This window comes from Diachasmimorpha longicaudata, chromosome 8 (genome assembly GCF_034640455.1).
Source record: "Diachasmimorpha longicaudata isolate KC_UGA_2023 chromosome 8, iyDiaLong2, whole genome shotgun sequence".
In the NCBI taxonomy this organism is placed as follows: Eukaryota; Metazoa; Arthropoda; class Insecta; order Hymenoptera; family Braconidae; genus Diachasmimorpha; species Diachasmimorpha longicaudata.
The window spans coordinates 2,024,555-2,268,347 of NC_087232.1; the positions used below are offsets into that span (position 1 = coordinate 2,024,555).

The 243,793-nt window shown below is 41.3% G+C and overlaps 18 protein-coding genes and 2 long non-coding RNA genes across 38 annotated transcripts; 7 read left to right on the forward strand and 13 right to left on the reverse strand.

The window, feature by feature from the left end:
- Positions 1-80,490: 80,490 nt before the first annotated feature.
- LOC135165098 (uncharacterized) lies at positions 80,491-81,780 on the reverse strand. The gene is made up of 2 exons (XM_064126048.1): positions 80,895-81,780; positions 80,491-80,718 (listed from the first exon to the last, which is right to left on the reverse strand). Exons 1-2 carry the CDS (start codon positions 81,060-81,062, stop codon positions 80,500-80,502), a joined length of 387 nt encoding a protein of 128 aa, XP_063982118.1. The 5' UTR covers positions 81,063-81,780; the 3' UTR covers positions 80,491-80,499.
- A 196-nt stretch (positions 81,781-81,976) lies between these two features.
- Positions 81,977-83,063, reverse strand: LOC135165097 (uncharacterized). The gene is made up of 2 exons (XM_064126047.1): positions 82,289-83,063; positions 81,977-82,209 (listed from the first exon to the last, which is right to left on the reverse strand). Exons 1-2 carry the CDS (start codon positions 83,061-83,063, stop codon positions 81,977-81,979), a joined length of 1,008 nt encoding a protein of 335 aa, XP_063982117.1.
- Positions 83,064-83,137: 74 nt separating this feature from the next.
- LOC135165399 (uncharacterized) lies at positions 83,138-90,011 on the reverse strand. Its single transcript, XM_064126662.1, has 7 exons — positions 88,443-90,011; positions 84,397-88,395; positions 84,180-84,323; positions 83,956-84,019; positions 83,751-83,883; positions 83,365-83,523; positions 83,138-83,255 (listed from the first exon to the last, which is right to left on the reverse strand). Exons 1-7 carry the CDS (start codon positions 90,009-90,011, stop codon positions 83,138-83,140), a joined length of 6,186 nt encoding a protein of 2,061 aa, XP_063982732.1.
- Positions 90,012-120,424: 30,413 nt separating this feature from the next.
- Positions 120,425-130,273, reverse strand: LOC135165093 (uncharacterized). Its single transcript, XM_064126043.1, has 2 exons — positions 128,733-130,273; positions 120,425-122,022 (listed from the first exon to the last, which is right to left on the reverse strand). The coding sequence occupies exon 2, from the start codon at positions 121,992-121,994 to the stop codon at positions 120,603-120,605; it is 1,392 nt and encodes a 463-aa protein (XP_063982113.1). The 5' UTR covers positions 121,995-122,022; positions 128,733-130,273; the 3' UTR covers positions 120,425-120,602.
- On the reverse strand, positions 125,623-128,710 carry LOC135165092 (uncharacterized). Its single transcript, XM_064126041.1, has one exon. It carries the CDS (start codon positions 127,760-127,762, stop codon positions 125,657-125,659), a length of 2,106 nt encoding a protein of 701 aa, XP_063982111.1. The 5' UTR covers positions 127,763-128,710; the 3' UTR covers positions 125,623-125,656.
- Positions 130,274-136,287: 6,014 nt separating the features above from the next.
- On the reverse strand, positions 136,288-139,363 carry LOC135165400 (uncharacterized). Its single transcript, XM_064126664.1, has 3 exons — positions 137,690-139,363; positions 136,704-137,561; positions 136,288-136,434 (listed from the first exon to the last, which is right to left on the reverse strand). Exons 1-3 carry the CDS (start codon positions 139,361-139,363, stop codon positions 136,288-136,290), a joined length of 2,679 nt encoding a protein of 892 aa, XP_063982734.1.
- Positions 139,364-139,547: 184 nt separating this feature from the next.
- Positions 139,548-141,834, reverse strand: LOC135164959 (uncharacterized). The gene is made up of 2 exons (XM_064125778.1): positions 141,762-141,834; positions 139,548-141,065 (listed from the first exon to the last, which is right to left on the reverse strand). Exon 2 carries the CDS (start codon positions 140,940-140,942, stop codon positions 139,548-139,550), a length of 1,395 nt encoding a protein of 464 aa, XP_063981848.1. The 5' UTR covers positions 140,943-141,065; positions 141,762-141,834.
- A 7,974-nt stretch (positions 141,835-149,808) lies between these two features.
- LOC135165647 (uncharacterized) lies at positions 149,809-152,429 on the forward strand. 2 transcript variants are annotated; one of them, XM_064127126.1, is made up of 3 exons: positions 149,809-150,307; positions 150,463-151,150; positions 151,400-152,429. In XM_064127126.1, the coding sequence occupies exons 2-3, from the start codon at positions 150,736-150,738 to the stop codon at positions 151,432-151,434; spliced, it is 450 nt and encodes a 149-aa protein (XP_063983196.1). In that variant the 5' UTR covers positions 149,809-150,307; positions 150,463-150,735; the 3' UTR covers positions 151,435-152,429. The 2 variants fall into 2 exon arrangements, with proteins under 2 accessions (XP_063983196.1, XP_063983195.1); XM_064127125.1 differs by having other exon boundaries at positions 150,463-152,429.
- A 144-nt stretch (positions 152,430-152,573) lies between these two features.
- LOC135165646 (very-long-chain enoyl-CoA reductase) lies at positions 152,574-155,145 on the forward strand. Its single transcript, XM_064127124.1, has 5 exons — positions 152,574-152,713; positions 152,794-152,841; positions 153,024-153,331; positions 153,932-154,341; positions 154,418-155,145. Exons 1-5 carry the CDS (start codon positions 152,708-152,710, stop codon positions 154,543-154,545), a joined length of 900 nt encoding a protein of 299 aa, XP_063983194.1. The 5' UTR covers positions 152,574-152,707; the 3' UTR covers positions 154,546-155,145.
- LOC135165645 (cilia- and flagella-associated protein 57) lies at positions 154,748-162,173 on the reverse strand. The gene is made up of 3 exons (XM_064127123.1): positions 161,862-162,173; positions 159,425-160,916; positions 154,748-157,525 (listed from the first exon to the last, which is right to left on the reverse strand). Exons 1-3 carry the CDS (start codon positions 162,062-162,064, stop codon positions 155,909-155,911), a joined length of 3,312 nt encoding a protein of 1,103 aa, XP_063983193.1. The 5' UTR covers positions 162,065-162,173; the 3' UTR covers positions 154,748-155,908.
- A 2,011-nt stretch (positions 162,174-164,184) lies between these two features.
- LOC135165587 (zinc finger protein 1) lies at positions 164,185-185,011 on the reverse strand. Its single transcript, XM_064127024.1, has 7 exons — positions 184,030-185,011; positions 174,924-175,147; positions 173,767-173,907; positions 172,440-173,164; positions 171,593-172,190; positions 170,966-171,131; positions 164,185-168,626 (listed from the first exon to the last, which is right to left on the reverse strand). The coding sequence occupies exons 1-7, from the start codon at positions 184,061-184,063 to the stop codon at positions 168,433-168,435; spliced, it is 2,082 nt and encodes a 693-aa protein (XP_063983094.1). The 5' UTR covers positions 184,064-185,011; the 3' UTR covers positions 164,185-168,432.
- LOC135165589 (uncharacterized) lies at positions 184,817-204,095 on the forward strand. 3 transcript variants are annotated; one of them, XR_010299530.1, is made up of 3 exons: positions 192,687-192,924; positions 197,686-197,889; positions 203,452-204,095. It is a non-coding gene; the product is annotated as an uncharacterized LOC135165589 (long non-coding RNA). The 3 variants fall into 3 exon arrangements; XR_010299531.1 differs by lacking the exons at positions 192,687-192,924; positions 197,686-197,889 and adding an exon at positions 184,817-184,958; XR_010299529.1 differs by lacking the exon at positions 197,686-197,889.
- A 1,190-nt stretch (positions 204,096-205,285) lies between these two features.
- Positions 205,286-209,056, reverse strand: LOC135165588 (protein regulator of cytokinesis 1-like). The gene is made up of 3 exons (XM_064127025.1): positions 208,843-209,056; positions 208,431-208,569; positions 205,286-207,664 (listed from the first exon to the last, which is right to left on the reverse strand). Exons 1-3 carry the CDS (start codon positions 208,860-208,862, stop codon positions 205,853-205,855), a joined length of 1,971 nt encoding a protein of 656 aa, XP_063983095.1. The 5' UTR covers positions 208,863-209,056; the 3' UTR covers positions 205,286-205,852.
- A 4,104-nt stretch (positions 209,057-213,160) lies between these two features.
- Positions 213,161-214,715, reverse strand: LOC135165295 (uncharacterized). The gene is made up of 2 exons (XM_064126445.1): positions 214,206-214,715; positions 213,161-213,995 (listed from the first exon to the last, which is right to left on the reverse strand). The coding sequence occupies exons 1-2, from the start codon at positions 214,437-214,439 to the stop codon at positions 213,177-213,179; spliced, it is 1,053 nt and encodes a 350-aa protein (XP_063982515.1). The 5' UTR covers positions 214,440-214,715; the 3' UTR covers positions 213,161-213,176.
- A 211-nt stretch (positions 214,716-214,926) lies between these two features.
- LOC135165292 (DET1 homolog) lies at positions 214,927-219,919 on the reverse strand. Its single transcript, XM_064126434.1, has 9 exons — positions 219,856-219,919; positions 217,558-218,015; positions 217,071-217,208; positions 216,866-217,010; positions 216,691-216,799; positions 216,327-216,519; positions 215,795-216,066; positions 215,422-215,628; positions 214,927-215,153 (listed from the first exon to the last, which is right to left on the reverse strand). Exons 2-9 carry the CDS (start codon positions 217,963-217,965, stop codon positions 214,970-214,972), a joined length of 1,656 nt encoding a protein of 551 aa, XP_063982504.1. The 5' UTR covers positions 217,966-218,015; positions 219,856-219,919; the 3' UTR covers positions 214,927-214,969.
- LOC135165299 (bolA-like protein 3) lies at positions 217,952-219,712 on the forward strand. 2 transcript variants are annotated; one of them, XM_064126457.1, is made up of 5 exons: positions 217,952-218,414; positions 218,742-218,868; positions 218,951-219,039; positions 219,123-219,212; positions 219,441-219,712. In XM_064126457.1, exons 1-4 carry the CDS (start codon positions 218,373-218,375, stop codon positions 219,183-219,185), a joined length of 321 nt encoding a protein of 106 aa, XP_063982527.1. In that variant the 5' UTR covers positions 217,952-218,372; the 3' UTR covers positions 219,186-219,212; positions 219,441-219,712. The 2 variants fall into 2 exon arrangements, with proteins under 2 accessions (XP_063982527.1, XP_063982526.1); XM_064126456.1 differs by lacking the exon at positions 219,441-219,712 and having other exon boundaries at positions 217,954-218,414; positions 219,123-219,304.
- LOC135165289 (uncharacterized) lies at positions 219,571-223,522 on the forward strand. The gene is made up of 8 exons (XM_064126422.1): positions 219,571-219,712; positions 219,994-220,399; positions 220,698-221,102; positions 221,192-221,323; positions 221,598-221,934; positions 222,297-222,529; positions 222,974-223,142; positions 223,283-223,522. The coding sequence occupies exons 2-8, from the start codon at positions 219,999-220,001 to the stop codon at positions 223,427-223,429; spliced, it is 1,824 nt and encodes a 607-aa protein (XP_063982492.1). The 5' UTR covers positions 219,571-219,712; positions 219,994-219,998; the 3' UTR covers positions 223,430-223,522.
- A 17-nt stretch (positions 223,523-223,539) lies between these two features.
- LOC135165300 (uncharacterized) lies at positions 223,540-225,658 on the reverse strand. 4 transcript variants are annotated; one of them, XR_010299484.1, is made up of 4 exons: positions 225,235-225,476; positions 224,499-225,139; positions 223,856-224,192; positions 223,540-223,642 (listed from the first exon to the last, which is right to left on the reverse strand). It is a non-coding gene; the product is annotated as an uncharacterized LOC135165300 (long non-coding RNA). The 4 variants fall into 4 exon arrangements; XR_010299483.1 differs by having other exon boundaries at positions 223,545-223,642; positions 223,848-224,192; XR_010299482.1 differs by adding an exon at positions 225,520-225,658 and having other exon boundaries at positions 223,624-224,192; positions 225,235-225,451.
- A 1-nt stretch (position 225,659) lies between these two features.
- LOC135165298 (uncharacterized) lies at positions 225,660-230,397 on the forward strand. 2 transcript variants are annotated; one of them, XM_064126454.1, is made up of 2 exons: positions 225,660-227,176; positions 227,448-230,397. In XM_064126454.1, exon 2 carries the CDS (start codon positions 227,467-227,469, stop codon positions 227,929-227,931), a length of 465 nt encoding a protein of 154 aa, XP_063982524.1. In that variant the 5' UTR covers positions 225,660-227,176; positions 227,448-227,466; the 3' UTR covers positions 227,932-230,397. The 2 variants fall into 2 exon arrangements, with proteins under 2 accessions (XP_063982524.1, XP_063982525.1); XM_064126455.1 differs by having other exon boundaries at positions 225,662-225,935; positions 226,043-230,397.
- Positions 230,398-230,794: 397 nt separating this feature from the next.
- LOC135165290 (xaa-Pro dipeptidase) lies at positions 230,795-243,359 on the forward strand. Of its 11 annotated transcripts, none has more exons than XM_064126433.1 (11): positions 232,801-232,826; positions 233,319-233,374; positions 236,150-236,295; positions 236,771-236,966; positions 237,857-238,096; positions 238,822-238,883; positions 239,143-239,187; positions 241,595-241,864; positions 242,024-242,468; positions 242,822-242,973; positions 243,118-243,359. In XM_064126433.1, the coding sequence occupies exons 3-11, from the start codon at positions 236,153-236,155 to the stop codon at positions 243,200-243,202; spliced, it is 1,638 nt and encodes a 545-aa protein (XP_063982503.1). In that variant the 5' UTR covers positions 232,801-232,826; positions 233,319-233,374; positions 236,150-236,152; the 3' UTR covers positions 243,203-243,359. The 11 variants fall into 11 exon arrangements, with proteins under 11 accessions (XP_063982498.1, XP_063982499.1, XP_063982496.1 ...); XM_064126432.1 differs by lacking the exon at positions 232,801-232,826 and adding an exon at positions 232,896-233,013; XM_064126425.1 differs by lacking the exon at positions 232,801-232,826 and adding an exon at positions 233,169-233,187.
- The last annotated feature ends 434 nt before the right edge of the window (positions 243,360-243,793 follow it).

The following is a 243,793-nucleotide window of genomic DNA, read 5'->3' on the forward strand; positions in this document are numbered from 1 at the left end:
AGCTAGGACAATTTGGCTGGCGCCATTGGATTCGTGAGACGATTTCCGACTTACTAGGGGGTCCGGGAATGGTCCACAGTCGATTTTTTCGTTTTTTTGCGTTTTGCTCGGCTCCTGGGCCTCCCAGAGCAAAATGGGCCCGGATTCGGACTCATACCGTTATTCGCCCATATCTTTGGAAATATCATAGCTAGGACAATTTGGCTGGCGCCATTGAATTCGTGAGACGATTTCCGATTTTTCCAGGGGTCCGGGAATTTTCTAAATTCGATTTTTTCGTTTTTCGCGTTTTTCTCGGCTCCTGGGCCTCCTAGAGCAAAACGGGCCCGGATTTGGGATCACACTGTTTTTCGCCCATATCTTTGGAAATATCAGAGCTAGGACAATTTGGCTGGCGCCATTGGATTCGTGAGACGATTTCCGATTTTTCTAGGGGGCTGCGAATTTTCTAACGACGATTTTTTCGTTTTTCGCGTTTTTCTCGGCTCCTGGGCCTCCTAGAGTAAAACGGGCCCGGATTTGGGATCACACAGCCTTTTGCCGATATCTTTGGAAATATCATAGCTAGGACAATTTGGCTGGCGCTATTGGATTCGTGAGACGATTTCCGATTTTTCTAGTGGGCCGGGAGTTTTCTAAAGTCGATTTTATCGTTTTTCGCGTTTTTCTCGGCTCCTGGGCCGCCTAGAGCAAAACGGGCCCGGATTTGGGATCACACAGTCTTTTGCCCATATCTTTGGAAATATCATAGCTGAGACAATTTGGCTGGTGCCATTGGATTCGTGAGACGATTTCCGATTTTTCTAGGGGGCTGGGAATTTTCTAAAGTCGATTTTTTCGTTTTTCGCGTTTTTCTCGGCTCCTGGGCCTCCTAGAGCAAAACGGGCCCGGATTTGGGATCACACCGTTATTCGCCCATATCTTTTGAAATATCATAGCTAGGACAATTTGGCTGGCGCCATTGGATTCGTGAGACGATTTCCGACTTACTAAGGGGTCCGGGAATGGTCCACAGTCGATTTTTTCGTTTTTTTGCGTTTTGCTCGGCTCCTGGGCCTCCCAGAGCAAAATGGGCCCGGATTCGGACTCAGACCGTTATTCGCCCATATCTTTGGAAATATCATAGCTAGGACAATTTGGCTGGCGCCATTGAATTCGTGAGACGATTTCCGATTTTTCCAGGGGTCCGGGAATTTTCTAAATTCGATTTTTTCGTTTTTCGCGTTTTTCTATGCTCCTGGGCCTCCTAGAGCAAAACGGGCCCGGATTTGGGATCACACTGTTTTTCGCCCATATCTTTGGAAATATCATAGCTAGGACAATTTGGCTGGCGCCATTGGATTGGTGAGACGATTTCCGATTTTTCTAGGGGGCCGGGAATTTTCTAAAGTCGATTTTTTCGTTTTTCGCGTTTTTCTCCGCTCCTGGGCCTCCTCGAGCAAAACGGGTCCGGATTTGGGATCACACAGTCTTTTGCCCATATCTTTGGAAATATCATAGCTAGGACAATTTGGCTGGCGCCATTGGATTCGTGAGACGATTTCCGATTTTTCTAGGGGGCTGCGAATTTTCAAACGACGATTTTTTCGTTTTTCGCGTTTTTCTCGGCTCCTGGGCCTCCTAGAGTAAAACGGGCCCGGATTTGGGATCACACCGTTTTTCGCCCATATCTTTGGAAATATCATAGCTAGGACAATTTGGCTGGCGCCATTGGATTCGTGAGACGATTTCCGATTTTTCTAGTGGGCCGGGAATTTTCTAAAGTCGATTTTATCGTTTTTCGCGTTTTTCTCGGCTCCTGAGCCGCCTAGAGCAAAACGGGCCCGGATTTGGGATCACACAGTCTTTTGCCCATATCTTTGGAAATATCATAGCTAGGACAATTTGGCTGGCGCCATTGAATTCGTGAGACGATTTCCGATTTTTCTAGGGGGCTGCGAATTTTCTAACGACGATTTTTTCGTTTTTCGCGTTTTTCTCGGCTCCTGGGCCTCTTAGAGTAAAACGGGCCCGGATTTGGGATCACACAGCCTTTTGCCGATATCTTTGGAAATATCATAGCTAGGACAATTTGGCTGGCCCCATTGGATTCGTGAGACGATTTCCGATTTTTCTAGTGGGCGGGGAGTTTTCTAAAGTCGATTTTATCGTTTTTCGCGTTTTTCTCGGCTCCTGGGCCGCCTAGAGCAAAACGGGCCCGGATTTGGGATCACACAGTCTTTTGCCCATATCTTTGGAAATATCATAGCTGAGACAATTTGGCTGGTGCCATTGGATTCGTGAGACGATTTCCGATTTTTCTAGGGGGCTGGGAATTTTCTAAAGTCGATTTTTTCGTTTTTCGCGTTTTTCTCGGCTCCTGGGCCTCCTAGAGCAAAACGGGCCCGGATTTGGGATCACACCGTTATTCGCCCATATCTTTGGAAATGTCATAGCTAGGACAATTTGGCTGGCGCCATTGGATTCGTGAGACGATTTCCGATTTTTCTAGGGGTCCGGGAATTTTCTAAAGTCGATTTTATCGTTTTTCGCGTTTTTCTCGGCTCCTGGGCCTCCTAGAGTAAAACGGGCTCGGATTTGGGATCACACCGTTTTTCGCCCATATCTTTGGAAATATCATAGCTAGGACAATTTGGCTGGCGCCATTGGATTCGTGAGACGATTTTCGATTTTTCTAGTGGGCCGGGAATTTTCTAAAGTCGATTTTATCGTTTTTCGCGTTTTTCTCGGCTCCTGGGCCGCCTAGAGCAAAACGGGCCCGGATTTGGGATCACGCAGTCTTTTGCCCATATCTTTGGAAATATCATAGCTAGGACAATTTGGCTGGCGCCATTGGATTCGTCAGACGATTTCCGACTTACTAAGGGGTCCGGGAATGGTCCACAGTCGATTTTTTCGTTTTTTTGCGTTTTGCTCGGCTCCTGGGCCTCCCAGAGCAAAATGGGCCCGGATTCGGACTCAGACCGTTATTCGCCCATATCTTTGGAAATATCATAGCTAGGACAATTTGGCTGGCGCCATTGAATTCGTGAGACGATTTCCGATTTTTCCAGGGGTCCGGGAATTTTCTAAATTCGATTTTTTCGTTTTTCGCGTTTTTCTCGGCTCCTGGGCCTCCTAGAGCAAAACGGGCCCGGATTTGGGATCACACTGTTTTTCGCCCATATCTTTGGAAATATCATAGCTAGGACAATTTGGCTGGCGCCATTGGATTGGTGAGACGATTTCCGATTTTTCTAGGGGGCCGGGAATTTTCTAAAGTCGATTTTTTCGTTTTTCGCGTTTTTCTCCGCTCCTGGGCCTCCTCGAGCAAAACGAGTCCGGATTTGGGATCACACAGTCTTTTGATCATATCTTTGGAAATATCATAGCTAGGACAATTTGGCTGGCGCCATTGGATTCGTGAGACGATTTCCGATTTTTCTAGGGGGCTGCGAATTTTCTAACGACGATTTTTTCGTTTTTCGCGTTTTTCTCGGCTCCTGGGCCTCCTAGAGTAAAACGGGCCCGGATTTGGGATCACACAGCCTTTTGCCGATATCTTTGGAAATATCATAGCTAGGACAATTTGGCTGGCGCTATTGGATTCGTGAGACGATTTCCGATTTTTCTAGTGGGCCGGGAGTTTTCTAAAGTCGATTTTATCGTTTTCCGCGTTTTTCTCGGCTCCTGGGCCGCCTAGAGCAAAACGGGCCCGGATTTGGGATCACACAATCTTTTGCCCATATCTTTGGAAATATCATAGCTGAGACAATTTGGCTGGTGCCATTGGATTCGTGAGACGATTTCCGATTTTTCTAGGGGGCTGGGAATTTTCTAAAGTCGATTTTTTCGTTTTTCGCGTTTTTCTCGGCTCCTGGGCCTCCTAGAGCAAAACGGGCCCGGATTTGGGATCACACCGTTATTCGCCCATATCTTTGGAAATATCATAGCTAGGACAATTTGGCTGGCGCCATTGGATTCGTGAGACGATTTCCGATTTTTCTAGTGGGCCGGGAATTTTCTAAAGTCGATTTTATCGTTTTTCGCGTTTTTCTCGGCTCCTGGGCCGCCTAGAGCAAAACGGGCCCGGATTTGGGATCACGCAGTCTTTTGCCCATATCTTTGGAAATATCATAGCTAGGACAATTTGGCTGGCGCCATTGGATTCGTGAGACGATTTCCGATTTTTCTAGGGGTCCGGGAATTTTCTAAAGTCGATTTTATCGTTTTTCGCGTTTTTCTCGGCTCCTGGGCCTCCTAGAGCAAAACGGGCCCGGATTTGGGATCACACAGTCTTTTGCCCATATCTTTGGAAATATCATAGCTAGGACAATTTGGCTGGCGCCATTGGATTCGTGAGACGATTTCCGATTTTTCTAGGGGGCTGGGAATTTTCTAAAGTCGATTTTTTCGTTTTTCGCGTTTTTCTCGGCTCCTGGGCCTCCTAGAGTAAAATGGGCCCGGATTTGGGATCACGCCGTTTTTCGCCCATATCTTTGGAAATATCATAGCTAGGACAATTTGGCTGGCGCCATTGGATTCGTGAGACGATTTCCGATTTTTCTAGTGGGCCGGGAATTTTCTAAAGTCGATTTTATCGTTTTTCGCGTTTTTCTCGGCTCCTGAGCCGCCTAGAGCAAAACGGGCCCGGATTTGGGATCACACAGTCTTTTGCCCATATCTTTGGAAATATCATAGCTAGGACAATTTGGCTGGCGCCATTGGATTCGTGAGACGATTTCCGATTTTTCTAGGGGTCCGGGAATTTTCTAAAGTCGATTTTATCGTTTTTCGCGTTTTTCTCGGCTCCTGGGCCTCCTAGAGTAAAACGGGCCCGGATTTGGGATCACACCGTTTTTCGCCCATATCTTTGGAAATATCATAGCTAGGACAATTTGGCTGGCGCCATTGGATTCGTGAGACGATTTTCGATTTTTCTAGTGGGCCGGGAGTTTTCTAAAGTCGATTTTATCGTTTTTCGCGTTTTTCTCGGCTCCTGGGCCGCCTGGAGCAAAACGGGCCCGGATTTGGGATCACACAGTCTTTTGCCCATATCTTTGGAAATATCATAGCTGAGACAATTTGGCTGGTGCCATTGGATTCGTGAGACGATTTCCGATTTTTCTAGGGGGCTGGGAATTTTCTAAAGTCGATTTTTTCGTTTTTCGCGTTTTTCTCGGCTCCTGGGCCTCCTAGAGCAAAACGGGCCCGGATTTGGGATCACACCGTTATTCGCCCATATCTTTGGAAATATCATAGCTAGGACAATTTGGCTGGCGCCATTGGATTCGTGAGACGATTTCCGATTTTTCTAGGGGTCCGGGAATTTTCTAAAGTCGATTTTATCGTTTTTCGCGTTTTTCTCGGCTCCTGGGCCTCCTAGAGTAAAACGGGCCCGGATTTGGGATCACACCGTTTTTCGCCCATATCTTTGGAAATATCATAGCTAGGACAATTTGGCTGGCGCCATTGGATTCGTGAGACGATTTCCGACTTACTAAGGGGTCCGGGAATGGTCCACAGTCGATTTTTTCGTTTTTTTGCGTTTTGCTCGGCTCCTGGGCCTCCCAGAGCAAAATGGGCCCGGATTCGGACTCAGACCGTTATTCGCCCATATCTTTGGAAATATCATAGCTAGGACAATTTGGCTGGCGCCATTGAATTCGTGAGACGATTTCCGATTTTTCCAGGGGTCCGGGAATTTTCTAAATTCGATTTTTTCGTTTTTCGCGTTTTTCTCGGCTCCTGGGCCTCCTAGAGCAAAACGGGCCCGGATTTGGGATCACACAGTCTTTTGCCCATATCTTTGGAAATATCATAGCTAGGACAATTTGGCTGGCGCCATTGGATTCGTGAGACGATTTCCGATTTTTCTAGTGGGCCGGGAGTTTTCTAAAGTCGATTTTATCGTTTTTCGCGTTTTTCTCGGCTCCTGGGCCGCCTAGAGCAAAACGGGCCCGGATTTGGGATCACACAGTCTTTTGCCCATATCTTTGGAAATATCATAGCTGAGACAATTTGGCTGGTGCCATTGGATTCGTGAGACGATTTCCGATTTTTCTAGGGGGCTGGGAATTTTCTAAAGTCGATTTTTTCTTTTTTCGCGTTTTTCTCGGCTCCTGGGCCTCCTAGAGTAAAACGGGCCCGGGTTTGGGATCACACCGTTTTTCGCCCATATCTTTGGAAATATCATAGCTAGGACAATTTGGCTGGCGCCATTGGATTCGTGAGACGATTTCCGATTTTTCTAGGGGGCTGGGAATTTTCTAAAGTCGATTTTTTCGTTTTTCGCGTTTTTCTCGGCTCCTGGGCCTCCTAGAGCAAAACGGGCCCGGATTTGGGATCACACAGTCTTTTGCCCATATCTTTGGAAATATCATAGCTGAGACAATTTGGCTGGTGCCATTGGATTCGTGAGACGATTTCCGATTTTTCTAGGGGGCTGGGAATTTTCTAAAGTCGATTTTTTCGTTTTTCGCGTTTTTCTCGGCTCCTGGGCCTCCTAGAGTAAAACGGGCCCGGATTTGGGATCACACCGTTTTTCGCCAATATCTTTGGAAATATCATAGCTAGGACAATTTGGCTGGCGCCATTGGATTCGTGAGACGATTTCCGATTTTTCTAGTGGGCCGGGAATTTTCTAAAGTCGATTTTATCGTTTTTCGCGTTTTTCTCGGCTCCTGAGCCGCCTAGAGCAAAACGGGCCCGGATTTGGGATCACACAGTCTTTTGCCCATATCTTTGGAAATATCATAGCTAGGACAATTTGGCTGGCGCCATTGGATTCGTGAGACGATTTCCGATTTTTCTAGAGGTCCGTGAATTTTCTAAAGTCGATTTTTTCGTTTTTCGCGATTTCCTCGGCTCCTGGGTCGCCGAGAGCAAAACGGGCCCGGATTTGGGATCACACAGTCTTTTGCCCATATCTTTGGAAATATCATAGCTAGTACAATTTGGCTGGCGCCATTGGATTCGTGAGACGATTTCCGATTTTTCTGGAGGTCCGTGAATTTTCTAAAATCGATTTTTTCGTTTTTCGCGATTTCCTCGGCTCCTGGGTCTCCCAGAGCAAAACGGGCCCGGATTTTGCATCACACCGTTTTTCGCCCATATCTTTGGAAATATCATAGCTAGGACAATTTGGCTGGCGCCATGGGATTCGTGAGACGATTTCCGATTTTTCTAGTGGGCCGGGAATTTTCTAAAGTCGATTTTATCGTTTTTCGCGTTTTTCTCGGCTCCTGGGCCGCCTAGAGCAAAACGGGCCCGGATTTGGGATCACGCAGTCTTTTGCCCATATCTTTGGAAATATCATAGCTAGGACAATTTGGCTGGCGCCATTGGATTCGTGAGACGATTTCCGATTTTTCTAGGGGGCCGGGAATTTTATAAAGTCGATTTTTTCGTTTTTCGCGGTTTTCTCCGCTCCTGGGCCTCCTAGAGCAAAACGGTTCCGGATTTGGGATCACACAGTCTTTTGCCCATATCTTTGGAAATATCATAGCTAGGACAATTTGGCTGGCGCCATTGGATTCGTGAGACGATTTCCGATTTTTCTAGGGGGCTGCGAATTTTCTAAAGACGATTTTTTCGTTTTTCGCGTTTTTCTCGGCTCCTGGGCCTCCTAGAGTAAAACGGGCCCGGATTTGGGATCACACAGCCTTTTGCCGATATCTTTGGAAATATCATAGCTAGGACAATTTGGCTGGCGCCATTGGATTCGTGAGACGATTTCCGATTTTTCTAGTGGGCCGGGAGTTTTCTAAAGTCGATTTCATCGTTTTTCGCGTTTTTCTCGGCTCCTGGGCCGCCTAGAGCAAAACGGGCCCGGATTTGGGATCACACAGTCTTTTGCCCATATCTTTGGAAATATCATAGCTGAGACAATTTGGCTGGTGCCATTGGATTCGTGAGACGATTTCCGATTTTTCTAGGGGGCTGGGAATTTTCTAAAGTCGATTTTTTCGTTTTTCGCGTTTTTCTCGGCTCCTGGGCCTCCTAGAGCAAAACGGGCCCGGATTTGGGATCACACCGTTATTCGCCCATATCTTTGGAAATATCATAGCTAGGACAATTTGGCTGGCGCCATTGGATTCGTGAGACGATTTCCGATTTTTCTAGGGGTCCGGGAATTTTCTAAAGTCGATTTTATCGTTTTTCGCGTTTTTCTCGGCTCCTGGGCCTCCTAGAGTAAAACGGGCCCGGATTTGGGATCACACCGTTTTTCGCCCATATCTTTGGAAATATCATAGCTAGGACAATTTGGCTGGCGCCATTGGATTCGTGAGACGATTTTCGATTTTTCTAGTGGGCCGGGAATTTTCTAAAGTCGATTTTATCGTTTTTCGCGTTTTTCTCGGCTCCTGGGCCTCCTAGAGCAAAACGGGCCCGGATTTGGGATCACACCGATATTCGCCCATATCTTTGGAAATATCATAGCTAGGACAATTTGGCTGGCGCCATTGGATTCGTGAGACGATTTCCGACTTACTAAGGGGTCCGGGAATGGTCCACAGTCGATTTTTTCGTTTTTTTGCGTTTTGCTCGGCTCCTGGGTCTCCGAGAGCAAAACGGGCCCGGATTTGGCATCACACCGTTTTTCGCCCATATCTTTGGAAATATCATAGCTAGGACAATTTGGCTGGCGCCATTGGATTCGTGAGACGATTTCCGATTTTTCTAGGGGGCCGGGAGTTTTCTAAAGTCGATTTTATCGTTTTTCGCGTTTTTCTCGGCTCCTGGGCCGCCTAGAGCAAAACGGGCCCGGATTTGGGATCACACCATTTTTCGCCCATATCTTTGGAAATATCGTAGCTAGGACAATTTGGCTGGCGCCATTGGATTCGTGAGATAATTTCCGATTTTTCTAGGGGTCCGGGAATTTTCTAAAGTCGATTTTTTCGTTTTTCGCGTTTTTCTCGGCTCCTGGGCCTCCTAGAGCAAAATGGGCCCGGATTCGGACTCAGACCGTTATTCGCCCATATCTTTGGAAATATCATAGCTAGGACAATTTGGCTGGCGCCATTGGATTCGTGAGACGATTTCCGATTTTTCTAATGGGCCGGGAATTTTCTAAAGTCGCTTTTTTCGTTTTTCGCGTTTTTCTCGGCTCCTGGGCCTCCTAGAGTAAAACGGGCCCGGATTTGGGATCACACCGTTTTTCGCCCATATCTTTGGAAATATCATAGCTAGGACAATTTGGCTGGCGCCATTGGATTCGTGAGACGATTTTCGATTTTTCTAGTGGGCCGGGAGTTTTCTAAAGTCGATTTTATCTTTTTTCGCGTTTTTCTCGGCTCCTGGGCCGCCTAGAGCAAAATGGGCCCGGATTTGGGATCACACAGTCTTTTGCCCATATCTTTGGAAATATCATAGCTGAGACAATTTGGCTGGTGCCATTGGATTCGTGAGACGATTTCCGATTTTTCTAGGGGGCTGGGAATTTTCTAAAGTCGATTTTTTCGTTTTTCGCGTTTTTCTCGGCTCCTGGGCCTCCTAGAGCAAAACGGGCCCGGATTTGGGATCACACCGATATTCGCCCATATCTTTGGAAATATCATAGCTAGGACAATTTGGCTGGCGCCATTGGATTCGTGAGACGATTTCCGACTTACTAAGGGGTCCGGGAATGGTCCACAGTCGATTTTTTCGTTTTTTTGCGTTTTGCTCGGCTCCTGGGTCTCCGAGAGCAAAACGGGCCCGGATTTGGCATCACACCGTTTTTCGCCCATATCTTTGGAAATATCATAGCTAGGACAATTTGGCTGGCGCCATTGGATTCGTGAGACGATTTCCGATATTTCTAGGGGGCCGGGAATTTTCTAAAGTCGATTTTTTCGTTTTTCGCGTTTTTCTCCGCTCCTGGGCCTCCTAGAGCAAAACGGGCCCGGATTTGGGATCACACAGTCTTTTGCCCATATCTTTGGAAATATCATAGCTAGGACAATTTGGCTGGCGCCATTGGATTCGTGAGACGATTTCCGATTTTTCTAGTGGGCCGGGAGTTTTCTAAAATCGATTTTATCGTTTTTCGCGTTTTTCTCGGCTACTGGGCCGCCTAGAGCAAAACGGGCCCGGATTTGGGATCACACAGTCTTTTGCCCATATCTTTGGAAATATCATAGCTGAGACAATTTGGCTGGTGCCATTGGATTCGTGAGACGATTTCCGATTTTTCTAGGGGGCTGGGAATTTTCTAAAGTCGATTTTTTCGTTTTTCGCGTTTTTCTCGGCTCCTGGGCCTCCTAGAGCAAAACGGGCCCGGATTTGGGATCACACCGTTATTCGCCCATATCTTTGGAAATATCATAGCTAGGACAATTTGGCTGGCGCCATTGGATTCGTGAGACGATTTCCGATTTTTCTAGGGGTCCGGGAATTTTCTAAAGTCGATTTTATCGTTTTTCGCGTTTTTCTCGGCTCCTGGGCCTCCTAGAGTAAAACGGGCCCGGATTTGGGATCACACCGTTTTTCGCCCATATCTTTGGAAATATCATAGCTAGGACAATTTGGCTGGCGCCATTGGATTCGTGAGACGATTTCCGATTTTTCTAGTGGGCCGGGAATTTTCTAAAGTCGATTTTTTCGTTTTTCGCGTTTTTCTCCGCTCCTGGGCCTCCTAGAGCAAAACGGGCCCGGATTTGGGATCACACAGTCTTTTGCCCATATCTTTGGAAATATCATAGCTAGGACAATTTGGCTGGCGCCATTGGATTCGTGAGACGATTTCCGATTTTTCTAGGGGGCTGGGAATTTTCTAAAGTCGATTTTTTCGTTTTTCGCGTTTTTCTCGGCTCCTGGGCCTCCTAGAGTAAAACGGGCCCGGATTTGGGATCACACCGTTTTTCGCCAATATCTTTGGAAATATCATAGCTAGGACAATTTGGCTGGCGCCATTGGATTCGTGAGACGATTTCCGATTTTTCTAGTGGGCCGGGAATTTTCTAAAGTCGATTTTATCGTTTTTCGCGTTTTTCTCGGCTCCTGAGCCGCCTAGAGCAAAACGGGCCCGGATTTGGGATCACACAGTCTTTTGCCCATATCTTTGGAAATATCATAGCTAGGACAATTTGGCTGGCGCCATTGGATTCGTGAGACGATTTCCGATTTTTCTAGAGGTCCGTGAATTTTCTAAAGTCGATTTTTTCGTTTTTCGCGATTTCCTCGGCTCCTGGGTCGCCGAGAGCAAAACGGGCCCGGATTTGGGATCACACAGTCTTTTGCCCATATCTTTGGAAATATCATAGCTAGTACAATTTGGCTGGCGCCATTGGATTCGTGAGACGATTTCCGATTTTTCTGGAGGTCCGTGAATTTTCTAAAATCGATTTTTTCGTTTTTCGCGATTTCCTCGGCTCCTGGGTCTCCCAGAGCAAAACGGGCCCGGATTTTGCATCACACCGTTTTTCGCCCATATCTTTGGAAATATCATAGCTAGGACAATTTGGCTGGCGCCATGGGATTCGTGAGACGATTTCCGATTTTTCTAGTGGGCCGGGAATTTTCTAAAGTCGATTTTATCGTTTTTCGCGTTTTTCTCGGCTCCTGGGCCGCCTAGAGCAAAACGGGCCCGGATTTGGGATCACGCAGTCTTTTGCCCATATCTTTGGAAATATCATAGCTAGGACAATTTGGCTGGCGCCATTGGATTCGTGAGACGATTTCCGATTTTTCTAGGGGGCCGGGAATTTTCTAAAGTCGATTTTTTCGTTTTTCGCGGTTTTCTCCGCTCCTGGGCCTCCTAGAGCAAAACGGTTCCGGATTTGGGATCACACAGTCTTTTGCCCATATCTTTGGAAATATCATAGCTAGGACAATTTGGCTGGCGCCATTGGATTCGTGAGACGATTTCCGATTTTTCTAGGGGGCTGCGAATTTTCTAAAGACGATTTTTTCGTTTTTCGCGTTTTTCTCGGCTCCTGGGCCTCCTAGAGTAAAACGGGCCCGGATTTGGGATCACACAGCCTTTTGCCGATATCTTTGGAAATATCATAGCTAGGACAATTTGGCTGGCGCCATTGGATTCGTGAGACGATTTCCGATTTTTCTAGTGGGCCGGGAGTTTTCTAAAGTCGATTTTATCGTTTTTCGCGTTTTTCTCGGCTCCTGGGCCGCCTAGAGCAAAACGGGCCCGGATTTGGGATCACACAGTCTTTTGCCCATATCTTTGGAAATATCATAGCTGAGACAATTTGGCTGGTGCCATTGGATTCGTGAGACGATTTCCGATTTTTCTAGGGGGTGGGAATTTTCTAAAGTCGATTTTTTCGTTTTTCGCGTTTTTCTCGGCTCCTGGGCCTCCTAGAGCAAAACGGGCCCGGATTTGGGATCACACAGTCTTTTGCCCATATCTTTGGAAATATCATAGCTAGGACAATTTGGCTGGCGCCATTGGATTCGTGAGACGATTTCCGATATTTCTAGGGGGCCGGGAATTTTCTAAAGTCGATTTTTTCGTTTTTCGCGTTTTTCTCCGCTCCTGGGCCTCCTAGAGCAAAACGGGCCCGGATTTGGGATCACACAGTCTTTTGCCCATATCTTTGGAAATATCATAGCTAGGACAATTTGGCTGGCGCCATTGGATTCGTGAGACGATTTCCGATTTTTCTAGGGGGCTGGGAATTTTCTAAAGTCGATTTTTTCGTTTTTCGCGTTTTTCTCGGCTCCTGGGCCTCCTAGAGCAAAACGGGCCCGGATTTGGGATCACACCGTTATTCGCCCATATCTTTTGAAATATCATAGCTAGGACAATTTGGCTGGCGCCATTGGATTCGTGAGACGATTTCCGACTTACTAAGGGGTCCGGGAATGGTCCACAGTCGATTTTTTCGTTTTTTTGCGTTTTGCTCGGCTCCTGGGCCTCCCAGAGCAAAATGGGCCCGGATTCGGACTCAGACCGTTATTCGCCCATATCTTTGGAAATATCATAGCTAGGACAATTTGGCTGGCGCCATTGAATTCGTGAGACGATTTCCGATTTTTCCAGGGGTCCGGGAATTTTCTAAATTCGATTTTTTCGTTTTTCGCGTTTTTCTCGGCTCCTGGGCCTCCTAGAGTAAAACGGGCCCGGATTTGGGATCACACAGCCTTTTGCCGATATCTTTGGAAATATCATAGCTAGGACAATTTGGCTGGCGCCATTGGATTCGTGAGACGATTTCCGATTTTTCTAGTGGGCCGGGAGTTTTCTAAAGTCGATTTTATCGTTTTTCGCGTTTTTCTCGGCTCCTGGGCCGCCTAGAGCAAAACGGGCCCGGATTTGGGATCACACAGTCTTTTGCCCATATCTTTGGAAATATCATAGCTGAGACAATTTGGCTGGTGCCATTGGATTCGTGAGACGATTTCCGATTTTTCTAGGGGGCTGGGAATTTTCTAAAGTCGATTTTTTCGTTTTTCGCGTTTTTCTCGGCTCCTGGGCCTCCTAGAGCAAAACGGGCCCGGATTTGGGATCACACCGTTATTCGCCCATATCTTTGGAAATATCATAGCTAGGACAATTTGGCTGGCGCCATTGGATTCGTGAGACGATTTCCGATTTTTCTAGGGGTCCGGGAATTTTCTAAAGTCGATTTTATCGTTTTTCGCGTTTTTCTCGGCTCCTGGGCCTCCTAGAGTAAAACGGGCCCGGATTTGGGATCACACCGTTTTTCGCCCATATCTTTGGAAATATCATAGCTAGGACAATTTGGCTGGCGCCATTGGATTCGTGAGACGATTTTCGATTTTTCTAGTGGGCCGGGAATTTTCTAAAGTCGATTTTATCGTTTTTCGCGTTTTTCTCGGCTCCTGGGCCTCCTAGAGTAAAACGGGCCCGGATTTGGGATCACACCGTTTTTCGCCCATATCTTTGGAAATATCATAGCTAGGACAATTTGGCTGGCGCCATTGGATTCGTGAGACGATTTCCGATTTTTCTAGTGGGCCGGGAATTTTCTAAAGTCGATTTTATCGTTTTTCGCGTTTTTCTCGGCTCCTGAGCCGCCTAGAGCAAAACGGGCCCGGATTTGGGATCACACAGTCTTTTGCCCATATCTTTGGAAATATCATAGCTAGGACAATTTGGCTGGCGCCATTGGATTCGTGAGACGATTTCCGATATTTCTAGGGGGCCGGGAATTTTCTAAAGTCGATTTTTTCGTTTTTCGCGTTTTTCTCCGCTCCTGGGCCTCCTAGAGCAAAACGGGCCCGGATTTGGGATCACACAGTCTTTTGCCCATATCTTTGGAAATATCATAGCTAGGACAATTTGGCTGGCGCCATTGGATTCGTGAGACGATTTCCGATTTTTCTAGGGGGCTGGGAATTTTCTAAAGTCGATTTTTTCGTTTTTCGCGTTTTTCTCGGCTCCTGGGCCTCCTAGAGCAAAACGGGCCCGGATTTGGGATCACACCGTTATTCGCCCATATCTTTTGAAATATCATAGCTAGGACAATTTGGCTGGCGCCATTGGATTCGTGAGACGATTTCCGACTTACTAAGGGGTCCGGGAATGGTCCACAGTCGATTTTTTCGTTTTTTTGCGTTTTGCTCGGCTCCTGGGCCTCCCAGAGCAAAATGGGCCCGGATTCGGACTCAGACCGTTATTCGCCCATATCTTTGGAAATATCATAGCTAGGACAATTTGGCTGGCGCCATTGAATTCGTGAGACGATTTCCGATTTTTCCAGGGGTCCGGGAATTTTCTAAATTCGATTTTTTCGTTTTTCGCGTTTTTCTCGGCTCCTGGGCCTCCTAGAGCAAAACGGGCCCGGATTTGGGATCACACTGTTTTTCGCCCATATCTTTGGAAATATCATAGCTAGGACAATTTGGCTGGCGCCATTGGATTGGTGAGACGATTTCCGATTTTTCTAGGGGGCCGGGAATTTTCTAAAGTCGATTTTTTCGTTTTTCGCGTTTTTCTCCGCTCCTGGGCCTCCTCGAGCAAAACGGGTCCGGATTTGGGATCACACAGTCTTTTGCCCATATCTTTGGAAATATCATAGCTAGGACAATTTGGCTGGCGCCATTGGATTCGTGAGACGATTTCCGATTTTTCTAGGGGGCTGCGAATTTTCTAACGACGATTTTTTCGTTTTTCGCGTTTTTCTCGGCTCCTGGGCCTCCTAGAGTAAAACGGGCCCGGATTTGGGATCACACAGCCTTTTGCCGATATCTTTGGAAATATCATAGCTAGGACAATTTGGCTGGCGCCATTGAATTCGTGAGACGATTTCCGATTTTTCTAGTGGGCCGGGAGTTTTCTAAAGTCGATTTTATCGTTTTTCGCGTTTTTCTCGGCTCCTGGGCCGCCTAGAGCAAAACGGGCCCGGATTTGGGATCACACCATTTTTCGCCCATATCTTTGGAAATATCGTAGCTAGGACAATTTGGCTGGCGCCATTGGATTCGTGAGATAATTTCCGATTTTTCTAGGGGTCCGGGAATTTTCTAAAGTCGATTTTTTCGTTTTTCGCGTTTTTCTCGGCTCCTGGGCCTCCTAGAGCAAAATGGGCCCGGATTCGGACTCAGACCGTTATTCGCCCATATCTTTGGAAATATCATAGCTAGGACAATTTGGCTGGCGCCATTGGATTCGTGAGACGATTTCCGATTTTTCTAATGGGCCGGGAATTTTCTAAAGTCGCTTTTTTCGTTTTTCGCGTTTTTCTCGGCTCCTGGGCCTCCTAGAGTAAAACGGGCCCGGATTTGGGATCACACCGTTTTTCGCCCATATCTTTGGAAATATCATAGCTAGGACAATTTGGCTGGCGCCATTGGATTCGTGAGACGATTTTCGATTTTTCTAGTGGGCCGGGAGTTTTCTAAAGTCGATTTTATCGTTTTTCGCGTTTTTCTCGGCTCCTGGGCCGCCTAGAGCAAAACGGGCCCGGATTTGGGATCACACAGTCTTTTGCCCATATCTTTGGAAATATCATAGCTGAGACAATTTGGCTGGTGCCATTGGATTCGTGAGACGATTTCCGATTTTTCTAGGGGGCTGGGAATTTTCTAAAGTCGATTTTTTCGTTTTTCGCGTTTTTCTCGGCTCCTGGGCCTCCTAGAGCAAAACGGGCCCGGATTTGGGATCACACCGATATTCGCCCATATCTTTGGAAATATCATAGCTAGGACAATTTGGCTGGCGCCATTGGATTCGTGAGACGATTTCCGACTTACTAAGGGGTCCGGGAATGGTCCACAGTCGATTTTTTCGTTTTTTTGCGTTTTGCTCGGCTCCTGGGTCTCCGAGAGCAAAACGGGCCCGGATTTGGCATCACACCGTTTTTCGCCCATATCTTTGGAAATATCATAGCTAGGACAATTTGGCTGGCGCCATTGGATTCGTGAGACGATTTCCGATATTTCTAGGGGGCCGGGAATTTTCTAAAGTCGATTTTTTCGTTTTTCGCGTTTTTCTCCGCTCCTGGGCCTCCTAGAGCAAAACGGGCCCGGATTTGGGATCACACAGTCTTTTGCCCATATCTTTGGAAATATCATAGCTAGGACAATTTGGCTGGCGCCATTGGATTCGTGAGACGATTTCCGATTTTTCTAGGGGGCCGGGAATTTTCTAAAGTCGATTTTTTCGTTTTTCGCGTTTTTCTCCGCTCCTGGGCCTCCTCGAGCAAAACGGGTCCGGCTTTGGGATCACACAGTCTTTTGCCCATATCTTTGGAAATATCATAGCTAGGACAATTTGGCTGGCGCCATTGGATTCGTGAGACGATTTCCGATTTTTCTAGGGGGCTGCGAATTTTCTAACGACGATTTTTTCGTTTTTCGCGTTTTTCTCGGCTCCTGGGCCTCCTAGAGTAAAACGGGCCCGGATTTGGGATCACACAGCCTTTTGCCGATATCTTTGGAAATATCATAGCTAGGACAATTTGGCTGGCGCCATTGAATTCGTGAGACGATTTCCGATTTTTCTAGTGGGCCGGGAGATTTCTAAAGTCGATTTTATCGTTTTTCGCGTTTTTCTCGGCTCCTGGGCCGCCTAGAGCAAAACGGGCCCGGATTTGGGATCACACCATTTTTCGCCCATATCTTTGGAAATATCGTAGCTAGGACAATTTGGCTGGCGCCATTGGATTCGTGAGATAATTTCCGATTTTTCTAGGGGTCCGGGAATTTTCTAAAGTCGATTTTTTCGTTTTTCGCGTTTTTCTCGGCTCCTGGGCCTCCTAGAGCAAAATGGGCCCGGATTCGGACTCAGACCGTTATTCGCCCATATCTTTGGAAATATCATAGCTAGGACAATTTGGCTGGCGCCATTGGATTCGTGAGACGATTTCCGATTTTTCTAATGGGCCGGGAATTTTCTAAAGTCGCTTTTTTCGTTTTTCGCGTTTTTCTCGGCTCCTGGGCCTCCTAGAGTAAAACGGGCCCGGATTTGGGATCACGCAGTCTTTTGCCCATATCTTTGGAAATATCATAGCTAGGACAATTTGGCTGGCGCCATTGGATTCGTGAGACGATTTCCGATTTTTCTAGGGGGCCGGGAATTTTCTAAAGTCGATTTTTTCGTTTTTCGCGGTTTTCTCCGCTCCTGGGCCTCCTAGAGCAAAACGGTTCCGGATTTGGGATCACACAGTCTTTTGCCCATATCTTTGGAAATATCATAGCTAGGACAATTTGGCTGGCGCCATTGGATTCGTGAGACGATTTCCGATTTTTCTAGGGGGCTGCGAATTTTCTAAAGACGATTTTTTCGTTTTTCGCGTTTTTCTCGGCTCCTGGGCCTCCTAGAGTAAAACGGGCCCGGATTTGGGATCACACAGCCTTTTGCCGATATCTTTGGAAATATCATAGCTAGGACAATTTGGCTGGCGCCATTGGATTCGTGAGACGATTTCCGATTTTTCTAGTGGGCCGGGAGTTTTCTAAAGTCGATTTTATCGTTTTTCGCGTTTTTCTCGGCTCCTGGGCCGCCTAGAGCAAAACGGGCCCGGATTTGGGATCACACAGTCTTTTGCCCATATCTTTGGAAATATCATAGCTGAGACAATTTGGCTGGTGCCATTGGATTCGTGAGACGATTTCCGATTTTTCTAGGGGGTGGGAATTTTCTAAAGTCGATTTTTTCGTTTTTCGCGTTTTTCTCGGCTCCTGGGCCTCCTAGAGCAAAACGGGCCCGGATTTGGGATCACACAGTCTTTTGCCCATATCTTTGGAAATATCATAGCTAGGACAATTTGGCTGGCGCCATTGGATTCGTGAGACGATTTCCGATATTTCTAGGGGGCCGGGAATTTTCTAAAGTCGATTTTTTCGTTTTTCGCGTTTTTCTCCGCTCCTGGGCCTCCTAGAGCAAAACGGGCCCGGATTTGGGATCACACAGTCTTTTGCCCATATCTTTGGAAATATCATAGCTAGGACAATTTGGCTGGCGCCATTGGATTCGTGAGACGATTTCCGATTTTTCTAGGGGGCTGGGAATTTTCTAAAGTCGATTTTTTCGTTTTTCGCGTTTTTCTCGGCTCCTGGGCCTCCTAGAGCAAAACGGGCCCGGATTTGGGATCACACCGTTATTCGCCCATATCTTTTGAAATATCATAGCTAGGACAATTTGGCTGGCGCCATTGGATTCGTGAGACGATTTCCGACTTACTAAGGGGTCCGGGAATGGTCCACAGTCGATTTTTTCGTTTTTTTGCGTTTTGCTCGGCTCCTGGGCCTCCCAGAGCAAAATGGGCCCGGATTCGGACTCAGACCGTTATTCGCCCATATCTTTGGAAATATCATAGCTAGGACAATTTGGCTGGCGCCATTGAATTCGTGAGACGATTTCCGATTTTTCCAGGGGTCCGGGAATTTTCTAAATTCGATTTTTTCGTTTTTCGCGTTTTTCTCGGCTCCTGGGCCTCCTAGAGTAAAACGGGCCCGGATTTGGGATCACACAGCCTTTTGCCGATATCTTTGGAAATATCATAGCTAGGACAATTTGGCTGGCGCCATTGGATTCGTGAGACGATTTCCGATTTTTCTAGTGGGCCGGGAGTTTTCTAAAGTCGATTTTATCGTTTTTCGCGTTTTTCTCGGCTCCTGGGCCGCCTAGAGCAAAACGGGCCCGGATTTGGGATCACACAGTCTTTTGCCCATATCTTTGGAAATATCATAGCTGAGACAATTTGGCTGGTGCCATTGGATTCGTGAGACGATTTCCGATTTTTCTAGGGGGCTGGGAATTTTCTAAAGTCGATTTTTTCGTTTTTCGCGTTTTTCTCGGCTCCTGGGCCTCCTAGAGCAAAACGGGCCCGGATTTGGGATCACACCGTTATTCGCCCATATCTTTGGAAATATCATAGCTAGGACAATTTGGCTGGCGCCATTGGATTCGTGAGACGATTTCCGATTTTTCTAGGGGTCCGGGAATTTTCTAAAGTCGATTTTATCGTTTTTCGCGTTTTTCTCGGCTCCTGGGCCTCCTAGAGTAAAACGGGCCCGGATTTGGGATCACACCGTTTTTCGCCCATATCTTTGGAAATATCATAGCTAGGACAATTTGGCTGGCGCCATTGGATTCGTGAGACGATTTTCGATTTTTCTAGTGGGCCGGGAATTTTCTAAAGTCGATTTTATCGTTTTTCGCGTTTTTCTCGGCTCCTGGGCCTCCTAGAGTAAAACGGGCCCGGATTTGGGATCACACTGTTTTTCGCCCATATCTTTGGAAATATCATAGCTAGGACAATTTGGCTGGCGCCATTGGATTCGTGAGACGATTTCCGATTTTTCTAGTGGGCCGGGAATTTTCTAAAGTCGATTTTATCGTTTTTCGCGTTTTTCTCGGCTCCTGAGCCGCCTAGAGCAAAACGGGCCCGGATTTGGGATCACACAGTCTTTTGCCCATATCTTTGGAAATATCATAGCTAGGACAATTTGGCTGGCGCCATTGGATTCGTGAGACGATTTCCGATATTTCTAGGGGGCCGGGAATTTTCTAAAGTCGATTTTTTCGTTTTTCGCGTTTTTCTCCGCTCCTGGGCCTCCTAGAGCAAAACGGGCCCGGATTTGGGATCACACAGTCTTTTGCCCATATCTTTGGAAATATCATAGCTAGGACAATTTGGCTGGCGCCATTGGATTCGTGAGACGATTTCCGATTTTTCTAGGGGGCTGGGAATTTTCTAAAGTCGATTTTTTCGTTTTTCGCGTTTTTCTCGGCTCCTGGGCCTCCTAGAGCAAAACGGGCCCGGATTTGGGATCACACCGTTATTCGCCCATATCTTTTGAAATATCATAGCTAGGACAATTTGGCTGGCGCCATTGGATTCGTGAGACGATTTCCGACTTACTAAGGGGTCCGGGAATGGTCCACAGTCGATTTTTTCGTTTTTTTGCGTTTTGCTCGGCTCCTGGGCCTCCCAGAGCAAAATGGGCCCGGATTCGGACTCAGACCGTTATTCGCCCATATCTTTGGAAATATCATAGCTAGGACAATTTGGCTGGCGCCATTGAATTCGTGAGACGATTTCCGATTTTTCCAGGGGTCCGGGAATTTTCTAAATTCGATTTTTTCGTTTTTCGCGTTTTTCTCGGCTCCTGGGCCTCCTAGAGCAAAACGGGCCCGGATTTGGGATCACACTGTTTTTCGCCCATATCTTTGGAAATATCATAGCTAGGACAATTTGGCTGGCGCCATTGGATTGGTGAGACGATTTCCGATTTTTCTAGGGGGCCGGGAATTTTCTAAAGTCGATTTTTTCGTTTTTCGCGTTTTTCTCCGCTCCTGGGCCTCCTAGAGCAAAACGGGCCCGGATTTGGGATCACACCGATATTCGCCCATATCTTTGGAAAAATCATAGCTAGGACAATTTGGCTGGCGCCATTGGATTCGTGAGACGATTTTCGATTTTTCTAGTGGGCCGGGAGTTTTCTAAAGTCGATTTTATCGTTTTTCGCGTTTTTCTCGGCTCCTGGGCCGCCTAGAGCAAAACGGGCCCGGATTTGGGATCACACAGTCTTTTGCCCATATCTTTGGAAATATCATAGCTGAGACAATTTGGCTGGTGCCATTGGATTCGTGAGACGATTTCCGATTTTTCTAGGGGGCTGGGAATTTTCTAAAGTCGATTTTTTCGTTTTTCGCGTTTTTCTCGGCTCCTGGGCCTCCTAGAGCAAAACGGGCCCGGATTTGGGATCACACCGATATTCGCCCATATCTTTGGAAATATCATAGCTAGGACAATTTGGCTGGCGCCATTGGATTCGTGAGACGATTTCCGACTTACTAAGGGGTCCGGGAATGGTCCACAGTCGATTTTTTCGTTTTTTTGCGTTTTGCTCGGCTCCTGGGTCTCCGAGAGCAAAACGGGCCCGGATTTGGCATCACACCGTTTTTCGCCCATATCTTTGGAAATATCATAGCTAGGACAATTTGGCTGGCGCCATTGGATTCGTGAGACGATTTCCGATATTTCTAGGGGGCCGGGAATTTTCTAAAGTCGATTTTTTCGTTTTTCGCGTTTTTCTCCGCTCCTGGGCCTCCTAGAGCAAAACGGGCCCGGATTTGGGATCACACAGTCTTTTGCCCATATCTTTGGAAATATCATAGCTAGGACAATTTGGCTGGCGCCATTGGATTCGTGAGACGATTTCCGATTTTTCTAGGGGGCCGGGAATTTTCTAAAGTCGATTTTTTCGTTTTTCGCGTTTTTCTCCGCTCCTGGGCCTCCTCGAGCAAAACGGGTCCGGCTTTGGGATCACACAGTCTTTTGCCCATATCTTTGGAAATATCATAGCTAGGACAATTTGGCTGGCGCCATTGGATTCGTGAGACGATTTCCGATTTTTCTAGGGGGCTGCGAATTTTCTAACGACGATTTTTTCGTTTTTCGCGTTTTTCTCGGCTCCTGGGCCTCCTAGAGTAAAACGGGCCCGGATTTGGGATCACACAGCCTTTTGCCGATATCTTTGGAAATATCATAGCTAGGACAATTTGGCTGGCGCCATTGAATTCGTGAGACGATTTCCGATTTTTCTAGTGGGCCGGGAGATTTCTAAAGTCGATTTTATCGTTTTTCGCGTTTTTCTCGGCTCCTGGGCCGCCTAGAGCAAAACGGGCCCGGATTTGGGATCACACCATTTTTCGCCCATATCTTTGGAAATATCGTAGCTAGGACAATTTGGCTGGCGCCATTGGATTCGTGAGATAATTTCCGATTTTTCTAGGGGTCCGGGAATTTTCTAAAGTCGATTTTTTCGTTTTTCGCGTTTTTCTCGGCGCCTGGGCCTCCTAGAGCAAAATGGGCCCGGATTCGGACTCAGACCGTTATTCGCCCATATCTTTGGAAATATCATAGCCAGGACAATTTGGCTGGCGCCATTGGATTCGTGAGACGATTTCCGATTTTTCTAATGGGCCGGGAATTTTCTAAAGTCGCTTTTTTCGTTTTTCGCGTTTTTCTCGGCTCCTGGGCCTCCTAGAGTAAAACGGGCCCGGATTTGGGATCACACCGTTTTTCGCCCATATCTTTGGAAATATCATAGCTAGGACAATTTGGCTGGCGCCATTGGATTCGTGAGACGATTTTCGATTTTTCTAGTGGGCCGGGAGTTTTCTAAAGTCGATTTTATCGTTTTTCGCGTTTTTCTCGGCTCCTGGGCCGCCTAGAGCAAAACGGGCCCGGATTTGGGATCACACAGTCTTTTGCCCATATCTTTGGAAATATCATAGCTGAGACAATTTGGCTGGTGCCATTGGATTCGTGAGACGATTTCCGATTTTTCTAGGGGGCTGGGAATTTTCTAAAGTCGATTTTTTCGTTTTTCGCGTTTTTCTCGGCTCCTGGGCCTCCTAGAGCAAAACGGGCCCGGATTTGGGATCACACCGATATTCGCCCATATCTTTGGAAATATCATAGCTAGGACAATTTGGCTGGCGCCATTGGATTCGTGAGACGATTTCCGACTTACTAAGGGGTCCGGGAATGGTCCACAGTCGATTTTTTCGTTTTTTTGCGTTTTGCTCGGCTCCTGGGTCTCCGAGAGCAAAACGGGCCCGGATTTGGCATCACACCGTTTTTCGCCCATATCTTTGGAAATATCATAGCTAGGACAATTTGGCTGGCGCCATTGGATTCGTGAGACGATTTCCGATATTTCTAGGGGGCCGGGAATTTTCTAAAGTCGATTTTTTCGTTTTTCGCGTTTTTCTCCGCTCCTGGGCCTCCTAGAGCAAAACGGGCCCGGATTTGGGATCACACAGTCTTTTGCCCATATCTTTGGAAATATCATAGCTAGGACAATTTGGCTGGCGCCATTGGATTCGTGAGACGATTTCCGATTTTTCTAGTGGGCCGGGAGTTTTCTAAAATCGATTTTATCGTTTTTCGCGTTTTTCTCGGCTCCTGGGCCGCCTAGAGCAAAACGGGCCCGGATTTGGGATCACACAGTCTTTTGCCCATATCTTTGGAAATATCATAGCTGAGACAATTTGGCTGGTGCCATTGGATTCGTGAGACGATTTCCGATTTTTCTAGGGGGCTGGGAATTTTCTAAAGTCGATTTTTTCGTTTTTCGCGTTTTTCTCGGCTCCTGGGCCTCCTAGAGCAAAACGGGCCCGGATTTGGGATCACACCGTTATTCGCCCATATCTTTGGAAATATCATAGCTAGGACAATTTGGCTGGCGCCATTGGATTCGTGAGACGATTTCCGATTTTTCTAGGGGTCCGGGAATTTTCTAAAGTCGATTTTATCGTTTTTCGCGTTTTTCTCGGCTCCTGGGCCTCCTAGAGTAAAACGGGCCCGGATTTGGGATCACACCGTTTTTCGCCCATATCTTTGGAAATATCATAGCTAGGACAATTTGGCTGGCGCCATTGGATTCGTGAGACGATTTCCGATTTTTCTAGTGGGCCGGGAATTTTCTAAAGTCGATTTTTTCGTTTTTCGCGTTTTTCTCCGCTCCTGGGCCTCCTAGAGCAAAACGGGCCCGGATTTGGGATCACACAGTCTTTTGCCCATATCTTTGGAAATATCATAGCTAGGACAATTTGGCTGGCGCCATTGGATTCGTGAGACGATTTCCGATTTTTCTAGGGGGCTGGGAATTTTCTAAAGTCGATTTTTTCGTTTTTCGCGTTTTTCTCGGCTCCTGGGCCTCCTAGAGTAAAACGGGCCCGGATTTGGGATCACACCGTTTTTCGCCAATATCTTTGGAAATATCATAGCTAGGACAATTTGGCTGGCGCCATTGGATTCGTGAGACGATTTCCGATTTTTCTGGAGGTCCGTGAATTTTCTAAAATCGATTTTTTCGTTTTTCGCGATTTCCTCGGCTCCTGGGCCTCCTAGAGCAAAACGGGCCCGGATTTGGGATCACACAGTCTTTTGCCCATATCTTTGGAAATATCATAGCTAGGACAATTTGGCTGGCGCCATTGGATTCGTGAGACGATTTCCGATTTTTCTGGAGGTCCGTGAATTTTCTAAAATCGATTTTTTCGTTTTTCGCGTTTTTCTCGGCTCCTGGGCCTCCTAGAGCAAAACGGGCCCGGATTTGGGATCACACCGTTATTCGCCCATATCTTTGGAAATATCATAGCTAGGACAATTTGGCTGGCGCCATTGGATTCGTGAGACGATTTCCGATTTTTCTAGGGGTCCGGGAATTTTCTAAAGTCGATTTTATCGTTTTTCGCGTTTTTCTCGGCTCCTGGGCCTCCTAGAGTAAAACGGGCCCGGATTTGGGATCACACCGTTTTTCGCCCATATCTTTGGAAATATCATAGCTGAGACAATTTGGCTGGTGCCATTGGATTCGTGAGACGATTTCCGACTTACTAAGGGGTCCGGGAATGGTCCACAGTCGATTTTTTCGTTTTTTTGCGTTTTGCTCGGCTCCTGGGCCTCCCAGAGCAAAATGGGCCCGGATTCGGACTCAGACCGTTATTCGCCCATATCTTTGGAAATATCATAGCTAGGACAATTTGGCTGGTGCCATTGGATTCGTGAGACGATTTCCGACTTACTAAGGGGTCCGGGAATGGTCCACAGTCGATTTTTTCGTTTTTTTGCGTTTTGCTCGGCTCCTGGGCCTCCCAGAGCAAAATGGGCCCGGATTCGGACTCAGACCGTTATTCGCCCATATCTTTGGAAATATCATAGCTAGGACAATTTGGCTGGCGCCATTGGATTCGTGAGACGATTTCCGATTTTTCTAGGGGTCCGGGAATTTTCTAAAGTCGATTTTTTCGTTTTTCGCGATTTCCTCGGCTCCTGGGTCTCCTAGAGCAAAACAGGCCCGGATTTGGGTTCACACCGTTATTCGCCCATATCTTTGGAAATATCATAGCTAGGACAATTTGGCTGGCGCAATTTGATTCGTGAGACGATTTCCGATTTTACTAGGGGTCCGGGAATTTTCTAAAGTCGATTTTTTCGTTTTTCGCGATTTCCTCGGCTCCTGGGTCTCCGACAGCAAAACGGGCCCGGATTTGGCATCACACCGTTTTTCGACCATATCTTTGGAAATATCATAGCTAGGACAATTTGGCTGGCGCCATTGGATTCGTGAGACGATTTCCGATTTTTCTAGGGGGCCGGGAATTTTCTAAAGTCGATTTTTTCGTTTTTCGCGTTTTTCTCCGCTCCTGGGCCTCCTAGAGCAAAACGGGCCCGGATTTGGGATCACACAGTCTTTTGCCCATATCTTTGGAAATATCATAGCTAGGACAATTTGGCTGGCGCCATTGGATTCGTGAGACGATTTCCGATTTTTCTAGGGGGCTGGGAATTTTCTAAAGTCGATTTTATCGTTTTTCGCGTTTTTCTCGGCTCCTGGGCCGCCTAGAGCAAAACGGGCCCGGATTTGGCATCACACCGTTTTTCGCCCATATCTTTGGAAATATCATAGCTAGGACAATTTGGCTGGCGCCATTGGATTCGTGAGACGATTTCCGATTTTTCTAGGGGTCCGGGAATTTCCTAAAGTCGATTTTTTCGTTTTTCGCGATTTCCTCGGCTCCTGGGTCTCCTAGAGCAAAACGGGCCCGGATTTGGCATCACACCGTTTTTCGCCCATATCTTTGGAAATATCATAGCTAGGACAATTTGGCTGGCGCCATTGGATTCGTGAGACGATTTCCGATTTTTCTAGGGGGCTGGGAATTTTCCAAAGTCGATTTTATCGTTTTTCGCGTTTTTCTCGGCTCCTGGGCCGCCTAGAGCAAAACGGGCCCGGATTTGGGATCACACAGTCTTTTGCCCATATCTTTGGAAATACCATAGCTAGGACAATTTGGCTGGCGCCATTGGATTCGTGAGACGATTTCCGATTTTTCTAGGGGGCTGGGAATTTTCTAAAGTCGATTTTTTCGTTTTTCGCGTTTTTCTCGGCTCCTGGGCCTCCTAGAGCAAAACGGGCCCGGATTTGGGATCACACCGTTATTCGCCCATATCTTTGGAAATATCATAGCTAGGACAATTTGGCTGGCGCCATTGGATTCGTGAGACGATTTCCGATTTTTCTAGAGGTCCGTGAATTTTCTAAAGTCGATTTTTTCGTTTTTCGCGTTTTTCTCCGCTCCTGGGCCTCCTAGAGCAAAACGGGCCCGGATTTGGGATCACACAGTCTTCTGCCCATATCTTTGGAAATATCATAGCTAGGACAATTTGGCTGGCGCCATTGGATTCGTGAGACGATTTCCGATTTTTCTAGGGGGCCGGGAATTTTCTAAAGTCGATTTTTTCGTTTTTCGCGTTTTTCTCCGCTCCTGGGCCTCCTAGAGCAAAACGGGCCCGGATTTGGGATGACACAGTCTTTTGCCCATATCTTTGGAGATATCATAGCTAGGACAATTTGGCTGGCGCCATTGGATTCGTGAGACGATTTCCGATTTTTCTAGGGGTCCGGGAATTTTCTAAAGTCGATTTTTTCGTTTTTCGCGATTTCCTCGGCTCCTGGGTCTCCGAGAGCAAAACGGGCCCGGATTTGGCATCACACCGTTTTTCGCCCATATCTTTGGAAATATCATGGCTAGGACAATTTGGCTGGCGCCATTGCATTCGTGAGACGATTTCCGATTTTTCTAGTGGGCCGGGAATTTTCTAAAGTCGATTTTATCGTTTTTCGCGTTTTTCTCGGCTCCTGGGCCGCCTAGAGCAAAACGGGCCCGGATTTGGGATCAAACTGTTTTTCGCCCATATCTTTGGAAATATCATAGCTAGGACAATTTGGCTGGCGCCATTGGATTCGTGAGACGATTTCCGATTTTCCTAGAGGTCCGTGAATTATCTAAAGTCGATTTTTTCGTTTTTCGCGATTTCCTCGGCTCCTGGGTCTCCGAGAGCAAAACGGGCCCGGATTTGGCATCACACCGTTTTTCGCCCATATCTTTGGAAATATCATAGCTAGGACAATTTGGCTGGCGCCATTGGATTCGTGAGACGATTTCCGATTTTTCTAGGGGTCCGGGAATTTCCTAAAGTCGATTTTTTCGTTTTTCGCGATTTCCTCGGCTCCTGGGTCTCCTAGAGCAAAACGGGCCCGGATTTGGCATCACACCGTTTTTCGCCCATATCTTTGGAAATATCATAGCTAGGACAATTTGGCTGGCGCCATTGGATTCGTGAGACGATTTCCGATTTTTCTAGGGGGCCGGGAATTTTCTAAAGTCGATTTTTTCGTTTTTCGCGTTTTTCTCCGCTCCTGGGCCTCCTAGAGCAAAACGGGCCCGGATTTGGGATCACACAGTCTTTTGCCCATATCTTTGGAAATATCATAGCTAGGACAATTTGGCTGGCGCCATTGGATTCGTGAGACGATTTCCGATTCTTCTAGGGGGCTGGGAATTTTCTAAAGTCGATTTTTTCGTTTTTCGCGATTTCCTCGGCTCCTGGGTCTCCGAGAGCAAAACGGGCCCGGATTTGGCATCACACCGTTTTTCGCCCATATCTTTGGAAATATCATAGCTAGGACAATTTGGCTGGCGCCATTGGATTCGTGAGACGATTTCCGATTTTTCTAGGGGTCCGGGAATTTTCTAAAGTCGATTTTTTCGTTTTTCGCGATTTCCTCGGCTCCTGGGTCTCCTAGAGCAAAACAGGCCCGGATTTGGGTTCACACCGTTATTCGCCCATATCTTTGGAAATATCATAGCTAGGACAATTTGGCTGGCGCAATTTGATTCGTGAGACGATTTCCGATTTTACTAGGGGTCCGGGAATTTTCTAAAGTCGATTTTTTCGTTTTTCGCGATTTCCTCGGCTCCTGGGTCTCCGACAGCAAAACGGGCCCGGATTTGGCATCACACCGTTTTTCGACCATGTCTTTGGAAATATCATAGCTAGGACAATTTGGCTGGCGCCATTGGATTCGTGAGACGATTTCCGATTTTTCTAGGGGGCCGGGAATTTTCTAAAGTCGATTTTTTCGTTTTTCGCGTTTTTCTCCGCTCCTGGGCCTCCTAGAGCAAAACGGGCCCGGATTTGGGATCACACAGTCTTTTGCCCATATCTTTGGAAATATCATAGCTAGGACAATTTGGCTGGCGCCATTGGATTCGTGAGACGATTTCCGATTTTTCTAGGGGGCTGGGAATTTTCTAAAGTCGATTTTATCGTTTTTCGCGTTTTTCTCGGCTCCTGGGCCGCCTAGAGCAAAACGGGCCCGGATTTGGCATCACACCGTTTTTCGCCCATATCTTTGGAAATATCATAGCTAGGACAATTTGGCTGGCGCCATTGGATTCGTGAGACGATTTCCGATTTTTCTAGGGGTCCGGGAATTTCCTAAAGTCGATTTTTTCGTTTTTCGCGATTTCCTCGGCTCCTGGGTCTCCTAGAGCAAAACGGGCCCGGATTTGGCATCACACCGTTTTTCGCCCATATCTTTGGAAATATCATAGCTAGGACAATTTGGCTGGCGCCATTGGATTCGTGAGACGATTTCCGATTTTTCTAGGGGGCTGGGAATTTTCCAAAGTCGATTTTATCGTTTTTCGCGTTTTTCTCGGCTCCTGGGCCGCCTAGAGCAAAACGGGCCCGGATTTGGGATCACACAGTCTTTTGCCCATATCTTTGGAAATACCATAGCTAGGACAATTTGGCTGGCGCCATTGGATTCGTGAGACGATTTCCGATTTTTCTAGGGGGCTGGGAATTTTCTAAAGTCGATTTTTTCGTTTTTCGCGTTTTTCTCCGCTCCTGGGCCTCCTAGAGCAAAACGGGCCCGGATTTGGGATCACACAGTCTTTTGCCCATATCTTTGGAAATATCATAGCTAGGACAATTTGGCTGGCGCCATTGGATTCGTGAGACGATTTCCGATTTTTCTAGGGGGCTGGGAATTTTCTAAAGTCGATTTTATCGTTTTTCGCGTTTTTCTCGGCTCCTGGGCCGCCTAGAGCAAAACGGGCCCGGATTTGGGATCACGCAGTCTTTTGCCCATATCTTTGGAAATATCATAGCTAGGACAATTTGGCTGGCGCCATTGGATTCGTGAGACGATTTCCGATTTTTCTAGAGGTCCGTGAATTTTCTAAAGTCGATTTTTTCGTTTTTCGCGATTTCCTCGGCTCCTGGGTCTCCGAGAGCAAAACGGGCCCGGATTTGGCATCACATCGTTTTTCGCCCATATCTTTGGAAATATCGTAGCTAGGACAATTTGGCTGGCGCCATTGGATTCGTGAGACGATTTCCGATTTTTCTAGGGGTCCGGGAATTTCCTAAAGTCGATTTTTTCGTTTTTCGCGATTTCCTCGGCTCCTGGGTCTCCTAGAGCAAAACGGGCCCGGATTTGGCATCACACCGTTTTTCGCCCATATCTTTGGAAATATCATAGCTAGGACAATTTGGCTGGCGCCATTGGATTCGTGAGACGATTTCCGATTTTCCTAGAGGTCCGTGAATTATCTAAAGTCGATTTTTTCGTTTTTCGCGATTTCCTCGGCTCCTGGGTCTCCGAGAGCAAAACGGGCCCGGATTTGGCATCACACCGTTTTTCGCCCATATCTTTGGAAATATCATAGCTAGGACAATTTGGCTGGCGCCATTGGATTCGTGAGACGATTTCCGATTTTTCTAGGGGTCCGAGAATTTTCTAAAGTCGATTTTTTCGTTTTTCGCGTTTTTCTCCGCTCCTGGGCCTCCTTGAGCAAAACGGGCCCGGATTTGGGATCACACAGTCTTCTGCCCATATCTTTGGAAATATCATAGCTAGGACAATTTGGCTGGCGCCATTGGATTCGTGAGACCATTTCCGATTTTTCCAGGGGTCCGGGAATTTTCTAAAGTCGATTTTTTCGTTTTTCCCGTTTTTCTCGGCTCCTGGGCCTCCTAGAGCAAAACGGGCCCGGATTTGGGATCACACTGTTTTTCGCCCATATCTTTGGAAATATCATAGCTAGGACAATTTGGCTGGCGCCACTGGATTCGTGAGACGATTTCCGATTTTTCTAGGGGGCCGGGAATTTTCTAAAGTCGATTTTATCGTTTTTCGCGTTTTTCTCGGCTCCTGGGCCGCCTAGAGCAAAACGGGCCCGGATTTGGGATCACACAGTCTTTTGCCCATATCTTTGGAAATATCATAGCTGAGACAATTTGACTGGTGCCATTGGATTCGTGAGACGATTTCCGATTTTTCTAGGGGGCCGGGAATTTTCTAAAGTCGATTTTATCGTTTTTCGCGTTTTTCTCGGCTCCTGGGCCGCCTAGAGCAAAACGGGCCCGGATTTGGGATCACACAGTCTTTTGCCCATATCTTTGGAAATATCATAGCTGAGACAATTTGACTGGTGCCATTGGATTCGTGAGACGATTTCCGATTTTTCTAGGGGGCTGGGAATTTTCTAAAGTCGATTTTTTCGTTTTTCGCGTTTTTCTCGGCTCCTGGGCCTCCTAGAGCAAAACGGGCCCGGATTTGGGATCACACCGTTATTCGCCCATATCTTTGGAAATATCATAGCTAGGACAATTTGGCTGGCGCCATTGGATTCGTGAGACGATTTCCGATTTTTCTAGAGGTCCGTGAATTTTCTAAAGTCGATTTTTTCGTTTTTCGCGTTTTTCTCCGCTCCTGGGCCTCCTAGAGCAAAACGGGCCCGGATTTGGGATCACACAGTCTTCTGCCCATATCTTTGGAAATATCATAGCTAGGACAATTTGGCTGGCGCCATTGGATTCGTGAGACGATTTCCGATTTTTCTAGAGGTCCGTGAATTTTCTAAAGTCGATTTTTTCGTTTTTCGCGATTTCCTCGGCTCCTGGGTCTTCGAGAGCAAAACGGGCCCGGATTTGGCATCACATCGTTTTTCGCCCATATCTTTGGAAATATCGTAGCTAGGACAATTTGGCTGGCGCCATTGGATTCGTGAGACGATTTCCGATTTTTCTAGGGGTCCGGGAATTTCCTAAAGTCGATTTTTTCGTTTTTCGCGATTTCCTCGGCTCCTGGGTCTCCTAGAGCAAAACGGGCCCGGATTTGGCATCACACCGTTTTTCGCCCATATCTTTGGAAATATCATAGCTAGGACAATTTGGCTGGCGCCATTGGATTCGTGAGACGATTTCCGATTTTCCTAGAGGTCCGTGAATTATCTAAAGTCGATTTTTTCGTTTTTCGCGATTTCCTCGGCTCCTGGGTCTCCGAGAGCAAAACGGGCCCGGATTTGGCATCACACCGTTTTTCGCCCATATCTTTGGAAATATCATAGCTAGGACAATTTGGCTGGCGCCATTGGATTCGTGAGACGATTTCCGATTTTTCTAGGGGTCCGAGAATTTTCTAAAGTCGATTTTTTCGTTTTTCGCGTTTTTCTCCGCTCCTGGGCCTCCTTGAGCAAAACGGGCCCGGATTTGGGATCACACAGTCTTCTGCCCATATCTTTGGAAATATCATAGCTAGGACAATTTGGCTGGCGCCATTGGATTCGTGAGACCATTTCCGATTTTTCCAGGGGTCCGGGAATTTTCTAAAGTCGATTTTTTCGTTTTTCCCGTTTTTCTCGGCTCCTGGGCCTCCTAGAGCAAAACGGGCCCGGATTTGGGATCACACTGTTTTTCGCCCATATCTTTGGAAATATCATAGCTAGGACAATTTGGCTGGCGCCACTGGATTCGTGAGACGATTTCCGATTTTTCTAGGGGGCCGGGAATTTTCTAAAGTCGATTTTATCGTTTTTCGCGTTTTTCTCGGCTCCTGGGCCGCCTAGAGCAAAACGGGCCCGGATTTGGGATCACACAGTCTTTTGCCCATATCTTTGGAAATATCATAGCTGAGACAATTTGACTGGTGCCATTGGATTCGTGAGACGATTTCCGATTTTTCTAGGGGGCTGGGAATTTTCTAAAGTCGATTTTTTCGTTTTTCGCGTTTTTCTCGGCTCCTGGGCCTCCTAGAGCAAAACGGGCCCGGATTTGGGATCACACCGTTATTCGCCCATATCTTTGGAAATATCATAGCTAGGACAATTTGGCTGGCGCCATTGGATTCGTGAGACGATTTCCGATTTTTCTAGAGGTCCGTGAATTTTCTAAAGTCGATTTTTTCGTTTTTCGCGTTTTTCTCCGCTCCTGGGCCTCCTAGAGCAAAACGGGCCCGGATTTGGGATCACACAGTCTTCTGCCCATATCTTTGGAAATATCATAGCTAGGACAATTTGGCTGGCGCCATTGGATTCGTGAGACGATTTCCGATTTTTCTAGTGGGCCGGGAATTTTCTAAAGTCGATTTTATCGTTTTTCGCGTTTTTCTCGGCTCCTGGGCCGCCTAGAGCAAAACGGGCCCGGATTTGGGATCACACAGTCTTTTGCCCATATCTTTGGAAATATCATAGCTAGGACAATTTGGCTGCCGCCATTGGATTCGTGAGACGATTTCCGATTTTTCTAGAGGTCCGTGAATTTTCTAAAGTCGATTTTTTCGTTTTTCGCGATTTCCTCGGCTCCTGGGTCTCCGAGAGCAAAACGGGCCCGGATTTGGGATCACACCGTTATTCGCCCATATCTTTGGAAATATCATAGCTAGGACAATTTGGCTGGCGCCATTGGATTCGTGAGACGATTTCCGATTTTTCTAGAGGTCCGTGAATTTTCTAAAGTCGATTTTTTCGTTTTTCGCGATTTCCTCGGCTCCTGGGTCTCCGAGAGCAAAACGGGCCCGGATTTGGCATCACACCGTTTTTCGCCCATATCTTTGGAAATATCGTAGCTAGGACAATTTGGCTGGCGCCATTGGATTCGTGAGACGATTTCCGATTTTTCTAGGGGTCCGGGAATTTCCTAAAGTCGATTTTTTCGTTTTTCGCGATTTCCTCGGCTCCTGGGTCTCCTAGAGCAAGACGGGCCCGGATTTGGCATCACACCGTTTTTCGCCCATATCTTTGGAAATATCATAGCAAGGACAATTTGGCTGGCGCCATTGGATTCGTGAGACGATTTCCGATTTTTCTAGGGGGCCGGGAATTTTCTAAAGTCGATTTTTTCGTTTTTCGCGTTTTTCTCCGCTCCTGGGCCTCCTAGAGCAAAACGGGCCCGGATTTGGGATGACACAGTCTTTTGCCCATATCTTTGGAGATATCATAGCTAGGACAATTTGGCTGGCGCCATTGGATTCGTTAGACGATTTCCGATTTTTCTAGGGGGCTGGGAATTTTCTAAAGTCGATTTTTTCGTTTTTCGCGTTTTTCTCGGCTCCTGGGCCTCCTAGAGCAAAACGGGCCCGGATTTGGGATCACACCGTTATTCGCCCATATCTTTGGAAATATCATAGCTAGGACAATTTGGCTGGCGCCATTGGATTCGTGAGACGATTTCCGATTTTTCTAGAGGTCCGTGAATTTTCTAAAGTCGATTTTTTCGTTTTTCGCGTTTTTCTCCGCTCCTGGGCCTCCTAGAGCAAAACGGGCCCGGATTTGGGATCACACAGTCTTCTGCCCATATCTTTGGAAATATCATAGCTAGGACAATTTGGCTGGCGCCATTGGATTCGTGAGACGATTTCCGATTTTTCTAGGGGGCTGGGAATTTTCTAAAGTCGATTTTTTCGTTTTTCGCGTTTTTCTCGGCTCCTGAGCCTCCTAGAGTAAAACGGGCCCGGATTTGGGATCACACAGCCTTTTGCCCATATCTTTGGAAATATCATAGCTAGGACAATTTGGCTGGCGCCATTGAATTCGTGAGACCATTTCCGATTTTTCCAGGGGTCCGGGAATTTTCTAAAGTCGATTTTTTCGTTTTTCCCGTTTTTCTCGGCTCCTGGGCCTCCTAGAGCAAAACGGGCCCGGATTTGGGATCACACTGTTTTTCGCCCATATCTTTGGAAATATCATAGCTAGGACAATTTGGCTGGCGCCATTGGATTCGTGAGACGATTTCCGATTTTTCTATGGGTCCGGGAATTTTCTAGAGTCGATTTTATCGTTTTTCGCGTTTTTCTCGGCTCCTGGGCCTCCTAGAGTAAAACGGGCCCGGATTTGGGATCACACCGTTTTTCGCCCATATCTTTGGAAATATCATAGCTAGGACAATTTGGCTGGCGCCATTGGATTCGTGAGACGATTTCCGATTTTTCTAGGGGGCCGGGAATTTTCTAAAGTCGATTTTATCGTTTTTCGCGTTTTTCTCGGCTCCTGGGCCGCCTAGAGCAAAACGGGCCCGGATTTGGGATCACACAGTCTTTTGCCCATATCTTTGGAAATATCATAGCTGAGACAATTTGACTGGTGCCATTGGATTCGTGAGACGATTTCCGATTTTTCTAGGGGGCTGAGAATTTTCTAAAGTCGATTTTTTCGTTTTTCGCGTTTTTCTCGGCTCCTGGGCCTCCTAGAGCAAAACGGGCCCGGATTTGGGATCACACCGTTATTCGCCCATATCTTTGGAAATATCATAGCTAGGACAATTTGGCTGGCGCCATTGGATTCGTGAGACGATTTCCGATTTTTCTAGAGGTCCGTGAATTTTCTAAAGTCGATTTTTTCGTTTTTCGCGTTTTTCTCCGCTCCTGGGCCTCCTAGAGCAAAACGGGCCCGGATTTGGGATCACACAGTCTTCTGCCCATATCTTTGGAAATATCATAGCTAGGACACTTTGGCTGGCGCCATTGGATTCGTGAGACGATTTCCGATTTTTCTAGTGGGCCGGGAATTTTCTAAAGTCGATTTTATCGTTTTTCGCGTTTTTCTCGGCTCCTGGGCCGCCTAGAGCAAAACGGGCCCGGATTTGGGATCACACAGTCTTTTGCCCATATCTTTGGAAATATCATAGCTAGGACAATTTGGCTGCCGCCATTGGATTCGTGAGACGATTTCCGATTTTTCTAGAGGTCCGTGAATTTTCTAAAGTCGATTTTTTCGTTTTTCGCGATTTCCTCGGCTCCTGGGTCTCCGAGAGCAAAACGGGCCCGGATTTGGGATCACACCGTTATTCGCCCATATCTTTGGAAATATCATAGCTAGGACAATTTGGCTGGCGCCATTGGATTCGTGAGACGATTTCCGATTTTTCTAGAGGTCCGTGAATTTTCTAAAGTCGATTTTTTCGTTTTTCGCGATTTCCTCGGCTCCTGGGTCTCCTAGAGCAAGACGGGCCCGGATTTGGCATCACACCGTTTTTCGCCCATATCTTTGGAAATATCATAGCAAGGACAATTTGGCTGGCGCCATTGGATTCGTGAGACGATTTCCGATTTTTCTAGGGGGCCGGGAATTTTCTAAAGTCGATTTTTTCGTTTTTCGCGTTTTTCTCCGCTCCTGGGCCTCCTAGAGCAAAACGGGCCCGGATTTGGGATGACACAGTCTTTTGCCCATATCTTTGGAGATATCATAGCTAGGACAATTTGGCTGGCGCCATTGGATTCGTGAGACGATTTCCGATTTTTCTAGGGGTCCGGGAATTTTCTAAAGTCGATTTTTTCGTTTTTCGCGATTTCCTCGGCTCCTGGGTCTCCGAGAGCAAAACGGGCCCGGATTTGGCATCACACCGTTTTTCGCCCATATCTTTGGAAATATCATGGCTAGGACAATTTGGCTGGCGCCATTGCATTCGTGAGACGATTTCCGATTTTTCTAGTGGGCCGGGAATTTTCTAAAGTCGATTTTATCGTTTTTCGCGTTTTTCTCGGCTCCTGGGCCGCCTAGAGCAAAACGGGCCCGGATTTGGGATCAAACTGTTTTTCGCCCATATCTTTGGAAATATCATAGCTAGGACAATTTGGCTGGCGCCATTGGATTCGTGAGACGATTTCCGATTTTCCTAGAGGTCCGTGAATTATCTAAAGTCGATTTTTTCGTTTTTCGCGATTTCCTCGGCTCCTGGGTCTCCGAGAGCAAAACGGGCCCGGATTTGGCATCACACCGTTTTTCGCCCATATCTTTGGAAATATCATAGCTAGGACAATTTGGCTGGCGCCATTGGATTCGTGAGACGATTTCCGATTTTTCTAGGGGTCCGAGAATTTTCTAAAGTCGATTTTTTCGTTTTTCGCGTTTTTCTCCGCTCCTGGGCCTCCTTGAGCAAAACGGGCCCGGATTTGGGATCACACAGTCTTCTGCCCATATCTTTGGAAATATCATAGCTAGGACAATTTGGCTGGCGCCATTGGATTCGTGAGACGATTTCCGATTTTTCTAGTGGGCCGGGAATTTTCTAAAGTCGATTTTATCGTTTTTCGCGTTTTTCTCGGCTCCTGGGCCGCCTAGAGCAAAACGGGCCCGGATTTGGGATCACACCGTTATTCGCCCATATCTTTGGAAATATCATAGCTAGGACAATTTGGCTGGCGCCATTGGATTCGTGAGACGATTTCCGATTTTTCTAGGGGTCCGGGAATTTTCTAAAGTCGATTTTATCGTTTTTCGCGTTTTTCTCGGCTCCTGGGCCTCCTAGAGTAAAACGGGCCCGGATTTGGGATCACACCGTTTTTCGCCCATATCTTTGGAAATATCATAGCTAGGACAATTTGGCTGGCGCCATTGGATTCGTGAGACGATTTCCGATTTTTCTAGTGGGCCGGGAATTTTCTAAAGTCGATTTTATCGTTTTTCGCGTTTTTCTCGGCTCCTGGGCCGCCTAGAGCAAAACGGGCCCGGATTTGGGATCACACCGTTATTCGCCCATATCTTTGGAAATATCATAGCTAGGACAATTTGGCTGGCGCCATTGGATTCGTGAGACGATTTCCGATTTTTCTAGGGGTCCGGGAATTTTCTAAAGTCGATTTTATCGTTTTTCGCGTTTTTCTCGGCTCCTGGGCCTCCTAGAGTAAAACGGGCCCGGATTTGGGATCACACCGTTTTTCGCCCATATCTTTGGAAATATCATAGCTAGGACAATTTGGCTGGCGCCATTGGATTCGTGAGACGATTTCCCATTTACCAAGGGGTCCGGGAATGGTCCACAGTCGATTTTTTCGTTTTTTTGCGTTTTGCTCGGCTCCTGGGCCTCCTAGAGCAAAATGGTCCCGGATTCGGACTCAGACCGTTATTCGCCCATATTTTTGGAAATATCATAGCTAGAACAATTTGGCTGGCGCCATTGGATTCGTGAGACGATTTCCGATTTTTCTAGGGGTCCGGGAATTTTCTAAAGTCGATTTTTTCGTTTTTCGCGTTTTTCTCGGCTCCTGGGCCTCCTAGAGTAAAACGGGCCCGGATTTGGGATCACACCGTTTTTGCCCATATCTTTGGAAATATCATAGCTAGGACAATTTGGCTGGCGCCATTGGATTCGTGAGACGATTTCCGATTTTTCTAGTGGGCCGGGAATTTTCTAAAGTCGATTTTATCGTTTTTCGCGTTTTTCTCGGCTCCTGGGCCGCCTAGAGTAAAACGGGCCCGGATTTGGGATCACACAGTCTTTTGCCCATATCTTTGGAAATATCATAGCTGAGACAATTTGGCTGGTGCCATTGGATTCGTGAGACGATTTCCGATTTTTCTAGGGGGCTGGGAATTTTCTAAAGTCGATTTTTTCGTTTTTCGCGTTTTTCTCGGCTCCTGGGTCTCCTAGAGCAAGACGGGCCCGGATTTGGCATCACACCGTTTTTCGCCCATATCTTTGGAAATATCATAGCTAGGACAATTTGGCTGGCGCCATTGGATTCGTGAGACGATTTCCGACTTACTAAGGGGTCCGGGTATTTTCTAAAGTCGATTTTTTCGTTTTTCGCGTTTTTCTCGGCTCCTGGGCCGCCTAGAGTAAAACGGGCCCGGATTTGGGATCACACAGTCTTTTGCCCATATCTTTGGAAATACCATAGCTAGGACAATTTGGCTGGCGCCATTGGATTCGTGAGACGATTTCCGATTTTTCTAGGGGGCTGGGAATTTTCTAAAGTCGATTTTTTCGTTTTTCGCGTTTTTCTCCGCTCCTGGGCCTCCTAGAGCAAAACGGGCCCGGATTTGGGATCACACAGTCTTTTGCCCATATCTTTGGAAATATCATAGGTAGGACAATTTGGCTGGCGCCATTGGATTCGTGAGACGATTTCCGATTTTTCTAGGGGTCCGGGAATTTCCTAAAGTCGATTTTTTCGTTTTTCGCGATTTCCTCGGCTCCTGGGTCTCCTAGAGCAAAACGGGCCCGGATTTGGCATCACACCGTTTTTCGCCCATATCTTTGGAAATATCATAGCTAGGACAATTTGGCTGGCGCCATTGGATTCGTGAGACGATTTCCGATTTTTCTAGGGGGCTGGGAATTTTCTAAAGTCGATTTTTTCGTTTTTCGCGTTTTTCTCCGCTCCTGGGCCTCCTAGAGCAAAACGGGCCCGGATTTGGGATCACACAGTCTTTTGCCCATATCTTTGGAAATATCATAGCTAGGACAATTTGGCTGGCGCCATTGGATTCGTGAGACGATTTCCGACTTACTAAGGGGTCCGGGTATTTTCTAAAGTCGATTTTTTCGTTTTTCGCGTTTTTCTCGGCTCCTGGGCCGCCTAGAGTAAAACGGGCCCGGATTTGGGATCACACAGTCTTTTGCCCATATCTTTGGAAATACCATAGCTAGGACAATTTGGCTGGCGCCATTGGATTCGTGAGACGATTTCCGATTTTTCTAGGGGGCTGGGAATTTTCTAAAGTCGATTTTTTCGTTTTTCGCGTTTTTCTCCGCTCCTGGGCCTCCTAGAGCAAAACGGGCCCGGATTTGGGATCACACAGTCTTTTGCCCATATCTTTGGAAATATCATAGGTAGGACAATTTGGCTGGCGCCATTGGATTCGTGAGACGATTTCCGATTTTTCTAGGGGTCCGGGAATTTCCTAAAGTCGATTTTTTCGTTTTTCGCGATTTCCTCGGCTCCTGGGTCTCCTAGAGCAAAACGGGCCCGGATTTGGCATCACACCGTTTTTCGCCCATATCTTTGGAAATATCATAGCTAGGACAATTTGGCTGGCGCCATTGGATTCGTGAGACGATTTCCGATTTTCCTAGAGGTCCGTGAATTATCTAAAGTCGATTTTTTCGTTTTTCGCGATTTCCTCGGCTCCTGGGTCTCCGAGAGCAAAACGGGCCCGGATTTGGCATCACACCGTTTTTCGCCCATATCTTTGGAAATATCATAGCTAGGACAATTTGGCTGGCGCCATTGGATTCGTGAGACGATTTCCGATTTTTCTAGGGGTCCGAGAATTTTCTAAAGTCGATTTTTTCGTTTTTCGCGTTTTTCTCCGCTCCTGGGCCTCCTTGAGCAAAACGGGCCCGGATTTGGGATCACACAGTCTTCTGCCCATATCTTTGGAAATATCATAGCTAGGACAATTTGGCTGGCGCCATTGGATTCGTGAGACCATTTCCGATTTTTCCAGGGGTCCGGGAATTTTCTAAAGTCGATTTTTTCGTTTTTCCCGTTTTTCTCGGCTCCTGGGCCTCCTAGAGCAAAACGGGCCCGGATTTGGGATCACACTGTTTTTCGCCCATATCTTTGGAAATATCATAGCTAGGACAATTTGGCTGGCGCCACTGGATTCGTGAGACGATTTCCGATTTTTCTAGGGGGCCGGGAATTTTCTAAAGTCGATTTTATCGTTTTTCGCGTTTTTCTCGGCTCCTGGGCCGCCTAGAGCAAAACGGGCCCGGATTTGGGATCACACAGTCTTTTGCCCATATCTTTGGAAATATCATAGCTGAGACAATTTGACTGGTGCCATTGGATTCGTGAGACGATTTCCGATTTTTCTAGGGGGCTGGGAATTTTCTAAAGTCGATTTTTTCGTTTTTCGCGTTTTTCTCGGCTCCTGGGCCTCCTAGAGCAAAACGGGCCCGGATTTGGGATCACACCGTTATTCGCCCATATCTTTGGAAATATCATAGCTAGGACAATTTGGCTGGCGCCATTGGATTCGTGAGACGATTTCCGATTTTTCTAGAGGTCCGTGAATTTTCTAAAGTCGATTTTTTCGTTTTTCGCGTTTTTCTCCGCTCCTGGGCCTCCTAGAGCAAAACGGGCCCGGATTTGGGATCACACAGTCTTCTGCCCATATCTTTGGAAATATCATAGCTAGGACAATTGGGCTGGCGCCATTGGATTCGTGAGACGATTTCCGATTTTTCTAGTGGGCCGGGAATTTTCTAAAGTCGATTTTATCGTTTTTCGCGTTTTTCTCGGCTCCTGGGCCGCCTAGAGCAAAACGGGCCCGGATTTGGGATCACACAGTCTTTTGCCCATATCTTTGGAAATATCATAGCTAGGACAATTTGGCTGCCGCCATTGGATTCGTGAGACGATTTCCGATTTTTCTAGAGGTCCGTGAATTTTCTAAAGTCGATTTTTTCGTTTTTCGCGATTTCCTCGGCTCCTGGGTCTCCGAGAGCAAAACGGGCCCGGATTTGGGATCACACCGTTATTCGCCCATATCTTTGGAAATATCATAGCTAGGACAATTTGGCTGGCGCCATTGGATTCGTGAGACGATTTCCGATTTTTCTAGAGGTCCGTGAATTTTCTAAAGTCGATTTTTTCGTTTTTCGCGATTTCCTCGGCTCCTGGGTCTCCGAGAGCAAAACGGGCCCGGATTTGGCATCACACCGTTTTTCGCCCATATCTTTGGAAATATCGTAGCTAGGACAATTTGGCTGGCGCCATTGGATTCGTGAGACGATTTCCGATTTTTCTAGGGGTCCGGGAATTTCCTAAAGTCGATTTTTTCGTTTTTCGCGATTTCCTCGGCTCCTGGGTCTCCTAGAGCAAGACGGGCCCGGATTTGGCATCACACCGTTTTTCGCCCATATCTTTGGAAATATCATAGCAAGGACAATTTGGCTGGCGCCATTGGATTCGTGAGACGATTTCCGATTTTTCTAGGGGGCCGGGAATTTTCTAAAGTCGATTTTTTCGTTTTTCGCGTTTTTCTCCGCTCCTGGGCCTCCTAGAGCAAAACGGGCCCGGATTTGGGATGACACAGTCTTTTGCCCATATCTTTGGAGATATCATAGCTAGGACAATTTGGCTGGCGCCATTGGATTCGTGAGACGATTTCCGATTTTTCTAGGGGGCTGGGAATTTTCTAAAGTCGATTTTTTCGTTTTTCGCGTTTTTCTCGGCTCCTGGGCCTCCTAGAGCAAAACGGGCCCGGATTTGGGATCACACCGTTATTCGCCCATATCTTTGGAAATATCATAGCTAGGACAATTTGGCTGGCGCCATTGGATTCGTGAGACGATTTCCGATTTTTCTAGAGGTCCGTGAATTTTCTAAAGTCGATTTTTTCGTTTTTCGCGTTTTTCTCCGCTCCTGGGCCTCCTAGAGCAAAACGGGCCCGGATTTGGGATCACACAGTCTTCTGCCCATATCTTTGGAAATATCATAGCTAGGACAATTTGGCTGGCGCCATTGGATTCGTGAGACGATTTCCGATTTTTCTAGGGGGCTGGGAATTTTCTAAAGTCGATTTTTTCGTTTTTCGCGTTTTTCTCGGCTCCTGAGCCTCCTAGAGTAAAACGGGCCCGGATTTGGGATCACACAGCCTTTTGCCCATATCTTTGGAAATATCATAGCTAGGACAATTTGGCTGGCGCCATTGAATTCGTGAGACCATTTCCGATTTTTCCAGGGGTCCGGGAATTTTCTAAAGTCGATTTTTTCGTTTTTCCCGTTTTTCTCGGCTCCTGGGCCTCCTAGAGCAAAACGGGCCCGGATTTGGGATCACACTGTTTTTCGCCCATATCTTTGGAAATATCATAGCTAGGACAATTTGGCTGGCGCCATTGGATTCGTGAGACGATTTCCGATTTTTCTATGGGTCCGGGAATTTTCTAGAGTCGATTTTATCGTTTTTCGCGTTTTTCTCGGCTCCTGGGCCTCCTAGAGTAAAACGGGCCCGGATTTGGGATCACACCGTTTTTCGCCCATATCTTTGGAAATATCATAGCTAGGACAATTTGGCTGGCGCCATTGGATTCGTGAGACGATTTCCGATTTTTCTAGGGGGCCGGGAATTTTCTAAAGTCGATTTTATCGTTTTTCGCGTTTTTCTCGGCTCCTGGGCCGCCTAGAGCAAAACGGGCCCGGATTTGGGATCACACAGTCTTTTGCCCATATCTTTGGAAATATCATAGCTGAGACAATTTGACTGGTGCCATTGGATTCGTGAGACGATTTCCGATTTTTCTAGGGGGCTGAGAATTTTCTAAAGTCGATTTTTTCGTTTTTCGCGTTTTTCTCGGCTCCTGGGCCTCCTAGAGCAAAACGGGCCCGGATTTGGGATCACACCGTTATTCGCCCATATCTTTGGAAATATCATAGCTAGGACAATTTGGCTGGCGCCATTGGATTCGTGAGACGATTTCCGATTTTTCTAGAGGTCCGTGAATTTTCTAAAGTCGATTTTTTCGTTTTTCGCGTTTTTCTCCGCTCCTGGGCCTCCTAGAGCAAAACGGGCCCGGATTTGGGATCACACAGTCTTCTGCCCATATCTTTGGAAATATCATAGCTAGGACAATTTGGCTGGCGCCATTGGATTCGTGAGACGATTTCCGATTTTTCTAGTGGGCCGGGAATTTTCTAAAGTCGATTTTATCGTTTTTCGCGTTTTTCTCGGCTCCTGGGCCGCCTAGAGCAAAACGGGCCCGGATTTGGGATCACACAGTCTTTTGCCCATATCTTTGGAAATATCATAGCTAGGACAATTTGGCTGCCGCCATTGGATTCGTGAGACGATTTCCGATTTTTCTAGAGGTCCGTGAATTTTCTAAAGTCGATTTTTTCGTTTTTCGCGATTTCCTCGGCTCCTGGGTCTCCGAGAGCAAAACGGGCCCGGATTTGGGATCACACCGTTATTCGCCCATATCTTTGGAAATATCATAGCTAGGACAATTTGGCTGGCGCCATTGGATTCGTGAGACGATTTCCGATTTTTCTAGAGGTCCGTGAATTTTCTAAAGTCGATTTTTTCGTTTTTCGCGATTTCCTCGGCTCCTGGGTCTCCTAGAGCAAGACGGGCCCGGATTTGGCATCACACCGTTTTTCGCCCATATCTTTGGAAATATCATAGCAAGGACAATTTGGCTGGCGCCATTGGATTCGTGAGACGATTTCCGATTTTTCTAGGGGGCCGGGAATTTTCTAAAGTCGATTTTTTCGTTTTTCGCGTTTTTCTCCGCTCCTGGGCCTCCTAGAGCAAAACGGGCCCGGATTTGGGATGACACAGTCTTTTGCCCATATCTTTGGAGATATCATAGCTAGGACAATTTGGCTGGCGCCATTGGATTCGTGAGACGATTTCCGATTTTTCTAGGGGTCCGGGAATTTTCTAAAGTCGATTTTTTCGTTTTTCGCGATTTCCTCGGCTCCTGGGTCTCCGAGAGCAAAACGGGCCCGGATTTGGCATCACACCGTTTTTCGCCCATATCTTTGGAAATATCATGGCTAGGACAATTTGGCTGGCGCCATTGCATTCGTGAGACGATTTCCGATTTTTCTAGTGGGCCGGGAATTTTCTAAAGTCGATTTTATCGTTTTTCGCGTTTTTCTCGGCTCCTGGGCCGCCTAGAGCAAAACGGGCCCGGATTTGGGATCAAACTGTTTTTCGCCCATATCTTTGGAAATATCATAGCTAGGACAATTTGGCTGGCGCCATTGGATTCGTGAGACGATTTCCGATTTTCCTAGAGGTCCGTGAATTATCTCAAGTCGATTTTTTCGTTTTTCGCGATTTCCTCGGCTCCTGGGTCTCCGAGAGCAAAACGGGCCCGGATTTGGCATCACACCGTTTTTCGCCCATATCTTTGGAAATATCATAGCTAGGACAATTTGGCTGGCGCCATTGGATTCGTGAGACGATTTCCGATTTTTCTAGGGGTCCGAGAATTTTCTAAAGTCGATTTTTTCGTTTTTCGCGTTTTTCTCCGCTCCTGGGCCTCCTTCAGCAAAACGGGCCCGGATTTGGGATCACACAGTCTTCTGCCCATATCTTTGGAAATATCATAGCTAGGACAATTTGGCTGGCGCCATTGGATTCGTGAGACGATTTCCGATTTTTCTAGTGGGCCGGGAATTTTCTAAAGTCGATTTTATCGTTTTTCGCGTTTTTCTCGGCTCCTGGGCCGCCTAGAGCAAAACGGGCCCGGATTTGGGATCACACCGTTATTCGCCCATATCTTTGGAAATATCATAGCTAGGACAATTTGGCTGGCGCCATTGGATTCGTGAGACGATTTCCGATTTTTCTAGGGGTCCGGGAATTTTCTAAAGTCGATTTTATCGTTTTTCGCGTTTTTCTCGGCTCCTGGGCCTCCTAGAGTAAAACGGGCCCGGATTTGGGATCACACCGTTTTTCGCCCATATCTTTGGAAATATCATAGCTAGGACAATTTGGCTGGCGCCATTGGATTCGTGAGACGATTTCCGATTTTTCTAGTGGGCCGGGAATTTTCTAAAGTCGATTTTATCGTTTTTCGCGTTTTTCTCGGCTCCTGGGCCGCCTAGAGCAAAACGGGCCCGGATTTGGGATCACACCGTTATTCGCCCATATCTTTGGAAATATCATAGCTAGGACAATTTGGCTGGCGCCATTGGATTCGTGAGACGATTTCCGATTTTTCTAGGGGTCCGGGAATTTTCTAAAGTCGATTTTATCGTTTTTCGCGTTTTTCTCGGCTCCTGGGCCTCCTAGAGTAAAACGGGCCCGGATTTGGGATCACACCGTTTTTCGCCCATATCTTTGGAAATATCATAGGTAGGACAATTTGGCTGGCGCCATTGGATTCGTGAGACGATTTCCGATTTTTCTAGGGGTCCGGGAATTTCCTAAAGTCGATTTTTTCGTTTTTCGCGATTTCCTCGGCTCCTGGGTCTCCTAGAGCAAAACGGGCCCGGATTTGGCATCACACCGTTTTTCGCCCATATCTTTGGAAATATCATAGCTAGGACAATTTGGCTGGCGCCATTGGATTCGTGAGACGATTTCCGATTTTTCTAGGGGGCTGGGAATTTTCTAAAGTCGATTTTTTCGTTTTTCGCGTTTTTCTCCGCTCCTGGGCCTCCTAGAGCAAAACGGGCCCGGATTTGGGATCACACAGTCTTTTGCCCATATCTTTGGAAATATCATAGCTAGGACAATTTGGCTGGCGCCATTGGATTCGTGAGACGATTTCCGACTTACTAAGGGGTCCGGGTATTTTCTAAAGTCGATTTTTTCGTTTTTCGCGTTTTTCTCGGCTCCTGGGCCGCCTAGAGTAAAACGGGCCCGGATTTGGGATCACACAGTCTTTTGCCCATATCTTTGGAAATACCATAGCTAGGACAATTTGGCTGGCGCCATTGGATTCGTGAGACGATTTCCGATTTTTCTAGGGGGCTGGTCATTTTCTAAAGTCGATTTTTTCGTTTTTCGCGTTTTTCTCCGCTCCTGGGCCTCCTAGAGCAAAACGGGCCCGGATTTGGGATCACACAGTCTTTTGCCCATATCTTTGGAAATATCATAGGTAGGACAATTTGGCTGGCGCCATTGGATTCGTGAGACGATTTCCGATTTTTCTAGGGGTCCGGGAATTTCCTAAAGTCGATTTTTTCGTTTTTCGCGATTTCCTCGGCTCCTGGGTCTCCTAGAGCAAAACGGGCCCGGATTTGGCATCACACCGTTTTTCGCCCATATCTTTGGAAATATCATAGCTAGGACAATTTGGCTGGCGCCATTGGATTCGTGAGACGATTTCCGATTTTTCTAGGGGGCTGGGAATTTTCTAAAGTCGATTTTTTCGTTTTTCGCGTTTTTCTCCGCTCCTGGGCCTCCTAGAGCAAAACGGGCCCGGATTTGGGATCACACAGTCTTTTGCCCATATCTTTGGAAATATCATAGCTAGGACAATTTGGCTGGCGCCATTGGATTCGTGAGACGATTTCCGATTTTTCTAGGGGGCTGGGAATTTTCTAAAGTCGATTTTATCGTTTTTCGCGATTTCCTCGGCTCCTGGGTCTCCGAGAGCAAAACGGGCCCGGATTTGGCATCACACCGTTTTTCGCCCATATCTTTGGAAATATCGTAGCTAGGACAATTTGGCTGGCGCCATTGGATTCGTGAGACGATTTCCGATTCTTCTAGGGGGCTGGGAATTTTCTAAAGTCGATTTTTTCGTTTTTCGCGATTTCCTCGGCTCCTGGGTCTCCGAGAGCAAAACGGGCCCGGATTTGGCATCACACCGTTTTTCGCCCATATCTTTGGAAATATCATAGCTAGGACAATTTGGCTGGCGCCATTGGATTCGTGAGACGATTTCCGATTTTTCTAGGGGGCTGGGAATTTTCCAAAGTCGATTTTTTCGTTTTTCGCGTTTTTCTCGGCTCCTGGGCCTCCTAGAGCAAAACGGGCCCGGATTTGGGTTCACACCGTTATTCGCCCATATCTTTGGAAATATCATAGCTAGGACAATTTGGGTGGCGCAATTTGATTCGTGAGACGATTTCCGATTTTACTAGGGGTCCGGGAATTTTCTAAAGTCGATTTTTTCGTTTTTCGCGATTTCCTCGGCTCCTGGGTCTCCGACAGCAAAACGGGCCCGGATTTGGCATCACACCGTTTTTCGACCATATCTTTGGAAATATCATAGCTAGGACAATTTGGCTGGCGCCATTGGATTCGTGAGACGATTTCCGATTTTTCTAGGGGGCCGGGAATTTTCTAAAGTCGATTTTTTCGTTCTTCGCGATTTCCTCGGCTCCTGGGTCTCCGAGAGCAAAACGGGCCCGGATTTGGCATCACACCGTTTTTCGCCCATATCTTTGGAAATATCATAGCTAGGACAATTTGGCTGGCGCCATTGGATTCGTGAGACGATTTCCGATTTTTCTAGGGGTCCGGGAATTTTCTAAAGTCGATTTTTTCGTTTTTCGCGTTTTTCTCCGCTCCTGGGCCTCCTAGAGCAAAACGGGCCCGGATTTGGGATCACACAGTCTTTTGCCCATATCTTTGGAAATATCATAGCTAGGACAATTTGGCTGGCGCCATTGGATTCGTGAGACGATTTCCGATTTTTCTAGGGGGCTGGGAATTTTCTAAAGTCGATTTTATCGTTTTTCGCGTTTTTCTCGGCTCCTGGGCCGCCTAGAGCAAAACGGGCCCGGATTTGGGATCACGCAGTCTTTTGCCCATATCTTTGGAAATATCATAGCTAGGACAATTTGGCTGGCGCCATTGGATTCGTGAGACGATTTCCGATTTTTCTAGAGGTCCGTGAATTTTCTAAAGTCGATTTTTTCGTTTTTCGCGATTTCCTCGGCTCCTGGGTCTCCGAGAGCAAAACGGGCCCGGATTTGGCATCACACCGTTTTTCGCCCATATCTTTGGAAATATCGTAGCTAGGACAATTTGGCTGGCGCCATTGGATTCGTGAGACGATTTCCGATTTTTCTAGGGGTCCGGGAATTTCCTAAAGTCGATTTTTTCGTTTTTCGCGATTTCCTCGGCTCCTGGGTCTCCTAGAGCAAGACGGGCCCGGATTTGGCATCACACCGTTTTTCGCCCATATCTTTGGAAATATCATAGCAAGGACAATTTGGCTGGCGCCATGGGATTCGTGAGACGATTTCCGATTTTTCTAGGGGGCCGGGAATTTTCTAAAGTCGATTTTTTCGTTTTTCGCGTTTTTCTCCGCTCCTGGGCCTCCTAGAGCAAAACGGGCCCGGATTTGGGATGACACAGTCTTTTGCCCATATCTTTGGAGATATCATAGCTAGGACAATTTGGCTGGCGCCATTGGATTCGTGAGACGATTTCCGATTTTTCTAGGGGTCCGGGAATTTTCTAAAGTCGATTTTTTCGTTTTTCGCGATTTCCTCGGCTCCTGGGTCTCCGAGAGCAAAACGGGCCCGGATTTGGCATCACACCGTTTTTCGCCCATATCTTTGGAAATATCATGGCTAGGACAATTTGGCTGGCGCCATTGCATTCGTGAGACGATTTCCGATTTTTCTAGTGGGCCGGGAATTTTCTAAAGTCGATTTTATCGTTTTTCGCGTTTTTCTCCGCTCCTGGGCCGCCTAGAGCAAAACGGGCCCGGATTTGGGATCAAACTGTTTTTCGCCCATATCTTTGGAAATATCATAGCTAGGACAATTTGGCTGGCGCCATTGGATTCGTGAGACGATTTCCGATTTTCCTAGAGGTCCGTGAATTATCTAAAATCGATTTTTTCGTTTTTCGCGATTTCCTCGGCTCCTGGGTCTCCGAGAGCAAAACGGGCCCGGATTTGGCATCACACCGTTTTTCGCCCATATCTTTGGAAATATCATAGCTAGGACAATTTGGCTGGCGCCATTGGATTCGTGAGACGATTTCCGATTTTTCTAGGGGTCCGAGAATTTTCTAAAGTCGATTTTTTCGTTTTTCGCGTTTTTCTCCGCTCCTGGGCCTCCTTGAGCAAAACGGGCCCGGATTTGGGATCACACAGTCTTCTGCCCATATCTTTGGAAATATCATAGCTAGGACAATTTGGCTGGCGCCATTGGATTCGTGAGACGATTTCCGATTTTTCTAGTGGGCCGGGAATTTTCTAAAGTCGATTTTATCGTTTTTCGCGTTTTTCTCGGCTCCTGGGCCTCCTAGAGTAAAACGGGCCCGGATTTGGGATCACACCGTTTTTCGCCCATATCTTTGGAAATATCATAGCTAGGACAATTTGGCTGGCGCCATGGGATTCGTGAGACGATTTCCCATTTACCAAGGGGTCCGGGAATGGTCCACAGTCGATTTTTTCGTTTTTTTGCGTTTTGCTCGGCTCCTGGGCCTCCTAGAGCAAAATGGTCCCGGATTCGGACTCAGACCGTTATTCGCCCATATTTTTGGAAATATCATAGCTAGAACAATTTGGCTGGCGCCATTGGATTCGTGAGACGATTTCCGATTTTTCTAGGGGTCCGGGAATTTTCTAAAGTCGATTTTTTCGTTTTTCGCGTTTTTCTCGGCTCCTGGGCCTCCTAGAGTAAAACGGGCCCGGATTTGGGATCACACCGTTTTTGCCCATATCTTTGGAAATATCATAGCTAGGACAATTTGGCTGGCGCCATTGGATTCGTGAGACGATTTCCGATTTTTCTAGGGGGCTGGGAATTTTCTAAAGTCGATTTTTTCGTTTTTCGCGTTTTTCTCGGCTCCTGGGTCTCCTAGAGCAAGACGGGCCCGGATTTGGCATCACACCGTTTTTCGCCCATATCTTTGGAAATATCATAGCTAGGACAATTTGGCTGGCGCCATTGGATTCGTGAGACGATTTCCGACTTACTAAGGGGTCCGGGTATTTTCTAAAGTCGATTTTTTCGTTTTTCGCGTTTTTCTCGGCTCCTGGGCCGCCTAGAGTAAAACGGGCCCGGATTTGGGATCACACAGTCTTTTGCCCATATCTTTGGAAATACCATAGCTAGGACAATTTGGCTGGCGCCATTGGATTCGTGAGACGATTTCCGATTTTTCTAGGGGGCTGGGAATTTTCTAAAGTCGATTTTTTCGTTTTTCGCGTTTTTCTCCGCTCCTGGGCCTCCTAGAGCAAAACGGGCCCGGATTTGGGATCACACAGTCTTTTGCCCATATCTTTGGAAATATCATAGCTAGGACAATTTGGCTGGCGCCATTGGATTCGTGAGACGATTTCCGATTTTTCTAGGGGGCTGGGAATTTTCTAAAGTCGATTTTATCGTTTTTCGCGTTTTTCTCGGCTCCTGGGCCGCCTAGAGCAAAACGGGCCCGGATTTGGGATCACGCAGTCTTTTGCCCATATCTTTGGAAATATCGTAGCTAGGACAATTTGGCTGGCGCCATTGGATTCGTGAGACGATTTCCGATTTTTCTAGGGGTCCGGGAATTTCCTAAAGTCGATTTTTTCGTTTTTCGCGATTTCCTCGGCTCCTGGGTCTCCTAGAGCAAAACGGGCCCGGATTTGGCATCACACCGTTTTTCGCCCATATCTTTGGAAATATCATAGCTAGGACAATTTGGCTGGCGCCATTGAATTCGTGAGACGATTTCCGATTTTTCTAGGGGGCCGGGAATTTTCTAAAGTCGATTTTTTCGTTCTTCGCGATTTCCTCGGCTCCTGGGTCTCCGAGAGCAAAACGGGCCCGGATTTGGCATCACACCGTTTTTCGCCCATATCTTTGGAAATATCATAGCTAGGACAATTTGGCTGGCGCCATTGGATTCGTGAGACGATTTCCGATTTTTCTAGGGGGCTGGGAATTTTCTAAAGTCGATTTTTTCGTTTTTCGCGTTTTTCTCCGCTCCTGGGCCTCCTAGAGCAAAACGGGCCCGGATTTGGGATCACACAGTCTTTTGCCCATATCTTTGGAAATATCATAGCTAGGACAATTTGGCTGGCGCCATTGGATTCGTGAGACGATTTCCGATTTTTCTAGGGGGCTGGGAATTTTCTAAAGTCGATTTTATTGTTTTTCGCGTTTTTCTCGGCTCCTGGGCCGCCTAGAGCAAAACGGGCCCGGATTTGGGATCACGCAGTCTTTTGCCCATATCTTTGGAAATATCATAGCTAGGACAATTTGGCTGGCGCCATTGGATTCGTGAGACGATTTCCGATTTTTCTAGAGGTCCGTGAATTTTCTAAAGTCGATTTTTTCGTTTTTCGCGATTTCCTCGGCTCCTGGGTCTCCGAGAGCAAAACGGGCCCGGATTTGGCATCACACCGTTTTTCGCCCATATCTTTGGAAATATCGTAGCTAGGACAATTTGGCTGGCGCCATTGGATTCGTGAGACGATTTCCGATTTTTCTAGGGGTCCGGGAATTTCCTAAAGTCGATTTTTTCGTTTTTCGCGATTTCCTCGGCTCCTGGGTCTCCTAGAGCAAAACGGGCCCGGATTTGGCATCACACCGTTTTTCGCCCATATCTTTGGAAATATCATAGCTAGGACAATTTGGCTGGCGCCATTGGATTCGTGAGACGATTTCCGATTCTTCTAGGGGGCTGGGAATTTTCTAAAGTCGATTTTTTCGTTTTTCGCGATTTCCTCGGCTCCTGGGTCTCCGAGAGCAAAACGGGCCCGGATTTGGCATCACACCGTTTTTCGCCCATATCTTTGGAAATATCATAGCTAGGACAATTTGGCTGGCGCCATTGGATTCGTGAGACGATTTCCGATTTTTCTAGGGGTCCGGGAATTTCCTAAAGTCGATTTTTTCGTTTTTCGCGATTTCCTCGGCTCCTGGGTCTCCTAGAGCAAAACGGGCCCGGATTTGGGATCACACCGTTATTCGCCCATATCTTTGGAAATATCATAGCTAGGACAATTTGGCTGGCGCCATTGGATTCGTGAGACGATTTCCGATTTTTCTAGGGGTCCGGGAATTTCCTAAAGTCGATTTTTTCGTTTTTCGCGATTTCCTCGGCTCCTGGGTCTCCTAGAGCAAAACGGGCCCGGATTTGGCATCACACCGTTTTTCGCCCATATCTTTGGAAATATCATAGCTAGGACAATTTGGCTGGCGCCATTGGATTCGTGAGACGATTTCCGATTTTTCTAGTGGGCCGGGAATTTTCTAAAGTCGATTTTTTCGTTTTTCGCGTTTTGCTCGGCTCCTGGGTCTCCTAGAGCAAAACGGGCCCGGATTTGGGATCACACCGTTATTCGCCCATATCTTTGGAAATATCATAGCTAGGACAATTTGGCTGGCGCCATTGGATTCGTGAGACGATTTCCGATTTTTCTAGTGGGCCGGGAATTTTCTAAAGTCGATTTTATCGTTTTTCGCGTTTTTCTCGGCTCCTGGGCCGCCTAGAGCAAAACGGGCCCGGATTTGGGATCACACAGTCTTTTGCCCATATCTTTGGAAATATCATAGCTAGGACAATTTGGCTGGCGCCATTGGATTCGTGAGACGATTTCCGATTTTTCTAGGGGGCCGGGAATTTTCTAAAGTGGATTTTTTCGTTTTTCGCGATTTCCTCGGCTCCTGGGCCGCCTAGAGCAAAAGGGGCCCGGATTTGGGATCACACAGTCTTTTGCCCATATCTTTGGAAATATCATAGCTAGGACAATTTGGCTGGCGCCATTGGATTCGTGAGACGATTTCCGATTTTTCTAGGGGGCTGGGAATTTTCTAAAGTCGATTTTTTCGTTTTTCTCGGCTCCTGGGCCTCCTAGAGCAAAACGGGCCCGGATTTGGCATCACACCGTTTTTCGCCCATATCTTTGGAAATATCATAGCTAGGACAATTTGGCTGGCGCCATTGGATTCGTGAGACGATTTCCGATTTTTCTAGTGGGCCGGGAATTTTCTAAAGTCGATTTGATAGTTTTTCGCGTTTTTCTCGGCTCCTGGGCCGCCTAGAGCAAAACGGGCCCGGATTTGGGATCACGCAGTCTTTTGCCCATATCTTTGGAAATATCATAGCTAGGACAATTTGGCTGGCGCAATTGGATTCGTGAGACGATTTCCGAGTTTTCTAGGGGTCCGGGAATTTTCTAAAGTCGATTTTTTCGTTTTTCGCGTTTTTCTCGGCTCCTGGGCCGCCTAGAGCAAAAGGGGCCCGGATTTGGCATCACACCGTTTTTCGCCCATATCTTTGGAAATATCATAGCTAGGACAATTTGGCTGGCGCCATTGGATTCGTGAGACGATTTCCGATTTTTCTAGGGGTCCGGAAATTTTCTAAAGTCGATTTTTTCGTTTTTCGCGATTTCCTCGGCTCCTGGGTCTCCTAGAGCAAAACGGGCCCGGATTTGGGATCACACCGTTTTTCGCCCATATCTTTGGAAATATCATAGCTAGGACAATTTGGCTGGCGCCATTGGATTCGTGAGACGATTTCCGATTTTTCTAGTGGGCCGTGAATTTTCTAAAGTCGATTTTTTCGTTTTTCGCGATTTCCTCGGCTCCTGGGTCTCCGAGAGCAAAACGGGCCCGGATTTGGGATCACACCGTTTTTCGCCCATATCTTTGGAAATATCGCAGCTAAGACAATTTGGCCGGCGCCATTGCATGCGTGAGACGATTTCCGATTTTTCTAGGGGTCCGGGAATGGTCCACAGTCGATTTTTTCGTTTTTCGGGTTTTTCTCGGCTCCTGGGCCTCCTAGAGCAAAACGGGCCCGGATTTGGGATCACACTGTTTTTCGCCCATATCTTTGGAAATATCATAGCTAGGACAATTTGGCTGGCGCCATTGGATTCGTGAGACGATTTCCGATTTTTATAGTGGGCCGGGAATTTTCTAAAGTCGATTTTTTCGTTTTTCGCGTTTTTCTCGGCTCCTGGGCCTCCTAGAGCAAAACGGGCCCGGATTTGGGATCACACTGTTTTTCGCCCATATCTTTGGAAATATCATAGCTAGGACAATTTGGCTGGCGCCATTGGATTCGTGAGACGATTTCCGATTTTTCTAGGGGGCCGGGAATTTTCTAAAGTCGATTTTTTCGTTTTTCACGTTTTTCTCGGCTCTTTGGCCTCCTAGAGCAAAACGGGCCTGGATTTGGCATCACACCGTTTTTCGCCCATATCTTTGGAAATATGATAGCTAGGACAATTTGGCTGGCGCCATTGGATTCGTGAGACGATTTCCGCTTTTTCTAGGGGTCCGGGAATTTTCTAAAGTCGATTTTTTCGTTTTTTGCGTTTTGCTCGGCGCCTGGGCCTCCTAGGGCATAACGGGCCCGGATTTGGGATCACACCGTTTGTCGCCCATATCTTTGGAAATATCGCAGCTAAGACAATTTGGCTGGCGCCATTGCATTCGTGAGACGATTTCCGATTTTTCTAGGGGGCTGGGAATTTTCTAAAGTCGATTTTTTCGTTTTTCGCGTTTTTCTCGGCTCCTGGGCCTCCTAGAGCAAAACGAGCCCGGATTTGGACTCAGACCGTTTTTCGCCCATATCTTTGGAAATATCGCAGCTAAGACAATTTGGCTGGCGCCATTGCATTCGTGAGACGATTTCCGATTTTTCTAGTGGGCCGGGAGTTTTCTAAAGTCGATTTTTTCGTTTTTCGCGTTTTTCTCGGCTCCTGGGCCTCCTAGAGCAAAACGGGCCCGCATTTGGGATCACACCGTTTTTCGCCCATATCTTTGGAAATATCGCAGCTAAGACAATTTGGCTGGCGCCATTGGATTCGTGAGACGATTTCCGATTTTCCTAGTGGGTCAGGAATTTTCTAAAGTCGATTTTATCGTTTTTCGCGTTTTTCTCGGCTCCTGGGCCGCCTAGAGCAAAACGGGCCCGGACTTGGGATCACACAGTCTTTTGCCCATATCTTTGGAAATATCATAGCTAGGACAATTTGGCTGGCGCCATTCGATTCGTGAGACGTTTTCCGATTTTTCTAGGGTTCCGGGAATTCCCTAAATTCAATTTTTTCGTTTTGCGCGATTTCCTCGGCTCCTGGGTCTCCTAGAGCAAAACGGGCCCGGATGTGGCATCACACCGTTTTTCGCCCATATCTTTGGAAACATCATAGCTAGGACAATTTGGCTGGCGCCATTGGATTCGTGAGACGATTTCCGATTTTTCTAGTGGGCCGGGAATTTTCTAAAGTCGATTTTTTCGTTTTTCGCGATTTCCTCGGCTCCTGGGTCTCCGAGAGCAAAACGGGCCCGGATTTGGCATCACACCGTTTTTCGCCCATATCTTTGGAAATATCATAGCTAGGACAATTTGGCTGGCGCAATTGGATTCGTGAGACGATTTCCGAGTTTTCTAGGGGTCCGGGAATTTTCTAAAGTCGATTTTTTCGTTTTTCGCGTTTTTCTCGGCTCCTGGGCCGCCTAGAGCAAAAGGGGCCCGGATTTGGCATCACACCGTTTTTCGCCCATATCTTTGGAAATATCATAGCTAGGACAATTTGGCTGGCGCCATTGGATTCGTGAGACGATTTCCGATTTTTCTAGGGGTCCGGAAATTTTCTAAAGTCGATTTTTTCGTTTTTCGCGATTTCCTCGGCTCCTGGGTCTCCTAGAGCAAAACGGGCCCGGATTTGGGATCACACCGTTTTTCGCCCATATCTTTGGAAATATCATAGCTAGGACAATTTGGCTGGCGCCATTGGATTCGTGAGACGATTTCCGATTTTTCTAGTGGGCCGGGAATTTTCTAAAGTCGATTTTTTCGTTTTTCGCGATTTCCTCGGCTCCTGGGTCTCCGAGAGCAAAACGGGCCCGGATTTGGCATCACACCGTTTTTCGCCCATATCTTTGGAAATATCATAGCTAGGACAATTTGGCTGGCGCCATTGGATTCGTGAGACGATTTCCGATTTTTCTAGGGGTCCGGGAATTTTCTAAAGTCGATTTTTTCGTTTTTCTCGTTTTTCTCGGCTCCTGGGCCTCCTAGAGTAAAACGGGCCCGGATTTGGGATCACACCGTTTTTCGCCCATATCTTTGGAAATATCATAGCTAGGACAATTTGGCTGGCGCCATTGGATTCGTGAGACGATTTCCGATTTTTATAGTGGGCCGGGAATTTTCTCAAGTCGATTTTATGGTTTTTCGCGTTTTTCTCGGCTCCTGGGCCGCCTAGAGCAAAACGGGCCCGGATTTGGGATCACACAGTCTTTTGCCCATATCTTTGGAAATATCATAGCTAGGACAATTTGGCTGGCGCCATTGGATTCGTGAGACGATTTCCGATTTTTCTAGGGGTCCGGGAATTTTCTAAAGTCGATTTTTTCGTTTTTCGCGTTTTTCTCCGCTCCTGGGCCTCCTAGAGCAAAACGGGCCCGGATTTGGGATCACACAGTCTTTTGCCCATATCTTTGGAAATATCATAGCTAGGACAATTTGGCTGGCGCCATTGGATTCGTGAGACGATTTCCGATTTTTCTAGAGGTCCGTGAATTTTCTAAAGTCGATTTTTTCGTTTTTCGCGATTTCCTCGGCTCCTGGGTCTCCGAGAGCAAAACGGGCCCGGATTTGGGATCACACCGTTTTTCGCCCATATCTTTGGAAATATCATAGCTAGGACAATTTGGCTGGCGCCATTGGATTCGTGAGACGATTTCCGCTTTTTCTAGGGGTCCGGGAATGGTCCACAGTCGATTTTTTCGTTTTTTGCGTTTTGCTCGGCGCCTAGGCCTCCTAGGGCATAACGGGCCCGGATTTGGGATCACACCGTTTGTCGCCCATATCTTTGGAAATATCATAGCTAGGACAATTTGGCTGGCGCCATTGGATTCGTGAGACGATTTCCGATTTTTCTAGTGGGCCGGGAATTTTCTAAAGTCGATTTTTTCGTTTTTCGCGATTTCCTCGGCTCCTGGGTCTCCGAGAGCAAAACGGGCCCGGATTTGGCATCACACCGTTTTTCGCCCATATCTTTGGAAATATCATAGCTAGGACAATTTGGCTGGCGCCATTGGATTCGTGAGACGATTTCCGATTTTTCTAGGGGTCCGGGAATTTTCTAAAGTCGATTTTTTCGTTTTTCTCGTTTTTCTCGGCTCCTGGGCCTCCTAGAGTAAAACGGGCCCGGATTTGGGATCACACCGTTTTTCGCCCATATCTTTGGAAATATCATAGCTAGGACAATTTGGCTGGCGCCATTGGATTCGTGAGACGATTTCCGATTTTTCTAGGGGGCCGGGAATTTTCTAAAGTCGATTTTTTCGTTTTTCACGTTTTTCTCGGCTCTTTGGCCTCCTAGAGCAAAACGGGCCTGGATTTGGCATCACACCGTTTTTCGCCCATATCTTTGGAAATATGATAGCTAGGACAATTTGGCTGGCGCCATTGGATTCGTGAGACGATTTCCGCTTTTTCTAGGGGTCCGGGAATTTTCTAAAGTCGATTTTTTCGTTTTTTGCGTTTTGCTCGGCGCCTGGGCCTCCTAGGGCATAACGGGCCCGGATTTGGGATCACACCGTTTGTCGCCCATATCTTTGGAAATATCGCAGCTAAGACAATTTGGCTGGCGCCATTGCATTCGTGAGACGATTTCCGATTTTTCTAGGGGGCTGGGAATTTTCTAAAGTCGATTTTTTCGTTTTTCGCGTTTTTCTCGGCTCCTGGGCCTCCTAGAGCAAAACGAGCCCGGATTTGGACTCAGACCGTTTTTCGCCCATATCTTTGGAAATATCGCAGCTAAGACAATTTGGCTGGCGCCATTGCATTCGTGAGACGATTTCCGATTTTTCTAGTGGGCCGGGAGTTTTCTAAAGTCGATTTTTTCGTTTTTCGCGTTTTTCTCGGCTCCTGGGCCTCCTAGAGCAAAACGGGCCCGCATTTGGGATCACACCGTTTTTCGCCCATATCTTTGGAAATATCGCAGCTAAGACAATTTGGCTGGCGCCATTGGATTCGTGAGACAATTTCCGATTTTTCTAGGGGTCCGGGAATTTCCTAAAGTCGATTTTTTCGTTTTGCGCGATTTCCTCGGCTCCTGGGTCTCCTAGAGCAAAACGGGCCCGGATTTGGGATCACACCGTTTGTCGCCCATATCTTTGGAAATATCATAGCTAGGACAATTTGGCTGGCGCCATTGGATTCGTGAGACGTTTTCCGATTTTTCTAGGGGTCCGGGAATTTTCTAAAGTCGATTTTTTCGTTTTTCGCGTTTTTCTCGGCTCCTGGGCCTCCTAGAGCAAAACGGGCCCGGATTTGGGATCACACTGTTTTTCGCCCATATCTGTGGAAATATCATAGCTAGGACAATTTGGCTGGCGCCATCTGATTCGTGAGACGATTTCCGTTTTTTCTTGGGGGCTGGGAATGGTCCACAGTCGATTTTTTCGTTTTTTGCGTTTTGCTCGGCTCCTGGGCCTCCTAGAGCAAAACGGGCTCGGATTTGGGATCACACCGTTATTCGCCCATATCTTTGGAAATATCATAGCTAGGACAATTTGGCTGGCGCCATTGGATTCGTGAGACGATTTCCGATTTTTCTAGGGGGCTGGGAATTTTCTAAAGTCGATTTTTTCGTTTTTCGGGTTTTTCTCGGGTCCTGGGCCTCCTAGAGCAAAACGGGCCCGAATTTGGGATCACACAGTCTTTTGCCCATATCTTTGGAAATATCATAGCTAGGACAATTTGGCTGGCGCCATTGGATTCGTGAGACGTTTTCCGATTTTTCTAGGGGTCCGGGAATTTCCTAAAGTCGATTTTTTCGTTTTGCGCGATTTCCTCGGCTCCTGGGTCTCCTAGAGCAAAACGGGCCCGGATTTGGGATCACACCGTTTGTCGCCCATATCTTTGGAAATATCATAGCTAGGACAATTTGGCTGGCGCCACTGGATTCGTGAGACGATTTCCGATTTTTCTAGGGGGCCGGGAATTTTCTAAAGTCGATTTTTTCGTTTTTCGCGTTTTTCTCCGCTCCTGGGCCTCCTAGAGCAAAACGGGCCCGGATTTGGGATCACACCGTTTTTCGCCCATATCTTTGGAAATATCATAGCTAGGACAATTTGGCTGGCGCCATTGGATTCGTGAGACGATTTCCGCTTTTTCTAGGGGTCCGGGAATGGTCCACAGTCGATTTTTTCGTTTTTTGCGTTTTGCTCGGCGCCTAGGCCTCCTAGGGCATAACGGGCCCGGATTTGGGATCACACCGTTTGTCGCCCATATCTTTGGAAATATCATAGCTAGGACAATGTGGCTGGCGCCATTGGATTCGTGAGACGATTTCCGATTTTTCTAGGGGGCCGGGAATTTTCTAAAGTCGATTTTTTCGTTTTTCGCATTTTTCTGGGCTCCTGGGCCTCCTAGAGCAAAACGGGCCCGCATTTGGGATCACACCGTTTTTCACCCATATCTTTAGAAATATCATAGCTAGGACAATTTGGCTGGCGCCATCTGATTCGTGAGACGATTTCCGCTTTTTCTAGGGGTCCGGGAATGGTCCACAGTCGATTTTTTCGTTTTTTGCGTTTTGCTCGGCTCCTGGGCCTCCTAGAGCAAAACGGGCTCGGATTTGGGATCACACCGTTATTCGCCCATATCTTTGGAAATATCATAGCTAGGACAATTTGGCTGGCGCCATTGGATTCGTGAGACGATTTCCGATTTTTCTAGGGGGCTGGGAATTTTCTAAAGTCGATTTTTTCGTTTTTCGGGTTTTTCTCGGGTCCTGGGCCTCCTAGAGCAAAACGGGCCCGAATTTGGGATCACACAGTCTTTTGCCCATATCTTTGGAAATATCATAGCTAGGACAATTTGGCTGGCGCCATTGGATTCGTGAGACGTTTTCCGATTTTTCTAGGGGTCCGGGAATTTCCTAAAGTCGATTTTTTCGTTTTGCGCGATTTCCTCGGCTCCTGGGTCTCCTAGAGCAAAACGGGCCCGGATTTGGCATCACACCGTTTTTCGCCCATATCTTTGGAAATATCATAGCTAGGACAATTTGGCTGGCGCCACTGGATTCGTGAGACGATTTCCGATTTTTCTAGGGGGCCGGGAATTTTCTAAAGTCGATTTTTTCGTTTTTCGCGTTTTTCTCCGCTCCTGGGCCTCCTAGAGCAAAACGGGCCCGGATTTGGGATCACACCGTTTTTCGCCCATATCTTTGGAAATATCATAGCTAGGACAATTTGGCTGGCGCCATTGGATTCGTGAGACGATTTCCGCTTTTTCTAGGGGTCCGGGAATGGTCCACAGTCGATTTTTTCGTTTTTTGCGTTTTGCTCGGCGCCTAGGCCTCCTAGGGCATAACGGGCCCGGATTTGGGATCACACCGTTTGTCGCCCATATCTTTGGAAATATCATAGCTAGGACAATGTGGCTGGCGCCATTGGATTCGTGAGACGATTTCCGATTTTTCTAGGGGGCCGGGAATTTTCTAAAGTCGATTTTTTCGTTTTTCGCGTTTTTCTGGGCTCCTGGGCCTCCTAGAGCAAAACGGGCCCGCATTTGGGATCACACCGTTTTTCACCCATATCTTTAGAAATATCATAGCTAGGACAATTTGGCTGGCGCCATTGGATTCGTGAGACGATTTCCGCTTTTTCTAGGGGTCCGGGAATGGTCCACAGTCGATTTTTTTGTTTTTTGCGTTTTCCTCGGCTCCAGGGCCTCCTAGAGCAAAACGGGCCCGGATTTGGACTCAGACCGTTATTCGCCCATATCTGTGGAAATATCATAGCTAGGACAATTTGGCTGGCGCCATTGGATTCGTGAGACGATTTCCGATTTTTCTAGGGGTCCGGGAATTTTCTAAAGTCGATTTTTTCGTTTTTCGCGATTTCCTCGGCTCCTGGGTCTCCTAGAGCAAAACGGGCCCGGATTTGGCATCACACCGTTTTGCGCCCATATCTTTGGAAATATCATAGCTAGGACAATTTGGCTGGCGCCATTGGATTCGTGAGACGATTTCCGATTTTTCTAGGGGGCCGGGAATTTTCTAAAGTCGATTTTTTCGTTTTTCGCGTTTTTCTCCGCTCCTGGGCCTCCTAGAGCAAAACGGGCCCGGATTTGGGATCACACCGTTTTTCGCCCATATCTTTGGAAATATCATAGCTAGGACAATTTGGCTGGCGCCATTGGATTCGTGAGACGATTTCCGCTTTTTCTAGGGGTCCGGAAATGGTCCACAGTCGATTTTTTCGTTTTTTGCGTTTTGCTCGGCGCCTGGGCAGTAGTAAGTGGGCACGATTGGCGAATTTTCTTCCAGGAATCGCCCCCCTTCCCCCTTTTTCCAGACGTGCCCGAACACGTTTTCCCCATTGTCCTTTGAGGAGGACGTCGCCGCTCTAGGGCCCCCTGGGGTGAGGGTCCCCAAAGGAATGTTTTTGTTTGACAGGAAGTGGGTGTTGGGGGGGGGTGGTAACGGTCACGTGATCCAAACGGGAGGGTGGGTGGAAAATGGGTGGTAAGGGTCACGTGATCCGAACGGGAGAGTGGGTGCAAAATGGGTGGTAAGGGTCACGTGATTCAAAAGGGCGGGAGTGGGGGGGGGGGAAAGTGGATGGCGTGGGAAATGTGGGTATATATGGGGAAAATGAAATAAATATGTAATACATAATTTATTGAGTATATAAATCATTTATTCAGAAATTATAACTTGTATGAGGGGTGGTACATAATATTAGGGATTTAAAAAATAGTAGTAATCAAAATTATTGTTATTATTATTATTATTAAATTAATGCAAATGGAATATATTTTTTTTTAAAGACCGCTGGTTACAATGCAAACTACCTTTACCAGACAAGTTCTGAAAAGGCTTACTTAAATTTCTACGATTACAATTGCGTTTTTGAATAATTTTGTTGAACATTTTCATAACAATGCGATCGTTACGTTTTGTGTCTGAAGTAAATAGTTTATGAAAGGACTGTAAAGACCGATCATTGAACAACCAGTGAAGCACAACAATGCAGTACTGCCCACAAACATCAGACGATATATCTTGGAGTCTCTTCTGGCTCCATTCATAAACATTGCAATTTCGCTTAAGGCGCTGAGAGATTCTTGTATCGAAGGGTGGCATTCCGAAGCTGTCGAAATAGATTCCTCGCCTATTTGAACCGAGGTAAACGGCAACCCAGTGACTTCCTGCCTGATTGTGGTTGTCGGTGTTGATGATGATAGCACAGGGCCGGGGCCATGTCCAGGGGACACGGTCGGCAGGGTAGACACCTCCAATGCATGCATCTGTATGCGGTAATATCTCCAGGAGCTCAAGGGTATTCATAGAACGTCGGTAATCCGGGAAATGAGCGTTGGTCTCGTTCAGCAGGTTGAATGCAACTAATGCAATCTTATGCTGCGCTCCCATTAAGTAGCCCTCCATTTTCATCCACTGTAGTCGACAATAACCTGCCTTGTGGAATCAATTTCTAGCAAATTGTCATATTCGGCGTACAATAGACAATTTACATTCTGCTCTGTTGCTCTATTGAAGCGAACTTCAATGCGAATACTTCCACTTTTCACCAGATTCCAATGGCCAGCGGAACTTGCAGATAAATCAGGAGTCAGATCGAACGCGAACAAGCAAAATCCATCAGAATAGGCCGGACGAGAGATGCTATTTCCATGGTCGCTGAAATGTGTTCCAGTACCAGCAAATAGGGTGTTGAATGCCTCCACATCTAGGCAGGCACCAGAGGTGAAACTTGGCTGCAGAGGTTTTGTAGGTACTTGGCGTCCATCGACATTCAGGCATAAAAAGTTTATCCCAAAATTTTGAAAGTTGAAGGGGTTCTTCTTTCTCGATCCGTTGAAACTGACATTGTCAACAAATCCCAGTATGATTCTTTTAGGTAGTTGACCCAAAATGGCATTGTCTATTGTCTCTCCCATAATTCCATTATGGAGAACAGGAGATTTGACCTCAACCCGTGTCAAAGGATATTTCGCAGTTGTCTTTGCAAGCGTTTTAGCATGAGCTATTAAAATTCCAGGGCTGAGTTTGACACGACGAACAATCAAGGAGGCTTCTACTATACGCAGCTTATAATTCAGGGCACTATCGTCCATAAGGCAAAAGTCGTCCTTTGCACGGATAAGACGAACGCGTAGCTCTACGCCATTCATCAAAAACTTATCTTGATTGAACACGTCACAATGTAAATGTCCCAGTAGATCAAAGGCTTTTCCACCTTTAGTAAAGGCCTGACGTGCGGCTAACCCATTGTTGTTTCTCGCATCACCCGCCGCTACAGCAGTAGAATCCATTGCACCATAACTATCCGTAGCCCAAAGAGACATTCCAAGATGGGAGGACTTGGCATCTGTTCCATAGTTTAGCAATGTTTCAATGTATGCTCTATAGGCGTACAGATTATTCGGAGGCGTCACAACTTTTTGGTTGAAATATACATCCACTTGATTAAACATTGAATGTAAAAAATTATTCACAGGATCAACAGAGTCCTGGAGTACAGCAGAGCCATCGGGTTTCAGGATTCTGGCGCGAACTTTGATCATGGTATGTGCCAAATCAATATATTCTTCTCCATGGCCTGGTACGATGAATTCAATTGGGGCATCGTCCGACAGCGTAGATACAGGATTGTAATAAACAAAGTGAGAATTTTCAATACTTGTTTGGGTAGGTGGTATGGTAAATAGGTCCAGCTCCGACTTCACACACTCAGAAGAGTGCGAATGTAGAAACGACATGATAATTAGTTGAAAATATCGTACAAATCACGAGTCTTCCGCTTTGATTTATGTCTCGTTACTTTTTTCACTTTCTTGCTTTTTTTGTTTGCAACGGGTCTCTTCTTTTTATTCTTCCGAGTTTTGGATGTCTTGGCAGATCCGCGGCCAGTGAGCTTATGAGAGGCGAGGCGTTTACGCTTCCTCTTATATCCTGAACCACGCATCATGGTCTCAATTTTGTCCTGGGCCCTCCTTTTCAATTTCAATCCAGACTCGGCTAATCGGTCTTCCAGCGCCACATTTAAAGGCTTGCCATTTGTCACTACATCCCCAACAACGTTAATACCCGCATTGAGAGCTTCTTTACCGACAGCTCTGGCTGCGCTTCCCAGATAGTGCAGAATGCGCCGAAAAAGACCCCCAAGGAAAGCACCAATTCCATGTCCTCTTTGATAAGGACTTCCAACGAATACCTTTCCAAAATCACTATATCGATCCACTGCTCCTCCACCAGCTTGGTTTGCGTAATATGTAATGTAGGAACTCATTTTTTAGTCAATCAATCCTCTTGAAATGAAGTGTCACGTTCAAAGGACCATACTCGAATGGAATCATATCACCCTGATTGCATCTTATATCTATTTCAATTGTGCGAAATGAATACCTCATCAATGGAATATAATGAGGAGTGGAAAACGTAGTACAGTGTATGGACCCATAGGTATACGTAGAAACGCTGAATGGTACCACTCGTAACAGAGATGACTGCACGTCACCTGTTACGGAGGGTACACAAATATCGCTGTCGATGAACAAATTCGCAGGCAAGCCTCTGGCCAAACTTGCTGGTAAAGATCCTTCACAACAGGGCCTGGCGCTTGTGAGGTTGTGCACACGTCTCTCGAACCCCAACATATCGGCTACTTTATCGGAAAAGTCTATTGCATGAACTGTGCTAGTGCAGTTTCTGGTGTTGCAGTGTTTTACAATTTTCACAAAACCTTGTTGAGTCAAATATTCAAATCGGATATGAGCACTCAAAGGCGGAAAAGTATTCATGAACCCCACTAAATCTGTTATATCTTTGAAAACTGCAGTAGGTAGAAAAAATGTTTGTAGTGCGTTTACCTTACTCTTATTGGGGATTGGATTACTAACGAAATGATTGAAGCATCTTTTCGATCACGTATATGTAAAAAATTGCAAGGAAATTGTATTTCACTCAGACCCACTACCCATTCTCCTTCCAGTTCAACTTGTTTTGGAAGCAAGGTTGTGAATTTCGATGCTGTATTATCAGGATGATAGCTCATGCTGCTGTTGCTGGGAAGCACCATATAAAATTCGTTTCTCTTCATTTTTTCCCAATTGCATGCAGTTCTGCAGCAGGTATCCAAGAATCAAACTTATCAGGATATCCTTCCCAATGAACAAGAACCTGCTTATTTTTTCCTTTTCCCTTGGAGCGTATGACACGTTCCACTATGAACTCGTCCTCGTCCGTTGGTTTATTGACTAGCACCAATTCTGGTTCGTAGAAAAATCCCTCAATTGGTTCGTCAGCAAAATCCATCAACTCGTATATCGGCAATGATTGCTTAAAAACAGCTTTCGTTATTTTGAATATTTCTTTACTCCAATTAGTTTCATATCCTTTCTCAAAGGTGCCCTTCGTTCGACTGATGCGTACATAGTCGCCAACTTTATATTTAAAGGATTCTTTACGTGGTGTCTCCGTCTTGAATCGACTTTGTATATTACGCCATACGTATGGTGCATTATCCATCGTCACAGCCGCAGGCGCCATCTTTATTGAAGAATGTCGCGCGTTGTTGTAAGACTCGACAATTTGTTTCAAAACATCTGTATACTTATATGTTCGACTATGTGTAAAGTAGCGCCACATACGTTCCTTCAATGTCCGATTGAAGCGCTCCACAACTGCAGCTTTTATGTCGGGATTACGTGCAACACGAAATTTTATTTTCTTATCAGACAGAAATTTTTGGACACTGCTGGCCATAAATTCTTTTCCCTTGTCCGTTTGTATAGAAACAGGAACGCGACCTCCATTCGTATCCATTATACGCTTGAAAGCTTCAAGAACCTGTGATGCTGATTTGCCTTTCAATGGTTCTACCCAGGCAAACTTACTCAAGACATCAATAACTACAAGCAAATATGAAATCCCATCATTATATGTTTTTAATGATCTCAATTCAACTAGGTCTGCCTCCCACACATCATCAATGTTGGTTACTGTATAATGAAGACGTGGAAATTTACGCTTAATGGGTTTATGAAGAGTATAAGTGTTCTGAGCATTAAGCCAATTTTTTATTTCACTTTCAGGTATTTCTTTCTTATGTTTTGACAAAATATTTCGAGCCCCTGTGTATGCCTCAGGCTCTGGAAGGTTAAAATATGTCCTCGAGAGTTTTTCATTGTTCAAAACGGAAGCCATGATGTAACTTTGTCGGTTTTCGCAGTGTAGGGAGAACTAAGCCGGGGTTTGTTCGAGTTTTTACGGGGGCGATAAACAGGAGGAGTGCGTGATCTATAGCTTTTCCTTCTTCTACCTTCGTCTACGGAACTCTCGTCCTCTGAAATTTCAGGTTCTCTTCGATTCCTAATGTCTGGCAATGCTGGTGGAGGCTGATGAAACTTGGGATTACCCAGAAACTCCCGAGGGGTGTTCAGGCTTTGGAGATAAACGGCAAAATGCTCCCATCCTTTAGCTGAATATGTTTTCCGTGCTCTGACAACATCTTGTATGAGATCCACAATATTGACACCAGGAAATGTCTGTCCATCCAAAGTCACTTGTCCTTTTGAATTCCATTTGAGTCTGTTAGCAGTATCAATGGCGTCAATGTATTCTAGTATACCAGCGGCTTTTCGCTGATATACTTTAGGTACAGTAGCAACAATAGCTTTTGGGTCGTATCATTCAGTGGTTTCAGTTTCGACGTGGGCCTCCGTTTCTAACGGCGGCGTTTTATTTTGTTCGGTATAAAACAAATATCGCCTCAGAACGTCGTTATACAGCTTCCATTTTTCATGTTCGTCTCTCGGGCTTTTCGAATTTAAAATTTCCAATAGCTGGGTATCTAATCTACTTGTAACAGTGCCTGGATTTTGGGCTGATGGCTGAATTTCTTTAGCCAATTCAGCTAAAACATGGTGAGCATCCACATGTGAAGAATTTTTTTTTAGACGTTCCACACTGTCCTCTGGTACAAGAATCATTTTACGTGCATGTTCCATCCTTATACAATGGCTGAGATAAGTGCGCTTATCAGAGGCCCCAATAGCATCGGTAAAATTGAACCACCTTTCTGATTAATGATTTTTTTCTTGCTATTTAAACTTTGTTTTTTATCGGCGAGTTTTCTCAATAGTTTTTTATGTTTGCACAGTTTTGATTTCTCGCAATTTTTCAAAGGAATATTCCCGTGTAACAAATTTAAAGCACACTCGCAAATGCAGCGAATTAAATCTTTATTAGCGTGTTATATTATTACTCGGCGTAGCCTGGGTGGTGCGTAGATGAGTGCGTGTAATAAGGCTGTATTTTTTTCTCCCAGCGACTTGCGAACAGAGCCGCTTTCAGAACGACTTCTCGTTGCCATCACACATGAACGACTGGTACACTCCGTGATGCCTTTCCTTTTATATTGCGATCCTTCCGCGGAATATAAACATAATGATGGGGATCACTGGGGAATACATTGGTACGAAACCTACAGTTTTCAGGAGTCGATTGTTTCAAATCTAGCAACAAATAGCCATGAGCTGCCGAAGTTGCATCAAAATAGGCTTCTTGCAGAAATTTTGGATCTTCTGGATATATTTGACGAGCCAAATGGACAATTTGTGCACGATCTCTGGGATTTTTAAATACGACGATGTAATTTGTATTCAATGAAATGTCTCTCTGTCCTTTTCCTTGGTGGAATAAATTTTGAGATAGAAACATTACACTGAGATTTTTATGATGGCTTCCTTTTGTAAATAAATCAACTATTGCACCATTCGAAGATTCCCGCATCAAATCGTCCACGACAACCAATTTTGGCTTATTATCATCAAAATATCCAGATCTTGGTAGGCCTTCACGAAATTCGACAAAATTATTATCATAATCCGAATATCCATTCTGCCACTCAGCGTAATAAAAGATCACTTTTTCAATTTGTGTATCACACATTTGCTTAATTTCCTTCAAAAACCTTTTAACAAAAAATTTTTTTCCACAACCCGTGGGACCACAAATCATTGCAGTAAAGGGATGTTTCCACCTCGTGTCCATATTGCCTTCTGATTAATCATGCCTAAAATCTCATCATTTTATACAATTTTACGATATCCGAAAATAGGGATTTGAAAATGCTAGAGAGGGGCGTGACGTAATGCACCTGTATTGGGGTCAAGTGGGCTTGCCTATGGCTAGGGCAAGGACAATGCGCGTAGGCGGGGGGCAGGTAAAAAAGGTGAAGAAGCGCAGTAGCCCCCCTGTGGTGCCAACAGTAAAACCCCTGACTTTTCCCAATATAGTCCGAATTTTCTCGCACTAACTGCAGTCGTCCAAGGGACATTCACAATGTCGGGCCCAAACGATTTAGCGGGGCCCAGTGACCCGTCCGAAGAAAATACTACACCTCCACAGGGAGATTTTGATTGGATAAATAATTTTGATCTTGAGTTATTCGGTGATTTTGCCATTGAAAATAATTTTGATGGAGATTTATTCGAAAATTTTAATTCTGAGCTCTTTGATATTCAATGTGGTGGTGGTGAAAATGTTGTGAGTGGCCCTAGGGCTTTGGAAGCTGTTGAAGAGTTTAATCTAGATTTACTAGATCAACAGAATGGTAAGTATCTAGCTTCATACCTTTTTATAATACCGAGAAAAAATTTTAGGCATATTTTTTTATTGAAAAATACTAAACCCAATTTCAGATCAACAAAATGGCCGCGAAGAAGAGATTGAAAATCAATTGCCGGCCTTAAGGACAATACGACGATCACGCCAGAGACTTCCACGTTTCAAACTCGACACACATGTGATGGAGTTTGCAATCAACCCTTTACCTGAAAGTCGTGACCCTGCCGACTGGGTTGAAGAAGCTTTTCGTGATGTTTATAATAAAATTATTGAGGCTGGAGGACGTGGTATGAATCGAATGTGTCTTACATTCAATTTTGCAAATATGCAAAGAGACAACGCCTGGATAAGTCCACGTGCGATCAAAGGATATGAGTTTCAAAATCTATGGAATCTTGTCAGCTCTATCGCGCAGAGCGCAAACGGTTTCGGATGTGCCGATAAGTTTTGGATCAAACTTCACGTGGCTGAAGCCCCGGTAGGTCAAGGTTTCCTTGAAAACGCCATGAAAAGAGGGCTTAGTAGAAAATGTATCCTTCAGATTTCGAATGAAGATGGCTTGTGTCTAGCCCGATCACTTGTGGTGGCCAAAGCACATGCAGAAAAATTAAAAACCAGAGTGGATAAGGGCAAGGTCCACGAGGTATGGCAGGCAATCCGGCAATGCAAGGAAAAAATGCAACGTAAGGAGGCCGAAAGACTAACTCGAAGAGCAGGAGTCATTGCTCCTGACGAAGGCTGTGGTCTACAGGAAGTTGCTCAATATCAGCGATACTTGGCTGAAGAAGGATGCCTTATCAAGGTCTATTCCCTCATGAGAAACGGAAAAGATCACCCTGTGCTCTACGATGGTACACCTGAATTGATTAGCAGAAAGATGGCCGTCCGATATACCTTACCGATTGTGTATTATCCTGAAGAGAACCACTATGAGCCAATCCAAAATTTACCTTCATTCTTTGGCGTGAAGTATTATTGCGAGCATTGTAACAAACCTTACACTACGCAAGGACATGTTTGTGATAGGACTTGTGATAGGTGTTTGAAGAATCCTCCGTGTGACTCTACGATTGCTGATAAAATAGTGTGTGACGATTGTAATCGAGAGTTTCACGGGCAATTGTGCTTCGATCAACATAAGAAACCAGGATCTTTCAGCGGAAATAACCCCACCGTCTGTGACTATATAAAATTGTGTGGCCAATGTAATACGAAAATTGATCATCGCAAAACTCAGAATCATGTGTGCCATAAATATTATTGCAACGTATGTCAAAAGGACGAAGATATTTCTCATCTCTGCTATATGCCCACCTTAAAAAGCAAGAAAAAATTGACTTTGAAGCGTGTGGCGTTTGTTTTCTACGACTTTGAAACCAGACAGGATGAGCTTCCGCAAGGAACTACAGATGTCAACGTACACATTCCTAATCTTTGCGTTGCCCAAACTGTGTGTGATCGTTGTGCAGATATGACCGACGATGACATTGTGAACGCCAACGATAATCACGGAAATCCGTGTGGCGTGTGTAAACATCGGGAAAATGTTTTCGATGGTGAGGATCCTGTGCGAGGATTTGTTGATTACATCACGTCGATGGGTAAGACGTATAAAAAAGTAGTTTGTATTGCACATAACGCGAAAGGCTATGATTCACAATTCGTTTTGAGAGACGTCATGAAACGCATTAACAGTCAAATTAAAGCGATAATTAACGGAACAAACATTATCTTGATGGATTTTGGGGATAATAAATTTATAGACAGTTTAAATTATTTTCACATGGCTCTTGCAAGTTTACCGAAAGCTTTTGGATTGGGGAATATAGCGAAAGGCTATTTTCCACATTTTTTCAATACAAAAGACAATCAAAACTACGTAGGGCCTATACCTGATAGAAAATATTATGGTGCTGACACTATGGGAGTACAAGATCGTGAAAAATTCTTATCCTGGTATAATGATCGTGTCGAAGAAAATGATGAATTCGATTTTCGTAAAGAAATTCTTCATTATTGCAGGCTTGATGTTACAATTTTGAGACGAGCCTGTGTTGAATTTCGAAAACTGATTATGAATGCTGGAAATGTCTGTCCTTTTACAGAGTGTGTAACGATTGCTTCTACATGCATGCGTATTTTTCAAACAAATTTCTTAAAAGACAAGCAGATAGGCATTATACCTCAGGGAGGATATCGGTTAGGGAAAGTGCAGTCGAAAATCGCAATTGAATGGCTCTTGTGGCGCGAACATTGCGAGAATCATCGAATAATACATGCCGGACGAACTCGTGAGCACAGAACAACATCAGGCCTGCGTCTAGATGGTTTTTGGGAGGATACCGCGAATAATAATAAGAAATATGCATATCAGTTCCACGGATGTTATTGGCACGGATGCCCACGGTGTTTCAAATTCAATAGAGATAAAGAGTTAAGTCACAAGGATACACTAGAGAGTCGATATGAGAGAACAGGGGCTATTACACGGGAATTGCGACACTCGGGTTATGAAGTCGTTGAAATGTGGGAATGCGATTTTATTCGTCAAAAAAAGATAGACCATGCGCTGGCGAATTTTGTAGAAAACGTTGATCAGCAGATGGTTATAGCCCTGGATCCACGCGATGCATTTTTCGGGGGACGAACAGGAAATACCGTAACACATTATGATGTAAAAGATATGAAAAAATTCGCTATGTTGACGTTTGTTCGTTATACCCATACGTTTTAAAGACAGGGATTTTCCCGATTGGACATCCCACTGTCCACGTGGGGCGTGATTGTCAGCCTATATGCCCTAATAATAATATTTCGCGGATAGAAGGTCTTGTGAAATGTCGCGTTTTACCCCCTCGTCAATTATTTCACCCTGTTTTACCAGTAAAAGCTCATGGAAAGTTACTGTTCCCTCTCTGTCGATCATGCTGCGATGATCTTGTACAAGACAATTGCCCTCATGATGATCCCGCTGATCGCGAATTTTTGGGGACTTGGGTCGCTCCAGAACTTCGTAAAGCCGTAGAAATGGGGTATAAAATATTAGAAATCAGTGAGCTTTGGGAGTATAAGAGAACTACGCGTTATAATCCTGTGACGCGAACAGGCGGATTATTTGCCGAATACATTAACACTTTTTTGAAAATAAAACAAGAGGCTTCGGATTGGCCTGCTGAGTGTGTAGATGATGAATCAAAGAATAGATATATTGCTGAATATGAGGCGCGAGAAGGTATAAAACTTGACAAGGATAAAATTCAAAAGAATGCCGGATTAAGAGCGGTAGCAAAACTTTGTTTAAACTGTCTCTGGGGTAAATTTGGGGAGAGGGAAAACTTGACAAAAAAAGCTATTATTCGAACACACGAGGAATTTGCAAATATAATGTTTAATCCTGAAATTGAAGTAACAGGACTTGTTCCTGTCGATAACGATACTCTCTTCATGTCCTGGAAACATTTAAACGAAGCCGCGGAAATGTCCACTAAGGCTAATGTTGTTATTGCGGCTTATACAACCGCTCACGCGCGTCTAAAGTTATATTCTTATCTAGAAAAACAACAAGAACGTGTTTTATATTATGATACAAATTCGGTAATTTACGTCAGCGATGGATCAAATGAGTTACCGCTAGGGAATTTTCTAGGGGATTTCACCGACGAAGTAGAGGGCTACGGAGAAGGAAGTTTCATTACTTCTTTTGTCTCTGGGGGGCCTAAATTTTACACTTATCGCGTAAAAAAACCGGACGGCAGTATCGCGGAAGTTAGTAAAATAAAAGGGGTTAGACTGAATTATGAATCGCGTAAACAAATTCATTACGACTCGATTCGCGCGCTCGTTGTCGATAAAGCAGATCCCTACCAGATCGACTATCATGGTATCCGTCGGACAGTGTATCATGACGTCATCACGAAACCTGAGAGTAAGATCGTACGTGCGACAGGCCCAAAACGGCGGCTTGATGGTTTTGCGACTCTGCCCTATGGTTTCAAAAAACCGCGACTGAACCGCTGCTAGTTGGCGCGCACTGTTTTTTAAAAATTAAGTATTTTATGCATTTAGATTGATTGTTGTAGTTTTGTATAATATTGTTATGCACGAAAAACGTTTGTAGGCCTACATTATTTAATAATTAATTAAACAATTTAATGAGTAGGGGCTATTCCTCCACTCGCTTAATATTTTATTGTAGCCTCGAATAGTTATTATCATTGGATAGGGAATCGTTTGTTGATAATTAATATCCAACTTCCATATTTTTAAGTTAATTTGTTCACTAGATATTCATTATTTAAAAAATGGGGCCCTACAGTGTTTACATTTGCGCAGAGCCTCCTAGTGTCAGGAGGCGGCCCTACGTTTTTACCGACACTGCGGAATTCTGGGAATCTACGTTTCTGGGAGGGGTTACCGATTCTCAGGGGGGCGCCACCGTCAGCTTTGACAGGCGGGTTTTAGCCGTTCGTATTTCGAATTGAAATACGAAGTTTCAAAAACCCGCGGCCCGCGAAAATGAAAATTAACTATAAGACAAATGTATGTTATAGAAGGAAACATAAATAAATAAATAAATAAAAACTAGAAAAAAAAGTCTCCCGTTAAATTTTTCCCCATCCAATTCCTATTTAATTATAATTTAAAAATAAACGAAGTGAATGTTTAAAAAAAAAAAAAAAAAAAAAAAAGAAAAACACAAATATTTATTTAAAAAAAAACTTTTTATTAAAAAACTTAGAACTTCACTTATCACTTATCATATTTAGACGGTCCTGTCCGGAGGTGCAATCAGCCTCTCGGCCATTTTACACCCTGCCCTCAGGCAGCCGTCTAGTCGCTGGTATCGAGTATTTGTGCCCTACGAGCTAACTCATAGAGCCCCTTGATCCCGTCCCTGTCGACATGTATATCTATGCAAGTAGACCCGAAGACATTCCATCTGGCTTCATCGAGTCCGCTGCATCTTGTGCATAGGTGAAGAGGATCCTCCTCTGTCAGCCCGCATCTTTTGCATAGGGGGTCAGCCCCCTTGCCTATCCTTGATAAGTACAGAGCCAGGGGCCAGTGTCCAGTGATAAGCCCCACCATAGTACGGAGCTTAACCCTGTTTAGGCCCAACAGGGTCTCTGCCAGCTTCCTAGTGGGTTCTCCTAGGAGGGATTTCGTGTGCTTGGCACCCGTCTCCGAGTCCCATCTCTCCACGATCCTCCTATCCGCACGTTCCTTGACCAGGTCCTTCACAAAATCGGTGTGCACGCCTACGTGCTCCACCTCTCCCTGAAAGCCCCTGCAACTACCGTTCTTTGCTAGCTCATCGGCTTTTTCGTTGCCTTTGATGCCAGCGTGTCCCGGAATCCAGGCCACCTCGAGCCGATTATTTACGGCAATTTCCTCCATCAGCTCGACGCATTCACTCACCAGCTTAGAACAACACTCATACCTGAGTATTGCTCTCAGCGCGCGCTTGCTATCTGAGTAGATGAAGATCTTTTTGCCCTTGTCCCCCCTCTCCAGGATCATCCTGGCGCAGGCCCTTAGGGCAGCTAGCTCGGTCTGGAGCACGGTTGCGTGTGAGTCCAGCCCAATGGTCCTCGCTATTGCGGGCCCCTCTGACCAGACCCCCGCACCTGCCCGTCCGCTCACCCGTGATCCGTCCGTATACCAGACTAGTCCACGGGGCGGCACCCAGTCCGCATCCTTTCCTGACGGGGTTTCCCCCCATCCAAGATTGACCGAGAACTTTCTGCGAAAGTGCCATCGGGGTCTGCAGGCGTCAGCACCGCGCGACAGTAGCCCTTCCAGCTCTCTGTCCGCGCGGAGGACACTAGCATGCCCATTCCTAGCTCCCTTCCATGTTCCCTGTAGCCGCAGTCTTGCGGCCGCTCTTGTTGCCTCTTCCCTTATAATTAGGTGTGGAGGTTGCATAAAGAGCAGAGCCTCCAACGCTGAGCTGGGGGTCGTTCTGAGGGCCCCTGTTATGCCCAGCATCGCAAGCCTGCCTATTTTGTCCACCGCTTTCCTGTGGCAGGCCTTGTTCAAGGCTGTCCACCACACTGCGGCTGCGTATGTTAGCTGTGGGGTCATAATGGCCGTGTAGATCCATTTGACCATCTTCGGCCTTAGACCCCATGTGCTTCCAAACATTCGCCTACATGCCCAGTAAGTCATGGTGACCTTGCTAGTCTGCATGGCGATGTGCTTTTTCCAGCTGAGCTTCTCGTCGAGCCAAATACCTAAGTATTTGACCTCACTCGAGAATTTCAGCATTGTGTTGTAAATGGAGGGAGCCTTAACAGCACCCCTCCTTCTACGTGTGAAGTGCACCATCTCCGTTTTGCCTGGGTTTACCCTTAGGCCCTTCGATGTGCACCACTGCTGAACATAGTCCAGCGCCTTTTGCATCTTGCTGTGCAGCATGCTCGTGTTCCTGCTAGTTACCAGCAGTGCCACATCATCCGCATATGCGACTGTCCTTACCCCCAGTTCCTCGAGTCCAGTGAGGAGGCCGTCAACTACGAGGAGCCATAGCAGAGGAGAGATAACCCCCCCCTGCGGGCAGCCCCTCCCTACCGCAGCCCTTACCTCACTGTCCCCAAGGGTGGAGTGGACAACTCTTGTTCGGAGCATGGCGGCTATCCATTTGATGATCGAATTCTCGATCCCAAACGCTGCCGCAGCTTTCTCCATTGTATCAAAGGCGGTATTGTCGAAGGCCCCTTCGATGTCGATAAAGACGCCAAGGGTGTCCTCCCCCCTTTCCTTCGCATTTTCTATTGTGCCTACCAAGTGGTGTAGCGCAGTCTCAGTCGATCTGCCAGCTTGGTAAGCATGTTGTGAGGGGCATATCTGATTAATCCTCAGTGCCCCCTCCTTAATGTGCCTATCGACCAGCCTTTCCAGCGTCTTCAGTAAGAAGGAGCTCAGGCTGATCGGTCTGTAGGCTTTCGCGTTGTCGTAGCTGCATTTACCCGGTTTGGGGATAAAGACAACCCTGACTTCCCGCCACCTGCCTGGCACATAGCCCAATGCTAGGCAGGCCCTGAATGCCGGTATCAGTCTGCGCAGGAGCAATGGCCCCCCTCTTCGCAAGAGGGCCGGATGTATCCCATCCGGACCTGGACTCTTGTACATTTCGAAGGAGTCCACCGCCCATTGCAGCCTGTCCAGCGTTACTATTCGTGCGGCTAGCTCCCAGTCGGGATCGCCGCTTCCTGTTCGCTTCCAGTCCACTTCCAGGCACTCTCCTGGAAGCTCTATAATAGAGTCCGGGAAATGCGCGCGAACCAGATGCTCAAGGACCTCTCGCGGTTCTGTGATGGTCTCTCCGCTTTCCAGCGTGATTCCACCCAGCCGTTGTGAAGGGCCCCCCGAGAAGACCCTGCGAAGCCTGGAGATGCCTGAAAGCGCCTCCAGTTCCTCACAGTATGTCCTCCAGGTGAGCTCCTTTGATCGTTTTATGAGCCTCTTGTACTCTCTCTGCACATTTCTGTACAGAGTCCAGTCTTCGGCCCTCTTCGATTTGTGCGCTCGGTTTCCGAGCCTCCTGGACTGGCTTCTCAGCCTGTCCAACTCACGGCTCCACCAAGGCACTTTATTACCCTTCCTGCAACGTCTAGCCGGGCATGCCGTCTCAAAAGACTCAGTTAGGGCAACGTGGATTCTCTCCACCTCGTCCTCTAACCGGTCCTCCCTGCAGGGCCTAACGCGTCCAACCCCGAGCCTTTCCTCCAGGTTCCTCTCGAAGGAGTCCCAGTCGGTGGCCCTTGGGTTTCTGCGCAGGCGGTCCTGCTGCGGTTGGGCACAGCCCTCTATGCTAAATCTGATGCGTCGATGGTCAGAGAGTGTGTCCTCCCGGTCCACCCTCCAGTCCCTGCATCGCCTCGCCAGCCGGCGGGTGCACATGGTTACGTCAATGATACATTGACAGCGAGAAGTGACGAACGTGGGCCTCGAGCCCCTGTTTAGGATCTCCAGGTCAACGTCTGCCATAAATTCCAGGAGAGCAGTGCCCCTGTCATTACATCTTTCGCTGCCCCACACCACGTTCTGCGCGTTTGCGTCACAACCTATGATGAGTGGCAACTTTCTAGCTCTGCAGTGATTCACCAGATCACGCAGCTCATTGGTAGGTGGTGGTGTCGGCGAATCATGTGGGAAGTAAGCCGAGCAGAAAACTATGTCCTCCGCACCGGCCTCCCCCCGAAGTCTCACGACAACCGCCACCAAGTCTCTGTGGCAGAAGTTGGCCATTCCCCTGGCTCCGCACGCTCTTTTGACAGCAATGCAGGCCCTGGGGCCCAGGTCGCCCTGAGCATAGAATAGCTCCACCTCGCCTCCAGATAGGCCTTTTACCGAGCCTCCGTGTTGCCAGGGCTCTTGTATAAGGCATATGTCTGTATGCTCTACTGCTAGGCTGCGACTCAGCAGGGCAGTCGCAGCCTTGCAGTGCTGCAAGTTAATCTGGGAGCAGTGGACTAGCAGAGAGCCTATGCCGTCTCCCTGCCTATTGCCCTCTGCTCCTTCCCCCCTTATCCCCCTGGCCATTGTTTGGCCGTTAGGCAGGGTCGCCTGGTGGCGCCCTAACCTGCCCTGAGTGGGATGAGCCCGGCAGGGCCCAGTTGAGGGTCCCTTGAGACCCTCTCCCAGTTCCCGCCGCGCCCCCTCTCACCAGAGGCGGCCTACCTCTTCGGCCCTTGGTCCGTCCGCTCAGCGGAGGCCTTGCAGGGGCAAGGGGGTCCCTCTGTAAGAGAGAGCCTTCCTCGCACTCCTTTCCTCCTCCCTCGCGGGCGCCTTCCCTGGCAGCTACTGGGGCACTCTCCTGTCCACCCGGACCCTTTGGCGCACCCTCCTGCCCTCTCCCCTCCCCTGCGGTCACTGACCCCCCTTGGTCAGCGACCACTTTCCCTGGGCCTGGCTGCGTCTGGGGCGCCTTTCCCCCCGCCGCTCTCCGCTGGGTCTCGTAGAAACGAGCCCGGCCGAGGCAGTAGAATGGGGCCATCCCCAAACCCTTCAGGGCCTCTAGGGACTTGGGGTCTACTCCCAACACCATGTTGAGCCCCTCCTCCCCGCTCCGGCAGTCCCACACCCTCCACTTGCCTGTGGTGAGGGCCCGGTTCTGCATCCTCAGCCTCTCAAGAGCCATAGCCGCTCCCACGGGTTTTCCCGGGAGAAAGGCCGTAACCCTGATCAGCTTCTGGAGCGCTTCCTTATCCACCAGGATAAGGGAGGCCCCTTCCCAGGGTGCCAGGGTGGGCACCACGGTAGTCAACCACTCTCTTGATCGACTGTCCGCGCATGCCACCCACAGCACGCCATCGTCATACCAGTGGCCATCGAAGCTCGGGAGCTGACCATCTTGGTCAGTCCCGAACAACGCCGCCACTAGCGCCTCCTGGACTAGGTTGGCCTGTTCCCTTGTCAGGGACAGCTCCGGATGGCCAGTTGGCACTACGGCCACCCTGCCTCCACCCTTCGCCGCCTCTCTGAAAGAGGTTGCCCCCAGCCCTTCCATTGCCCGTGCCTTCTTCTTGGGCATGGCCACTTCGGGGGGAGTGGATCCTGAGGACCTGGGCCTCTTGGGCCCTGTCCCCTGTTCCTCCTTCTCCTCCGTCGCGGTCCCTTTCTGCGGAGATTGCTGATCCCGCGAGGCCTCGGCTTTCAGCCTAGCCTGGCGGGCCCGGCGCTTCTCCGCGCCCGTCCTACCCTTCCTCCTCTTCGCCAGGGTAGGGTCAGCGACAGCGGGCCCACCACTGGTAGGCCCCTCTGAGGCTGGCTCCCCTTCCACTTCCATTTGTATCTGCGCTTGTTCCCCTTCCGGAGCCCTAGCGCAGATCGTACTCTCCTCCGACCTGTAAGCCTCTGCCGTTCCCTCAGAGAGGGCACCGTCATCGGCGTTAAAATTTTTATTATTATTTAATGGGTCCATGTTAATCCCACGAGTAACCAGGAAAAGAAGGTCCACCCCCGCAGAGCCTGGATGCGGAGGTAAGGCATGCATACAATGGGGTGCTGCCTGGTTCCCCAAGGGTATCGTTTGAGACACTGTTCCCCAGTGTCATTCAGCCCTCGGCACGATAACTTCCACCTTAGCTTGGGAAGTCTGGTCCGCGGCGATGCTTTGGGTCTTCCTAACGGGTTTTTACTTCCGTAGGTCGACGTTATAGTCATCGCAGACCGGTATCCGAAGTGTACCCCGGAAATCCAGATTCAGGTGCTCTTTCCAGCCTCCTGTCTCCGGTCCCAAGGTGCCACTCATACTCCGGCCCCCTCCTATCCGCCACCTGGAGACGCGCTCAGTAGGTGACTCAAACCCTCCCCTTCGTCTCGTTTATAGAGAGGTCCGGGGCTGAGAACTTAGAACTAAAATACATTATTTTAAATAATAATCTTAAATCTAAAAAAAAAAATTTTTTGTATTTTGTTTTTGTATTTTTTATTTTTTTCCAATTTCTATCTTAAAGTTTAAAAGTAAGAGAATAAATTTAAACTTACAGGTATGTTAAAAAAAGAAAGAAAAACATTTATTAAAGTAAAATTTTTTTTTTTTATTAAAACAGCATAAAACTAAACTAAGATTTTAGAATATGGATGCATAATTTATGATACAGCAAACAGCAATATACTGAAGAATCTTGACACAGTCCACAACTCAGCCTTGAAGCTTTGCCTGGGGGCGTTCAGATCCAGTCCAATCACCAGCCTACTAGCAGAATCAGGCGAACTATACCTTCAAGACCGAAGAAAATTATTGAGCATCAAATATGCAAGTGCCTTATCATCTTCTCTAGACAACCCGACCTGGAAGTGTATCTCCGATCATCACTTCACAGAAAAATATGTGCAACACCCAATTATCCCCAAGTCTCTAGGAGCCAGACTGAATAGTTATCTCCAAGAATTGGATATCTCTCTACCAAAAACTGTCATGAGAGAAAGACTGAAAATCCCTCAATGGTCTCCTCCCCTCTTCGAAATCAATCTTGAACTAACTAAAGATGATAGAAGTTCCACCTCAGAAGATTGTTACTTGAGTCTTTTTAAAGATCAAAAAACTCGGTACAAGGAATTTCTAGAACTCTATACAGACGGTTCAGTGAAAGATGGAAAAACAGCATGTGCAGTGACAACAGAGACGGAGCTAATATACTCATCCAGACTCCCAAGCTCCTTCACAATTTTTTCAGCTGAAATATACGCAATCGAGAAATCAATTGAGCACATTGAATCATGAACGAATGGTTCAAAATCCATAGTCTACACAGACTCATGCTCTTCCCTGAGAGCTATAGGAAATAGATTCAGCAACGACCCTAGGACGAGAGATATCCAAAAAAAATTAATGGAACTAGCGGAAAAGGGTTACCATATTTGCCTTATGTGGATACCTTCGCATTGCGGCATCAAGGGAAACGAACTAGCTGATAAAAAAGCTAAAGAAGCCATTGAATTCCCAGCGATGGATGAAGAGGCACCCTCCATCTTACCAGAAATTAAGAAACTTCTTCTAAGAAAAATCAAACAAAAATGGAACAATCAATGGCAAATGCAAACCTCCAAACTGCACTCCTTCCGAACGAATATATTTGAAAAAATCTTATTCTCAACGAAAAACAGGAGAGAGCAAGTAGTGATAACTAGGCTCAGGATCGGCCATACGAACTACACACACGGTCACCTCATGACTAAGCAGCCTAAGGAAAAATGTCCTAGATGCGACACAACGTCATCGGTTACTCATCTGCTGGAATGCCAACAATTCCAACAAAAGAGGGAAAACGTCAATCTGTCAATTGAATCCCCCGAAATATTAAACAGTGATAGTAACTGCAAAAAAGTGATATCCTTCTTGAAATCTAATGTTTGAATCCAATATCGGTCGCTTATGACCTTGTAGTTACACAGCGACCCTAAATAAATTAAATAAATAAATAAACTAAGATTTTAAACTTAAAAGTAACAGACAAGGTTATGTATAAATAAAAAAAAAAAGAAACGAGAATATTCATTAAAAAAAAAATTCTTTTATTTAAGAAAAAAAGTTAAAACTAAAAAAATTTTTTTAAGCTATTAAAATTGAATTAAGTTTTGTTTTTCTATTTCTATTTTATAAATTAAAACTAAGGGAAATCAATAAAAAACAAAAAATATTTATTTAAAAAAGTTTATTCAAAAAAAATCTTACAACTAAAATACAATTTTTTTAAAATACAATTTAATTAAGGGGGGGCGGAGGGGGATCTCAGTCCCACTGCTCCAGGGACCAGTCCTCCTCCGTCAGGTCAGGCTGGGTGGACTCCTCCCCGAAGAGGATCCTGAGGGCCCAGGCATCCTCGACATCGTAGAGGGCGAGCACCTGCTCGCCCTCGGCCTCCAGGGCTCGCGCCTCGCGCCTCACAGCGCGGACCCACCGCGCTCTCGGGGTGTCCGGACCGACACCTCCTTCCCAACGGGCTCCGGCCTGAAACAAAAGGAAAATAAAAATACATTAATATGCAATAATTATAGGAAAATAAGGAGGGGAAGGGGTGTATTTTCGGAGAGGACTGATGGGAATGGCAGGAAGGGGTTAAAGGGAATAAAGGGGGTTGAAAAGAGAGAGGGAGAGAGAGAGCGAGACAGAGAGACGAAACTCACCATGAAGGCCTCGTCCTCGGCATCCGCCAACCATTTGGCGGCCCTGGCGTGCAAATCCTGGATGGCGAAAATATTTTCGCCTTCCAGGGTTTCACCCTCTGCGTCCTCCCAGCGCAGCCACGCATTGGCCTCCCTCAGGTAGGCCCGTTCCCTCCTGGTTGCCTGCATCTGTAAAATAAAAAAAAAGCACAATCAATTAAAAATTTACAAACAAAAAAAAAGACAAACAGAATGAATTTAAAAAAAAACTAAAACAAGCGAAAAACGGAAAATCTAAAAACTAAAACAAATGAAAAATTGAAAAACTAAAACGCCCAAAATCAATTTAAAAACTAAAACAAAAGAAAAACAAAAAAGATCAATAAACTATAACAACAACAAAAAACACGACACAAAAAAAATACGCGGATTTGAAAAAACGCGAAACGTATACCCCGCAACAAAAAGATATTAAAAATCACACGAAAAAACACCAAAATGAACCGCGAGAAAAACGTCACACACCACAAACCGCGAAACACAACGAAGAAACATGCAAAAAATATGTAAAAAACTTACCTCGCGGGCTAAGTGCTCCTGGCACGCTCCTGAACATGTCACTTTCACCATTTTTTAAAAATAAAAACAAAAAAACACAAAAAAAACACTAAAACTGGACAAGACACTAGTCCTGGGGGATGTCGGTGGTGAAAGAGGGCGAATAGTGGGACCTCACGGTTTATTTAACTTTTGCCCCACTATTTCGCCCTCAACCCTCTAAACCGTAAGTTAGAAGGAGATGAGGGTAAGGATATATGTAGGAAAGACGAGGAAAAAGTCAAAATTGTTCTCTAAACCTTCTAAACAACTAGAAGGAAAGAGACAATAAACGAATGGATTCAGGGGACCGACGAAGAAGAAGAAGAAGCGAGAAAAATTTCTCCTAGCTTCTACGAGCAAAAAAAAAAGGGCTGGGGACAGGAGAGGGAATATTGGGTTTAGCCTAGCAATAAAAAAAAGAGTCAAGGCTCACCGGTAATGCAATAAAATTTATGACGTTTATTTCAGGTATTCAAAAAAATACAAACATGTTTAATGAATTTTTAGCCCGAACGGTTACTGGGTGATAACGGGGTGAAATCAAGACTCTGGATGGCCAATCCTTCATCATCATCATTCCCGCTTTGATCCAATTGCATCGCAATTTGATCAAGCTCTTTTTGACGCTGCGTTGGAGTGCATCGCACTTCGTAATCATCCTCGCGATTCCTTTGTTCTAGATTCGCGCCCAACGCGACTAGAACGGCCTCGATTTCCTCGATAGTTTTTCGTGGTTCTGAAACAAAAAACAATACAAGATTAGCTGAAATCAATCTAATCTAAAAATTCCTATGATTGATTGATTAAATATTTACTTGTAGGGGTTGAGGCCGCGAAATTCAATGATCCATGCTGAGCATCTTCACCCTCGTGTTCCAGGATTAAATTGATAACTGATGGAGTGCTGGGAATGATCTCGATCGATGAATCCAATTCCATCATGGTCTCAGGGATGATATCCTTCGATGTGTTGTCCTTGGATCGATTTTTTTCTGATTCGCGAGCTCTAAATTGTCTTTGTTTTTCCTTAGCTAGTTCGCGACGTTTTTCGCGAGCGATAAAGTCGGCCTTCTTTTTTTCCGCGAGTTTTAAACGTTTTTCGCGAGCCTGTATTTTTTTCAGATCCTTTTTCTTATCAATGTAGTTCACTTGATTGAATAAATTAAGATCTTTTTCTAACATATTAAGCCATAACTTTTTTTCTTCTGTGCTCACTTGCACGATTTCACTTGTTTTTTTATTATTGACTTTCACGATTTTAGAGTCCCTTTGAGTGCTGCCGGGTGATTTATGACTCAATCGTTTGGTTGAGTGTTTCTTATTTTCAACCGTTTGATGGTCAAAGTCAATATTTATGACAGAACCTGTCTTGGAAATCTCATGTCGTTGGAGTTTCACTTTTTTCACTATTTTTTCAATTGATTTTTTCTCATCACTGTTATATTTCACTACACGATCACTTATTATCTTAATTCCATTTTTATTCGCGTTGATTCCACAATATTTAGATTTTTTAGGTTTAAAAGTTCCAGGCTGATAACCTGATTGATAACTGGATTTTGGAGATGAGTTCACTTGACTTGATGTCATTTTGACGTAAAAAACGCAAATGCAGTAAAATGATCTCACTGGGTCGTTGATGCATCCCTAGTTTAGAGGAGGGGCTAAGTTTTCCACACTTTTTGAAAATTTGGCCTTGGTGGGAGGTGCTTTGAATAGCTGATGAGGAAGGATGCTCGAGTTTTCCTTTTTTTCGCTCCCCACTTGTTTTGCATTTGTTGGCTATTGAAAGGAAAGGTCAATGATTGGTCCATTTCCTTTCTTGTAGACCAATGTCTCCTCCCCCGCAGGGAGATAATATTCTTCCTCACACACCCTAAAAAAGTGGTACCAATAGAGTTTTTCCCCCACGCCTGCTTTGCATAATCTCGTGTGTTCTATGCAGTCGAAAAAACCATTTGCCTTCGACATTTTATATAATAAAACATCACTATTATGCACAATTACTTTGGTAACCACGGCCAAAGTTTTTCCATTTTTCGCATATTTCCTTTCATTTAATAAATTCGCGATTGCAATGCTTCTCAAGGATGGAGGATTATATCTCATTTGAAAATTCGATTCGATTTCTTTATTAGATTCTGCAGGTTCTTCATTGTAACATACTTTAAAAGTCGTACACATGTCTATGCCCTCATCTTGAGAGTGTAATTTATCCCTGCGATATCTGATATGGATTTTATTCCATATTTCACCGAGAAATTTATATTTACATACGCAAGAAGGATCAACAAGGAAATCTTCCACTTCGCATTCTGTTCCGGCGAGAGCACACACAAAAACCGGTAGAGAGGGGGATGCGGGTTAACGGGGGAGAATAACTGTGACACGAGAAACACTGGGTTTGTCACTATAAAAACAGGTTTATTTTCACGTCAATTGGGTGTAGAAGTTATAACAAATGTAAATATGTGCGTTGCACATAAGCCGCGAGCGAACAGTTGAATATTGAGCGCGGTAGAGAAAACTTTGGCGACAGAGATGTACTGTAGCGATAGGTCACCATGAGAGCACGTTGAGAAGTGACCCCCGGAAGGGTCGAGAGAATTCCAACGGATATATGGAACGTTCGAGAACAAAATCGAACGTTCCAGATAAATCATCGGAAACGGTGATTAGGGCAGCGCCTCAGGTGCAATTAGGCACCTGGATGCCAGCGCGGCCGGTCAGGCAGACCTCGCCCAGGAGGTGCTGCCACCCTTCGCCACATGAGGCCGTCGCCTCAACATTCTCCCCCCCGTCAGGAACCCCGTTGCTGACACAGAAGGAGTAGAGATCGTTTGCAGAGGTCTGGAACACTTAAGCAAACATTAATTAAGCCGGTAGAGACCAGCTCTCAGCTGGTAGATATTGGTAACAGAACCAGCTTGGAGATCGGCCTGGTCAACGTCGTCGAGGCGGTTCTGATGGTCACAACTCTGGAGAGACCGTCCCTTCCAGGATGTAGAGCTGTGACCCGAGCAAGAGGCCACTTCGCTGGCGGGAACCGCTCGTCGTAGAGAAGAACCAGGCTGCCGACTTTGATCTCGTTGGACGGGTGATGCCACTTGGAGATGGACTGGAGCTGCTGCAGATACCCTGTAGACCATTGCTTCCAGAAGAACTGCAGCCTCTGCTGGATCAGTTGCCATCTAGAGAGTCGTCCAACGTTGAGGTGTTCCAGTGAGGGCTCCGGAAGAGCTATTGGAGCTTCTCCAATGAGGAAGTGCCCCGGGGTGAGGCAGGCCACATCGTCAGGATCTTCCGAGAGCGGTTGTAGAGGCCTGGAGTTGAGAACGGCTTCAATCTGGGACAGCAGCGTAGAGAGCTCCTCGAACGTGAGAGCCGTATCTCGAACCGTTCGAGCGAGAAGGTACTTTACCGACTTGACCGCTGCTTCCCATTTACCCCCGAAATGAGGCGCTCCAGGGGGGTTGAATGACCAACACGTTCCGTCCTTGAGACATACTGCAGAGAGATGCTGGAACTCCTTGGCTCCAGCGGAGAACAACTTCTTCAGCTCCTTATCCGCCCCGATGAAGTTGGTCCCACAGTCACTATACAGGTGTCTGCAGTATCCCCGACGACTCACGAACCTCCGATAGGCGGCGATGAACCCATCCGCGGTGTAGTCCGTGACAGCTTCCAGATGGAGAGCGCACGTGGCCATACACACGAAGATCACCAACCAACCCTTCTGGGTCTTGTGACCACGTCCCCTCCAAGTCTTGAGAGACACTGGTCCGGCATAGTCCACACCAGTGTTAGAGAAAGCACGATCCGACACCAGACGTGCCACTGGAAGCTGACCCATCAGCTGCTGAGCGCGAATCCCCCGATGACGTGCGCACTCCACGCACTTGAGGATGAAGGATCTTACTGGTAGACGACCTCCAATAATCCAGTAAGACCTCCGGAGATGTGCCAAGGTGAGTTGAGTTCCACCGTGCAGCGTCCGCTGATGAGAGTCCCTGATGATGAGCTCCGCGAGCACTGAGCCTTGAGGGCTGATGGCCTGATGCCTACTCTCTGGCCCTAGAGTAGAGAACTTCAACCGCCCGCCGACTCTGAGAACTCCTTGTTGATCAATGAAGGCCGTGAGCTTGGTCAACGGATGAGACTTCTTCAACTGCAATCCGTGAGAGATGATGTCACACTCGGCTTGGAGATGATGGACTTGAGTCGCCTTGACCCAATAAAGCCGAGCTGCCTCCATGCTTCCAGGGCTGAACACTGCTGGAACGATGATGCCCCTCTTCCTTTCCAGCTTCCGCAGCATATTCCCCACAACCGTTTGGCAAATTGCTGTGATCCTCAGCAACTTGTAGAGAGAGGAATACCGCGAACAGAGATCCCAGAGACTTGATCTTCCGAGGGAAGCGGCTAGAGTCACCCCCGGCTTCTCCTCTAAATCTGTAGACGGGTCCAACGTTGCTCTTCCACTTGGCCACTGAGACGCCTCCTTCCGTAGCCACTTTGGGCCCGTCCACCACAGATGATGCCCATTAAGTTGAGCCACCGAAATGCCCCTTGATGCGCAATCAGCAGGATTCTCCTTCCCACTGACGTACCTCCAACTGGCTTGTTGCACAAGCTCCTGAACGACGGTTACCCTGTTGTGGACATATTCCTTCCACCTGGAAGAATGAGCGCAAATCCACGCCAGAGCAACCGCGGAGTCCGTCCACAAATGGACCGGAGCACTATCAAGGTTGAGCTGCTCAATCACGTACCTTGTGAGCTTAGCTAGGATGACCGCGGCGTTGAGCTCCAGACGCGGGATGGTGAGCTTCTTGAGAGGAGCTACCTTCGTCTTAGCGACAGCTAAGGAGATGCTGACACCATCCTCACTTGTCACCTTCAAATAGACCACCGCCGACATCGCTAGTAGAGACGCATCCGAGAAGCCATGGATTTCCACCCGAGAATCCTTCCTATATCCCATCCACCGCGGGATCGAGAGTTGATCCACCTGGGCCAGTTCTTCTCGGAACCGAACCCACTTCTGGACCAGATGCACCGGCAACTCCTCGTCCCAGTCCAATTTCTCCAGCCACAGTTGCTGCAGAAGAGCCTTGGCACGTATCACCACCGGTGAGAGCAGCCCTAGAGGGTCGAAGAGCTGCGCAATCTCCGACAGCACAATCCTCTTCGATGGCTTCACGCCGACTGAGAGACGGATGGAGAACCTCAACCGGTCGTCGCTTGGATCCCACTTCAAGCCGAGAATTTTTGTGGTAGAGTCCTCTAGCGGCTTCGGACTCTGAGAGAAGCCTCCCGGTGTCAGAGCACGAAGTAGAGACGGACTGTTCGAGTGCCACTTCGCTAGAGGGAATCCGCCAGCCCAGCAGAGCTCCGCCACTTGCTGAGCTACGAAGTGGAGATCGTCCTCCTCGTCAGCTCCACCACAGATGTCGTCCACATATCTTCCGCTGCTCAAGGGGGAAACGGCTAGAGGGAACCGATGCCCTTCGTCCTTGACCAGCTGGTCGAGAACCCTACAGGCGAGGAATGGAGCAGACTTGGTCCCGTAGGGGACGGTGGTGAGCTGATAGGTGCAGATTTGGCCCCGAGAATCACGCCACAAAATCTGTTGGAGAGGCCAGTCCTCCCGATGCACCTTGATCTGACGGAACATCTTCGTGATGTCCGTCATAAAGATGTACCTGCTCTGTCGAGACCAGAGCAGTACATCAGAGATGTTTCGTTGCAGCTTGGCCCCAGTATGCTGGATGTCGTTGAGAGACACTCCGGAGCTACTCTTACTGGAACCATTGAAGACTACCCTCAGCTTCGTAGTTTCACTACTTTCCCGGAGAACACAATGATGAGGGAAGTAGAACGCAGGAGCAGAAGAGCGAGATCGCCTCGTAGACGAACTCTGACCGGAATCCTGATATGACCACCCGCCCTCGGAGACCCTCAACCCTCCTGAGGCCGAAGCCCCATGTGCCAAGGTCATCTCGCCAGGTTGACGGTCCAAGATCCGAGAGTCGCCTGAGACAGGTACAGCCGGAACACACACCATGTGCCCCAACTCTTCGTACTCCTTGAGAAATTCACTATAAAGCTGCAGAGATCCTTGATTTTTCTCCAACCTCCTAAGCAGGCTCGCGAGGCACGCCTTCGCGCGGCCTAGAGAATCCCCGAGCTCTGCGGGAGAGCGAACGAGAGGCAGACGAACAATATAGCGCCCCGAGCGATCCCGGGTATGGGTGCGTTGGAAAAACTCCTCGCACTCTGCCTCTTCCTTCGTGAGAGCGACGTCCTTGCCCTCCGCCGCAGATACCTCCTCCTGCTGCCAGAACGAGGTGAGAAGCTCGCTAAGTTCCTCGTTGCTGACAGAGACGTGATGCAAGCTCGCCGCCGACGTCACTGCAGAGGTGGGCCCGAGCACCACCCACCCGAAGAGAGTCAGCATCGCAATAGGAGAATCGGATGGCCCCTTGATGATCTGCGGCTCCACTATCGATCCAAAGAAATCTGCGCCAATGAGAAGATCGACAGGTCTTGACGTCAGATAGTGTGGATCCGCTAGCTGCAACCCTCGGAGATGCTCCCAATGCTGAGGTTGAGAGGCGGAGAACGACGGCAACGACGACGTGAGGCTATCGAGAACGTAGGCCTTGACAAGAATCTGCTTGCTGGAGTGCAGAGACTTGAGAGAAAATTGAGAGAACCCATTAGAGGCAGAGGTAGAACCACTGATACCAACGCCCGGTAGCACAGCTGGAGAAATCGGCAAGCTGAGCTTCTTGACCAGCTCCCTTGTAGCGAACGACAGCTCAGAACCAGTATCCAGCAGCATCCTAACCTCGTGAGAAGCGCCGTCCGTCAAGACTAGCGAGGCTAGGGCTGTGGCGAGAATCACACCTGGTCTGGGCTGTGGAGAGACTTCGCGATTAATCGCGGCCACAAACGGAGCATCACTCGCCAGAGCCGGCCGTAGAGAGAGGTCATGGCGCGGCGACGACTCTGGCGCAGGCGTCGGTATCGCATGTCACTGTGGAGACATGTCAGGCCTAGAGGCAGTGGACTGTATGGATGGGCCGGGCTGAGGCTCCTGCTTGTCTTAACAACCCGCTGGCTGTCACGAGGCTGGGAGGATCCTTGAGGTGTTGGCTGAGGACGATTGATGTGAATCATCGAGTGGTGATTCTGCCGACACACAACGCAGGTCTTGTTGAGGCTCCGGCAACTCTCCCTATTATGCTTCCCCAGGCAGTTGCAGCATCGATGTTTGAGAACGACGAATGATCTCCTCTCGGTAGGAGACAGAGCCTTGAATTTGGAGCACCTGTCCAACGAATGCTCCTCCTCGCACATCGGACAGGCCCGGAAGCACATGTCCGCCCAACTTTGAGACGGAGGCTGAGGTTGAGGCTTCACAGCCCGAGACGAGTGGCTCCCCGACTCTTTCCCGGACATAGGCTGCGAAGTAGGACCAGCCGAGGCACTGTAGACCCGAGCAGGCTGGCCTGGAGCGTAGACCGTCACAGTCTGACTTGAGGGGTGGCCCTTCGATGGCCGAGGCTTCGAGGCCTGGTGAGGGTTCGATGACGCAGTCGATGGCGGCTCCGAGGCGTGCATCTCCATCGTTTCCCTGGCCAAGGCCCTACCGAGCACGAACTCCCTGAGAGCGGCGTACGTGGGAAACTCCGTTGATGAGCCGAGTTCAATCTCCCAGGCCTCCAGCATCTTGGCGTCCAGCCGCGTCGAAACGAGGTGGACGAGCATATCGTCCCAATGCTCCACCGGACGACCGAGAGACTCCAGCGCGGTGACCGCCTCGGCCACGGAGTTGAGAAGCGCGTTGTACTCCCTGGCGGTGCGGTTAATGACCCTCGGCGCCGCGTGGAGCTTCCCCAGCTGGATAGAGACGAGCCGCCTCTTGTTCTCGTAACGAGCCAAGAGGGCGTTCCATGCTGGCAGGAACGCGTCCTCGGTCACGGGCAAGGTGGAGATCAGCTGCTTAGGCTCACCCGTGAGAGACGTCAGCAGATAGTGGAACTTCTCCACAGTGCTTAACGCCGAACTCCCGACCACCATGGAGAGGAACAGATCCTTGTACGGTATCCACTCCGAAAAGGCCCCTGAGAATGTTGGCAGCGAGATCTTAGGAAACTGCCGATGAGCCACAGACGCCGGTGGAGACGGAGCAGATGGCCGACGGAATGACTCGGAGAGGTCGATGGACTCATCCAGACCCTTGATCCATCCCATGAACTTGCTGCGCGCTGCGGAGTACATCACCAGGCACTTGTCGTACACCTCCTCCGTGACGTAAGCGTGTTCCAGCACCTCCTCATTATCTTTGGCAGTCAGCAGCTTCACATGTAGAGTGTCGAACATGCTCCAATGGTTCTCCAGCATGTCGAGCTTGGATTGGAGCTCAGCCACCGTGAGAGCCTGCACGCTTTCGGAGGCTGACTCCGCTCTCAGACTCTCGATAAACCTAGCCCTGCTAGCCTGGAGTAAAATTTTCCCCTTAAACGCCATGCTCAAGCAGGAATGAGGAACCCCTCACGCAAAACCCGCAGCCCGAGCAGAGAGAAAACCCGGTAATCCCCTTTGTTAGGGAAACAATAAAAAATAAAGAATAAAAAAATAAAAAACCAGGCGGAGAATTCAACAAAAAATTTAGCGCACGCAGTAATAAAGCACACCAAAACACCCCCCGGTAGCGACAGCAGTAGGGTCAGCAATATTAACTAATTAATATTAATTAATTATTAATATATTGACAGGCAAAGATCAATAGAAAAGCGTAGAATTATTAAATATTGACTTTCCTGAGATCTGAGGGGGTGTAGAGATGCTCCAGTCGGTTAGCGTGCCTCCCGTCGGTAAAAGCGTAGCCCTAAACCCTCGGGTGTCGGTTCGCGGGCGGCGGCCGGTAGCGTAGAGAGAGGCGGAGCGGCAGGCGTTGCTGTGGGCGGAGCCTCGATGACGTCGATGGGGGCGGGGCGCACCACGGCAGGTCCGGGTTCCCGCGTTTTCTCACCCGCGAAATGTACACCACTAAAAAACTCACAAACCACTTCCCGATAACCCGATCCGGCTCGAAGGACCAAATGTTCCGGCGAGAGCACACACAAAAACCGGTAGAGAGGGGGAGGCGGGTTAACGGGGGAGAATAACTGTGACACGAGAAACACTGGGTTTGTCACTATAAAAACAGGTTTATTTTCACGTCAATTGGGTGTAGAAGTTATAACAAATGTAAATATGTGCGTTGCACATAAGCCGCGAGCGAACAGTTGAATATTGAGCGCGGTAGAGAAAACTTTGGCGACAGAGATGTACCGTAGCGATAGGTCACCATGAGAGCACGTTGAGAAGTGACCCCCGGAAGGGTCGAGAGAATTCCAACGGATATATGGAACGTTCGAGAACAAAATCGAACGTTCCAGATAAATCATCGGAAACGGTGATTAGGGCAGCGCCTCAGGTGCAATTAGGCACCTGGATGCCAGCGCGGCCGGTCAGGCAGACCTCGCCCAGGAGGTGCTGCCACCCTTCGCCACATGAGGCCGCCGCCTCAACACATTCCAATCCTGACCCTATCGCGATTTTCCGCGCTTTTGTTGGACTGCACATGTCATCACTATCTTCACTGTCTAAGTAATCATCATCAGTATATTTATCAACACATACGCGTACTCTTTTCTGGCGAAATTGAGGCTTTTGTCGTCTCTCATGCGATTCGCGACCCGCGAGATATTTTTTAAGGGACTCTAAATCGTAACTTTCAAAGTTTTTAGACATTTTTACTATTGCAATGCCTTTTAACGAATGACAACAAACGCGTCACTCGATTTAACAAAAAAAATCGGTATAGGAAGGTTCCATGGTAAGAGTGGGGGTACCGCGCAACATACAAAAACCGCGAAAGTGGGGCGCATGTGTGACGCCGCCGCCGCAGAACTCCCTGCGGTGGGGGATAATGTGTGACGGTTATAGGTCTGTCATGCGTATAGTGGGGGATTCTGTCCCCTCCACTCTCATACGTAGCGCTATAAAACGCGGGTGCTCGCGGTGGATTTGATTCAGTCGTCCTGATTTCATCCATTCATTTTTTCAACATGGAAAGTACCCAACAAAAGGGATGCAGTGATGCTGAACAGCATGTGGTGTTGTCTCAAGTTATATCTTTGAATAGATCAGAGACAAAACAAATTCGTGTCGGCTTAAAAGTTACGTGTTTCGGTCAATTCGTCCCAGTTGTGCAATTTATGGGCGTACGCCCGAAACGCGCCATATTGTCAATGACACGAGAAGAATGGACCCTTTTTTTCAACGATTTGGATGCTGTAACCGATTACTTTGACCCTGAAAAGTTTCACCCAAAGATCAACCACAATGTACCTGCAAAGGAATTTGGGGCCATAAACGTGAAACTCCACCGCAGTTTTGAAAATCCCTGCGTGACCTTTGTTCGCAATGATGATGCAAATCCGACTCCCATAATGATGATGGGGCAGAGCATCATTACATTGAAAAACAAGGCTGCATGGATTAATCAGTGGCTGGATTTCTTGGAGACATTGCCTCTCAAGGAATATAAGGAATCGCTTGTACAATCAATTAAAGGAATTGCTATGAATTATATGGAATACAATAGAATGCCTGCCACGGAGGATCTTCATCATCGCATACGCGTAAATTTCGAGGAAATTTATCTCATGGCTCGCGATGATCTCCGACGTACAATACCCCACGAAAATCTCGGATATTTGTACCAATTATTTGGATTATTTTTCCCACCCAAATTTCAGCCAATAGAATTGCACCATTTGTTGATATTTTGTATAGCCTACCTCGAATATCAGCGATTATTTTTCCCATCCAAATCTTGGCCAATAGGATTGCACCATTCGACGTTATTTTGTATAGTCAACACGGTATTTCAGCGGATATTCTTGGAAATTTCACTGGAAATTTTGCATGTTGATATATATAAAAAAAAACAAATGTTGAAGTAACCCTCAATTGTATCTGACAGATTAAATGGCAATTCGTTGAAAATTATGTCTCATGGTGCAATTCTATCGGCCAAGATTTGGATGCAAAAAATAATCCCCCGAATACCACTCGAACTTCGAAATTATCTGATATTTCCCTCAAGGTTCCCTGCAAACAAATAAGCTCGTCAAGTTTTCCAGAAAAATCACTCGCGCTTCGCGCTCGTGATTTTTAAACTGGAAAACTTGACACGTTCATTTGTTTGCAACGAACCTATCGGGAAATATCCGATAATTTCGGAGCTCTTGTGGTATTACATGCGATAATTTTTTGAATATTTTGGTAAACAAACGACACTTAACCAAATATACCTCTTTTCATGTCATGGCACAATTCTCTTGGCCGAAATTTGGATAGGAAAAATAATCCCCTGAATACCACTCGAGCTTCAAAATTATAGAATATTTCCCTCTAGGTTCCCTGCATACAAATGAAGTCGTCAAGTTTTTCAGGAAAAATCACTCGTGCTTCGCACTCGTGATTTTTTAGCCTGAAAAACTTGACTCCTTCATTTGTTTGCAACGAATCTATCGGGAAATATTCGATAATTTTGAACCACTTGTGGTATTATATGTGAGAATTATTCCATAATTGTTTTAATTATTTAGATAAATTCGCGGGAGGGGCTTACAGAATGCCCTCATATTGAAAAAACCATACACATATGATTTGTAAAATGTATCCTACGATTTTTATGAAATATAAAAAAGATAAAATTTAAACCCTATGTTGAATTATTTATGAAAGAACCCTCAACATCTTTTCAGGTATAAAAAAAAAAGACGGAAGGCAAAAAACATTTTTGATCTTTAAATAAAAAACCTTTTGAAAGGAAACAACATGCAATAAAAGAAATAGAAAAACTTAGTCAAAAAAAAAAGGAGACATCGGTGAGAATTTTTCCAACGGTCTTCCATAGAAAGGGAAAATTTATTACCCTAAAAACCTGTAAAAAAAAAGCATCCATTTACTGCGCCATTCATGCCAGGGCATTGCGCAATCCTCCATCTAAAAAAAAATAATGGACAGTTTCCCTTAACACGTAAACGACATTCCATTGCATAACAATGGGATGGTTTTAAGTGCTTTGAGACCTGCTCGCATTCCGTCGTCACCCACCCACCACCCACTTCCTGTCGAACAATGACATTTTTTGGGGACCCTCACCCCAGGGGGCCCTAGAGCGGCGACGTCCTCCTCAAAGGACAATGGGGAAAACGTGTTCGGACACGTCTGGAAAAAGGGGGAAGGGGGGCGATTCCTGGAATAAAATTCGCCAATCGTGCCCACTTACTACTTACGACAATCTGGCTGGCGCCATTGCATTCGTGAGACGATTTCCGATTTATCTAGGGGTCCGGGAATTTTCTAAAGTCGATTTTTTCGTTTTTCGCGTTTTTCTCGGCTCCTGGGCCTCCTAGGGCATAACGGGCCCGGATTTGGGATCACACCGTTTTTCGCCCATATCTTTGGAAATATCATAGCTAGCACAATTTGGCTGGCGCCATTGGATTCGTGAGACGATTTCCGATTTTTCTAGGGGGCCGGGAATATTCTAAAGTCGATTTTTTCGTTTTTCGCGTTCTTCTCGGCTCCTGGGCCTCCTAGAGCAAAACGGGCCCGGATTTGGGATCACACCGTGTTGGAAAATTAGAACACAGCTCTTCTGTTCTGCTTCAAAAATCACTCGACTAGGTTTAGCATATGTTTAACTATAGTTTCCAGAAAAGGGACTGATTTATGATCTGTTGTGCTCTGGACTTGAGAGCATTGTGATCCTTACCACAAGTGGTATTCAAAGGAGACTCTGTCCTCAAGAAACATAAAGGTTCTATTGTTTTTCTCCTAGTATAGATCTTTCATATTATAAGAAATAAGTTAGTCTCTGGACACCAGTCCTCTAGATCGGTCGTGCCTTCCTCGTGCAAGTTAAATAAAGAGTTTTATGATTATAAAATCAATTAAATCACTACAATTATTTATACCTTTTATCCATATCCCAATAGGTTATGGGCCAAGTCTACGTATTTTAGTATAATATTTTTTAATAACGAAAAACTGTTTAGTGTTTGGTTTTTAGTGTAGTGAATAAACGTGAACTATTTCAAATTAAAATGGATATGACGAAACCCAAAAAGAACATTAAACCTTTTGATGGTGCAAAATACCGTGTGTGGAAGTTTAGGATTCGTTCTCACTTAACTGAACTCGACGTACTGAAAGTGATGGACGAACAGGAACCAGCTGAAGTGACAAGTGAGTGGAAAAAAGCTGAGAATTTGGCGAAAAGTCTCATCATTGAATTTTTATCGGATTCGCGAGTACGGAGAAGACAGCAAAAGAAATTTTTCAAAGTCTTGATGCCGTTTATGAGCGAAAGAGTTTAGCAACACAGTTAGCAATTCGAAAGAAATTGCTAACTCTAAAACTACGAGGAGATGTCCCACTCATGAAACACTTCAGAGTATTCGATGATTTAATCACAGAATTATCGGCTGCAGGAGCACGTCTAGAAGAAACGGACAAAGTGCCACATTTATTATTGACTCTTCCAGCGATATATGATGGTGTTATTACTGCCATAGAAACTCTATCAGAGGATAATCTGACGCTGGCTTTCGTAAAAACAAGACTACTGGATCATGAAGTGAAGATAAAGACTGAGAGTAGTGATACCAGTGTGAAAGTTCTCCAAGCCTTTCAAGAAGACGTGAAGAAAAATTTAAAAACGAATCATTTTAAAAATTCAAAATTCAAGGATCAATACAAGAAAAACAGTGTAAAGAAAGGATTCAAGCCGAACCATAAAAAACTCCGCAAGTGTTATCATTGTGGCAGAGACAACCATGTAATTAAAGATTGCTTCTTCTATAAGAAAAGTCAGCAATACTCGGCTGATAAAAATAGGACAGTGCATTCAATTGATGTCAGTCAATCTTCTAATCCGACAACTGCCTATTCAAACTCATCAGGATTTGCCTTTATGACCGGAGATTTTTATCAAAATACCGATGAAAATAAAGTTGATTTTCTCTTGGATTCGGGAGCTTCTGACCATTTAATCAACGACGATGGATTGTTCTCTAGTTTCCAAGTGTTACATCCTCCTATAAAAATCTCAGTGGCGAAAAATGGAACTTTCATCGAGGCTACGAAGAGAGGGATCATTAGCATGACTAGTAATAAAGGAGTTGAAGGAGTTCTGGAGGATGTCCTATACTGCCCGGAAGTGCCATACAATCTACTGTCTGTCAGGAAAATGCAGAGAGCTCAGATGAGTATAAATTTTAATCCACAAGGGGTTGAAATTAGCAAAAATGGGAAAATCATCATGACCGATAAGCCCACAAATAATTTGTACATAATAGAATTTAAAGTTAATGTGAATAAAATTAACAACAAAAGGGTTTGTGGGGCTATAAATAATGATTATGAATTATGGCATAATCGATTAGGTCATGTAGGAAAAACAAAATTTTTGCAAATGAGAAATGGACAGATGGTCGATGATGTACAATTAATAAATAACATCATGCCAAACGATGATCTTTGTGAAGCTTGTATTTTTGGGAAACAAGCACGATTACCTTTCCAAAAGAAGAAAAATAAGAATTATATCAAACGACCATTGTTCATTGTTCATTCAGATGTATGTGGACCGATTACTCCGTCAACAGTAGACAATAGAAATTAATTCGTGATGTTTATTGATGAGTACACGCATTATTGCGTTACATATCTCATAACGTATAAATCAGATGTATTTTCTACGTGGAAAGATTTTGTAGCAAAAAGTGAAGCACACTTTAATTTAAAGATTTCAAATTTATACTGCGATAATGGTAGGGAGTATCTATCAAATGAGATGAAAGATTATTGTGTTGAAAAAGGCATAAGCTATCACTTGACAGTTCCATACACTCCATCATTGAATGGTGTTGCAGAGCGAATGGTAAGGACAGTTACCGAGAAGGCTCGTGCATTAATTAACGGTGCAAAATTAAATAAAGTCTTTTGGGGAGAAGCAGTTTTGACTGCTACGTATCTAATTAATAGAATCCCAACTAAAGCTTTGAAAGAAAATAAAACACCGTATGAGTTATGGCATAATAAAAAGCCAATGTTAAAGTATTTGAGAATTTTTGGTAGTACAGTCTATGTACATAACAAAATAAGAAAAAGTAAATTTGATGATAAATCTTGGAAAGGGATATTAGTCGGTTATGAACCGAACGGTTATAAAGTATGGAATGTCGAAATGAATAAAATTGTTGTAGTGAGAGATGTGATAGTTGATGAAAGTAATTTCTTGGTATCAAGGCCAGAAATGAGACTCGAAGGAGTTCTACGTGAAAACTCTAATTCAACTGATAATCTTAGTGAATTAAATGAAGAACTTAGTGGTCTTCAAAAATCAGTAGAGTCTCAGAAATCTGATAAAGAGAAATCAGATAACTTTCATCATGTAAATGAATCTGAAGAAGAAAATTCAGAGCCTGAAACTGACAGAAGTCAAAATACAAAACTTGACAAGTCGGATTCATTTGTAAAGGAAACAGATGAACACAATCAGTCTGATTCTCAAGATAGAAATAATAGTAAAAAAGAAGCAGTAAGAAATCTGAGAAGAAGCGAAAGGAATAAGCACAAACCTCGAATTTCATATGAGGAAGTAGATTATTTATTATGTGCTCAATCTATAGTGTGCAAAATTCCTAAAACTTTTAATGAAATAAAATATAGAGACGATCGTGATAAATGGGAGGCAGCCATTAAAGATGAAATAAATTCACTTTTAACGAATGAAACGTGGACTTTAGTGACAAAGCCTTCAAATAAAAATATTGTAGATTGTAAATGGGTATTTGTTATAAAGAATGATGAATTCGGAAATGCAATAAGATATAAAGCACGTCTAGTAGCCCGTGGTTTTAGTCAAGAATATTTAGTTGATTATAATGAAACTTTTGCACCTGTTGCAAGAATCTCAAGCTTTCGTTTCATTTTAGCTTTTGCAAATCAATATAATTTGTTAATCCATCACATGGATGTTAAAACTGCTTTTCTGAATGGAGCATTAAAGGAAGAAATATTTATGAGAGTACCAGAAGGTGTCAAGCATAAAAACAATCAAGTTTGCAAACTAAACAAAGCACTCTATGGATTGAAACAAGCAGCAAGATGCTGGTTTGAAACCTTTGAAAAAGCATTGCTTGAAAAAGGTTTTGAAAATTCATCAGTTGATCGTTGTATTTATTTTTTAAACAAAGGAAACATTCAAGAAAATATTTATGTTGTTCTTTATGTTGATGATTTAGTAATTGCCACAGCCAATCATCAAACTATGGATAAATTCAAAACTTATTTAATGAAACAATTTCGTATGACCGATTTAAATGAAATTAAATTATTTCTTGGAATAAAAATTGAAAGAAACAACGATACCATTACTCTTGATCAAAGTGCCTATATTGCAACAGTTTTAAATAAATTCAATATGTCTGATTGTAATGCTGTGAGTACACCTCTTCCAAATAAAATTGATTATATAAATTTAAATTTAGACGAAGACAATAATGCACCATGTAGAAATCTCATTGGGTGTCTAATGTACATAATGGTTTGTACAAGACCTGATTTGAGTATAGCGGTTAATATTCTAAGTAGATATTCAAATAAAAATAATAAGGAATTATGGCAATATTTAAAAAGGGTTCTTAGATATTTAAAAGGCTCAATGAATTTAAAATTAACCTTTAAAAGAGGGAATTTCCAGCAAATTATAAATGGCTATGTTGATTCCGACTGGGGTGGTGATGTAGGAACTGATAGGAAGAGCACCACTGGTTATTTGTTTAAATTATTTGAACGATGCACAATTTGCTGGAATACGAAAAGACAAGCATCGGTAGCTGCTTCTTCCACAGAAGCAGAGTATATGGCTCTTTTTGAAGCAGTGAAAGAAGCATTATGGCTTAAATCACTAGCTGATAGTGTTGATTTGAAGATCTTGAAACCAATTATTATTTATGAAGATAATAATGGTTGTATTAGCATAGCAAGTAACCCAACTAGTCACAAAAGATCTAAGCATATAGATATTAAATATCATTTTTCCAGAGAGCAGGTAGAGAAAAAGATAATAATGCTTAAACATATTTCAACAGGTGATCAAGTTGCGGATGCATTGACCAAGCCACTGCCACCAATTAAGCTTCTGCAGTTAAGGCCAAGATTGGGCCTTGAGTAAAATAGAAATGTATATAGTAATTAATAGTGGAAATGGTCTGGGCAGGTTTTACTGGGTTTCCCTGACCCCTGAGCAGCAAATGTTGGGCCATATGTAAGTTCCCAGGATCCACGAGGAAGGTAGAAAATTAGTTACATTAATAGAAGTTAAGTTATGTAAGTCGATTAATTTTTGAGGGGGCGTGTTGGAAAATTAGAACACAGCTCTTCTGTTCTGCTTCAAAAATCACTCGACTAGGTTTAGCATATGTTTAACTATAGTTTCCAGAAAAGGGACTGATTTATGATCTGTTGTGCTCTGGACTTGAGAGCATTGTGATCCTTACCACAAGTGGTATTCAAAGGAGACTCTGTCCTCAAGAAACATAAAGGTTCTATTGTTTTTCTCCTAGTATAGATTTTTCATATTATAAGAAATAAGTTAGTCTCTGGACACCAGTCCTCTAGATCGGTCGTGCCTTCCTCGTGCAAGTTAAATAAAGAGTTTTATGATTATAAAATCAATTAAATCACTACATTTATTTATACCTTTTATCCATATCCCAATACACCGTTTTTCGCCCATATCTTTGGAAATATCATAGCTAGGACAATTTGGCTGGCGCCATTGGATTCGTGAGACGATTTCCGATTTTTCCAGGGGTCCGGGAATTTTCTAAAGTCGATTTTTTCGTATTTCGCGTTCTTCTCGGCTGCTGTGGTTCCTAGAGCAAAAAGGGCCTGGATTTGGGATCCCACCATAGTTCTTCCATATCTTTGGAAAGATCTTAGCTAGGGCAATTTGGATGGCGCCATTGGATTCGTGAGACGATTTCCGATTATTACAGGAGTCCAGGAATATTCTAAAATCGACTTCGTTTTTCGCGGTTTTCTCGGCTCCTGTGGCTCCTAGAGCAAAGAGGCCCTGGATTTGGGATGCGAATGATTTTTCTTCCATACCTTTGGAAATATCTTAGCTAGGGCTATTTGGCCGGCGCCATTGGGTTCGTGAGCCGATGTCCGATGTGTCTAGGGGTCCGGCAATATTTTAAAATTGATTTTTTCGTTTTTCGCGGTTTTCTCGGCTTCTATGGCTCCTAGAGCAAAATGGCCCTGGATTTGAGATCCCACCATTTTTCTTCCATATCTTTGGAAATATCTTAGCTAGGGCAATTTGGATAGCGCCACTGGATTCGTGAGACGATTTCCGATTTTTCTAGGGGTCGGCGAACATTCTAAAATCGATTTTTTCGTTTTTCGCGTTTTTCTCGGCTCCTGGGTCTCCTAGAGCAAAAAGGGCCTGGATTTGGGATCATATCGTTTTTCTTCCATATCCCTCGAAATATCATACCTAGGGCAATTTGGCCGGCGCCATTGGATTGGTGAGACGATTTCCGATTTTTCTAGGGGTCCGGGAAAATTTTAAAATTGATTTTTTCGTATTTCGCGGTTTTCTCGGCTCCTGTGGCTCCTAGAGGAAAAAGGCCCTGGATTTGAGCTCCGTGAAGTGGGCACCCCACTGAGGTGGATTCGAACGAATATTTGATATTTGATAGATTTTGAGCTACTTGGAATAGTAGTGACGTTTCTTTCGTTTGTAGTTGAAAACTGAGCGACCAATTCGTTTTTGAAACACAGTTAGGAACTATCTCACAGTTCCAGCTGGAGTGACATTGGATTCTCGTTGGCAATCATTTGTAGCTGATTGTAGTTCTGAAAATTTCACGATCGGTATCGTAATGAACGTTTAATAGATTTTTTCAAACAGTGAGGAACTATTTCAAAGTTGTATTCGAAATTACGTGGGATTCTTATTTGCAATCGTTTGTAGTTGATAGTAGTTTTTGAATTTTTCTAATCCGAACTGCAATTAACGAGCAATCGGCTTTCAAAGCATAAGTAGGAAATGATTGATAGCTATAGGCAAATTGTCTTCAGATTCCTATCTACAAGCGTTTGTAGTTGATTGTAGTAACCATAGATTTGCAATGCACGGAGAATAAAAGAAGGTGAACAGTTGAGATATGCAGGAAAATTTGAAGTTGTGTTTGAAAGTGGAAGAAATAGGAAAAAGAAGATGCTTATGAACCAACATCCATACGTGATTGTAGTTCTCAAATTTTCCAAATGTAAACTGAAATGAGCCTCCATATCGATTTTTGGAGCCCGAGTAAGAACTAATCGACAGCTATAGCCGAAATGACATCGGTTTCCTGTCTCAAATAGTTTGTAGTTGTTTATAGTACTCATAGATTTTGAATACACCGGAAAAAAAGGGTGGGAGAGAATTGAGAAATGTAGGAGGATTTGTTTGTAGTTGTTTCTAAGAGTGGAAAAAATGGAGAAGTTTGAAAAACCTTATAGAACAAAGTTCATACATGATTGTAGTTTTGGAATTTGTCCTATCTGCACTAGAATGGGGATTCTGTCCATTTTTGAAACACAGTTCGGAACGATGTCATAGTTTACGCTTGAGTGACATTGGATTCTCATCTGCAATCGTTTGTAGTTGATTGTAGTTTTGGAATCTTTGCAATCGGAAATTAAATGAGCGGCCACTCCATTTTTGAAGATCAAGGAGAAACTGATTGAAAGCTATAGCCAGAGTAAGCTCGGATTTCTATCTGAAATCATTTGTAGTTATTCGTAGTACTCATAAATTTCGAATGCACCGCAAAAACCGGGTGGCAGACAGTTCAGATATTAGGATTTTCTTGCAGGCATTTCTTGCAATGAAAAAAAAAACGAATAAAAATAATTACATAGATTGAGGTTCATACTCAATTACAGTTTTGGATGTTTTTTATTCCACACTCAAATCTACATCGAATCGATCTTTGAAGTCCAATTAGGAACTTGCTGACAGCCTTAGCTGAAATGAGCTCGGATTGCGGCCTAAAATGGTTTGCTGTTTGTAGTATTTTCAATACACCAGGAAAAAGGAAAAATTGAGATATGTAGAACGATTTGTTTGTAGTTGTTTCTAAAAGTGGAAAAAAATATCATACTTGATTATAGTTTTGGAATTTTTCCAATTCTTTCCAATTTTCCAATTCTTTTTCCAATCTGAAGGAATGAGCGTTCAATGCGTCTTTGAAACACGGTTAGGAACGATTTCATTGTTAAAGCTTAACTGACATTGGCTTCTCATCTACAATAGTTTGTAGTTGATTGTAGTTTTCGGATTTCCACAATCGGAAATCACATAAGTCTTCAACCCATTTTTGAAGATCAAGGGAGCTGATTGAAAACTATAGCCAGAAAGAGCGCTGGTCCCTATATAGTTTGTAGTCGATTGCAGATTTGGGATTTTTCTGATAAAAATGAAACTGATCGTTCAATCTGTTTTATAATGACAGTTGAGTGTAGGAATGTTTCTTTCTTTCATTGAAATTGAACTGATCATTGCGTTATTGCTCCCGGACCAAGTATAATGAAAATACAAGGTACGTATATCATTAAATTTCCCTTATTTTCTTAATGACTACGATAAGACATTGAAAGATAAAACATTACATGTCCCGGTCCAGGCAAACAGATCACCGTCTCTCACGTGCAAAATTTCCTTCCGAGCTGAAGACCAGAATGGCAAGCACTTGGGGGATGGTAATATGTTTTCCCTGGCGAGGTGTGTATATTTCTATTCGTGACGTGGGACTGTAGCGCCACGAAAAATCTTTTTCGTATTTCATTATTGCAGGAAATAATCATTATTATGCACTTTTATCATTGTCAACTCTAAATTATCGACACCGATAGTATTATGACGTTTCTCTCCTTCTGGCAAATCTTGGGTTATATCTGCCGCGTTTCTTCGAACATTCCAAACTATGATTTAGTTTGTGGTGTGTTTCTTCAATTTTGTTCGATCGGTCAAACAATTGACAACTTCATTGTTCGTTGTCAATTGTTTTAACGACTGAACAAGATTAAAGGAACATGTAAAAAATCTACCTATAGCTTGAGCTGTTCAAAGAAACGTGGGGCATATAATCAAAAGTTTGTTAGTGTAGGAAAACGTCATTAGTATTGCCAAAACAAGGACAAATACTCATTATCAAACCGGTTTAAATGTTGCGCGAGAAACGAATTCACAACACTAAGATTTCTACGTACCGATACATGATAAGTATTGAATTATGTCTGACTGACCGACCGGGGCGATACCTAGCCTATATTCACGTCTTGGTTAGTAACCGCCATTCTGTGTCATTCTTTCTATCTTAGGAAAACTTGGCGACCGTGTCCAGACAACTTACTTTCATGTCACTATCTCATGAAACTCTTGGCACACTATTTTTACAAAAAAAAGTTTTTTGTGTTTTTATAATATTTTATTTCCATTAAAGATATGCGTTGCACATAGAAATACATTAAAAATCCCCTTTCATTTCTTTTATAACCTCAGATCTATCCCTCTAAGTCTTGAGGTTAAGGAGCATCTTTTCTCACCACTCTCCAGGCTTTTAAGCAAGGAAGACAGATCATTTCGCTGCACAGAAGTGAATAATTCACAGAATATTTTTTTCCTCGTTACACTTGATAATTGATCTTGTCAATGATCATGATATGTCTTGTTTTGTCCACAGTATCGAGCTTTCATCCATTCATTAGTGTTTCATGGGGGTTTAGCGAAATATCAACAGGAAGTATTAAAATAGAATAAAAAGACTATTGGAAATATCGCAAGTGCACTGGAATCAATGGCTTTGGTAAAAACAGTTCCATAGTTTTATTTTTAACCCATGATTCATGATCGAAGTTTTCTCATGTTCATGGTCGAAATATGAATATGAATTCCTTTCTACCTATTCCTCCAGTTATCAGATATGTTTCATGAAATTCAGAAATATTCAATTTAATTTATAATAAGTTATCACTGATTACTAATTATTCCATTCGATCCTGAATTCCTCGTTAAAAAAAACGGAAATGCAATATATCGATCATTTGAATCGTACTTTCTTTTCCAGGGGGACAGAGTGAGGGAATCCTTCGACAACATATGGGTTGACAAAATGGATATATAGGAGAAAGGCTCTCGACTCCCTTAATACGAAAAAATGTAGTCCTTTAGGGCGTCGCAATGTAGGATTAGTTATGTATATATGTACATAATAGTAGATAAGATATATATATCTTGAGTGCGTTAAAATTCCCATCGGGATCATCAATAATTTATCATCAGCGGTTCTGGAGCATTTAAGTTTACATTTCTTCGAGATCCGTACATATAAACAATGGTTGAAAAATCATCACATTTCTGCTGTATGAAGTAACATAATTGCCTGCAGTGCTTCAGAGATTTAGAGAGAAGAAAAACTCTTTTTCAGACCAACGTTTCACGGAAATAATTACCATCAAGTATTCTGTCATTGCAATGAAAGCTTGAAGTCATTAATGATCATAATATTTATTATTCCTGAGAAGACTTCCAATGTTTCAAGGGCATTTCGTCAGTTATCAGTTTCTCAAAATACACACAACTACTCCCAATACACTGCAATGATACCAATAGCGAAGGTGAGGAAAATTGAAAAGAAAAATAATCTGATATTTAAGTGTCAAAAGAATTTTTCGAGTGTTTTTTAACGCCCCAGTGGCATCTTCTGAGGAGAAAAATTTCATAATTGAATGATAAATTATTACCAACAAGTTCTCCATGTGTGGGACAATCATTTCGATAAAAATTCCGTCTCACTCATAATATTAATATTTATTTCTTCTTTTGACGTTTCTTCGCGATCAAATACATCATTATCGATATGAATGAAAGTGATGCATTTTAGAAAGTACGGAGGAGAAACTACAGATTTTACGTAAAAAAAACTGTTTAAAAAATTCTGAGATTATTATTATGTTTGATGTGAAACATCTATAGGCGCACTCCTAAACCGAATCGTTGGCGTGGCGATACTGGCCGTGGCGAGCAATCGCCGCGCTATACTAAGGTATGCCTATCTATATTCTGTGTAGTAGAGTGTACGGTGTGGCTTCTCACTCAGTTCGACGTTGTTGTTTACTACGGTACACATAACCTGCGTTTTATTTAATTTTTCATTTTAATTTTTGACAATAAAATATGTGTGACAGTGATAACTCAGAAGATCAAAGTGATCAACCTTGTGCAAAGAAAGTGAAACTACACTATGGTATACTACCAAGTCATCAGTAAGTAGATCGTATTTTTCAAGTCTCCATAAATGTAATTATCATATTTTTATATTTAATTAATTATATTCATATTAATCATATTAATAATTTATATAATTTATATTAATATTATCTTCAATTAAGTATTCTTTTGTTGTGTTTGATAATATTTTATTTCTTAAAAATTAAATATTTAAACAATGTCTGGCGAAGTCGAGCAAGCAAAATGCTTCGATTTCCCAACTTCGGACATTGGCCTCATCCACAGAATGCGATGAGCAAAGCCCAAATAGTGCGACGTCAACATCGAACCATCCGCACACGGGCATTGACCGCAAACGCATTTCCGACCCTTGTCAAAATTAAAAATCAGTCTTGTCCTAGCATCGCGAACGATCACACCAAGGGGCGAACTCCTTGAAACTTGAGATACCTGATTCCGGAATCAGTCCATAATTCTGCCCGGCGTTTATCTTTTGTTTCAAGTATCGGGAAAAATAATCACAAGTACGCACATCTTCGTATTGATTATTCCCGCGGTTAGTTTTTGAACCGAATGATCTTGTGCGGTACCGTTTGACGGGTTGCAAAATTACGCGTTACGGCTGCAGTGCAAGATCGAGAGAGAGGACTCATATAAAAACAAACAAAGACAAAATAGTGCAAGAAAGAAAATTAAAAGAACAATTATATAAATCTAAAACTAGTGTTCTGATTGGAGTGTGTCAGCAGCTGAAAGAGTGAGTAACCCTAATCAGGCTATTGTGGTAATATTTGGGATAATTCATTATTCTCTCACTCATATTTAGCGAATATCTTGTAGAAAGATCAAATTCAACTTGATGTGTTACTGTTTAGTCACATAAATAATCATTATTGTTATACTTATAATTATATGGTCTAAAATACATTCAATATCGTACAGTTCTGTGAGAGTTTATTTGAGTATTGATCCTCAATCCCTTCTATGAAACAGATGTGCCCAGCACTTTAAAGGTAAGGATTCACGCTAAACAAAAATAATTATTTTATTGCGCGACTCCGAAAATTGAAACTGATATTTAAATACAAAATACCATTTCAATTTTCCATATCCAACACTTTTATTATTCATGAAGGAATTAATATAGAAAAATTTATTAATAAAATTTATATTTGCAAATCTTTAGTCATATATTGCAATAATTAACTAAGATTTGAGTTCATGAGTATATTGAAGCCACACTTAAAATTTTTTTTTTTTTGTGTATTTTAATATCATATTGTTTTAAATATTTCAGTTCCCAACAATCATCAGACGGATCACAAAATATTATTATTGAAACTGGACGTCACCCTGATCAGTTAAACACAAGGCATACTATCAATGTTGTGTAAGACTTTATCAATCGAATAGTACCAGACTATTTTATACTATTGCATCTATTGGAAATATGTGTTCTTCACATGTTAAACTACAAGACGGAAGTGAATTAATTATGATTGTAATATACATTTCACCTAATAACAAAATGGATCATCTCATTTCATTTTTACATGAAAGGTTATTTCCTTATAGTCAAACAGGTTCAATAATTCTTAAAACGAATAAACATAAACTACCATTATTTTTAGCTGCATATTTCAATGTAAATTTTGCAAGAGCTGAATCAATGCCATTAATGACATTTCTTCAAAAAGAATTTTAATGGCAAATCAATAACGATCCAAAAGAATCTACTACCAAATATGGAACAACAATAGATGCTGTATTTGTGAGATATCTTGATGGTGTTTCATCCAATACTTTTGTAACGTACTTTAGTTATCATCGACCAATCGTCACAGTAATACCGGCAGAGGAAAAGCGAATATAACTATTATTGAAGCCACAGATGAAAATATTTAAATTGTGGCAACTTGATACTAATATCGAATTTTTATATCATGTAAATAAATGTTTATTAAATAAAGTTACCATTTACTGTAAGAATCTCGTAATACTTCATTTTTTCATTAGGCTATATTTAATTCCTGTAATAATATTATCTTTTATGCATATTACTTGTACACACACGATGTTTCACATCTGCCAGGCGTCCCATGACGGCTCATTTTTTTCTAGTATTAATATTATATAATTTTTTTTGAAAACTTAACAAGCACCATTATCTTTGTTAACCATGAATTTTTTATGGAAAATACTTTCCACTAGAGTAGAGAACCGTTTTAGTAAATTCGGATGTAATTTTTCATGTGCAGAATCACTAGATTTTACTGAGGAAAATCTATAAAGTAACTATATTCAGGTCTCATAAGACAGTAGCAAATCGATCTAACAGATTTTAAATCATTTCCTCATGGGACAAATTTGAATTTGATGGATTGATCATTCATTTTTTTTTCCAGAGAAAACGGAGTATGCATGAATCAACAAACTAGAAATGAAGAAATAAGGTCGATTACTCTCTCAACGTAAAAAAATTCCATACATATGTATAGATATACATAGCAGTACATAAGATAGTAGGTTTAAGTTTCTAATAATCCTAATCTGGTCACGTCGAACTCATTGAGGAGTCCCCAATTTCATCCAGTCGTTTTTTCTACTGATTTTACAATGCCGAAAAAACCACAGTTTACGTGTGATCAATTATTTGAGCTTTTCAATGGTTGGTCTTTCATGAAAGATGGGCAGTACTTGCCGTACAAGGATCCTATTTGGCAGTCTGCAGCTAGGGCGACAGGCGATAAATTGCACAAAGACTATCTTTATCAATACATTACACAAAATCGTGGAACAAAAAACAAAAATGCTGAGACGGGGTTATCGTATCGACTTCATGGCAGTTCAATCTATATGAAAAATCGAAAACAAAAAAAAACTCACGAAAAGAATTCTAATTGGTCCATGAAAATTCCAAAGCCACACCACCAAGATCTGGAAGCATTGAGAGCGACTATTCACCTGAATGTGAAGGAATGGGATAAATTGGGCCTGAACTTAAAGGCATACAAAGAAAGAGCATATGAAGTTCTTGTCGACGGCTGGTGTGACCAGGTATACTATACAATATACGAGCAGCTGAAGCTACCGTGTCCATTTACTTTCAAGTATGCAAAAATCGACAGATCCCCAGGTGGGATATTTTTAACTATCAAAGGTCACTGTCGCGAATGTCAAACAGAAATCCATCTATACAGTTCATCTGAGCCCACAGAAAATGGAATCGATTTTCACATATCAACCTTGGATACGAGAGGAGTCATTCACACGAAAAAGAGGCAACTTAGAGGAGATAAAAGAAAAGAGGTGGCACAAGAGTTGAGGGGAAAATCAGCATATTTGTGGCAACGAGAAGCAGCACAACGGCGGATGGAGTTTGGTGATGGTCGGCCTGCAGATATCTATTCATTAGAGGTTCTTCGTAAAGTAAAACAACAAGCAATAGAGGAAGAACTCGGATTAAAATCTGGAGAAAATGCTCTTATTTCTTTGTATAAGCTGGCACAATCTGCTGAGTAGTCAGCTAGCATCCGTGAGGTAGCTCTATACAAACCATACGTTATGTATTGGCTCCCTGAACAACTCACCATGTACAAAATTTTTTTAAAACGTGACAAAATTGGTAGTTGACGAGACCGGGACTATATCAGCACCGTTACCAGCAACAGCTGGTTCTAAGAATATAAATTTTATGTATCAAGCAGTGACAGGCTTTAACGATAAAATTCTCCCATTGTTTCAAATGGCGTCAGCGAAACATGATGCGAATACTCTGGCATATTGGATCCGGGAGTGGATGCGTTCAGGTGCTAAGGCTCCTAAAGAAGTGATTACGGATTTCTCATTAGCACTGTTGAACGGTGTAGCAATGGCTTTTAACGAATGTTCCCTACAAAAATATGAAGATCGATGCTTTTCGCAAGTTTCAGCGTCCAATGGAGCGTCCAAGATCGAGGATATGACTGTCTTACGCCTTGACATTGCTCATCTCATCAAATTCATAACTAACTGGTCGTGTTTTTCACAAAATCAGCCTGACGTGAAAGATTTTTTTGTACGCTCTGTAGTAATGCTAGTTCTTCAAACAAATCTAGAAGAATTCCAGAATCTTCTGCTAGCAGTTCTTACCGTAGCATTTTCTCCCAAGATACAAGAGGATAATAGTGAAAATGAGTGCTACAAATCACGGGAGAAGTTATTGAATCTGATCAAGATGGGCTTGAAAGATTGGAACCAAAATTGTCGTAACTCGGAGGATGATCCTTTTGCCGATCTCAGCAACATGAATTCGGATGATCTCGAAGGAAATGGAGACGACAATGAGAGGCCCATCGTGAGTTTCATTAATGTTATTGGAAAGAAAAGTAAGAAGAACGCAATATTGGAAGGGACTGTCAATAAATACACGTGCCCAAGTTTCGGGGAGAAGCTCATTAAATTATCCAGGCGCTTTGTATTGTGGACACACCTCATACCCAATCTTAATCGTCCGGTAATGGATCGTGGGATAGCTGAAATTGAGACGGCATCATCAGCACGTAGCGAATCATATTTTAAGGATCTCAAAAATAATATTTTGATGGGACAGAAGTGTCTCAGGCTTGACAAGGTCGTAGTTCAACACTTGAAAGTATTGAGTGGTACTGTCAACTTATTAGCACCCAACAAACATTCTAGAGTTCCGCCCAGAAGTTCTGCCAGTTCGTCTGATGAAGGTAGCGATGATGAGAGTTGCGATTCTAGTCATAACGAGAGCGCAGAATCCCGTGAACGATCCACACCATCTTTACAAACAAATGCACCAGTTCATTGGATAACTCCGCTTACGAAGAAAGGAAGAATGTTTCATGAGAACATCCAGAAGATCCTCAGGAACAACCACCACAAAGCGTCTCTCCGAGTAACAAACGTCCATTGATGAGCCCTATCGATTTTTCAGGTGCTCCACATGAATCTACATCCGATGATTCGGCATTGATAAACAATTTATTTGATGGAAAAGCAATAACACGTAATTCTCCTTTGCTGGGTGGTCAATCAGCTATGAATGACATTAAGCTGAGTCTCAAGGAAGAATCGACTGAAATGGACGTCATCGATTTGTCTTCATCAGCTACATCTCCAATTCATCCAGTGTTGAAGAGAAGAAAAATCTGCATTTCGGAATCTGAGCACGACATACCTTCATCAACTCTCCTCGATTCGTGCTGTAAAAGTGATGCTCCTGAAAAAACCTCGCCATCTGTGTTAATGAATATTTCGAACAGTCGGAACGGAAACTCATATTTGAATGAGAAGGATGGTTGGAGAGGACTGCTTTCAAAGGAAACCGAGGATGGCGTCAACATCCAATGCTGTCCAGATATAGAAAATCTCCATTCACGACCAAGACTAAGTAAAAAATTACCCCTATTGAGAAATGGTAATCAGTTAGCTCTCATTCAGACTTCTCAGGGTTTTTCTCAAATTTAAAAATACGTGCGGAGTTGCCGCAATTTTCCATTGTATTCGAGCTGGATATGTGGATTGGGTTACCTACAGAGAGTATATCAATCAATCTAATCTAAAAGCTTTCGATGTTGTTAAAGTATTGTCAAGGAGGGGAAGAGTCCAACAGCTTTATAAAATCCGTTCCGAATTGATGCTGAGAATGAAAAAGCCTCATGGAAACATCGTGAACTGTGAATCCAATGTTGGCATAATTACTGAACAATTGTTGAAAGGAGAGCCCTCAATCACGACATTAACAATGTGCAATAATTGTGGCGAAGGGAATAGAAGAGAAAAAGTTGTATTGGAACTTGATCTGAATCCACTGTATAAGAGTGGTTTACAGGGCCTTCAGGAATCTCTCGATATCTACGCTCAGTCTCGAACTTCACAACTTTGTAAGGCATGTGTTAAAGAAAAATCCATAATTATTAGTTATGGGTCCCATTTATTTATCGATATTGAAGCTTTAGAATGGAGGGATCTAGCCAAGAGGAGTGGATATTTGAAAACTTACAGGAGTAATTTCACATTGGGTGAAGTACCACTGGATTTGCGATGCGAAACCGACACTTATAAATTAGTTGGGGCGATCGAACACGAAGGACGTACGGACTCAGACATCCCAAAACATTATAAGGGACTCATTCTACGAAATCGTAAAGGCCAAGGGTCCTGGCAAGAACACGATGGATTGACACCCAACGCTATACCTCATAAGCTAAAACGTAAAGAAATTAAGAGAGAAAAATCTCTTCACATGCTTTTTTATATTCAGACCACCCCTAGCAAATTGTGGAGCAGTGGGATTGAAAATTGATATATTAACTTGATCTCAATAAATAGTAGTTAATTAACATTGAATCTTCAAATTCCTTATGGTTTTCTCTTAATTAAAACTTTTTACCATTCCTCCATCCTTTCCCTCCTTTCCTAGAAGAATAGACCCATTGAAGGCTTAGGTGAAAACCAATCGGATAAAGATCAATCTTTGGGCTGACAATACTACTTGCACAAATAATTCAGTTCTAGTGGGAACAATATTAATTTTACAATCAACAACAAATAATTCCATTGGGGATTCAGCGTGATTTTCTACAGAAATAAAAAACAGTGTTCAATTTCCTTCTTCTTGAGATATCAACCGAATATTCATTTCAGTGCAACCGAGAAAAATGGACTCTACAATAGACTACCAATGGTTTCAGTTGAGAACCGAACGTCAATTACCCAATAAATGCGATTTTCGATGTCCTTCGTATCAAGAAATCGGCTGAACGACCAGTTCCATTCTGATCCAAGAAAAATCAATTCTATAATCCACTACAAACGATCGCAGATAGAAACCGAACGTTAATTGTCGCACTAGTGAGTTTTTCAATCCCCTTGTGTTTGAAAGGTCAATTAAACATTCAGTTTAATTCCGATTAAGAGAAATTATATTTTCCACTTGAATACTATCAACTGGTATCTCTTGAAAGATCAATTACACATACAGTTAGATTCAGATAAGATGAAAAATTTAGCTCATTAAATTACTGCTATCAACTACAAACGATTTAAGACGAGAATCTAATGTCCATTCTCCTAGGAATTTTCTCAACTCCGCTGCCGTAAAAAAAAATCGTATCGAAGATTAAGTTCAATTCCCATTAAAAAGAATCCCATTTCTCAATTCACTACTATCAGATACAAACAATTCCAAATAACAATCCAACAGCAATTTTCCATTGAATACGCTTCTTAGCCCCCGATCGTGAGAAATCAACTTCCGATTGCGAAAATTTCAAAACAACAAACGATTGCTGATGAGTGGTCAATGTCACTCCAGTTTACCCTACGAAATAGTTTCTAGTTGTATTAAAAAATTGATTGAACTCTCATTTCTGTTCATATTACAAAAATTCCAAAACTACAATCAAGTACGAACGTTGGTCTATGACGATGGTTTTTTCCATTTTTTCCCACTGTTCGAAACAACTGCAAGTAATTCCTTTCACATATACATCTCGGCCATCTATCAACGCATTTTTTTGGTGCATTGGAAATTTGTGAGCACTACATGAACGTTGGTTTATACAGTTCGTCATTTCTTTTGATTTTTTCCACGATTGGAAACCACTCTAAACAAATCCTTTGACATATTGCAGTTCTCTAGCCCCCCTACCTATCGGTGTGTTGCGAATCTATGAGTACTACAAACAACTACAAACCATTTGAGACAGGAAACCAATGTCAATTTGCATATAGCTATCAATCATTTCCTACTTATGCTTTGAAAGTCGATTGCACGATAATTTCAGTTCGGATTGCAAAAATTAAAAAACTGCCATTAACTGCAAACTATTGCAAATCAGAATCCCACGTCATTTCAAATACAACTGTGTAATAGTTCTTCACTCTTTGAAAAAAAACCAATTGAAAGTTTATTACGATACCGATAGTGAAATTTCTAGAACTACAATCAAGTATGAACGTGGGTTCACAGGGATCTTTTTATGTTTCTTATGTCTTCCACCTTCAACCACAACTACAAACAAATTTTTGCACATATCTGAACGACTTGTCACCGTTTGTTCATGGTACATTGAAATTCGGTCAGTACTACAATCAGTTGCTACTTATGCTCCGAAAGTCAATTGGACGTTCATTTCAGTTCGGATTGGAAAAGATAAAAGACTACAATCACCTACAAACTATTGCAAATAAGAATGCCACGTCATTTCAAATACAACTCTGAAATAGTTCTTCACTCTTTGAAAAAAAAAACAATTGAACGTTTATTACGATACCGATCGTGAAATTTCTAGAACTACAATCAGCTACAAACGATTGCCAACGAGAATCCAATGTCACTCCAGCTGTAACTATGAAATAGTTCCTAACTGTGTTTCAAAAACGAATTGGTCGCTCAGTTTTCACCTACAAACGAAAAAAACGTTACTACTATTCCAAGTAGCTCAAAATCTATCAAATGTCAAATTTTCGTTCGAATCCCCCTAAGTGGGGTGCTGTGATGTCCTGGGCTTGAATATTATAGATGGCACTATTTATCGGCCATTTTAATCCGCGAGTTTTTGAATTATTGTTTTAGGATAAAATTTTAATGCCGTTGGAAAATTTTATAATAACATTTAAAATAAAACCATAAGGACAAACAATGAACAGGGGATGAATAAATTGACTGTCGTGAGAAAAACCGTTGGACGAAAAACATAAATCTCAAGTTGTTGAGTTTTAATCTAATTTATTACCCTCAAAACTCTGGATAAAGGGCGTTCTTTGTAAAACTGAAACTTGAAGACAAAAAGGCAAGTCAACGGTCACGGTTCCAAGTCATGAAATTTGAACACTGCTTATTTTAAAGGTTTTCTGGGTTACATCCTCGACACATGTGGGATCCATTGTTCATTGTTTGTTGTACACGGAGAAATCTAAAACCTTCCAAGAGGAGGACTTGCGTGCGCCACTTTTGGGGACTGGTGGGGGTTACTGGACCCAACCCTTAGAAGTCTAAGTTGAGATAAGTTAGTATTAATACAATTATCCTGCTAGCAGCTTCTCTCCGTTAGCCTGTTCAATTAGTTTTCAAGAGCTAAATTAGGATCAGTTATTAGAATAACTTTTGTATAAGGATCCAAAATACGACTTCGATGGAGTCCTCATTAGAGGTTTAGCGGGTAACGAACCCACATTCGAAGATTGGCGCTAAATACTACTCACCTGGCGCCACCATTCTCCTAGTTACCTAGGGAGGACATAACAATTGGTGACAGCGGTGGGATAGCCGCATCCATCGAATCTTGAATTTGAATTTGGAAATTCTGGAAATCTTCGTGACAACGGTGCTGAGCCAAGCAGAGTTCCGGTGATCGCAGTCAAAGGGTCCAAGGGCAGTTGCAGCCAAGCAGTTTCCACTGACAAGACAACGCAGTTTCATCCGGCAGAATTTCTTGTGGTGTTGAGTGAAAATTGAAAAGGGCAATAAGTGAAATTAAAGTGAAATTAGAGTGGAAACGTGAAACATTGGATTATTAATAATACTTCAAAAATTGTAAGTCTAGATATAAGTATTGTTATTGAGGGTGGATAAGTCAGAGTATTGCCCAGGTTTTCTGCGGTTTTACTGGGTAGTAGCGAGATACACTGATGATAGGCCGCAGCCTCGTCCATACCTTGTAAAAGAGAGCACAAACTAATTCAAATTTAAATTATCAAAGTAGTTTAGTAAGGAGAGAAGCTCAGAACTTATTTTATTTAGGAATTTATTGTTTGACATTAGTTAAATTTAAGTTTTTTAAAATGCCGCGCACCCGGAGAAGTAGCAGAAATATGCCAAATGCAGAAGGGTCGGTGCCCACAACGCATGCTAGAGATTCAGGTTCAATAAGCGATATTGTTACTACTAGCACAATTAACGCAAACGACACGCAGCAGCCTTTAGTGTCCATCAAAGATATCTCCAATCTGATTCCCAATTTCACTGGAGAAAATATTCCCGTAAATAATTTTATCGATTTGTGTAAACAAGCAGTCGCGCTTGCACCTTCTTCCCATCATATGTATTTCACGCAACTGATAAAGTCCAAAATTTCCGGTAAAGCCAGCCAATACATCGCGAATCAGACCACTTTGACTATTGACGGTATTTTTGCCAATTTAAAACAGGCTTTTGCGCCTCGCCAGACTTTATCACAGTGGCAAGGCTTACTTGCCAATGTCCATCAGAAATCTAACGAGAAAATCATAGATTATGTTGCAAGAATAAATGTTTTGATTCAGGGAATCACTGAGTTGGTTCAAGAAAAATATCCCATTGATATCGCACGCGGGGTTTTAGCTACGACTCAGGAAGGAGCTCGAGACAGCTTCGTTCGCGGTTTGAGAGGTGAATTAAGTTCACATGTCGCGAATGAAAAGCCCATCAGTTTTGAGGCGGCTGTTAAAATTGCAATTGAGAAACAAAAAGAAATTGAACAACGTAATGATTTGTTTAAGTATGAACAATCTAAAGTTTCATTTGATACACAAAATCACGTTACTTCAAATAACCAACGAAATTTCCACGATCGTCATTTCCGGCTCTTCAAAAATCAGGGCCCGTATAATTTGCAAAATCGACCCCAGAAATATATACCTGCTAGAGTCAATGCTATGCAGATTCAATCTCAAGATTCCGGTAATCTATTCAAAAATCGTAGAATTTGTTATGCATGTGGCAAAATGGGTCATATGATTAATCAATGTCGCAGTAAATTCCAGCCGGGATATTGTGTGAATTGTAAAATAACTGGGCATACGTTTCGTAATTGTCGTCGAAGTAATTCTGCTGGTAGTAGCCAAAATATCCCATCAAGCTCTCAAAATTCTCCACAAAAAGCGTCAATTAATGTTAACCAGGCTGAACAAATGACACTCCCATGCGTAACTATCACAAGTGACGATTTATTAAATATGAAAAATTGACTTCTTATCGACTCTGGGGCTGACATTAATTTGTTGAAGGAAAGCGTTCTAAAACCTAGTGTCAAAATTAATCCAAATAAACGTTTCGTCTTGAGAGGAATCACCCCAGGGTCTGATGAAACGATTGGTGAGGCTCATATTATTTTTAATTCAGTCCCTTGTTATTTTCAAATTGTGCGTGGAGATTTTCCGATCAAATACGATGGCATACTAGGTGCACAATTTTTACGGGACGAAAAAGTAACCCTATGTTTTTCTAACAGTAGTCTGCGCATAAATAGTAAGGGAATCTCAATTCCATTAATGCAAACCAGAGTTACCATTCCTCCTCGTTGTAAGAAAAAAGTGGGAATTCACATATTAAACACTGAAATGAAACAGGGGTATTTACCGAGACTAAATTTGGGGGTTGGTGTTTATGAGGGAGAAGCGCTGGTCACAAATAACCAAGGAATTCTGTGGATCTATGTAATTAATTGCAACGAGAAGGAACGAGAACTCAATATTCCCGCGCAGTACTTAGAGGAAATTGAAAACTATTCAGGGAAACCCATTAAAACATGTTGTTTGACTGAGACAGAATCACTAGAGAAAAGGATGGAAAGGCTCACAAATAATCTCCACTTAGAAAACCTCAATTCAGAGGAAAGAAATAGTATTCTCAGAGTATTTGCGAAATACCCCTATCAGGTCCACCTTCCAGGCGATCGTTTGCAAGGTACGAATGTACTCACTCACAAAATTCCAACTAACGATGAAATTCCGATTTCCACGAAGCAATATAGGTTTCCTCCAATTCATAAGGAGGAAATTCAGAAGCAAATTAAGGAACTCCTCGCGTCTGATATAATTGAACCCTCTTCGTCCCCATATAATTCCCCTATCTGGATAGTTCCTAAAAAGGCCGATTCCGCGGGCAATAAGAGATGGCGTATGGTGATAGATTTCCGGAATTTAAATGAAAAAACAGTCGCGGACGCTTACCCACTTCCCAATATCATCGACATTCTTGACCAGTTGGGAGGTGCAAAGTACTTTTCAGTGCTTGACCTTGCTTCTGGTTTTCATCAAATCCCCATGGATGAGAATGATAAGGCCAAAACAGCGTTTTCCACACCAAATGGACATTATCATTTCGCGCGAATGCCTTTTGGTCTCAAAAGGGCCCCTGCGACGTTTCAACGTCTCATGGATCAGGTGCTCACTGGTCTTCAGGGTACAGACCTTTTTGTTTATCTTGATGACATAGTTATTTACGCTTCATCTCTAGAAGATCATGAACGGAAATTAGTTAAATTACTGGGTAGGCTACGTACAAGTCGATTGACATTACAAATTGATAAATGTCGTTTTTTGCAGACTAGTGTCACCTATCTAGGACACATTGTCAGTGATAAGGGAGTAATGCCTGACCCTGGGAAAGTAAAATCGGTTAAACAGTTTCCAATTCCTAAATCAGCAAAAAACATTAAAGAATTCTTGGGTCTCATTGGTTATTATCGACGTTTTATCCCCAACCTCGCGAAAATTTCCCGGCCATTGACCCAGTTGCTAAAGAAAAATCAAGTTTTTAATTGGAGTGTGGAGTGTCAAAATGCTTTCGAACACTTGTGTGAACTCCTGTGCAAAGAGCCCATACTTCAATTCCCTGATTTTGAGAGAATTTTCATTGTTACGACAGATGCTTCACATTATGCTCTTGGAGCTGTTCTCAGCCAGGGTGAAATTGGCAAGGATTTACCCATCTCTTATGCTTCAAAGTTATTAAGGGGTGCAGAACTCAATTATTCCGTCATCGAGAAAGAATTGTACGCAATAGTCTTCGCTGTAAAGCATTTCCGCCCCTATTTGTATGGAACCAAATTTCAACTAGTGACAGATCATAGACCTTTAGTATGGGCCCATAAGATTAGGGATCCAGCATCACGACTCCTTCGTTGGGTATTATTATTACGGGAATATCAGTATGAAGTAATCTATAAGCCAGGACGACTAAATTCTAATGCAGATGCATTATCACGAAATCCTACAGATCTAGCAGACTTATCAATAGCAAATATTAAGTTTACGGAAAGTTTATTCACTGAAAATAAGCCAATGGACTTCCTGACGATTCGCTCACAGAATAGGAGCTTAGTGACAGATTGTCAAAGTAAAGGATTGAGCGAGATCCAAAACTCAGACCCCATTGAGCGTAATGAGAGGTCCAGTGTGTGTAAGATACAGTTCGTTAGTGACAAGGGAGAAATTCAAACTCTGGGTCAGAGGGCCCCTGGAGAACAGGAAAAAGTTGGCCAAACGGACACAGTACTGTCTGTAGGGCATCCCACTGACCTGAAGGAATCCTCTGCTTGTCCTAATGAGTTAATGAGTTGTGATGTAAGTGTGAAGGTTGTAGTTTTTCCGGGCCCGGAGGCATGGAGCGGAGGCATGCCCAGTGAAGTTTATGACTGTAAGACGTGCACGCATGATCCAAAAGAGTTACAGAATATAATAGGAAAACAACGAAAAATACTAACACAGGAGGTATCCAAAGGAAGTCCTATTAATCAGAGTTTATTAAGCAATCAATTAAAAGTCTGTGAGAGTAGTCCCAACGAGGATAGTCGTGTTTGCCAGGAGTGTGCTATTTTGCATATGGAGAATACTAGGTCTATCTTCCACTCAGATCCAGAATTAGAACAATTACCTCCTTCTATTCAAGTTATGGATGAACAGTTTCCCAATGAAATAAGTGATTACGATGATTGGAATAGCTCTTCAGACGAAGAAATTAAGGCCCCTGAAAAATCCGTAGTAGTTAAATATGGCAAAAGAGTGAAGAAACATACCCCATTAAACATTTTCAGTGACACTAGAGATGGCATTTTTATGAAGAAGGACAATATCGCGACCTTCATTTCCGCTGATTTTAAAATAAGAACTCCAGTCTTTCAAGAACTTTTGCGAAAAAAAATTTATTGATGAGAGTAAATTCCCGAAAGATAAACCCGAAATCGGTGATGTTGTAGTGTTCAGACATGGAAGTTTTCATGTCTTTCTAGTTGTAATCAAAGATTCAGCTGAGGCTAAAATCACTTTAAATAACGTGAGTCTCTGTATTTCAAAGTTGAGGGAAATTATGGACTATTTTGATGTCAGAACTGTGAGAATCGCGACGACTGGGGGCGGACTTGATAAACTACCCTGGGGTAATATCAAAATGTACTTGGAAAGAACATTTCCGCAAGGCTACCACATAACTCTTTGCCTAGATCAAACCGAGGTCCCCGCGATTGACAAGCGAGAAAAAATTATAAAAGAAATGCATGAGTCCGCAGTGGGTGGTCACAAGGGTGTGATAAAAACTTACGGTAGAATTCGACAGTTGTATTTCTGGGAGAATATGAAATCTCAGATTCAACACTTTATTAAACATTGCGTGACTTGTCAGAGGAATAAATTGGTTCGAGTAAAGATTAGACAACCAATGATAGTGACGGATACCCCACAATCAGCATTTGAGAAAATTGCACTCGATATCGTTGGACCATTACCCATTACTACTTCAGGCAATAGATATATTCTAACTATCCAAGACAATTTGACTAAATATTCACTAGCCGTTCCTTTAGCCCAAACAAAAGCAATTGATATTGAGACAAGGCCCTATTCCTTTTAAATAAATGTCGATAAATAATAATTAATTAATACTCGGGGGTTGTTACAAATTGGCTGAAGGCCTTCACCTGGCGCGGCCTGGGTCAGGGGCTGCCAGGGCTCAAGGGTTCGACAACTTAATTGTCGAATTATTCATTAAATCGATTAAACAATTCGTTTATTTGGGCGCCAGTTGGTTTAACGGAAACCAACAACGATCGACAGTGCTCAGAGCGTGGAAGTTGGAAGACCCTTAAAGTTCAGAAGATAGACAGAGAGAGAGGAAATAAATACCAAAGGCAAAAATATTAATAACTATTTTACTCACAATATATGTCGACAGTACCCTGTCTGTATAATACACAATGTCCTCGGGGATCGACTCTTTCCACAATCACAAAATATTACAAGTAACGCAAATTGACACAAAATAACAGATTAGGGTGCGAATATTATCGCTGTCGGGCGAAGAGTGTCTCGTGGGCCTCAGGCAACTTGTTGCCCCACCTTCGCATGCGCAGGGGTAGTCAAAATGTGTCCCTTGACGCATGCGCATTAACATCGACCGTATTGTCGTAATAATTTAATAAATTAGAGTATTTTAGATTTTATAATTTTAATAAGATTCCCGAGAACAGGGAAAAGTTCACAGGCGCGAAGGGAAAATAATATCTCCTGTCTCAAACTCCCCCCTTTGACCTTTACGTCGGTGAACAATTCCCCTTTTTTAATATTCTTGCCTTTTTGAATTGGAATAGCTTATCATTTCTTCCTTTGTTAGGGCTGGAAAACATACTATATAGTTTTATTATTCTCCTCTCTCTCTGTCTATTATTTGTTATAAAGATGAAAAATTGAATTGAATCAATGACATCCTATTATACGGTCAGGAGGATTTTCGACAGTTTATCTTGCACAAGAGAAATGGAGAATTTAAAGAAATTTTTATTTTTGAAGAACAAATAGTATTACATGGAATAAAAAATGAAGTTGACCTTGCAGCATGTATTATAATGGTCAATTAGTTTTATGAAATGAAAAGAAAATAAAGAATGATCGACATGAAATGGTCGAGGTTTGACTTGATTGAGGTCGTCAATGATTCAGTCGTTGGTTGGTTTTTTGGTGCTGGTTTTCTTGTATTTGGCTGGGATCAACACCGTATATCCCTCGCCGTCCTTCAGTTCAGGACGCTCTTTCATGATTTCATCGAGATGATGTAGAGCTACAGGGGCCTGTAGCGCCTGTACAGCTAGCCTACGTTTCTCCTCAGACAGGTCGATGGGTTTTGGTAGTTTTGGGTTGGCCAACGTGGGTGCGCCCACCAGAGCGTTTTCCCTGATGAGGAAACGTCGAAGTTTATTTGGGGCATCATGAGGGTTGTTAAATTTATATTTTATTTTTCGCTTCAGCATCGACTCGATTTCTTTCGACTCTTCTCCAACCATCACTCGATGTTCGGGTGGGATGAGCCATGCTGGCCAGGTAGCGTAGTTCAATCTCATCCAGTCGACCATGCCTTCCCAACGTATGTTGCAGTCTGGGCAATTGGGATCATACAAGCTCTGTTCTTTAGAACATCCCCAGCATCGACCCAGAGCGTATTCGTGCTCTACCCCATGAGGGTAGGGACAATCTTCTGCATCGTAACCTTTGGCACCACAAACATGGCAGAATCCCGGACGTAAGGGTAGCTGACACTTGGTGTAATGATGTTCAGCGCCGCAGTTGAGACAACCCACCGTGTGTTGCTTGCCTGATTGGCTCACATAGGTTTGAGTCCCTCTGTCTATTTTCTTAGCGTCCATCCTGGCCACAAGTGTTTGAGCGCGGCCGATTATAAGCTGCTTCAACTGATCGTCATCGAGCAGGTACTGTGGCCGACCATTCTCTGTTGCTGTGATCGACGTAATGTTGTGTTCTTCGAGAAACTCGGAGAAGGATGTCGATTTTGGTACCGGAGCTGGGTACACCGTTACTGATGGTGCGAGAAGGACTTGAGGGTCGTCTGTCGATCTTATTGCTCTGGCAGTAGATGGGGATTTCAATTTAGGCAGGAATGCACCTGGTGTACGTCGACGCATGGCGTTCTCGTTGTCGATTTCCCGCTTGGAATATATTTTCCATTTAGCGGAATCTTTTGGCGGTTCCCTACCGCTGATCTCATGGAGTAACACCCATGCCTCTGGCGAGAGGGAATCCTCGGAGATCTTTGAAGCTTTTGGGATGGCTCCCTGTTGTAACGGGGTTAGTTTCAGGTCTTCGATGTTGCGCTTGTCGATCTGGATCCCGCTAATTATTGTGTTTCCCAATGTAGTTGTTGAGGTTATCGACTGTAAGGTTGTCGACAATGTCTTGGCGTTGAGTCCTGATTGGTTTAACGTCAGGCTCTGCAAGGCTGTGTCGATATTGTCGACATTGGGCACTTCGCTGTCTAGCTGAGGCTCCGTTTCATTGTCTGTATCTGCTGATGGAGAGTAGTCTTTGTCTCCCATGTTGAGATGATGTTCGTTCTCGTTCAACCTGTGGTTACAATTTTATTTTCGTCTTAGACTGCGACGCGGTATTTTCAAGTCTGTTACATAGTATTTACCGATCTTTTTGCCAGCCTTATCGACTAATTCCACAGTCATTGGACCTAACAATTTACTAACAACAGCAGGGCCTAGATAGCGATGAGCTAGTTTGGCGTTGTAATTTTCCCCTTTATTACTGAGTTTTTTGTTTGGATAGAAAACTTCAGAACCTATTTTAATTTCTACTTGATTTGATTTATTTTCATTTTCTTTTTCAAGTCGTTTGTCATTTTTGTTTTTCAAAAATATCTCTATTTTATGTCGAAACTCATCAATTTTTGATATTCTCTCCACCCAATATTTCTGAATTTCGTCAGGGGATAATTGATCATTGACGATCCTACGTTCGCGTTTTACTATAGCCTCCCTTCCATGATTTAAGTAAAATGGTGAAATTCGCGTTCCGGCGTGTGGTACAGTGTTGTAGGCTAATTGAAATTTCGACAGATTAGTATCCCATTCGTTTTGATGGTCTTTAATAAACGCAGCTATCATTGGTTTTATTGTCCGATTTACGCGTTCTACTGGGTTTGCTTGGGGATGACTTAATGGAGTTGTATGGTGTTTAACCCCTCTTGCTTTTAAAAGATTCGATACTTCTTTATTACAATATTCTGTCCCGTTATCTGAGATCAGAGTTTGTGGTGTACCCCAACGATCAAATATTGATTCTAAGATTTTAACTATTGTTTTCGCCTTTTTATCGCGTGTGGGGAATAGTTCGATGTATTTCGTACTTAAATCCTGGACGATTACAATATGGGAATTTCCCTTCTTTGACCTAGTCGTCATGTCGGTTGTATCGATAGCTAATTCCGTCCATGGAGTTTGTGTCGGTCTCACCGTCATCGGTCCTTTCACTGGGTGTTGATTATTTTTTACGCGAACACAGATTTCACAGTCGTCAACGAATTTCTTAACATCTTCTGTCATTCCAGACCAATAATAATTTTGTCGGATACGATCTAACGTTTTATCTCTACCTAAATGTCCGGCATGAGGCTCTTCGTGATTTTCCCGAAGAATTTCTAGGACTCGGTCTGCTCTTATCACAAGTTTCCACGGATTCTCATCATCTAAGATGGCTTTCGCGTAATCAGGTCGATAATAATATAATTCGTCATCTTCGATTTTCCATTCGGTGAATCTATTGGGACTTTTTTCGACTAATTCGCGTTTGGTTTTATACCAATTCTGATCGCAGATTGAATTTAACTTTATTCTACTCTTTATCGTCTCTTCGACAACTTTTTCCCATCCCAACGGATCGACGTCGATGTCGAACATACGTGAAAGAGCGTCTGGCGCCTCATTCATTGTACCTCGTTTATGTTCTATCGTCAAGTCATGTTGCAGTAGGTAAATTGCCCAACGGGCAAGTCGACCTACCGGATTTTTCAAATTGTAAAGCCATAACAGGGCTTGATGGTCGGTGACGACTTTGAACTTCATTCCTTCGAGATAACAACGAAGTTTCTCGACTGCCCATACGACGGCAAGGCATTCCTTCTCAGTCGTCGTGTAATGGAGTTCGGCTCCCCGCAATGGTCGACTTAGTACTTCTATTAGTAATTCTTTATCTGTTTTAGGATCCTTTTGAACTAATATCGCACCTAATCCAAAATCGCTAGCGTCAGTATACAAGATAAATGGCTGCCCCGGTATCGGAGTGTACAATCGGGGTATATCGATAAGAGATTGTTTAACCTCATCAAAAGCTCTCTGTTCCTTTTCCGTCCATTTCCATGGATTCTTAGGACTCGTTAGTTTATTCAGTGGCCCTTGAATTTTCGCGATATCTTTGAGATGTCGGTGGTACCAATTGACTAACCCGTTAAATTGTCGGAGCTGAGTACGATCGCGTGGCATCGGATAGTCGATGATAGGTTGAATTTTCTCCGGATTTGGTCTCATTCCGTCTTTATCAATAATATACCCGAGGTATTTAACTTCCTTGCAAGCGAAGCTACTTTTTTCTCGATTGATTTTTAATTTCGCTTCGCGCAAGACCTCGAAAAGAATCGACAGTAGCGAGAGATGCTCATCTAAATTCTCACTCACGATGATCCAATCATCCAGATAAACAAACACCTTCTCGATCCAGTGATTCGGTAATTTTCGCTCACTAATGATTTCCCTAATGCGTCTTTTTAATTTGTCCATCAGACGTTGAAATGTCGACGGTGCACCTGTTAAACCGTAGGGCATCCGGACCCATTCCAGTAGGCCTTTGCCTTCGACAACAAAAGCGGTATATTTCCTACTTTCTTCGTCCATTGGTATCTGATGGAAAGCCTCACTCATATCCAATGTCGAAATAATTTTCGCCTGGTATAGTTGAGACAAAATTGAACCCATTTGGGGTAGAGGGTACGCTGGCTTTTTTGTCTTTCGATTGAGTATTCTATAATCAATGCAGAAGCGCAATTTACCGTTAGCTTTAGGAGCTACTACAGGTGAACTTGCCCAATTGCTATTACTCCACGTAATATAACCCTTGTCTAAATATCTATCGACTTCTTCATAGATAAACGCGCGAACCGCTTCGCTGCGTCGATATGGCTTTTGTCGATGTGGTTCTCGATCTTCTAATTCTATCTCGTGTTTAATTAGATCAGTTACACCTGTACATTCGTTTTCGAATTTTACAAATTCTCGATCAAGAAATTCTCTCAGAGATTGATTCTGATTTATCGATAATGATTTTAATTGAGTTGGGAAAACGAATCGATGAGAAAGGGGGTAAGTGAATTCACTTCCCGCTAGTGTCCATACTCTTTCGATTGGATCTAGGTAAACTTTGAACGCTAGAATAAAATCCATCCCGAGGATGATGTCGTTCGACGCGCCTGGAAGAATGCTGAACCACTGTGGCCCATAGACATCTCCAATATCGATAATAAAGCAAGTACCTCCGTCGCTTTTAACTACGGAACTGTCACCCAAGCAGATTCCTTTTGTTGAAGTCGAATCTGGAATTACATCCTTGACCTTGAGAGTTTTCACTCGTTCAAAGGCTTCGGGGCTCATATACGTTCGTTCACTGCCGCCATCGATAATTCCGTTTAATTTATGACCGAAAATTGAAATTGTTACTTCGGCTTTAACTAAGTTCGTCGGTTCTTTACTTCCATTTTCTCCGCGGAATACACGACGCTGAGATAAACGATGTATTAAATGTGAGGGAAGATGTTTTGGTCTCCAATCCTTCAAATTTGAGACATTGGCTTCTATCGTCTGGGACTCGATCTCAATTGACGGTTTATTACCAAAAATCGTCGATAGATTTGTAATTTGGTCAATTTTCTCGTCACGAATCTCAAGATGATTTTCTTCGATATCTGAAAGTTCACATTCGTCCTCAGACTCTTCATCGACTTCTAATAAGATACTTTCGTTTCCTGAATTATTTTTCCCTAAACAGAGTAAAGATGTTGAGTCAATTCCACTCGGCGGATTTGCAAGCGTCTTTACTTCATCGATTTTGAATTCGCTTTCAAATTTTCCATTTTCCGTCTGTGCAGCATGATTTATTTCGATTTTCTCCGTTTTGCCCTTTTGTTCAGTGATCGGAGGCGATTCTACTGAGGGCTTTTTTCGTTTCCCGAGAGTGTAGGGCAATTTTCATTGACATGCCCAACTTGCTGACAGACGTGACACACCTCCTGTCTTTTGGCAGTACAACCGCGTGAGGAGTGACCCGTCTGCCCACAATTGTAGCAAAGTATCTTTGACCAATCTCTCGGTGCATCGAATCTTCTTTTTGGTCTGTAATCATGCTGGGCAGGCGTATCCTTTATTTCTTTACTTTTCCTCTCAAAATTCGCGAGGTTATTTTCGAGTCTTTTACGTACCATTGTTTTTGAGCCTTGACTCCTCGACTTATTGTTATACGCGTGTTGTTTTGACTCTATTGCATTTAATCCTGTTTCTTCGCTTTCGCTAGGCTCTTCTTCGTCTATCGAACCTATTTCATCTTCTATGTCGGATGTTTCAATTTTCATACAATTAAGATCGACTTTTTTCCGAGTGAACCTCCCCCGTTTTCGATCGACGACTTGTTTGAAGACGTCGCCACGTACGTTAGAAAATTCGAGAAAGTCGTCATAATTTTTTATTCCTAACCCTAAAATTTCAAGCGCGATCCTTGGATTGTATTTTTTAATAATTTGATCGATTTGTTTTTGAAATGTCGGAGGATTAGTCATACGTTCAAAAAGAAAACGAGCGCGATAGGTAAATTCCGCTAAGCTCTCGCCCCTTTCGACCGTTAAATTGCCTACTTCTGAGTATAAATCCATGTCGTCCTTTTTTACCGCCCAATTATGTCGAAACGCCGTCGCGAAATCTTTCCACGACCTCCATTTCGATTTGTTGATCAAATACCATGATCTGTGAGGGCCTTCGAAAATCGCGGATAAACACGGGACAAATAAATCTTTGTTTATACCGGTTGTGTCGAGTCGTTCCATTAATATCAGGAGAAATTGATCAGGGTCTTTTTCTGTCTGAGGAAAATTCAATTTCCAATCGCTAACCAGGCGTGTTACCCTAATCCCGGTATTCATATCCCACGGTTGTTGTAATCCAGTCGATGACACTTCGACCGGTTGATTTTCATTGAAATTCCCGGAATTATTTGTCGCGTAATCTTGAAGAGATAAACTTCCTCGCCCTGTCGCATTTTCTGTCCCGATAATGCGAAATGGGGAAAATGGCGAGTTTGTACGCAAGTTATTTATTGTTTGTGTTCGAAGGTTAGTTGAAACCGTTTGAGTATTTTGAGTATTACCGTGGTCGTTATTTCCAAAGTTTTGAAGTTCGGACGTATGTATAAACCGTTCCTCAACAATTTCCCTACCGTTGGGTAGCGTGTAAGAGACTTGAATTCTTTGTCTATTATTTTGTGAATTCGCATTCGAATTCCCTGCAAAATGGACGTGTCGTAATTCTCTTTCGACAGAACCGCCACTAATATTAAAATCACGAACAGGTGGGAGTCCAGACGTTCCCTCCTGACGAATTTCATTCATTGACACAAACGCCCCCCCACTACTTCGGGGAACTGGCGTAGGTCTTTCATCATTGACTTGCTCAGATGCACCCCCCACAGACGGGTGAGGTGTACCCTCAAAGCTAGGGTTTGGTTGGTGGGTACGTCCATCCACCGAACCATTCAAGTTTTCAATATCCTCATTATCGTTTCTCAAATTAACTTTTCTACTATTGGGAGGCACTTCTAGCCTTGAAGTGCCATCTCTATTCAATTCATCATTAACATGGGATCGACGGGAACATCCATCCACCGATCCGTTCAAATTCTGACTCTGCCCGACTAATAAATCTACAATTCTATCGACTTTACTGCTCAAATAATCTATTTTCTCATCGTGAATTTCAGTTCGTTTGCTTAAATCCCCGATTTTTTCTTCTAGTAATTCTAAACGATTTAATCTAGTTTCAAGGTTACTAATTTGTGACAAGATTTCGCCTTGTACAATATTTGTTATGGGTGACGTGACCCTCGACCCTCTCCCCCTACCGATTGTCGTTGGTGTCGGAGTTGTAATCATACTATGTTCATCGGGGTCTTGGGACCCCGCAGGTGCTGTTAAATTACCCTGCCTACATTCTTGGTCTTCGGTCGACCTATTTCTTTTTTTATTTAGGGGTGGAGAGTGCATCATATTTTAATCGCTTACTTCAATTTCACAAACAAAATTATTTTCTATTTTAGAGGTTCCGAAGTTGACCATTCAATTTCATGAAAACCGGGTAATTCAAACTCACAGAATAAATAAATAAATAATTTTCACAAAGATAATTCAATCGAGTCTGTCACTAATACCCTGATAACAGACGAACAAGGCACCAGATTTTCCCAATCGAATAACAATCAAGTGACCTCGACTACAGACGGACGAGATCACTCGGCACTTAATTACAAATACGTGTGGAAGAGTCGACAAGTATGGCAAATCGTATCTATATTATTCAATTTCCATTTTAATAGTACAATAATATCACAGTAAATTTCTTAAGAAAGATAGAAAAGGTTTAGAGATTAGAGAGAGTGTGAAATGTTTAATCGACTATTTGGAAAAGAGAAGAAAAGGGATGACCACCACTGTTTGGGTCCCTTTATGGCTCTATTCTAGGTAAACATTGCGCTCGGCCGTGACACTGAGCGTTCAAATTCCAACACCTAATTCTCTCTCTCTTACACATTAGAGAAATTTTCATCAAATATTCATTTTCAATTTCACTGATTCTACAGTAGATTTTCAAAGAAAAAAATCCAACGCGGCCCCACGTTGGGCGCCAATTGAGACAAGGCCCTATTCCTTTTAAATAAATGTCGATAAATAATAATTAATTAATACTCGGGGGTTGTTACAAATTGGCTGAAGGCCTTCACCTGGCGCGGCCTGGGTCAGGGGCTGCCAGGGCTCAAGGGTTCGACAACTTAATTGTCGAATTATTCATTAAATCGATTAAACAATTCGTTTATTTGGGCGCCAGTTGGTTTAACGGAAACCAACAACGATCGACAGTGCTCAGAGCGTGGAAGTTGGAAGACCCTTAAAGTTCAGAAGATAGACAGAGAGAGAGGAAATAAATACCAAAGGCAAAAATATTAATAACTATTTTACTCACAATATATGTCGACAGTACCCTGTCTGTATAATACACAATGTCCTCGGGGATCGACTCTTTCCACAATCACAAAATATTACAAGTAACGCAAATTGACACAAAATAACAGATTAGGGTGCGAATATTATCGCTGTCGGGCGAAGAGTGTCTCGTGGGCCTCAGGCAACTTGTTGCCCCACCTTCGCATGCGCAGGGGTAGTCAAAATGTGTCCCTTGACGCATGCGCATTAACATCGACCGTATTGTCGTAATAATTTAATAAATTAGAGTATTTTAGATTTTATAATTTTAATAAGATTCCCGAGAACAGGGAAAAGTTCACAGGCGCGAAGGGAAAATAATATCTCCTGTCTCAATATTGCAAAGGCCTTCACGGAAAATTTCATTTGTGTTTTTGGTTGTCCGGAAGCAATTCTGACTGATCAAGGATCAAATTTCATTGGGGAAGTAATGAAACATTTAGCAAAATTATTCAAAATTCAACAGTTAAAGACTACAGCATTTCATCCTCAGACTAACGGGTCTCTCGAGAGAAGTCACTTGGTTTTAGTCGAGTATTTGAAGAATTTTATTGACTCTGACAGAGACTGGGATACTTGGATCAAATATGCTATGTTCTCATATAATACATCCGTTCATGAGTCAACAGGGTTCACACCACATGAATTAGTTTTTGGTAGATTAGCGCGTATCCCATCTAGCTTCGTAAAAGAGAGCAGAACACCTGTATATACTGATTATTTAGGCGATTTAGTAGATAAATTACGTACCACACAGTTAAGCGCAGCAGATAATGTTGATTTAGCAAAATTTAGATCTAAGCTGTATTATGATAGGGCTATGAATCAGAGACATTTCCAGCCGGGGGATTGGGTATTTTTAATTAATGATGCTAAAACCTGTAAATTAGATGCGAACTATCTAGGACCATATGAGGTACAGAAAGTTACAAACAACGAGAATGCAGTGATAAAATTGACAGACTATCGAACGAAAACTGTACACGTAAATAAGTTGAAGCCAGCATTTCTACAGAAGAAGTAATTAAATAGAACATAGACTTCTAAGATTATGTATAAAGAGATAGCAAGTAGTAAACTTTAAACAAGTAATAACATACATAAGATTCCTATTAAGATGAATTGAATAATAGAATAAGTGTCTAAAAATTAGACTCGTGTAGAGTCTAATTTTTATTATATGGGGGAAGGTGTGATGTCCTGGGCTTGAATATTATAGATGGCACTATTTATCGGCCATTTTAATCCGCGAGTTTTTGAATTATTGTTTTAGGATAAAATTTTAATGCCGTTGGAAAATTTTATAATAACATTTAAAATAAAACCATAAGGACAAACAATGAACAGGGGATGAATAAATTGACTGTCGTGAGAAAAACCGTTGGACGAAAAACATAAATCTCAAGTTGTTGAGTTTTAATCTAATTTATTACCCTCAAAACTCTGGATAAAGGGCGTTCTTTGTAAAACTGAAACTTGAAGACAAAAAGGCAAGTCAACGGTCACGGTTCCAAGTCATGAAATTTGAACACTGCTTATTTTAAAGGTTTTCTGGGTTACATCCTCGACACATGTGGGATCCATTGTTCATTGTTTGTTGTACACGGAGAAATCTAAAACCTTCCAAGAGGAGGACTTGCGTGCGCCACTTTTGGGGACTGGTGGGGGTTACTGGACCCAACCCTTAGAAGTCTAAGTTGAGATAAGTTAGTATTAATACAATTATCCTGCTAGCAGCTTCTCTCCGTTAGCCTGTTCAATTAGTTTTCAAGAGCTAAATTAGGATCAGTTATTAGAATAACTTTTGTATAAGGATCCAAAATACGACTTCGATGGAGTCCTCATTAGAGGTTTAGCGGGTAACGAACCCACATTCGAAGATTGGCGCTAAATACTACTCACCTGGCGCCACCATTCTCCTAGTTACCTAGGGAGGACATAACAGTGCCCACTTCACGGAGCTCTGGATTTGGGATCCCACCATTTTTCTTCCATATCTTTGGAAATATAAAAGCTAGGGCCATTCGGCCGGCGACATTGGATTCGTGAGACGATTTCCGATTTTTCTAGGGGTGCGAGAATATTCTAAACTTGATTTTTGAGTTTTTCGCGTTTTTCTCGGCTCCTGGGGCTCCTAGAGCAAAAAGGGCCTGAATTTGGGATTCCACCATTTTTAAACAGTTTTTTAAACGCTTTTATTTAGCTCGCCTCGTTTGTTTTATTTATCATTTATTCTTGGATCAAATTTAGTAATTCAAATTTCACCCTCTTCCTGTCAACCGATTAATCTGAAATGTTGTATACGGATGGGTCTAAAATAGGTACAGCCGCAAAGAATGGTACAGGAAGTGGCGGCCATTTTCCCCAGAAGTTTCGGGGGTAGGGCCATCTAGAATCACTGTAGGGAACTGAAAAAGAGAATTTCTTTACCTGTTGTGAAAATTACCGATCGGAGAAAAGAATGCGAATGTCCTCTATCATAATTTTATTGTAACACATAATTTTTATGTTTTATAGATGGCGATAGTAATCCAATAATCATCTTTCAACGTTCTGTCAAGGGATGCTCAACCTAAAATACTAACGAGAATGTGCATGGAAGCTATATGCCCCGTTTTTTTCAAATAATTAATTAATTGTTAATGAATTAATTTATTGTATCGATGATGGTTATTCACTCTTTGAACTTAATCAGATATTTTTTTCGCAGTGCTCTATAATATTTCTTATTGTTACGGTTAATTATATATAATTGGACCAACCTAAATTACCGGTGATGGAATTTAAAATTTAACAAAATAATAAATAAATAGTTGTTCATTCGATTATATATAATTAACCGTAACAATAAGAAATATTATAGAGCCCTGCGAAAAAAATATCTGATTAAGTTCAAAGAGTGAATAACCATCATCGATACAATAAATTAATTCATTAACAATTAATTAATTATTTGAAAAAAACGGGGCATGTAGTTTCCATGCACATTCTCGGTAGTATTTTAGGTTGAGCATCCCTTGACAGAACGTTGAAAGATGATTATTGGATTACTATCGCCATCTATAAAACATAAAAATTTTGTGTTACAACAAAATTATGATAGAGGACATTCGCATTCCTTTCTCCGATCGGTAATTTTCACAACAGGTAAAGAAATTCTCTTTTTCAGTTCCCCACAGTGATTCTAGATGGCCCTACCCCCGAAACTTCTGGGGAAAATGGCCGCCACTTCCTGTACCATTCTTTGCGGATGTACCTATTTTAGACCCATCCTCCCTGTACTATATTAGCCGACAAAGGTCAGAAAAATACAGTATCATAATATTCTCTTCCTGTCATCAATAAGAAATTGTTTGTAGAATATAAATCTAAATCATTTATTGTTTAAAAGTAGATATTTTTCTTATATTCATTGATTTTCGTATACCACATGAAAACCACAGCCTATTGATTCCATGCTTCGTGGGGTTCAGCCCCAGGTAGTTAATTCCACATAGATAAACATTGATCAGTTTCTCCATTCGGGCCCTTTGAAGGTCCGGTGAAGACCATTGATATTTGATCAATTAGCTTTGATAGTCAATATTCATTTTTTTATTAATTAAAAACTTTTTCAAGCAAAAGTCAGCACCCCATTTTTTATTTTTCGATTGAATGTCAAACGTAACCTCGTCATTGGATTGAAAATTGTTTGTAGGTCATATATAGTCCGTTGTCATTAGTCTATCAATCATCATTTATGGGCTATTAATTAATTTAAAAATATTATTCTGACGGACGAGTGCGCATGCGCATGAGCCCATGCGCTCCGCGTGCCGCGTTATTCATACTACGTTAATTTTCATCTATTGCCAATCATTTTTATCTTCAATCATTATTTGAATTCGTTTGCCAAAAGAAGTTCTATCCTACTCGTAAATTTTCAATTCAAGGAGGGTGATCCCGAATTTTTTATAAAAATATAAATGTTCTGTTAAAAAAGGTGATATCGAGTAAATAGCGGACAGACAGGTCATTGATGGTTCATTGTATATTAGTTCGAACTATGTCCTTTATTTTGTCCTTAAAAATAAGAAGTCTTCAACATTCTCTGTGATTCTATCATGATGGAGACATTCATAAATAATCGTAAGATTTCAACATTCTTCATGATTCATCACGAACTTTTTGGTGGTTTATCATAACAGATCTCTTAAAATTTAAAGCTTAAATATCCATTATTTGCATTCAATGAACGCACTGGACAACTTAATACTAAATCATACATTAAAGTTATTTTGCAGGCTGCGATTCCCTGGCCACGTAGATAAAACCTTTTGGTTGAATCTTCGCAGACCCGGATACAGTCTGAACCGCAGTGGAGTGACCATCATATAATAGCCAATTTGCTAGTGTCCAACAATATCCAACGTATCTGTCTTCAGTGTAAGCAATTATTTCCGCTAATCGACACCATTTCTCGTGATAATTGGAGATGTAAAGAAAAACAATCTTCCCTGGATACTGATGTGAAAGAGTTTTATACTACCAACAATTCTGACGATGACAAATCCAATACCGAGTCGGTGAAATTGCTTAAAAGTGGTGAGCTACTACCTGGCGTCATAATTGAGGAGGACTTTCTCCACGTTTCCCGAACATCTAGCTTCGATTCATGTTGGATTTTGGAGTTTTCTCCACTGCAAAATTCAACCTGCTATAAAGCCATTCGCCCTATAAAAATATTCTTTAGTATATGTTTATGGAGCCCTCCTCCTATAATAATTTAAGGGGAATCCCATGAGGATTATCCAGTATAGTTTTCCCCCATTTACGTCTGGTGACCAGGATGGGTGCAGGGAGAGGGAGCTCTATTGCCCTCTGAGTCTGCACTCCGGGCCTTACGAGGGTTAGTTGGCTAGTTCAGTTCATAGTGAACATTTGTAGAATGTACTGCCTCTTGAGTGTATAAACTCAATAGTAATATTCTATAATAATAACTTGAATTGAACAAAACTCGTACAGTGTTGATTCTTTTCTACCCCATAAACCAACAATTCAATTCTGCATATTCGGTGGTGCACTGCAATCAATGATGATAGCTATGGATTACTCATTAAATTTCCTACCACTGATAATCGAACGTTGGACTTGATTGTAAAATTAATTAATGATGAGAAGCCTGAATCTGTTTATGAGAACGGTGAAGTAGGAGTCTGTCGGAGTAAGACCGAACTAGATTTCGGTGTACAATCAATCCATTTGACAGTATGTGGTACGCCGGTTGATATCTGGAAAACGTGTCTTGATACCGTGTCGTGATACTGAGCCTACTGAAGAGAGATTATACGGATGTGATGCCTGTGGTAAATATATCAGAAAAATTCCAGCTTTGTCCCCTGATTATAAGAGACCACCACGAAGCTATGATGAGTTGCAAAAAGCCCTTCCCTTCTGCAAGAGCCTCAGAAAAGTTTCCTGTCGAAGGAGATCGTGTTCAGGTTCATGTGTGGTGACAACAACCCCCAATTTTCATCTGTTCATTGATCTGCCCCAAGGATCTCCACAATCTTTTATTGATGACTTCTACTGAATACTCCCATTGTGGACGAAGTGAGGAATAATCGATTTTTTTTAAATTGTCGAATAATATTAGTTGCTGATCGAAATGATTAATTATGAAAAACTTTAAAGTCATTCATTTCGGCGTATGTTGATCATCCTCAATATACAATAATACTAATAATAATTCGTGGTATTTATTGAATGATTAATTAACTTCTTTTTATAAATAAAATGTCAACAGATTAGCGGGAATAATTGCTTACACTGAAGACAGATACGTTGGATATTGTTGGACACTAGCAAATTGGCTATTATATGATGGTCACTCCACTGCGGTTCAGACTGCATCCGGGTCTGCGAAGATTCAACCAAAAGGTTTTATCTACGTTGCCAGGGAATCGCAGCCTGCAAAATAACTTTAATGTATGATTTAGTATTAAGTTGTCCAGTGCGTTCGTTGAATGCAAATAATGGATATTTAAGCTTTAAATTTTAAGAGATCTGTTATGATAAACCACCAAAAAGTTCGTGATGAATCATGAAGAATGTTGAAATCTGACGATTATTTATGAATGGCTCCATCATGATAGAATCACAGAGAATGTTGAAGACTTCTTGTTTTTAAGGATACAATAAAGGACATAGATCGAACTACTATACAATGAACCATCAATGACCTGTCTGTTCGCTATTTACTCGATATCACCTTTTTTAACTGAACAGATATTTTTATAAACAATTCGGGATCACCCTCCTTAACTTGAAAATTCACGAGTAGGATAGAACTTCTTTTGGCAAACGAATTCAAATAATGATTGAAGAGAAAAATAATTGGCAATAGACGATTTCTTATTGATGACAGGAAGAGAATATTGTGATACTGTATTTTTCTGACCTTTGTCGGCTAATATAGTACAGGGGTCGGGGGGAGCCTATGTCAAATGGTATTGAGAAAAATATATGATTCATAAAAAAATATGGACTCTTAAACGATAATAATTATAGAGGCGGATTGTACAAACGATTTAGAATCGAATGAAAAAAAAAAATTCAAAATAATTGATTTTTCAAAATTTCGTCGGCTAACTTCACGCATTATTTTGCTTAATGAATTGAAAAAGAATAATCAACTCTTAAACGTTAAAAATAAAGGTACAATAATCTGCTAACGAAGTACAAACGATTCTATAAGTTTTTTTGTTCAAAAATCGTTTTTTTGCGGCTAATAGGATACTGCTGGTTTCATGCACAACTCCCTCGCGCAACTACTGCTGCGGAGTGGAGCAGTGGGAGACGTGTGGGCCCCGCATCTGGCATCACTGTAAAATCTCATCTGTCGCGAGTTCACGAGAAAATGCTCACCCACAAAAGTGCCCAACGCGCCATAAGAAGTTTTCACTTAAAAAATTGAAATCCAAGATGCCGGCCGCTACAAAATGGCGGATAACGTAGGTTTTATCAATCCCATCAATATGGGTATCAAATGAAAGGGCTCAACAAGCAGAATACAATATACTATGAAAAATTGAAATCCAAGATGACCGCCGCTACCAAACTGCCATGGAATACAGCCATACAGTTTCCAGCTAAGTACAATTACGGGACGGCTGAAAGAAGTATGTTGCCTTTAATACTATCATGGGTTTCTACAATACATAAAATGCAGGGCAGTACTGTGGATCATGCAGTCGTATACTTACGTGCGAAACTGTTTGATGAAGGTCAAGCCTACGTGGCTCTTAGTAGAGTAAGATCTTTGCATAGACTACGTATAGAGGAGTTGGACTGCAATAAACTAACGGGCAAGAAACCTTGCAATAATAAAGCACTAAATGAATTAAACAGAATGCGAAATAAAAACTAAAAACTAGAAAATAAAAATAGAACCGTTTTCCCCCCGAAAGGAAGAAAACGTATATTTTAGGTCTTGCCGAGGCTTGACCCTTCGGAGATAACTTACCGCATCCTATGCATGTGTGTGTACGTACAATTTACCTAAATCTCACTGTCAATGCCATCTTTAGGGTATAAAGGGGACTCCTACGTGCCGTGCGAGGAGCTTCGCGATTGTCGCGGGGCTCTTCAGTAAAGACTCCGAATGACGGCAAGCCCTCACTCGGGTCAAGCCTCGGCAAGACCTAAAATATACGTTTTCTTCCCTTCGGGGGGAAAACGGTTCTATTTTATGTCTGTGCCTTCGGCTTGACCCTTCGGAGAGATGTTTATACTCTGCCGGCACGTTTCTTAAAAGTGTACTGTGACCCCCCAAAGAATAATAAATGAACAATGTTTATTTAACGAATTTTGACAAATCAAATTGCTACAGGGTTCTTACAACGAGAACTCTTGAAAAAGCTTTATCATGGCATGCCGTAACTCTAAACTCAGATTGTCTCAAGGATCAAACTGGTTTGAAACTTTTAACTAAAGAAATACTTCTGTCAGGTCTCTTAGTTCTATCAATCCTTTTGCAATAGTGTCGAAGGAAATTTCCTTCCCCTCGCCAATTGCCCCTTGCTAAAAGTTCGTCCAGACCCATATTATCCTGAAAATTTCGCGAAGCCACTGCTGCTCTAGCAGACCCTGCGCTAGCTTGGATTTCCGCCTCTTTGAAGGCTGTCTTGATCCATCCCGCGATTACCGCTCTGGAGGCTGCCTTGACCTCTCCCCTTGTTGTGATGAACAGTGCTGTTAGAGACTTTCGAGCTTTTCGCCTTTCGGCCGATAGTCGAATCAACTCTTTTGTCCAATGCACTGGGTTCCATTCTCGGTCTTGAGAACTGGAGATTTGCCAACCCGGCTGGCGAGAACTCACACTATCCGTTTTTGAACCAAATTCTGGCGAAAACACAATTGTGTTTTCCCGTATATCGCAGAAACTTGGGTCAATAGAAAGAAGAGTAAGGTTGTGGACTCTCCTTCCTGACGCCAGCAGTAGCTGGGTCGCCACGAAGCGAGAAACTTGGAACATGCTGTCCTCGCTGGGGGGATGAGCCGACATCCAACTCGTCAGAATATCCACATCCCATGTTATTTTCTTCTGAGGTTTTTCTTGCCTGGCTCTTTGCATACCCATTGCTTTTAATAAGGATTTAATTAATGGGTTCGCACTCAAGCTGGTGTTTTTCTCTACCCCACTGAGAGAACAAATAACTGATTTTTGAGTGAGGATTGATCTAAATGCCAATTGCTTCTCGTAAAAGAGGTTACTAAGATACTGAACCAAGTGCTGGGCCGTTGGATTATGAGACGGAATATCCTTACTCTTGCACCAAGAAAACCATTGTCTCCACACGGAAGTGTATGTTTTCCAAGATGAGTTCCTCCAGGCTGTTCCTAAGAGAGAGATCTCAGGTTCTGACAAGCCTTCTATGCGCGTACTCCACCCCGTACCTTCCAAACCTCTAAAAAGAGTTCTTTTAATTCCTGCGGTGGAACACCTGTTGATAAGTCCACCAGGTGGTTTTCCAGGTTCATTAGTTTGAGGGGAGCATCCAGAGCTCTGCTCTTCAGGTCCCCTCTCCAGAAAGTCGCTTCCCACCTCGGAACTACGAGTAGAAAGATACCTGTTGCTGTGTTCAGATGGTGTAGAACCTTGGGTATTAGAGGTGGTGGTGGAAATACCCAGGCCAAGCTCACGTTCCATGGTCTGGAGAAGGCATTCGTGAAGAGAGCCTCCCGATCCATCGCATCTATTGAGACGTACCTCGGGACTATCTTGGATTGAGCTGATGCGAAGAGGTCCACCTCTGGTTTGCCCCACTTCTGAAAGATTCCCTCGAGAATTTCGTCGCTCAGGTGCCAGTCTGGGAGTGTCAGACTCCTCGAGAGGCGGTCTGCTATTGTATTGTATCTGCCCGGTAGGAAGAAGGGTACCAGCCGGATGTTGTGTTGATCCAGAAATAATAGGAGCTCCTTGACCAGGTTCAACAGGACCAGCGAACGTGTTCCTCCCTGATTCCTTATGTAGGCCACAACAGTCTTGTTGTCCGACTGCAGCATGATGGATCTGTCCCGGAGTGAATCCTCGAACATTTGTATTGCTTTCAATACTGTGAACAGCTCCTTCCGATTGATGTGCCAGGTCATCTCCTCCGGTGTCCATAAGCCTGCCCAGTGCGTCTTATCCAAATCGAAGCCCCAACCTGTCTGTGAGGCATCTGGTGATAGAAAAATCTCGGGTTCCGGCTGGAAGATGGAGCTCGTTCGATGGATATTGCTTTTCCACCACGGGCAATCGGCTCGACTCAGGCTGAGTAGGGGAAAACGTGTCTTTGGAGAGCTTTTCGAGAGACGGTGCATGCCTCGCTGTAATTGGCGACAGAAAAGACGTCCCAGGGGGTTGACCGTGGACGCGAAATTCAGCATCCCTAGCAGAGATGCCGCTGACCTCCAACTCCAGGTTCCCGACTTTAGCATTTTCCCCAGGAGCGTTAAGATCTTTGCTTTCTTGTCGGTAGGAAGCACCATTTCGTTGAGCCTGGTGTCCCAGATGATGCCCAAGAATTCGATTCTGTGATTGGGAGTGACTGTGGATTTTTTTGCATTGACTATCCAACCTAGAGAGCGGAGGAAATCCAATATCTCCAACACCTGCAGCTTGAGTTCCTGGGCACTTTGGCTTGCTAACAGAAAATCGTCCAGGTAGACCAAAACTCTCATCCCCCTCTGTCGAAGAGTATTCGCCAACCAATTGCTTATCCTTGAGAAGGCCACAGGAGCTGTGGAGAGGCCGAAGGGGAGGCACGTTATGTTGTATAGTTGGTCTTTGAACGATAGACAGAGGAATCTTCGGTGAGATTGCTTTATAGGAACGTGTAGGTAAGCTTGTGACAAGTCTATCTTTACTAGGTAGTCGCCTGTTTGCAAAAATGGAGGAACCATGCGGTGACTTACCAGTCGAAATTTTGGTGGATCCAAGTACTCGTTCAAACAACGGAGGTTGAAAATTTGACGAAATTTTCCATCGGCTTTTGGAATAAGGAACATCGGGGATATGAACCCTGAGTTCCAACTTGCTTTTTCCAAGATTCTCTGATCGATCATTGATCGGATCTCCTTCGACATTTGTGCCGTATTTTTGGTCGAATATGTACGTATGTTTGCTGGTGTGAAAGGGACGATTGGTGGTTTTTTGATGAACGGAATGGAATAGCCTTTTAGAATGCTTAAAACGTGTTTTGGCGCTCCTGCTTTGATCCACCTGGGAATAAATTGACCCAATCGCCCCCCTTCGAATGGAGAATCGTAGTCATGCTCTGCGATAGTGAGCGCTTCTTTTCCTTGAATCCCTACGCTTTGGTGGGTTCTTTGAAGATCTCGCTTCCGGCTTACGTGTGGCTGAACTGGTCGACGGTCTTGCTTTTGAGAGACGTGGATGAGTGGTATTTTCTGAGTTAGGCTGAGTTCTGGGGCGAAAGGAATGCGAGCCCTTGAACTGGTGACGTTTTAGCCTCGGGGGGAAGACCTTGGAGACACCCCCTTGCTGATTCAAGAATTCTGATAACTGTTTTTCCTCAAACAGGTGGGATTCTGACGGGGGAACCTCTGCTAGCTTCGCTGCATGATGGGGCTCTGGTGCTTTAAAGGCGTTTCTCCTCATTTCGATGAATTCGGCTCTTCTTGCACAAGTGTAGTGGAGTAAATCATCAGAAATCGTGCTGACTGGCGAGTCCCCAAGGAACAGGGCCTTGATATCCGGGAGGACTACCGGGTGCTTCGCTACCAATGAATTGAATGCGTCAGAAAGACGCTCCCTTTGTATTAAAAGACCATGAGAGAGAGTGCCTGTCAATAGATCGGTTTTAGCCATGATCGCCTGGCGGTAAGTGGATGGGCTTACGTTTGTTAATTCATTATTGACCTTGAGAGCGTTGAAAACCGGTGAAGCTCCCAGTCTCTTCTGCACTTCCAGATATCGAATTTTATTCCATGCCGACGATCCCAATTTTTGACATCTGATTCCCTGAGCCCTGATAGCTGATTTTGGCTCAGGAATGGGGCGCTCGCATTCCTTTACCAACGGATCCCATGCTAGGCGTTGCGTGGTTTCAAGACCACTAGAAGACTTGCGGTCCTGCTCCGATTCTGACTCTTCCGGTGCGCCTTCCCATTCATCTGATGACGACCCCTCTAGACTCTGGGGCGAAGTGGGACACTGTGTAGCTTGATTGTCGATTTTTTCGTAAAGAATATTAAACATGGAGGTCATTCGATTCTCCAGGGCTTCCAGGCACGACCTTTTGACCGGAGGTTCTTCCGACTCCTCTGACTCCTCGAGCGCCTCGAGTTGACTCCCGGTCCCTGACAATCGTTGAAGCTCTGTAGCTGCCATTGCCCAGGGCGTTAAAAGGTGTCTGATTGTCGCTAATGACTGCACGAACTTCTGTGCCTCCCTTATCGACCCCCGCACTTTATTCACTAACGAAGGGGGGCTTAAAATAAGGGCCCTGCAGAACGGCCAGGCCAGCATGGCCTTTTTACAAGCGCTGAAGGACTCTACATTAAGATTCGTGGCTGTTAGTTTGAAAGCCATAACCACATCCAGAGTAGGGATTGCAAACTCAATTTTTTTGAAGAGAAGAGTGTCGATCTCTTTTTCTGATCCGAAGAGCTCTCTATTTGATAGCACCAAGACTCTCCCCATCTGCCATCCTTCTGGTAAACTTTTGCTGGCGGATAGCTTCAGAAGATCTAGCGTCGCATCCTCCTCCTCGGTGGCAGCTGCCCATCCCAACAAATCTTCCAACGTCGCCCAGTTCCTCTCTTCCTGGAAATGTTTTGAACAGAAAACCAGATTCACCAGAAGGATCATGCATAGGGGGTTTAGATATTGCAGTCATTTGTCGTTTGCGCTGGTTGCCCCACCCCTCCCCGAAATTGAAGATGACTGTTCAAAGGGGTTATGAAGGGTTGTATTGACTGTGAGAAGGTGGGAGCATGGCCTCGACCTCTCAGTCTCTTCCCCGGGTCCATATTTACTTTACCCACTGCAATGACAGTAAGGTAGGACAGAGGTTAGACCGCTGGACCCTGCTATGACATCGTCTTACGTTCCCGCATGTAGGGTATTTCGTTCCAGTGAAGAGTGGAAGAGAGCGGTTAAACCATCTCCCCCAGCTTGTCAGGCGGTCATCGCATGCCCGAGCGGATGACTGCGGGCAGCGGAAAGTACCTTCCTGAAGGAGGTGAGAAGGGGAGAGGTTAACCTCTTCCCCCCCGGCCTAATAAGCTGTCATCGCATGCCTGAGCGGATGACTGCAGGTTGCGGAAATCACTCGTTGACGAAGTGTGTGTATATGCGCAGAGAAGTTTCTCGTGAGTCCTGACACACGGGGGCTATCCAACCGTAGCTTAAAATGGCGGAAGTCGGGGACGGTCTCGCCCCATTTTTTTTTTATCTCCATCACCGATGACCTAAACCCTAAAACAAAAACTTCGAAGGCAAGGACAGAGAGATACTCACCTTTGAATCCACAATGGAATTTCTGCACTTTTGTGCCAATTATTACTGAACGTTACTACAACGGTTAACAAAAAAAATTTTTTTTTTTTGTTTTACACACACACGCTTCGGAAAACGAAAGCGTACTGAAGAGCCCCGCGACAATCGCGAAGCTCCTCGCACGGCACGTAGGAGTCCCCTTTATACCCTAAATATGGCATTGACAGTGAGATTTAGGTAAATTGTACGTACACACACATGCATAGGATGCGGTAAGTTATCTCCGAAGGGTCAAGCCGAAGGCACAGACATAAAATAGGTAAAAAAACTTTTTAAGTTGAACGGTTTTATGTTAAACATACATTGCAATGTTTAAGATAAATGTACTAAAAACCAAAAAATAATAAAATAGATACAGTCGTGGGAATTATAAACATATGCATAGACTAGACTAAAATAAAACCGTGGGGCACGTCAATTGTCTACAAATTATCGACTTAATGTGCGATAGAAGAATCGTTTAATTCGTCGTTAGGCAGTTGGCCCGCAGACGGTGAGGAAATTACTTACTATTTTCTTGCTCATGGAAATTCCAATAGTGATACACTCCATGTAAATAAAAGAGATGTTTCAACTAATTTATCGTTGGACATTCACACTTCTGGCTGGCAAGGAATCGTTTCACTGCTCGCAGTTTGTCTTTAATCGACAAAACATATGATAAAAGTACTACTCGCTCACCACTATGAAACCCTAAAACTCGCTTATAATCGAGCTTGCTAGCTTGTTTCCACATTCTAGCCCTACTTATCACACGTCCATCGCTGTCGGTTGAACAACTGCCTAATTGTAGTGTAACATTACAAAACAAACATTTTAATCAACGATTGTAGACAATTGACGTTCTCCACGGTTTTATTTTAGTCTAGTCCATGAATATGTTTATAACTCCCACGACTGTATCTATTTTATTATTTTTTGGTTTTTAGTACATTTATCTTAAACATTGCAATGTATGTTTAACATAAAACCGTTTAACTTAAAAAGTTTTTTTACCTATTTTTATTCTCCCATATCTTTGGAAATATCTTAGCTAGGGCAATTTGGCTGGCGCCATTGAATTCGTGACACGATTTCCGATTTTTCCAGAACCCGTCCAAAGCCGTCAGATTTCGGACATCGTCGGGTCAACGGTCAGGCCCTACCGCAAATCCGGAAACACAACGGCCAACGGTATTGTATTCGGCCTTTAACGCTACGCTTTTCGTTTAATTAAGAGTTCGTTTTACAATTATCGGTCCACTACTGAGTGTTCCCAGCTACGCCACCACCAGTGTGGACCCCTTTTTTCCGTAAATTTAGATACATTACCATCACCTTTACATAGTGAAAATTGAAGACAACCACGGGAAAGTATTCGCGATTAAGGATATCAACATAAAGTGGTGTTTTAATTTAATTGACCTGAGTGATAACCACGACAGCAATAATTCAGTGAAATAATTAACCATTCTTCTAATTTATTCAGAACAAAAATTACCCATCATAGCATTCCTCCCCATCCACCCTAAAAATCAGTATCCTCGGCAAACAAATATTTTTTATTGTAAATTTAATTTACAACAAGAGAGGTTTCTTGACAAAATACTGTAAGCCTGTTGCATCATGAGATAATTAACATTCAAACAATTATCTCCGGAATACCAAGGGGGATGCCTGTGGTTTTCGGAATTTTTCTAGTTAAAAATGCTTTTTGACAAATATCTTGTAAACAAGTGGATTTACATCATTTTGTCAAAAAGATTTTTTTGTGGATAATCCAATTTTAAACATTAAATGTCTGATCAGGCAATTACATCAATTATTCAGTTTATTTAATAATCGAGGGTTATTGTTAAAATTTTTGATCTCATCAGATTATTCTTGTATTCTAATAAATCATCCTAATCTTAATAATAATAGGTTTTTATTCACCCCCCCCCCCCCCGCTGAAAGGACGGTCATGAAATTTGCAATGAGCGAGAGAGAAATATCTTTCCCCCTTTCTGTCTCTCCCTCACTATCCGTCATTCACGTGAGGTGACGTAATTTTTTTTTTAAGAAATGGTGAATCATCAATCGAATTACCATTTGATATGATTCTCTTGAGGTATTTCGATTAATGATTAACCATTTATAGACAAAAAATTGATATAATATAAATAAAAAAGAAAAAAAACCATGAAGGCTGGGATCGAACTCGCGTCCACAGCATGCGATTTAAGGACGCTCGCTGTGCGCCAATATAGCAATTGAAATATTGTATCTAGCTCTTGGTACATGCTTACCTAATTGGGCAGGTGAAAATATTTCTCTCCTTACCAGAAAGAATAGATCTTTTGAATTAATTTTTCTAAACCTAAAAATACATATTGGGGCTGAAAAATCAAAAAAACATTTCAAAGGCGCAAAAAACTATATCTCCACTCTCGACTTGTCCCTGTGGCAGTGGGAGTCAGTGATGCCAGATGGGAATTCCCACACGCTTCCCACTCCTCTCGGTGAGTAGTGCGCAGCCTTTAGGGCGCAGTCGGCCCGGCGCGAGGTTTAAATATTTTATTCGGCTCGAATGGCGAGAATGGCAAATTTCTGGAGGCCCACGAGGGTCACGAAGAAAAAGTCAAGCCTCATGAGGGTCATGAGGGGCAACGAGGGTGATAAGCGGGACGAGGACGACGAGGGCAAATTGAAAATCAGACAGCAATTTTAAATAAACAATTTCTATTACCATTCGTAGTTGATAATTCCTTAATATTCAAATGGTTTCATAAACTCTTTTCTAATTCCTTTTTTTTTCTCCGATTTGGAATATCCCGTCAATTTTTTACGAAAGCATTTCCGAAAATATCCGAAAAAAAAACGATCAAGATACTCCGGACAATTCCGCGAACTCGTAACCCTCCTGCGGGCCAATGAACGTCAATGTTTTGTTTTCACATTGACGCAATACACTCACCCGTGTGCGAATCAAAACAGAAGTTAACTGAATCTCGCTCATTCAGTCACTTAAAATCGGTGGGGAATCCATTAGAAGTGATTTTTTTTGACGGGATTATCGCAGTTTGATACCAATTGAATATGGAGAACATAGGAAAGCGGGACCAAGGCTCGGAAGATGCAGTTTCCGGTATTCCAGTATCGAAGAAGAGGAAGGTATTTCAAGAATCCTGGAAAAAAGAGCCTGAATTTTCAAGTTGGTTGGAGAGTGTTGAAGGTAAGCTGAACAGTGCGTTTTGTTGTGCTTGTGAGAAGGTGATTGCTGCTGGAAAATCCGAGCTCCAGAAACACGCGAGTGGGGGTAAACATAAAGAGAATCTTTTAAAATCAATTTCAATTAATCGCGAGGTAGAAAATTGTGATGAAGGTATTGTTCCTGAGAAAGATCCCTGTAGTGTCGCGTCAGATTATCAAGAATCGGTGAAAACCGCGGAAATTCTCCTCGCCAATTTCTTTGCTGAACACAACGTTCCCATTTGTGTTGTGGATCATCTGACTCCTCTTCTCAAAAGAGCAATTCCGGATAGTCAAATCACGAAAGATATGTCTCTCGGGCGTACAAAGTGTACAAGTATGATTGAAAATGTTTTAGGGAAGGTCGCGAATGAAAATCTCGTTAAAATTTTGCGGGTAAATAAATTTTCAATTCTGATCGATGAAACAACGGATGTTTCAAAAACGAAAATTCTTTGTGTTCTCGCGAGATATGTTTCCCCAAAAGACAGTGAAGTTAAAACAGAATTTTTAGATCTCATTAAGTTAGATGCAACGGATTGCTCCGCGGAAAAAATTTATAATTCTTTCAAAAAATCCGTCGAAGAAAAACAAATTCCCATGGAAAATATTGTCGGGTTGGCTTGCGACAATGCAAGCGTTATGGTTGGCGTGAAAAATTCCTTCGCCCAAAGATTAAAATTGGAAGTTCCTAATCTTATTTTGATGAACTGCACTTGCCATTCATCCGCGATAATTGCTTCAAAGGCCTGCAGTAAATTACCAAACGAACCGGAGGAATTGATGAAAGGTATATCGGGATACCTGTCAAACAGTCCTAAACGTTGTGAAATATTAGCTGAATACCAAGAATTTTTTAATATCGAAAAATTAAAAATTTTAAATTTATCAAACACGCGATGGTTGTGCTTGCATCAATGTGTAGTGCGTATTATTCATAATTGGGAACCTTTGAAATTATTCTTCTCATCAGCTATGCTGGAAGAACAGTCACCTTCAGCACAGAAGTTGTACGAATTACTCGAAGATCAATGTGTTAGAGCTTATTTCCTTTTTTTGAAATATACGATGCATTCTTTCAACTCTTTTAATGCTCTATTCCAGTCTCGCGAATTTATGCTTCATAAATTGGCTGGAGAAAGTCAAGGACTAATTCGTACAATGGCCCGCAATTTTTTGAAGAAAAATATAGTTCAAAACCTCTTCACCACTTCTATCAATATTAGTCATCCCGATCATTTGCTACCTTTAAATGAAATATCTCTCGGGCTTGAGTGCGATAAACTTATTACAACTTTTCCAGCAAATGTCGCTGAGCAATTTCGTCTCAGATGTTTACAGTTCTACATAACTGCGACTTCTGAAATGAAATCTCGTTTACCACACACACATCCCATAGTTAAAAATTTGGAATTCTTGAGTCCTACGGAAGCCCTAGAAGACGGTGATGAACGTATCGAGTCTACAGTAATTAATAATCTAGCCCAGCACTTCGGACATTTTGACGAAAGTGCTCTTGCTTTTGAATGGCATGCATTACCCGATGCGTTTGCTAATCCAAGAGATAAGAAACGCGTAGAATCCTTCTCAGTGGATTTATTTTGGAGGGAGGTTTCAAATTTGAAAGATTTCACGGGTTCTCTTCGATTCCCTAATTTAGGTCAACTCACGAAAATTGTTTTGTGTTTACCACATTCTAATGCTGAGGCTGAGCGTATTTTTTCTATTGTAACCGACGTGAAAATCAAGAAACGCAACAAACTTGGTACTGATTGTCTTAAATCCATTTGTCAGATACGATCCTCCATGCAATGTCACAATGTTGACTGCACAACCGTCGAAATAACTTCAGATCATCTCGCGTTACATAATTCAAGTAATTTGTATTCAAATTCGAGGTCGTAAAGTTGGATTTTCTTTATGTTGAACACGTTCGTTTCCTTCATCACCTCTTCATTTTGCCGGTATGCCGCCAACACTCTTCAGCTATTTCACTAAGAACAAGGGTTCAATCGAAACTTTGGGAAATTTCCAGGATTCTTCACAACATCAACAACTGTGAAACTAACTCTTTCTTATTTTACAGCGGTCCTTTTGTTCATCTGCCGAAAAATGGTTCTTTTCAGAACCGAAAAATGGTTCTTTTCAGAGCTCATCGGCCCTTTTCAGGGCCCCAAATGATAAACGTGGAAAATTTAATAAAGCTCATGAATCCTCTTACCTTCCCTAATATGTATTTCCTAAAGAACGCATTCGCGTATGAACAGGATTTTTGGTAATGAATTAAAAATTCCGATTTGCCACCAAAATTTGAATCTGAATGTAAAACAAAAATTACAATTAACCTGAATTTTGCAACAGAATAAACAATTTTGGTAAACGAGAAAATATTACAAAATGTTATGAATTTATTACTCAATTTCAAAGAATTATTAACAGTGCTTCTATTACTATCGAATGTTATTGATGACTAGATAATTGAAAAACTAATAATGCGATCAATTTTATTTATTTCATTTATTTATTTGATAGTTTTATTGGGCAATTTAATGTCTTCAATTTCATATATGGGCGCTGAGCCTGGCATTACGGGTGGGGACCCGAGGAGTGCGCGAGGGAGCTGCGCACGAAATTCCCACGCGTGGGATTTTTCCCCTCATCTGGCATCACTGGTGGGAGTGGGACTGCTACTGCGGCGTTACCGGCTTGGCAGATATGCGGGGGGGTTCCGTTTGTACTTTCTCAACTGTACAGAGAATTGTCAAACGGTGAGAGCACCACTGTGCAGGGATTCAACTGTCGAAACAAAAAGCTAGGCTGTACATGTGGACCCAGCGCCACATGTTTAGGTTTACGCGCTTAAGGCCCGGTTGGAGGGATTTTTTCCAGACAAGTCCCTATGAAATTCCCTAGGAAACTGATCAAAATTGACCATTTCCAGTTTCCGAAATTACGACCGGGTTATTGGACGAAAAAATCCAATTTTGGTCACAAAAATTGAACGTTTGTTTCCGATGGATCGGAAATTAGGTCTGGAAGGAGGAAAATGAATGGAAGTATTTTTTTTTGTCATTGGAAAATCACACAAAAAAAACACCATTCTCGCCCCCTGTCCAAATTAGCACACCGTGGCACCCGGTCAATATGGCGTGGCTAACTGTCACTTGAAAAAACACTCATTATAATTATTTCAGGCACTCGACACTTTTCACACCTAATTTCCGATTCATGGGATATAATGCACTATTTTTTAAAATTATTCCTGGACCAATTTGACCACTACAGTCAGCGTAAATTCGGAAAGCCGGGATTGAAGCGATCAGCTGTAGCCATATTTTTTTAGAAATACCGCTCGAATCCGTGGGATGGCGCCACCGACGATACAAAAATTCATGACGGAGGATTCATGAGTTTTGAGGATTATTGAGTGCGGTGGATCAGGGACGTATTACGATGGGGCCCCACGGGTACCAGCCGTTAGTCCGTCTCACTCCCACGCCCCATAAATTTAATAATGTAGCGATAACAATAATAATAATAATTGTAAATAATAGTACTAATAATAATAGTGAAATAATTACGCTATTATTGTAATGAGAGGGGGTGGGGGGTTGCACCGTGTGCGGGTCCTGGAGAAATGTCTCCGCAGGGGTGGGTAAATTGACTCAGGGGGTGATTCTGAGTCGATCTGTACCTATAAATTTTGACCCCAGTTTTCCATCCTCACTACCCCTTTTCCAAGGTGGCCGACGGGGTGATTAAAAAATATTTCTACAGGTGAGTGAGGATAAAAAAATGGGGTGGATTTTTATAGGTACACATCGACTCAGAATCACCCCCTGAGTCGATTTACCCACCCCTGTGGAGACATTTTTTTCACCCCGTCGGCCATCTTGGTAAAGGGGTAGTGAGGGTGGAAAAATGGGGTCAAAACTTATAGGTACAGATCGACTCAGAATCACCCCCTGAGTCGATTTACCCGTCCCTGTGGAGACATTTTTTTCACCCCGTCGGCCATCTTGGTAAAGGGGTAGTGAGGGTGGAAAAATGGGGTCAAAACTTATATAGGTACAGATCGACTCAGAATCACCCCCTGAGTCGATTTACCCACCCTTGTAGAGACATTTTTTTTTACCCCGTCGGTCGGCTTACAAATTATGTGATGAGGGTGGGAAAATTGGGTAGTAATGTATATGTGTATATGGGGGTCGAATTTTTTATTTTATGACCCCATGACATAATTTTGAAAAGGGTTGGTAAGGGTGGGAAAAGTACATTGCCGTTTTGCGTACATCCCCCCCCGCACTCCCGCCGCGTGGTTTCGCTATTAACCCCCATTCAACCTCCGCGGCAAACCCCATGGAATTTTCGAATGAAAAAACAAATGAAAAAATTTTTAGGGGCCCTCCAAAACTCCTTCTTTGATGTCGCCCTGATTTCCAGCGAATGCCGTAGTTACCGACAGGGCATCGCGTGAGATCAAGCTTCTGGGTTTGACCGCGAAGTGGGAGGGCGTAAAGTCACCAATTGTAAAAAAATTCCCTCCATCCGGGCCTTAAACCTAGAAAAAGAATGGAGCAATCTGGGGAATTCTAGTCGTAACTAGCTGATTCCGCGACCAACTGTACAAACAGAGAGCATCGGGGCCCCAGGTAGTTAATTCCACATAGGTAAAAATTGATCAGTTTCTCCATTCAAGCCCTTTGAAGGTCCATTGAAGACCATGGATATTCAATCAATTCGGTTGATAGTCAATATTTATTTTTTTATTAATTAAAAACTTTTTCAGGCAAAAGTTAGCACCCCATTTTTTATTTTTCGATTGAATGTCAAAAGTAACCTCGTCATTGGATTGAAAATTGTTTGCAGGTCATATATAGTCCATCGTGATTAGTCTATCAATCATCATTTAGGGCTATTAATTAATTAAAGAATATTGCTCGGACGGACGAGTGTGCATGCGCATGAGCACGTGCGCTACGCGTGTCGCGTTATTCATACTACGTTAATTTTCATCTATTGCCAATCATTTTTATCTTCAATCATTATTTGAATTCGTTTGCCAAAAGAAGGTCTATCCTACTCGTGAGTTTCCAATTTAAGGAGGGTGATCCCGAATTTTTTATAAAAATATCTGTTCAGTTAAAAAAGGTGATATCGAGTAAATAGCGGACAGACAGGTCATTGATGGTTCATTGTATATTAGTTCGAACTATGTCCTTTATTTTGTCCTTAAAAATAAGAAGTCTTCAACATTCTCTGTGATTCTATCATGATGGAGACATTCATAAATAATCGTAAGATTTCAACATTCTTCATGATTCATCACGAACTTTTTGGTGGTTTATCATAACAGATCTCTTGAAATTTAAAGCTTAAATATCCATTATTTGCATTCAACGAACGCACTGGACAATTTAGGACTTAATCATACATTAAAGTTATTTTGCAGGCTGCGATTTCCTGACAACGTAGATAAAACCTTTTGGTCGAATCTTCGCAGACCCGGATACAGTCTGAACCGCAGTAGAGTGGCCATCATATAATAGCCAATTTGCTAGTGTCCAACAATATCCAACGTATCTGTCTTCAGTGTAAGCAATTATTCCCGCTAATCGACACGATTTCTCGTGATAATTGGAGGTGTAAAGAAAAATGATCTTCCCTGGATACTGATGTGAAAGAGTTTTATACTACCAACAATTCTGAAGATGACAAATCCAATATGGAGTCGGTGAAATTGCTTAAAAGTGGTGAGTTACTACCTGGCGTCATAATTGAGGAGGAGTTGCTCCACGTTTCCCAAACATCTAGCATCGATTCAATTCTGCATATTCTGTGGTGCACTGCAATCAATGATGATAGCTATGGATTACTCATTAAATTCCCTAATACTGATAATCGAGCGTTGGACTTGATTGTAAAATTAATTAATAATGAGAATCCTGAGTCTGTTTATGAGAACAGAGCACTGATTCTGCGGTCCCTCAGTGAAGTAGGAATCTGTCGGAGTAAGACCGAAGTAGATTTCGGTATACAATCAATCCATTTGACAGTATGTGGTACGCCAGTTGATATCTGGAAAACGTGTATTGATACTGAGCCTACTGAAGAGAGATTATACGAATATGATGCCTGTGGTAAATATATCAGAAAAATTCCAGCTTTGTCCCCTGATTATAAGAGACCACCACGAAGCTATGATGGGTTGCAAAAAGCCGTAACAATAAAAAATATTATATGGGTTGCAAAACCGTAACAATAAGAAATATTATAGAGCCCTGCGAAAAAAATATCTGATTAAGTTCAAAGAGTGAATAACCATCATCGATACAATAAATTAATTCATTAACAATTAATTAATTATTTGAAAAAAACGGGGCATGTAGCTTCCATGCACATTCTCGTTAGTATTTTAGGTTGAGCATCCCTTGACAGAACGTTGAAAGATGATTATTGGATTACTATCGCCATCTATAAAACATAAAAATTTTGTGTTACAACAAAATTATGATAGAGGACATTCGCATTCCTTTCTCCGATCGGTAATTTTCACAACAGGTAAAGAAATTCTCTTTTTCAGTTCCCTACAGTGATGCTAGATGGCCCTACCCCCGAAACTTCTGGGGAAAATGGCCGCCACTTCCTGTACCATTCTTTGCGGATGTACCTATTTTAGACCCATCCCCCCCCCCAGTTGAATCCCTGCACAGTGGTGCTCTCACCGTCTGAAAATTCTGTGTACAGTTGACCATTTGTACAGTTGAACAAGTACAAACGGAGCCCCCCCTGAAATTTCAAAGATATAGGCTCTAGGCATCTCGCATTTTATCTCTGGTTCGGCCTCCTGGTCCCTCTTCTTCATCATTCAGTCAATCCTCTTTGAAATTACTATCACATAACAACGTCAACATCATAACTGCGTTTTCCATCAGACTGTTATGTCATAAACATTGTTTTCCAGGGAAAATGATCGAAATTAAATTTCCAAATAAATTCAAAGTCCCTTTCGCATGCAACAACAATAGACAACAATAGATTTAACTCTATTCTGCGATGAGAAATGGCTCATTTAAATCGAATACAGTGGCTCACAGATTCAATTCATTTTAACCCTCAAAATCCAAAATTTGAATAGCCACAATCACAAATTCCGCTGCCACCCGAACGAAAATTGTTTCGTTGACTAGCATCAGTAATGGTAAAATAACTGTCATTGTTTACAAACTTGTTCACCTTGATGATAAGGTTTGTATTCACTACTAAAAAATAAAAACCAGCTCGTTTGACAATTTATGCGATGTTTGATTAACGAGAACCGGCCAAAGGTCACTATATTACCGATCATATTGCTATATTACCGAATTCATCGAGAATTCATTATCAGGAATTTTAATTTTATCTAATCAAAAAAATTATTGCGTCTCATTCAACCGAATAAAAACTACAGAATCTCAAACCGACCACTAGGAGTTAAATTTTAAAGTAAATTGCACTTCAAAAAATCATAATTTTTGGAAAAAAATTCTTCAGAAATGCATGACATGGTGTTTTTTAATTTTTTGTCGTACGAAACAACGGCGCCACCACACGAGTAAACCGAAAGTGAAGGAGACGTGGATACAATCTAATACCTGAGGCCTCAGACGGCTTATTCTGTTAGTGAAGAAAACGTCGAGGAATAATTCCCAAAAAAAATGGAGGTAATTATCATGTAAATAAGAGACTCATGACCCTGCTGTATTCTATAATTTTGATTGTTAACAAAAAAATTAATTTGCAGATCGAAATTGTTGGGGCGCGAAACTCACACCCCATAACAACCATCAGAGTGAGTAAGCAATTAATTTTTTCATTCTTAGAATAATGAAAAACAAAAACAATCAGTGAGTGAAGTCAACATATTACTGACAATTGTTCATCTGTTTGTGTCCATTTTTGGGTAAATCGTATTGGTTAGGGCGGTTCATGTCAGAAATAATAATAAACTTATCAATATAAATTCATTTTCAGGTGACGGAGAGCACGACAATTGGGGAAATAAAAAAGGAATTGAATAAACAGAAGAAAGCACCGTACGTAGAACGTCAGAGCCTTCGGGCGGAGTCAAAGGGCAAGTCATTATCAGACGCGGAGACAGTCAAGTCATTGGGGCTCAAGAATTCCTCAAAACTTTATTACAAAGATCTTGGCCCTCAGATTGGATGGAAAACAGTCTTTTTGGCTGAATATGCTGGTCCTCTGGTTGTTTATCTGTGGGTTTACACGAGACCCTGGATGTTCTATGGGGAAGCGAGTGATAAAGCTGGACCTGTCGTTCAGTGAGTGAAGTTTCACATTCTGAATTCATGAATTTCATGAATAATTCAAGCCTCATTAATTTCTATCGAGATTTCATTATTGGGAAACATTTGATTCGACAGGGGAATTAACATTTTTTCCTAGGAAACGGTTTTCCTTTTTTTCTGAAAATGTTACACAATAGGTTATGTAAACAAAATCTCAGAACATTCGAAATTTACGTTTTGAAATTCTTATACATCTGACCACTGGTTTCTTTCAAATCTTCGTTTTTTCCTTGTTATTTTTCCCAAATTTAAGGACGAAAAGTCGTATAAAACACTTTCCCTGGGGAAATAAAATAAATTTTATAACTAGAACTGTTTTAGTCAATTCTAGTTTTTCAATTATTTTTTTGTCAATATGTCCGAAAACAAAGGAGATAGCAAAATTACATTAAACAGCTTTTTGAAATACAAATAAAAATGAAACCTCCAGAAAAAAGTTCGGCTTAAATCCTCTATCGTCCTTGAATTCAGAAATCTACTCTCAAAAATAAACAAAAAGTCGATTGGACTTCAATCCATTAACCCCAATCCTGCATAATTCAATCCTATCATCACTTTATTGAATGATTTCAGTTACGCCGCAGTCTGTTGGAGCATCCATTATTTAAAAAGAATTCTGGAGACACTGTTTGTCCATCGTTTCAGTCACACAACAATGCCACTTCGAAATTTATTCAAAAATTGCTCCTACTACTGGCTGTTCACGATGTACGTCGCATATCATGTAAATCACCCACTGTACACATCACCCAGTGGTGCTGCCTCGGCGATTGGTCTTGTAATATTCATAATTTGCGAATTGGGTAATCTGGCTATACACTTGGCCCTAAGAGATCTCAGGCCACCAGGCACAACAGTCAGAAAGATTCCCCAGGCATCTGGTAATCCACTGACAGCTCTCTTCAACTCGGTTTCATGTCCCAATTATACTTACGAAGTTGGAAGTTGGATTGGATTCACGATAATGACGAAATGTCTTCCAGGTGAATTACTCGTTGGTTTTTTTACAGGAATTTTCTTATACAAGACATGACGAATGTATTTACTTATTTATTTTAGCTGCACTGTTTACATTGGCTGGTGCTTACCAAATGAGCATTTGGGCGTTGGGAAAACATCGAGCGTACAAGAGAGAATTCCCAAATTATCCCAAGAATCGAAAAGCCATCGTTCCTGGTTTACTTTAAGTCAGTGATGTCTGTATCACTTAAGGTTGTGGTCGTGTAAATTATTCACTGGACAGTTTTTGTTTTGATTTTTATGATGAATAGTTGAGAAAAGTAACTGCAAAACGATCACTTTTTGGTTGAGATTGTCGGTTTTGAATTTGAGATGAAAATTTTCGAAATTCTAAAAAGGTTTCAGGTATTTAAATGGAGATGTTCCGAATGTTTTTAATCGTTTTTTTAGATAATTTTTCATTTAAAAATTGTTTGGGGTAGAAACCGCGTCGGTGGATACAGCAGAATGAAATTAAATCGATTGACTGATTTGATTTTGAGGAATAATTAGAGGGAGTTAATGAATTGACATAATTGAATTCAACTAGATTGTTTTACGGTACATAAACTTTTTACAGAGACTGTCAAATGATGACAACCTTAATATTAAGGCATTTATTTCAATTCCTTTAGAGTAGCACTACAATAAATGTACAATAAATGAAAAAAAATTTTTTTTTTCATTATTTACCACAAAATTTATAAGTTCATATAACTGCATTAAAAAAACAAAAAATTGATAGAAAGTGTAAGAGATTCTCGAAAATGCAATTGCTTTCAAAATCATTTTTTTAAATCGTTTTCTTCAATTTAATTTACCGTTTTGCCTATTTTAAATACCAGATTTAAGCCAGTGTTTTACGTTGAAAACAACATTTCCATGATATCCAGAAATTAAATCTGATTTTTTCATCATGAAATGTGACAAACTCAAGACAATTTCTGATACTTCATAAGAAATGATCCTTCGTTTATTAAAAAATCATAAGAAACACACGCTTAAAAAATATATAACTGCTTTGTACAATTTAATATAGACGATACTAATTGGATACTATAATATTCAAATTTTTCGCGTGCAATTCAGTTGGAAAATTAAGAACAAGTATTGCAAATATTCAGAAGTATACTAAAGTCAGCATAAGTTTTAACATCGGGTATAACCCGAAGTCTACCCCCTCCCTTCTTCGCGCATGCGTAATTTCAGGATATTACCGCGTTACCCACATGACGGGAGAGGGGAGGGGAGACTTCGGGTTATACCCGATGTTAAAACTTATGCTGACTTTAGAATAGCAGACATGGGTCGTAGGGTAGAGCTACTTTAAATTGTTCTTTTTATTTAAGTTTGGTATTACCTTATTACAGTAATTTATGCTCAATTGGTTGGTTCTCTTTTTTCATCGTCTTAATAAATCATCTTTTATAAAATATTTTCATCTGTTTATTCCTCAAATAATATACTGCTCTTCCCAAATTACTGAATTTATATGATTAAACATTTGGGAAGTAAAATAACAGCCCATTCTGTCGAAAATAAGCAATTCCCTCAGGTTTTTTTCTTTTGACGAACAAAGGGCCTCTTCAGTGACTCAATAGTTTTCTCCAAATGTGCCCTCTGCCTGATAAGTTCACGTTCAACATCTAGACTAGCCTGTCGACTCCTGTGCATCTCCTCATCACTGCTATAGCGATTATAAAGATTCTTCACAGCGACCTTGAGAGCTTGGGGCTGTTGAATAACAGCAGCGGCATCCGCCAAGTCCTTCTGGATTCTCTTCACCAGCGACCGATGATCCTTATTTACCTGCATTTCCACCTGAACCTCCTGCTTAACCCCACTCAATTTATCCTTCATATTACCGATCTCCAACTGTAAATTTTTGTTCTCCCCATTAATCCCCAGCAATTCCGCCTCCATCATCATCAATTTATCCCTCAGCTCCTTGATTTCATCGTCCTTCGGCTCAATCTGATCCTTCAGTTCCGTAATTTTGTAGTTCAAGACAAATTTATACTTTTCAAGCTCATAATTACTCGTCTTCAATTCGTAAACATTCTTCTCCTTCTCCTGAATGGCAGCATCTCGTTCACTGATCTCCCCCTTCAGATCCATCACCTCTTTTTCCAACTGTTCAATGGTCTTCTGGTACTGGTGCTGTTCCCCTTGTAAATTACTAATAGTTCTCTTCAAGTCCTGGATTTCCTTCTGATTAGCTGCATATTTGTTCCTCAGAACACCAGCCTCTCCCTTCAGCTTCAAGTTCGCCTGACGTTCCTGATACAAAAGACTCTCATATCCAGACCTGATATCCATGATCTCCCTGTCAGCATCATTCTCGATCTGATCCTTGATCCTCTCGTGTATTCGAACCTGGTGAGACATCTCCTCGTGAAATTCCTGGAGTTGAATTCCCTTCTCATGCAGCAGTGCCTCGTATTTCTTAATGGTCTCCTGGAGTTCCTCTGCACACGCTACTGAAACTTCCTCGAGTTGTCTTTCATAATCCTTTCTCATCGCGTTAGTCTTGCCCTCAAAGGCCGAATATTTATCGTACTCAACGATCAATTTGCTGTCGTAACTGATCTCCATGTCCTTCACCGATTTCTCATGGGCTGTCTTCATCTTCGCGATCTCAAAGTTGATGTTATTGAGCTCGTTGGTACGATCCTCGTGGAGTTTATCGATCTTCAACTTGAGCTCTTCAATGGCTTCGCAGTAACCTTGATGTACCAGACGCATCTTGTCGTTGTGCTGCACCTCGATCTGTCGCATTTTGTACGCAGCTTCGGTCTCCAGTTCCTTGATTCTAGTTGTAAGCTCTTGAATCGACTGAATTTTGTCACCAAGGTCGTTTTTACCGATTAAAATTTCACTCGTGTACTGATCACCAGAGTCTAGTGTGGCTTCAGGGAAAACTACCTTCCAGAAGCACAAACTTCCGTCATCACCGACGGATATGAGGTTCTGCTCGTTGAAGGAGAGACTGATGTTTGTAATGTTTGTAGAATGAATATGGAAATCCTTGTACTCGAGGGATTCTAGAAGAGGGACTTTGAAGGAGAGGATGACACCCCCGGGACAAGTGGCGAAGAACAATGAGTCGTTCTTTCCCAGGAGAAGAAACGCCAGGTCGTTTTTCGTCATGGCTAGCTCTCGAACAACCTGTAATCATATGCCATTCCAAACTAATCTGACTAGATTAAGAAGGAAAAATTCTGGCAATTGGTGAACGTATTTTTTTAACTAAAAACGCTGTCAGGATGACTTGAGGCCACATTCTCAAGCGGATCGCTCCATCACTACTCGATGGTTAGTCGATTGGGCATCGACTTGAGCATTTGGGCAATGGCTGGTTGATCATTAATCGATGATCGACTGCTGGTCAATTGCTAGTCGCTACCACTCGATCAATGGAAAAAACATCGGCTAGTACTTGACTGATATCGATAACTCGGTGCTTTAATGCATATTCGGGGTCGAAAATGTGAACGATCGAATATCTTATTGTAAAATTATCTCACATAATAGTATATTTTGATAAAAGTGCGACGGGGTGGCAAAGAGTGTGAAACGAGGGTGGAACGATATTGCCAATCTCATGAGTGTTTATGTGTGTTTATGGACCTCGGGATATCTGGCCTCAAACCATTCAGACAATTCAATTTTGATTTTATTCCGACGTTTCGCATTTGTTTGTTTTGCAATTTTTCACATATAATACCACAAGTGGTTCAAAATTATCGAATATTTCCCGATAGATTCGTTGCAAACAAATGAAGGAGTCAAGTTTTTCAGGCTAAAAAATCACGAGTGCGAAGCACGAGTGATTTTTCCTGAAAAACTTGACGACTTCATTTGTATGCAGGGAACCTAGAGGGAAATATTCTATAATTTTGAAGCTCGAGTGGTATTCAGGGGATTATTTTTCCCACCCAAATTTCAGCCAATAGAATTGCACCATTCGACGTTATTTTGTATAGTCAACACGGTATTTCAGCGGATATTCTTGGAAATTTCACTGGAAATTTTGCATGTTGATATATATAAAAAAAAACAAATGTTGAAGTAACCCTCAATTGTATCTGACAGATTAAATGGCAATTCGTTGAAAATTATGTCTCATGGTGCAATTCTATCGGCCAAGATTTGGATGCAAAAAATAATCCCCCGAATACCACTCGAGCTTCAAAATTATAGAATATTTCCCTCTAGGTTCCCTGCATACAAATGAAGTCGTCAAGTTTTTCAGGAAAAATCACTCGTGCTTCGCACTCGTGATTTTTTAGCCTGAAAAACTTGACTCCTTCATTTGTTTGCAACGAATCTATCGGGAAATATTCGATAATTTTGAACCACTTGTGGTATTATATGTGATTATTTTTCCTATCCAAATTTCGGCCAAGAAAATTGTGCCATTACATGAAAAGAGGTTTATTTGGTTAAGTGTCGTTTGTTTACCAAAATATTCAAAAAATTATCGCATGTAATACCACAAGAGCTCCGAAATTATCGGATATTTCCCGATAGGTTCGTTGCAAACAAATGAACGTGTCAAGTTTTCCAGTTTAAAAATCACGAGCGCGAAGCGCGAGTGATTTTTCTGGAAAACTTGACGAGCTTATTTGTTTGCAGGGAACCTTGAGGGAAATATCAGATAATTTCGAAGTTCGAGTGGTATTCGGGGGATTATTTTTTGCATCCAAATCTTGGCCGATAGAATTGCACCATGAGACATAATTTTCAACGAATTGCCATTTAATCTGTCAGATACAATTGAGGGTTACTTCAACATTTGTTTTTTTTTATATATATCAACATGCAAAATTTCCAGTGAAATTTCCAAGAATATCCGCTGAAATACCGTGTTGACTATACAAAATAACGTCGAATGGTGCAATCCTATTGGCCAAGATTTGGATGGGAAAAATAATCGCTGATATTCGAGGTAGGCTATACAAAATATCAACAAATGGTGCAATTCTATTGGCTGAAATTTGGGTGGGAAAAATAATCAGGATTAAACCCTAAGCGTTTGAAGGTATTCATCATGACATTACAAACCGAATCATCTTTGATCTCATAGATGTTGTTGATTCCGTGATTGACGATGCAGTAAATCGACGAAGCGTCTGCATTGAGTCCAACTCCACCAATAGTGACGTTCTTCAGGATAATTTCTCCCGTTCTGTTTCCAGTGGTGATGTCCCAGGTGTAAACGCCGCCCTCGAGTCCAACGGAAACGAGTCTAAAATCCTGTTGGGACCAAATGATGTGGCTGATCTTTCCTGTGTGTCCCCTCAACAAGAATTTACTAGAGAAGTTGATAGTCGTATACACGTGGATGATGTTGCCATTGACAGCAGCAAAAAGGTGTCCACCATTGCTGAATTTTACAATCTTGCAAGACCTGATGGGAAACTCCTGCATCGTCAACAGATCATCAATGGTGATAGTCATGAATCGAAGTTTGTCGGTAAAACCGATGAGGCAGAATAGACCAATGGGGTGCAGTGCCACTGAGTAGATATTCTCCTGGTACTGCTTAACCATTACCAAGTTCTCAGACTCGTAATCCCAAATCCTGACGCTTCTGTCATCGTCCCCTGAGGTAATGAAGATGGATTTCCAGGCGCACATGGAGAGACTGTTGATAGGGCCGTGATGGAGAGCCTGTCCCATAATCTCCAGGTCCTCAGGTATCACATCCATCATGAGATTGGAAGCCCATAACCTAGCGGAGAACAGTTGGGACCAGCCAGTGGTGACAATCAGACGATCGGAACTGGGATTTACGTTTATTGAATTTATCTCGTACAAAGCCTCGGTGAGTTCTGTGGACTTGGTGATCTGTCTTGGCACCGTGAATACGTGTTTGTAAAGGAACTTGTGCTGTCCATCCTTCTCGAAGACGACGATTTTTCCGGGGCCATAGCCGAAAGTAAATCCCTTTGGAAAAGATGTCAAGGCGCGAATTTCCTCGTTTGTTTTCTCCGCCGACGGCTGAATGACGAATTCTTCTCGCAGTTTGAGATTCATCACGGTGACTTCCTTCATTTTGAAGATGTTCTTGAGGTCACCATTCTCCATGAAGAGAATGCGACCGTCTTCGGTACCCGCCAGAAGACGATCAGTGTTGAGCCAGCAAATCGACGAGATCAAGAGATTCTCAGCTTTGGAGAAGCCGTAGGGTCGCCAGATGGTCTCTGAGCACGTCAGGAACTTGAAGGAGAATCTTCCGGCCAGAGCCACAACAGCAATGTCCCCAGGATTGCAGGATATTTGGTGGATGAAGGCCAATGGATTCTGGGGGTTGAGAACTTTAATTGTCGACTCGACTTTTCCCTTCTCCCAGGCATAAAACAACATTGTTTGGTCTGGTGTGTCTGTCACCGCTGCGAGGTACTTGTTGTCGAAGCTGAAGGAGATGCAGGTGAAGTGGGTGACTTCAGGACAGTCGTAGGGAATACCCAGGTTCTTCCTACGACGGAGACTGTGAACGTCGTAAATTGAGATCGTCGGCTTGTCGCCCACATCGCACAGGGCCACGTATTTCCTTTTCAAGGGTCAAAACATTTTGGTGAGTTGGGGGTATTTTTGGGGGATCGGGCGGAAACGAGACCAATTTTTCCTAGCGATAAAATTAACTTAGCATTTCTTTGAAGAATTTAAGACGCTCTTGGAGTGCATAATTGTTATATTTCGATACAAGTGTGACGGGGTGGTAACGAGTGTGAAGTTGCTACCAATCACACGAGTTAAAATACTCCGTCGCATGTGTGTTCGAACTATAGTTTTTGTCAGCGAAATTACGTTCAGCGAGCGGCGAAACGGGCCATTTTTTGTTTACTAGTAACCGAAAAGGTACTTTTTGACACGGGCTAAACTTAGCAGCAGTGACAAAATATACTATTATGATATCATAAGCGTTTAGAACATTCAATGTCATCATGAATTGGAAAATTTAAAAAAATGAAACTTGAGAAAAAAACAAATAAGACGGATTCTGACCAATTATCACTTTCCGGCGGCCCGCAAAGAATTTATTCTTGGATCCAAAAAATTTGTAATTTTTTTCACAAATATCAAGTGTCATAGTTGGAAAATTTCGCTTTGCTCTTCATTTACTTCAAAATTTAGACGCTCCAGGTATTAGGAAGCATGTAAAAAAATATAGAAAATATATATTCCAATCGGCTATGGAGAGATGAAGATTTTCTTTTTTTTACTTATTGAAATCGGTTGAATAGTACAGTAATCATGGTAAAAGAACTTAGAAAAATTGAAAAAATCATATCGTAAAATCATAAATCTCTGTAGTGGATCATTTCAAAAATCTGAAAAAAATTGAAGATAGATTTTCAGGGATCTTTATCTCTAAAAAAATGGCCGTCAATTTTTGAAGAAGTCGGAGTCAACGAATGGTCAATTTGACATAGGATCCTATAGAGAACTTTTCTCAACTGCATTTTTGAGGAAGAAATCGTTTAAATAAACTCACTTATTCGGAGTAACTGCGATTAGATTAATTTGGTACTTCTCCGGGAGACGAAGCAGTCGCTGATGTTTCTCGTGAAAGTTGTGTATGGCCAGGGCATTGCCAACCGGATACAAAATGTCATTATCAGTGATGTAATGAGCATTGTTTATAACATCGGTTTTCAATCCGAAAAACACTCTGCTCTGCAGAAGAGGCGTCGTCATAGCAATTATTATTTCACAAGTTTTTTTCGTATCAAAAACGATGATTTGATTGTTACAATGGTAATGACAAAAGTTGTCAACTGCATGACATTTCGGATAGTTGCACGAGAGCGAGTGATGTCAAAAGATTTCATTGTTTACTGTTGTCATGACAACAGTATTCAAAATATCGATTTTATCGCTGAATTCTGGGATGAGTTATTTGGAGATTTAATTGTAGGGAATGGACTAAGGTGCTGTGCTCAAATAGGGCTACAGCTGTGGAAAATTATAGATCTTTTTCGTGGAAAGACCTGCTTTTTTACGCCTGTACGGAAAGTTTGTACTTTGCTCGCTGATGAGCGGGAGTAAAGTGAGCGCCTCTGTCCTTGAATGAAATGTCAGTCGCTCGGTCGGAAAGTACTCGCTTTTCGACCGCTCTTCAGATAGTAAAATTCAAAGTTTCCTTTGCATGCGTATGGATAAATCGTATGTTGACCACGGGGAAAAAAAAAGATGTTGAGCCTTCTTACTGTAGTTCTGTCCGGACGTCGGAATTTTACCGATCGGATAGACTGTTCCACCGGCTGCATAACTTACATATCTGATTGGACATTTTCACTGTTGGCAAGCCTGCAGGTTGAAGAATCATAAGCCCAAAGAATTACTGTGGGTAAAAACCTGATCGGTAAGTTGATGCACCATTCATCGGTAAGACAAATATCTAATTTCTTAGCTATCGATGATATCCCATTATAATGGTCAGTATAAAAATACTTTTTTGTCATTGCTGATATATGCAGCCTTTGTCGAAAAGTGCCTCTTCATTTACAGGGAAACGAAAAATGACACAATTTGCCACTCGCTGACCGTAACATTACTAACAAAAAGCATAATTTGGATGCGCGTACGACGGGGTGTTTAACTCGTGTGATTGACAGCCCTCAGGTTCACCTCGGGCCGTCAACTTCACACTCGTTGCCACCCCCTCGCATTTGTGTTCAAATATACTATTTCCCCGAGTATTGAGCACTGTTTTCAACGCAATCTGTAAAAAGTGTCAGGTTACGCATGTTCTACATACGCAACACTGAACTGTCCACCAATGAGGTTGAAAAATGAAATTTGGTTTTATAATGTAGACCCTCACTGTGAACTCTCCAAACTCATGAGGTAGTGGAGAAAAAGCCGCGAAAAGGGGGGGGGAGATTGATTTAGGCTTCGCGGCCAATGGCGCCATCTAAGAGTACCCCTTGTCAACCGATCAGACAACGTGGAATCGCGGGAGGTATAGGTCTTCGGTAGGTAAACAGTCCAGGGAGTGGCTGACATCATGGTGGAGCCGTTCTCAGCTCTAAACAAAATCCCTGGATCTTCTCGCGAAAAAAGGCCATGAGCTGGGGCATTTATACTTAGACTTGAGTTAACTTCGGCTGTCCAAATTAGGTTTAACAATTTGATTTTTAAATACATGCCGATGTCAAATTAACATTAAGAGTAGTCGGTAGTAATGAGATTTTACGTGTTTAAACGATTGTAATTCCGTGTCACGAGATATGTACTATAAGGGTCTAGACCAAAGGGAAACAAAATGTAAAAACCCGAGGGTATAAATATGAGCAATAAAATAAAATAAATAATAAATTTTGGTTTCTTGGGATTATATCGCTCGCCTTCGCCTTGCTATAAATCCCCCACGAGGTCTAAAAGACTTTCCTGCACTTGTTAAATAATCACCAATATCTAAAAATAGTTTCAATAAAATAATTTCCACGAAGCAGTTAAATTTTCAATTGAATAAAAATAATGAATATTATTACTATCAGTTGCATCACTCATTTTTTTTAATTTTAAAAACATTTTTTGGAAGAATTAAAAAATTTCAGAAAATCAATTAAATTTTAGTCAATGACGATAAAAAATACTACTTAATCAACTTTTTCGTTAATACCAAAAAAATCGTGAATAAGAAGTAGGTCAGATAAGAGGTCCGATTTTCAGATTTTCTTGTTGACAAAACTCAACAAAACCCTACTTCAAATAGGAACGATTAACATAATTAAGTTGTAACTCTTTGTATAAAAAAAATACACCTTTCGGTACTTATCTAAATTGGTAATTGGATATGACAAAACTAAACATTTATAAATCATTCATCTTTATTCGACAGAATGACAATATTTTGTTCAATATAATAATATACCAAGGTATTTTGTTTAATCCAACGAAGGTAAATTACACCATTACAAACGAGCCACATAGAATAAAACGTAAATCAAAGTAAAAAGAAATGCATTCTGTTAAATGTAATGTACAATATTGCGGCTAATGCACTAATCCACAAAATTCTCATTCCTAAAAAAGAATCTCGTGAGGTATGCTCTAATGAGCGTTGAAAACATTTTGCAAATGGAATGAAAAATATACAGAGATAATCAGACCCATCATTAAATTTATCATTTGTTTTGACCCATTAATCATGCAGACGCGTTTTGAATTTATGGAAAAATATTATTCTAATCAGGATCATTAACATGTTCATCTTAAAATAATAAACTGCTTGCACATCACGTCATTCACTAGTAATTTGCATCTCCACCAATCAAATGAAAAATCATATTCAATGGAATTTCATGTTTTTCCCTATGCAACTGAGAAAACAAATTTTCTTACTCACTCGTTGGCCTCACATTGAATTAAGATTAGACATATATAATAGATTTCATTCCTTAGGTCATTTTAATATTAAATTCCTGCATTAAATCACTCACACAGTGGCCAATACACAGAATCAGAATTCGAAAAAGACCACTCTCCCTGCAGAAAAAAGGCACGAACTGGCGGAATAGTCGGCCCAACTGTATAATATTTTTTTTTTCATTTTCATGTTTTTTTTTCATTATTTAATTATGGATGGAACGTTGTCACAATACAATTATTATTATTCGTTATTTCCTCATTTTTTATTCGATATTTCGAATCACTGGGCATTTCAATGCTGCAAACAGCAATTGTCGACAATATGTTATCATTTAAATTATACAAATTATTTACTATAAATTTTAACGCAACTTTGTCATTTGGCTTTGGTTTATATTGCTCATTATATATCTTCGGTTCAGTAATGATCGAATGGAACGAGGAGATGGCAAAAAAAACGTCCTTATTCCATCCAAAAACCAGCGTAATTCTAATCGTCTCGCATCAACCCCCAAATTTGCGTTTAACGCATGTATATAATATATACCATTCTCTATTTATACTCTGAGTTTTTATTTATTTTTACGTGTATACTTAATGTTCTTCGTTAAAATCTACGCGTCTAGTATGTTTTTTTCATTTAATCTAGAGTGAAACAGCGGTATATTATTGTCTGTCGTATTCCCAGTATTTTATATGTAAAATGTATGACTTCAGAGGCCTCAGGAATTATTAATTAATAAAATGAAGAGAAAAAAGGACGTCACGAAATCTCAGCGGACAATATCAAAGATTTACTGGCCATTTTTCATGCGATTTGTGTTTTTCTTTGAGTCGTATTGCTTTTTTTATTTTTTTTCCTAGGAATTTAATGCGTAATGTCAATACGAAGTTATCACTGTTGATAAAGGCGCCATTTTCTCTCCCAAGGCACCACCTTCAACGCGGTCGAATTCATTTTTATAGATGTGAGAGAATTTTGTTACGCTTTTCCAACCCTTTAGATGGAAAAGTCATAAATGTTTGAATAGAAAGTAATGCAGCTGACAACGACATCAACACCCTCAGCCCGAGGGACTTTTAAGATGGCGGTGCTTCATATCAAACTTTTAAAGCCCTAACTCGGGATTTTTGGCCCTTAACCAAATTTTTCCGACAAACTGAATGAATTTTTTCAGTAAATGTAACCAGAAGCTCACCAGATGACAACACATCCACTTCGGATTTTCAAATATTTATTACAATTATTTATTTCTTCCAAATCCTCTTCAGCCCTCACTCATTTCTAGTGAAATGCACAATTTTTCCGATTTATTTTTCCACCTTCGTGCTGAGAATTCACAACAATTTTTTTTCTCACATTTTAATATTTTTTATCGATTCCTGTTGCCTTCTAATCACTCTATATCCTGCCCTAATGTTTCCTTATTAATTATTCATCATGGAAAGCTCAATTGCGTAACCAACAGTTAATGCGTAATGTCCAAAAAATTAGAGAACAACAGTTTCGTTGAAAAATACTGTATCAACGATAACTCCTGTCATTAAATATAAAATTTGCATCGTTTCCATTTTTTTTGCAACTAGGCAAGCTCGGTCGTTCACGGAAGGCATCGTATGGTGCTTTAATCGTTGCTTCAACAATTCGTAAAAATTCTGTTTTCATTTTTTTTCTCTATCCATCATCATTTTATCATCCTTGAACATTCACGTATTTAATACTTTTTTAAATTCTTCGAAATCCATTAATCTGCATTTATTGTCATTAAAAATGTATCTGTTGAAACCAGGAAGATCTGCCATTCACTTGAAATCGAACGTTTAACCACAAGAATATAAAATCAATTGAAAAAAAAATTATCGATCGAGAACTGAGTCATTACCATAATTTTTTTGCTTCACAAAATGAAAGAAAAACATTTTTTTTCCAACTGTAATATCCAACCATGACGTCATTATCCAATCCTGCCCACTACCGGTATATAATATTATATTATAATTATATAAAAATATATTTCTTAAGTGTTAACACTATAATAGAGAGTATTCCAAGCATCAAATGTTGCTTTCATTTTTTATTAATTATAGGTAGCTTAGATGAACACGATGCCTGTCGCGGATAACCGAAGCTTCTACGAAATGGGGAAATACAATATATCAGAATTTTTAAATACCTGATTATCAATGAAAATTCAATAATTATCGTTATTAATTCAGTGTTCGTTCAATGTCGTTTAGTAAAATCATTGATCACTTGCTGTACATTATCATCATAATTTATCGCGTTTATTTTTTAAATGAAAAAGGAGACGAATAAATTGTTATAAAATACATTCTCGAGTATTATTCGTAATAATATTCCCTCGTTTATTCAATCAATCGTGGACTGGACGATATTAAATATATTTAATTATCTCTCTCTCTCTCCCCCCCCCCCACTCTCTCTCTCTCTCTCTTTCCCTCATATAACGTCCAGGAACTGATTAAATAATATAAATTCCTCTTTCTTCATCAATCAATAATTTGTAATAGTACACGAAATGGAAGCATTTAATATCATATCTTGAAATTCTTCTTTCATACATTACAAAATGGCTTTTAAATCGTCATTATTTTCATGGAGATCGGTGAATGAATGCGAGAATTAATCATAAATTTTAGTTAATTAATAAGTAATTGAATTAAAAACATGAATGGCACGAAAGAAACTCCTCGGAATGTACTTTAAAATTAATTATAAATGATAAATGAGTGAATTGTAACGAGTATCTCTCGTAAGTACGTAAATGATAAATCATCATTAATAAACTAGTTTTAAAAAACTCGTAGTATTCTTTCACCAAATCCCCTTCTCCCCTTGCTTGATAATTAATCATAGTAATTACGTCCTTAATTATGTTTCATGCAATCATCGTTTGGTTTTATTTCATTTGAAAATGCTCGCTGAAGCTCGATAATCTTGCGTTCAATAATTTTCATAATAAATTATGAAATTGTCTGTTGTGAGGAATGTGTCAATTAAACAATTGTAAATTATGAAATAATATTATCTGAAATCATTCGTTCAATTAATTGTTTTAATTTTCAGCTAATTTTCAATGTCACTTGACAATTCATTTCTGCCTCTTAATTATTTATTTATTATTCATATTCCATTGACAAGCAAAAATTTATTTATCAGATGTTGAATCCTTGAATAATTAATCTCACATCCCAAAGTGAACGTGGCTAACAAATTTGTACATTAATTAGTTTCATTTTTCATTTTATTGTCATGGTATATATAATTTTTTTTAATAAAAATAATAAAATATTATGTATATTATATACTTTATATAATAGATTATTGCATTATGTATTTTTGGTACCGTTACGTGTTGTTGTAATAAATTTTAATATCTTATTTTGTTTTATTTTTTATTTTATTTCTTTGTTAACTCGTATTGAGGCCTTTTAATTATTGTTCAATGGTTTTTTCTCTCTTCACTCGATTGCTCGAGTGAGCACTCAAAAGAGTGCTAGTGCTATCGTTGTATGTGATGTCTCGTTAATATCTTGAGTTTATTGTTTTGCTCTGCGTATTCAGCCTCCCCCTGGGATCGATGCTAAGGGGGAATTGGCTTTTCATGGTTTTATTACTTACTTGAAGCTGGGGCTGAGCACTTTATCGACGATGGAGATGGAAATTTTTATTCTCTGTAGGGCTTGCAGTAGGAGTAACGGTGATTCATGTGCTGGCTGTATGAGCCAGAGTGGGAGAAACGTTTTAGGCACTTTGAGCACTGGAAGGGTTTTTCACCTGTGTGGAGACGCTTGTGCTCGGTCAGGTGGTGCTTGTGCTTGAATGCACGAGGGCATTCTTCACATTTGTATGGTCGTTGTCCTGTGAATGGTTTATGTTTATTACTTCATAATTTGTTTGATTGAAATTGGAGGAATTGGAGGGGAATCTGTGTGTCTGTATCATTGAAAAAAACCAATCCCTGGACGATAAAAATTGGCATTTTTCAGATGAATGTTTACAGTATATTTGATACTTTTTACGGTCGAATTATTTTTTTCATTAGTATTTAATTTTTTTACACATGGGGCATACACTAAAATATTTTTAATTCCATTGTTAGTAGTCCATAGAAAATAATTCATTTGGGAGAAAAAAATGGCGACGTCGGACCGATGCCATATTTTTTTTCCCAGAGTTAGCCAATTTGTCATATTTTCCTCAACGTCTTCCGTCTATGTGCCGTGCGGTTATAAACAAATGAATTATCTTGGTCTAGATACATTTTTCGTGAGATTACTGGTGGTCGTTGGAAAATAATAAATGATTCATATAAGTGAGTGAATTTTCAACTATGTAACGTAAAATATGGAATAATATCAAGTGGACGTCTTTATATTCGATTGCTTCCACCGAACCTGAGGCCACAATCCATGTGAGAAAAGTTTTTTTGGAACGGGCAGCAGCACGTTACCTCAAACAGGTATGAAACTCTTTTGATTCGTTACCAAAATGATGTGAAGCGACGTAAATGTGAATGAATTTAGAAATGTTCTGTTTTATTAATGAAAACCATATTATCAACTATTTAATCCATTGTTTTGCGCCGATTATGAATCATTTATAAAATTTATTAATGGTTATGTGCGAACATATTCATTAATATGTATTTGCCACATTGTTTTCAGATACTAAAGTTCACCCCATCGTTCGGAAAATTTTTGAATATACCGGATTTATCTCTAGCCAATGGTCAAGTGCAATGTTGTCGCGACTTTCAACTGCGCGCGCTCAAAATTAATTTTCAGTGTTTTTTAATTAACTACAACTGAAAAAAGTTCTGAATGATATTATTTTCGCACAAGGCATTTCTATTAATTTCTCATAGATGAATGAAATTTCACGATATTGGCTGCATTTTATAGCTTGCCTCAACATCGATAATTCTATCGACATTCATATAGTTAGTATCAATGTGTAAATATTAATTCCATACTTTACGTCTCTACGATTAACGCCCTGTTCATAATTTTTTTCATCTAATTATATATTAACCTTAACCGACTGTAATGGCTGAGCGAGCGGGGTGTTGGTTTGGCGGACATCGGGCTAAGCAGCGTTTCACTGGGTTAGTACTTGGATTGGTGACCATTTGCAAATACCGCGCACTCGCTCAAAAAATTTCTGCGCGGAAGGCATGTGTGTGCAGGCCCAGTGTATCCTTCTGGTCAGGGTGACGGAAGGATACACTCGGACCCTGCGCTATGGGCCGACTGTACGGAAAGGGTTTTCCATGGTTTCCCGCTAGCCCTGTGTCAAATTCACCGCAGGGAAAAGGAACAAAAGGTAAAGGCCCGAGAGTGTGTACCCCGTAAGAATAAAAAACAATTTATCATTAAAATTTCCAGTATCATGAAAAGATTCGGAACATTTTAATACGCAAATCATTAATTTTGTGGATGAATTGACATTTGACTGACGAAATATAAAATCTAACGAAACCGAATGCGCGCTTCGCGCGCCCTATTTTGATTTCCCGCCTCAAACACATTGACCAATTAGGAGAAAGTCTTACACATGAAGTTAGTCGATGACTTCTGTGGTTAATTTAATTTATAATTTATGTGCTTGTGCTTTCATAGACTGATGAAGGGCGATCACACCGTAAAAGAACGAATGTGAAAGTCGTTGGTATAAATATGATGAGAGAGGTGACTCGATTCACAATGGATGCTTTTAGGAACACGAACGTTTTCGCCTTTTCGACTAACGCGAAACTTCATTCATTTAATCGGCCAATGGGAAAGACCTTACGCGATTTCATTTATGTGCTTCTGCTTTTATAAATAGGAATTTCAAAAATTCGAGTTCCTTAACACTTTTCTTAAATTAACTCCCAAAAGAAATGACTCTCTGTACAAATTAAATATTTATCTGTATTTCTGTAGAAAAATTTTATTACTGTTAAATACGAAAATAATTCTCTTCAATTGCTTTCAATTTTTTGCATAAATTAACTGCCACGGGCTAGTCTACAAAATGTGGTCAAAGCTATTTAATTGGACATAATGACTTCAGTCACACTGTTTTTAGAGATAACTCCAGAATGGGCGACAAAAATTGAGGAATTCATGACTGAATTTACTGGAGGATCTAATAATATTCATTTTACGGCTGCAATGTCACTTGAATAAAGACGCTTGAGACACTGAATAACTCACCGGAATGTTCATACTTGTGTCTGGCTAATGAGCTGTGCTTCGAGAACGTCTTGTCACACTGATCACACACGTAAACTCCCTCTTGCTCATTCTCTGTCATTGCTGGTGCTTCTGTCGATGCTGGCCTGTCGCGCTCAGTCTTCACATGAGCTCTTGATGGACTTTGCTATAATAGACGACATTAAAATTTCAAAAATCTATTCGGTATTCCATTGAATCTATTGCCCAAGTTGAAAAACTATTTTTTCCATAAAAAACGAAGCTTGTAGTTCAAAAATTGATTTTTACAACTGAGAAGATGAAATTTTCCAGCAAATGACCTGTAATAGATGTCTTTCATAGTTTTTGTAAATAAAACAAATTGTTTTCCCATTAAAAAATCATTTTTTTTGTCTAAAAAAGAATCCAGAAGACAAAATTTTGGAAAATGTTATTTATAAAATTCATTCGAAAATGTTTCATAAAAAATTATTTTCAATCAAAAAGGATTATTTTAATCGTGTCGTTTTAATCGTAATCGTTTTTGAACAATACAAAATTAATTTGATGGTTAAAAAAAAACATGTTCAGTGAGAAAAGACGTTTTTTAATACTTTCGTTGCTTTTTTTTAACAAAAGTCAACTCACCTTTACGATAACATCCCCCCCAGCGCACACTTCTTTTTTAATATCCCCCGAGTCGACAGTTTCCTCATCAATAACAAGTGGTGCCTCTTCAGTATCCTCACCATTCCCTGAGATTCCTCCATTGCTCTCCTTGTCTCCAGGTACCGCAGTCCTCCTTAAGACGTCATTCTCCTTCTCCACAATCACCACCTCCTTCTTGGAAAGGTCCAAGGGCTGTTCAAAGCCGGCGTGATTACCAATGCTGGATAAAGGAAGCAAAGCCGGAATTCTGGACTCCCTGCGATCCCTAGCCCTTGAATTCTGGAACCAGACCTGAACGACTCGGGTTGGGAAATTAATGTAATTCGCGATCATGACGATTTCGTCCTTCTTGGGTCGTGGATTGATCTGATAGTAGCCCTTGAGGACAGCCAGTTGCTCCTCATCGATGAGAGATCGAGCCCTGACTCTTCTGCCGCTGTCCCCAGGAGCTCTCACCTCGTCCTCGTCCTCAGAATCACCTTCGATTGAACTCTCAGGGATGTCGTCAGCCTTTCTCTTGCCAGGTCTGCTCTTACTTGCACTCGATTGACTCGCATCTTCGAGTTTAGCAGCTAGTCTGTAATAATAATGACATTGAACGATTTTATTCCATGACCATAATTGTCGTGGACGCACAGATCTCGTTTTGCCACATCACTATTGAATTATAATCTTGTACATGCAAATTTTCAATGTTTTGGTACTTGGAATTATTATGATCCCAAAACTCGTTCAATAACTATCAACATTAAAAATTTGTTTTCTTTGTCTATCCATAAATTAAATTTAAGAGACGGATAAATAAATTAAATAAACAATGACAAACCCTTCACTCTGCGAATCATACTGATCCCCAGACTGCCAGTCCTGCCAATTGGAAGTCTCTCCAGACATCTCCGAGTCCTGATCCTGATCCATCACCTCCCTGATCGGTTTCGGAGAGTTTGATAATTTCCTGACATTCGCTTCGAGCAATTGTTTAGTAACAGAAGTATTGACAGTCTCCAGAATTCTTCGAACAGCATCAAGACCTTGAGGATCACTGGGAGTTGATGAGTACTTGTCATCGACCTCCGCCTCCTCAGAGTCCCCTGTCGATGGGCTTTGGATCTCCCTGTGGGACTCAAATTGCTCTGTCATTTCATCAAGACGTTTGTGATGGAGTTGATTGAGAAGTTTTCCTATCGACGACTGCAGAAAATAGTTTCCCAGTCCCATCATCTGGGGGAGAAGTGTTGGCATATCATAGATGCTGGAGTTATCCCTCTGGAGGTCTTGATAATCAGAAGGCGAGAGTTTCGGGAGAATTGGGAGGAAAGTGTTGTTGTTCTGAGTATGTTGGTCCTCTCGGATTCGTGGTAGTGGCGGCTGCTGGGGAGGCGACTTCTTCGGACGGTCTGAGTGCACTGGGTGACTTCGAGATTTTTTCAGGTTCACTATTAGGCACTTTTTCGATGTCATGTGACTGGAGTACGAACCCGAGTGGGAAAAACGTTTTCCACAGTTATTGCATTGAAAAGGCTTCTCACCACTGTGAATTCGAAGATGTTCCTGAAGCAGAAAATTTGTTTTGAAATTTTCGAAAGAGTTTGAATACTCTATACATATTGCCAACTATTTTTACAGATTTTTCTAGAAAAATTTTTAAAAAATCTCGATCAAAGTTGGAATTGCATTTCTTTCCTCAACTGAATTATCGTTTCTATTTAAAAATCAGAACGTGGTACAGCGTTATCCACCGTTCGGGGAATAACTTCTATTATTTGTTTATAAGAATTTTAAAAAAAAACAAAACTTTCCGAAATTTTATTTAGATAATGCTGACTATTTATTCGTTTGTTTTTTTTTTTTTTAAATATCATAAAGTACATGAACTAAACATTTCATTCTTGATGAAAATCAGTAGGGAAGTGGTAAAACAAGATAAGTCAATTTTAAGTATCGATCGGTTTTTGGTGAATATCTCGGAATCTGGAGGAGATAGCAAAATGTTTGTTATAACCCTTTTTGTAGAGCAAATTGAGTGCTACAACGATTGCGCTATCCCCTTCGCTTCGGAGATACTGTCCAAAAACTTGAAGAGATAAGTGACATTATTGAATTCGATAATTAAAGAGAACAACAAATTTCATTGTTTTAATTTGTATATTTACCTTCAAATGATGCTTAAATTTGAACGCTTTCTCACAATGTGGGCACTTGAATTTGCGCAAAACTGCGCTCTCGTCATGGCTAATCATATGCCTTTGTAATCGGTAAACGTTGGCAAATGTTTTGCTGCAGACTTTGCAAGACTGAAATTAAGAAAGAAATACATGAAAAATGTTAATGAACTAATGATAAGAGAAAACAAGCAGGTGACAGCAGTTGTGTGACTGTAGATGAGTTATTGAAATGTATGGGAATATTTTCTTTGCCATCAATAAATATATGGCGAGCTTCCGAATGGTTTTTAAATTATGATTTCTCCTATTAATATATATCTATTAAGAATGTATATAGATGTAAATATGAAAATCAACAAAATTATCGAATTATTTGATTAAACAATCTTTAGTTCTTTATTCCCATCGTTTTTCCCTATTTTATTCGATTGATTATTGACTAAAATTGACTAAAATTTAAAAAAAAAAACGAATTCGGTCCAATAACTTCTGATATATCCCACATAATCATTTGACACTAAAAATTGAATATCTGCGAAGTTCATTTTCAATACCATCCATTTTAATGATGAAAGGAACATCTCGTCTGAATTTTAAGTTAACAGCTCAATTTTCGCGCAAATGAGAGGGCGAACAATATTTTTTTTTTTTTTCAAAAAAAGAAAAGTGACAATAACTATGATTTCTATCAGGGTTCACTTGCCAATTTTTGATTGATTCCAACAGAGGCAACCATGATGAAGAAGATGAGGGGAAAAAACTGAATACCTCAGTTAGTTTTGAACATTTTTGGAAAAAAAAATTTATAAATAAATGACGATTTGCCAAGAACGGCTTGACCGATCGAGTTGAATCTCGGTCCAGAGTTAGCTTCAACATTTTTTGAGAATTTTTTTCCCAACCCACCCAATCGTTTGTTAACTAAAAAATGACACCTAGTCAGGGACCACCCAGACATTTTCAAAAAAATGTTTTGTATTTTTACATTTCACACTATTTTATATAATTTCCAAACCAAATTCGATTTTCTTGGGTCAGAATTCAAAGATTGCAATGCTCACATTCAGAAGCAAATAAACTTGTCCTTGTTTTTCTTCACATTCATCAATTGTTGTAAAATTTTGAATGGTGAATACGTCACTTACAACTTGGGAAAATTGAGCACCTAAGTCGTGTTTATCAATAACGAATGAGGATTTGTGGGCATCCTCAAGATGGAGCTGAAGAACGTGGATATTATGGCAAAGTATACCGCACTGTGGACAACGCTCGTCCTGTTTGGCTGAACCACTCTCACCGGTACTCGTCCCACCTGACGCGCAACCGCCCACCTCAGCTACTTCTGCGCTGGTACCGTCCTCATTGCACCCTGAAACGTTACGAGAACAAAAATTAATCATCGTGTCCTGTGTCGAATGAACAATTAAGTAACTGAACCAACATTTTCAAGAAAAAATTTTTTGTTTAATTGATTTGATCTAATTCTGGATTATTACTGTTGATAATTAAATATTTCGAATGAGTTAAATCATAATGCAAGTAAATCATGTAGTTTTTAGCACTTTAAACAATAAAACAAATCGGTATTCATATCAGTTACGCATGTGATAAGAAACATTTTCATTGTAATAAAAGATGGAAATCTGAAATTATTATCGTTAAATTGTTATTAAAGGGAGAGGAAAAATTATTTAACATTGTCCACAAAATCAGGAATTTTTTCGGAATATAATATTTTTTACGGGACATTTCGTACACATAAATAATTTATAAATAAATTCTATGGATTATTTATAGAAATGAAATAGTCGAAAAAATATTAATATTTTGTACAATTTTATGCTCTTAATCCTGACTGTCCATGATTTTCGGAAAAAGTTCTGATTCAATTTTTTTGGAAAAATAAAGAATCGAATAATATTCAATGTAACGTAAACCGGTCAATGGGTGGAGCTACACGACGAGAAATATTCCATTAACATTACGGAACTCGCAATTACGTTCACTCACCGATTACGGAAACGGCTGGGAAATTTCCCGCGACAGTATCGTCATTTTTCACTGTCGATTCAGCCGAAAATTACGGAAATATGAGGAAAAATTCCGTGGCAGTTCCAGAAAATTTCCCACAATCGTATTTTGCGCCAGAATTACGGAAAAGGTACGTCATTTTTCTTGAATATTTCTCTCCGTGTACTTTAAGATTATCCATGTATGTTTTGCCAGTCTACCAACAATCCCAATGACATTATTATTCTACGTAGAGAAATATACCATAGAAATCGCCTATCTGTCGAAGAATTGTCCATCATTTGTGCGAAGCACTCCGTAATTATTATTTGAATTTTCCGGGAAAAATTACGATACCGCCACTTAAATTTGCCTAGTCATTTCCATAATTGGCAAATGATCTTGAGTTTTTAAAATACTAAATTACGTGTAATTTCTTTCGCTCAAAGTTAAATATATTTTCAGATCAAAAAATATTTTTAAATAGCACATCTCCACAAAACTCAAAACTTAAAACCCAAACCAAAATTTAAAGAATCAACAGTGCTGCAAATCTGAACCACAACGACAGCAAAACGACGAAACTTGACGATTTACCTCAATCTCTCTCGTTTAACCCTCAAAAAACAACAATTCCCTTCTGTCTCACTTTATCCTCCCGTCCATTCTGCCCCCTCGCCCCCCCAAAAAAAAAAAACAATCACTACGAAATCCGCAGCAAAAACATCTCAACCTCCAACCCCCGTCCCCCAAAAATCATCGCCTATGGCCATTCTCAGCCCCCCCCCCCACCTCCCCCCAATCACTAAGAGAATCACTCGTCTGGTTCCCATCGTCTGCAACCAGCGGTGAAGGGTGATCCCAGAATCTCCCGGAATATTTTTCACGGGTATTCCGAGAGGGGGGGGGGGTCAGGAAAGAGGGGGACGGTGGATGTAGTAGTTGACACACTTCTAATGCGAATCTCCGTACATTGTTAGGTCGTTCGGCACGCGCCAGGTCGACTCCACCGGGGTGACTCTACTCCAACGTGGCCCATGGCATCATAAGGGAAAAAGGTGGATGAGGGGGGCCTCCCCCCTCCTGCATTGACAATGACTTTTACGTGGCGTGGAGAGATGAGGGAGTGCTGTAGCTATTGTTAACGTGGTGGGGGAGAAGATTTAAATGACGGTAAAAGCCTGGGGTGATTAACGGCCGGGAAAATCCGTAAGGGGGGCTGAATTTGTTCATGAACGATAGAACAGAACATAACGATTCGATTTAATCTTTGAACTGACGATAAGTAAATAGCAGGTCAAAACCATGACCTCTGGAAGTATAAAGTTCAATGAAAAACGAGAGATACAGATACGTCAGAAGTAACTATTGGTATCGATTTCGTTAGAGTCGATTATTTGAGAGATTTTATTGAGGCAGATGATGGTAAATATGATTTACCAGGGATAGAACGATTTGTTTATTCCAAAGCAAAAGCGTTAACTATTGGCAACTGCTAGAGTTGAATGTAAATATTCGTTAATAGTTAACGAATGACGAAAGTCATGTCGAACAAGGTTTATCAAATATATATTCGTTAACTAGTAACGAATATTAATGTGAAAAATAGTATAGAGTCATGAGAAACTATGAATCGTGGAGATTACTAATACTATAGTATACCGTAGTTTACTATAAAAATATGGTAAATGATTTTTTCCGCTCAAACTTAATGGTAATTGTGGCTATGTAGAGAAGTAGAAATTACATTACTTCATAATAATCACTACTATGTGACTATAGTAAAGATTACTATTCGCTATGGCAATCCTGACGAATTTCTATAGGACACTTTATCATTATGAATATCGTAAATGCTATCCGCCCATCGGGTTCCTTCACTATGATCGCTATAGTGACAACTATTAAACACATAATGATTACGATGGTAATGAGAACCAGTCGTTCGATAATTTCTCTCATTTTTTAAGGTGTCGTTTATGGTTTTTAATGTCATATAGGCTTTACTACTACTATGTTGTATAGTAATTTTTTTCACTGCTGCCATATTTCAGTCCATGCCGAAAGGTGTCTTTTCGTTTACTAATAAACGAAAAATGGCACAGTTCGCCACTCGCTCAGCGTAACATCACTAACAGAAAGTATAGCTCAGATACACATTCGAGGGAGTATTTGGCTTCGCCTCGCCTCGGGCCGCCAACTTCACACTCGTAACCACCCCGTCATACTTGTATCGAAATATACTATTTCCACGTGCAACTGTGGTTAATTTTACCAGCCAACTATGGAGTTATTTACTATAAACCATAGTAAACATTACCATGAAAAATTGTTTTTTTCCTATATCTATGGAATTTATTATCATATGAGTCATCGTATCATGCCCTATGGTAACCCTTTCCACAAGAATATAGTAGTCATTACTATAACATAGTAATGTTTACTAAATTATAGTTATGCTTGAATGCAATTCAAGTATTCGAGATAAACGAAATACATTAGATGAAGAGGATGAATTTTGGCACATGAACAAGCGCATATGATTCAGCCCGGCACTCCGGGGTGTTATCCGCAGGGGAAAATACTCTTGAATCACCTCTTCCATTGTTCGCACAACGTTCTCTGAACCGTTTATCACGCCGGCAAGACAAATGTCATTGATAATCTTCATGGAGGATGAGAAATACAACAAACAGTTGTTTATCTTGAACAATGGCATTCTGTTGCTGATAAAATGAGTTTCGATTTTACGATGGGCCGGGTTAGGCCACCTTTCTAGCCCACTCATAGGAAAACCGTGGTTACTGACGTGGATTTTTTCACCTGACTATCTCTGTTAAACTCCACAGCATCAATTTAATTTTGCATTTTCCAATTCACGCCAAGAACCTTGGTTTTTATTTAACAATTTTTTTTTTCATCATACAGAACCCTCTCTTTCTTGTCTCATTTTTTGTAGAAATTTATTTTTGTTTTTTTTTCCAGCAGATTTCAGAGATTTTTTCAAAATAAAAAAAAAGTTTTTATATTTCATGAACTTGGTTTTTCAAAATTGAATTTAGAATTCAATGGAATAGGGGTAATTTTTCATTCAATTTCTGCGAATGTTCGCAACACATTGAAATCGACTGTTGGTAATAATTCAATGCCGTACCAACGGTACGAATTGATTCTGACAATTTTATAATGTAGAATCGAGAAAATGTGAATATGGGACCGTTGCTATGCGTCTATTTCCTTAACTATGGATCCAAAAAATATGAAAGATCTACCATTGAAATAGTGTAACTAAGGCTGCAACATTCTACTCCATTGTCACCTGCTCGAGATAATTAGATGAGGGAGTAGTTGTATCGTGTATAGATTGCACTGGGCGTGAGTCAGTTAGGGATGGACATTCAGAGTCAAAAATTTCTCTTGACCAATGCCCCATCCGCCATCTCGATACACCCTAAACCTTCATTCATTAATAATTAACAACTATGTGTTTGATGAACTTGGCCTCCGCAATTTGTTAAGCACTAATCATTCCTCATTCGCTCGTATTCAACTCCACCATTTGTTGACAGTTCGACGAATTCCGTGTAGAATAAATAAATGATTCTGTCAATGAATGGAAAAGCGAAATTTTCCAAAATGAAAGATGAAAAAAATTTTTTTTTTTCACAGAATCCACATAGATGGCGTTGACACTTCATTGTTGGTGCAAAAGAACGTGATAACGTCATCGAGACGCGCGCAAAGCACAGAGAAAGCGATTTAAAAGTACAGAGGAACGAATGGTTTGAGGTCGTTGAGCCTTGGCGCGACGCCGGAGCATCGCGCGGGGGCGCGCGGCGGCCATTAAAACGCGAGAACCACACACACTCCTCTCATCCACATACATCACGGACGTATACCAATCAAATAAAAGAACGATTGAATAAATTAAAACAACAAATAGATATCAATGTAATTGACAAACAAATGAATATAAAAATTCAAGTGACGTGTTAGTCGTTTTTCGTCTTATTTTAGAAGCAAATAAGATTGATGTGTTTTTCCCACTTCGTAGGTTGGATGTTTTATCGAGTGTTGTGGTTGAAATGGATAAAATAATAACCTGAAAACAGTCGACTTAGTTTTTCCCCCGCGTGTTACCGCGCGTGATAAGGAATATTGCAAATACCGCGAAATCCTCCAAAGACGGGGACTGACGTCAGTGCGCCTTCATTTTGCCAACGAAATTCGTTTTATCATTCGTTTCATTGGAGTAAAGAGGAAATGGGCTACAGACAACGCTGAGACAGCCGCAATTTTTCGAATGTCAAAGTGTTAACGAAATTATTTGGCAAAAGTTGCTTTACCTTTCGGGGATTTCGAGATATTTCCAAGAAAAGGGAGCTCAGATTGAATTAAATTATGGGGAGTGGCTAACGGGGAATTGGCTTTGTTCATATTCATGATTTATTTTAAAAAATATAATTCAGTCGATAAAATAATCTTCTGACAAAAATTTACAGCGAATTTTCAAATGGAATTTTCAAGCATTTGGTTGTCCAAAATTCGATTGGCAAAATTAGATATTTTTTAGGGTAGAGATTGGTGGGGGTTTCTCCTTTTTTACATCTTGTCGCTAATTCATTTAAATATTCACGATTGAGATGTCCTTAAATTTGTATTTGGGACATCGCCGACCGTCAGCCGAGCTTCAGCCAACCGTGAGCCCAAACTCTAGCCACTGTTAGCCATTACTTATCTCCTACCAGGGTGTTAGGATAAAAATTATTTTGCAATTGATTAATCAAGAATTAGCATTAGCTTTTTATGGAGAAAACGGGATAATTCACATATAAAAACAGCAACTCCGTCATTCGTTAATATAAATATTGGATCAGTCGATGAGTGTAGAATAAACAATTAAAGATCGCGAAACATTATACTGATAATACGCAATTGCGCTTCACGCAAATCATCTTCAACGCTGTCTTAATGAATCCCGGACACTTGAATTCGCTGACAAAATAGCTTCGCTCAATTATGAAAAGAAAATAATTAGATAAACACCATCGGATGCTTTTTGTTGGCGTAATTATTATTGTTTCGTGTGGCTGATATCTACAATCGAGTTGATTTTCGCGTGTCTGATTACCGCCAATTACCGTGAATAAACGCTATGATGAGAATCCAAAACGAATTCGTAATAGTGTACAATTGGAAAACATTAAAAAAAAAAGTCAATGGTTTTCGAAAAATTCCCAGGTTTATTTATCAAGGATGAGTACAAAAAAAATTGAGTGTATGAAAGTAGGGATTAATCATATCTATCATCAATTAAAATTGTAGATTTTATCGCCAAATTTCTCAGTATTTATGGTGCATTTTCGAAAAATTAATCGTCAAAACTTCGAATTTTCCCATCCATTCACAGAGACATAATCTAGAAACAATTTACCCACATTTCATAACATTCAAGACAACTAGAATAGACAAATTAGAGAATCGAAAAATCGGTCAAATACAGTGCTTCCATTCGCATGAAAAAAATAATCTTTAAATCACAACCAAAAATTTCCTTTCGTTCCACTTCTCGAGCCATAAAACCCGAAAAAAGTCTATTAGATACATAGAAACATTACAACATTGTGGAGGGTTAAACCTCAGTTAAATAGGAATCAAATTACGTCCTCGTCGTTTCGCCTGAAATCCGAGTGCCCTCGAAAACCAAATAAAGTAAATAACCGAGAGCGAAAAAAAAGAAATATTCACAGGTGTTGATGTCACGTTTCTTCCCATTGTTCTTATTCTCGTAATTATGCCCGCCTAGACGATGCATTTAGTCATCACTGTTTACAACCGATATCAGACCCTCGTAATCTCCAGGTAGAAATAATAAATAAACTTCGACCCTATGTATCACTGTGTACAGAGCGGAGTCACATTACCCGGTGAGAACAAAGGATGAATGGAAAATTCAAGAAAAAGATAGGGGTGATACACTCAGACCTCGACAAATGACAAATCGAGGCCAAAATAACACGCCTCCATTGTTTCTTTCAATCATGAGGCTGAACTAGCGAAATGTCAGTCAGGAAAAACTCAATCGGAAAAAATTTTGGGAATTCAAGTGTCAAAGAAACAAGTGCAAAACTTTGTGTTCAAAGATGAATAGAGTTAGGCTTAGAAATGGCACGAAAACAGAATTTTTCGGTAATTCAAGGATCAAACAATGACGCAAAAAAGGCTTTTCCACAGTACAACGATTTTCTTCACGAAAAAATATTTTCTGAGCCAATGGTGCGACTGGAAGGAGTCACGTGTCATTTTTAAATTTGAAAAAAGGCCTTTGAAAATAAAAAAAAAGTTCAATGTCACCAGTCCAACCCAACCCTATAAACGACTAAAAAAAGATCATTTCCTCCCCACCCACATCAAATAGGTAACCAGCATCACTCATCTGCGTTATTCGTTTTCAACTTTGAATCGCAATGGCTTCATATTTCTTATCTGACCCCCTGTGACCTTTGCCTGGGATTCTCATTAGTCTATCTCGAATTACGTATGTGTGGAATGAAGGTGACAAAATCGCGAGACGTTTCAGGGAAAATGGAACCAGAGATGTCTGCAATAATCATCTGCCAACTTATGATGATGATTTTAATGAATTTTAATCACTTCTGGATGTCCAAGTATTTAGAGTGAGTTTTGGAATAAGAATAAATTGGTTACAATTGTAAACGAATGATTTTTATAGTAATAAATTAATTTCTCACTAATTAATTACACACGATGTTGGCAGTTTTCTAAAATTATGCTTTTCATTTATTTCTTTTTTTTTTTTTCTAATAGTGGACTTTCAATTTTTTTCGATTTTTGAAATGCCTTTTACCGGTTTAATATCGAAATTTAAATTATTGCCTTTAAATAATAAATTCAGAACAAAATGTTGCAAATAAAATTGCATTTTTCATTAAGAGAATTATCGGAATTTAATGTTCTCAAATTGTTGGATGTTGGATGAATCGCAATTTACTTTGGCAACTGAAAACAACTTGTAAATTACAGCAAATTGTTCAATTTTCATCGGACAATAGGACTTTATAGGGTTTTTTTTCTCCTTAGTTTGACTCATTTTTTATGCTCTTGTTGGAATGCAGAGAGTGGGTGAATATTATCATTGTCGTTATCAAGAACTAGGAACGCATCTCATGTGCTAAATTCATGATGAAACCGTGACCACACGCGAGACCTTTCCAATGCACGTGGATATCTGATCGATGAAAACAAGTGTCATTATTACAGAATGATTGGATTGCATGAATGGGGAATTCAAATCAGTGGTGAAACAATGCTGCAGATGATCACATGATTTTTTATATGAGAGATTTCAAGACCATCTTCTGAAGGTGAAATTCATCAATTCATCAGTTAAATTTCTATTTTTTTTAAGGATTTAATTGTCTCAATTTAGAGTCGATTTGAAGAAAATTATCACAAGAAGTTTTTGGCTGGAATTGATCTTACGATGGTTTTCATACAATTAATTAAAAATAATTGTTACTTAAATGTTAGGATGAAGAAATAGTTGAAGTTGGTTTGGTGAATTTGAATGTTTTTGTGTAATTTGTCAATAGTTTCTGAACAAATGCATTAATTCGAATAAGTTCATGCTCATTTCCAGATCCAAAAACCCTCATTCCTGTCAATAAACAAATATTTTCAGTTTTTCAATGTCAATGGTTCTGCCAAGCGATTATTCCTATAAAAACGTCAGTAAACATTGTTGTTTGGAATTCTATAAACTACAAGAAATGGATTCGAACCATTTCTCGTAGACTCTGACGTTTTTCAACATAAATGTATAAATATTTAAATGAATAAATTGTTGAAAGCATGTTCTAGAATGGCTCTTTTCAACTTGGAAATATCACCGAAGGGATACGATGCGATGGGCACAAGATCACAAGTAGACATGGGATATTCAGAAAAAAAAAACTTTTTCGCAGTAAATGAATATTTTTTTCCTCAGTGCAAAACGTTTTCAGTGAAGTTCCCAAAAAATCGATTCAAAATAAAACTAAAACTCCTCAAATTTCTATTCTCCCAACCTCAATAACTTCCACCAATGACCAACAATGACTTATCAACAACAAAATATATTTAATTTTCTCAGCAATAACCTATCCACCCCTTCTCGAGTCTCTCTCTAGCCATTTGGCCCCCCAAAGCCCCAAAAATATTCCATCAATAAATCCAACAAACCTTTGAACGTATTTCGCACGAGAGTCATGCTCATATTAACTCCCGCGATCTCCCCGTTGTCCTTGTATTCGTAAAAACAAAAAAAAATATGAAAAAAAACATCAATCTTCTCACGATCCCTCTACCATCCTCCTCAGCACGTTGTCCTTGATATCTTCGACCTCCGCGTGGACGACACAGTCGTAAAATCCAACCGTCGGCAATCACCACAGGCCCAGCTATTCCTCTCCTCCCTGACCATCAAAATTCATCACCTTGCCCCTCCAAAAATCCCCAAATTCCTCCCCCAAAAATCTTTATCATCTCCCAGTCCTTTTTATCTCGTCGGTAAGGCAGAAGGGGCGGTGCAGAGTTATCAAGAATGGTCGAGTGTCTCCAAAAAAATATTCCAAAATCCCAACACCGATGAAACCAATCACTCGATCACACTTCAACTTTCCCCAGGCACATCCCGTTAACACTAAAAAATATCTTAAAAAATAATAAACTTCGGTCGTCGGCCTGTGCCAATTATTTTCCCCTCTCCCCACATACACACAGACCCAATCAGAGCCTCATCTCCAGTAAAATCCAGTAGCCACAGTGTCTTCCATCCACAAGAGGCATCACCACTAAATTCCACAGAATAATTCACAGTAACATTTGACCACTTCCACAAAAGAATCAAAATAAATGAGGAAAATTATTATAGGGACTCGGAGAAACGGAAAAACCAATGGCCGGTGGGACTGCGGATGGGGGAGGGGAGGAGGGAGGGGAGGGAGGGAATTAAGTGAAAAAAACAACCGAAGAGTGCGGGGTGATCTTCTTTGTCCGTTGAATCCAGTTGTTAGGACATGGCAGACATTGTGTGAGTAGTCTTGTGGTATTTTAAAGTCCAAAAGCAGAGAAAATTCACGGATGCTGTTTTGACTAAACCATCTAGAGAGGTAAGTATAGAGTGGAAGGCGCACCGGTTACTACCGCGGAGGTTTTCTAACTAACACATGTGGACGGAGTGAGTGAGTCGTGGAGGAGAGTTAGATAGACCAGGGGGGCGACGGGGATCGGTGCAGGGGGGGGGGGGTCGGCAGAAGACAGGCGAGATAGAGAGGTCTGATAGGTATGAAGGAGGACGATTGGGTGGTCGGGTGAGTGTGTGTTGGATGGTGATGGCGGACAGCCACCGCCCCCCGGTGTTTATCGTAGGGTAGAGAATGCCCCCACCACTTCCACCTGGATTCTGTCCTTTATTTTTTCGAAGTTCTGGCGAAGGGTTTGTCCTTGTTGGCGGCTTTTGGCGGTGGTGGAGGGGAAGGGGGGAGTGCTGGACCGTTGTGTGGCAGCGGAGAGGGGATGGTGGACGTGGGGGAGTTGCGCGTGTGTGGGAGAGAGCGGCGAGGGGGGGTGCGTAGCCCTACCTGCGTGTACGCGACGGGCGCAATCAGGCTCCAGGGATGTGGATGCTGAGCAGCGGTACCCCGGGCTTGCAGCGCTGGGGGGAGGGGGGGACTTTATTTGGTGGCGATGGGCGAGTGGTTTACAGGGAGGGGTGGGCGGCATTTGAAGGTGATTTTTTGTGTGTGTTTTTTAAGGTACCTTCAGGACGATTTTAGGGGGTGTAATTGTAATTTTAATTTTTCTGACAGTTTTTCGGGGTTTTAAGGCGATCGTTTTAGGTTAACGTAACATGGGGAGATAAATTTTTAATGTGATGGGCTTTTCATTTAATAATTATTATGTGAATGTGATCATTATTTCATAAGAGGAAATAGGGTTGTTAAAGGGGACAAACGAAGGGATACATATACAATACTTTTCTTAGAGTAATTCACTTTTATATTAATCATAAAGGAATTTTCGAAAAAATATTAAATTTAGTTTTCTTTGAAAAATTAAATTGTTCGTTCTTAAATTGCCCTTTTTAAAAATTATATGGAAATGAATTCATCATTTGTCTATTTTTATTGTGAAATTATTTTATATCGACGAGAGAATATTTTCATTTTTTCGCAGTCTCCTATTTAAATTAATTCGTTTAATTAATTTAATTTCTCACTCTCTCTCTCCCTGACATCCCAAACCGGGACTTGTTTTTAAAAAATACTAATCAAAGCAATTTCCAATAAAACCCACTCCTTCATATTCTCGCTCGCCCCCCAATACCCAATTCACCCCCCCCCCCACCCTATTGCGATAAGTCAGCCCCCAATCAATCCAAATAAATATCTCTCATTCTTATCATATTCTACATCCTTCAAATGTTGGTCACAAGACATTAAAAAAATCTTTCTCCCCGACATTCATTAAATTTTAAAATCAAGCGCTGAGTAACGAAACACCGAGAGTGTCTGATGCATATGCGGTGCTTATCTGAATGGCATTTGTTACCGGAAGCATCAAATCGGTATCTTTGTTTCTTCGGGGTTTAAAAAAAAAAACTTAACGCGATAAAACACTAACGTTTTTCGACGAGCCACTTTATTCAGATCTACACAACCAATTTATCTCGCGTTATCGCATACTTCAGTAGTTCCATTCATTTGTTTATGGATGAAATGATACTGATGATCGAGATTATTTTGGGTGGGGTGGTGGGAGGGGGAGGGGGGAGGGGAATTTGTAGTTGATGCCATAGAGGAATAGGAGTGATTGATCAAAGCCATCCGCGTGCGTTTCGAAACGAATGTGATGCTGGAGTATAAACGCGTCGACGCTCATTGTTTCAATTGGTCACTCTTCTCAATCTTATGTGAACCGAGAGGATGAAGGGAAACGCGTGAAGAATAGCTTGACGATGGACACAGAATAGTAGCTTGAATTTCAACAGAATTACAAGTGAATTATCCGAGTGACGAGTGATTCAACAGCTAAATATCATAAAACATTTTTTCCGAGGGATTTTATCGACGGAATTTTTATTTCATGTCATTCTATGGCGTGACTATTATTTTTGAAGATGAATGGAAAAATGTAACATTTATTGTAGTATTTTATCGCTCGATTGTTATTTTTGGAAATAATTACAAAAATATAAATATAATTTCACACATTTAATTTGAATTTTCAAATGAATGTTTCATCATTCTTAAATATCTCTGGTGGAACTACTACTAGTTCTAGTATCAAATGTCATAAAATATTTTTATGGGGAATTTTGTCAGCTTGAAAAAAGGTTATATGAGATTTTCATGTAGGGTGAGGCGTTTTCGAGATAATCGTTGGAACACGAAAAATAAAGATTCTCGCCCTTTCGTCTCTCGATAAATCAGAATCTCGGAAAATTTTCTCGTGAGAAAAGTAAGAATTATTTTCTCTACATGCATAAATAATTTCGAAAAAGCCCTTACTCACTCTCGAAGGTAAATCAATGTGGTCCATTCGCTATCAAGTATAAAAGAGACAGCCACGTTCTAGCGTGAAGAGGGGGAAAAGGTGAAGAACGTCCGACGTCGTATACTATTATTAGTCCGCAGCTGCCAGTGAATTACTGAATGAAAATCAGAGTATAATACACCTCAAGCATTCGAAACAATACCCAAGGTAAAATAAAAAAATTAAAAAAACTGGCAAATTTTACCTCTCTGCCGAACACAAATTCCCGCGCATTCCATTCATTCGCGCTTGCGCGTCAATTGCCCGACTTTCCATCAATTATTTCCGATGTGGAATAATAAAAAGACGTATCTCTTTGTTCTCACACAGTCTGTCTTTAACTGAAAAAATAAACGAGTAAATGACTCTTATTTCATACAAAATGTATATAATGTCACATGACCAGGTATAATCGCGCCTATTTTGTGGTATGTGATAAAAGGAAAATGAGTATAGAATTGCTTTGAGACAAACAATTGAGGATTTGTTGTTCAATGAAATTACACAACCAAAAACCGTGCATGTTTCGGCTTAAATAAGCATATTCTATAGTTTTCTATTATTAAATTTACAGGTATTAAGCAATCGTTATAATCAATTCAGTTTATTTGTTTGATGTTACAAATGTTTAGCACTTGTTATATTAAAAAAATTAACAAACCATAAAATATTTTATCAGTTCTAACAAAATAAATCTAAACAATTTTTCAATTTTAGTGTGAAAAATTTGCATTTGATTGACGTTACTGACTGCAACTTATTAAACTCGACGTTCATAAAAACAATAATCAAATTTTATTGATATCTGAGAAATAAAATGTAGAAAACATCGAAAGCTCCAAAATTTTTCGAAAACTCGATTCTCTATGAAACCGTAAAATTTTCTTCAATTCAATCTTCATTTCTATTTTACAAAAAAAAGAAAATTTCAAAAATCACAACTTAACACTATCTTATGATAAAATCAACGTTTCCGTAGCGAAAAATTAAAATGCAAATTTTTTATTTCTAGACTTGAAAAAACCTAAAGAATCCTTCGACACTTTGCAAAGGACAACCCACCATTGCCTAAATGGAAAAAGCGTAGGTAATTTTTATAATAAAAGTTGTCACTTGTTGTATATCAAGTGGCATTTTCATTTTACTTGAGAATTTTCATGAGGGAATAGCGATGCACGTACTTGTTTCGTGTATAGAGATACTCAGGAGCTCTCACCCTGGCGAGTGAGATGGTGATGAGAAGTGAGACAATGGTCAAAATTCTTCAAAATGGTTACTTGGCCGATACGATCTCCCATATCTGGATCATTTATTGACGAGACAGAAATATTTAAAAAATATCAATACTTGCCGAAATTTGATTTAAATAATGATAATAATAAATAATCGTTTTGAATTCCACTCGTGTAATCAGCCGAACAATTTGGCAACTCTGAACATCAAAAAGCGGCCCATCCCTCGGTAAAATACCTTAGGGCAGAGACAAAAATAAGAAAATTTAATTTTCAAAGCATCAAAAACATTTCTGATCAGAAACAAATAAAAGCCAATGAACGATAAGGCTTTTTCCGTTGTTTCTCATCCACCGAAAAATTTCAAGTGAGTCCTTCCAAAGGAGATAACGTATCCGTCCCTGGTCTTTAATTTCCAACAGTTGGGTCCAGCCGATGACGCGGCTATCGTCTCGAAGGGCCACGGAGATCTCCGAGTGTTGGGGCGTTTTATATTGAAAGAGAGAAATTGTTGAAGCAAGAGGGCGAACTTATCGAAGTAGTGGGAGTTGTTCCAGTGGAGGATCTCTCATGGCTTCTCCCCCTCCTCCACCACCTCGCCCCTTCTCTTCCCCTTTACGATATCTGGTAAAATATCTTCCCCTCTACCCTCTTGTCGTCAGTTGCCCGCCCATTAGGCGCCGCCACGGCGTGATTCGCAACTGTGTTTCTTTATGTTCCCCGTTCCCTTGTTACTTCAACGCACACCGGTCTACATTTTTTTACACGTATTCTTTTATATCTTTTTCATGCACGTGTTTATGAGATTGTCGGTTTTTCACAGGGCATTGCGGTGTAGGAATTGAGTCGAAATGGCCGATAAGCCAGAGAAATTCGTCTCGAGAGGTCGAAATATTGAGGTTTTTCTTCCTATTTACTCGTTGCTAGCGGAATTTACGATAAAATTAGATAAATTTGAATAACGATAGGCTTTGATTTAAAAAGGCGTTGGCACCCTCTGTTGCAGATGGATTTCAACATGGCGGCGGCAGCGGCAAATCCACCTCGTAATTTTAAACATTTACTAAAATTATTTAAGTGAGTTGCGGTGCTTTCCATTGGTTTTATTCCATTCTTAGAGAATGAATCATTTCTTCCAACTATTGCACTCACTTTAGATTTTCAATTGAGAATTATTGGTCCAGAGGGTTCTAACAGTAACAACCTTAATCTCCCAGGTGAACAATGTTCATTATTCCCACGATGGAAACAAGGTAGATCCAGAATTGGAGATCGTGAAAGCGATCTTTATTCGTATATGCTCCTTCGTGATCTCAATCCAATCTTGAAACAGGCTGAAGAGCGCAGGATAGAGTAACCCTTGATTTCACTATCGAATGCAAGACTGATTCATCCTTGGACATGAAAATGTACCGTAAGCAGGCTATATGTATAATTATTAGGTACATACATAATATGCCTCACTGTACTCTGCCAGGAGTTATCAATGATAATTAATTATTGGGAAATTATCGAGCAAGTCGAAGGCTTGATCAAGGATTGGGTAACAGACATTTTACAGGTGTGTAAAAGTATTGAAATAATTTTATTGAAATAATTCTCTTATTTCGGAATAATGTTCGTATATTATGGAGTTGTTTAATAAAATACTAGTTAAGATGAACGTAAACAAAATTGTAATGATTGTAATAAATAATCGATGGAAGACGCTAGTCGATAGTGCTTTCCCCGCGTTGCTAGGCGAGCTGAAGTAGATCTCCACTTCTTGGTGGAGATCTTCATATTCGACCGAGGCACGGCGCCCTAGTCCTCAGTATTTTCTCCGTATGTTTATTCTATGGTGTCAACGGTACCCGCACACACCGTCTTTGGTTCAAGCCCAAAAATATATCCTATTACGCTTCGAAAAATTCCCTCACAATTGTCGGTCAAGTCTCCATCGAGGCTGGTAATTTCAACCTGGACACTTAATGAGTTTTTCATCTTCATTCACGCTTGGTTCAAGCTTGATAATGTAGGCTCAACCAAGGTGGCTCCAATCTTCATTTCATCGTTCAGTTGAATGTGGGATAACAATAACGTACATCTAATCCAGAAAAAGCTCAGGAATTTTCCCAGAAAATTTCCACCGTTTCCACGGATAAACGTGAAAGAAAAAAAAACAGTCGTAACACCTAGAAGATTTACTGAAAATTTACACTCGAAAAATTTGACGGTGTAAAAAATCAAAACCTCCAGGGACAAAAACCTGACCTCTCGAACAACTGTGCACCATGTGTGCACCACTTGTGTTACTCCTCACCCCTGGCGTTCCTCAGCATCACCGTACTCATGTTTTTCCAACCATCCGCCCACCCCCGGATCTGTCCCCAAGTCCCAACTCGGTTTTGAGATCCGTGTTTTCAGCACCTATGGGACAGAATTCCAGAAAAAGTGTGTGCCCACGTTCTCCCAACCTCACTAACATCCTCGAACCTCGGTTATTTTATTTTTTTTTTCACGTCGAATGCTTGGGAGAGCGAAGTCAACTGAGCTCCCGGCCCATAACCGTTTTTTTGTTTCGTTTTTCTCATAGTCTTTATCTCCGCTCCTCTCCCACTTGTACTTCACTCGGGTAATAAACTCGACGTATCAGGGGAAAATAAAACGAGATGACGAGTGACCACTTGAAAATTTAAGTCTCTCGGTTTTGAGGGGTTTGCGAGAGGCCAATGAAGATAGAAACTCGTGTCGATTTTATTTGGAATAGTAATTCACTAGTGGAGTTCATCTATTGACTGACTCTTCTCGTTAGATAATAATAAAGTTGGCTTTATTTGCAGATAATGTTTTTCAATGGCAATTGTCGGCAGTGACAAACAAGGAGATATTTTTTAACTAAAAAATAACATTTTCAATCCTTTTATTTTTGCTTTTTCACACACTGAGTCAAATTTTATAGAACAAAGCGGGTGCGTGTATTTTATGGTATGTGGTGGAAGAAAAAGGAGCATGGAATTATTTTTAGACAAACAATTAAGAATTTCTCCTTCAATGAAATTACTCAGTCAAAATAGTGCTTGCTTCGGCTTAAGAAGCATATTCAACAAAAATAGAAATTTGAAGATAATGTTATTTGAAATATGATTATGGCTAAAAAGCATTCAAAATTAACACTTTCGTGCATATTCATCTGAATTGATATTTTAGTTATCTGGAATCTTCAACCCACATTTTCTGTGAAATTAACAGAGGAGGAAAAAATTAATAAATCCTACAACATATATTGTATTTTACATTAAGTTAAGCATTCAATGGAATTTAATATGATTATAAAAGTTAAATTAGGAAATTGAATTGAGTTAAATCCAAATATTTAATTTATTTGATAAATATATAAATTTTTCATTGTAATCAAAATAAATGTTGAATGATAAATTTAATGTACAATACATACTTTATATATATAGAGTATGAATAATATATGATACATAGCTTTAAATTTAAAGCTATTAAAGCCGAACAAAGTAAATTGCAATCACAAATAGGTAAAGAAATTCATTAATATTCGTTCAACTCTATTTCTTTCCATGGACCACAGTTCTATTAAATATTTTTAAAAATGAATTCAATGATCCTGCGGGATTAAATTGTATTACTAAATTTGCGAGTGAATTCCCCTCGAAACGTAGAGTCAGTCCACCAAATTGATCTGCAATTCAAATTCACCCAATATTAAATTTTCTCAAAAAAAAAAAATTTATCCACATAATTTTACTTTTTACGTTCCGTCATTTTTGACTCTCCTGGCAATAGGGAATAGACGTGGATGAAGGGAAAAAAATAAATGGCAATTTGACTTCCCTCAGTAAAACGAGAGATACTTGACTCTTGGTATGGATACCTCACTTGTATACACATCCGTTGGCGATGACTAGACGTTGAAACGTGATACAGCTCTGGAGTGATGCACGGTAAAGCGGAGGGCAAAGTGCGAGCAATGATCGAGCTGTGTACGCTGGAGCCACTACACAAACGCCTTTTGGTAATAGACGTGGAGGCATACAGAGTGGCGATGGAGATGATGCGGGGCAGAGAGGGTAACCAGGGGGGAAGGGGGGGGGGCTAATATTTGTCTCACAAACTATCCAATGGCTTTACCTCAATGGAAAACCGTCCATTTAATCTGTTCAGAAGCAGTTGACACAGGTCACAGTTCCAAACAATGTGAAGGGAAAAAGAGAAACAAGAGAAATCTGGATCTATACCTGAAGGGACACGTGCTGGTGTATGTGGATGTCATTAGGAAGATTCGGGATTTTTGTTGTGTGTAAGTAGAACCACGATAATGCTTGTCATTACCAATAATTAGCGCTGCGGCGTTGAAAATCAGTCTTGTTATGGAATAAAAATATCATGGAAAAATGGAGTTATGATGTTATTCTTGTTATGTGATGGTAATTTTTAATGTGAGAAAGAAGAATGCTCGTCAGTTGCTAATGGCGCACCACCGATGTTGAGTAAAGTTAATTCACTCGGTCGTCTTGTATCAAATGAGGGCTTTAAATTCACATTAGTGTATTTAATTGACTTACTTGAAGATACTAAATGTAAGAGCAGCCAAACATTTCTCTTTGAATGATTAAGAGGTTATTTTGAAGGATTGTTTATCATCACACCTTCTCATCATTTCAAATCCGTTATTACAATTTAATGCTGATTTGTATAAAGGACTCTTCTTTTTGAAATCAGAGCTTTTGGTATCTTCGTATGAATCGCTTTCCACTTTTTCCATTAAATTAGGAGCAGCTTTTAATTGCCTATTGGAATTTAATTTCCATTTAGGTAGAGATGAATATATGTGAAAAATTAATTCTTCCGTAATTAAAATGAACCTCCCAAGAAAGTAAATGATTGTGGAAAAATCTTTCTTTAATATAGCGAAAAAACGAATGTCTTCATATAAATTAGAATTGAATTTCCAGAAGCAATTAAAAAGTTCTTCTAAGTTAATCGAAACAGTGAAACCGAATTTATATAATGAAAACATCATCTCTGACAGCGAACAGAAGAGTACATGATCCATCACAGAATGATCACCATCACTCGAACGAATTGGAATTTCTTATTCACTAAAATATTACTTTTTGAAATTTCTATTTGTCCATAATTTTATACAATAGGTCAATATTTTATAACAAATGCCAATAATATCACAATTCTATTTTTCTGTCATATTTTAATTCCATAACAACATTGACTTGCAGTAATATAGCGCTAATCAATCGATACACTGAAAAATTGTCAGGTGAATCGACTGGTCCACCAGGTCGACAGATTGACGATGTCGAGTTGACGACTCTCCAGGTATCAAAAGCTACCGAAAAAAATAGGCGAAACGTGTCGGTCGAAGAGAAAAATAAGGAAAGAGGGGGACGAAGAGAGTAGAGTACAGGGGATGGAGTGCACGTGAGGGTTAAAATTGTGCAGAGAAACGAGAGACGCCTTTACCTATGTGCACATAACCCGAGGCCCCATGGTCACCATATGGGCAACAGCCCGGGGTCTGTGTACACCTCTCAATACAATCGCTCTCCTCGTATTCTGTCCATTACTCTCGTCTCCCTTTTTCGCCCGTATGCGGGCCAGATTTTACAGGGGCTAGGTTTCGTAGAGAACCCAAGAGAGATCTCCCTCCTACATGTGCACCTTCGTATCTTTTTTTTTTTTTGAGGTACCGAACAATATGTGTTGTACGACTGTCTCATGGGAATTAAAAAACAGTCCCGTGTTATTCATGTACTTTATTCAAGCATTTCCCATGAGGAGATAGGTCGATCGGTGAGAACTATTATCGAGTGGACCCATTGGATGAATCAGAAATTTCCCAAAATTACCGGGGAAACCATCAAGTGATAAACCTTAAACAGCTGAAAAGCATGAAAATTCTGCATCATCATCTCTTTACAAGTTATTGAAAATTAATTAATTAATTTAAAATATTAATGAAAAATTATTAATTTCATTTTCCGAATTTTGTATATTTAAATATATTAGGGGCCCCCTCCCTTCCGTTACCATTCAAACCACCAAATCAACACTATTTTAAAAATTTATCTTCTAAAAATTTTTCTGTAATTTCAAAACAAAGTAATTTTTGGTACAGTCAAAACAACAAGAAGAGTTAAAGTGCCCTGTGCGGTGTATTTTTAGCTCATGATTCCTTTAAATTCATTTTACATTCATAATAAACGCAGTAATCATGACGAATTATTGAGACTCTGTACCATTGACTTTCTGTAATTATTCTTGAAAAACAAAATCGTCAAATGATTCAATTTTTTTTCCTACATTCAATAATGCGATTTCAATTCCCCCCAATTGTTATTAAGAAAACTATGCAGCCATTCAATTGTAATTAATTTCACCTTCACCTCCAACCACGACCACCTCACGCCAAAGTGATCATTTTGCATCAATTTTTTCAAACTATTTCCCATCGTAATTCAAGAACTGTCGAATAAATATTCGACATCCCACCCCTTTAAAATTAATTATTCTCATTTTTCTGTACGAATTCATCGCCGCAGTGGTACTTAAAATTTTGGTCCCATAATTTTACAATTTCCCCAGCAAAAATTCAACCTCAAATCATCATCATCACCCCCCCCCCCCTCCCTCCGGTTAATACATCAACTTGTAATTGGTCTCGAATGAATTTATCACGGTCACCATCACCTGGCAGAGCAGAATCTCCCCAATCTCCTTCATCCCGCTACATTTCACCTCTCCTCCTCTCTCTTTCTCCCCCCTCCATTTCACATTTAGCATTTGGACGTATGCGCGAAACGCAGCTAGAAGATATACGAAAACGAGTATGGAGGGTTGGTCTCGGTGTTCTTTCCGCCTGCATGCGCATCCATTCGAGTTATTGCATTACTGGCTTAGCTTTGGCGCGCTCTCTATTCCCCTCTTACTCGTGATTGCCGACCATGTGGCCACGCGTCCAACCCTCCCTCTGGCTTTCTTCCCTGGCTTTCGCCCTGCTCTACGTACCATTCACCCCCTTTTCACAAACTCTCGACCATAACCAATATCCAATATTCATTTTGTGGATTTTCACTCAATGTTCTATCACCTTTTTTGAATTCACAATATGTGCATGACGAAAAGAGCCATGGTAATGAAAACTATATAAATACTAGCTGACCCGTCAACGTTGTTTTGCCATATAAATAATATCCTAGTAATTTCTAGCGTAGACAAAAAATAGCTTATTTATTGTAAGTATGTATGTCTATTAGAATGTGTATACTGTATGTATGATCAGTTTTCGACCGGAGAGGAAAAATGATTAAATTACTAAAATGGCTATTAAAAAGTAAGGGTTCATCGTAGAACGGTGAAAATTGAGGATTGTATGTATTTTTGTATGTTGTATCATAAAAAAATAGAAATTAAAAATTTTATCAAAAAAATAAAAAAAAAATTTAGGGGTGGACTACCCCTAACATTTAGGGGGATGAAAAATAGATGTTGGCCGATTCTCATAGATACCGGATAAGCACAAAAAATTTCATCAAAATCGGTTAAGTCGTTTCGGAGGAGTATAGCAACAAAAACTGTGACACGAAAATTTTATATATTAGATTCGCGCCTAATCAGGGCCACTATAATTGAGTAACCGTTACTATGTCATAGTAATTATACGAAAATTATAATTACATATGTTATAGCAATTCTGAGAGAATCGCCTTTCAATTTTCCACATTACTATGCATTACTACGTTATAGTAATGATTACTATATGGTGTAGTAACGGTTGCCATACGGCATGGGAAAACTCTCGATGGTGATTACCTTGAGAGACGCAGTAAACAATACCATTGTGCATGGTAACGTTTACTACGGCATGTATAGTAAAGGACTCCATATAGTTGGCAAATTACTCTACAACATAGCAATAAGGTATATGTGATCTAGTACACGATAAATAATACTTTTAAAAATGAGAAAAATGATAGAACGACTAACTTCCATAAATACTACTGTATTTACCGTCATCATACCTTTAATAGTTACCACTATCTGGAGTATGTTAAAGGACCCGACGTGCGAATAGTATTATTGACAACACCTACGATGGTAAAACGTCCCATAATGATTCATCATGTTTGCTACAGGCAATAGTAAAGTTTACTATGGTCGCGGGGTATTAGTTACTATAGAGCAATATAATTTCTACTACTTTACATGGTAAAAGTTAAAGTCAAGCGGCAAAATCATTTATCATATTCTGATGATAAAATACCCTACACTATAATAGTTATCAATAAAGCGGACATTACTCGCGTTGTATTTTTGAATATTTTTTCATAAGAACCAGATGAAAAAAATTACCGAAAAAACCATTTCTGTTTTCGATTATATGAAAAAAACAAAAATACTGACTCCTCAATAAATTATGCTTCTTAAGACAGCCCATCCCTTGACCTTAACTATTTCATAATTCTCTAAATTCATAAGATTACTGTAGAAATATTGCCCGATTATAATTAAAACTAAATATTAGAAGGCTCTATCGGGCTCTATTCCAACCCCAATCGGCCGCCTGCTAAATAAGTAACTAATCCGTCACGCCATAACAGGGTTTCCTATTTACTTTACCAACTATCCACTGCCTTTATCTCCAGAAAAAACGCCTATTTAGTTTCTGCAGTAGACGTTTACACATGTGAGACCTCCAACCAATTTCGAAAAAAAAGAAGAGAAATATCTCAGGGTCGTTCTTCCTTCATTAAAATACTCAAGTAACATTTTATTTTATTAAATCATAATATAATAGATATGTGTATATATATGTATAATATAAATATTCATTAACGATATCATTGAATTTAATTCAATAAATTGAATTAAATTTGCACATCATATATACTATACATATAATATATTTTATACTTGGTTTTTTAATTAAAGAAAATTCGTTTCTGTAATTGAGTCTCTTCTCTATGGGGCTTTATATTATATGCTAATCAGTTGAAAATTAATATAGTCGATGATTGGTAAAAATTAAAATTTTTGCTGACAGCCTTCAACTCACTGAACTGGAGATAATTTTTGAAATTTGGAAATCAATGTGATTGGAAAAGTTACTGAGACATGTCAGCAAAAGCCATTGGACCCCCATCTCCTCCTCCAGATTTATTCCAATAACTGCATCACGTACTCTCAACGTGAGTACAAGGGGGAGACAAAGCATTTGTAACATGGGGAACTGATTAAGGCTGTTCAGGTAATAAATTCACTCGCAATATATTTCTACGTGATTACGCACTCCGGGGAATTTATTAAATTTGATAAAGGACTTAGATATTTTCATCGGGGGAATTTTTCTTATTCAATTAATTGTCTCGATACATATCATAATTCAAGGACTTACATAAGAAGTGATTTCATTTGGGGGAAGAAAAGGAGATTTTATCAATTTATTTCCCTTCCCCGAGAATTAACAAATTAATTAGGAGCGGAAGTACTTTTATGCGATATCTTTCCCCAGAAAAACTATTAATTGTGACATTACTTCCCCGGGGAAACTCTTCACCCACTTCAGAAGCCCAAAAGGACGGGGGAAAAAGGACAAAGTTGTCGAAGAATATAGAATGTTTGTTCGTGGGATTAAAACGGGTAGAAAAATACGAATCAGCCAGTTGAGTCCATACGACAGACATTTACACCAATTTAAACGCTCTCTGGCACCACCGGTGTGTGCCCTCTCCGTCTCAATTAAACAATTACCGTTGGAAATTAACTCGAATTCCCACCATTCTTGGAACCCGCATAGCTGGCGGCATGAATTATTGTTGAGTTTTTTTTTCTTATATCTCACACGGACAATTCACCTAAGAGGTGATCAATTTTTCGGTGAGTGGGATGAATTTTTTTTCGGATTACTGCGGGTCGAGCAATTGGATTTGATGGACGCTATGATGATGCCCGCACACTTAATCAGTGGAAGTAGTCGGTATGAATGTGGAGGAAATTTCTCCGGTACAATGGGAGTTATTTATAATGAAATAATATGGTGTGAACCAGCGAGAAAAGTATACATGCTCTTCCTTCCGCCAGTGAATTCGTACAATTTTTTACCTTATCAGGTGAAAAGTTCGTCTGAAATTCCGTATTACTCAAAAAGAATATTATTGTGGTTATCGAATTGTTAAATTTTGAGATTCGAGTATCAATTGTTTTTAAACTAGTTATGAAAATATTACTAAAAATGCTGTCGTCTCGAGTTATCGAATTTCCACATTGGAGAATCGATTGTTTTTTATCGATTCATGAAAATAATTAATGTTTATGCACGTCATTTCTGGTCGAGAATTCAGTAAATATCAAAATTCCCTCTCCCCTAGTCCCCCATTGGTATTGGTATTGGTATATTTATACCGCGAAATTCAAAGGTATTGGAAACTAAGTACGTGCGGCAATCATCCTCTAATTCTTAATTAAACATTTTTTTAAATTTTTTTTCAGCGTAACATTAATATTGAGCGTGAATTAATTAACAAATAATTATGACGAGGATTGGGAAGATGATGGATAATTTATCAAATAATTTTTTTTCACCAACTTCAAGTAACTTTTTGGTCCCTGCAGAACGATTATTTTTCAATAGAATTGGAATGAACTCAACGTCACCCAAAACGGCTGGTTGATACGGGCCAGCACAGAGGGTTGACAATAAAATGTATCGGGGCATTTTAACCCTCCCCCCACGCAAACGAGATATTTAAACGCCCGGGATTTTCCTGCAGCGGGGGATGAAATAGAGAGAAATGTCGAAATGAAACTAGCGAAGGGGAACACAGACTCTGGCTATTGTACTCAGGTGTGAGGCGTGTGCAGCCACCGGCGATGAGCGCACCCCGAGGGGGCAACAGGGGGAGGATAGAAAGAAAGATATGACCAGAGGTGGATTTGCACACGCGGCACGAGCCACGGTATATGTACCTTTTCACAAAGGGGATGGAACAGATTGGAACCCATTCATTCATTCTGTTTTTTTTTTGTATAAAAAAAAAATAAATACATCGCTTGCATGATTTTTTTGGTATTTCGATGGCACAAAAGAGCAAATGAAAAATGTTACTATGTACAATTACGTGGTGTATAATTTTTCGGGTTAGGACAAGAATTTTCCATTTGGAAGGGGTAAAACGAACGGGAATAAACAAAAATTAAATGGAAGTCTACAATTATAGCAGTTGTTGCGGTATTTTTTGCGTTACCCTTAAAAAAAGGGTAACATTTTATGTGTGGATATATATTACATAATATATAGGTGATATCAACAGTTAAAAAAATATTTTCTTCTGTCAAAAATATTAATCTTTGGATGAAATAATTTTTTTTCTCAGTATAAAGTAAAATTTTTCGGAAATGTAATTTTCAAAATCAACGACTCAACTATTTGGAGTGGATATTTGTTTATTTAATTTTTCTCTCCGCATACCGAATTTTTACTTGGAAATAATACAAAAATATTACTATTGACAATTAGTTGTATAGAGGAGGGCAGTGGATGAACTCGAAAAGTAATTAAAAGTCGTGTACTCGTGGAGTCACAGGGTCACATTGATTTTTCTAATTATGGACGATGGATTGAATTGGATTTCGATCCAGTCCAATCCATCTTTCTAATTGCAGAAAATTACTTCCAACCAACTGTATGTGCGAAATTCTAAAAAAATCAAATTTTAATTCCTCCTTATAAACAGATAATACAACTCGTTCCCCAAATGGCGTGTCAAAAAATTCCGTCATATTTTGCTGTCTAATAATCAAAAATTTAAATTTTCATCTGTGACTAAAACAAAAATGTCGATTTTTCCACACGACACTGTGTTACTTTTTTTTTTTTAACTTTCTTTTTGAAAAATAGAAACGATGATTGATCCGCGGAAAAAATGGCTATTCCAAAAATGATCCAGTTTTCTGGAAAATTGATGTAGAGTTCGAAAATCTTTGAATTTACTAAAAGGGTAGAGCTTCTTTAAACACCATCTGAACCCCCAAAAAATCAGTAAAAATCCCTGTTTCCAAAAGATGCCTGATGCCTGATTATCCAAAACTACCCATGAAAAATTTCAGGCTCACGAATCACAAAAATCATCTCCACCAATATAAATTTCCTATGAGGCATAGAAAAGAATGCCACGCGTCGACCCTCATTGCCGTCGACAGACTTACCTTCACCACATTTTACTATTCTCCATTGTGTTACAGGGGAAACTCTCGTGCTTACTCACACAAAATCTCGTACGTGGGGAGGTTGGATACCGGATGACTCACCCACGGTCGTCCATATGCATTGGCGTCCGCCACATCTTCCCCTCAGCCTCCGTCCACCCCTGCCCACTCCAGACCCCCCACAAACTGCCAAATCGTAAAAAAAACAATTAAATGAAAAAACCTTGATATAAAAATCTTTTTCAGAAAAGATTGTATCAGCTTTCACCGAGGTAGAAAAATTTTGCCTATTGTTTCATCATATCAAACCCCTCAAGACTCGAATTAGATTTCAATCCCAGTTTAAAGTTGTTGTCGTATAAAATATTCACTGGACAGTTTTTGTTTAAATTTTTACGGTAAACAGTTCAAAAAAACATGTGCAAAATCATCACTTTCTCATTGAGAATGTCCGCCTTAAACTTGAGACAGAAATTTTTGAAAATTGGTTGACTTTTCACGTGTTTAAATGAATCGTCACAGATTGGATAGTTTTTTTTAATAAAAATTGTGTGGGGTAGACATTGAAGATAACTAAACCGTTTTCTTTTCAAGAAATCATTACAGAAAGTTTATAAATTTACATAGTTATAAATAGTGACAATGGAAAATATTGTTATATCCGAAGAGAGAAACATAGCACGATTCATAACAACCGCTGGGGGCGGTTTATTAATAATTTTCCGGCAACTATCTCCCAAAGATATCCCACCATAATAATCAAGTATCGGACGTTACTTAAGTGGCCATGTAACTTACCATCAGAGCAAAAATTTCAATCTGATTATTTTGTAAGGTGAAATTATTATTTTGCCACTATAAATTATTAAGCTCTGTGTAAGGTCATTGTGGAGGGCATAATAATTCGTTTTTCGAAATATAAACATTTCACCCTAGAAAATAATGGGATTGAAAATTTTATTCTGATGGTAAGTCACATGGCCACTTAAGGGTGGTTTCCATTCCTGATTTCCTTGAGATCGCATATAGTTTTAAAGGGTTTGAAGCGATCTATGTAGAACTATATAATACATATATTTTATTTAAATTTTTTAAAAATAGAATTAATTTATGGCTCTGTGAATGGAAAAGCACGAAAATCAAAGAGTCAAATTTCAGTGAAATAAATGTTTCGTGTGAATGTGTGTCCCCGTACGTTCCATCAAATCCCGTTGCTCTCTCCCCTGTGTCAATGTATATATTTATGATGGTACATAGAAATAAGAAAGAGAGATAGGGAGGCCATTCTATGACATCATTCCCCTCGCTCGAAGGTTTCGTTTCGCTGGATGACTTCTGTCGCCTAACTCCACCAAAACACATCCCTCATGGTTCCTAGGGTTGCTCTATTGCCCCTCTCCCCTTTGTCGCATCTACCGCCCTCGTTTTTTCCCCCTTTTACCTTTAATCTTTATCAATCCATTCGAGCATCCAAAGTCCGAATAGAACGAAAACGGACACTGTCCTGCATTACTCACGGCTGATAGCCCTCATCCGTGGCCCTCTGACCCTCCACATCACATGACTTTCACTCTTTTTTTTTCTTTTTTCGGAAATTGAGAAAACAGTGATGACTATAAAATCTATTGCCATGATTGTGAATTTTATTTGTTTGATTTGATTGGCTATCGCTTGGATTCTTTGATTTCCGTGAAATAAGATCGTACGAAGGCTCACGAGAATCTGGCGGGAAACCAAAATGTTTAAGATGGTCGACGCTCTTTTAACCAAAATTCCGGTTTTTTAAATTTTTCTTGGAAATTATCGAAGGGATCGACAGGAAAATAAATAATGTTTTGATTTTTGGAATCATTTAAGGTGGTATCGCGGTACAATCTCTGTAAAAAGTTTGGGCGCTGTAAAATGGCTCAAATGAAAGCACAATTTTTTGATAGTATCTTTTTGCAGTGTCACTTAATCCATTGCATTGTATATGGGCAGCTAAAACATAACTACACAATTTCCAGTGTTACTATTTGTAATTATTCAGTATCCAGTGATGCATCTCCTAGCGCTACTAATTTTTTTTCCAAAATTATTGAACCAGGGATTTTAAAAAAATTCTAATCCGTAACGCTCCATTTAAACACGTGAAAAGTCTCCTAATTTTCAAAAATTTCTACCTCAACTTTAAACTGAACAATTTCAAGTAAAACCAGATGATTTTGCCACTTCTTTGTTGAACTATTTGCCCTAAAAATTTGAACAAAATTTGAACTTTAAATCTAAACTGAAATCTAATCCGAGTCTTGAGGGGTCTGATATAATGAAATGATAAAGCAAAATTTTGCTGATGTCTCAATAAAAGTTATTGTGACTGAATTAGACACTGAGACAAAAAAATTATTTTTTAATAAAAAATTTCAAGATTTTTTGTGCGAAAAATATTCACTAATCACATAAAAATTTACTTGGGATTAGCATGCGATCTAGAAATATTTACGTGGATTTTGCGATAACAAAATAAATATATTGAGTGAAAAAAGTTTTTTTCTCAGAGCACGCGTCCTCCCACAAAAATCGAAAGAATATAAAAAAAAATATTATTCCTTTTGATTTGTTTCAGCCATCGGGTGAGATCGCGCAAGTGGCTGAGGCACTCGAACAGGCACTTTGGTGATGCCCCCAAAAACTCAATGGCGTATCGACTTTTTCGGAACAATGGAGTTGAGGAATCGGACGAAGATGATTATAGGGGTGCGCTAAGATCCAAAAATTTCGAGGTAAAGCTGACAGGTGGGTGGAGTCCACGGCAATACTTGGCTGAACACACCTCAGGCCACACCTACTATCGATCAGTGCTCCTTCATATTTTTTTCTTTACAACCTGCCGGGTATTACTACAGCTGCTGTTTCAAGGATACAATTGTACAATTGTTGAAGACATGTGGGAAAAGATAAACGAATGGAGACAACTGGGAAATTACTTTCGATTCGACGGTAATGGCTGAGTGGTTAAGGCATTAGGCTGATGTAACGAGAATCGTGGGTTCGATTCCCGGCCGATGCTCAAATTTTCGAAGGTCGTCTCTAATTTGTCGATCCCGTTGTCGACTGAGTGGAAGTATCGTAAAGGAGACGAAAGAGCGGGGACTCTACCTGACCAAAGGTTTCTCCCCTTCGCGTAGTTTCTTCGTCCATAGTAAATGCTATGCAAGCGATGAGGAGAGGGGAGAGGAAATAAAAACAAATAATAAAAATAAAAAACAAGTTGGAATGTGAGTGAAGGAAGATTTACTTCAATTTGAGAGTTCAGGCTACGTATCGACACGATAGTTTAAAGATTTTTTTGGCTGATAAATTATGAATGATTATTAACAGTAATAATTATTCTGCTTAAGGACTGTTGGTAATAATAAGTATCGATAATGATTATTTGCTAATGAATTAATCATTTTAATGTTATGCCATATTGTCACGAAATTTCCAATACAATTTTTCCTCATAAATGATAAATTATTACTAATAGTAATAATGATGAATAATCATTATGCTTGAGCATTATTGTCAATCATAATTATCATTAATGATGTTTTAGTAATAAAGTGGTAATTTCCATTTACATGGGCTTTCTATAACGATGCATTTGGGATTGACTTTTGATGATTCATTCAATTGTCATAATATGACGTTTAACCACTGAATTTATTCTTATTTAATTTATTACTTGAGTGGTTCATGACTAATTGAATTGTCGTCGATAAACTTCAATCGAATCTTATGATGTATGCCAGATATTTCCATTTTCTCTTCCTTGAATTGGTCTTTGGGAATTTTGGTCGATTGACTTTTTATGGGAAACGGTTAATCAGATTGAGGCAAAAAATAGTTCGTTTTCAGGTTTTACCAACGTTGAATCGCACACAATGCCTCATAGTTGCGCGACTATTTTTATACATTTTTAATAAAGCTTTATGGACTTGGGTAAAAGTTTGGTGAAACCCGAAAAATCATTCTTCCGCGGGAATGAAACCTGGTCGTCATTAAGTAATGAGATAATTAAAGAATTGTGTATTTTCTGGTGTCAAAATTATTAACGATTCTCCAGAAAATCGGAGGATATCGACAAAAAATTTTTAAGATTGTTTTGGTGTAAAATGTTTATGCGACAATTTTCGTTTAAGTTTTTATGGTGTTAATAGTTTAAAGAAGTATCTGCAAACTAATCTCTTTCATCTTAAGATTATCCGTTCTCAATTTAAAATAGAAATTTTTGAAATTTAGGAAACTCTTCACGTATTTAAATGGAACGTCGCGGATAAAATTTTTTTTAAATCAACAGCCCAATAGTTTTTTGAGTGAAAACTGTTTGGAAAATTCATAAATTTTCATAATTAAGTACTTCTTAATTTCCTTACCCAAACTTCCATAACCTTGAAATGGATATTATAAAATTTTTTATATAAATTTTAGACTTTCTCATATTTTTCTGGACATGAAAATTTTTTACAAAAAATGTCTTCAAACCTTTTCAGTATTTTATGTATAACACTTTTTTCTAAAGAAGCACAGCGTGAGAATCCGTTGCCCCCAATAACTTGAAAATATTCATAACCCACAGGACATAAATTTACCGCCAAAACAGCTTAAATCCCACGTAAACAACAATAAAACAATGAAAAACCACTCATTGTTGAATTAAGAAGCGTTTATTGCATCAGGGAATCTATATACAAGGCTAGATATTTCAGTATAAAAAAGCCAGTGTCACAAAGGCCTTTACGATTAATAACAACGAAAATGTCAGTTTCCCTCTCCACTCTACCCTAACAATAAAGGCATAATAATCACCCCCCCTCCCACCCTCTTGTGCAGACGCTACAATAAAATATGTTAGTGGCCCCCGATAAAAAAATAAAAAGCATAAATAAAAATAATAAAACAGAAAGTATCGAAATGAGTTATCGGACGTTAATCTACTTTAACCAATGTTAATCAATAATACAAACTGATGAAACTCTTCTCCTCTACAATTTCAAGTGAGAGAGCCCATTGGTAGGCGCTGTAGTGAGCCTGGGGGTGTTGGTGATCCTGGGGCTCCTGGAAGGTCTGCGAGGAGCCGACATTGGAGTTATGTGAGGTGTGCTAGAGGATACCAAGTGCTTCCTCAACGGTTTCACAGGTGTCTTAACAGGTGTCTTCATCTTCTTTCCTTCACCACGAACATTCTGCAGCAATTGTTCAGACAGCAAAGTACTCCTGAGTTCATTTCTGCTGGAGATATGTTCCTGAAAGACCTCATAAGGCTGAATATTCAATGTATCGTTGGAGACATCTGACACGACGATTTTCGGGGTCTTTCTTCTACGGGGGCTCTCTTTATTCAAAGAATTTGAAAAAATTTTCCGCGAAACTTTTCCACTCCTCCTGATTCTGGAGCCACAGGCGAGTGTTGGTCTTGTCTTCTCACTTTGGACCATGCGTTTCTTGTTACCAATTATCACTGGTGATTTATCCATCGGTAGCTTGCGCTTAACGGAACTCTGAATGCCCCTCATACTGATAGCACTTGTGAGATTCTTTCGTGAAGCACTCACTGGTGTCTTTTTACCAGATTTCTTTACGTCCTTGGCTCTAGCCCTAGCCAGCCTGAGGTTCTCCTTCTCCTCGTTCCATTTCTCCGCCTCTCGTTGAACATACTCCTCGAAGGTGAGGCCATCGAAGGTAAAAAACACACCATTTTGAGTGTGAAATTCATCCAGAAGTTCCTTGAGGTTGGCCTCGGTCTTGGGAAGATTTTTTGTGAGCAATTTCCTGGTCTTTTCTTCCTCCAGTAATTGGCCGCCTCGATTATTCAATCTATTGGGATCATCGGATTTCAGTTCAAGCTCCACCATCTTCTGGAACATCTCCTCGTACTGATTAAAAAGCTGAAAGATCTTCTCATTCTGCTGATAAAATCTCTTCAGCTCCTCCAATTCCAATTCATGAAGTGTCAGAACGTCCTCCGAGTAGTTTTGATACTTGTAAGGTTTGAATGCATTTCTCTGTTTCTCACCGAATTTACAGGTGTCCCAGAGGTCCCTAATGTCCGCTCTGATCTTTTCCACGTATTTTTCCATGTTCTTCATCCTTATTTCCTTGCATTTTTTAATCTCCTTATTCAATAAGGAAATTGTACTTGCATCACAGCCTGAATTTTTCTCCAAGAAGTCTTGATAGTCGGTTTGGGGCACTTCCAGATACTCCAGCAGAGATAACAGCTCCTGACGCTTGCTCTCAACTGTCTCTTTTGCTGCGGACAATTTCTCCAACATTTCGTCACGTAATTTTTCCAGCTTGTCCATATTTGACGGACTGAAGACGAAGTTGTGGTAATCGTTGACGACCAAACGCTGGAAGTCCAACTTTGGGGAATAATCTAATGCTTCCATTGCCTTCACTATCTCCATTCTGACTTCTTTGAAAACCGTCTTCAGGCGAAGCATCTCGGCTTCCTGGTTTGAAATGTAGATCTCGAATTTTTGAAGCTGTTCCTCTGAGGGAACTGGACTCTCCAAGCCTACTGGTTTGGATCCCATCACTGCGCAAATTTCCATTTCTTTGGAGAGGAGATCCTGCAGGTGGGAGAGACGGGACTCTTTTATCTCTTCTAGCTCTTGCAACTGCCTCCGAAGGTGTCTGTCGGCATCCAGGAGGGCCATCTCTTCGCAGTATAGGTCCACTTGGGTTTTGAGCTCCTTGCTGAGGATCTGAAGTTTCTGAGTTGATGTCTCAATGCTCTCCAGGAGGTTCGATGTTCGTTGCTTCGTCTCGGTGAGCATCTCGGACCAGAGGGCCTGGGGGAGATATTATTTGATTAGTTTTTATTGTCTGAACTAATCAAATCCTTGTTCGCGATTTCTCAAAAACGGCTCCACCGATGAAACTGAATGTGTGTCCAGAATCAGCTTCCATGCGGAAGCAAGAGTCATAAATATGTTATATAAATTTGACACTGCATATAACAATTTTATCAAATATTCGTTATTTATAAATGAATGATTGAAATTAGTTGAGATTGATCTTTGATTAAATTTTTATGATTAATTGATTTTAGAAAATCAATAAAGTTGTCTGCTATTTAGGGAAAATGTTCCCAATTTTCAAAACTACAATTTTTTCAATGATTCTATGGCTTATGAATCTTTTTGAGATCTGCAAAATTTTTTCGAATCTCTCAAAGTTGAAATGATTAAATGATTATCAAATGTTCTTCAAGGTCAAACCCGACTTAAATGGAATTTTAGATATTTAATAAGAAAATAACAAAAGGATTTCCCTGAAGAATAAATGACAGTCCTTGGATATTCTTAAGCCCAAGATGTCAAGAGTTTTGTCAAATTTTCATTACATAATAACATTTTAAACCAATACTGATCTCTCCCTGTCATAATTTTTCTGTATTTCTGATAAAAACGATTGACATCTCGAGAAAAATCTTTTCCAGTTGAGAGAATTGCCAGTGATATCTTGATTATAAATCATCTGTTGCTTTTAACATAACACAACATGTATTGCCAAAATTTCTAGGGTTTAAGGAATGGGAAAAACAATCTTTTTTACCTGATGGTGTGCAACGATAGTATTCTCGAATTTTTTCTGTGTGACAGCATCAAATCCCACGATCTCCCACTCCTTATAAAACTCTGGAATGGTCTCCTTTAACCCCTGAGTTATTTTCTCGATTAACTCTGAAGCCTCTCTGAAGCCATTAGCAAAGCATAAAAATCATCAAAAACTCGTTCAATAAATGTAAAAACCATTTAATTAATTTAAACCTCCAAAAGATAAATAATTAATTCCATAAAACTGAAGAGAAATACCAGAATTTATTCTCAATCTCTGAGAAATCTCCATCCCGTAACTTAATATTCATCAAAATACGCTTCCAAACGCTTCGAACACTAGTTAGAGCTAGAGCACCTGCGCTAGAGCTTTTGCTATCTACAAAAGAAGTTTTGTTCCATGTCCTTACCCCTGCTGATGATCAGCCATGGTGTCAAACCCCTCGAAATCCAGAAAAAATCAATCGCAATTCGTGAACTCCTTGAACTAATAAAATTCACTCCATTAATGCCTGAGCTAAAAATCATCAACAAAATATTTTAATCCTCAAAAAACCACTCAAACACTCGATAAAACTGATGGCGTGTTCTTCCCGATTGTCTCGACTTCGTAAACTGCCAGACATGGACGTTATTCTTTTGAATCCCAAGCTTACAGGTGATTGGTCAATCCTTCCCCCTTTCATCATCGCCAGGAACGCTGCAATGTTTCAGACGAGCAAAACTATTGAATCTTTCTGTCATATCTAGGGTAATTGTCTCTGTCGGTAAGTGCCCAACAGAAGAAATTGGGGGGGCTCCGTTTGTACTTGTTCAACTGTACAAATGATGAACTGTAGAGAGAATTTTCAAACGGTGAGAGCACCACTGTGCAGGGATTCAACTGTCGAGAGAAAAATCTAGGCATAGCCACATCTGTACAGGCGGGGCAGGGTGGGTTAAACAGCGTCGACAAGGTAGAGATTGATAGTTTTTTCTTTCGACAGTTGAATGCCTGCACAGTGGTGCTCTCACCGTTTGAAAATTCTCTGTACAGTTGATCATTTGTACAATTGAACAAGTACAAACGGAGCCCCCCCAAGAAATTCATAAATTGAGACGATGAACCAAAGAAGTTTGACTAAAGTAGAGGCTCAGTGTTGGAGGGTTTGAGGGGGGGCTCCGTTTGTACTTGTTTAACTGTACAAATGATCAACTGTACAGAGAATTTTCAAACGGTGAGAGCACCATTGTGCAGGGATTCAACTGTCGAGACAAAAAGCTAGGCTGGACATGTGGACCCAGCGCTACATGGACAACTTACCTTTTTGTCTCGATAGTTGAATCCCTGCGCACCGATGCTCTCAACGTTTGAAAATTCTCTCTACAGTTCATCATTTGTACAGTTGAGAAAGTACAAACGGAGCCCCCCTTGTCTTCATGTAGGAACTAATCCGCGGGGTGGCGCATGTGTCACCAGGGAGTGTTTACCGTGTTTACATTTGGTTGGGAGCCGACATAACCCCGAGCGATCAAACAACTTAGGTGATAGAAGTATAAAAAAATCAGAATAAATAAAATTCAATAAATAAAATAAATAGAAAAAATTGTGTGACATTATGCCATCGTGTACGATCATTGGATGTACAGTAGGCTATTCAAGTAACCCCGATAAAGGGCCTTGTTTTAGTACTCCTAAAGATCCTGCACGCTTGAAAGAATGGAAATTTGCCACAAAAATGCCTTTGCTCAAGTCAGGAGATCCAATTTGTTATCAACATTTTCGTGAAAGTGAAATAGAGAGACATAAAATCATGTATGCCATCGATGGAACAATAGTACAGAAGGTGAGTCCTAACTAACTAATTAATCAATTAATTTTCATTGACAAAGTTCACAATAGTATTTCTCTTTCCTAGATTCCTTATAAAATAGCTCGATTACAGAAAGGCGCGATTCCTTCTCAATTCGTGTGGACAGTTGTAGACACAGATGTGATCTCGAATATCTCAAGTAATTGCGAATTGCATGCTACGAAGCAACATACAAGATCTTCGAGTTCTTGTTTGACAAGATCTGACGTTTCGAGTGTTTATCATGCAGAGGCTATGGAGTCACAAGCAAGGCCTCTGAGTGCTTGTTCTTCAAGTTCTGGCATCTCAAGGACTTATCAAAAAAGAAGCATGGAATCACAAGGGCGACCACCGAGTGTTTGTTCTTCTAATTTTGAAATAGAAAGTGAAACAATTAACTCCTCCAACCATTCTTTGGACGACTTGTTCAGGCAATCTACCACAGTCGAACTTTCTCAGATTCACCAGAAAAATTTAACTGAAATGGTTAAACTTCCCGCTGATTGGTCTGTGGAATATCTGCCACAGAAAAGTGAAAATGTCATTTTCTTCTCAAAAAATCATTGCATTGAATTTGATAATAATTATAAGATATATGCTTCGAAAAGAATAATAATAAATCAAGAAATGGCTGTGAAAGCATACATTCTCGATCAAAATGTGAGTTTGTCGAGGCTGAGTATGGATGAGAAACTACACACTGTCCAGCAGGTGGAGGCTCTATTATTCAATTTAGATAAAATTCACGTCTGCGCTGGTTTTCATAAGCTGAAAGACGTTCCTAAAATAAACTCCAAAACAGTAGTGAAAGACATAAGCAATGTTTGGCGACACACGCACTGTCTTTTGATTGTGAAGGGAACTACAATCTGTAACTTCTGTCTTAAGGCCAAAAGAACTGTGGCTAAAAGGCTCCAGAGATTGAAAAAGCAAACAGAGCCAAAGAAATTGAAAATTCCTGTGTGTCCTATCAGAAAGAAGCAGTGGCTCAAAATGAAGACCCAAGTTGGTTGCGCTCGGAGAAGAAAACAACGAGCTCAAAAAACTATCAGCAATTTAAAATCAGAGCTTGAAGATTGCAGAGTTCAAATAAAAGGACTAAAAAGGAAGAAAATAGACAATTGATCGAAAGAATTGATAACATGATAACGAATGAAGATTGGAATGTGGAAGAAATTTTTGATCATGATTATTCAAAACCAGGAATGACCGATTGCCTTGTATATTGTTTGTCCATGGATTTGATCAAACGCATTTTGAATCACGTTAAATGCATTGCATGCAAGAATGCTCTTCTGAACCCTTCTGGTAATGCCACAATACCCGAAGCTTCGCTTACGCAGTGGAATAAAGACTGATAATTATCACCCTAATACGCATTTTTATAAATTTATATTATATTTAGAAAGTCTCTTTGAAATTCACCGAGACTCCTTACATGTTTTCGACTTGATTATAACTGATGTATTAAAATCAAAGCGAGTATCGTTTCCATGTACTGAACACGGTACAGAAATGTTAGTGCACATTATTCAATTTTTTGTAATGCGACGTATGCAAGAGTATTGCACTAGTCTAAATGCGAGTCAAATCAAAACTAATCAATACAAAAAAAAACAATCGAAATGGTGCACGTCGTAATTCGTTTATTATTGATAAAAAAACTATTGTGGTATTCAAAAAAAGCATCACTCGATGTGTTCTGTATAAAAGAAACCTTTTTTTTTATTTGTTTTCGCCACATTTTATGTTTAATAAAAATGATTAAAAAATTTGTTACTTTCGTCTTTTATTATCTATATTACGAATTATATTGTTTTTTTCTACTTCCCTAACATTTGATATTCAAAAATGGATCGCTCTGGTGATACTAACGCCACCTCGCGAGTTGGGACACATTCGTGGTCACGTATTTCAAAGAGGATAGACCAAAGTAGAGGCTCAGTTCTGGGGGTTTGACTGACGCCAGTTTCTCGACGTTACCGACACGATTTCACCCCCGAGGAGACGGGGCGCCACGAGTCCTACTGGGGTATCTGCATATCGGCCAAGCCGGGGGGCTCCGTTCGTACTTGTTCAACTGTACAAATGATCAACTGTACACAGAATTTTCAAACGGTGAGAGCACCGTTTGAAAATTCTAAAATTCTAAAAAGCTAGGCTGTACATGTGGCGCTGGGTCCACATGTACAGCCTAGCTTTTTCTCTCGACAGTTGAATCCCTTCACAGTTGTACTCTCACCGTCTGAAAATTTTGTGTACAGTTGATCATTTGTACAGTTGAACAAGTACGAACGGAGCCCCCCCGCTTGGCCGATATGCAGATACCCCAGTAGGACTCGTGGCGCCCCGTCTCCTCGGGGGTGAAATCGTGTCGGTAACGTGGAGAAACTGGCGTCAGTCAAACCCCCAGAACTGAGCCTCTACTTTGGTCTATCCTCTTTGACGTATTTGCTCAAGCTGCAGGGGGCTGGTCCGCGGGGGGGAGGGCTCCGTTTGTACTTTCTCAACTGTACAGAAAATTTTCAAACGGTGAGAGCGCCACTGTGCAAGGATTCAACTGTCGAGACAAAAATGTGGCTGTACATGTGGACCCAGCGCCACATGTACAGCTTACCTTTTGGTCTCGACAGTTGAATCCCTGCACAGTGGTGCTCTCACCGTTTGAAAATTCTCTGTACAGTTGTTCATTGGTACAGTTGAGAAAGTACAAACGGAGCCCCCCCACCGGTCCGTGCTAATGAAGCCGCCGAAGTGGCGCTACGCCACTTAACGGTAGGCCGCGCCATTACAGCATCGTTCAAACAGCGATGTTGTTTCTCGGAGTCATTCACGATAATTATGGGCAAGGCAATAATGGCAAGATATTGTTTTGTGTATTATAATTTATTGATAAATACATCGTTGAATTGTCATGTTTTTGATAGTTTCGCCATTTTTTTCCTAGAAAATGCCAATTTCTTCTTTGGAGAAAGAACAATTCTAATTCTTTTTACCTCGGCGCGGTTTGCCGCCCGACGAATTTTCTGCGTTACAGTTCTTTTAATCTTCTGACAGGCTTCACACTTAACACTGATACCATCAGCTATTAAGAGAGGACAACGGTTGTGGCGCCATGTCCCTTTAACATCCATATGAATCAAATCACAATTTGTCTGTTTCAATTCATTCTGGAATTGGCACCCTGAGCAAACCGGAAGCCTATCGATGATAAGGGTCAATTCTTCCAGTTGCTCCACTCTGCTGATTGGATGAAAGAAGCCATCGAACACTGGAGATCGCTTTAGAGATTCATTCAAGATATAAATCCTAGGTATCAAATCCTCACTGAGAGATATTTGTTTCCATAATAGTAATTTAGGACCCTCTTCAGTGTTTATTTCCTTAATTCGAAAGAGAAACAAGGAAGTTGTTGAACCATTGATCACGACTTTCTTCTCCCAAGGCAGAGATAGTTTCAGAATTTCTCCACATAGTTGTTTCAATGTCATGAGGGGTTCAGTGTTCTTACTATTGTTTGAATTTGGAGGTGAGGGAGGCATTTCGAAACTTGATGCTCCATTTGCATTTGTGAGAGTACATGACACCTGGGATTGTTCATTTGATTTTTCAATCACATCCACTGCAGAATTACATAAGGTGGATTGCCATCGCGTGGAAGTCCATCCTTCTGTCCAGGGGAATATCGATGGAATTGTCCTTGGTTCAAGTCTTGGCTTGGTGTACGTGGACTGTAATGAATGTAAAATAGTTGATCAGAATGAAAAGGAAAAATCACCCTTCGACCATTGAGGGTTACTCACTCCTCATATTATTCTATAAATAAGATATGATGGACAATAATTATTGAGTCCCAGTTGCCTCCAATATAGAAATTTTCAGGGTGGAGTGAGTAACTGTTTATTCCAGTATGTAGAGATACATTAACATTAATAACTTACCAAACCCAAAACTGTTCCATCGGGTCCAATCAATTTGCGTTGGAAAGTAATTTGTTCCGGTAAAAAATGTCTTTCACAAATGACTTTTCTGGAACTGCCAGCATCTAAATCATCTCGTTTTGTCGCAGTTTTCCACTGACTCATCACATCCTTTGGTGCAGTGAAATAATGAAATTTCTGCGGATTCTGTTTAGAGCCCGAAGTGCACCCACTGACAGCACAGACATTAGGCATCGTGAAAGTCAATCAAAATTGCCCTCAACAACTCAACATCATCACTTTTTCACTACATCAAACACAAATATTCAATCCACCTCGATTGAATGAAAACAATCTGATGTCCTGTCAATTTTTTCGCGAGTTCAATAAGTCTGCTCAACAACAGACCAATCAAATAAATAAGTAAAGAGATTCAAGCGATTAAAGGTATTACAACTATTAGTATTAGGGACACCACATATACCACGCATTAATTGAGGTTATGTTTTTTCAAAATTCGATAGCGCGGTACCGTTACGACGAGCAGCGCTGCAGGTGGCAGCTTCAATAAGGATATTTTATTTATACGTGGATAGGGTGAGTGTGAGGGGGCTGGTCTATATATGTATATGTTCAATGTATAATTGAAAAATTGGAAAAAAATCAAAACATTGGAATGTATATGTTAATATAAGTAATGGAATGTTCTCTCCTTCGGAGACCAAATTCATAACATGGAAGGTTTTTTTTATATATAATTCCTTTATTAAAATACTGAAAATAACTCAAATATGGCGAACATGAAAACTAACAATGTATTCAGCGTTTGTACGCTGGACAGAAATGGCAAATGGATCAGTCGGATGAAAAGTAAATGCAACGAGACGTCTGGCAATAACAGGAGTCGTTCTCCCAAGCATCCCAGCGTACATGCGAAACTTCAGAAGACCCGAATCTCTGGCATAAAATCTGAGAAGAAAAAAATCGGGCATAAGTTCAGAAGAATAAGACGATTTATCTCTAACCTCTCACAAAATATATCCAAATAACGTTGGAAATAATCCACGGCAAAATATTTGTGGATAATTCCTAATGAAGAATTTTGGTCGAAGCGATGCGCTTCAGAGATACGGAAATTATTTACAATTTGGTAAGAATAGAATTTCGTTTTTGTTGAGTGAGATTTTTCATTTGAGTAAATGACTGCTAATTTCATTTGTGTTGGTTGTACGTTTACCTTATTGGATGTTCAGCGCAGGCCTTTGGTCTCTCCATCATCGAGACCCATTTGTCGTCGTAGCAAAAGAGCGAGAGATCGAGATAAGGTGAGCTAGAATATGATTGTGCACAAATTGGTAACTGCGAGAGTAATCTCTTAGTGGCTTCTGTCACCCCACCGTATCTGGCGCTCACAATGGTCTGCTTGAACCTCTGCTGCATTAGTCTAAAAGCCAAAGGAGAAAAATTTCATTTTCATGTAATGAAAACCCAGCCAGCCCAGTTATTGACATGATGCTCTACTCTGGTCAATATTATTAAAATTTATTCCCACAAAATTCATGAGTATTATCACAAGTGCCCCGAAGTTTGGGAACTTAATGTATCTTTACCTGGCATAAATATTGTTGGAAGGCGAGCAAATGTACTGGCAGTCAGCATTTCTAAAAAAATCGCTGAAATTCTCCAACTGTGTGAGCATGTGGGAAGAGGCGTTATCGTAGGCAGCCAGAACCTTCGCTGATACCATGTCGTAGACCACGAGAAGGGCAGGATGTGCATTAGGATCGTTAGCTTGAAGTGTCGCCACTTCTTCACTTGCATACCTTACCAGGATATGATTAGTGTCAAGTAACTGCATTTTCCACATTCTTAAAGCATTGTACTGCAACAAAAACCCTATGAATAATCATTCTGATCCATAAATTGACTCCATTCATTCATCATTTTTTTTACTTTCGAACGGAAGGAACAAGCAAGACATATCATTATTAATTTCTCGGGTGATGTATTAATTACCCGAGAAAAGAGAATGGTTTTACGAAAATTCAATGGTTTCTGAAATTGAATATAAAACAAACAGTCGTTGTAATGAATTGTCCATTTGAAAGGAAAAAAGCATCAGCATTTTTATTCCATCTTCACCTGATCAAAGTACTGGTAGAACCTTCGAAGCTCATAAGGATCTCTCGCATTAGCACTGATCCAAGTCGCCCTTTTGTACAGGTACACTAGTAATTTATGTTTGAGAGAATTAATTGTTCCGTCTCGAAAGGGTCTAGAGTTTCCACCTGGCCAGGCTGATGCCACCAAGTAGGATTCATCTTCCAAACAGAATCTTAAATTTTAAAATGAAAAAAAATTATGTAGGTCAGGGATTAATTGCAAAAATTAACTTTGCAAAATTACAGAAAGATATAGAATATTTTGTATCAGAACGACGAAGATATTTCAGGGTACTACTTAATAATCAATGTCGATAATTACATAATTAGTAAATATTTCATACCTTCCAATTGTTCGAACATTGATGAACATTCCATCCAATATTTGAAAAATGTGTATCGTCTGATGCTGAACGGAAAGAACTGCTAAGATATCTTTGTACAAATAGAGCCCTGGAGTTAAACGAAAAGTATTGAAAAAAAAATTACCTATTAAACTACTGTTTATGGTATATTTACCTTGATTGTGGGACAGATAAATTTTGTCAGTATAAAAACGTTTGGTGGCACAGAGTTTTCCACCCTTCAGGTCCACCAAGTGGAGAGAGTAATCCTCGAGAGGTGATCTGGGGTTGGGGGTGAGGGCTTCATTGTTGGAATAAATCTACGCACAAATATTTGGGGTTTGTAGAAGTGATAGGTGAGAAACATAAACAGCTTTTACCTGATAAAAATGAGGTCTCAAATCTTCAGGAATATGTTTAGCTGATCCCACAATTACATAACGTCCATCGTCAGTAAATAAACTGCATTCTCTGTTCAATTGTTCGTTACTATCCACGACATTTACCACACATTGTGGCTAGAAAAGATTCAATTTTTAAATTTAAATATTTTTAAAATAGGCAATTGCAGTGATTTTTTTTAAATCAACGATTTGGTATTGAACAAAATTTTGAGTAAAAAATGTTAAATGATATTCTAACACTCCTAACACTCTTAATAATTTCAAATATCTCGATAAATAGGGCGTACAGCATAAATGTTCATAGAATTTTTTTTTCTCAGTTCACAAAATCTCCATCAAAAAAGGTCTTTAGATATTTTTCTTCAAACCCCAGTATTATCAAAATAATTAGAAGAATCCCCTGAGAAGGTAAAGAATTCCCTCATGCTATTTCTCCAAAAAAAAAACAAGTCCTTTGACGAACCTTGAAAAATCGATAAAAAATACTGTTTCGAATATGAAAAGACGTGGAATCATTCTTGTCTCCCACGTACTCGCCATCACAGCCGACCAGGAGTTGGGCAGCTGCAGAGGCCCCCTTATACTTGTAAACCTCTATGGAAGTCTGATCAGCACTGAAGGCCACCAGGTATCTGCCATCAGGACTGAACTTCCTCAGGAAGCAGGGAGGCTTCTCTACGTTGACAACTGTGTAATTAGGAAAGACATTTTGGTAGAACTGTCGAGCATTGTTGACGTGAGTCCCCGGGTAGAGGCAGCCGATTGTTTCACGTCGACGAAGTCTTATCACAATATTCTGAGGTAGAAATTTTCGAGGCTTTATGGGACACTCCTCCGTCACAAACTCGATCTTGCCCTCCTTCTCAGCCATTATCGATCATCTAATCCACTCTCCATCACTAATTGATTATTTCACTTTGTCTGGACATTTCCAAATGTTTAAATTCTGTTCAACTTTTCGAGTCTTCTGATTAATTAACACATTATTTCGTAATATAATTTTGTTTGTTTGTTTTTTCAGTATAAAAGGTAGAAAATTGGATTCAAGGGTAGCAGAAGACTTTCGCGGTTTTGAGAATTCTGTTCTAATGAACAGCTGATGTTGTTGATGGTCTGGGGATGGATAGGGGGCAGCACTGGGGGGAATGTTGTCTTTTTCAGTGGCTGGAGTTATGGTCTTGGAAAGAGAACAGCTCACACGTGGATTTTACGAGTAATAGAGTATAGAGGTGAAGATTGTGGATAGAAGCTTTCAGCCTTAGCGGTTATTTCCTTGAAATGTTTGGAAGAATTGTCAACGCGAGTCATCGACACATTTCGGTAGGAAATTCCACCTGATTTTTTATTTTTACTTAGAAGACTAGGGCAACACGTATGAAAGCAAAAGTTTATGTATACATGTACTAGAATAATTTGCATTTTTCAAACGTGAAAAACCTTGCTGATGCATGAAATATGTTGGATTCCACGAATTCTTCAGTAACCCGATAAATTTCAAATAAACGATTTCATTCTAAGTCTCCTCAATTATTTTGTTTTAATTATTCACTTTATTGTGTTGCAATTTTTCTTGTTTCTTTTAGGAGAATATATTAACATTTTGTTTTCATTGTTATGAGAAAAATTAGTAATGTCAAAATTTTTCAGTTACTGTCGCGAGTGTGGAACGGCCAGTCTGGGGCACTGGCTGGTAAAAAAGCCGAGGAAAAAATGACAGCCCTCTTAAAGAGCAAGTTTCCTAAAGCAGAAGTCATCGAAGTCATCGATATTTCAGGTTAAAAAATTGACTGTAAACAATTGAAAAATTAATTCTCATTGATTTCTTCAGAATAACTTTTAATCTTTTATACCTTCAGGAGGATGTGGAGCAATGTTTGAGATTAGTGTAATAGCCCCTGAATTCAAAGGATTAAATACAGTCAAGCAACATCGGTTAATAAATGAAGTAAGTACCAAAATTTCAATTGTTCTTTTTTATCTCATCGATTGGTACTCATTTTTTTATCTATTTGCCATAAATTATTTTAGACACTGAAGGATGAAATAAAGGATATGCATGGCATCAGGATCCACACAAGTCCTTCATCCTAGTTTCACTCTTATTTACAGTGGAATAAGGTAAAATGGCTCTAACTAAAACTGTAAAACTGTAAATATTGTTCCTCAATAAATTAACAAATCGAAGTAAATATACAGAACAACTAAAAAAATTTGTCAAAGATCCATCTATTGAATAAATTATAATTGATCATAATCTCTCCATTAATCGGGAGACTGGAAGATAAATTCCAGGGAAATAAAATAAAATCAAAATTTGAAATAGCGATCGTTGACTACTGGTTACAGACCGACTGAGGTTCAAAAGCGACGACTGGTGCCACCGGACGTGACGCGTCTCAACTCGTCTTCGAATCTTCAAATAACCGGGGCGGTTTTCCTTTTTTAGCCTCCTGTCAAGTCATTCAACGAAGAGAACCTAGTAATCAACAACAATTGCCCACCCCCAACCCCAGTGATAACAAACCCCAAGTGAAAACCCATAATAATCAATTCATCAAATGAATTCGAGTGATAAATGTTCACAGATGTGGCCTAGTGTTAGATGACTGTATTTTGAGGTTAGTAACACCTTAAAACGACAAAATTCATTAGTTAGTAATGAATAAACATTCGAGCCTAAATTATAAAAGATTTTTCATTGTTGAAACAGATCTCTATTTTTTATTATGATTTTCCTAGATAGAATAAGCAGTACACTTACGGGTTTGTCATGACAAAAACAACTGCTGTCTAACAATTCATAAAACTTGATTCCGACTACATACTACTAATAAATAAATATTTTCAATGGTTTGAAAACAATCGAGAAAGGACTGTGACATGGTTTTGATTTTTCTAGATAAAATGAGTATCACAGGTACCGATTTGTCATCAAAAATTAGACAGCTATTACCGGACAATTCTTACAAACTCACACCAAAATTATTGAACGATACTTGTGAGAATACTTCGGTGCAGCCGTTTCTGACGTGGTTTTGTGAGCATGTGGGCCAGGAAAATATTCTTTTGAAAGAGGAAGTGCACTTGAGAAAACGTCTGCTGGAGACAGGGGTATGGCTGTCAGGTGACGAGTTGGAGACCGAATTGATCAGTGCTATTGGAGACACTCCAGAGCTGTTGAAAGTGGCGCAGGTTGAGAGGATAAGCGATGGGGACATTGCGAGGGAATATGACGTGGAGAAGGAGGCATACGACGCTGATGTTAGGGACATTGAAGGGCTGGAGATGAGCCTGAAGACATTCAAGTGAGTATTCAATGTAAGGAGAGTATTTATTAATGATCAATGAATGCTTTCGATTTTTAAAAAAGTTCTGGAATAGATTGTAATTTTTCCATTGGCATTTTTCTGGATTACATAAGTATCACCGGTGTTAAATTATCATTGAGACTAGGAGAAATAGTGGCCAATGATTCTGTCACATTGATGATAATTTTTGGTTAATGATGAATAATCCCTCTCGGCCATTGAAAATTTCTAAAAGAGATTTATAGTTTTCTCTCTCATTGCTTTTTTGAGATTTGTGAATATGTGAGACTTTCAGGGACTTGGAGGCCCAGCTGGACGAAGAGATAGAATCCCAAGAATCTCAACTTCACAAACTACAAATTCAGGAAAATAAAATCTATGAAGATTGTACGATTCTCGTTGAGGAGTTCGATTCAGCCTGCCGTGAGGCTTACGAGGACGTTGAAAACCTCGTGGGAGTCTATACCAATGCCGCTGAGAAGAAAGGTCCTCCCATCGTGTGGACCCAAGTGCCTTTCGATCTCTTCATCAAACACACAGACACGTACAATAATTATTTACGATTTCAAGTGAACAGAGAGTTGAAGAAAATGCAGAATGATGTATTATCCACCAGTATCCATGACCATCTCGACAATGAGGAGACCTCTGAGCGAATACAGAATGAAAAGGCTTATGAACTGGTAACGTGCCAGAAAATGTGAGACAAAGTTTGATAACAACTGGTCCTTTTTTCAGGACGTGCAAAATTAATCCTCAGGTTTTTTATTAATAATTAATTTCTTTCAGTTTAATAACATCAACTCTACAAGAAATTGAAGCTAGAAAAAATTTATGCGGTGTTGAGGCTGTTGCTGCTCATGCCCTGGAGATATATAATAATGGAGAAATTAAGTCCCCAGAGTCTGTTGCTCAAATGAAGTGAGAATTACCAATTAATTATTTCGTAATAGACTAAAAGAACGATGAAGATATATGAGCGACTTTCTTCAGGTGATCAAATGCCCAACAGAAAGTAAAAAGGATCTTTCTTTGTAAAGGAGGACTTTTTCCACAAAACATGACATATATTTTTCTTTTATTAATCGTTATCGAAATCTAATCAACGGTTTAAAAATTTAAAAAATCTTAATTCATTTTTTTCTTTTTCTGTTTCATACTTTCAAATTCCATTCATTGAAAAATGGTTTTCCAGAGTTGAAATGGCAGAATTAATATCCCGACGTGACATCCTCGAAGAAACGAATTCACTAATGGACATTAGATTGCAAGAGGCTGCAATCTACTACGGAAAATTCGTAATAACTAAAATTCTCCTTGAGAATGGTCAGGCACGCTTGGAGCGCAAGAAAAGGCGATTATCGAAGATCGACAAATTGCTGCACTTTGCGCGTGACATGGGCCACGCACACTCAGATTTATTGGCGATACTCATGCAAGTGCAATTGCGAAAACTCAAAGAAATTATTGAATTCGTTAATGACGCAAGATATCATCTTGCTGCGGAGTATTCGCACGCCTCGAAAAGATGTGTGAGTATTTATGTCTTTAAAAATATATATGATTACGTAATTATAAACGAGACAATAAGAATTATAATCGTGATTAGAAATTCCAGAAAGTAGCATTCCTCATTCCAACTTCTATTTCAATGATAATTTCGCACATATCTTTAAAACCAGTGGATTGAGGGGAAAATATGAGACTACATGTCTTGCGGGAAATTTAATTCTCACGAAAAAATGTCATGTCACATTGTCTCGTAGACTAAATAGTTGAGGATATGAATAAGAAATACTAACCTTTAAGTTGAAAAACAATTTTTGTTTATCTTTTTTTTTTTTTTGATTAGAATTGTACGCTATTGATTGAGCGGAATTAATATATTTTTCAGGAGTTCATGCAAAAAGAGCAGGATAAATACTGTTCAATAATTACGGCTCCGTCGTACAAACAGAATATTTTCAATGAGTTATTTTCATCATTGCTTCTTGGAAAGGAAAAACAGACGGAAGCATTGGATTTATCGACAAAACAGTATGATGAATTATTGATGGGAAACAAGAGAATGAAAGAAGAGGTTCTTGGCTCTGATTTGGACACGAGAATCGATATACTGGCGCCTCTGTAAGTGCCATAATAGATATTTATATGCAAAAAGAGAAAACAAGTGGACAGCGCATTTTTAACAACAAATAAGCATAATTTTGTACTCTCTTCTCCTATTTTTTTTTTATTTACAATGGGAAAAGTGAGATCCCCAGATGACTTTTTCAAATAGCGCTAATTTCATTGCAGTTTAAAAAAAAACTGGAAATTTGACTAGTTCTAACGAAAATTAGACGAAAAAACACTCCAAATATTTCGAGATAGAACCCAAAAACCCGTTTGTTTTACCTATTTAAAATCTGAAGACGAGATCTTGGAATTAAATTAGAGGCAGAGTAATATGAGATCATCAATAACATTAGTAAAATTGCCCCCAAGGCCTCATTTCTGCTTTAAAGACCAGAAAAAACAGTGAAAAATGCTAAATTAGTTGTTTATCACATTTCAATTTTTATGTATTAGCGAGAAAGACGTCATGACACTTTACGATTACGAGACATCTGAGGGAGTGACGAAGAGTTTTAAACTGATGCCTTATAAAATATCCACTCAATTGGAGGAAGTGACGAGAAACGTTGAAGCAGCTCAAGTCGCTGTTAATGAAGCTAGGAAAAAGTTCAAGGACATTGTGGTAATTTGAATTTAATTAATTGGGCTCAGCCATATTTTAATAGAATGATAATATTTTTCGTTCTTTTCCAAGTAAATTTTCCTCTTCCCCTCTGTTTTGATTTTTATAGTTGATCACTCAATTGTTTCATTGGTTTTTAGACTAAGACTGCAAGTGGCTCCCTGGAGCGTGAGAAATCAATCCTCTGGCAGAGATTTTTATCCGACCCCGAGACTCTGAAAGCTAGGTACGAGGAGGCCCAGCGAATTGTCGATCGTTCCCACTTTGTCAATTCCTTGGACTCGTGAAGATCAATTTTTGTACTTTTCTAATGCCAAGTGTTCTCAAATTATTATGTATAATTAACTGATTAATAAATATTATGAGAATTTTTTAATTAAGACTGCCCAGTAGTGGCATTGCTTTTACCTCAACTTCTCCACTCAACCGGTCTTAACCAAATGGTTAAAATAATTTATGTGTGAGCAGTTAATGCTCGATCAAAGCAATCGCTACGGTGGCTGTGAAAAAAATATTATAGTCAACGTAAAGCCAATATTAATGAACAAGAGAGAATTACGTTGATACTTTATTCAGATAAGTTTTTGATGAAATAAAAATTAATTGCAATATCAATTTATAGGAGTGTAGTAAATATTTGACAACTATGTTGGCGTATTTCATTCTCAATTCAGAATAATGCTTGTATATTGCAAAGTTGATTACCAACATACTATTCAAGATGAATGCACACAGAATTGTATTGAATTTAATGAATAATCGATGGAAGATCCTAATTGTGCTTTCGCCCGCGTTGCTAGGCGAACTGCCTCGATCCCCATCTCGTCATGGAGATCGTCAACCCTGAATTGTTCATGAAAAACGCCGCATTCGTTATTTGCTTAGACGAAAATCTGGCCCTGCGTCATCAAAGGTATTCGATACCTGACGCACGTTTATGGAATAACTCTGATGGTCCAGGCGCCCAGAGCCACCTGTGTTTCGGCACTAAGGAAAAGGCCTCTCTAGTCAATCCGGAAAAATTTCCCCCACACGAGGAAAACCTGTAAACTGTTTTTGAATAATAAATAAATGTGGAATTAAATGGTTTGGTCCTTCGTTTGGAAAAATATCAATGGAAGGTTTGATCTGGAGACATTTCAGAATGCGATCACGATTTTTTCAATTTGTTAGCATTATTCATTGTACCATTAGACACAAAATATGGTTATGCGACTTTTAAAAAGCCTTTCCACCTCCCGAATCGTCTTCTAAAATCCAATTAAAAAAATCCCTCTCCCTCCGCCACCCCAAAATCTCAATAAATCCCCGGAAATTCCCCCTGTCTACCCAACACTCCAAATCGCACGCGCGTACGTTATACTTCCCCAACATGACGTATCCGTCGATTCTCGTGTAACCTTGATCCGCGCCATCCAGACACTCCCCCCATGCCCTTTCCCAAACATGTACATCACATCCCGAACCCCCTTATTTTTCTTCCCACGATATCGCCAAGCTGAACCGACCAAACAGAGAGAACACAACGGAAACGAAGAGCCCAGAGAAGAATCCCCACTCCTCCATCAATCCATCTTTCTGTAGTTATCAAGAAGTTCATTTATTTCATAAATTCTATTATGTACAGTATATGGGTATATATTCGGTATGAATAACTTATAACGTTGGTTTTTTTTATGATAATAACAACGGTCGCTTGCTCACCGTTTTCCTTTGGTTCTTTGAGCAAAAAATTAATGAGAACACTCGAAAATATAAAATCGCATGGTAAAATGAGTTTTTTTAAATAGTAAATATTTGGAGATCGGCAGAGTGAAATTCGCTAATTTTTTTTTCACTTAAAATATATTTATCACGCTTCAGAATGCGACCTGACTCACTCCAATCGGATTGTGAGGTCAACAGATATTGATGATTCAACAAGCAAAAGTCCATCTTACCAGCGTCATGGCGTAGGCGCCACCCTCAATCTGTTTACTCATTTTCATTGATCCCATCTAGAAGGGAATTATATCGCGTATATGGGGGCATTTATTGAGGACTCCTTCAAGGAGTATCTGCATATATATGACTCATCTCACATTCATCTTACCTTCTCAACTCCATTCCATCAAAAACCTCTCTCTCTTCCCTAATAATTTTTGTATTTTGAGGTTATACGTCGAATTCTCGGGTTGAGTTCTCCTCTCATTCCCCCGCCCCCCGCGCACGCCTCTTTTGGGGATAGAAACTCGAGAAGAAACAAAATCCATCGGGAAATCCGCCATTTTGTCATCATTGGCCATTGAATGTCCCCAAATACAGAAATCCTGCGAATTCATGGGGGACAGAAAATTGACAAAATGATTCAGTTGATGATGAAATGTTTATCGATCACCTTCAAGTCCTCGTAATTTCCATCGAGTTAACGGTTTGTTTACAATGTGAGCCTTTCGTTATGCGCATGCGCAAGCCGTACCAAAACAATAATAACAGAGTAGAAAGGTTCATGGCTGGCGTGGCCCAGAGTAAAGCCATCCACCGAATGACTGGGACGAGTTTTCTCAACGCCAAGGCATCGTTCACAAAACCCACGACAATTTAGTCATCCACTGGACGATTCGTCAGCACAAAATTATCCCAAAAGTCGTACCGGATTGTGAACAACAGAACCTCATTGTGAACAACCCGGTTTATTTAATTTTTACGGGGTAAAATTATCGGTGAAGGTGTGTAGTGATTCTGTGTCTCTGTGTTTGTGTCGGAAGTGCTGACCACAGAGGGAAAACAACAAACAATAACGGTTTTGGTGAGGTGAGGACTAGTCAGTGCGAAGATTGGTATGAGAATTGACGAATTGCTGGTGTTAATGAATTGAAAAATCGCTGAACGGTGAAACTACGTTTTTTTTTGTGCGCTAGGAGCCCAAAAGACCAATAATTGAAGCAGAAAAAATTGTGGAAATAGAAGCATTGAATATCTGGAAGGTTGAGGATCTCTAAAAGCTGTTCACAGACGTAAACAACATTTAAGGAGTTCCAAGGCATCAGGTAGTGCTGATAAACGAAGGAAAATTGCAGAAACTGTTGTTGAGTGAGTGGGTTTCTCGTGTTTCTAAGGGATAAAAGATATAAACAAATTTAATTATTGAACATTTGGAACTCCGGCGTCTCTGGAAATTGTTTAATAGCATAAAAAATCAAAAATATCAGTTGGAGTTGATCGACAGTGTGAAATTGCTGCAAGAACCAATAAAATTCGGATTTCTGTGATTGTAAACCAAAAAAAAATTTAATATCGAATGTGTGCAGAAGCAAAGACCTCCAAGAGTCTCTCAACATTGTAAACAATAGTATAAATAGTGCAAAACATCAACAATAATTATAGTAATATCGAGAGACTTATGGTGTTGAATTTTCAAATTTTTAAGACGAAAAAAAATAAATAAACAATAAAATAAAATCATTATAAATTACTGCAAATGATAAATACTCACGTGTTGAAATATCAAATGATATTTCTGGAGTGGAAATAAGAAATTATTGGTCATAAACAGGGAGAAACCATCGAAGAAGTAATTTCACCGTCTGACGAAATTCTTCAGGTTGAGCCAGTGTTTTTGTGTGTTCGGGACATTCCGTGGGAGCCGACGGTCTCTGGGAAAGCCGTTAAAAAATCCCAATAGCCCTATCTCACTTCAGTCGACTCCTCTCTGTTGACGAGGCGCGTGTGGAGGCCTTTAACTCCCATTCATTGACGCACGGATAACCACGCGTCATAATAAACATATTTCAAGGGACTTTGTTGTTTTCACAGAAGCAACGAGCCATAAACACAGCAACGAGTACAGCTAACAATTTCATCGAGACTCATTCATTTTTTCATTAAGAAAACACAAAGTCATTATAAACAGGGAAATTTATTTTTCTCTCTTCGTTGTTTTTTTCCCCCTTATCACGCGGGAGACTGATTCATCGGTGTTTGTGATTACGTAGTTGAGCATCACGTGTACCAAATATTTATGGACAATTGTGTGAAGCAGGACTTCAACAGTAGTAAGTGGCTTTGAAAGGAATTCAACTTAAGAAGACTGCATTTATTGAAGTCTTTATAATTTTCGGGCGTTCAGTAAAAATCAATTTAAAAAGTGGAATTGACAAAATATCAAGGAAACAAAAGTTTATAAATTAAAAGTTCATTCCAAAAGTTATCTAACGACTGGTAAACGTGACAATTAAAAGAAGTAACAATTTTAAAGTCAAGAGAGAATATCCCAAAACTCTTATAAAAAAAAATAAAACGGTTTTTTTCCGATTTGTCCATTAGTTTAAAAATATAAACCAAAATGCCGAGTGCTCAGGAGCCGACATACCTCTTCAAAGTTATTCCCGAGCCGCCGCAGGACTTCCTGACCCATGACGTAGACCTCCTGGTGTCAAAAATAAAAGAGAACCTTCGACTCTCATCCCTCAAAGCAAGATCTTCGGCGAACCAGCGATGCAGAACAACCCCCTACCTGGTGCCCTCGAGGACGAAGATGAGGAGGCTGGAGGGAGAGTGCAGGTTACAAAAGAGTAAGGACAAAAATGAAGATGCACCCTACGAGAAGCTGAGGGAGCTGCTGGAGCAGGGGAGGCTCATCAATGAGGCAGTGAAAAAATTACAAACAACTAATATTCAGGCGCTGGATGACTCTGAGGGTGAGGAGGAGCACATGCAGGGCATACAGAGGGTGTACAGGAGGAAAGACTACTATTACGACTCTGAGGACGAACCACTACCTGAGTTTTACGATCCTGAGTTGCTGTGAATCGTGGGTCTGTGCATTTTTTGTTGTGCGAGACAAATAAATCTAGGGATGGTATTGATAGTTGGGGAGGCAGGAACATTTTTTTTAATTGTGAGAGATGGAAAGGGTGAGGAGGACATTGTATACGAATTGGAGAGAAGAGAAAGGAGAGGAGATTTTTTTGGGTTTTTCATGTTGATTTGAAAAGGGATGAATTTTTCGTTGGGAGAATCTCAGGATTGGCTGAGTCGAATTATTTTTTTTTTCTTTAGTTTTCAAAATTTTCTGTAATGGCCTTTTTCGTAAAGATTCTGAGAGACTCTGGGGGTATTCCCAAGCGAGGTTCAAGTATCCTTGAGACGAAGTAGATAATTATGTTCGTAGTTATGATTATCTTTAATTTAATTCTAATTTAGGGAGATTTTGAGGGGATAAAATGGGTAAAACCCATTAGGGTATGGGTATGGGTTTTACCCATAGGGTAAAATGAGAGGAGCTGAAAAAGTGAGTTTAGCTTTTCGTGGATATCTCGGCGTCTGTGGGAGATAGGGGTGTCTTAATCAAAACTCTTTTTTCTGAGGAAGATTGGGGCTACAAAAACGATAGTATGAAAATTTTTGTGTCACCACCGGGTTCCGAAATATTCAAGAAAAGTGAATGGGAGATGGGAAACAGATCTCAGTAAATTGTCAATCTCAATCGTAGTAATCGAAGGATGCATGTAAATTATGGAAATTCATTCTCATTTTTTTATACGAGTTCAATGTAAGGGGAAAAACTGAGTCATTTTTTCTCCATTTTTGAGAATAATTCAATTACCTTTGAGTATTCAGAACGAATCGAGCAGTTAAATAGGAGGATTATTGTAGGGGAATTATTATTGAAACACTCGAATTCATGGGGATGCAGATGTGTGAAGGAGACTGGAAGGTTTTATGGAGTAGATTTACACATTTCAGTGGGGGAGCGGTTACAGAAAATGAGTCTAAACTATGTTTTCAGTTTATTCACTGTTTTCTTCGAAATTTTTCACAGTCCAGGGGTGATTGATACTTCAAGGGAATTAAAATACCAAAATGAAGAACATTTTTGGTTATTGACGTAGAAATTAGCTAGGTAATGAATGACCACTTATTCCTAAAGTAATTTCCACTTAAGAAAAGTGAAAATAGCAAAAATTTCTTTATCAAATTCATGGTTATTTAGGACGATAAACGAATTCAGAGAACAAATATTTTTTATTTTTTATAGCGGATGTGATTTCGTACAAAAAAGTTCTTTTGTTTTCCAGATCCACTTCTAAGATAATACACCCTTTAACAAAATAAACAAACAATGGGAACAGAAATTAGTTGAAAAAATATCAAGGGACAACCTTTCGAATAAAATTCAGTGTTTCACCAAAAACTCACTAAAGCTCTAATGTAAATTCCATTTGCGAAAATATTTAGAAGGAAAACTCTAAAACCGAAATGAACGGTAATGAAACTGAATTCCTGGACTTTTGCCCTTTTACCACGCCCCCACAGGTATAAACTGTGCCTGCTTTATTGCACAGTTTATAAGAACAAACAAAATTTTTTTATTTCTCTGGTCATTAACATTTGTGAGCTGTTAGTCAGGCGTTTTGAGGACACGTCTGTGGATAAACATCGAATTAATGATTCACCGATGATGACTATTTCCAATGACGATTGTAATTAACAGTGGAGACACTTTTGTCTGATTTTTTTTTCAATTAGCTAAATATGAGGGAAAATAAACCTTCAAAAATCATCAATATAGAACCAATGGTGCAATTCGGGCGAGTCAGGTCTTATTTTGCAGCCCCAACAAATATTTTCAAAATAAAAAAAAAATCAACTTTACGCAGCCAATCTCGAGTTATTGATGATTAATGACGAATTATTATTTCCCATTCGTCTTGGAACAACGTTCTGGTGCATCAATAAACGTTGACAAATCATTGGTATTGCGTTTAATTGTAGTATAGGAGGTATTTAAATGCGTGTGCATGATGAATCATTTTTTTACATTTTTTTGTTCATTTCATATTGAATTAGGGAGAGTTGAAGTGGTAAAACGTAAGAAAAGGAAAAAATTCTACACAACTTTGTGCTTAAAGATGAATTTGTCTCGTCCACGACGTTGTGTGCGCTGGATTGTGAAGAATAATAAGGAGAACGTTTTTTTATGGAGAATTTCATGAGCTGGAAAAAAGATGATTTGCTTTAAATATACTTAACGAGATAATCGCGAGAATATGGATGACAATTTTTTTACACTTCACCACTTCAATTCTTGAATCACGATTGCCTGTATTTTTGTTAAGATCCGAGTGAATAAACTTTTTTTTTAGTTTAACGTTGTAAGGTAAAGTGTTAAGGAAACTACAAAATTATATCTCGTTGTGATCGCCGGTTATTTTCGGCAAACCTTGTAATTATAGAATTAAAGATAAATGAAATATTTAAAGTTCAAATTGAATTCCGAATTCATTCGTTATTAACAAAAATTCATCTCCTTGAAAAATACTTTTTCAGGATTTTAGAGAAAAGAGTAAACATTTTTGTAATATTAGGAATTTATAAAGGATTTTTCCACCAATATTTGTGGTTTAAAATGCTTCTGTTCAAGTGAAAAATATATGAAATGATTTTATTACGGCAACGTCAACAGACGAGACGACCAATTCGACAAGATAATTATCGAGTCATCACTTTGTTTCGGTGTCAAATAGACAGATGAATTCATCAGTGACAACAATTGCACCAATGGAAGACCCCGTTTCGTCGTATTGGCAATACTAATGAAAAAAAAAATTCACGATTGCGTTATACGAAACACCAGTCGTATTGTCTCAATGGAGTAAAAATAAAACGAGTCATCGTGGTTTTTAATGGCAGACAGAGAAGAGGAGAAGAGTCTAGAAGGACAGTTGTTATATTTTTCAATGGATTTGTATCCCCGGGTATCTACGCCCTTGGGAGCATTGAACAGAATGAGGGAGAAAAAGGAACAGAGCGGACACTCCGGCGTTTTCATTTACTCAGGGACTCGCAGGTACCCAACGAAACCTCATTGTTTGTTAAATGCTGAGTTCTGGTTATTATGGGAAGAGAAAGTTGGTGATTTTGAGGGGTCCTTCGTGGCTTTTGGTGGTGGAAAAAAATGTGGCAAAGCGCGGCTAGTTAATTCTGGATGTTGTAGGATTTTTTGTTTGTTTCTGGTTGAGGATCCAATTGTCATGAAGGTTATACAAGCCTTGAAGACGAGGTTTGGGGGTCAAATGGCTCTTTTAAACATGATGGAGATGATTTTAGGTGAATTATCAATGATACATGAGAATAAAAATTTTTTCGAGTTGAGGATCAAATTGTCATGAGGATCATTCGATTCTTGTAGATAAATTTTCAAATTGTGTTGCACTGATACACAATTTCTTATGTGAATGAGCCCCCGGCGATTCTCATTTACCGGAGCGTCTCTGTCAATATGCGGACGAGGTCGTTTTAAAGCTCGTTTACAAATGCTCAGCGCAGAAACGAGATTATTATTAATGGGTAATATCGAGTTTTATTCGAGGCCTTATTTGTAAATTCGAGGTGACAATCATTCAGAATGGGAATTCAATGTACGATTATGGACAGCATAATCATCACTGCAGAATAAGTCTCATGATAAATATTTTCAATATGAAAATCCATCTAATTTTCATGCCATTTCTATGAAAAAAGTTATTCTCTAATGGCTTTTTTTCCCTTCTCTTGGGAGAGGGAGGGAGGGAAGAATTGAGAAATTAGAGACAGCAAATACTGTATTCGGTTGCGCAAAATTGTTTACTGTGTGACGCTCGGCAATAGGACATATGTAGGTTGATTCTCTTGGTAAACTCGGGGATATTAGTCACGCGAGTGTTTTAAAAGTCAAAGGAGGCAATTTTACATGTAATGGAAATGGTTTTTGAGAATTGAAGTGCACGAGTGAATGACTGACTAGTCTTTTTAACACGGTGGTTCATGAATTATGGAGAGGGTGGAGAGAAAATAGGACAGTTTAATATTTTCCTTTTACGGACATCAATATTTCCACGATTGTTGATGTGTAAGAAAAATATTGCTGGCAGCCCTTTCGCTTGTTTGGCCCTTCCAAGCGTTTGTTCCTCAGCCTCAGGGTCAATAAATATCGTTTGGCTCTAGATCCAATTTCGTAATTCAAAGGTCAAATGGTATTGAAGGGCAAAAAATCTTTAGTTATTTTGGGAATAAGGGTGATTGGGTTTTAAGTGTTCAATGGGTTAAGAATGTTCGTTTCCAAGGGTCGTTAACCCTCAAAATCATTTGACCACTAACTCCAAACGTCTTCAAGATCCATTTGACCCTCCAGATGGCATGTTCAAGGCAGTTCAACTACCTTCTAAACTTTTTTTCGAGTTCAGGGTCATAATGTTTTGAGGTTAAAACCGCCCGTCCTTCACGAGGTTTACAGCTGAGGGTCCAATAACCCCGAACGTTTGTTATTTGACCCACATCCTCGAACCTCATTTTGGTCGCTTGACTTCAATTAGCAGAATTTTTCACAACTCCTACCACATTCAATCTAATCTATCCCCCAATGGAATTCTCTTAAATGGCCAAAACAATATCTGTGATCAATACCACTCCCACCCAACAATGAAATCGAAAATTCCCATTATCAGTAGCCGATATGATATGTTCCATCGAGAAAAAATAGAGGAAATCGACCGTAGTCACTTCAGTTCAATCGTCAGCTCCGTCAAGCTGACATTCCGAGTAATTCCAGGGGGGAGAAAAGTGGGGGTAAACATCTGGCAGTATCCAACAAACATGGCCGCCATTGAGCCCAACACGTAAGTATTTACGTGAAAAACGTTACCGTGTTGTGGTCCTTTCAAAGTAATTCATTAAAAATCCAATCACAGACGAATTTCTTTGCTCATTCATTAATTTATTCAATTAATCCTCCCCTCATTCTTCCCTAGCGTCGTAGCAATCGCATTATTATCAATTTATTTATGTTGCCTGATCATTTGGAAACAGTCGTGCGAGTTGACTAGTGTTATCTGTCAAACGTCATCAACAAGTGCAAATGACTATTCATTTGTTTAAGGCCTTTGTTTTGATTTGATTTTTTAACCGTTTTATGTGGTTTGAGCTTGTGGGGAGATGATAAAAAATTTAATGTTAAAAAATCAGCTTCTACTAGGAGATGAGGAATTGTTTGAGGGCATTATTCGAGAAGGGGCATAAGGAATGAGTAATTTTGAAGGAAGGCAATTTTTGTTGATTTTCGGGGTTCTCAGGGTGAATTATTATCGAGGATTTTTATGTGTGGACTCGACTTTCAATTTGCACGTCTTGTTAACCGCTTTCACTTCGGTTTTTTAGGTTATGAGAGTGTCATCCGGAGTTTGTTTACCTTGACGATACGTGGAATTTTAATTGCAAGTGATGAGTGATTTTTTAATGATTTTCCGGGGATTTCTTTGATAATTTAATCCATTTTTCTTATTAAAAAATGGCTCTTCATGTTGTTGGGGGTTTTTTCATATTTTTTTTGTGTCGTGCTGTCATAGAAGTGGAATTATTCATTGGAGGCTTTCCTAATGAATTCATTAACTGAGGAAAGAAAAGGAATGGGGAATTATTTCAGAGAGAAATATCAATGAACTTTACCGTATAGAATTTCACTTGAACAACTACGTTTTCACTTATCCCCAAGAGCAATCAGTCACACAGACACATACATTTGGATGTGATATAGAAATAGAACATTCGAGCTGTTGAATACAAAATTAGTTATCGTGACCCAAAAAATGGAAAATTTCGGATTTGACAGATTTACGGGTTCCATTCAGGAGCGAAAAATCATCCCCTTCTCCCCCATCCCCTAATTTAATCCTCGAGTATTTCACAAAGTGAATTTCAAGAACAAATTCCAAAGGTTTTTTATCTTAACTCAACTCGTTGCCAAGATAACTCAGCGATTGATAAGCGACAGCTTCAGGATGAAATTCATTATCACCGAAATCGCTTGGAGATACAGCAATAAATTTATTCACATGAAACATCGTCATGGAAATTTCCCGTACCTCATTCCGAGTTCACCGTGCACAATGGGAGGACTGCCAGACGAATTTTGTCAGTGCAACCTACATGTACCACAAATATTGAAGTTTGTTCAGGCTTTCACTCCAAACGTACCACAACTCTAGTTATCAAAGTTCTCTATTTATTTTCCGCCCAGCGCTGATGATAAAAAACTCACTAATATTTGTTCACCGGAAGAAACATTCTTCTATCAATGCTCACAACATCTTCAGATGTTCTCTTTATTCATTTGGGGAAATTCTGGAGATCAAATAGAGTAATTGTCGAGGCTATAAACCTTGAGAAATATTCTCCAAAGAGAATTCTCTTTTTTTTGTTTTCTGTTTGAGGCCGAGGAGTGAAGAAATTCTTTTGATAAATTTCCGATGATTTCACTCGCATTCGAGTGGTGAATCATGGCATGATGGACTCTGAGTGTTACCGCAATGCTCTGAAAAATAAGGAATTGTTGAGGAGTCGAATCACTTCCGCAGAGTCCATCAACTTGTCGTTCCACTTGTTGATTTTCCATGTTTCTTTATTCTTGTTATTCATGTTTTAACTGTGTCATGCAGGATTATTCACGTCTGTCGGACGGATATTTTTGACATGTCTCTTGCTTTCTCAACTTTGGAACATTTTTAGACCAATAAATATATTATGGCGAAGACTGGCTTTGGATTTTCGACGATATCGTGATACTTTCAAAATTTATTGCAAAATGTGTCTAAATTTTTTTTGTAGGAAATTTAGTTTCCCTGAAAAAAGTTCATACGAGATTCTCCCCTAGGTTCACAAATTATCACGATATTCCTCAACTTCAAGGCAAACAATGCTAAAAAAATTTGATTCTAAAAATCTAGAAATTCTCACAAAATTTATAATCGACTCTAACATCGATATATAACCAATAAAAAATGTTTAATTGGGTTCAATGGACCAACATTATAAAGACAGGGACAGTTCCGACAGTTACGTAAATCGATAAATGAAAAATTTAAATTAAAATCAAAATTCTTCAGTAAAAATTATCAAAAAAAATGCCATTACTTCACGAAATGGAATAGTTTCATCTGACATGTTGTACCACAATGAAGAAGCTATTCCCTTCTTTTTACTAATTATCACCCAAAAAAAGATCTCCACCAACCGACGTTGTATAACCGGTTTAGTGTCAACATTTTGAATTGCACGACCTCTACGCAGAAGCCCACGAAGCAAAAAGGTCACATCAAAGTGCGAAGAAATGTCTTTCCACGTCGTTTATTTTATTTTCACATTTCCATTTGTTATCTTACGATAGTCAGGGATACGATCAGGCTTTACACGTCGAGTCTACCGGAAGTGGGTTGTAAAGTAGGAGAATAAAAATGATGCATTCCGGAGTAACTGGATCGCAGTGACGTGTGACGTATGTCGACATGTTTTGAAAACGGAAATTCTTCTTTCTGGGGGGGAGGGTCGAGGGGTCAATGACTGTTGTAACAATAAAAATAATTTTTTCATCTTGAATTTGTGCTAGCGAAATGGAAAGCAGATTTATTATGTCCCATATATGTGTAGAAAAGGCCTTTGAGAGTGAGGTGTCTTGGATATTTCGTTGATATCTCGGTAACCATTGGATTTATCGAAAAATATGCCAATAACTTTTTTGCGGCTAGTAAAATTCTCCATTAAAAAGGTCTTTTCATATTTTCTCGTAGAGCCCCTTATTTCCCAGATATTCATCGGATAACGAGAACAGTGTTTTGACTTTTAATGGAAAATAATAAACCAGTTTTTAAAAATTATGCGTAATACCCTTGTCCATCTCTCTGATGACAATGTTCACACCGAGATTATTGTATAATCCATAATGCGAGATTAAACAAACGAGACATACTTCCACTCAACTCGTTATCCATCACCGTAGCATTATGTCCTCAAAATCCTGAGCAACTTACAATCGGATTAGGTTTTATGCGGCTAATCTCCCAGAAAAGCGCCTGACCATTAATCAGAATGAAAATATACGGTTGGGGATCACTAAATTCAAAGTGGAACGTAACACAATATACACTGCACTGCCTCAGTTGCATAAGTTTATTTTCATGTAAACATGAACTTTCTCCGTTGAATTGTCTCATCAGGGAATGACGAGTGCTGTGAGGAATTTATTTAGAGTTGTACCGAAACAACGGGTTCATAATTTATCGAGGGCAATTACCGGATTTTTAGGGGGGAGAATTGATAGGAGTTTCTGCAGAACTTCGGTGCGCCTGTATTTCAATACTGAGTACGTGAAAAATAAAGTATTGATGATTTTTCTTTAATAGGTGATTAATTGTCACGGACAGTTTCGAATTCTGTATTAAGCTCTTCCGGGAGAAAAAAAGTGTTTAGAGAAAAATGTTCCATATAAACCCTGTGTGGAAATTTGATGAACCATAAAAATTATCTTATGACTTTTTTCCATAGATTCAATGATTTTACAAAATCTTTGCAAAATAGTCCCAATAAAATTTCTGAGCATTGTCACAGCTAAAAGCCACAGTTTTTATAGTTTTGTTAATATCTTCAAAAATAACGTTCTCAGAAAAACAAATTGTTGACTACTTTTCCTCTAAAACCACTCCTGATCGAGATAATTCATTTGCGGGAGCTGAAATTATCTTCGATGCGTCGCTCCTAATCATTTCAATACAGAATTAATTAATAGTCATTGTTAATTATTAATCAATGAATCAGGAATGTTTGATCCTATGTTACAGATGTCTCATGGAGTCCCATTTTGTGCGTGGACAGCATACCCTGCGCGTTCCAATGTCCCTTTTCCGAGGTAATCGAGATCGTTTGATCGAGAGTCTTAGAAAAACCCCTCAAGTCCCTGAAAACGCCTTCGTGGTCCTCCAGGGAGGGGACGAGGTACCATTCAACGACACCGACATCAACTACGAGTTCAGACAGGTGAGTCCAGTCCCAGGAGATGTCCGACTTTATTTTCATCAATTACAACTTCTCAATTATCTCTGAAAAAAAAAAACAAAATGAAAAAAAAAATGTTATGAAGAAAATTGTTGAATGGACTCAGGGGGAATGGCTGATGTAGTGAAGTGGAATTGCTGGAGAAGTCATTACCCGAGGTGTTAGTTTTTGTTAAATGCTAGTTGTGGAAATACATAAGAATGTCTCTAATCATCACGCCCACTTCCGCCCAGCAACAAAACACCGTTCGTTTGGTTTACTTGTATCTAGCTGTGGCTCTTATATCCCCAACAGCGATGTCTATCTGATTCGAGATAATGCGTCGTAGTGTAGATGAGGAGCCGTTGACCTGATGCGAAGCTAGTCAGTAAAATAAACATTGTTTGTTACCCTACCGATTGATTAACCATGACATAGCCACGTTATTACATGACTGTTAAATTACTTTTTTTTTTTTATAGCAATTGCATTTTATTTACTTATATATTTATCTACTATTTTATTCAATTTTTTTTTCATTTTTAATGAATCTTATTTTGATTTTTTTTTTGAATAATCATAATTGATACATGTAATTATTATTATTTATCATCACACAACTCATCAGCATCAAAGAGCTAAATAACCATGTAGTTACGTAGTTCTCAGACTGCTAAGGTATTTTCATTATGGGATCGACTGTTTTAAGGTAGAAATTACTAAGAATTCTTTGAAAATCTTGTAAGAGCCTAATCAAGGTTTAATGAAATTTTGCAATTTTAGGGTCATATTATATTCGGCATAGAATGAAAAAAGAATTTTATTTTCGAAAATATTAGTGATTGTCTCACAAATTATTTCCCATAAAAATGATTCTCCTCTTGTCCTTTCAGGAATCATTCTTTCAATGGTGCTTCGGTGTGGAGGAGCCAGGATGTTACGGTGCCCTCGATATAACATCCGGCAAGTCAATTCTCTTCTTCCCACGGCTGCCAGCTGAGTACGAGATTTGGTGTGGTAAACTCAGTACTCTCGATGAATTCAAGCAACGTTATGACGTTGACGAGGCACATTATGTTGAGGGAATAGCGCAGGTGTTGAAGAAGAAAAATGCTCAGCAAGTACTCATACTGGTGGGTTTCATAGGCAATAAAAAAGTGGGAAATTCCTTTTCCAAGTGTTTCAAATTCATATTCAAATCTTCCATGATCCGAAAAAAATTACAGATGATATTTCTGACTTCTACGAACAGTCAAAATTTTTCAATGTTTTTTTACTTTTAAAAATTCCATCAATCAATGTCGTCAACTTATCGAGACATCTCTATTGGCTCCTTCCCCTCAAACAGCTTATTTTCCCTGACCTCGATCATAATCACGTCAGACCATACATTTGATAGGTCCCTGACTGGATTTTTCCCTCAGGAAAAACAATTTTTTTTTAACACTCAGTTTCCACCTCAATGTTTCTCCATTTTTCAAACCGAGGAAACAGTTTTCCAATCAGATAAGGCTCTTTTTCTCAGCTCTAGATGTAACAAAAAGATAAATCGAGCGTAATTTCGTTGGAGTAGAATATTGCATCAGGTAGTAGTGAAACGAGTGGAGTTTGCAGAAGTATAAATCGATGACACGTAAAACCTTAGTTGGGCTTTGCAGCCACATAGATATGTACAGTGTATAGATTATTTCTGCTCATTGGGCTGAAAGTGATTTCTATTTGTGTGTGACCTAGAATTCCGCAATTTACTTTTACGTTTTGTTGGGTTCGTCAATTACTGGGGATTTTCTGCACTGAGATTTATTGGGAATTTTTGTGCCGGGTCATTTCACTGAGTTTGTTTTTGTGGTTGTTTCAGAGAGGACGGAATAGCGACAGTGGATTGTTCGTTAAGGATACAGAATTTGATGGAATTAATGAGTGAGTATTAAGCAACAACTTTTAGTTCCGTTGATAAAATAGAATTGAAGGCTCAAACAAGGTAAAGGGTGGTTCACGGAAACTCCTTCTTGAAAGATCAATAGATCAATACATGGAAGCATTATTCTTTACATGATTCGTCCTGAAAGTCTATCATTTTTTGCCTGGAATGAACGCCCATAATGAGTTTTTCGGATGATTAAAATTTTTTATAAACCGACGTATTTTCAAGAATTAATTTTTTTTTTTCAATGTCTAGGTTCAATGTTGATAAAGAAGTGTTGTATCCTGTCTTCTGTGAATGGTACGTATATTTTTTTATTCATTCATTCTTTATAGATAATCGTGGAAACTCTAACCCCTAAAGTTTTCCAGCCTTCTCAACCCTTCCGATTCCAAAACTCCCTCTGTGTCACAAAAAAAAAGACAGTTATCGTGTCAGCTCGTTCCCCTCCCCCTCTCACACTAAATTCCAGTTGAAAAACCTAACCTTTCTCCAAAATGTGGAAACTACGTATCCCTCCCAAGCTGTTTCCAAAGCTCTCAAGAATCTCCTTAAGCCTATCTTCATTCGCCCCCTCCAGCCTCCTTCTCCAGAAGGGCTCTTCAATCCTGGAAGCACCATTTTTAATCCCGCTGACGTTTGACCTCTCCAAATTTCCCCTGTTCGTCTCTAAACCTCTTGTCCCGCTCTCAAAGCCCCCCAAGCCTCCTCTGAAGTCCCCTCAATCCTCCGAAATTCTTGTACAGATCGACGGGGTGAGCTTCCTGGAAGCTCCGGAGGCGCCACGCAAGTCCCTCCAAAAGCGAATAGAAATAAACACCGAAGAAGGAACTGCAATTCTCTTCGGAAACCCCACCAACGGTACTTCCCTTTCCTCCAACCCTTCTAAACCCTCTCTGTATTGCCTGGAGGACGTGCCCCTGGACATTCGATGTAGAGTCTACCTCCAGATCCTGTCTAGAATCTTCCACAGTGAGAACTCCCTAATCTATCACGAGGAATTCTCAACCTATCTGTACGAACAATATTGTTCGACTCGCAATCAACTTCTCCAGGACGTGGTTGACACTATCACAAGCCTCCAGGATCCTGATCTCCTCCTGGAGGGTCTGAGCCTCCTCGCAAAGGATCGCATGAGTCCCCCACGAAACCGTTACCGAGACAAACTGGTCGAGGAATCCCTGATCCGTGTGAATACTGGAGAATTTCACCTGGAGAGGATCATAAGCCTCGTAAAAATAATTTCTAATTATCACGATCGAAAGTACCGGGAGGCTATCGATCTTCTTTGGAGTGGGATTGAAGACAAACAACACGAGATAACCTCAAAGAATTTCATTCCATTGATCAAAATCTTGGATTATTTTGGAGAAAGTCAGCGGATCATTAAGATCATCTGTGAGAAGAAACTAGAGGAGTTCTGGAAGGAGTTAAATGGATCTGATGTTGCAGAAGTTTTGAAGGTGTTTCAGGATCCGCTATCCTCCGACGTAATCCTAGAGTGCGTAGAGAAGTGGTCCAGGGGAGGTCTGATTTCTCAAGCTGGAGAGGAAGATGTGATAAATTTTGTGAAGGCCTTGATATCCACTGGAATTCACTCCAAACAGTTCGAGATGGCAATCCAGGAATTTATAGAGAAGCAACTGAACCCAAGTCCGGCGTTGATATCCAGCGTTATGACCTACTGTCATAATCTCAGGATCAGGAATCCAGCAATCCTGGAAAACTGTGCAAATTATGTGATGAAAAAGGGCTTGGAGAGTCCGGAGAGTCTGTTGGCTTCGATTGTCGTGCCGTTTGGGTACTTAAATTATGATGTCAGTGGAAAATTCTGGCAGAGCCTGCAGAAGATCCTGGAGAAGAAATTGGGTAGAATGACCCCGAATGATGTAGTCAACATTCTCCTGTCCTGCGCACATCTCCAGAAATTTTCTCTCCAGTTCTCCAGCACAATTTTCAAGTCCAGATTTATGAGGAGAGTGAAGTCACGAGAGAAGTTGAAGCAGAAGATGAGAATGCTGGATAAATCATTGGCTCTGGAATTTCACGATTATGTTCCTCACTTCCAGGAGGAGAGACAGGAGAACACAGTGGCTCTGAGGCCCAAATTGCGAAGGGTTTTGGATCTCATTTACCCGCAATTGGTGAAGATCTATGGAGAGGAGAAGATCAGCAAATCAGTGGTGATTGGAGAGTTCTTGAATGATCATGATTACATCCTGGATGCTGTTGTCCATGAGACTCCAGTGACGTCCCCCATCTTTAGCGTCGATGAGGGAGGAAAGATTGCGGTGGTGATACATCTGCCGGAGGACTATTGTCGAGGAACGGAGGTTCTAATTGGGCCGAGGGTCATGAAGACAAGGCACTTGAGGAAGATGGGGATGAGAGTGGTGACTCTGGATTATGGAGAGATTCTCAGGTGGAGTGGAACGGAGGAGGGGCTCGCGGGATATTTGAAGGACAGATTTGACAATGCTGAGGAACCATTTTAAGACTTTGGTGACTGTTCATCTCCAAATAAGAATATTTCAATGAGAAGTAACTCTAAGGAGAAATATCATAATATTTTTTTTTTTGTAGGAAATTCCTACAATCACCTGTGAAGGTTGAGAAAATTCTTGTAAATCTCTTGAATTGTTCTCTGCTAAGAAGAAAATCGGAAAAAATCCTTTTTTAATCAATTGCGCTTATATTTCTTTTTCAGTCGAGTCATCAAATCTCCTCAAGAGATCGAAGTGCTCCGATATGTTGCGAAAGTCAGCTCGGATGCTCACAAAGTCGTGATGAGAAATGTGAGGCCGGGGATGACAGAATTCCAGGGTGAATCTCTGTTTAAACATTATGTGTACGCCGTGGGTGGGTGTAGACACGTTTCCTACACTTGCATGTGCGGCTCCGGAAATAATTCATCAATATTACATTATGGACATGCTGGAGCGCCAAATAATAGAGTCATGAAGGATGGAGATATGTGGTGAGGTTAAATTTCTATTTAAATTTTTCTACATTTTACTTTTTTTCAAATATGCTTAAGAGTCCTTGATTGCCAATGCTCATAGAAATCTCCTTAATCATGTCACTTACTCCAGTTCACTGGCAAATATAAATTCAGTAAATTACTCTTCATTTTCAGTCTCTTTGATATGGGCGGAAATTATTGTGGCTATGCAGCAGACATCACGTGCAGTTTTCCTGCAAATGGCAAATTCACAGCGGACCAGAAACTCATCTACAACGCAGTCCTGAGTGCCAGAAATGCTGTAATTGAAGCAGCCAAGCCTGGTGTCAGTTGGACCGACATGCATCTACTGGCGAATCGAGTGATGCTGGGAGCCCTGAGGGATGGGGGGCTCTTGTGTGGGGAAGTAGAGGACATGATGAATGTGGGACTGAATGAGACCTTTCAACCTCATGGGCTTGGGCACCTACTTGGGCTGGACGTCCACGATGTTGGAGGATATCTCCCTACGTATCCTGACAGATCGGTCAAGCCTGGGATTAGAAAATTAAGAACTGCTAGACCACTTGTAGCTGGAATGTTCCTCACTATCGAGCCTGGATGCTATTTTGTTGATTCTGTGAGTGATTTTTGATTGTTTTTTTCTTACTAATTGAATGCCATTTTTTAATTTTCACTCCTTTTGAATTTTAGTGTTTCTTCCATATGATATTATCATTTGAGGAATTTATATTCACTTTAAGTAGATGGATGCAATTTTTTAACTACAGTGATATTAAATTAATTTTTTTACCATATCGTTCTTTAAAGAACACCTCAAAACACTTAGAGATGAATACAATACTAATTTTCATTGAGGAAAAATTTCTATGTGAGCGAAATTAACTCGAGAAGCCCTTTTTAAATTTCTGTCTACTTGGAATGACTCTCAAGAAGAGAAATAAAAATTAATATCTAATTTATGCTAAACAGCTCTTGAACGCAGCTCTCTCAAATCCGAAGCAACGTCAGTACATGGTAGCTGATAAAATCGCCAACTTCCGTGGTTTTGGTGGCGTCAGGATTGAGGATGACGTCTTGATAACAGAAAATGGAGTCGATAACTTCACTGACGTGCCTAGAACGTGAGTGTCTTCCTCATTAAAATAGTTGGAATTTATCTCGGAAAATGGAACTTTCCTGAAACATTTTCCTCTTTTTGGATCTAAATCGTTGCAAATAATTGAATAAAAAAAAATCATCATTTCCTTGATTTTTAATGCTTTCAGAGTTGAGGAAATAGAGGCTTGGATGGCACCAGGACGTGAGAATTTGAAACTCATTCATGACCAGCTCATTCCTAGCTCTTCCTAATCAGTACACTCCATCTAAATATCGAGAATATTATTTTTTTATACTCTAATTACTTGAAAAAATTTTCCAACGCTTTGTTTAACATTGAATGTATAAAACGTGTGAATGTATAAAATCGTGAATAAATCATGAATAAAGAAATGAAAATACTATTGAATCAATATGTTTTTTAAATACGAAAATTTACAGATAGGTGAACATAAGAACTGATTAATTAAACGGTAGAACACATTCCGGATAGTTTTTTGGTGTAATTTTTCTAGGGAACTTAAATTTGAACTTTCTACACGAATATTCATGTGAATGTTTTCTCAACAATGAATTTCATCAATGAAATTATGTTTTTCAGGCAAATATTATCTTGTCTAGCTTCCGTTGGTTAATTACCGGAATGTGCAGAGCTCTTGCAACTAAAATTAAGTGATCGTCTTATCTTGTCTTCCCTGACCAGTGTCAAAATACATAAGAAAAAGAGTCAACCAGATAAAAAAATGGTTTTAGTTAACCATAAAGTGTGGGTAACGGCATATCGCGTTGCATCATTTGTCCAACAGTTTCACGACAATTAAAATGTTCCAAGTAACCAACGTC

Bases quoted from the DNA above. Each gene is read 5' to 3' on its own strand.
- LOC135165292 (XM_064126434.1), bottom strand. From the start codon at position 217,965: ATGGCTGAGAAGGAGGGCAAGATCGAGTTTGTGACGGAGGAGTGTCCC. The intron at 217,011-217,070 runs GTAAAAGCTGTT...ATTTGTGCGTAG, and splicing joins TGAGACCTCATTTTTATCAG to ATTTATTCCAACAATGAAGC. The intron at 215,629-215,794 runs GTAAAGATACAT...TTTGGCTTTTAG, and splicing joins TCCAACAATATTTATGCCAG to ACTAATGCAGCAGAGGTTCA.
- LOC135165588 (XM_064127025.1), bottom strand. From the start codon at position 208,862: ATGGCTGATCATCAGCAGGG. The intron at 208,570-208,842 runs GTAAGGACATGG...TAATGGCTTCAG, and splicing joins ATGGCTGATCATCAGCAGGG to AGAGGCTTCAGAGTTAATCG. The intron at 207,665-208,430 runs GTAAAAAAGATT...TATCTCCCCCAG, and splicing joins CTATCGTTGCACACCATCAG to GCCCTCTGGTCCGAGATGCT.
- LOC135165298 (XM_064126454.1), top strand. From the start codon at position 227,467: ATGCCGAGTGCTCAGGAGCCGACATACCTCTTCAAAGTTATTCCCGAG.
- LOC135165295 (XM_064126445.1), bottom strand. From the start codon at position 214,439: ATGCCTAATGTCTGTGCTGTCAGTGGGTGCACTTCGGGCTCTAAACAG. The intron at 213,996-214,205 runs GTAAGTTATTAA...CATTCATTACAG, and splicing joins ATGGAACAGTTTTGGGTTTG to TCCACGTACACCAAGCCAAG.
- LOC135165098 (XM_064126048.1), bottom strand. From the start codon at position 81,062: ATGCAGGCAACCAGGAGGGAACGGGCCTACCTGAGGGAGGCCAATGCG. The intron at 80,719-80,894 runs GTGAGTTTCGTC...CTTTTGTTTCAG, and splicing joins CCGAGGACGAGGCCTTCATG to GCCGGAGCCCGTTGGGAAGG.
- LOC135165097 (XM_064126047.1), bottom strand. From the start codon at position 83,063: ATGACATCAAGTCAAGTGAACTCATCTCCAAAATCCAGTTATCAATCA. The intron at 82,210-82,288 runs GTAAATATTTAA...TTTTTGTTTCAG, and splicing joins CGCGGCCTCAACCCCTACAA to AACCACGAAAAACTATCGAG.
- LOC135165647 (XM_064127125.1), top strand. From the start codon at position 150,736: ATGGAGTCGGTGAAATTGCTTAAAAGTGGTGAGTTACTACCTGGCGTC.
- LOC135165092 (XM_064126041.1), bottom strand. From the start codon at position 127,762: ATGATGCACTCTCCACCCCTAAATAAAAAAAGAAATAGGTCGACCGAA.
- LOC135165299 (XM_064126457.1), top strand. From the start codon at position 218,373: ATGTTTGGAAGAATTGTCAACGCGAGTCATCGACACATTTCG. The intron at 218,415-218,741 runs GTAGGAAATTCC...AAAATTTTTCAG, and splicing joins CGAGTCATCGACACATTTCG to TTACTGTCGCGAGTGTGGAA. The intron at 218,869-218,950 runs GTTAAAAAATTG...TTATACCTTCAG, and splicing joins CGAAGTCATCGATATTTCAG to GAGGATGTGGAGCAATGTTT.
- LOC135165289 (XM_064126422.1), top strand. From the start codon at position 219,999: ATGAGTATCACAGGTACCGATTTGTCATCAAAAATTAGACAGCTATTA. The intron at 221,935-222,296 runs GTGAGTATTTAT...TATATTTTTCAG, and splicing joins CGCACGCCTCGAAAAGATGT to GAGTTCATGCAAAAAGAGCA. The intron at 223,143-223,282 runs GTAATTTGAATT...ATTGGTTTTTAG, and splicing joins AAAAGTTCAAGGACATTGTG to ACTAAGACTGCAAGTGGCTC.
- LOC135165399 (XM_064126662.1), bottom strand. From the start codon at position 90,011: ATGGCGTTTAAGGGGAAAATTTTACTCCAGGCTAGCAGGGCTAGGTTT. The intron at 84,324-84,396 runs GTTCTGTTACCA...TAAGTGTTCCAG, and splicing joins CCAGGCCGATCTCCAAGCTG to ACCTCTGCAAACGATCTCTA. The intron at 83,256-83,364 runs GTACCACTTTTT...TCCTTTCAATAG, and splicing joins GTGGGGGAAAAACTCTATTG to CCAACAAATGCAAAACAAGT.
- LOC135165093 (XM_064126043.1), bottom strand. From the start codon at position 121,994: ATGGGAGACAAAGACTACTCTCCATCAGCAGATACAGACAATGAAACG.
- LOC135165646 (XM_064127124.1), top strand. The intron at 152,842-153,023 runs GTGAGTAAGCAA...ATTCATTTTCAG, and splicing joins ACCCCATAACAACCATCAGA to GTGACGGAGAGCACGACAAT. The intron at 153,332-153,931 runs GTGAGTGAAGTT...GAATGATTTCAG, and splicing joins AAAGCTGGACCTGTCGTTCA to TTACGCCGCAGTCTGTTGGA.
- LOC135165400 (XM_064126664.1), bottom strand. From the start codon at position 139,363: ATGTCGAAGGAGATCCGATCAATGATCGATCAGAGAATCTTGGAAAAA. The intron at 137,562-137,689 runs GTACGGGGTGGA...TCTTGGTGCAAG, and splicing joins TCTTTTTAGAGGTTTGGAAG to AGTAAGGATATTCCGTCTCA. The intron at 136,435-136,703 runs GTTTGATCCTTG...CGTATATTTTAG, and splicing joins TAGTTAAAAGTTTCAAACCA to GTCTTGCCGAGGCTTGACCC.
- LOC135165587 (XM_064127024.1), bottom strand. From the start codon at position 184,063: ATGAGCATGACTCTCGTGCGAAATACGTTCAAAG. The intron at 173,908-174,923 runs GTAAGTGACGTA...TCTTAATTTCAG, and splicing joins GTGCTCAATTTTCCCAAGTT to TCTTGCAAAGTCTGCAGCAA. The intron at 173,165-173,766 runs GTAAATATACAA...TTTCTGCTTCAG, and splicing joins AATTTAAGCATCATTTGAAG to GAACATCTTCGAATTCACAG.
- LOC135164959 (XM_064125778.1), bottom strand. From the start codon at position 140,942: ATGGGGAGAGTCTTGGTGCTATCAAATAGAGAGCTCTTCGGATCAGAA.
- LOC135165645 (XM_064127123.1), bottom strand. From the start codon at position 162,064: ATGACGACGCCTCTTCTGCAGAGCAGAGTGTTTTTCGGATTGAAAACC. The intron at 160,917-161,861 runs GTGAGTTTATTT...ACCCTTGAAAAG, and splicing joins ATCGCAGTTACTCCGAATAA to GAAATACGTGGCCCTGTGCG. The intron at 157,526-159,424 runs GTTTGTAATGTC...ATATGATTACAG, and splicing joins ATGAGATCAAAGATGATTCG to GTTGTTCGAGAGCTAGCCAT.